This window comes from Urocitellus parryii, chromosome 13 (assembly GCF_045843805.1).
Source record: "Urocitellus parryii isolate mUroPar1 chromosome 13, mUroPar1.hap1, whole genome shotgun sequence".
In the NCBI taxonomy this organism is placed as follows: Eukaryota; Metazoa; Chordata; class Mammalia; order Rodentia; family Sciuridae; genus Urocitellus; species Urocitellus parryii.
Genome location: NC_135543.1, coordinates 2,719,240 through 3,007,597, shown reverse-complemented (window position 1 = coordinate 3,007,597; position 288,358 = coordinate 2,719,240).

Genomic DNA, 288,358 nt, shown 5'->3' with positions numbered 1-288,358 from the left:
TCAGTATGTCACCACTTTGGCAGTAATCTCTGTGGTGAAATAGAAGTTAATGGAGACGACAAGGGTCAGTTTCATGGACAGGTTTCCATTATTGGCCTACAGAATAACTGTGGTGCTGCCCTCACCAACAGAAGAATAGCTGCTCTTCTGCACTCCCCCAACTTGTAGGCAGCTCTCCTGACAGGGAATACTTTGGTATTTACCAAATATCACAAAATTATCTAAGAATGAAGGGAGACGTTGTATCACTGCCAACCCAGTACTTCCATTTTATTTCACTTTTTCAGTGCTGAAACCCAAACCCACGGCCTTGAACCAAGGAGGCCCTGAGCTATATCCTCAGCCCGAAACTCAAACTTCTAGTTGGCAATGTTTCTCCAGAATTGATCACATAATTCCCACATTCTTTCTAGGTGGCAGGATGAAAGAAGAATGCTTCAATGTGCGTTCAGATCAGTGGATGTTATCTGCATTGCCTTTGCTGATATGAGATGACCTTGAAGAGACTGCCCCAAGGTGTTTGACTTCAACACCAAAACAGCAAAATTAGACCAGAGGCAAAAACAATTTAGAGACATTTAGTAACTTGGAAGAGACTGATCTTTCCAGGAGTTCATGCTTCCTCATTGCTCCTGCTCAGAGTTGTCAGTGGTCAAATTTGTTCCCACAGGAAAACGTATAACACCATGTTGGAACTTGCAAGCTCCGTATTCAACCTTTTCAAGGTGCGGGTGTCTATTGAGGACGGGGTCTGAGCTTCAGTGACCACTCGGGCCCTCAGCACATCTCAGTAGCTGCTGCTCCTAAGACCCTGTGTGCTCCTCACAGAGAAGAGGCGGCTCCTGGCCTGCACACACCTATTGTGTCCCTGAGGGACGTCAAGTGCTGTGACAACTGACAACCTTGACCCAAGTAACAAAAATCTACCCCTCAGGGAGCTTCCATTCTAGTGAGAGGGGCTAGGTGACAACTACTCAGCAGGTGGGACTCCGGGAAGCGGTCAGGGCCAAGTGTGGACAGGACCAGGTAGAGGACAGGAGCTGAGGGGGACTTCAGGCACAGGGTCCCGGCCTGCAGAGAGCCAGCTTGGAAGGGTGAAGGGAAAGACCACTACTGTGGGAGGTCCCGCGCTGCTGGGGGGCGCAGTGGGCAGTGGGAGGCCGTGGTGGTGAAGAAGGACGAGGAGGGAAGGACTGGGCAGCAGGACAAGGCTGAGGAGGGTGGGCGGGCTCTTGTGGGAAGGCGCTGGGCCGCGTTGCTCCTGGAGGAAGCTGTGTCTCTCTGAGGCAAGGTCAGCGCCGAGAGCTCAGGGGACGGAAAAGGTGCGCATCATGGAGGGCGCCGCGGTTCCCGAGGCAGCTGCACAGGGTCAGCTGTGGTCTGAGGCTCACTGCGAATCCAGCATGAGCTCAGTCTGCCTGGCTGGATGGTTGTCGTCTCCAGCCTATTTCGGGCAGAGTATCGTGTTATTCAGGTTTCAGAGGGAGCATGAGGCAAGTAGATTAAGGAAGGTTTCCAGGTGCATGGAATCTAAGGCGAAACAAGCAAAAGTGAAAGTATAAATGGGAATTGTTGATGGTGAGAAGCGCACTGGTCCGTGGAAGGGCGGGGAGTCTCGGGGAGGCCAGGACAGGGCTGGAGGAGGGGTAAGGGGCGGGTTCCCTGGCGCAGGATCCTCGAGGCAAGATTTCCAACGTAATGAAGTGACCAGGAATTGCACAGCTTAAAGCAGGACCCTCTGAGTGGATGGCGGAGGAGTCAGGATGAGGAGATGGTTTAGGCAAGAGTCAAACTACGAGGGCCACAGTGATAAGTGACGTCTCTGCGCTCACACTCAGGTTGCCACAGACAGGGATCCTGGGGAGATGAGTCCTCCCATCCCTAAATTCATCTCGGGGTGAGAGGAGTTACTGGGAAATGGAAGGTTGACTGACATGTATTTCCAGTAAAGTACGGACTCTGAAGTGGAGAGATGGTCTCAATTAAAACAGGGAGCAAAGGGGCAGCTGCCAACTTCCCACAGGCAGGTGCATCAGGTATGGGGAAAGAGCACCCTTGACTCCAAGGCTCTGTTCAGGGACAGCCACATTTCAAGGAGCAGTTGAAGACTATGCTGAGAGGAGCCTGGAGACTGCGTCACCCTGGAACCTGGCAGAGACAGCCCTGGGACAAGCAGCCAGGTGTCCCAGATCTCGGAGTTCTCATCCCAGAGAGAGGCTTGTGTGGACGGGACGCAGCAGGAAACAGCATGGTGAGGCCTCAGGGAGGGCCGCCGGCCTGCGACAGTCTCCACCTGACAGAGCCTGGCTGAAAGGGCTGTCTGGCCCCACTCCCACTTCTCCCCCCTGGGGAGAAGCCAGTGCTGGGCCCAGCTGGAGCTGGGCAGCTCGCCTTCCAGGCCCAATGTCCCATTTTCCTGCGAGGGGAGGCCCTGGAGTGAGCTGGGGTGGACTCTGAGCCCAGCGTCCATAGGAGGAGAAGCGAGGCCTGGGTTTGGAGAGGCTGCCTGAAGACTAAACTGGTTGGGCCCAGTCTGGTTTCCCGAGGTGATAAATAACCTGAAAGCACGGATTTCCAGGTGACCGGACGTGAGGTCGAACTAGGTTAGAGGACAAGACATTTTGTCAGTATGAAAACCAATGAATGAATAAAACCAAGACTGAACTTGTTAACTTCAGCCAGGACTCCCCAAGAAGGGCGAGTCAGTCAGCCACAGGTACAAAGAGAAGAGGAAGTCTCAGGGTGTCCACTACCCCCAGAGGGTCCACCCGAGGGTCCTCAGGCTAGGTGGCAGACCCTGATCCACTGCAGAGCCCGCTCTGGCCATCTTTGCCCTCCTTCCTCACAGAGCCACACCCTCAGAACTTGACACACCCTGAACATTTAATAAACATTTGTTGATTCATTAAATAAGAGCCAAAGTGACTAATTGGGAGAATGGAGGAGAATCAGAAAAACTATACCACTTTAAAGAAATACCAAAGACTGTATTTTTTTTCCAAATTTTAGTTTAAAATTTATAATGTGCTTCTGGTCACATGGTTCAGACTGCCAGGTATCAGATTAGAATCTGTTTTCCCTACTGAACTTCTTATGTAAGTCACAACCAGAAATTCATACCATGGGTTTTCTTCCAAATTTCCTCTCTATCATGTGAATTTTAATGCAATAAAAAGAGAATCAATTTAAAATATTCCCATGCACTGTATTGTAATTTATCCCATATTATATGTGAAATATAATACTGTACTGCAAGGGGCCATCTCAGGTGTACTTGGCACATTCTAATTCCGCTACAAGGTATCCCTCTCGCTTCCTGAGGGAGCTCTCTCCATCTCTGGATACCCATATGTGACCTGGTTGGGAAGTTCCAGGCACTACATGGGAAGTTCTTCATTAATGCGTTGGGTCTATGGATAAATGTAGGCAGTTTCCTTTTCAGAGTATTATGTTCCCAGTGAGGAACAGAATTTAGCATTTCCAAATGGTAGAACCAATCCAAGGGAGCCCTGGGACCGGGTTCTCTCCCTGCTTTCTCTGCCTCCTGGGTGACTGCGGTGCCTGCTGTCCATCTCCTCGGTGACAGTAGATGCTGATACTTCTCGGCAGAAATCCCATACGTCATCTCTCCCCTGTCAGACACAGGAGGGCTGGGAAAGGTGTCCTGAGTTTTATTATTTTTTCCGTGCTAGCTAGTGGTGCTACTCTGGGGCTCTGCTGTTCATTAGGGATCAAGCTGCCGATATGGGCGTGCTCAGATCAGTCTTTTATGTCACCGTACCAAGCCCAGTGTTTGCATTCCTCCTCAACTGAAAATTTGTCGGAGAAGAAAGGCATTAAACCTGTCACTGCAGATAAAGATCAGACGTTTGATTTCAAACAGAAGAGGCAAACACTCCACCACGGACTCCATTAACTCTCCAGCTCACTGCTCAGAGGGACGGGCCGAGCTAGGCCAGGCCTGGGGAGGGGAGTACAGCCAGACTTCACCACGGCTTTAGCAGTTACACACTCAGGACAAAAAGTCCATAACTAAAACAAAAATAAAATGAAATAAAGTCATGGAGGAGAAACTAACTGCAAACCTTGCCATGTCCCCCCTCAGCCCCCTTTATCACAAATGCAATTCCATTAGACAAGTGAGTGAGCAAATTTCATCTGAAAGCTAAATAAGATTCCACCACTTACAGAAAAGCCAGTGTTTGGGAAGATGGTTTTGGAAAAAGATTGGGCATTAAAAACAAAGCCATTTCACAATACCCTCATGCAATCACTAGAAGATGAACACCATTGATTAACAATATGCATACCTTCAAAAGTCTTGCTACATTTCCACGTTTTTCTTGTCTCCATTAAATAAAACCAATGTGTTTCTCTATTTCATTGAATAATATACAAGTAGTTGTCTTTGATCTTAACCTAAACTTTGAATTTATATGTCAGCTATTTCCAAAGGGTCTGGTCACTAAAAAGATTAATATTCATAATATTTCTGTGACCAGCTAGATGACAGGTATTATTAGCCCCATTTTATGGATTCAGACAGTGGGGCAGGGAGAGGTTAAGTGACATGCTGAATATCACAAGGAAAATTAAACTCTCAAATTTAGTGCACTTTTTATTATGCTCCTTCTGAAGGACAGCGTAGGAGGGTAGACCAGAAGTCACGAAGCCAGGGCTCTGGTCTTAACTCTCACACTGACTCATCGCATGGCCTCGGGCAAGTCATCTAACCTCTCTGCGGCTCTGTCTCAACATTAGGTAAAATTGACAATTCCTACCAACCATCCACACCCCTGCTGTGAGGATTAATGAAATGAGACCTGTGCTGCTCAGCTTGTTGGCAGAAAGGCTCTCTATAAATACAAAATATGCTGAGTGCCTTCTTAGAGGTTCTGCAGCATTTTACAACCCGCAGGGGACACTGGAACATGGCCATGCATTTGAGCAGGCTGTCCCCGAGTGCCCCCCGGGACAGAGAGACACTGCAAGACCACGGCCTCTGCTTCAAGTGGAGAAGTGCAGGCTGGGAAGCATCCTTGCAAGTCTGGGAGGACAGTGGTCATGGCCCTGTGCAGACAGGAGGATGCGTCCACCCTGGGGGAGTGTCCAGCAGACCGACTGCCTTCTCAGGCCACCTTTCCCAGGAGGGCCTGTCTTGGAAATCCCATCTAGGAGACCCACTTGGTGCTGTACAGGTGAATCTGCACCTGCTTCTGGCCCCTGAGGGGCGCTGCCCTGGCCCTCCCAGTGGTCAATACCCCGAGTGAGGAGTGAGCCAAGTCTGAGGGCTCCAGCAGGCGACGCTCGGGAGGAGCAGAGAGGAACCGCTCGCCACAGGCCTCACATCTGGGCGTGGGAGAACGAGGCTGGGACTCGGCCTGCCTGTGTGTCCCTGCACAAGCCATGGAGGTGACTCCTCTCACCGTGCCGTCCTCCTCCCACCTACACTCCGCGCGGGCGATGAAGACTCCCGGGGGCGTCTCCAACCAGAACTGCCCTCAAACTCCAAGCTCACCTGTGCCACCCAGGAGCCCGCACCACTGGGGTGCGGAACAGACCTCTGCAGTTCCCACGCCCTGCACCTCCCCTGTCCCCCTGCAGTTGGCTCATCCTGTCGTCGTATCTCAACTGTATCTCCACGTGGCCAGCGGCTCAGGTCAAGACTCGGGAGTCAGCGTGTCCCCTTCTCACTTCCCACCCACCTCCCAGGAAACCCTCGGGGCACATGGCTCAGAGCATTCCCTCCGTCCTCTCTCCTCCGTGGCTCGGCCCCCGTCTGAAACACCCCGTTTTCCCAGGCCCTCGGCCCCATCTCAGCATACTAACTGGTTTCCCTGGCCCTCTCTTTCCTCTCCTACAGTCTACTCTCAACGCAGCACAAAGTTATTCTTTTAAAATATAACCAAGACCCTTTCATGCATTTCTACACCACATCTGCACATGACCAGCGCTCCATTACTTTCCTGCCCCAACCCGACTACTCTTCCCTGACTGACCTCATCGCTACTCCTCAACTGCACCAGCCACGATTCTGCCTCAGGGCCTTTGCGTTGGCCATCACCTCTGCAGCAAAGATCTGTACCCAAATATCTGCTTACCTAGTCTCCTACATGCATCCCATCCCTGTTGGCATCTTATCTTTTCTGACGTCTTTGGAGACTGCTTCCACCTCCCACTACTGCTCTCCCCTGCCTCCCGCATCCTCGCTGCCCCTCCAGCACCTCGCCTGCTCTGGAGCCTCACCCTGGGCACAGTACGGCACCTTCTTAGGGCGGCTTTGAAGCCCACAGACTGGAGGCTCTGGAGCCTGAGATGGGGGTTGTTTCCTGCCAAGGCTGCAGGAACCTCCTGGCCAAGCCCTTGCCTTGAGGAAGCAGGTCTGCAACGTGCCAGCTTCGGGGACACGATTCGACCCCAGAGCCACACCAGGCTGCACCTGTGTCTTGGGGCTCTGACAACATACCAAAGTACTGAGCCCCTTAAACAGCAGGAAGATCTGTCTCCGGGTGCTGGAGGCCCAGTCCTGCTGTCGGCAGGGCTGGCTCCTTCCCAAGCGGAGGGGAGAATTGAACCCTGTCTCTCTCTAGGCTCCCAGGTAGTCCTGGCCGTCCTTCTGCTCCTTGACCTGTGGACAGTGTGGCTCTTGGGTGGCATTTGTCTCCCTTCTCTGCATGACGATCCAGGTTTGTCGTCATGTGCGGACACCAGCATGTGCAGTGCAGACCATGAGAGACCCCACCTCCACAGGAGGAGGGGCACAGCTCAGCCCCGATGTGCACGGTGGGCTGCCTGGCGCCTCTCCTCTTCGTCTGCTGCTACGGGTGCAAGGCCCCCCCTGGGAGGCAGACAGGTGCCTCCTGTGCTTCTGGTTGCTTCACTGACGGCAAAACACTGACGACGATGACCAGCGCAAAACTGTGCTGAGGAACGTCTGTAACTGTAGGAACAAAGGACTGTACCGCCATGTGTGGACCAGTTCTGCCCCCTGCCAAAGCCAGGCAGGTATTCAATCAGGGACCTGCGGCCCAGGCCCCAGCACCCCCACTCACCCCATAGGATCGGGCTACAGCAACAGTGGTTGCTGGAGATGGTGAGGTTGTTTTCAGATGGCATCCAGGCGACTTGAAGCTGAACCTTCCCGGGTTGTGGCCCGAGGTCGGTCCTGCACACCCAGTGTGAGCTCACCCCTCTGTGCTAACCGCGGGGCTCCCCATAGCAGTGCTAGTTTACAATCCTCAGAACATGAAAGGAGACTTCTGAGGACTGATCTGGGGACAGCAGTGCTTTGGGGGGCCCAGGGTTCCTGAAAGGCCGTCCAGCCAGCCCGATCTGAGGGTGAATGGCAGCAGGCCCAGCGGTGGGTCCCAAGTGCTCAGCATGGCCCTTATCAGTTTCAAAGCCAGGGAACTTGGATTTGTTTTACTAGCTGACATAAACTCCCAAACCCTTGGGAAAATCATTTTCCTGAATACGTCACTCTTGTTTCTGGAATGCCTTCAGAGGACATGTCATGTGCATATGCTGCAGATGGGAACAAGGTCACTCTCTCCACAGCCTCCATCCTTGTTCCCCACCCCAAATGTGTCCTGAGAATTTTCGAGCCCTTTACACAGTGGTCTCAGGTTTTAGTCCTGGAGGAGACTCTGCTGGGACTCCCTGCAGACAGCTGTGCGGGCCTGAGCTCACTGCCTGACTGTGGAGCTCAGGCCCTCGTCCCGGATTGCTGCAGGGTTCAGGCACTGGCCACCACGTAACGACCATTCCTCCAAAGCCAGGAGCCTGCTGTGAATGGTCCAGCAGGAGAACTTCGTCGCCTTCCTTTCACAGAGAGGGTTTTAGCAGAACTCGTGGCTGCGTCCTTCAGCATGGCCCGGCTGGTCCCCACACAGTGTTTTACAGGTCCCAGGCCGTCGCATGTCACTTCCACAGCCTCTCCTTCATGACCCACCCAGAGGCTCTCCTGCGCCCTGTCTGTGTGGCACCAGATGGCATTGCCTCCTTAGACTGGCTGCTGCCTTGTTCACACAGAAACACAAAAGGTCAGGGAGACCATCTGGTGTGGGCCGCCCTGCCCCTGCACACAGGAGCAGCCACACTGCCACCTGAATGTCCCCCATCCCGAAGGTAGCAGTGGCTGCACATATCGGACTCTGTTCCCTTTCTACTGAAGCACCGCAGCCAATGAGTCCCTCAGCTTCTACCGGGTTGTCTTTTTGTATTCCAAACACCTTTATTTTACAGAAAACCAAATAATAAGGCGATTTTAACCTGGTTTCTTTTCCCTTAAAAAGGGCGACTATAGTTTTATTTTTATAAATGGTGTCGTTTTCCCCAACATTTCTAAGGCCGCCCGCTGGTGTTTTTCGGCTCGCTCTGGGTGGAGGGCAGTGGGATGGTCCCCGGGAGAAGCCTGGGAGGTGTTCTGCGTCCTGTGTCTGGCGGGTTGGGCTGCAGTTCCTTCGTTCTGATTGTTGCTCAAATGTCACCATCAGGACTTGGAGCCTTGACATCTCTCTAGTTAGCCCTGGCCCCCAAATGGACACCATGGTGCTGCCAATTTGGGGAAAAGCTAGCCATCGAGAAATGTCCCACCTGGGCCAACTCGGCCCCCTACCGCCATGGAGCTGCCCCCGATTCTTCAGGACTGACAGCTCTGACGCGGAGCCTTTCCGTCTGTGAAGTCCCTCCTGCACAGGGTGGTCGATCCCTTGGAATTCTCCAAACCTCTCTCTTTCTCTTTATAACTGAAGAAATTCGATTCTTCTTTTCTGAATTAATCAACAGTCCTCTGTGGCTTAAGTTCCCTCTCTGGGTTCACCACCACCACCACCCACCCCCACCCCCACCCCCGTGTGCCTCTGTTCCTCTGAGGCAGACCCCAGAGCCCTTCCCATTCACCCAGGAAGAAGCACTTCGCGGGTCATGCAAGCTCCACAGATTTTAGGTTCACTTTCTCGTCCCTCCTTTCACCTGGGGCCTTAAAGTTCTGACCATCATTACATTTTCACTGGATACAATTAAAAATAGCGATTGTAAAAATACCAAGCCAGCTGGTCAGCTCCACCTCAGTTCCGCGTGGCCTTCCCCACACAGCTCACTCTCAAGCAGTTGAGAAGTGCTGTTTGTAATTCCAGGTATTTTCTGTTATCCCCATCCTGTGGCTGTCTGCTTTTTCATTTTCCTAAAGTCACCTGACCCGGTTCCTGGTATTCCACAGCTAGGAGATTGCATGGCAAGTTTTAGATCTCTGTGCCTCCTTGCAGCACTGCACCGTCACTGGTCTGCCACAACCTGGGCTGTTGGCCCCTTGTAATGGAGGCACTTTAAAATTTCATTGCAAGAGGATACAAACAGAGTCACAGACTACCAAGTTAGGCTGGAACACTAGAGGAGTTCAAGACTGACAAAGGAATTGCATGGGGAGCAGAGGGTCCCCTCTGCTCTGGGTATGTCCCCACGTTGCCTGGGGCAGTGGCAGTAGCTGTGCTCTTCTTCTTTGGGCTGCGATGTGACTGGTGGTGCAGGTACAACTGCCACCTCCTGCTGCACAGTAGCCAGGTTCCATCAGTGTTCTTGCCTGAGCTCCAACAGGAGCTGTGCAGTGACTGATATTATTCCTACTCAGCAGAAAGATAAACTGAGTCACAAATAGGTGAAAAGACTCAATTTGAGGCAAACAGTGAGCCTGTGGAAAAGGCAAGACAAAAGCCCAGATATTCTAAATTTCATCTGATTTATCCACAGTACAACCCTACAATATAATACAATATCCATTACAGACGGGAATGAGTCTCCTGGTTACCATTTCCCCAAACAAATAGAAATAGAAGTCACTCAACCCTGAAACCCACATAACTGCAGGTAGATTAAAGCTTTTCCTCTCTAGGTACAGCCAGGGGGGATGCCGCCGTGGAGCCAGGCTGCAAGGGGCTTCACGTGGTGGTAGGCAGGGCAATGCTGATTGATGGAAAGGTGCCTGTGTCCCTGCAGAAGGAGGGGTGGGACTGATGCCTAACGCTTCAGGTTATTGAAATAAGCACCTGATGTTCTGGACACTTATCTAGACGGAGCCCCCGTCCTGAGCCCTGGGCTCATCCCCAGCTCTAATAGCATGTCAGCGATGGTGACCAGCGAATTAACCCTGGAAAACACTTATTGATCCCCACCCCAGATTGCTGACTTCAAAAAAAATGTCATTGCTTCATCCCATCCTCTGTTCCACCTCATTAGCTACTGTCACTTTGCGCCTGAGCACCAGGGGACTCGTTATTCCTGACACAGTGTTCAGCGTAGGATGCGGGGACAGTCAGGGCCAGGACAACAAGTGGTTCTCCATCCTGCCATGGTCCTCCTCTCCTCTGAGGGTGGAAGGAGTGGCCATCTGGATGGCCACAGCATGGACAAAGAGCCTGAGGCTGTAGAGGCGCTGGGCGCTCACGTTCTTTATGGTTCTTTATGGTGTCGTTAAGCCGTGAACTTGCGTCTCCACAACTCCTGGAATGCTGCTTTCAGGGCCTAATAAAGCTTCTTTTCCTGTAGTAATTGGCATCTCCTCGGCTCCTGCTGATGACCTCAGCTCACCCCAGGACACTTTTATCAGAGAAGTGGCTGAGCTCCATTAGATGAGTCTTAATTAGGTGAGAACTACCCAGAGATCTGAAATGCAAATTAGAAGGCTGGAGAAGTGGAGTAAGACCAGATCATTAAGGAACAGGCTGGGAAAGAGCATGAGTTTGTGAAAATTAAAAAAAAATAAGAATATGAAGGGAAAATAGAAAGTTTACCCTTCATAGGCATAAGGGGCTCCAGGAAATATTTCTAAGCTCTAATATCTGTAGAGTTTGTTTTTTATTTGTGCATACACAAGTAATAGAGGACAATAAAATTTTACTTCTCTTCTTTTTTCTTACACATGGAATGGAAAGAATATATGATTTGTGATAGTTTTAAAATCTATCAGAAGTAGGCAAAATTCAACAGTAGATATTTAAATTAGGGAACTTGGCTTAAAAAAAATGTTTTAAGGGCAGGTCCTAATTTGAGGCCTGGGCTTCAGAAACAAAACTAATGACCCAGAGTGGACAGTGGTCCAAGAAGACAGCAGACCCTTCAAATGTCAGCGCACCCAAGTCCTCTGCCATTTCTCAGATGTTTCCAGCACTTCACTTTCAGATAAAACATCTGCGACATCTTTCTGTTCATTAGTGACAATAAATGCTTGCTCTTTGAGGTCTGACCCAGCCAAAGGTCTTTCTAACCCAGTGTGAATGGACAACGTGGGTGGGTTTTGTGGGAGACTCTGTAGAGTTTAGGCTGGGGAGAGGCGCCTTCCTGCCATAACCCACTTTAGTAAACACTATTCAGGAGGGCAACGTCTAATTTCACTTTCTACTGTTTAATTTCTATAGAAGAATTAGAGAGGGTCTGAAAGGATTGAACAAACTTAAAGATTTTGAAAATGTGATTCATGACTAAAGGTTAAAGGAAACGCGTTCAAATGAAAGTAATGCTGACAGGAGAGTGCCCGTGGGTGCCCATGGTGTGCAGGCTTGGGTGGGGACATGGCAGGTGGAGGAGGACAGGGAACGTGGTTCTCCAGCTCATCGAGCGCAGGATCAGAGCATTAGGCATGAACAGAAGCGAGAGTCGTGAGAAACGGCTGCCTTCTGAGGCAGGGCTGCTGTCTCAGGAAACACCTGGTTTTTGCTGAGAGCCTGGTGGGTCCCAGATAAGCCAACACAACCCTGAGTGGTTTGAAATGCATCCATTCCACAGCCTGACAGTGGGATGCGTGTCAGAGACAGAAGGCTGAGGAGAGAGGAGGTGGAGCCAGGCACCAGGAGGAGGTGGTGCCTGGGAACATAAAGACTCAGACTAACAGGAAGTCTCAGGCAAAATGCAAAATAGCAAGAGTTTTTAAAGTCCCAATATATTAGCAGCTTTCATTATCTATTCAGTAAGAGATTACTCCAAACGAGGTGACCATGAACCTCTACTCCCTCACCCAGCCTCTGCAGTGAGGAGTCGGGGTGTCCCGGCTGGGTCCCTCAGGGGGACACAGCCAAGCTGACCTCAGGGATGGGGGCTCCTCTGAGTGTTGGAGTGGGGCTGCGGGTTGCCCCAGGTCATCAAGTGTGCGCTTCCCTGAAAGTGTGAGCGTCCCCTGACATGGCAGCTGGCATCTCACTGTGCTGGTGACCTGGGAGACAGCTTGGGGACTGCTGCCTCTGCTGCACTGTCTTGGTCCCTGTCCCAGGAGGCTGGGCCAGGGTTTGGGTGCCAAGGGGTGGTGGTCCCTGGAGAGCACACTCCAGGCCTCGGCAGCCCTTCATCTTCCCATCCATCTGCCGTCCTCTGCAAAGGTCTGTTAATTTTCAGTTTTGGAGAGGGGAATCTGTGAAAGGGCCTGTATTACACAGGCAGGTGGAAATCGTGTGAGATGGAGCAGAGAAAAGATGATCCACAAAGAGGGCTGAATAAACACACCTCGTAATCCAAGGTCGGGATACACTATCAAAGCTGAACAGTCCCCCTGCCAAAAAGGTGGTCAACCCCAAAAATGCTGGCAAGTTTGGCATCGTTCTTGAAATGGTAGGGTATCCATTTTATGAAAATCACCATGAGCGAAGCTGTGAAGATAACACCTCCTGGATCTCACAAGGCTGTGGGTCAGGGCTAGGCGTGAGCCTCTCAACCCAGGCTGCTCGGGGCTGCTTCCCTCCTGCAGGCTGCGGGCCAGCATCTCCACCCAGTTTTCTCAGGACCTGGCCAAACGCAGCTCTCGGGAGGCTGCGGGGCTCCTGTCTCCTTTCCTGGGTCCCTTTCCATGCTTTCTGAGCTCTGCCGTCTCCTGTCTGCACAAGTAAGTCCCTTTCAGAGCCAGCGAAGGCACATCAAGTCCCTCTGAGCTGCCGCCGGGCTTCTCCTGCTCTGCTCTTCTCCTGGCTGCAGAGAGCTCAGCTGAGGAGCCCTCCTGTCATGACACTGGGCCACCTGCAGAGTCCAGGGTGACCTCCTGGTTAAAGGTTCTTACAACCAACCACGTCTGCCAAGTCCCTTTTCCATGAGACAAGCATGGAGCATGTTCACAGGCCCCAGGGCTGGGTGGGCATGTACTGGGGCGGCCTTCCCCTCCCCAGTGCTCAACCACCAGCACACCTTCAGGAGCTGAGGCAGGAGAGGAGGCTGGGAATGCGTGTCGTGGGAAAGGGCAGGCACCAGGGTCCCTCTCAGGCGCAGACACCTGCCCCCAGCTCCACACAGCTGCAGCTGGAGCAAGAATGGGCACCTGGACCCAGGTATCCTCCCTGGACCCTGGAGTCTGGGCGGAGACTGGGGTTTCAACTTTATTATTTGACTCTTACAACTCAAATTGTAGGTATTTCCCTGTCTTGAATTTATTTGCCACATCTTAGTGCACCTCTAGTTTACGGCTAACTTATAAACTCCAGAAGCAATAATAATGTAAATTCCCAAGAACTCTAGCTACATTGGTAGTGGCCTTATGACAAAGAGGCTTGACAGAGGAGTGTTGTTCACTAGTATGGTGTTGGACTTACATTTGTTTTTATTTAAGTTTGGCACTATTATTTCATATGATCATTTCTGGGTGGTCAAGGAAGCCTTGCTTGTGTTAGGCTGCAACTAGGCTGCAATCTCTTGGCCTGGTCTGAGGTCAAGTTCAAAGACCACGAGGAAAGTTCAGCTCAGCCTTCTCCACCCTTCCCCATGGCAACAGGTCTCTGATGTTTTCATCTCCTTTTATCTCTGGACACAGCTCCTTTTAATTCTTTCTTCCATTATGAATATATGTGAATTATTCAGTCAAATTCTCCCTTTAAAATAATTTTTTTTCTTATTTCTTTCTGATTTTTCTAATTGAGAAACCAATAAATAACTTGTTGTCAGGTTGCCTGTACAAAAGCTAATCCACAATTAACATAAAATCGATACATTCCACACTCCCAAAGACAGTATTCTGAAAGGGAATGTGGGCTTTTCTAAGTCTGCACATGTTCATAGCTTGTTTCACTGTTTTTATTCAATTAATAGAACAAGTTAACATTAAAAAAATTCAAACACTTTTTTTCACAGTGCTGGACAAGTTCAGCTAGTTCTATTAAAATAGTCAAATATTTTTGATTTGTCCTGGACACACAGGGGCTCCATGGGTCAGCATATTCCCTGGAATTTAGATGCTACCTGGCCATCTTATTTATATTCCTTATTTTATGTTCCAGAAGGAGAATTTTCTCCAGGAACAGTATGTGAGTTTTAGTACAGTATTAGAATAAGAACTATTTTCACATGCAGATTGAGCCTAACCATTTTGCATTTAAAAAGGCTAACTAGCTGGCATGTTCTTCCTAGTGTGCCCATATACATGTGTACATTTAAGAACATATCAAATATTCTCTGCAGGTCTGAATCAATACCCGCTATTAATGATGTCCTCTGGAAGCTCTGGTACCAAGTTGGAATGCTCAGCTCAGAAGAGCATGGTGGCCTGGAGGAGTGCTGGGTTCTGGAGATAACCTTCTTAAACTCTGCTAAAGAGCAACCAAACTCATCTCCGTGAGCAAGAAGGATGAGAAGCAGACACTGCATTGTGCAGAGTGGTAGCACAAATAAGCAACTGGCAGGCACATCAAGAACTCTGGTCCCTGGCAACAAACCTGAAATGGCCAGGTATAAATTTCCTGGATAATTTGCCAACTAAATAGTACACACAAACACCTGAAATCATCATCAAAATGCTTAACTCCTGGCAACAAAATATCAGTGTCCCCCAGGGCTGCCCGAAGCAATCACCAATTGAGTGGCATACTTGAAAGAATAGAGCAGCTAGAAAATAAGTCAAAACCCATCCTCAGTATGTTGGAGAGGTGGTGCTACAACTACTCAGGGATTCCCAGAGCCAGCCAATCTCACTATCAGGAGTGAACCTGTGGGTTCCCTTCTCCTTCTCAGTTAGAGGCAGCAGTCAGTTGAGAACAAGAAAGGTTCTTGAGGATCAGGTAGCTTATCTAATGCCCCCAATAGCTCTGTCTGCTACTAATGTGAGTGAATATCCTTAGAGATTTGCATGAATGGATAATTTAGTAACATTGAAGTTTATCAAGCCCTTCCATTAATATGAAGATTATTCATACAGTAAGAAACTCAGATGCCAGTTAGTAGATGGTATTAAGTACCTGGTAGGAGGCAGAGTGGGACCCCAAAACATCCACACCCTCTTCCCTAGAGCCTGTGGATATGTTACTGTACATGGCAAGTGGGGTTCAGGTTACGGGGCTTAATGGAGGGAGACTGGGGAGATTGTTCTGGGTGACCCCAGGTGGCCCAACCTGATCTGAACAGCAGAGGACTTCCGCTGGCTGGAAGCACAGGGGCAAGGGCAAGAGCAAAGGTCAGGTTGGCCGGGTGGAGGGCTGTTGTGCTGTGGAAGAAGGGAGGACTGCCTAGCAATACATGTGCATGGTTCTAGGGAGCCCCAGCAGGGAGCCAGCAAGGAACCAGCTCCACTGCCCCACGCAGCTTCATGAGTCAGCAACCAAGCAGGCTTGAAGTGGCCTGTGGCCCAGAGCCTCCAGCAGCACATCCAGACTGGACAGCACAGGGAGATCTTGAGCGGAGGATCTCCCCTGGATGTCTGGCCTTCAGAGCTGTGAGATGATAAACAGGATGGCTTTAAATAGTTCAGTTTGCAGCAGATTTTATGGCAGCATAGAAAAGCAATGGAAGTATTTTTAAGAGAGTTTTGAAATTTTCTCATCAAGAACACATCCCTGAGTGCACTAGCATCGGAGCATGCCATCAGGGAAGGCAAGCTCAGACCCAGAGCTCCGTCTCTAGGAGAACTTGCCCTCAGTGCCTCCTGTGGTTAGGCCACTGCAGCGGGAGGTCTCACGGGGCTCAGACAGTGAGGAACTGAGAAAGGGTCTAGCAACAGTGCAACAATCCAGGCAAGGCCAGGGGAGACCCCAGCCCAATGGTGGGATGAAGTTCCACCAGCGATATTGAGCTCAGTCCAGGTGTTGGTCTTAGATCTTTCGTGCAAAGTCATGCTCCCGACAGGGAATTAGTTGCCTGCATCTTGTTCATTCATAGGTTTGTTGTTGTGGTCTGTAAAATTCCATTTCAGATGGCTTCTTTGGTTGCTTCTGTGGTCATCTGTTCTCTTTGGGTGCCCAGGAGCTCCCTCTTCTCATAGGAGTGCCCCTTCTTTGGAGGATACTGCCCTCATCTCTTCATGAGGTTCTGATGGGGGTCCTGTCAAAACACCCAAGAGACCTGGCCACCGCTGGGCTGATGGCGAGGGGCAAGGTCCTGTCTGATCACGGGCACCATTGTCCCTGCACTATCATAATTCCAGGAGGAGCCCCGCCCTGGAGCTAGGTCTGTCACGGTCTTTGGGAAAATCGAGCGAGTGAGAAGCCCCGTGTGCTCTGGAACGTGACGTCCAGAGCTTCAGCCCCCACCTTCCTCCCTTCCCCTGAGCAGGCCCATCAGCCGTGGGAGGAAACACTGACTGATTCTGTAACGAGGAGGCTGAGAGACGGAGAGGGGAAGCAGAGAGAGACAGAGAGAGGAGAGGGAGAGTGGAAAGAGGGAGTGAGGGAAGACAGAGGAGAATGAAGAGAGAACAGAGGGAGGGAGATGTGGGAGCCAACGCTGCTGCTGGAGTCCTCCGAGCCCCTGAGGCTGGTCTCTAATGAACTTGAAGAGGCACAGGCCAATATGTGCCCTCTGTGGCTGCAGTTACCTATGAATTCTTTCCTCTCCATCTCTGGAGGTGCCTAACTTGACTCATGCTCTGGTGCTGAGAGCCACAACCAAGTCAAGATGGCGCCTGGCACTCTGCCAGGGGGAGTGGTTTGTGAGGTAACGCCAGCGAGCCATTAAGATGATGATCATGAAGTTAAGCTGTGTGTAATTATGAAGATAATGACTGATGGCTGTAATGGATGATGCTGAATTGAAACAAGCTGTGTATTCAGTTGTGTATATAAACCTCTGCTGTCGGGCAATAAGGCGGCTCCTGCTACCTCGGGTGCCCGCTACTTTTGAGTTCTCTCGGAGTTCCCGTGGAGTTCTCGCAATAAAGTAGTTCCTGTTTGAACCTACAAGTGGCTTGTGACCTCCGGGTTATTTGTGCCCAGCCAGACTGTGGCACTCTGGGCTCTTGGCAGCTTGGGTGGCCTGTGCCTGAAAGTAGCTGTTGGACTGTGGACCCCAGTGAGGTGGGAGGTCACAGGCCCGACCTACTTCATCTCCCATCTCTGTCACTTGTCCCTGGCTCTTCTCTCTGGTCAGCGTGAATGATACGCCCCTCAGGAGACCTTGGAAACCACATGTCAAAGAGGGAACTGAGTTTCTGAGTGACTGAGGCAGTAAAAAGGCCCCATTGATTTTCCAACCATCTAGGATGTTGCTTTATTCAGCTATTTTGCTGCTGTGACCAACACATGTGACAAGAACAATTTCAGAGGAGGAGAAGTTTATTTGAGTCTCAGGTCTTCAGAGGACTCAGTTCATAGCTGGCCAGCTCATGGCTCTGTGCCTAGGAGAGGCAGAACATCACGGTGAAAGTAGATAGCAAGAGAAAAGCAGCTAGGGACACAGCACCGGGAAGCAGAGAAAGAGTCCTCACCAGGGACAGAATATATACCAAAAAGGCACACTCACAGCAACCCAGCTCCTCCAGCCACACCCTCCCTACCTACAGTTGCTGCCCAGCTAATCCACCCACCAGATTAGTGCACTGATCAGGTCAAGGCTCAGTTCACCTCTGAACTTTCTTACATTGTCTAAGGCATGAGCTTTTGAGGGACACCTCCCATCTACACCACAAGGACATCACCCAGTGAGGAACAGCCTTACACCTTTGTGACTGTTACCCATTTGGGCCATTGATTATAGCAGAAGTAGTTCTCCCACAAATATACCAGGATCCTGTCACTCGAAGCCCCGTGAATCCTGATGCAGGAATTTCTAAGATAAACTTTGCATCAAGAGTGACATTCATGTGTCAACAACAGTGATGGAGACCATAACCGCCTGCCTCTCTGGGCTGGGCACTTGTAATCAAGCCCATGGATCCAGTGCCTTAGTTAGCTGTGGAGGGTGATCACTCCGACTGCCAGACAGGGTCACCACAAAGACCAAACGGGAGGACCAATGGCAGTCAGTTACAAGGAAGGGCAGAATGACAGATCCAAGAGACTAAAATGGACAGATACATGGCAAACGTGGATGGTAGACAGGAGGGGGGCTGAGGAAAGAAAATGAAGGGAAACACAACAGAGAAAGATGAGAATAGTAAGCATTATGAATAAAATGACACAATTACAGAAATAAATCAAATTAATCTAAAAATATTATGTAAATTTTTGAACAAATAAATGTAAAAATCCCGAAGAAATCATTAATTTCTGATTTGACTCAAGAAGAAATAGAAATCCTAAATAGATGAAATGAAAGATACTAAAAATACTCTCAGCACCCTTCTTTAACAAAGGCACCAGAATGAATTGGTTTTACACGCTTTTCCCTTTTCATCTTTCCAATAACTGATACCTGTGATATTTTAATGGAAACAGCGCTGACTTCTATGCGTTCATTCTGTAGTGAGGTTATTTCTGTTCCCAGCTTTACCCTTGCTTTGCATATTATTTTATCATGGAATCTCATCCTCTGTTCTTCATGTGTGTGACCTCTTGTTTTATTGCCTTCATGTTTGCATAACCATATTCTCTAGAGAGATCATCATCCTCCATGGTTGCAGACATTTCTTCTGTCCTTGAATCATGCTATTTTCCAGACTGGGTTCTTATTTTAACAAATAGGGTTGGGGATGCACCCTTCCACAACCCAGAAGAATAGCCCAAACCAGTTTTGAAAACTAGTGTGATGGGAGGAAATTTGTTCTGTGTGATGTTTGAACCTATTAAAATGTAGAATAATGAGTTACGTTTTGTTGACACAAGAATAAGCAGCTTAGTAACCATTTCCTTGAAAAGCTCTGCTGTGCATACCCACCCCCCAAGTGTGCATCCAGAGGGTCGCATTTTGTCTTCCTACCTGGCATCTAGGCACCTCGTGGCCTCCTCGTTTCCTTGTGGATCCTTTCCTTCCTCAGCTCTATCTCCTGTGATGATTTTCTGAGTCTCTTTGGAAAGCTGTAGATCCCCGGTGGTCTACACCTGAAAGGAGGCTCGTTACCAAGCTGCCCCCATAGAGCACAGAGCTTCCCATGGCCCCACGGACGCCCCTGCAAGGAAGCAAAGCCACCAGACAGGGCCTGAGGCTGTGCCGAATGTGTTGAAGCTGCAAGTCCAGGTGTGCCTGGGCCGACGTCCCCTTGCCCTTCGTCAAATAGACCAGATCTCCATTTTCACTAAAGCCATTTGAGTACATAGGTCCTGACTGTATTGGCTTGTTTTCCAAGTTTGCTTAAAAGAAGAAAACTTCTATTGAGATGCAATTCACATACCACAGAATTCACCCACAGTGTGCCATCAGTGTCCACTGGTGTACTCACAGACCTGTGCATCGTCACCACATGCTAGGACACGTTCACCACACTGTACCTAAAAGCTGAGGCTCCAGCCCCTTTCCACCCACCCACATGCCAGCCTCAGGATGCCCTTGCTTTCTATTTCTGTAGATTGGCGTATGCTGGACGCTTGGTGTAACTGGAACCCCGTGGTGTGGGATTCTCTGGCTGGCATCTTTCACTCAGAACGGTGTTTTCCAAGCTCCTCTGTGCTGTAGCACATCAGCAACTCAATTTTTGTTGTTGTTGCTAAATAATGTTCTGTGGTACGAATATATCCCATTCCATTTGTCCATCATCAGTTGATAGACACTTGAATGATAGAAAAGAACCCATGAATGAAAATCTTCTGGAGTTCTGCGTCTCATACTTCTTCCTTGTATTAAGCTATTCCTCTGGCCCTGAAGCTAGCCAGGTCTGCAGTGAGCATCTATTTCTGAGATGCTGAGTTCTTGGTTGGCCATGCTCTTTGCTGCCTTGAACAGGAAGCGGAGGGGACTGAGAAGATCATTTTGGAGTAAACAGCAATGGAAGCAAAACTCCAACTTTGAAATTTTAGACCCTGAGTGAACAGCTCTGGATTCTTAGCCATCAGTTGTGAGCACTGTGCAGTGCTCACTCTTTTAAATTTTACAATTATATTTTAAACACTTTATTAAATGTTTGCAGGCAACCTGTCCAAACCTAAGCAAGAAGAGATGGGGCATCAGGCAGTGCTAGGTATTTTAATTCAGCTGTCAATTCTCCTGTGTTTCCTCCAAGCACTCCTACTGTACCTGGACACCTGGGGCAGCAGGAGTTGCCTGGGGGAAGATCCACAAGGACTCCCCACCTTTCCCGTCCCTGCTCCTCGAACCTCTGTGAGGTGAGGGCAGTCCCTGCAGTGGACCGCTGAACACTGTCAAGCACGTTTGTGGGAGACAGACGGGCGCTAGGAGGAGCCCTCCTCAACAGCCAGGCAGTAAACGGGGGACTTCATCTACTGCTCACACAATGCCTCTTTTTCTCTTCTAGAATGCTCTAGCTAGTTACAAGCCACCCATCAAGAGCTTTCTCTCAGTTTTAAGTGTAAGTTTCTTGAAAGAGCCTAGGAATATTAACTATTTGTCAATTTATAAAAACCACTTCTCTCTCGGTTCTTTCTCCAGTCCTTTTTAATGTGTGGAGAATCCGTCTGCTTTCAGAGCAAGGATCTGTCCTTCATCTGGCACAAATCATCCTCTGCCGACGGCATGCACATTTTATGGCACTTTATATAGACCAGCCCGAGTGAAATAAATACACAAGATGCAAAGCTCGCAGTGACATATTCCAGAACCGACATTCTCACCATGGCTTTGAGCTTCAGGCACTGACAAATACTCTGCACAGCCCAGCTCTCCCAGAGGAGGAGATGTGATGATGTTTATGTTATGCAATATGTAAAATATTTATACCTTGGCTTCAACACAAACTGATGATCATTTAAATCAGGAAGTCCTGCTCACAATAAAGACAGTGACGTTATCTGCGCCACTCTTTGCAGGCGAAGGGGGACTCGATAGGAGAAATGATAGGTTTATGTTCAGAGCAAGACTCCACCAATGTCAGTGTTTTAAAGAATAGCAGTTATGGGAAAGGTTTTTAATGTGCTTGCTTCTTTTAGAATTGCTAAATTACCAAGAAGGGCAAAATGTATGCCTTTCTGACTATTGCCCTTATCTTTAGAATGGAAAAATCTTTTCTTTTGACAAACCATTCTTTCATGAATAACCTCTTCAATAGCATTTAGTTATCATTATTAATAAATTGTTGCAGTAATAAATTATATTTTAAACATTTTATTAAATGCAGTTCTCATGTACTTAAAATAAATTGCAAAGCCGGCTTTTTTCATGGTATTTAATATATATAGTATGACACAATGTGCTTTTAATATATTTAATGTTATATACTTTAAAATCTAAGTGTGTTGTACTTTTATGGAACTTACTTTATATTCCTTTCTATATGGAAAATGTATTACTTTTTAATACGGGTTCATTGTGGAGTGCCATTAGGAAATAGAGCACGCTTCTTAAAAGTGGAAACTTTCAGAATTTAAGTACATTAAACGTGGGGGAGGGGAAGAGGCTGCACTTCGGCAACACCAGGCGTCTAATGGAAGCTCACAGACACAGTGGCCCTCCCGTGGCACAGACCTCCTGAGGGTCCCCACGGGGGCCAGGGACGCTCCCCCCACAACAGCCACTTCCTCCCTCTGCCCCTGCTTTTGGCTTTCTTTGGACATGCTGTCCCTGTCACTCAAGACGAAGACGGGAATATTAGGAAACGCATCTCCAGCCCATGCTTCCTAGATACTTTCCACAGCCGAAATATGGTGGCTGTTTTCAAGAGTTTCTTACTTTAAGCCTCAAAATTCACCATTCACAAAGTGTGGGTCCCTAAATTTTCAATTCTTCAAAGTGTTTTGTAAAATCAAAATTGAAAATTGATTTTTCAGAAGATTTTTGCACCGATCCTGAAGGCCAGAAGAATCACAGTCATTTTGAAGCTTCAGTGAATCTTTCAGGCCTGTGGGAGTATCTCAGGGACATTGGGTACAGGAGACACGCAGACCCTGATCTTTCAGGCCTGTGGGAGTATCTCAGGGACATTGGGTACAGGAGACACGCAGACCCTGATAGGGCAAAAAAATTCACAAAACAAAGTGGGCACCAGATCCCAGGACTCAATTATGAAAACACTCCTCACCAGCCCCGAAGAGAATGAGTTAGGAACCCTGTAGCTGGTCTGGGAGTTTGCCTGCAGCCAGCCTGGGATGGATACCGGCTCCGGTGCAGAAGCAGGACTTGAGATCCAACACCTGTCTAGCGGTCTGCCTCACAGCCTGCTGGCCAGGCGTGCTCCTGGTGTGGACTGACCCCCCTCTGCATCCCTGGTTGGGCTTTCTGGCTACTGATGAACTTTCCTGGTGCCCAGCAGTTACAGGACCAGACTTTCCTCCAACACCAGAAAATGGACCTGATCTCCTAATGTCTGTCCCTTTCCAGAAAGTCCAGATCCCCAACCTTTGCTGCCATCTTACCGATCATGGACAGGGACCCAGGCTTTGCCTGGCCTGGTCCCCCAGGGACATGGGCAGGATGGCTAGTCCTGTAATGTGTTCATGTTCACGTGCGAGACCTGAAGGGAAGTGAGTCTCTCTCACCCATTGGCTCAATATCCATTCACCAGATACTCACCAAGCACCAGCTCTCTGTCTAACTCTGCTGCAGGCAGGATTCATAAGAGAATGCCAAGAGCATCCCTCTGAGATCAGGAACTCAGGCCAAGAACAAGTAACCAACCTAGAAATCAAGAGCCTCAAATGGCGATAATGCTATAAACCACAGAAGGAAGAGATGGAGTGGAGTTCAGGGAGAAGGGACGCTTTCTTGACACTATCAGAAAAGAGTGCTCATGGAGGCACAGCCATTGCCTCTGATCCTTCCGGGAGGATGTGTGTGGACAGTGGGAAGAAGAACAGGGTCCCGGCACCCCTCAGCTAAGGGTGGGGCAGATCAGAACCCAACACTCAGCAGGAAAACCACCATTTGATCCCAGTGGAAAAACCCACCAAGAGAAAAGACGCATTTGGTAATCTGCCTTAAAACTTTTAAAAATAACCATCTCACACATTTTAGAAGCTTATGCTTTTAGTTTGTCACTTGTAAATATGTGGCCGGTGGCAAATCAATGTAAGGGAAGGTTTCCTTTCATTGTCTTGTTCAATGAGACCTGTTGTGTTCAAAATATGTTCCTGGTGACCAATTAGACACCAGGATAGAGGCAAAGAAGCATCAAGGACAACTCTGACACCTAAAAGCCCTGTAGAAAGAGAAAGAGACATGAAGTAGAAATATTTGCTCAAGGTTTTGAAGTACGTGTATTTCTGTTCATGGACAATAGTAGAAATCTGACTGAGCAAAATGCATAAAACAGAGCATTTTGGCTTTTAGCCAACCTACATACAGACTAGCAAACTAATGCAGAACCAAATAGTGCAGGGGAAATGTCTTTAGAACACGTTCCTGGATTATTGTAGATTCCAGGGTAGGTGGATGTGACATCACTCTCTGCAGGAAGACCCAAGTCTCAACTGCAGGCGCATGGGATGTGCACAGTGGGCCGGAATGGAGGATCTGAGAGGAAAGGCCAGGGAGGGTCAGGCCACTGGCAAAGGCGTGTCCTCCTCACAGGCTGGGTGCCAACGGGCAGTTCAGAGAACCTGTAAAGCCAAACAACTGGAGCTCTGTCACTGGACGAGGCCAGTCCGGGCCAAGGTCAGCACCGTGTCCTCGTCACCACTCGTGGCTCCAGCCAGCACCATGATTTACCACTGACCCAGTGTGCACCTCTTCCCAGAAGCTGAAGTGCAGAGTGAGAGTCTTCCTTGAGGTTTTGCTGAGAGGTGTGTCCTCTGAGAAGATAGAAAGGAAAATGGCGCCACTTCTGGAGGCCTACCTCGAGGGTGGCACCTGCTGCGGCCTTGCTGCCTGTGCTTTCCTGCCGGTCCCGCATGGCGCCTGGTCAGACTGTTTAGAACAGAAATGTGTTCAGAAGTAAGGAGTGGACTGTCCAAGGTGAGGTAGTTACACCCGATCACAAAGCTGGTGGTGCGTGTGTGGGAAACACGGGGTCCCTGAAGGCCACAGACGGAGACAGGGTGACCTGCTTCCGAAGATCCAGGGGTCATCCTACAGGAGGGGACAAGGCAGTTCTTAAGTTGCATGGCACGAGCAGAGAGCAACTTAAAACGCAAGAATGAGTTGCACGAGAATACAAGCCTGATCTTGAATGTCCCCGAGTTTGTCTTGAACTTTTAACAAATGACTTCTTAGTTAATATGTGGAGACCAGAAGCGGCTATCTAATGTTTCCATCATCTGAGTGAACTCTGATGTGGGAGAATTAGTTAGCCTTTGACATTGAAGATAGGCTTCATGCCGTGAAACCCATCTGTCTGGCCATTCTCTTAAACACTGCGTTTGGCGTCTTATCACTGTTGGTCCCTTTACCTGCTGAGTCCCTCCTCAGTCATACATGGGCTCTCACCCCGTGGACACTTGCCTTCTGCACGTTCAGCATCATCTCAGTGATGGGGTGCTAGACATGGTCTTCGGGGCACTCAGAGCGGATGGAGCCTGGGATGTCGATAATCAAAGAAAGCCAGAAGACGTCATGTTAGAGAGACCCCTGCAAGACACCATCGAGGAGGAGCGATCCAGTCCTTGTGAAAGTGTCAGGGACGTGTTTTAGATTTTCCAGAGATGGACTGTGGGGTGGTTCTTGAAAAAGGAGAGAACAGCACATGAAAAGTACTGTCACACGGTGGAGCCAGGGTCTATCAGGCAGAGTTTGACTAGATGGGCAGAACCCCAGGGGACACACGCAAATGAGCACACACACAGCTGTACTCACATGTGCATACACAAACATGCACACAACACACCTACACATAAACCCACCTAGACATGCGTGTGCATAGACATGCACACTCATAAACATACATGAAGTCACATCTACAAAGCCACACATTCACATATGCATAGAAGCACATGTGCATAGACACAGTGTGTGCATACACACATAAACACATGCGTACACTCAGTACATAAGCACCCACACAAATATGCACAAACACCTCAACGTGTATGGATTCACACCTGTGCACATGTTCACACACACACAGACATGCACAGAGATGCACACACAAATGTGCAGACACAGACACATATGTACACATGCACATGTGTAAATGTACAAGGGTGCACTGTGTTATTGCATGTGTTTACCTACGTTCCTTTTTGAGGATCATTATGGGGACCTGGCCTCACGCAGTTTTGAGCCTGGACTGCAATGCTGCTGAGAGGTCCACATGGCAGCCAGGAAGACAGGAGCAGGGGAGTCGGGGGTAGGCAGAGCATGCAGAGGCCACATGCAGGAGCCACAGTCCCGGAGAACAGGGTGAAACCGTCTGCTCGAGCTGCCTCTGCTGTGACATGTGTCTCTTGCAGGAGCCTGTGTCCTTCATTGCACAGGAAGACACATGTCCCAGTGCACACTTGGCCATATACATGCCCACCTAGCCCGGGAGTAGAGGGTCCAGGATGGCAGAGCAGCTGGCAGCCACTGCACCTGACATGCACTAAGGGGTCCAATGTGAGCTTCTCCACCATTCCCTTTCCAAGGGTCCCCTGTGTATCCGCCCCCAGCCCAGGATACACATCCCAAAGGCCATTCCCCAGGATGCAGCTGAGCTCAGGCAGGGGACACATTCACAGCCACCACCATGAGTAATGAGTAGATGGTGGCGACTGTGTGAGTGCAGAGCTGGGATGAACAGACCGGGAAGAGCCTGTGAGCTGGGCCAAGGGCTGCAGCTTCCCCAGGACGGCTTCAGGAATCTCGGAGGAGAGTTAGGCACTAGGGCGAGTCTGGGGATCAAGTACGAGGAAGATGGTGTGACAGGATGGGAGGACAGAGGCTGGGCAGGGAGAGACCTGGAAGTCTGAGGGGATGATCAAGGTGCCAAGTTCAAAGGGCTGAGTGAGGCTCTGCCCTGCAGACGGACAGGCAGCCTCCCTCTGCAGGAGACGGGGCGGACGAGGGGCAGGAGCCCCAGGCACCAGAATCAGGCCGGAGGTCCAGCAGCAGCTGAGCAGCCTTGAGAAGCCTCCAGCTGCCTCTGCCACCTCACTGCTACACCTGAGGGTGGGAGTGAGCAGGAAAGGGCGTGACCCCTGCAGTGTCTTGGCAAAGGGTCTGGACAAATGTCCCCGGGTTTGTGTCACCAGACACCCAGTGCCACGCCTCCACCTGGGTGTCTTCCCTTGTTCCTCCCCTCCACCAGGAGCAGAGGCATCTGGGACCCTCTGCTCCTACCCTGACCCCAACCAAATCCATAAGAAGGGGGCCACCTTGCTGGGGTGGGGAGAGCCAATGTGAGCAGGGACACGCCAGGCAGACAGGGCTGCCATTGTCCCGTGGTCACTGGGATGCTGCAGGTCCTCGAATGGCTTCTGGATGATCAAACAAATAGACTTTAACTTACTATTTTAGAACACAGTTGTTCACAACCACCACCTGTTGATAACAGATGATGATCTATGGGGTTGCTTTCTGCCACCATCCTATGTCATGGATCTGATTCCTTAGTTATGTCATGTGATGCCAACTCACCAAGGTTTCTAGAAAGCAAAAAATCAAATTTTTGGAGCAGAAATTATTAGGAATATCAAATTTTATTAGGGATTTCCCAAGCCTCTCTTCCCGGGCTTGTCTGGGTTCTGGTGGTCTGTGGCTGCATTCTTTGCTGTGCACGGATGACCCTGCAGGGTAAGCGTCACAGACTGGACACCTCGGAGCCACACAGAGGCTCTGCTTGCTGACACAAGCTGCTCTTTCTGTTGATGTGGTGGACGAGGCAGCACTGGCCCTGGGAAGAGCCATCTTCCAGTGCAGCCAGCATGGGACAAATGCTGATCCTTCCAAAACCTGATCCCAGTTTCTCCGAGATCCTTTTCCTTGGTGCATTGGGCACCTGAATCAATTCTCCATGTGTGTGGTGACTTTGGGGAGAGGGAAGGCGCATCCGGCCTCTGGCCCAGGCGGCTGTGATAGGCAGTCTGCGAGCAAGGACTTCAGTGCCCCATTTCAGGGCTGGACTGGGCAGTTATTTATTCCCAGGCCTCAACTTTCCGTGGGAAAGTGGGCCACAGCCTCGCCCCCAGTGGGTGCAGAGAGTGGGGCCGGTGGCATTGCTTCCCCGGGGAGGGGGTCTGCCTCAGCTCCGAGAGCTTCTTTCCCTCATCACAAAGGGCCAGGCGCAGGCTGGCGGTGGAGAGCAGAGGAGCAGGACGGGACAGCTGAGCTGCCAGGCACCAGCAGCCCCAGAGGAGTCCGGTGCTGGACGGCCCGGCCCTGGGGTCGGGGCACACTTTCCCATTCCTTACTATCTGACATCCAGCCAGGTGACGATTCCACGATATTTGGAAAATCAACCAGAATATTGTAGTAAAGTGTAGCATTTCCCCCCTCCTTTCCCCCATCTCCCTGATTTATCTCAGATCATCCTTTTTTACAAACATTCCAGGTTCTGGGGAGTCTTAATGCCCAGTAGCCCAGCTGTGGAAAGTCCTCTCCTGAGAATGGGCTGGGCTGTGTCAGTGCACTGGTGAGCGGGCTGGTCCCTGGACATGCCAGCGTCGCAGCGGAGCCCCACCCACCGCATGGATCCCCTTATTTTGAGGGCCCTGGGAGTACAAGTGTTTCAGGAACAGCAGGGCAGGCGTGACATCACAGGCCCGTCTCCTGACAGCCCCAGGGCATCTGCAGCACGGGAGAGTGGGTGTACGCAGAAGGCGGCATTGGAAGGCAAGCTGGAGGTACTCGGCGCTGGGTGGATCGTGCCCCGGAAGCTCATGCCCACTCAGCACCCGTGGATCGACTTGATTCAGAAAGCAGGTCTTACAGATGTAATCAGATTTAAATGAGATCACACTGGATTCGAGTGGGCCCTAATCCCATGCCCATGGTGTCTTCATAAGATGCACAGGTGAGAAGGGACAGAAAGAAGACAAAGAAAGACCCCAACTCAGAGCTCGAACTCCATCTGCCAAGAACTATCATCGACTACTTCAAAATATTATGGATTTTCTCAGGGTCAGCATTAATTCTATCCATTTCCAGACATTTATAATGTGTAGGATATATTTTTACTTTATTGATGAGGTACATTAAGATAATAATGTGCTATATTTTTCACTTACACTATATTTTTGGAGAAAATATTATGTAACAGATGAAGAACTAGATATGAAAGAGAAAATGCTCACATAAATCACCCAGTTCTTGAAAAAAATAAATCATCACTCTTAACTTCCTCTCCACGTTGAGCCATATCCCACGCTGCACTCTCTCCAAAGCAACCTTGATAGGCACGTAAGGAATGGAAAAAAAGTGATTTTGATTCTTCTGTCTCCCTGATGATTCATGTTTCTTGGTAAACTGAAATGTTGAGAGTCAAATAGATTGTATCAGAAAGAACAAAGTGGTTAAAGAAACAGAAGAGATAGAAAGATCTTGAAACAGCAGGGCTGGGAGATTGTTTGTAATGGATGCCGTAAAGAGGACACTTCCTTCTTCAGAATTGCTTCTTTCCTAACACTAGAGAAATGAGAGAAACGGTTTTAGTGCCCTGCACGACGAGCCACAACGTTCCCATGATGACTATGAAGATCTCAGTGTAATATGGGAGCTTTGGCATCTAATAGAAGCAGATTCCAGGTCAGGTGGTTTTTTAAAAATAGATCTCTCCTTCCTTGGAAAGGAACGCAGTTAGAAAGTGATCCATCAATCTTCTGGAGAGGTTTTCAGCTTCCACCAGCCTGGAACGTCTCCCCCAGACTTACCAGAAGTGAGGCAATGACGTATCTGACGGCACCCAGCTCCGGTCACGGGCTTTGTTTGCAAGTGCTTTCCAAGGCACGACCTGCCCTCTCTCGGGTCTGTAAAACGGCACTCATTCGATCGCCTCTCTCCCTCCAAAGCCCACATTACTTTTGTGTTTCTGAAAAGTGTGATTCTACTACACTGGACACAGGTCATTTTCTCACTTCTTCCCACCATGAGAGGCACCTTGGAACTGGGTGTCCCCTCTCCAGGTTCCCAGCACAGGCGGCTCAAGGCTGGGGGACGTGCGCTGGCCCTGGGATTGGCAGAGGGAGGCCTGGCTGCTGTGAGAGGCCTGCTGTGCTGACAGACAGAGTGGCTGGACTCTGTGAGACCTTGGCACGGCTGAGCACTCCATCCCACCTCGACGTTAGCTCCCGACTACTCGAGGGCTGGAGTGCCAGAGGGAAACTCGCTCGGGATCACGGTAGCCGCTTTCTACGTGTGCCTGCATTGGAACCTGGTGGCAGCTTCCAGCCTTCCTGGAGACCCCATGTACATCTGCATCTGCATCAGCTAAGAAACACACTTGCTGCTGGCTGGACAGCCGCGAGGAGATGGAGAGACTGCAGCAAGCCCCCAGCGGATACACGGAGGCCTCTCAGGGCAAGCCACACTGAAGCCCAGGGCCACCTGCCCCAGCCAGAGGACTGTGGGACTCAGAGCAGCTGCAATACTCAGAGGCAAACAGCTCCCTTGAACAAATCTGTCACATAGTGAATTTTTGTTTCTTGAGAACTCAGGCCGGGAATCTAAGGCCTCCCAGCCCCATATGGTCATTGACCACAAACCTGGAGAATTAAACACACAGTTAGAAGGAAAGAACTGCAGAGCCAGGAGGCGTGGACCCCAACCTGCACTCTGTCCCTGTCCCACCTCGTGGTTCTGAAGAGGCTCATTCTCACCTTTGTGCTCCCAGTGCCCATCATGAACATAAACAGTGTTGAACTAGGCCATTTCCAAGATGACTCAAAACTCAGTGAGCGTTTGCAAACAGACCCGAGGTCTCTCATCAAGATCATCCCTCCTTCCTCAAGTAAGAAGTCAAAACAACAGGAGAGATCTTACCTGCTGACCATTCACCTGGCATAGCGGAACCTCAGGCAGTGGTCACCCAGAAGACAACCGACGACAACTCTCCGCTGTCACATGCAAAAAACATAAGGCGGGCTTCTGCCTGGTTAAAACCAAGTTTGAGAAATAATTTTGTGATTCTCATTACCAAGTTCGAACACATCTTATTGCAGTGGATGTAACTTCCTCTGCCATCTCATTGAGGGAAGAGGGAAATATCACCAATTTACTGCAATAAAGTAATTACTGTAATAAGATAAATGTTAACTTTTTAATGAAAACCACTGTACTTGAGTAATTACCCTTCTGAGGACTGTTCCATATATGATTTCTTTGCAATTATTAAGATTAATTCACTTTTTTAGTAGGAAAAGACCAAAATACCAAGCCAAATGATCATTTTTATAAGCACATTTTCAAGTGTCCTAGAACTTAAAAGGGGGGAGAAGGAAATGGATGGAAGTTTGGTTTCCAAGTCTACGTGATTAAGTCACAAGCTGTCAAGTTCCTAGATTCTGTTAAAAGCATATAAACGCAACAAAAGCCAGCAAATATAAAGGTGATTAAGAATAAGAGCATCCATTGACCATCAGCCATCGTGCGGCAAAAAGTGAAGATTTAATTAGAACTCTCTTTGTTCAGACATCCACGAGCTTTCTATAAATAACTTCTGCTCCAACATCCCGACGCATAAATAGACGTGTGACAGCCCATGCCTCCCGCATTCCCGCAGGTCCCCACGCCTCCGGGATGCTATTCCGGGAGGTTACAGCTCTATCAGCTCTGTTAAAAGCTGAGGCTAATGAAGCCCCTCGCCCCACCAGGCCGCACCGGACTGCTCGGGCTTTACCTCTCAGCGCTGCACATCTGGCCTGTGGGTACTGCTGCACCTGCCTTCGCGTCCTTGAGCATCTAAGAGAAATTGCTGGCTCCCAGCTTTCCCTCCTGGCTTCTGGTGTCCCTTCTGTGTTTAACCAGCAGAGTAGCCTGGGAGAAGGAGGTGGCCCTTTCTTGCCTTCTCGGGTCTTCAGGCTCTGGCACTGCTTTCCAGAAAGTGATCTGCTCAGGATCTGTTCGGGGTCTTTGGGCCTCCCACTACCACGGGCCTTAGAGACGAAGGCTCCTTGAAGAGGCTCTGGGGCAAGGCCCACTTGGCCTGGATCCTGTGCCTCTGCTAGAGTACCCGGGAGACCGGAGAACCACGGTGGACCTGCGCAGGCTGCGTGGCTCTCCTGCCTGTTTCTACCTCCCTTCTGTCTGAGCACACCAGCTTGGCCGACATCTGTCAGGTCTTTCTAGGTTCACCACCTTCTGCTTCCGAACTGAACACTCCAACTGGCCACGGAAGCCTCTCCGCATCCTGCTGGATCCTGGGACCCCATCCAGACACCAACGGGCGTGTGTTTGAAGAGAGTGTGATGGAGGGAAGCTTTGGGAGACCCTCCTGAGCTGGGACTCCGGGTCACACACTCAGGAGGAAGCAGGGACGCTGGAGCCACCCAATTCTCCAAGTGCTGGAGCCGGGAACTGCCTCAGTGTGCCTCAAGTTCCCCATCAGTCGGTCGAGGCCAGCGTGCTGGCTGGACAGGGTGGCTGTGACCCTGGCCGTGCGGCTGGTATTATCGTTGAGTGAGGTTGGGGTGGAGCATTGTTCTCCTATGTGGCGGTCGGGATTATAAGGAGGCCTGAAGGTTCCCACCCTCCGGTCTCCAGTCAGACCTGGGTGCAGGCCCTGCTGAGGGGGGCTGCACAGGTGTCAGGGCTGGTCCTATTCTGAAGCCCATGAGCTGCGGAGTTGCCTCCCGCTGGTGGCAGGAGAGCGTCGCAGCCTGCGAAGGACTGACACACCACTGGCTTTGAGGATGGAGAGGGCTCTGTGGAAAGAAATGTGGGCAGACTCTAGAGGCAGCGGGTGGCCCTGGCTGACAGTGGCGAGGGCACAGTCCCTCAGTCCTACAGCCTCGAGGACTGGTTCGACCAGCCACCTGGGTAAGCTTTGATCCTGGTTTTGGTCTGAGCAGGGAACTTGGTTGGGCCTCCTGACGTCCAAACTCGAGAAGCAGGAGCTGGTCAATACAGGCCATGAGGCTGTGAAGTCCAGTGGTTTGTTAAACAGCACCCAAACCTCACACGACATGAACCCCCCTCTCCCTGGGTAGGACAGCGGGGGCGGCACTCCCTTTGTGACATCTTGGTGGCACTGCTGTCCTGGAGGTCATGGAGGGTTGGTCGGGAGAGGCAATGGAGGGAGGAGGGACTGAGCAGCCACAGAGGGGGGCGGCATCTGTCCTTCCTGCTCAGCATGCTGTCCTGCCCTTCCATCTTCTTAGTTCCAGATGGCTCTCAGGGGGATTAGTGGTGGACTGTTTGCATTTCCCAAAGGAAAATCCTGTGGGTAGACGTGCCACCTAAGCAGCCCGTCTGCCACTCAGAACTGCTGGCAATGAAGTGGCCGGTGGAGGAAGTTGTGGAGCTAAGCTCAGGCTGCGTCCCTGCTATGTGCTCTCCACGTCCAGGCTCACCTTTCCTCCCTGGGAACAAGCCTAGCTCAGACGTTCAAGCATCCTTCAGAGCTGGGTGGGCCACAAGACTAGTCCAAGGCAAAGAGAAGTGAGCTGAAAAGCTGGGGGCTGCTTCCAGGCTAAGGCCTGGTAAAAGCCGGTGATTCTGCACTCTGTCCACTTCAGCACAGTGACCAAAGAGGCTGGTGTTGAATCAGCAGGGCTGGGACATCTGAGCAGCCGGGATCCTCGAGTCACTATGTGGACCACAACTGCCTTTGATGTTTAGTGGGTGAAAAATAAATGTTTGCTGTGTTTTGTGGCTGTAAATAGATGCCATTTGTTTTGTGGCTGTAAATAGATGCCCACAGTGATCTAGTCTCCACAGCCGCTCAACAGAGCCACTGCGAAAGTGGATTTCGGAAAATGGAACAAGTTGCACATGGCGTTCTGGAGTGTCTGTTCCATGGGTCTGTGGAGGAGAAGATGGCGTTTTCTGATCCATTTCCGGTGCTTCCTGTGCTAAGGGCATTGCAACACATTGTGCAGCTCCTTGGGGAGCGTCAACCTTCACTACAGCATCGAAAGTGCCACCTGAGGGCCCATGATGATGAAGAACTGGAGGAAGAGTGTGATGAGTGGCAAATGGCCACAAGCTACCGGAAGCTCTCCTACTATAACGTAGAGGGTCTCTTGACCTACCGAGAACTGGACCAGAGACCAACAGAATGCTGCAGAGTGAGCTTGGGGACTTCTGAGCCTTGGCCTCCAAGGCACACTGCCACGTCTGCTCCTTGGAAAGGTTCTGCCAGGGCAAGTGGAAGGAAGTCCACGCAGCATGGAAAGCGGGGAGCAGCCCTCCCTGCCCATCCAGTGATGCAACCCAGACGCACGAGGTCCAGCCCTGTGCAGCCACCAGCTGGTCAATGTCAAGAGCCCCACAGTCAACCCAAGGAATCTGAGCAACAGTAAGTCATCACCGACCAAGGTTATTTGGGGCAATTAGTTTGATTCATCACAGAGCAACCAACACTGTGCTGACAAGGTTGAAGTCTTGTGTTGAATCAAACAAAATGCTCCATATCCCTAGTTCTCCTGGATCAACCAGAGCAAACAGCCTTGGTGACCTTTCAGGGCTTATTCTTTTTTCATTTTAAAAAAACCCATTTGCTCAATCTAATTATTTCATCATTGATTTTAGAAATAATAAGAGGTGATTTTTCCCATCAATTGGTCAAGCTCAATTCCATTTATCACTGAGAAACAAAGGAGTCTGTTCTCCTATTTGACTCTATTTTGTCCATTTTCTGAAGAGTTGAATAGCCTTCCATGCAAAGTACCTATTGGGAAATAATTCTGCAGGTGGCGTCAGGGCCGTTAGACCTCACATGCTCAGGCAGGGCACGCTGGGTCAATTTTGGTCATTTCTGAGAACTCTCTTCTCATGTGCTGCTGGAAGTGTCACCAGAGATTTACTATTGTCATATTGAGCCAATAACCTGGTGTGGAGGAACTCTGTCTTTTGGAAAGGATATAAAAGTAAAGAACTGAGCACTTGGGGACATGAAAGAGCTGGCAGCCCTGAGTTGCTCCTAACGTCCTGGATAAATTCCAATCATGGCAGCAGCGTGCTTCTGCTTTTGTATCCTCAATTAGAGCAGCTACTGCTTCGCCCTGTGCCTAGCCTGCTCCAGCATGGCTCTGCGACCAGGGGCGGCGGAGACCTGAGGTCCTGAGCCATGTTCTGTTAGGGGCCCAAGAGCGTGTGTTTCTGGTGTGGCAGGCCAGGGGGCAGTAGTGAAGACCCGATCTGGGCGTGTACATGACAAAAACAGATTTCCACAAATTTTTGATGAAATTCAAAGCATGATAATAATTGAGTCCAATGTTTCATGTCTACAGCTGATGACATGAAAACGTGATTCTTTCATGGCACAACATTCGTGGACGTGGGGCTCAACGTCTGAGTCCCCTGCCATCTCGTCATGGCCTTAGCTCACAGGCCATCCAACCCAGGAGGGGCTGGACTCAGGGTTACCTCTGCCTTCACCTGCGTGACCACTGGCTTCTTCCCAGGTCTGAAGAAGATGAAGAAGGTGAAGCAGATCGGAACATTTCTTCTGGGTGTGTAGGTGAGGGAATTGGAGGATTGGCGTGAAAGTTGGTGGACAGAGTGGGGAAGATCGTTCTTAGGGGCAATGGGCACCATCTCATCATCCAGTAGAGACAGAGGAAAGGGAATTTGCTCTATCTCAGCACTTCTCCTGTCCTGGGACAACAAAACTCCATGTTCTCTGGTCTTTCGATCCTGGGACTGGCACCACTGCCATGACCCTGTCAAGCTTCTCCCCAAAGTCGCAGGGAATCAGGCCACTTTTAGCTTTACACTGAGAACCATTGGTTCCCGGCATTGGAGGTCTTTGGGCCTCCCTGGGCCTCCAGCTTGCATATTGCCTACCTCAGATCTCTCATCATCACATGAGCCAATATCCCCCCATCTACCTGATCTATCCATCATGTCTCTACCCTCTACCTCCTATCATCTATTGTCTCACTTATGTATTGTCATGATCAATCATCTATCAGTGCTGTCATCTGTCGTTTTTCATCTATCTACCTATCTATCACTTTTATCATCTATCAGCATCTATCATCTATCTACCTATCATCTATATCTTCATCATCTGTGCTGTAGTTCTCATATCTCTATCATCCATTTATCTCTTCTATCATCTGTCATCTCTACCTATCACCTATCTGTATCTATCCATCTACTCTGGCATTTATCACTTCTGTGATGTATTATCCTCTATCAGTTATCTACCTACCTTCACTTCTGTCCTCTATCATCCATCATCGCTCTATCACCTATCTATTCTATCATCTATCTGTCATCTATCATTTTTATCATCTACCTACCTATTATCATCTTTTCTATCATCTGTTATCTATCAGGTCTATAATCTATTTATCTATCTCTTCTGTATCTATCCCTCTATCTCTCTATCATCTACCATCTCCATCTATCCCTCTATCCCTCTATCCCTCTATCCATCTATCCATCTATCCATCTATCTATCAGTCTATTCCATCTATCCTACCTATCCCATCTATCCACCTATCCATCTATCCATCCATCCATCTATCTATCTACCTACCTACCTATCCATCCACCATCCATTCATCCATTCACCCTCCTGCAGATCTTTCTGGAGAACCCCGACAAATGCAGGCCTCGATCTACACATTGCTTTTTAAGGTTGTGAGGCACTTTCTTCCCAAAGTCCCCCAGTGGCAGGTGCTGTGTGGGGAGAGACAGGGGTACCAAGTGAGGCCTGGGTGATGGGACTGCCCGACCTCCCTCACTCTGGAAATTGCTGCTCTCTTTTCCCATTCTTTGGAAGCTTCACCGGCTTCACCCTGAGCCATTTAGGTCTGTTAGACCTTTATTGGTTGAAAAATATTTGGAAATGTTGTCTTCACAATAAACAATGTTTAAAAATTACTTTTTATTTGAATGGATTACTAAAAATCTAAATAGTATGGACTGGTATTTGTCTACTTGAAACACATTTAACCATTCTGTAGTTAAATATATGTAGACTCCGTGTTGCCATTTGATTAAGCCACTGTGCCAGACTGTTTTTTGAACCTCATGCTTTGAAAGCTAGATCAAGACAAATTTTATATCAGGCCAACCTGTGGAAAGAAGGAATGATTTGTCCCTGGGGGTTACAAATCCATTCCAATAGGCGTAGTCTAGGCAGCTGGATAAGCAGTGTTCTGGAGTGTTCGGACGCTCTGATCTCTAAATATTTTCATCATTGATTCGATGAGTCTGAGGTCAAATGGGTTTGAGTATCACATGACCACAGGTCGCATGTCCCCACTGAGCCAGCTGGTTAAAAATAAGTATTCAGATAAGGGACAAGAGATTGGGTACAAACTTGTCACTACTCAAGAAAGCGCAGTGCCACCCATTACCGTCTTCAAGTTGGTCTTGAATCTTTCTAATAAACAGTACACATGCTTGTGTGGTCATTCTGTGCACTTGGAAATATGGGAGGATCTCTCTTGGGCCATGTAGGTACCAACTATGCATAGGGAGTGTGTTTCCTCAATTGGATGGATATTAAAATGTCATCCCACTGTGGTCTGGAAACTAGATAACTCTGCTCTTGTAGAGCAACTTGTAGAAGCACAGGAACTTACCAGTGTTTTCCATAAAGCTCACAGCCTGGGGTAGAGTCAGAGCATCTGGGGGGAGTTCCTCCTGAGTATCACACACTCGCAGCACAGGTAGCTGCTGCCCCTGGGCCAGTGACGCCAAAGCCCTCCAGCTGCACAGTGTCGGCCTGGAAGCCAGAGGCCTTGAAAGCCAGACTGAGGGTCCCTGTGTCTTGAAGCGGGGAGAACACAGAGGAAGCTGCCCGGAGTCCTGCCTGTGCCTGCAGGCAGATGACTTCAGGCGGCTGCCTCTGGAGGCTCCCCTGGAGGAAGTCCTTGGAAGTCGATGCAAATGAGAGCTGCTTCCTGACAGCCGTGAGGAACCTTCCGGAACCTGGAAGGAAGGCAGAGACACATTTGAGGACAGCACTTACACAGGGTCAGACCCATATCACTGTGCACTCCAATCCGCAGAGAGGAGGAAAGAGAAAACAACTGCTTACCACTTATGTTCACAGCATTTTAAAAATGGTATTTAAAACTCGAGTTGTCTAAGAAGAGTTGTTGGTAACAAGTCTCATACTGACGCTTTTTTTTTTTTAAATTGAAGCATATATCAGAAGAGAAGTCCGTGTTGCCTGTGTATGGATCTGTGAGCTCTGACAAAGGGCAGGCCCCACAGCCTGGCCACCGTCCAGGCTCACCGGAAGTTGCAGCTCTTCCCACCCCAGTCCCAGCAACCGCAGACGGGTTTTCTGCCTGCACAACTCTGACTTGTCCAGAATGCTGCCTCCATACAAACACCAACACGTGTGCCCAGGCTCTTGAGTCTCATGTCTCCCCGTGAGCATGTGGCCCACTAGAGGTTCCTCTTGTCCTTCAGGGCCTCCACCCCGTCCTCTTCACCGCTGGGCAGTGTCCTGTGTGGCTCCATCCCTGTTTGTTCATCCACACTGCAGCCGACACACATTTTAGTGGTTTTAGTTTGGTGCAATGGCGAACAGTTATTTTGTGAGAACATAAATTCTCATTTCTCTTGGGTAAACACCCGGGGGTGGGGGTTGCTGGGTCAGATGGTAAATGCATACTCAACTTTTTGAAAAACGGTGCAGTTTCTTTTCCTGTTGACATGGACTAAGGACATATTGTTTTCCCTTTAAGGTCAAAGAATAGGAATTCCTTCTGTAAGGAGATTCCCCTTCATAGAAACAGTGAGCAGAAACAGTATATGGAAAATTACCTCAAATCAATTGAAAAATTCATCTGGTCTAGACAGAATTTTTCGGAATAAGGAACCTGAGGTTCCAAGAGATTCAGCACAGGGAAGTGCATGCATGGAGCTCGCCTCAGAGCGGGCAGCTCCCCCTGTCTGCCCCAACCTGCCTGCTGCGGCTGCGCGGAGCTCCCCTGAGAGTTAGGGAGTGAGGAGGTAAAACCATTTATGGAAAACATGCCCCATATTTTAAGGAGGAAGTAAGGCGTAGGAGTAGGAGTATCCAGATAAATTATTAACATTCTTCAGATTAATTGAGAAATAACTCAATTCCCCTTTTCCTTTGTCCCAGGGGCGTATGGATCTGCACTACTGTGTCCTGGCCAATCTCTTTTTTTTAGGGAAAAGCAAATGTAACCATGAACCTATTCGGGTTAATCTAATCGATATTAGATTTCCACAAATAAAAGTCGGACATTTCTGACTAAGGAAGCTCCTTGCAGGAGACCCGACACAGTCGCCATGTCACGTGAAGTGCTGCCCTCGGCTGGTTCTGGGTGCTCTCACTGGATTCAAGTCCCTCTTGTTAGCTGAATTCGCACTCAGTGCTGAGGTGATTTCTAATAAACATCCGAGATGAAAGTAGTATTGCTGACAGCAGAATTACAATTTGTAGTCCCAAGATGCATCCAATTATGATCACTCAGAGGAAAGAATAACAGAGCAAAAACAAAACGCAGAACCAGGTATGCCAAGGGAGAGTAAGGTCTTTGGAAGTAATTGAGATCTCAGTGTGATTGTCCATTTTTAATTCCTGCATTACGGTTACTTATAGGTGATCATTTCTATCCCAAATACCCAAACTTTTGGCAGAAGGCTGTGGGGTAGCTGCCTGGTGACTGAGGGGGATGAATCCTTTTTGTCCACTTGGGGCTAAGCAAGAGCTCTTGCAACACTGTTCAGAGCTGCGTTTCTGGATGGGGCTCAGCACCTGAAGACTTCCTGCTCACGTGGCTCATGTTGTCTCCTACTGTCACAGGGTTTAAAACTTCTATCCCCTGAACAAGGACTTCTGCTCCCACTCCTCTGCTCTGGCTGTGTGGCCCTGTGGCAGCAGCCCATGGTCTGTGGCTGTGGGGTCTTAGGAATTCCAAGTGCCGAGTCCCGGAGAGGTCCATATGCTTTGCCGAACAGAAGGACACGCAAACCCAGAGCGAACCCAGCCCTCTAGGCCCTCCATCTGCCTCCCTCTCCGACCTGCTCACTGCTGCCCTCACAGTGGGCCTCAGATGGGCTCACGTCATTCCGGAGTATTCCGTCCTAGCACTCAGAAAGCAAGTCAAACGCCTGCTTGCCCATGGCCGAGAAGGACAGCTTGGAACTGGACATCCCATGGAAGCCCCATCACACAGGACAGGAGGACAGAGACCAGGGGAGCGGAGTGTGAGGAAATGGGGATGGTCAGCGGTCCTTGGAGGCCAGCTCCTTTCCTGGGGCAGCCAGGACACTCTTCTCCGAGTCTTTTAAGGGCAGCAAGGTTGTGTGAGCCGCTGTCTCTTTCCTGTCCCTCTTGAGCCCAGACTCCTTTAGTTACCCCAGTTTATAGTCTGAGACCCACTTGTCACCACACACAGAGACTGTGCCTGCCATCCTTTCAGGCAGGGCCTACCCCATCTCCTCAAAGCCAGGGCCTGTCCTCAGCGGGTCCTGTTTCCTGACAGTGCCTGTGCTTCAGACACAGTGAGACATACCCCAGAGCATCATCCTCGGGCAGAAGCAGGAGGGAGGGCAACTGGGACCCAGGGTCCAGCGACAGGGTTGGGGATGCTCTGACCTTCCAGGACAGCCTGAGCGCAGTCAGACTGCGCCCCTTCTCCTGACCTCTGTGGCTCCCGGGTCCCTCCCCCAGGCTGGGCACGCGGCAGAGATGAGCAAGCACAGGCAGACTGCCAGCCCACCTCCCCCCCCTCATGGAAGGCTGTGGAAGGGGCGCGTGCACATGGCAAGCGAGTTTGTCAGCTTTTGTTTGTTGTTCAGCCGCCAGCTGGTGCGCTGCTACTGCTGCGAGTCCCGTCCTTCTGGGCGCTGAGTCTCAGCTCACGTGTTCACACAAACAAACACATCACCCCTGGAGCGCCCTTGGGATGGATCCCTGCGGCTCTCCTCTCCGTCGTGATGGGTTCTGGGCCCGCATCTGCTGGCTGGGGACAGTGGTCCTAAAGGTGCCCAGGGTCAGACAGGTGCCGGTTACCCGCATCTGAAAATCCAAGCTTGATCATGATGCACTACTTTTCCAACAGAGAACAATGGAGCGGACCCTTCTGTGCCGCTCTCTGACCCTGATGGCCATCGTTGGCCCCTTCTATTGCCAATTTATAAAGTATCCAAAGGCAAGAAGAGAGCTTCCTGCACGTGCTCTTAATGATCCTGCAGGGTGGGGAGCCTGGCAGAGCATGGGGGGGGGGCAAGACGAGGGCACCAGGATCCCCACGCCCCAAGTTTAATGTTCTGTCACAAAGCCACCTTGAGGAGGGAGCAAGGCTAAAACCTAGAGGCATTGCGGTGGCTGTGGGACAGTCCTCGTTCCTAGCATGCTGCTAGGGCAGGGCTCCGTTCCTAGCTCTGTGACCACACCCTTACAAGTGTCCCAAAGGATCCCGGAGGCAGAGCGTGGAATACACGATGACCACATGTCCTCTGTCAGCATAGGCTAAGAATAACTCATTTCAAACTCTGGCAACTGTAACATGTTGGTACCCGTTGCCGCATCTGAAATCCAAGCTTGATCACGATGCACTACTTTTCCAACAGAAAATAATGGAGCGGAACCCTCAGCCGGGGAACTTTCTCCTCCATATGGTTCACGCGTTCCCTGGGATGTGCAATCCTACTGGGAGCACCATCTGTGTAGACTCCACGCAGGCCGAGCGAGGACTCCGCATTGCTAACTCAGACTTGGATATTGCTCCCCAGCAAACACTCAGACAACAGGTAAGCCTCCCTCTGCCTTCTCCTCTTTGTGTGGATGCTCAGCGTGGTACCCTCTCCTGGGCCCTCCTCTTGCCTCTCGAGGGCCTGTGTGCAGGATCTCATTGCTGCAGACTGGTGACCTACCTGAGCCTAGGAGCAGGGGAGGCCAGAAGAGCCAACCCCTAGAACTTTCTGCTTCTAAGAGGAGAGATTTTTTTTTTCCCCCAACAAATCAGAACTTTCTGAAATAGGGTTCAGATGCTGGACTGACAAAAGGAATCACAGATACCTATTGCACACAGGGTGTCTTCTATTGCTGTTTACATATGCAAATGAGTAAACAAATTCATTTGACAGTCATTAGACACGAATGTACCAGTGTTCAGACTACTTCTTCACAAGATTCAATTCAATCACCTTCTCTGTCTGATGCTGGGAATTGGCAGGGCCAAAGAGACAACAGGGACAGGGAAGGAGAGCCAGTTCATTGCATCTTCTCAGCTGTGTGTCCATGCGTACGCATAAGAATGTCTGTGCATGAGTGGTATGTGCTCATGAGTGTGTGTGCATGGGCACAGGAGTGTGTATGTGTGTATGCATGAGTGCGTACATACATGTATGAGTTTGTATGCATAAGCATGTGTCCACATGAGTGTGTATATGCACACAGATGTCTGTGTGCACGAATATGTGCATATGCAGAAGTCCGTGCATATGCACATGTGTGCGTGTAAATGGGTGCATACATGTGTGTGTGTAAATGGGTGCATACATGTGTGTGAGTCTGTGTGGTATGCATGAGCATGCATGTGCACATGAGTGTATGTCTCTGTGCGTGTGTACGCATGAGTGACTGTGTATGCCTGAGCATGTGTGTGAGAATGGGGGCCTGTGTGTGTGTTTGAGAAAGAAGACAAACTTTTTAGCCCTAGAAGGAACTGAGCATCCATCTGGACCAAGACTCGTTACATGAAGCTTCTGTTTACTTGGACAACCTTCACCTGGTCCAGGCCTCCGAGGTAGTCTAGGTATAATCATCTGCACATCTCCGACCAGTCCCCTAAAAACTGAAGGAAACCCCTGTCCAAATCCAACCTGCCACAGCAGAATTGGCCATATAGGCAGTGGCCTTGTCTTTAGTGATGAAATCTACATGGTTTTAGAGAATTCAGTTTTTAAAATCTTAGAATTTGTAAGTGTCCACAGTGGTTCACAGAAGGTCTTTAAGAAAATGATTGGGACACAGACTGGACTCTAGGAAAACCTACCACCCAGCACACCACATAAGTAGGACCAGGATCCAGGAGTTTCCTGTTAGAAGAGACAAAGTACCAGCAAGGTTGCAAGCAACTTGCAATATTGGGGATTTATTTGTGGGTTTTAAAACACAAAAACACTTCAACAAACACATTGAAATAAAGAGACAGACTAACTGTAACTCATTAAAGAACTATAAAATAATCCAGTGATACCTGGAAACAAACAAAAAAGGGATTTGTTTTTGGTCAGGGCTTCCTACATAAGGACTCTTCCCCCACGGAGCACCCGTGACGTCAGAGTAGGTCGCCAACTCTACCTAGGGTTTGAAACAGCTCATCACGGCCTGATTCAGACAGGCAAGGGGAGGGCAGCAACTCTGCAGCCACGTGGCCGGCACAGCACGAGCAGGCATGACAGCACAAGGCCAGGCCTGGAACTGCTGTCACCTCCATTCTCACTTGGATATTTTGGCCATTTTGTGACCAGATCCCTTACTGAGTGGGCATGGGGGGTGTGGGCCTGGGAGACGCAGCAGGGAATTATGTAGGCCTCCAAGATCTGAAAGTATTGTTATGTTTAAAAGAAATAGAGCAAGCAACGTTGCCCTGTTCTCAATGGCCGACACCGATTTCCAGACCCTTCCTTGGATGGGAGAGCTTCCAAGTGGACCAAGTCTCTTCCGAGGAGGAAGTCAGAAGGAGAGGACCCTGTTCAGCAGGAAGGGCGTCCTCCTTCCCTCCTGAGCAAGGGAGCCTTAGCACTTCTCCATCTGGAGTACCCTTCTCTGCCTCTTCCCCTGGGACCCACGTCCTTCAAATCCCAATCAGGCACACCCTTGGAGAGTCCTCCTGCACCCACCGCTCCCCTCCCGCCACAGCGAGGCCTGGGGGCTGTCTCCCCTTCCTCCTCCTCCTCCTCCTCCTCTTCCTCCTCCTCTTGGGTCCCCAGAGTCTCACCCACCCAGAGGAGGCCTGCTGCTGCCTATTCGCTCAGCGGATGAACTAAGGCACAGAGGGTAGGGGTGACAGATGGAGTGTCTTAGCTCTACCAAGGAGGGACATGCAGAGAGCAGAGGGGAGTGTGGTTCAGCTCTGGGAAACAGGAGGAGGAAGGGAAGCAGCACTGAGGAGATCATGGCTAGGGGCCATAGACTCTTCCTGTGGGTGCCCGCAGACCTGGTGCAAAATGTTAAATGGAAAATTCCAGAAATAAACACTTCATAGTTGTGGGTACTTTTCAGTATAGTGACTGTTACAATTGCTCTACTACCCTGATTGCTAGGAAACTCTTCCTATGTCTAGTTCATACCTTCAGCAGCATCGTGGGCAACATGTGTAGGAGTGGGCTCGGGCAGAGCTCCACACTGCTGTGGCTTCAGGCATCCACGGGGCCAGGGGTGCACCTGTCTGTCCCCCCTGTATCCTTCTGAAACACCTGATCACGTGGAGCTGGCAAGCCCCTTCCTGTGGTGGGAACCCACGATGTGAGGCTCCCCAGGTGGAGTCTCTCTGGGCACCCTTGATGCCTGGCTCGAGGGTCCTTTAATTTCAGGACGAGGAGGTAGGTGAATGTAGACAGGAGAGCCTTTCTATTTTGGTTCTTTCGTCAGGCGTTCCTAGGAGTGGACTAGCAATGCTCTTCAGGTGACTGTGTGCTATCACAGGGCTTTCCCCAGACTGACATCACGCAGCTCTGAGCTCAAGTCCAGCAGAGCCCAGGCACCAGTGTGGGCCGCAGCACGAGGGCAGCCTCCCTTCCCCAGGTGGCTTCCCGGAACCAGGAAATACGTTAGGCACTGCTCACAGTGGGACCCTGTGCAAGTCGGGACTTTAAAACATTCTTTTGATATTTGCTCCAGCTATAATTTCTACCATTTAATTTGTAGTAGAAACTCTCAATTGCTCTGCTACCCTTTATAAGGAAAAATGTTTTCTCGTGAAGTTGTCCTCCCCACCTTCCTGAAGGACCCCTCACACGCACATCTAGATGACCCCAGGGTCACGACGCTCTCAGAGCCTGAGGTCAGACAGGAAAAGGTCATAATTTGAGCCAGAAAACTCGAGTTCTCCAGCTCTCAGCTTACCCTCATTACGGTTGCTATTGTTAAAAATGACAAAGTAAAACCTGCTTTACAGGTGGCTCTGAGGCCTGGGGGCACCCTGAACATAACCTGGCGCCTACCCCAAATCCCAGCCCTAGAAAAGACTCTCAAAGTAAGGATCCACTCAGCATCTTCAGTTGTGACACGTTTTACACAGAGTTGTCATTTTCAAGTACTTCTTACGTAAGATGAGTCGGGCTCTTTGATCAGTAGCATTGTCAGCTTTACAATAAATAAAGTTGAACATCTCAGAATAACATTTGGGAACAGAGTATTAACTTCACTACCTAATTTGTTTCTCTGCATCTGAATATTTCCTCTTATTTTCTTGCTACTCAAAATATTCAAATGTGCACTTTTCAAGGACCAGTTTAAGAAACGTTGATATGATGTTGATACATGTGCTTGTCCTCAGGGACAGGTGTGACCAAAGTTTGAAGTTTCTCAAGGTTCAACCGTCTTAAACTGGTGTTCTAGAGCTGTAATCGTAGCAGGAGACTTTAAGAAAGGTCACCTCCAGGGTCAACTCCTGGGCATGGATTTCCTCAGGTGCTTGGCCTATTGGAATGCAGGTGGTGTTTACTGTGTGAGGAATCTACACCCTGAGGTCTAAGCCTTTTAATTACAAGATACATCAAAATCATGCAGGAAGTTTTTCAAAATGCTTATGCCCACACTTCCCCAGATATATCACGCCAGTGTTCCTGGGACCAGACCCTGGGGTGAGCAGCTGGGAGGCCTGGATGTCATGCCGAGGCCACCTCTGCCGTCCTGAGTCCACACGGGCTCCTCCTGGTTCACCAGCCCAGGAACCACATGGCATTGTGTGTTGTGGCAACTGACATCCAGTGATTCCTTGATACCCCTTCGGAATCCACATGGACTCCCAATGCCGGCCTAGCCCCGTGTGTGGACTGGTGTTCAAGGGGTGGGGCAGACAACAGGACACACCATCTTGTTTTATTTCATTCCACCACGAAGTCTTGCCCTAGCCTCCGAACACCAACAATTTGATGCCAGCTTAATTTACAAATCTTTATATTCATTACAGTGATTATGAGAACATTTACCACTTGTGTGAATGATTCTGCGTTTTGTATAAAGAGTTCTGTGTAAAACTGACAATTTTAGGTTGGGTGCTTCGGCAACTTTGCAGATCTGGGTCCGTCATCTTTGCCCTTTTCCTGCGTTTGTTACCCTTTCCTGTTGGTCTGCACATTATTATCCTGTAAAGTCTGGGAGAGCTGTGGAATTCATATACTGCTGCATACACATTTTCCATCATTGAACAAGCTGCCGAGGGTGAGAAGGTGCGCATTCAGAGAGCGGGAGGAGCGGGGGAGGCTTATTTTCATCCTTTGCAATTCTTGGTCCGTCTTCCCCACGTCACTGTGGTCCAGGGAGCATGCTCAGCGGCACTTTGAGACGTTTTGTGCCACCTGGTGGAATTTTCTTGAAAGGGAATTACCAAGGGCCTGAAACACGGCTCAGCTTGATCATGACCTGAGGCATTTTCTCAGTGCCTAATATTACCGTCTAAATATAGATCCCCGACTGCGTCTGGCAATTTAACTGCACTAGGCCCATAATAAAGATTTTTTTTTAATGTGAAAATTAGTCTTCAGTGAAAGAGACCCATTTGTTAGCTGCTGGTAGGTTCAGGTGCAGCCATGCCATCCACAGGTTGGGTCATTCTGGTCTCTGCCAGTTAATACCCAGAGATTACTGCCAACCAGCAGGCAGCACTCAGACCTAAGCACCGGTTTCCATTAGCCGGAGACAAAAGTAATTGTAATTAACTTTTTTCCCTTACCCTCACCCCCAGGAAGTCAAAACAATCTGATAATGTCATATTTAGCAATTAGTGATGTAACTGTTTACTCAAGCAGAGATTTCACTGAACATAAAAGGGATTTTAACAACACATGTACTGAAGCGATAACTGATCTGAGTGGCTGGAAGTCTTTGCTGAGAGGCTCAGACTAACCCAGCAAGAGCCAGCTGTGCGGAGGCGCCATGTCAATGCCTCCCCCTAGGAGGCCGTGCAGGAGCTGGGCCAGGTGTCCACGTGGCTCGTCCAATGCGTTAGCTTTTGTTCTTTTCTGCTGCAATGATCAGCCACCCACTATGCTCTTGGTGCAAGCAGAGTGACGTGGCATGGGCAAAATCCACGGTTCCAGCCCTCGCTTGCACACGTTTCTTGAGCTCCGTGGTGTCGTGAGTGCTCCCAGGCAGAGGTGAAAATTTCTCTTCCAGGACAGACTGGAAGGGTCACCATTTATTTGGCAAGGAGCAAAAGGGTCCAGCCAACGAAGCAACCTAGCAATCTAGAGAAACTCAAACTGCAGTTCTGACTCGTCCAAAAGGCCATCGCTGTCTGGAAAGTTCGCCTGCGAACAGGGAGTGGTCCCCCTAACTATGGCTCGCTCTCTCTGGAGTGTGGGAGGGTGCTGGCCTCTCAACTAGAGTACCTCTCTAGAGGAGGCAGGGAGTCCAAGGATGCTGAGCAGTCCCTGGGCGCTGATGTGCCTCGTCCTCCAGATGAGCACGGGTCACCGAAGGAGCTCCCTGCCCTGCCGTAGCTCACCTGCTGGGTGCAGTCCACGCATCCCTGTGCCTAGCCAGAGTCCTTCCCAGGGGACCTGAGGCAGGCTCTTCCCTTGGCCTGCTGCTGGCACCTCTGTCCGCACTGCCTGGGACTTCTGACATCCCAGCTCTTAGACTCATGCCTGCTGCATCTTCAGCACAGAAGAACCACGGGCTCTGATTGCTTCGTGTCAGGCTGGTCCCTGCAGTGCCCTGTCTTGCAAGCTCTGCTGGAAGGTGCTCGGCCATCCCAGGAGGTGCCCTCACCACGCCCGTTTGCCATGCCCCATTGTACCTGGTCACACAGCAGCAGCTCAGGTGCCCCTTGTCACCAGTATCTGATTTCCATAAAAATCCAGGGCAATGGCATCACTGGGCGGCTGGATTCTCCAGCTCAGGTTTGTGGGCATTAAAAATAAGGGGAAAAAACCCTTAGTTCAGACCTATTGCTCTACTGTGATCTGAGAAGCAAGATACAGTGACATCTCTTCAATGGCTGGAAAGTTAGGTTATCTGATCATGAATTTTTAAAGAAGAAGCAGGTGGAAGTTTCCATGCACAAAGCTTGTGATTTAAGGTTACAGATGCACTTCTCTGAAAACAAAACAAGGGAAAGAAAGAAAAATAAAGAGTTAAAGGAATCTCTTTTGTTTTGTTTTCCACAACAGGACCAAACAGGGAAAACAAACCAAACAACAAACTATACCTACTCTGTAGAATTACTAAAAGATGAAGAGACTAGTTGTGCCCAATGCCGAATAGCGCACAGCTCCGGAAGCCAACACAACCAGTATCATTATTATTAGTACTCACTGTTCATGTTACAAAGTGAAGAAAGAATCAGGTTCTTCAAAACCTGAAAAATGGAAAGCAGTTGCTACAGTAGATTAAAACTGCAAAAGAGAAAGCAAAGGACAGAAGATGTGACAGATGCTATGACAAATCAGGTACTCTTGGCTGCTCCTGGGGATGGTTCCGGAAGGGACACTCGGTGGGTGGAGGACACTAGCAGGAGCCCTTCTCCTGAGCTTGCAATCCATGCTTCCACGGGCAGTTTATTGAGCTGCGCTCATGCTCAGGTGGGTCACTTATGAAATGATGAAACTGGACTTTTTGTAATGGTTTATAATTCTATAAATCCCAACAAGACAGGAAAAATCAAATGTTTTCTCCAAGGTCACTCACACGAACATCTCTTGGTTTGAACAGGGTCAATAAACCAGGTCTGCGAGTAGAACCTTGCCCCGGCCTGAGTTTGTAAATAAGGTTCTGCTGGACCCCGGACTTGGCACTCATTTACACACTGTCAGTGGCCAAGCAGTCACCACAGGAAGCACAAAACCCAGAGCCTGAAATACTTACCGCCTGGCCCCCCAGGGAAGGTGTGCTGGCTCCCGGGCCACGGTTAAAATGAAACCTACTAATGGAAACAAACACAGAATGGTAAACCTCGCCTTGCCCAAGACATTCTGATGCGCTCTGGGGAATAGCTCTCACTCTGAGAGACAGAGAACTCTTTGGTTCCGTCTTTTGTTTATCTGACTTTCAACAAAGGGTTAGTTGCCAGGATGCAATTGTGTCAGAAGGGATCATGAGAAAATTAAATTCAGAATTTAAAAGCCATATTAGTAAAGACTAGAAAAATGCATTCCATACTAAGAGAGAATAGAAAAATGTGTTCCAGGGAAATAAATTTCAACAGGAATGGCTAAGAAGCTCCGAGTTGGAGGAAAATCTCAGGGACGTGAAACAGTGCCGTGCTGGTCATTTAGTGCCGTTCTTCAGACAGAAAAACAAATGTGATCAAAGTATTAGGTGTAAACAAGATGTCGTGTGTTCTCCAAATATTGAAATTGTGAGAAGATGGAGCCCTGAAGTGTCTACAGGGATTTTACCAAACATGAAGCTGAGCCAAGACTGGAGATAGCTGGAGATGGAGTACAATGGAGAGGAGTGAAACAAAGAAACGCTTTCAATTCAAAAAGAAAACAAAATTGTCACAGCCTCAGAGTACAATAGGAGTAAAAATGTCTCACCCAAGAAGGATCAGCACTTACTGTAAGGGAAAAGTGCAGAATCCTGTGACTTTTGCACATAAAAAGGTCCTTAATAAGTACAGGTCCCACGCCCTGCTGCTGACATGCCTGAGCTCCTGCCTCTGCTCCACACCTGGACCCCAGGGCAGGGTTTCTGCAGCCCCTGCCCTCAGGCCCCGCTTCTCAGTTAGCCCCAGACTTGTCAAGGTGGGGGGGGTGCAGGCCTGGGAATAGCAGAGGAGAGGGGCAGGAGGCATCTTCCCTTCCCCCCATGAGGTCATTCAGAAGGAGCTAAACCTTCTGCCTTGGTGGGGCCGTGTTCTCGGAGCAGGAGACCTAGGGCAAGATCCAAAGGGGACGGTCACCACCAGCAGAGGGTGAGGCCAAGACTCACCCGCCGGCTCCTCCAGACGCCTGGTTCCACTTGCTCTTCATGAGCATCCAGAGTTCCTGAAGCCTGAAGGGTCGGTTTGCTTCGGTTTCCTAATTGCAAACTACATTTCTGTTGATTTTGTTTTCTTCTAATAAATCAAAAGAACACCATGCAGTTATTAAAAAATTGAAATGGTCCTAGAAGTTTCAATGCGTATAGAACACCAGCTCAGAAAATACCAGAGCAGGCAGGAGCGTGGGCTCACCGTGAGGGCCACAGTGTCTGGCATCTGCCAGTGCCTTCCTGCACTTTCCACCAGGAGTGACACTGCTCTGCTTCCTGGATGAATGTCCTGGACATCAGCGGTGTCACCCCACACCCTGACCCATGTCCAGGGCAGGTGGTGAGAGCGGAGTAGCTTGGATCCGTGGGGCTCTCCCCGTCCACCCAGAGCCCCAGGGCCCTCCTGTCCTGACAGGGTTTGCACAGAATAGGGGTCAGCTATGGGCTCTGTCTTCCGTGGCTCCTTGTTGGTGACGCTCAACAGGTAGGCCTCCCTGGGCACAGTGGTTCATTTGATTGGGTCAAATACTAAATCACCAAACACAAGTGTCAGAGGTCCTGGTAATGAGGAGGAAAGAGCAGAGTTACCGAGTGCTAATTTCTTTTCCAAAATCATACAGATTTTTAGCAAGACGGATGAAACTAGCTGTGGGCTATGGTCCCAGGGGTCAGGCGTTTCGGCCAAGTCATTTGGGGAAATAACATTTTAAGTGATGGATGTCCTATGGTCCGTGTGCCGATGGCTGAGTTACCTGGTGATCATATCAAGCTGTACCCACGTTTTCCTTTTAATCTGTGGCCCATCACTTCTGCTCATTATTGCCCCGACTTACGCCTTCTTCTGCGTTACTTCCTCTACTTCTCTGAGCAGCTTCCTGGTTTTTTATGGGCTGAACATTTTCTCCCTTCCTGTAAATCTCCTCAACGTTCCCCCAGCAGCCTGCCTGGCGTCCTCCGTGCTCACCACACCTGCACAAATGGAGTTTTTACTGCTGGCTGCCACTTCCTTTATGTCTGACTTAGGTCATAAGCTCCTCAGAGTGGACCTTGTCTTTTATGCTCCATAAGGGCAGGCGTGGGCCCGCAGCATCCATCGAGACCAGAGAAACTGAGTGTCCGACCCCCCGACTCTGCCTACCTCACCCCAGAAGACAGCGCACGGGCAGCAGGCCTGGGCCCCCAGTCAGAGCCACCCTTTGCGGGAACACGGGACCTCCGTGGGCTATCTGGAACATTCCTTTATGTGCGCACACCACATTCCCCACAATGAAACCGAACGCCTGGGCCAACCCATCAGAGGGAGCCAGCTGAGGCCCTGTGACCTGAAGAGGTGAAGAACACTTCAGAACTCAATGCTATCTGGGCCTCCATAAGCCTAAAAGGTAAAATACGGAGAAGTTGGAAAAGAAAGATCAACGTGGAGAGTTAATAGAAGTTGAAAATTTTCTGAGGAGGAAAAAAACCCATTTTTAAAGGTCTAAATTAAGAGCGGCTTCCTGGGGCCCGTCTTGGTGGTCCTGGCCGCACAGCCTGCTCTGCCCTTGTTGGGAGCCCTGGCCCTAAGGTGGTGGTCAGCACCATTTGGAGGTCCTCTCCCGTTTAGGCTGGGACCTTGGTTCACCATACATTTGGAAACAAAATGTATGTCACTCCATATGTAGTTTTCTGAGTGACGACCTGCCGCCAAACTACAAATGAGGGGAAGGAGGAGATGCTGGACTTGGCACAGCACTTGGCCATGCGCATGCTCAGCAGATGATCCCTGTTGTCAGCTGCCCAAGCGCCTGGGGTAAGCGAGACCTTCCCTGTAGGATTCTGTCATGGTGTGTCCATACGTCGTGCGTTATCATATTATTCATTAATCGTAAATATGTTTAATCTCCCCAACAGCTTTTTAGGCTCCTGGTGGGTAGAGAGTCTTATAGTACTACAGTTGACTGGGCTCACGTATTTGAAATCCCCTTTTCCCCATTCTTCAACTTAATAATAGCATCCTTTGATGTATAAATTTGGCTGCTATGTATCTGAAAATGATATTCTTTCAGCTTTGTCAGTTGTGATAGTTTATTTTGCAATCTATCAAGTATTTTTTAAATATCCAGTTGTGTGCTATCACCTAGCACAGAAGAGAAAAAATAGAAAACAATGGATAAAACAGGCTGGCAGAGAGCACTCCTGGATCTGCCCCAGGGCTTCGCGACTTCAGGGTGCGGTTTTTTGCCACCTTCCTACCCTTTCCTACAACTGTGGTCCAGAGGAAGAAACAAGGAGGGGCTTCCTACCTTCCCCAGTGGAGTTTCATGGGGAAAGGGGGTGTTCTGGGCAGCCCAGGCTGGAATTCAAAATGAGATTTGCAAATATTGGATGAGGTTTTCCATGCATCACCTTGGCAGGGTCACTCTGTGGGGGCAGCACATAAAACAGGCCGGGGGAAGCCTGGACACCGACCAGTGAGGAGATACAGCAGGTGGCGGGGACCCAACATCTCCGGGGTCCCAGAAAGATGCTCAGGAGCTGTAGAGAAGGACAGGTAAAGGGGAGATGTCCTAGAGAGGGAGGTGGGGGAGCAGCAGACCAGACCAGAGGACAGACAGGATTCACACTGAGAAATGCAGGGGCAGGGCAAAGGGGCAGGGCAGAATCAGGGTCAAAGTGCAAGTGGCAGGTCAAAGTGCAAGCCTGGAGCAGGGACCCACCAGAAACTGCCCCTACTCCATGATCAGCAAACCGGCCAAAAGTGTCACTGCCTGTGACAATTCCACTTCTGTCTTCTGGATCCTGGCTCCGTGGAGGTTATTGGGCTTTGGATTCTGTATAACCCAGGTCCTTCCCACATCCAAAACCCTGCGTTTCTGTAACCAGTGAAAGACAGCAGGGTTTGGGTTTGTAGAACGCTAGGGAGGCACAGACAGACATACGGCCTCTTTGAATGCCATCATCAGCACTCAGGAGCCAAGCAGAGAAGGAGGCTGGTGGAGGTCATATCCACCCCAGAACCTGGGGTCCATCCCTGAGACTGGCCAGCAGCCAGGGCCACGCCCACCAAGTTAGGTGGACACTGGCTTTGTATCCAGGGACTGTGTCTAGGACTCAGCGCCCACTGGGCAGCTTTGTGCTGCTGGCACAACACTCCCCTCTCTTCATGGGGATAAATGGACACACCGGTGAGGACCAGGCTCGGTAGGGCCTGGTCATCACGGCCAGCTCCCATCCCAGGAGCCCTCTGGACTCAGAGCATCTCAGGTCCTCTTCTCCTGGGCTTGGTTTTCCAGGAAAGGCCCATTGGTGACAGTCCCCTGTGCAGGATACCCCCAAACCAATGCCTGGCTCACAGCTCACCCATTCCCAGGTGGAGAAGTGCTCTCACATTCTCTCGGAGGCCTCCCCACGCTGGGGACACCAGCTGCAGGATGGGAATGAGAGCCCCGCTCAAAGTGGCCACTGGAAGAGGAAGGACAGTGGAGTACGGGGGCCGCGGAGCTGTCATAGTGGAGATTCTGTGGCACTCGTGCTAAACGTGGCAGTGGGAGCCTGACCCAAGACTGTTGGTGGGCTGTTTCTGGAGACCCAGAGGCTTTATGCCCATGGCCCCAGGATGGCCCCGTGATGACCCCATGAGCACAAGGAAAGGGGCCTTGCTGGTGGCTTCTGCCGAGCAGTGCTCCTTGCCCTCCCAGGGCCTGAGTCAGGGTGGCACGCATGGTAACCTGTTGTTCGGAGGAATCCAGTCTGCATCTCATCTAATTAGACAGGTGTAAAGAAACCAAAGTCGGTTAAAATTAAAAAGAGGGTCTTCAGGGGTGACAGAAGTCCAGTGTGTGACCAGGCAGGCCCCAGCTTTAGGTACTGCCTTCAGAGAGCCCTTGAAATAGAATTCAGAGCCTTGGTGTGGATTTCCACTTACCACCTGTGCCTGTTGGAGAGATATGGAGAAGGGGCTCTGGTCCGTCAGCACACAGGGAGGCTGGGTAATGTGTGTGGCCACACACCAACCAGAAAGCTGCCACGCAGGGAGGCAGGTCAGAGGGGCCCCTGACACAAACCTCGTCTGTCCACCTGGAGAAAGAGCCATGCAGAAGTGGAGCATGGTCCGTGGTCCGTGGGGAGAGTTCCCAGCACTTGGCCTAACCAGGCCCTGCTGCCCACTGCAGCCTCCATCAGCGTCCCCCAGTGCCTGTGACGGTCAGCTCAGCTGACACTCAGACTGTTGGGTATGTGGGAGACGCCCTGCTCAAGTGAAGTTTCATCACATAATGCCTTACCCTCCCCCGCCTCTCTGAAGGGCACCAAATTCAAAAGTTTTCTCCACGAATCCCGTGGGACACAGTGTCCTCTTGCTGTTCCTGAGTCACCCTGCCAATCAGCACCTATGCAACCCTTGTCAAGCCGGAGGTTGCCGGCTCACACTCTCTGCCCTCTTCCTCTTCTTCCTCTCCCTCTCTGCTCTCTGCCTCTCCCTCTCTGCCCTCCTCCTCTCCCTCTCTGCCTCTCCTTTTCTTCCCCTCCAGGCAGCCTCCCAATAAAATCTCTTGGTTGAATCTCCGTTGGGTGAGTTGCGGGCCTTTCATAAACAGAGGTCTGCGGCAGCTTCAGTGCACCTGCTGGCTGTCAACTGCAGAGCAGCTAAGCTCTCCAATGGCTTGAGAGGTGCCATTCTGGTTCTCAGGTGAGGTCCCCAGGTGAGTTCCATCTTGGCACAGATGCACCATCCTGGGTGCAGACCCAGACCTACTGAGTCAGCAGTTCTGGGGGTGGCCTGGTGGCCGAGTGTTAACAAGCCCTCCTCGTGCGGAAGTTTAAGAGCCAGGGCTCTCTGGCAACCTCCGAGGCCACTGAGCATGGCATTACTAGGGGAAGACCCCCTCGGGTGGATAGCCCCTAGACTCCTGGCCCAGGAGTCGCACATTCTTGTGGGAGAGCCTCCAGTTTTCACCAGGGGCCAGGTACTCTCATAAGACGCTTGGGACATCGATATGTAAGACATTGTTCTTGGCTGCGGATGCCCAGAGTAGGTGGCCTGCTGCATCTCTATCACCCACGTCTCCTCCTCAAGGATCTGGGAGGGAAGTCTCTGGCACATGCTCCTGCAGCTTTTAGATTCCTTGCTGCAGATCTTTGCATGTTCAAGAGACAAGACTGCTTTTTAAGCTACATGGACCAAGGGAGACCAGGCAATTTCAGCAGTTAATTGATTCCTCAAAGGTATCTTTAATTGCCAGTTGCTTGTGATGCAACTGCCATCGATCTGGTAGGTGTGAGATGCAGAGGCTTCAGCAGGGTGGGGCGGGGGGAAGAAAGAGGAATCCCTGAGCTGACTGTGGAGGAAGTGGGCAGAGGCTAAAGACAATGTGGCTTAGAATTAGTAAAATGGGAGCGACTGAAAATAGAAGAGAGGTGGGGAGACTCCTGCAGGGGTACCTGAGCTTGTGAATGATGTGGCCCATGGAAGTCCTGACAATGGCAAGTTGTAATTTTCAGTCCTTTGAAGGAGAAACTCTACAGCACAAACTCACATTCATCTTGATTTCAATATAATTCTGGTTTAAGCTTGAATGTGCTTCCACTTTATAATAGAAAAATCTCAAAATTATGTCAAGTTCATGAACACTTGTAATGATGAAGAACTGGTAGTTTGCCAGAGCACTGTAGCTGAACAGCGTCACCATTATGTTACACAACCACACATTCAGAGTGTGGCCTTTTATCCTTCTTATTATATGCACATCAAGTCATAAACATGCTTCTCTTTAAATAATCATTGAGCCGAAATTCACCTACAGCTCCTTGATACAGTGAGAAATGATGTTTGTCAACAACAACAACAACGGTAAGGCAAAAGTGAGAGAGAACAGTGCCGCTGATGGAGCTCGCAGCCCCTGATGAGGGCCAGCTCCCCTCTGCACTTTCTTGGTAATGTTACAGTTTGGACATGAGGTGTCCCCCAAAAGCTGACGTGGGAAACAAGGTAAGAACATTCAGGAGAAAGATTAGATTATGAGAGTTGTGACCCACTGATGAGTGGATTAATCCACTTGAATGAACTGGCCTGGTGGTGCTGTCAGCAGGTAGATGTGGCTGGAGGAAGTAGGTCCTGGGGGAAGGGCATGCTTTTGAGGTTTGTCCTTTGTCCCTGGCACCTTGCACGCTCTCTCTCTCCTCTTCCTGGGTGTCGGGTTCTGAGCTGCTTTTCCCTACACACCCCTCTGCCACAGCGCTCCACCTGAAGACCCATGGAGTCGGCCTACCCTGCACGGAATCTCTGACACTGTGAGCCAAAATAACTTCTCCTCCTCTGAGTTGTTCTTGTCAGGTCTCTTGGTCACAGTGATGCAAAGCTGACTGACAGAGCAGGAAAGTGGCAGAAGAGCCCAGGAGAGGGGAGTCCGGCCTGGCCCAGGGCAGCAGCCCAGGGCTCAGGCACCTCTCCCAGGGCTGGGGAGGGGGGGCGTGGTGCCAAGTGGGGAAGTTGTTCTGTTGTCCTTGCCACGAGTCAGGCAGGATGGACGCCTGTGGCCAGCTGAGGTCTGGGACCCCCTCAGGCCATGGGTGGTGAGGGCAGTGGCCCTGGAGGACAGAGTGGCTCCGGAGAGGTCCTGGAGGTCAAATCAAGGTAGTCAGCCCATGCAGAGTCCAAAGTGAGTTCAGGGTGACTGTGCAGGTGGCGCCTGCCTCAGGAGGAGTGAGAGGGTTCTCCCCCACCCTGTCCTCGCCCTGACGGCCACGCGGGTCACGATGGCTCAGTGAAGGTGCAGAAGGACAGCAGGCTTTGGGCAGGGCTAGGTGGTTTCCGATGAATGTTTGAAGGTCGGGGTGCCACCCTGGGGCGCAGAGGCTGAAGACGAGGGGAGGGGCCTGGAGGTGGGCGTGGAGCAGACAGGCAGGGACAGATGAGTGGACGGAGCAGAGCACACAGGAGAGGGGGGGACTCAGGTCAGGACATGGGGTCTCTCTAGGTAAGCCATAGAGGTCACCAGCACAAAACCCCAGGAAGAGCAGGCAGTGATCCAAGGGGACCTGGAAGGCGCCTCGCGCAGGAAGCGAGGGAGACTGTTTCTAGGGGCTGCTGTGGGTGGGGGCTCCAGAGGCTGCAGGGGAAGCCTCAGGGGGGGTCAGCAGATTCAGCAGCTAGATTGTGACCAGTGCCCACCCAAGGCCTGGAAAATGGCACGATTTGTCAAGTGCATCAAGATGGAAGCTAAGTCACCGCACCCCAGCTCCATCCCAGGAGGCCTTCCTGGGCCCCGCCACAGACCAAGGCTGAGATGCGGGTGACAAGGAGTGTAGTGCTGCTCGGCTGGTGATCATGTTCCACAGCCAGGGCCGGACACACGTGAGGGTCCTCACACAGCAGTGAGAAGTGCCTGTGAGGAGGGGAGGGGAAACACAGGAGGTCAGAGGGCAGGCCCCCCATGACAGGCCACAGGTCCATCTCGGTGAACTGAGCTGTGTTCCGGGTGCACAGCGGAAAAGCAAGTGCTCGATGGTGCGCAGAGTACCCTTCCCTTTCGTGAACACACGTACGATAAGAATCTCAATGGTCACTTTGCCCAGCAGTGCAGAGCGAGAGGGCCAGAAGGACAGGGAAGAGCACGGGGGAAAGAGGGACAGGGCAGAGTGGGGGGGACAGAGGGACAGGGCAGAGTGCGGTGGCATGAGGATGGGGCAGAGCCAGGGCTCCTGAGCCAGAAGCCCAGCTCTGGGAAGTGCCTGCGTCGCGTGAGCCCCAGGAGCTCCAGCCCCTCTTTGCCTCGGCTTCCGCATCTGTGAAGTGGCAGGGAGAGAGCCGTGCTAACCGGTGGTGTCATCCTGAGGGCCTAGTGAGCCGCTGAGGGACCCCCGGAGGGGACTGTCAGTCACCGTATGCAATAAATATACTGCAAAAGAGCTTTTTTCAAATCTCTATTTTCTAAAATAAAAACAGATTTAAGTTAAATTTTGGAAAAGAGCATAATTATTGTTGACATTGAAGAAAATGATTTTTGGTCTAAGGGCTAGAGAATGTCTTTTTCGGGGTCATTATCATTTGGAGTGATATCTTTGCCAGACCTTGGGTAGCATTAGGTAGTTGAGACTAACCATTTTTAGATGCTGATTAGAGAATATCTACTATGAAATTGACCACTTCTAAGTTCCCCTAAATTGTGCATAATTTTTAGCAATTAAATTTCAGGTATTCTCTTTCATCTTAATTAAGATCTATTCTTCCAAAAATACAAATATGATTTTTTAAAGTAACAGAATTCCCTCATACAGTTTCATATTCCAATTTAAAAAGAGAAGATAGAATCTGGAGAGGTTTTATAAATTCCTGTGGGTTTAAAACTAATCTTAATTTCACTGTTTGATGACTTCAAATCCAGGTATTCCTGTGGCATTGGTGTGAGCAGCAATACAAACCCAGAGTGACCTGCGTGTATGCACTGCACCTGGCACTTCCCTGTGTTAGGGAGCAGTTGGTAGCATCTCTAGCCACGCGCCTCCTGAGGATCCCATTATAAGATGCATGGGATACCTTCCGAGGCCATTATTTGGTACATCTAAGAAAGAATAAATATCAATACTGTGCTGTTAAAAAGAGAAGGAGGCAGTGAGTCAGGATGGTTTTCTTCATAGAAAACCTTTCAGAATCTGAATGTGAAGCCTGCACTGTTCTGTGGGTGCTTCACAGCCCCCGACGTAAGGCACCCACCCCACCCCACTCCCACCCCACTCCCACCCCCTGCTACAATAGCCTACTGTCTTTCCTGCAGAACTTCAAGCTCACAGCAAAATCGAAGATTGTAGCTTCTGCTTTGTGAATCTATCACAGTGCCTCACCCACCATAAGCTTTGGATAGGCATTGGCCACATGGGCTAAATCCCCAAGGGCCTTCCAGGGGGACGCCCAAAGTAAGGCAGAGTGCCCCGAGTGGCTCCTAAGCCATGGTACTAGTTGGCACCATGTCTCCGTTCCCTTGGTCACTCTCAGGGCTGGCCTCCTGTGTGAGGCTGGGAGCCCACCACCCCAGGAGACAGGAAGGACTCTGCCCAGACATTGGGCCCTTTGCAGAGTCTCTCTTAGGAACCAACTGGGAAGTCAAGGGGAAGCCCAGAAGTTAACTGTGGTTCTGCATTTTACTTTTAGCATTCCTTGGTTGTTGATGAGTCTTGGAGAATGAAAGTGGGAGAAGCCAATTAAAATATTTCCACTTACAATGAAGATGAGAGTTCCTGAGTGGAGACGCTTTCAGCTGGAGTAGAAAGAAGGGCTGAGAGTCAAAGGTCACCATTTCAGCATTTCACTGGTGCCGCTATTCTTTATCCTTCTGAGCCGACCTTATTTTATCATTTTCAATACCTATTTAAGTAATTCAACCTACTCAATTATTCCTTAACAAATTTTATCGATGACCTCTCTCAAGTGTGGTGTGTGGGCTGCGTGCTATTAGCCTAATGTGGCACAATTAATATCTTCTCGGTATTCCTTCTTTATTCAACAAGTAGTACTGGTAAAAGCCAACCCATCTTTTAAAGGTAAACCTTGTCCAGTTAAACACGAGAGTGAAATCACTATAGATCTATTATTTCTCGGAACAGAATATCTCCATTTGCATAAAATATTTTTCCTCTGACAAGGTGCCAGGAAGAAGCACCTCGTGCCCGCTGCTCACAGTGATCTTTCCATGGCATTAAGAGTAGGAGAAATTACCATGGTGGCCTTCAAACTATTATTCTCTCCCCTGGCTCTCCTTAGCTCCTTCTGATTTGCAGTACCATGACTCTCAGAGAACTCGGTCACCAAAATGCCCAGGATAATGGACAGAGGGGATCTCCTACATGATGTAATTTCACAGCAGGAGACCAGTTCATGGGTTGTAATATTAAGGTCATAGGCTGAGATCATACCCCTTGAGTTGGTTGAGAAATAATGGCTGGAGTCAAAATTTAAATAAAATTTAAATCTGAACCAGTCAAGTGATCTACAAGCTGCAGGAACAAGTGGTCTAGCAGACCAATACACTTAAATACCAAGAAAAAATAGTTGCACTCTCAGGGGTGTGCTATAATGTTAGAAATAATACAGCTGGTTACGGCGAGTGTTTTTCTTTAAAGCATCAGCAGACAAGGTGGTGTGTCTAAATAGAAAAGTCCCGATGTAATGGAGAAATGGGAGAATCGAACATTCAGGAAAAAGACCTTGTCCGTCAATAAACAGATGTGATGGTTAATCTCAAGTGCCCACTTGACCAGCCCACAGTGCCCAGATATTCTGTCAAGCATTTTCTGTTGAGGGTTTTCCCTGAAGAATCAGCATTTGACCTGGTGGAGGAACGAGCAGGTGGCATCCCCACTGAGGGGAGCCTCGTCCCCTCGTCCCATTGATGGAAGGCTGGGTTAGAACAGGCAGGCTCACCACCCCTGGTGAGCAGACTTCCCTGTCGGCCTTCCCGCAGGGCCAGGGTGTGCCCCCTGACTTCTGGATCTGCAGCAGCTCTTCTGGGTCTGCAGCCTGCAACCTCCAACTGGAACTCAATGTCAGCTCTCTCTCTCTCTCTCTCTCTCTCTCTCCCTCTCTCTCTCTCTCTCTCTCTCTCTCTCTCTCTCTCTCTCTCTCTCTCACACACACACACACACACACACACACACACACACACACACACATTACTGACTCGGTTTCTCTGCAGAAACCTGACTAATAATACCGTGGGGCTCAGAGAGAACCATCAGGACATGAAGGAGCCATCCTGCACACGTCATGTGGGAGGCTCAAGCCTGCAAGGTCCAGGAGCAGCGGCAGGAAAGTGGTCCTCAGAACTCGCCGGGGCCTGGCCAGGGTGATCGCCAACACACCTGTGATACTCCAGGGCCTCGGGACACTTCACGTTTTCTGTGGGGATCCTCCCCCGGCTGTTGAAGCATGTGACCATCATTTCCTGTTCTAAAGGGTCGGAAGGAGGTTTTGCCAGAACGAAGCTTGACATCTGAAGTGTCTTCCGCCTCCTGCTGCCAGGAGCCCTGTCCCTGCCCAGTTAGAGAATCAAACCTCGAGTCCTTATGCTGCTGCTTCCTAAAATGAAGTGACTGTTTTCAAGCATTCAGTTGTCATGAGCATCCTCCTGATTTTGTCAGGAATCTGTGTGTGTGTGTGTGTGTGTGTGTGTGTGTACATGTCATGAGCAAATATCTCTGGCTCCCTTCTTAGTCCTCTGTCCTGCGACTCGGGATGTAGTGACATTGCTACGATGTTTCTGTTCCTGTCATCACAGTATCCGATTCTGAGACACCACAGTAAAGAGCAGCGTGGCTTGAGGATTGGCCTCCCCCCCTGGGGCAGGGTTGGTGTGCTGTCAGCTGGAGGCAGGATCACCATCAAGCCAGGTGGAAACAGGACCTTGTTGCTGTCTCCACCTAGACACCAAGTGTGGTTTAGGGAGATGTGTGGGTGACGGGTTGTCAAGGGTGGACTTGGGAGGTTAACTGGACTGGGCCAGGGGGTGCCCAGCTATGTGGTTAAACATGATCTTGGGTGTGATGATGAGGGTGTGTCTGGAGATGCCAGTGTTTGGTGGACTTAGGAAAGCAGATTGCCTCCCCCTGTGGAGGGGCATCATCCTATCCACTGAGGGCCGTGAGAGAGCAGAAAGCAGAGGATGGGACTTGCTCTTCCTGGTTCATTGGGGACATCTGTCTTTTCCTGTGCTCAGATTGGAACTTGTACCATCTTCTCACCTAGCCCTGAGCTTGCAGGTAGACTTCTAGGGGCTTCTCAGGCTCCATAATAGCATGAACCAAGTTTTTACAATAAATCTCTTTCTTCTCGGTGTGTGTTTACTCCATGGACTGTCACTCTGGAGGATTCTTACTTATACATCTGTCCTGACAGCTTAAAAAATGGTACTAAACCAAGATCACAAAACGAAACTTCTTGACTCCTGCACTTCTCATTTCTGGTGAGGGTGGTCCTCGGGAGACACAAGAGTTGAGGGGCCCCGGGTCGGTCAGGGCACCTGTCTAGAGGTCTGGTCCCATCCATCCTTAGCCAGTCACACGAACTTGGACAGTCGCGGAAGCTCTCTAAGCCACAGGTTCTTCTGTAAAGTGGGAGTTGGCTAGTTTCCCAGGCCTGCCACAGTGAAGTCCCACGAACAGGGGGCCTTCAACTGTGGAATACGGAATGCTCCAGGTCCCCATCATACACACGGGCACCACGGCTACAGAACTTGGGGACGCAGTAGAGCTGCTCCCAGAATGAAGGGGGCCCGGGTGCTGGGCTCTTCTTTTCTTTCCTTTACTCACCGGGGTCCCTAAATACTGCAATAGATAAAACCATTACTTTTCCAGGACTAACATTTCTAGGAGAAAAAAAATAGCCTTATTGTCTGGGGCAGCTGATATTGTTTGTCCAAATACTTTGTGTGAAATGTCAGAAACCATATGCACAATTTACTGTCAGAGTTGGAAAATATCTGAGAGATTATTTTAGTCTAAAAATCCTCATTAGCCAATAGGAGTGTGCAGGCTTCCTCCCAGATGGTTGAAACACAGGCAACGCAGACAAACACTGCACACACAGTCTTCTGTATTTTCTTTTTTCTGATTCATAAGATTCTCTTTTTTTGTCTTCCTTAAAAAATCAGAAAGCTCTTCTATACTAGAGATTGTTCTACACTTCTTTTGTGTTTCTTGTATCAGTTATGAACATCAAGTGCTAAATTATTTCTTAGTCATTTATTATTCAGAAAAATTTATCACAAGTAGCTTGACTTTTTATCTTTTAAGGTTCAGGAAATAAGACCTTTGTTACTAAGTTTACTGAGCAATATTTTTTTCTTTTTGCATTGGAAGTACAATGGTAGGAATGAATCTATATACCATAGATTTGTGCCAGAGGAAGCAGCTGCCTTAATTGCACATATGGACATGCAATCAGCAGCCCTGCAGGCATAGGCTCAAGACCTGGGGACCAGGTAAGAGACAGGCTGTGACTTTAGCCTGGACAATTGATTGGGATTGGGTAGCGATCCCTGGACATTGATTGAAAAATGTCTCCTAAGAAGAAAAGAACACGCATGGATGTTTGGGGTCAATTTCTCCTCCCAAGAGAAGCAACCTGTGATACTTATGAAGTAAAGGGAGCCAGGTGCCCCCACACCTGACACCCTTCCCCCCGTGCTGTGTGGAAGGGTGAGCAGCACCTCCTGCAGATGCTCATGCGGTGCGTGCGTGGGAGGGAACTCTTTGGGCATGGCTCTCTCTGTATTTTGCCGGGCAGTCCTGTCAGGAGCCTGAGGAACAACAGAGAGGTGCCCTGGAGGCCCACCTGGCCACTGCGAGCCTGGGAAGCCCTGGGCTCCCGTTTGCCCTGGCAGCCCCAGGAGGGGACCCAGGAGGGGACGCTCCCATCCTGGATGGGATCCTGGCTGTCATCACAAGCCCGGGAAGGCCTGTTAGGCCAGAAGGCTTTGCCAAATTTGTTGTTAACATTTAGATTCTATATTTACTGTCTGGAGCTCACCATCCCATGCACACAGAAAATCAGAGATGCCAACAGACGGGAGGGTGGGACAGTCCCTTTCAAAAATCTGGCCGGTTTGGCTAGAAATGCCTGGCAAGCCCAGGGCCTCTCTGAGCCAGGTGGGTTCGGCCCTGCCTCCCGCCCACTGAGGCTTCTGCCAGGGACTCGGGGTCCCTCCTTCCTGGGGGAGCCAAGTGCGTGTCTGCCTGAGCCTCTAAGAGAATTGAAGTCCTGCTAACTGCCTAAACCCGTCCTGCGAGGACAGGGGCCTCTCTTTCATCTCCACAGGCCAGGAGGGGACAGAGGTGACCGAAAGGGCAGATGTGGCAATGGATCCCTGTGGAGGAAGGGCAGGGTGCTTGGCCGGGCTCCTGCTCTACCAGGCTGGTCCTGGCTGGAGCTCTAACCAACCGGCTCCTGGGCGAGGCCACCCGGGCCTGGTTTCCGTGGCAACTGTTTCCCTGGTTACAGAAGGGGCCAGTCTGAGGATCCTGGAGTGCAGGGTTTGGGGGTGAGTGAGGCAAGGCGCTGGGTGCTGAGCCTATGTGTGTGATGGTGTGAGCTTGGGAGGAGGTGAGGCTGGTGCAGAGGCCCACACGGGAACCTCGCAGGAGCGGGGTATTTAGAAGCAGGGCCAAGGCACTCAGGGTTCTGCAGGGCAGGCAGAGTGCCTCCCAGAAAGTGCCGCACACCTGCGGGCGGGAGCCCAAGGGCCAGGCTGTGTGGCCAGGGTCGGGGGCCCCACTACCTGCTGTGCTCTAGCCTGCTCTGTCCTGCTTGGATGGGAGAAGCTGGTTTTCGAGGGAATAAGCAGTCTTTGAAGAGTATTTCCTAGGTGCAAGAGAGGTCCTGAAATCCCAGGCTAAGGCTGTATGACAGGTGACCAAGTGGGGCCAGATCTCACCAAGCCCTTTCCTCGGTGAGGCAGGAAACATCGTAACACCAGGTGAGAAGAGGAAGCTCAGCGGGTCCTGTCTGACCTCCCAGGGCTGGCTGCTGCCCATCTGCCTGCCCCAGCCCATGTGACCCGAGCCTTCCCTCACCTTCAGCCTCTGCTCCTCCTGACCTGGCTGCCGAAGGGGGCAGGAGCCAGCGAGTGGCAATTTCCTTGGAGTTTCTAACTATTTTCAAATTTTCCAGTTATTTCCTATGATTTAAACCAAGCACGACAAAATAGAACAGACCTGCGCGGCCTAGAAGCAGGCGCCGCTGGCCACCTGGGTGGGCATTCCCCTTTCCGGCAGCGGCAGGGCCCGGCTCTGAGCCTCTTGGGCTGTCAGATGGGAAGCAAATGTGTCCAGGCAGATTGGACAGAAGGTCCATGGACTCCACCCACGAGTCCTTCTCTTCTCACCCCCGTCACCTCCCATTTCTCTTGGGCCTTCCTTCAAACAGCGCCATCTGAGGCCACCCTCCCCATTGAGCCACCAGCCTTCCACCTGGGCTGTGGCTGGGGAGGCTCTGGAAGCACCAGCTTCCCTGGAGGTTGTTTCCTGTGGGACACTCTTCACAGTGGCTGGGCAGACCCCAGGGATCACCCCTCGCCACCTTGACTCTCAAACAACCAAATTCACCCACACAGCAAACCGTGGTCCAGATGGCTCTTGAGGTTCAGGGGACCTGAGGCCTTGGTGGTCTCTGCAGAGTCCACCGGTGTCCAGTAGGGAGATTCCTGCTGCCATGGTGAAAGCCCTTCACCACACTGGGCCTGAGGCCCCATGCCATGGCTCCCCCCATGCCATGGCTCCCCGGGCCTGGGCGTTCACAAGGTCTTCACTGCAGCCCTCACTAAAGAGCACCCCCTTTGGAAATGAGAAAGGTGAGGGGGAGTTGAGCTCCTTTCCCTGCTGTAGCCAGAGGAGACTCGGGGAGCCAAATCCTCTGGCTGAGTGAAGTCAGAACCGTGAGAATCTGCCACGTCTATATTTAACTCTCACCCACCTACACACGGCTTTCACAGAGGTGCAAAGAAGCTAATCAGTTAATGTTCATGAAAAGATCTGGAGAATAAATCATTACTCATAAATGCTAAGTGCTATTAAGGATTTGGATAATAATATCATGATAAAATAAGAAAATACCTTGAATTTGTTGCATGTATGAGAAATGAGTTTGGGGCTGCCTGTCTGCAGCAGAATGAGGGTGTGGCCGCCTCAGGCTTCACGCTGGGGTTGTCATAAGTGACCTAAAGAGACTACGAGTAGAAAGGCAGTCAGCACTCCTTGCTGTCCAGAGGTTTGAATGACACAGGTGTAGATGCCTTCGGTGAAGCTGGTTTTGCAGGTACCTTTGAGATGGTCCAGAGGCTACCCAGGCCAGCGACAGAGCAGGGTTTGGCCTTCCCACGCTCACGCTTCATGTCGGGATGCTCTGCTTCTTTACACTGGCATATGCTGAGACCTGGAATCAATAGACATGAATTTACTTAAGCTAACCACTACTCACTCTCATTAATCCCAGTGTAAGCAAATGGACAATTCAGATTTTCTAATTGTTTCTCTTTTTGTAGGGCCTGAACTTTAATATTTCATTAAGTTTCAGGGCCAATCAAACAAGAGATTATAAATAAGAATTACTACAGAATTTATTAAAGACCCATCACTTTAGACTTTGTTAAATACAAACAGACTGCCCCCCACTGAAGTGAGTTTGCAACTTACAGAGCTCTTAGCACTTGCCAGTGACAGATCACTGTGCCAGTGGCATTACCCCAGATGATCTGAGGTATCGGGTCACTGTGAAAGCCACCAAGTCTACCCCTCCATGCTGAGGTCTGCATGTATAAAAGTTAGTGGCTCACTGGGAAGAGACTTCTTGAACCAGCTGCAAAGTGAGCGCGCGCGCACACACACACACACGCACACGCACACACACACAAAAAAAAAGCAGAAGAAAAGAGAAAACGGGTAGGTTTCCGGCAAACCTGTCCACATATCCATGCAAACAGCTCCTATTCTGAACCAGACCCACTCTGTTTTCAATACACTCCTCTGCAGAGAACAGAAGCCAGCCACGAAATGCCAGAGGCACAAAGGTTCCTTAGATGGAGTCAGGACTGGAAACTGACTTCTGAATCATGCATGTACCTCCACCTTCCAGGGAACAATGAGAAGCTGCGTGGGCAGGCTGGCATGGGTTTCAGATCCCGCATACTCTAAGGGCATGGAACAAGCTGGCAGAGAGAAAACGGATCCTCAGTCTTCTAAACAGACCAGTTGAAAAATGAATCCATCCCCTAAGAGCTCACAGGCCTAATTAAGATTTTCTGAACCTGATCAAAACGTTAATTACTTTGCACAAACTGAGCAAACATATAGATGTCACATCCTATGAATGTTCCTTTCTATTACTGTCCCGGGAAGACAGATAGAAATTAAAATAGAACGTCATTAAGTGGCAACGGGTCTCTTTTCTCCCTGTTCTTACGAATATTAGATCTTTACTGATCATTGTGTTTTTCTTTACAGCCGACCAGATAGGTTATTAAATACAAATTACTAATATTTACTGAACACCTACTCTTCTTGGGCACCTTACCTCTGCCCTGCTATTTAATTTGTCAATAAACTACAAAATAGACTTGAGAATTTTCCTCTATGTGCATTTAAGCTCAGAAGGGCCTAGAACCTGCTGAGCTGTGCAGCCCAACCACAGGGGTCCAAATGCAGTCTTCTCTCACTCCTTGTGCCACCTAGTCCTTACCAAGGGAGGGCAGGGAAGGTGGTTCCACTGTGGCCAGGCCTGCTGGAAATGCCTTGGGACCTGGGGCTTGGCTGTGAGCACCAGGAGAAGACACTTATTTGCACCTAAATAACACAGTTGCAGGTGTCTTCAGAGTCCCTCACCTGCGGGTGGGTGAACGAGTCTGCAGAGAGACTGCAGCTACGGATCCTGGAAATGCACAGAAGGCCGTTCACAGAAACTAGTCCTGGCTCTGAGGCCACGGGTTTCCATGAAAGCCCAGGACATCGCCATCCACAGGCTAGAGCTGGGCGTACCGGCTGATCTCCCTCACCCCTGCACAGCCAGGCCTACAGACGCCTCTCCTGTGCACATGGCACGCTTGCTCCTCTCTTCATAAATGGAGCTCTCTCCCTGACCCTTCAGGGTCCTTGAAAGGACATTCTCCTTCTCTTCCCTCCTGCATGGAGGTCCAACTACCAACTTTAACATAGCTCTGGAGCCGACCCAGCTGCGCTGAGGACTCTCCTATCTGGATCCAGCTGTGAATGGAAAGGGGTCTCCTGTCCCGTGGCTCCTCCAGAAGCCAGGACCAGCACATGGACTCGCTGATTCCTGTATTTCACGTAGGTTGCAGAGAGTGAAAACGGGACCTGATGCAGAAGTGTCCTCTGAATGTCCTCTGGGTTATCCAGGTCCACAGGTCAGTTTGATGTCCATCTTCAGCAACCCACAGGTGTCTGTCAGAGCCTGCTTATGCTTGTTTTAGAGTTTGCTTTTCTCATCCCTGTTATCTGGAACACACCTAATTGGAAGGGAGGAAGATGTGTTTTCATTCAGAAGCATGCAAGCATCAGTGAGGAAGGAACCTCGAAACAGAACAAGAGGCAGAATATGGGAAAAGAACTAACAGCACTCCCAACTCATCTGGGAAAGCAACTTGGATCCCGCGTGGTCCTGAGGGAGCGAGCACCTGCGCTGAGAATCAGCACATCTAACCATGAACCAGGGGCGAGGTGGCTTCCCTAACCCTTTTTCAAGAGGAGGAAAGGGTGCCATAGTTTAGCAAAAATGGTAAAACTGTCCAAGTGCCAGTCCCGAGGATGAGGCCTGTGTTACATTAACCTGCAGAGAATTCCTTGCTGCTTCCCTGTTTTTCTCACCCAAAGAAATGACTTTGAAATCTGTTCTGCTCTGACAGAAGGCTGGGACAGCAGAAACGGCCACACTGCGGCTTCTGCCCGCTTGGGCCTTCCTTCCGCAGCGGGCACTGATTAGGAGACAGAAGCCATCGTCACCGTGCTTCAAACACAGGTCCCGTGGTGGTCTGATTTTCATAAGGCACCACAGCACTTTCTCTCACTCCCAACATGAATTATTCATGTGGTAAGAAAGGCTCACTCCCTCACACACGCATGAAAGTGATAAAAGAAAGTTTGAAATTAGTGTTTCTGCTTAGCCACGGCTGAGCCTGGTATTCCCAGCTACTCTTCATCCAACAGGGAAACTAAAACACTCACCTTCGTAGCTAGCATGTGTCCCCACAATTGTCCCAGTTAAAGCTCACAGCCCTGGAAGGGCCAGGGGGCTCTGTTCCCATTTACAGACGAGGACAGTAAGGCCTGGGGACCCATATGACTTCCACAGAAGTCCAGTCAGGAGTTACCCGCGGCGCCACGAGCTGCCTCTGAATCTGGCACTGGTCAGAGAGGGGAGGCCTCACGGACGGGAGTCACCCTGCAGCCACATCTGGGTGGGAAGCGAGGTCCTCCAAATGTTGAGCCCCTTCTGGGTTCGGACGCATCAGTGAACACGCTCCCAGGTGAACACCGTCAGGCCCTGCGGGAACCACGGCCACAGAAACCCAGTTCCTGTGTGGGCAGCATAGTTGAGGGGTCTGGGGAAAACCCCAGGGAAAGGTGCTCCTGGTGCAGCGTGGGGACACCCGAGCTCAGGTGTCAGGGAACACCGGCATGGCCACTTCATTCCGCCTGGAGAGGGGTCAATCCTGGAGGCTGTGTGGCACCAGTGGATAAAGAATTAGTGCCAGGAAGAGACTAGGGATACAGCGGGCCTGGAGGGTAAGGACGTGGGGGGAGTGACCAGACTCCCCCTCGGCTCTCTGAGGGGAGCCTGGGCTTTGCCCTGGGGCCCAGAGTTCCTCAGCCCTGCATTGCAAGCATTTGGGGCCAGGTCCCTCCTTGCTGGGGCGGCCATCCTGTGCACTGCAGGTTGCTTGGCCCCTGCCAGACTGTCCCCCTTGGTCCTGGGAGAGAGACCTCTTCCTGCTGGTGGCAACCAAAGCCGTCTCCGATGTCTCTGACATCCCCTTGGAGCAGACGTTCCATGGACAGCAGCTTCCCTGGGTGGTGGGCCATCCTTGCAGACTGCTCAGCAGAGCAAGGCCACCAGGCTCCTTTGTCTTGCCCCTGTGGTGGCTTTGAGGAGAAGGACGTTCTGGAGGCACAGACACTGGTAGAATCCCACTGCAAAAAGGGGTGGTAGTGGGTGTGCCAGAGGAGTTAGACGAGGCAGTGGTGGTGGCGGGTAAGAATTGGCAGCAGCCCTGTGGACTGGGTGTTGACCAGGAGTAGAGAAAGAAGCTCAGTTAGAGAAGAAGAAAGACTGCAGGACAATGTCGATGGCATGGCTGGGCAGATGTCACGTGGGGCAAAGAGTGTGTGAGCAGGTGTGGAGGAGGAGCCACAGTCTGACCTAGAGACGGGGGCCAGGAGTCACGTTTCGGCCGTGCTTTCAGGGGCAGGAAATACTTCTCAAACTAGCCGGATAGCACCCTGTCTCTGCCGGCCATGCAGCAGGTGGACACCACCTTGTCCCAGGGCTGGCTGCTGCCTGTGCTGGTGCCCCATGGCTACTGTCCCAGGGTCAGCGCCTCCCCGCACACACCCCAGCTGCATCAAACTGCAGTCAGACCCTGGAGAGGAGGAGAGCTCCTTCCAGGAAGCAGTACTGAGTCAGAAGAAAGGAAAGTCGGACCCTACGGCGGCCCGCAGGCCTGGGCTAGCGGCCTCTCTTCCCACAGGCACCCGGGCCGCTGTCTGCCCTGACAAGCCTGTCCTCACCCCCAGCCCGGTGCCTCAGCCATGCTCGGATTCCCTCTCACACTCATCTCAGGGCCGTGGCACAGCCGCGGTCGCCCATCCGTCTGTGGGCTCTCAGTTACACTTTGGTCTCAGCACCGGGGGCATCCCCTGAAGGCACGGGCCACGACTTCCATCTTTCAACCCTGCCCCAAGTTCCCAACTCAGTGCCTGGAACAGGTCGGCACTCCGTCAGCATTTGACAGCTACTTGTCGATGACTTTGCTGAATCAGTGAGTGAGTGACTGAGGGCACAGAGCGATAGAGTGGGGGACTGTGAGCCTCGGGAAGGCCACCTCCTGTGGCTGCCCCCAGACCTCGGAGGATGGAGGAACGGGAGATCTGACGAGGCTGGCCGGGGCAGATTGGCAGGGACTCCAGCTTCCCCCTCATGACAAAGGCATACCCACCCAGGGAGCGGAATCCAGGCGCGGCCACCTTGCCTGCCATCCTGGGGAGGCCGGTGACGTGGGATCACGGGCTCTGTGTCACACTCCTGAGGAGCATCCTCTCAGGTGAAGAAGGCCTTGAAGATGATGGCTGATTGAAATGTGAGAAATAAAATCAGAGCAAAAATCTATGCCCTCGGTCTTATTTGTAATGATGATTCAATTCTAATCACAACTTCTAAATAATTCTTAGAATAAAAATGTTTGGCTAAAGCGGTTTTTGGAAAGACGTTCAGAGCACGTTTCGTGGTTGGATGGGACAGCCTCTTCATACCTGATCTGCTCCACGAGCACAGGAAGTGTCCTGCTTCCAAACAAACGTGTCAGGTCTTTGTCAGGTTTCCTGAGGCCTTGCTGGTTAGCCAGGAGTCATTATGCCAAGGTCCCCACGTCCCCATGTCTCTAGGGTTGAACCCTCCACTGCTCACAGCCAGACCCCCATGTCAGTATCTTTGTAAGAGAGCTCACTTGTCCTTCCTGTCTCTCCGACTGGCTTCCTGAAGTTCTGTGTGGTCTATAATGTCTGTACTTTCTCTTCCAACTTCAGCTGCATTTTCTTGGCACTGCCTGGGTCTGAGCCTCTGTCAATCAACACATGAGGCATCATCGACAGAGGGAACCAGCAAGCCTTCAAGCTGAACAGCAGCAACTGACTCACAGTGGGCAGATGGAGTGGGCACCTCCCTGTGGAAGCCTTCTCTGCGTGAGCTGGTAGCCCTCCTCTCCGTCTCTGCCCTGTTAGGAACACCCTGTTTCTCAAGAGCTCCTTCTTCCATGGGGCTTCTCCTAGTCCAGCTCATGGATCTGCGTTCACTTCTCATTCTTCTATTCTCTTTTGCTTATCCTCCTTTTAACCCCTGTGAGATGGATCAAATACCAATCCTTTAATGTGGTAAGAAAGAAGCTGTATTTGCTCCCTGGGGCTGACCTTTTTCAATCCCCATCTCATACATGACACTCAAATGAAAGAATAAATCCACTTAGAGATCTCCAAAAAATGCTGCTTGCCCCTGTGTCTTGCCCATTTATAAACATTGTTTGTCCATTCACAAAGGGACACACTCACACATATGCACGCACCCTCTACCTCTTTTGCTTAAGTTAACAATAATTCACACTAGTGTCTGTGGGTCTGTCTCCCATCTGATGGGAGACAGACCCACAGCTCTGCTGGGTGAATCCCTAGGGGTGCCTACCACTTTATGATGATGTACTGAAATAGAGTTTAGTTCCCTGCCACATGTTGGTCACATTCAGAGTTCTTTAGGGGAAAATACAGAGTCATACTTTTCTTTAAATGCCAAATATTTAACATACAACAAGTGCTTATAAAGTATTCATTTAATTAAGTAATGAATGGATATGGGCTTTTAAAATCATAATTCTGTTGATAAAATCATCCTAAGTTGCAAACTCCTGAAAAGTGCCCACCACCCTCAGTTAAGAGGCCGCTCGGCATCCGTGCCTCCGTGGTGGGAGCTCAGGCAGGGGGCCTCACCTGTGTCGGCCTCAGTCTCACTGGCCCCTGAGAGTCTGCCTGGTAGTGGACTCTCTTGGGTGGATCCTGAACCAGTGTCCATCACCCACAAAGTAAAAGGGCTGCACTAGCTTGTCCACAGAGGCTGCTCCTGCCCCCACACCCTGCCCCCACACACTGAGCCACCCCTGAACAAGACATTGTCGTTCTGATCCTGTACCAGTTTTGCCTGTCCCTCCCCCTCCCCCCCTGGGGTCACATGCTCCTGTGTCATCCTCCTTGTAGTCCAGTGCTGGGCTGGTGCTGGTTTGGCTTCTCTGATGGGTGGAGAGGGTTGAGGTGTGCAGGGGACAGGGACTTTCCAGGGGCACAGCGGGCACCGGATCCGTATTTTTTCAAATAGTTTAATCTATTTTTGTCAGAGGAACCTAAAGTGTTCACATGTCACTAAGATGCAGGAAGTGCCATGGGTTCTCCCTACAGAGAGACACCAAGCTCGACGGCTTTAGGATGGAGGTTGTGTAGAACGGAGGCCACGGCAGGGCTTCCTCTTGCTGCTGGAAGAACCACCATGGCCACTTGTTTCCTTTATGGGCATGTTCTCACCAGGTGGTGCCCAGAACCAGATGGCACCCAGAACCAGATGGCACCATGGTCTAGCTCTGGAGACATGGCTTCAGGGTAAGGGGCCAAGGCCGACCTGAGACCTGGGCACTGTCCAGAGGGGACAGTCAATTCCACGTCCACGTCTCCAGAGAAAAGCAGGGCGTGGAGACCCCAGCCAGTGTGCCGACTCTAGGGCTTTATTTGATGCAAAGAAATTCAGAAAGTTCAGCAAACCCACAAGTGAGAATGTGGCATTGTAAAGGAAACTCTATCAAGAGCAAGAGATTTTGGCTACCCGGCGGACTCGAGAGGAGGAAAGACGTCCAGGGTGATATACAGTCATCCTATCATGTCAGGGCAGAAGAGATTTTGAAAAGGTCAGAGATTGGGCCAATTCAAATACATGATTAAGTGTGCGGATGACGGCTGAAGAGTTAAATTTAGACCAAGAGACGGCCGCTCACGTTCGGAGGAGAACTTGAACACGAGAAAGTTTCTGGGAAGACTCTGCCAGGCGCTTTGAGTGATGAGCAGGAACAACAGTGTCTTGACATTTGTTCTGATCTTCAGAGGGAGCTGGATCAAATGGTGCTTTGCGAAGGAGCGCGTAAGTGAGAAGGAGCCGAAAAGCCGAGGGTCGCAAGCTCCGCCTGCAAGCGCCTCTGCCAGCCTCGCTGCACCCAGCCCAGGCACGTGAGTGAGCCTGTCCATGTGCACAGAATCATGTCAGGCAGTGAGGGCTGCGCGACAGGTCACAAGGACTGCATCCCTTCTCCCCAGCCACTTAACACACAACGAAGGAAACCAAGAGGCCATCGTCGCAGATGCCCCCACCTACCACAGGAAGCAGAGTGGGAAGTGCCCAACAGGCCAGCACTTCCACGCCAGGCCCAGGGCTCTCCAGGGGCGCGCCCTGTGCTTCTCTACATGGATGGCACGCTCAACTTCTTTGCAAAGCCCAGTGGTAGTTGAGGCATTTTGAAGACACTCGGGAGCCACCTGACTCATGCCACTGATATGGTAAGTAATAACAATGTAAAATAAAAAGTCAAACATACCTTCAGGTACTGAAGTTTCCCACTGCTGAGGAGAGCCAAGAAAAGGTTGCGGAATTTGATGGGATTCCCAAAACTGCTCTGTCTCCAGCTTTCAGCTGGTGCTGAAAGTAGAAGGACACTCGTCTGCCCCCATTTGTGGGTACACGATGCTCACGGTGGTTGAGCCTCACCACCCAGCATCATGGATGTGCTCCTCAAGTCACTCAAAAGTCTCGCGTTGCATTCCTTCTGTGTGCTGGGCACTTGGGGAGCTCGATGGGTGCCTGCACCTGCTTAATTTTCATGAACAATCAGCAAATTAGGGGATTCCACACTGACACTTATATTTGAACCTGAAGGCTTATTTATTTTACCATCCACATTAAGGAGACATTATAAAGAGCTTTTAAAAAGAAAACAAATAGCTCTGAGGACAAGGGAGTAAAAAGAGTTCCAATTTATCATTCGGCCAGGTTCAGCAAGCACCGCGGCAGGAGTCAGTAGCCCCTAATGAGGACAGCCGTGGTACTCTAAATAAATGCACCATCATACTTCATTAACCAACACAGAAACCTCCTGATTTCCTGACCATGGGCTTTGGCCCACTTAGGGCTGGCGATGGTCTGTGTATGTGGGCGTTTGTGACAACCATGAAGAGATACCTTAGATATTAATGGTAAAGTGAATAAATTTTATTGTGTGCAAGAGTGGCAACAAATTACCACTCGACACTGCCTTGCATTCATTCTAATTCAGAACAGAGTGACATTAAGACCGATACCGTTGCATAGATGCAGCCTGCATGTACTTGGGAATTTTTATAAATGTAGAATGCACCAAGTATATAGTGATCTGAATAAAAAATTACTAGATGTAGCCAAGAGGAAAGCATAAATGAGGACATGGAAGAGAACCATATAATTTACTGTGTTACATACTTTCAAATAAACTGATGTTAAAGCTATCACAGTGATGATGAGAATCAACTAGCGAAGTACCTGATTTATGATTTGCGGAGGATCCCCTCATTATCCTATGTTCAAATGACTACTTGAAGGGCCCATGCCTTTACATGAAGGAAAAGCATTTAAATTTAAAAACTCCCAGCAAGCCAACAACCTGTGTGGTTTTCTGAATAAATTGTTTCTGTTCTATTGGGCTTTGCCATGAATTATAATACCAATGAATAGTGAATTTAAAAACCCCTTGTTTTATTTGTCTTCAAAAATTTAGCCAGTCGTTTTAATACAGTAAACAATTGTCTTGTTTTGGAGTGTATTACAATACAGCTTAAACATACAAAGTAACTATTTTATAAATTCTAGACCCTAAAGCTACCTCTGGAGGTCATTTTTGTTAATTATGGCATATCACATGTTGCTTTAGATATTTGAGCTCTTTTTATAGAGAAAAATGAAGAAAAGTTGATTTACACAGCTCATAACAACTGATGGTAAAGACTAATATGCGAAACATTAGCAAAATGAGTTGTAGAAGCTATGCACCAAATGCATCCTTTGGTTAAGGTAGTGATTGGGACTTTCTCTTTGGAGGGAATCACTATTTTATGGTTGGTAATGGGTTATTTGAACAAAATTGCCAATCAAAATTCCCATATTTATGTCATGAAAGATCATGAGATATTTTAAATTAGCAATGATGTCAGTGAATCCAATTGGAAAAGAAACTTTTATAAATGAGGTGTTTGATATACACAATGCTGACATTTCTTTCCTAATTTTTTGATGGTGTTCATGGGGGTAAGTGGCAGGTGGGCTGTGGTTATACTTGAATCACTTTATCAAGTTCAGGCAGTTGTGAAGGAAGATGGATAGAAAATTGCACACAAGGAGAAACCAAGTAACAATCGTTGTATTAAAGCATTGCCTCCGTTTAAGGAGGCAGCATAAATTAGGCGCACCGCTCCACCTTGGGAGCTATGCTGCCAAAAGAGGAAGGAGGTTAAGTCCAGGCAAAAGGGACATGCGCTGACACCAAAGAGAAAGGATGATCTGGGGCCTAAAGACTTAAAGCCAGAATTCCTAAGTCAACATTCCGAGTTCCCTGGTCACTTGAGGAGGCAGGGGGAGCCTCGGCCGTGCCCTGAACATCCTGCCAGTCACTGTCGTCCTGGGAGGATGACACTCCTGTTGTGACATGGGCTCCCATTTTCATGCCTAACTCCACCCTTCTGCTGGGAGAAAGCCCACCTTTTAGCACAGTAAGGGAAAACACCTCTCTAAAGACCCAGTGGGCAGGTCAGGAAAGAACCACTTCAACTCCAGCTGTTGAGAAGCCTGCCTAACTAACCGGAGACCCCAACTGAGTCCTTCTCCAAACACAGCACTTCCATGTTCTTCCTGACTCACATAAGGAAGCCCTTCACCATAGCAGGTGGCTAGTGGGACTGCGGTGCCGATGCCCAGTTGGCCGGCTGTGAGGTAGGGATCTGAAGCTGGGGGAGGCCACCTGCCTCGTGTGTCCATAAGCCCCCATGTGAGCACCAACACCCGTTCACCCACACACCCCGTTTCCAGTACACCCGTGTCCCCTCAGGACACCCCCTGCGCCTTGCACCAGCAGGCGCTCTGTCTGCTCTGCAGAAGGCGTGTTCCCAGCGCTCTGGGGCTGGAGACGAGGTGCCAGCCTCCTCAAATTGGTTCCATTTTCCTCTAGCAGAAAAAGAGGGAAACTTAGAACAGGTCTCACGGGGCTGCATGGCAGTGATTCATGTGCAGATATGAGATTAAACCACCTGCACAAAATACCAGCACCATGAGCCGCATTCAGAAGCAGAATCAGCAAATCGCCAAGATGAGATAAGCCAATGTGGGTAATTTAACAACTGCTTAATATACATTAGAAATATCTACTCTCATCTCAGTGTAATTTGTTGGACATTTGATATTTGAGTCTCTTGGAGGAAATCTAGATAAATTACTATAAAATAGAATCAACAGGAACCAACAATGATACATTCACAACAACCTCAAGTGGATGCCTGCTTTTAAAACCACTTCAAGTTCATTGAGCAGACAAGTTTTTAATTTTAATACATGTATTGATTTGGGAAGGGCTATAAAACCATAATGAATAGACTTTGTCATTGGTCTAAATTATCCTCACTGTAAACCTATACACATAATGAAAAGACACTAATTGTGCATATTTGTGAATTAATTCTTTCAACTGACCAAGAAAATATTTTTAAAGTAAGTTGATTTTTACATAATACTTTTTACAAAATCCAATCCTTCCATCAGGAAAATACCCTGTGGTTCTGGGGTGCCACTGACCCCTTTCTATGAAAGAAGGGTCACAGCAGCAATGATCCAGGACACGGAGCTCTCCTCTGAGCTCTGTAGGTCACACCTCCTCCCTCTCCTGGGGCAGCAAGGAGTGTGGGATTCCAAGAACGAGAGGGCACTGGGGGTAGCGTCTTTACCAAGGCACCCGTGGGCAGGGCTCTGAGAATCAGTGAGGCCCGGGATCCTGCTCCCACCCTGCAGAGGGAGAGGAGGACCCCTGGAGCCTCAGCTAATGCCTTCAGAGTCCATGGCTCATTAATACAATGCTTGACTACACACTTAGGATTGAAGTGTAGTCAGACGGCAAAAGTCCAAGTTTTAAATTCCCCACTGAAGAAAGACCAAAGCTAAAGTTTTTGAGTTCCCATCCAATGCCGTCCAAGCAAGAGACTTCTGATAACGTGATTTCTATGTTCCTTCAACCAGCGCCCATTTTACAGAAGAGGCTTGGTGACTTTGACGAAGTCACATCAGCTACTTGGTGGCAAAGGGCCACACTGCCACCGTCAGCCAGAACACTGAGAGGTCAAGGGAGAGCAGGCAGGGAAGGCCGCGTCCATGGGAAGGACATTCCGTGGAGAGCTCCGTCGCATGGAAGAACCTCACCGTGGCAAACTGGGGACTTTGCCCACATGCAACAAAACAGCAATGGCCGTAGCTAGTTAGGCATATTTTTATTAGTAAGGAGAGGGTTTTAAAGCATTTTTATGTACTGGTTGCAATTCATTGCTTTTTTTACTTTACAGTAAGACAAAAATCAATGAACACTCTTTGAATTTTATGAACTCTCATAAAGGCAAGCGTGAATGTGTACAAAAACACGCGCACACCCAGCGTGCATGCACGCTGTCTGGCATCGCTCCTTCACCGTGAGGAATGAGTCACCCTCTTGCACCAATTGCCCAGGGTTTCTAGGTTCACAGGTACCATCCCACTTCTCCCACAGCATTCTGGAACCATGAGTTGGGGGGTAAGTTTTCCTGCTGGGGCTACAAACTGAGAGCCAGGGCCCAGGGAGAGTGGGCGGCATGCCCGAGGCCCCAGAATGCCCCAGAGTTCACGGAAGGCAGCAGCGGGACTCTTTCTACCGGCAACCTCACCTTTTAAAAAGAAGCAGAACTCTGTGTTCCAGGAGGCTAGATAACTTGGTGGAAACTGGGGGTCTCCAAGGTTTCCCCACATTCATGGATGACAAGTTTAAAGAAAGATTTCCTCATGTGCATGTCCTACTAGCTACCCAGTCGTCCCATCACCATGACAAGGAACACACATGGCCCAGAGGGCATCTCACCACCCTACCCCAGATCTAAAACTATCCCCCAGACGCCTTGAACAGGAGAGATGGGGCAAGGCCTTGGGTTGGTTTGGGTTTTATTGTCTTTTCTGTCATTTGTCAGATTTTTTAAAGAATCAGAAGTGAAGTGCACCACATCTTCACACAGCTGGGCACTGGCTGGGGGACAGAGGTCCCTGGGAGGCATGCTCCCAGGCCACCTCCACCCTCGGGGACTCTGGGGAGGCCGGCCTCTCTAGCGGGTTGGAAGCAGGCCATTCTCACACTTGAATCCGTAGGTTCCAGTAGGGTGTATATGAAAGTTGATCTTTTAAAACTTAAAAAAATGATAATTTGACATTTACAGAAAAGCTCTGAAGGCAGAGCAGAGTCCTGAAGCCCAGGCGGCTCCCCACTGCTGACTCCTGCAAGAGCAGAGAGCACCGTCAGGCACCCTGCCTCCCAACCACTGGGCTCCCAGGTCCCCGCAGCTTCGCTGACCCCCCCAAGTCAGGACCCCTGGGACAGGCAGCTGCCAGTCTCCCCAGGCTCCTCTCCCCTGGGACAGGCAGCTGCCAGTCTCCCCAGGCTCCTCTCCCCTGGGACAGGCAGCTGCCAGTCTCCCCAGGCTCCTCTCCCCTGGGACAGGCAGCTGCCAGTCTCCCCAGGCTCCTCTCCCTGTGACAGGCGATCTCTCACATTTCCCTTGCTGTGTTTGTGCAGTGCTGGGGCTGGAACCCAGGGCCGTGTGCCTGCCAGGCAAGTGCTCTTCCACTGAGCTCTACCCATGCCCGTCCCCACCCCCTTGTTTTGGTGACCTTGACGTCATCACAGGGAGTACTTGTCAGGAATTTTGTAGGAGGTCCCTCAACTTGGCTTCAATATTTTTTGTTTTCCATGGACAGAGTGGGATTTGGATTTTTGAGAAGAGGATCTTATAAATAAAGGGTCAGTCCTGCCACCACTGTCACCACAACACACCACGGAGGATGCTGGCCTTGTCACCTCACTGGGGCATGTCCCTGGGCATCCCTGCTGCAGGGCTGCACTTTGCCTCTTCCATCCTGCAACTTGGAAGGACGTCACTGCGTACAGCCCGCCCTTAAGATAAGGGACTCAGCTTCCTGCCCCCTGAAAGAGGGGTAGAGGAGATATTTTCATCTGCTCTATTAATGCATCACTTTTTGAGATCAAAAAACAAAATAAAATGCCAGGGTGTGTGTTCCCATTCTGAGGCTCCCACGCAGTGTTTGCAGGGCCTGGGTAGGGTCCCCCTGGTGGTCTCAGATAATGGATGTGTTCCCCACCTCCCAAGCGCCCAAGCCCACAGGAACAAGGTGGTGCTGGTGCAGGTGCAGGGCCGGCAGAGCTGCAGGTGCTCGGTTTTGGAGCCCTGATGGTCTTCAGTCATCCTCCTCCTATCCAGTGGTCATAAGGACACCTGAGCAGGTCACAGCAGCCTTTACCTGGCACCCGGGACATTGTGCAGCCAGAGTGTGGTTGACTTTGGGTTTGACCACCAGCCCCACACCCAGCCCTAGGTGTGCCCCTTAACTCTTCCTGGAGGGCACAGAGCCCAGGCTTGCAGGGGCCAGAGGGTGGAAAGGCAGCCAGGAAAAGACCAGGGCCACTTACCCTGTCCACTGAGCTGGAGTCCAGGGGAGAGGCCAGCTGCTTCCCACCTCATGAAGCTGTGGACACAATCACTCCAGCACACCTACTACTTTCCTACTTAGATAGAAGGAAGATTTCAATAAGCACCAGGGAGCAAGACAACCTCTGTCAGCCTTGTGATCTGACTCATGCCACAGGGGGACACATTGCTGTGGTCACTGGAGAGCAGAGTCTTTGAAGTCTCTTGGATCCTTGTCAGTGTGGTCTGCTGCTCCTCTGGACACTCAAGGCCACTCACCAACCCTAGCATTCCTCTCTGGATGTGGTGTCCTCAGTCTGTGACAGACATCCATGAGCCACCTCAGCCATTCCAGCCCCCTGAGTGTCCCTTCATGAGAAGGTACCTTATCCTGCTCTTCAGTCACTTGTCATTCTGTCCCCCTGCAGCGCTGAGTGAGGCCCCATGTCCCCCATGAAACAGCACAAACCCCCTTCTCTGAGCTCAGATTGCATTCGGCACCGATTCCTTCCCCTTCTGCATTCTGCAGTAGTCTCACAGAGGTACGAATCTGGGAGAAAAGATTTTCTAAACTGTTCTCCAAATCTCTTAGGCAAACATCGAAAGGAGCCCTACCGTCACTCAGTGCCCAGAAGTGGGTCGAGCAGGCGAGTCAGGAAGAAGATCTTTGTGGTCAGATGAGGAAGCACTTGAAGGGACTCTTTCTGTCTCCGAAGCAGCTTCAGGTTCCTGAGCACGAGCAGGGAAGGCGTGGACATTGGCTCTCTCCATGCAGCTTCATCTCAAGGTGGGATGAGCACCCACCTGCCCACACCTTTCTCTCTGGCAGACAGCAGCTGCCACATCACAGGCAACACTGGAAGGGCGGAGGAGCTGAAGCCCCAGGTTTTCTGGAAGGCTTTGGCTTCCTTGATCATGACATTGTCCTCCTGCTGTCTCCTTGCTGAATGCAAGAGTGAGGTCTAGAAGGAAGGCACCCCTGACCATGCATGGCGAGCGGGAGGACAAACGCCAACATGCCAAGGTAGTGAGTGGATGGTCGGAGGAGCAGCTCTGTCCCTGGCTGCACCAGAGCTGCTGACCCGGTCCTGGTGCATCTAGGTCACCAAGGTCGAGACTTGGGCAGGTGCAGCCAGATAAGACCCATTCCACTGGGTGTGGATGCACCTGACCCTCCTCTCTACCCGGTTCCCAGCAGCCTCAGGACAACCCACGTGTCCTGTGAGCAAACCTGTCAGCAGTGCTCCTGCCACTCCTGACTTCTCTTCTGCAGCATGCTCCCTGGGCTGGGGGTCCCGGATATTTAATCAGGTCCCAAGGATCGTTCTTGTTTTCTCCAGGTGTTGCCAAGGCCTGTTAGTTTACCTTGGATGAATTACATCCTCTCACTTTCTAACAGTCTCTCACTTTACTCTCACTTTATCCTTTACAGAGGAGAACAGCCAGCCCGGAGCAGCAAGGCCATCTCTGGGGGTCAGTCAGTCTCTTCTTCCATCCCCTTAGAGGTCCCCTGGTGTGTTCCCAGGTGTGCGTCCATAACTCGCAGCCTCGGCACACAGATTAACCCGACACATCTGCAAGTGTCAGGGCTGTGGACCTTCTCCTTGCTGCCATCCCATAATTCTCACCAGTAAGTGCACCTTGACAATTAAAGTGAGGGCCAAGGGATGGAGTCTGCAAGTGGACACCTGCAGAGCTCTGGAGTGAGGTGAACATGGGCTACACACAGCCCAGCCAAGCTGCTGCACACGCTGGGTGAGAGGACCTTTTCCTGATGGCCAGAGGGGGACCTCCAGCATCTCGAGCCGCTGCCGAGCCCTGGGCCAGAGCTGAGCTGCCCTCCCCTGCCCGTGACCCATTGGATTGCTTGCACTGGTGAGCCCACTTTCAACCCCCTCCTGGATGAACAGGTGACAGAACAAAGGTCACTGTTGGAGGTCTCCACACAGCTGCAGGCAGATGTTGTGATTAATCTTTGGAAATGCCAACTGGGTCCTCCCAGGCCCTGAGGTGTGGGGTGTCTGGGAGGCTGCAGGGCCACGTGGAGGCCCCTGCTGTAGCGGTAGCTGGGAGTGGTTCTCCCAAGGCAGTGGGAGCTCCACTTTGTAAAAGCCCAGTGACACCAGCTTGTTCAGGTCAGCAGTTCACTAGAGCTTGGCAAATAGCAACCGTATTTCCATTTTTTTCCTCCTAAGTTTAACACTAGACTTTGGTCTGCCAGTTTTGTTTGTTTGTTTTGATATTCTCTAAATCCCAGTGTTTGAACGATCTTTTATAGCAAAAGATGATCCAACCAGATACCTTCATGGTCTTCATAGGCAGCTGAGTGCGTGGACCTCGGTTCACCATCAAGGAGCTTAGGAGAGATGGGTCAATTTTCTTTCTAAATAATTGCTATTTGAATGTCGAGTTTGGCTCCTGAAGATGAGCTTACTGGAAAGTCGGTGTGGGAGCAGGCCGGGCCGATGCAGCTGAGCCTCTGAGCCCAGGGGTCAAGGCAGACATGCTTTCTTCAGGCGAGTCTTGACCAGTTCTGAGAAGGCCAAAGCCGTTCTTCTGTTAGGGAACTCAACACCATGAAGAAGTAGCCAAATCTGCAGTGTATGCCTAACACCCACACCTGCAAGGGGAGAAACCTCCAGGTCCACACGGGGCCTCCAGCCCCGACAGCCAGGCAGGAAGGGAGTGGGCATGACCAGCGTGCTGCCCATCACGGTCCCATCCCATCATCCCCCAAGACCCTCCCATCACTGTGGAGTCACTTGGATCAGAATCACCTGTTCATTTACAGATGTCAGCAGAGCATGCTCACACAGAACCTCCCACCACGGAGGACAGACACATGGCACAGTGTCCCCACCTCCTGGAAGATAGCCCTCTACCAAGGAGAAACACAGTGGCACCAGCAAAACCCACTGCTGGAGAAGAGCCACAGAACCTGCCAGCGCGCCAGGAGGGGGCAGCTGGGTGGTGGGCACCGCTGCTGGCCTGGCCGCCCACCAGGCTGCGACCTCACTGTGTGTAGCAGCACAGCCCCTTCATCACCCCTGGAGACGAGAGCTATCATTATCCTGATTTGAGAAATTGACTGCGAAGGAGCTTAAGTGGCTTTTCCAAAGTCGTTCAGCTCCACGAAAGCCCTCCAGGAGGAAAACTGCGGAAGAGAAGGCCGTGGCTCTGTGAAGTGGACACGTCTGTTTGTGCACAGCAAATCACCGACCTCTGTGGCCTAACTCACTTTCCACGTTTCTGAGGTGGTTTCGGGAATTGAGGGGCTGGGAGGTTCTGCTCTGGGGTCCTTCTTGAGGACGGTGAATATCCATCCGTGTTTTCCACCAGAGGCGCCGCGGCCTGCATCCCCAGTGAGCGGTCCAGGCAGGAACCTCCCCTTCCTGACACAGCCACACGAGTCACGGAGCGTCCTTTACCCAGGTCCTGCTCATTGGAAGTGATCTGCCAAGTCCAGAGGGGAATTAGTCTCTACCTCTTGAAAAGAGGAATGTCAACAAATTTGCAGGTGTATATTAAACACACCACAGGGACCAAACATGGGCTAGGCAGGGAAGTCACCTTGAGTCAGCAGCCTGTGGCAGAGGCCGTATGGAAGGGGAAGTGGAAGTCACAGCTGGAAAGCCAACTGACCACCCAGAGGGTGGACCCTGAGTTCCAGGTTTGACGGGGATAGCCTGGGAAAGGTGGTGGATTCTACTGAGGATTTTTAAGGAAGGAGATAGTTCGATTAAGACAATTACATAATAAAAGTGACCTGGCGAGGGCTTTTGGAATGTATGAGGTGACAGGTGGCCTCCCGGTGATGACTGCAGCTGCGTGGAGCAGTGTCCAGTGTGGGAAAGAGGAGAAGCACTGTCCCTGGCCCTCTCCAGCCCTGCCTCAGCGTAGCCTGCAGACCGGCTGCTCCAGGGCCTCAGGCCTCCGTCTCAGCTCCAGACTCTGCTGTTCGTACAAAGCAGAGCAGGCAGTCGGACGCGTGTGGGCTGTGGGGCTGCTGACCGTGTCCACCCCACCTGCCCAAACCCCCAGTGGCACATCAGGAATCGTGAGTTTCATCCTGTCGACCAGAGGGTCTCTCAGATCCCCAAAGCCCATGAGATAGGGGGACAATAAAGGACAGAGTGTGCAACAGGGAGGCAGAAGTCTGGTGGTGAGGAGTGTGCCAAGGCGGCCGTGGGGCCGGGCCCCTGAGGCAGTCCCTGAGCTTGCCTGGGGGCAGCCTGGCAGTCATCACAGAGGACGGCTGAGTTAGAGACTTCCTTGTTCCCTGTAAGCCGGGAGCCGCCACGCCACACAGTGTGCTCCACCAGGGCGGCGCTAGAGTCTACCGGGAGATGACTGTGGGACAGGGCAACGCCCAGCCAAGATGGCCACCAAGTCCACGTCGGGGGCCACCATCGCCACTCCAAGCATCTCGCCAGCTCCTGGCCAACGCCCACTTGAGAGAAATGGATGAGTCTCATTTCAGTAACTCCTGAGGTTCCTAGGTCAGTGTTCCCGGCACCGTGCGAAATGACAAAGTATTTGAAGTGTCTTCCTCCATATTCAAAATGCCTAAAAGAGAATAAGGAGCTGAGACAAACATGTCAGATGATATAAGAGTTGAAACTGACACGGAATCTTTACAAGTATAGATGTGTATGCATGTACTACATCATAAATATTGATGTATAGCTATATATGTGCAGGTACGTCTATGACATCCCCATGCATATTCAAAGTCTGCGTGTCTGTGTGGAGTCACCAAGAGAATCACAGTGGCTGAGGTAAAATGGTTCACCAGTCAGAAAACTAGAAAAGGCCTGGACAGAAATAGTCTTAATTCCAAAATAGACTTTGGATCAGTTTCTACGTTATTAAACTAAAGTGCACTATGAATACACAGGGTTTTTCATGAAAAAGGAAATAAAGTATTCAAAAGAATACATTCAGAGGGTTCGAGTCTTTGTGTTCCTGAATTTTTTAAACTTTGGATATTTAGTCCATATTCTTTCACTCAGCTATGGAATTTTCCACATCTTTTCATTAAGAAAAATGTAAGAAAAAGCCAAATGAGGAATTGGTGTGTGATCCCGGATACTGCCACTTTCCTCCTTGACCGCGTGCAGACGCGCTGGATTTCAGGGTGCTTCTGTCTAGATTCAGGCCGGCGGAACCCAGAGACAGCTGGCGAGCTCAGGCCTCTGCCTCTCCAGGAGGCCGGGAGGAACACGTCTCGGCTTGCCTTCATGTGCAGCCTGTTCAAAACCGGAACTTGGGCTGGCAAGTTCTGGCCCAGGGAGGCTGCCAACACTGAGCCCTGAGCGGACCTACCAATGTGGTGGGGACAAGGGTGTGTCCAGGTCAGCACCAGGACAAGAGGACATGCCCCGTGACTGTCCCTCACCATTCCTGTCAGCCTGCACTCTATTCTTAGGGACTTGCTCTTGATTCTGAGACAATAGGTCACACTGGCTTTGACCTTTGGTTGTGTGCACGACTTTCCACTGTGAGATGCACATTCTCGTCCAAAGAAATGGTCAGTGTCTCTGGAAGAGATGTGTTCATGAGACCCAAATCAACACAGGTGTGGACATTTTTTTAAAGAATGCAGCGTATTCATATATCGTAACTTGATCAATCCCACTCTTATGTATGATTGTAACACACCAATGGAAAGGGTAATTAAAAAGTAGCAGTGTCTGGGGGTGGGCTAGGGAGACTCCTACCCGATCCTGCCTGCCTGGCCTGCAGAGGACGGTCAGCAGGGCCAGCGTTCTCCAGCCGTCATGGGGGAAAGACCAGGAGCTGGGTGAAAATCACAGAGTCACACATTTTGAATTTCTAGAATGTTTACTTCTTAAATTTGATGATATTAAATTCCCTAGGCACCAATTCCCTAAAATTTAAACCATAACTAGAAGATTGTTTACTTTAGAATATAAAAATATTGATGAAAAAGTAATAATAAAAGCCCCACCACTCTTAAATTGTCAAAGAACAGAAGCACTTCTGTGCATTCCATCCATTTCCAGATTAGCCTCCTACCGAAAAGAAAAAAAAAAAAAAAAAAAGACTGTGCGAGGACAGGATTGTCCCCGCTGTCTTGCAGAGTCAGAGGTCAAAGCTGTGCTACTGAAAGGCTGCAGGACTCACTGGGTTTAAACGGGTGGATAAAGGCTCGTGGGGATGCCTGAAGAGATCCTGCAATTTTAATGCTAAGTGGCTTCGCAATGGGACAATGCCCAAGGGCCATGTCTAACATGACCACCGGCTGATGACTGATGCGAGATCGATAGGGACAGACAGGCAGCTGGGTGGCTGGGATGCTCTTGTGCCACCAGCGTTAAGCAGTGCTGGTCTGGGCGTGGACACAGGGCCAGTGCTACCACAGCCTCAGGCTGCAGCTGCGTGGCCCCCAGGAGCCAAAGCTGCCTATCAGCTGCACTGCAGCAGGAAGAGGTGCTCCCAGAGCTCTCTGGGGTGGGAGCAGGGCAGGCACTTCATGTCCACTACCTCTTCATGTCCACACTGCCTGAGGTCAGCTCAGACAAGCCCTCACTGTGAAACCAGGGAGTGCAGCACAAAGGCATCCCAGACCAGGCCTCAGAGGGAGCGGGCAGTGTCACAGAGGGCCCCGAGCCCTCCTTTCCCCACCCCGTGAAGCCCAAGGCCACAGGGCCAGTTTAAATCCTGCGTCCTCACCCACCTACTCTCAGGCCCACTGCTCTGTGAACCCTGCATCTCCCTTGTGGGTCAGAATTTCTGCCTGGAAGCAGACACCCCAGCCAGGGACACCTGGCCTGGAGAAGGACTGCCCTCCAAGGAAGTGGAGGAATGGGAAGAAAGACGCTGGACCGCACCGCCCGCCGGTCTCCTGGCTCATGTCAGAAAGGGAAGCCAGAGAACACGCAGCACCGCAGGGGAAAGGAGCCTGGGTCTCTGACCCACCGTCAGGAGGAAACCTTTTTAAAAGGGAAGGAACATGGAGACTTTTCTGACATTCATGAAGGAAGCAGAGCTGATAAAATTGGAAAGCATGCCAATGGGGCCACAGGCCGGGCTTCAATGGGCTGCGGGGCCACTCACTCCCCGGAGGAGGGAACTCTGTGGCCTGGGACCCTCTGCTTCCTGCGCTCAGCAGCCTCAGTCTCTGTGCTCAGAGATGAGGTTTGCATCAGGAAGAGGACATTTTTAATTGATTGGTTAAAGTTCTTAAAGGGCTTTAAGGACCAAGAGAGCTGCATACATGCTTATCAATATGAGTTATTGTGATTATTGAGTTAACGTGGCTTTCAAGGTGTGGGTAAGTGCACTGCGTTCTCCCTGGTTCTGCAGCTGAAACGAGAGAACCAGAAAAGCTCCCACAAGCCTCAGTCCTGCCCTCCCCTCCCCTTCATGTCCAGTACGTCTTCGTGTCCACATGTCCTGCCCTCCCCTTCGGCTGGAGACCTCTGAGTACTCGGCTCCTCCTGCAGAGGTCCCTCTGATGGGGACAGTTCCCCAGCGTCAGGGTCTGGCCTATGTGAGGTGCTGATTACTGGGTTTCAATTTTCATTCTGGCTTATTTTTTAATTGTCAAACAGTTTGCTGATTAAACCTGCCCCCCTTAACTGTTCCTTGCTCCCCAGATTTTCTTATTCCAGTTTAATTATTTAACACTTTGTGCCTAAACACACAGATGACCCCATCATGCCTTAATAGGTAGCTCAGTGGCCCCATGGCCTGCTGCAGGGTCCAGGTGCAGCCTGCCGCCTGCCGCCGAGGGGCTGTGCCTCCAGATGAGGCCTCTTTCTCAAGCCCAGCGCAGGCCTCTCTGGCCGGGCGTCATCCCACGCGGCATGGACTTCTCTGCACCTGTTCATCCTTCTGCAACATTTATCCAGGTTCCAGTTTATCTCCCTAGGTGGGCACTCCCTCTTGATCACGTTAACATGGAATTCTTTGCACACAGTAGGTCCCAAATGAATAGACAATGATTTCAAAAGCATCTACCTGGAGAATCCTAGAAATCTGAATATAACCTTTTAATCTGAATACAACCATTAGAAGACTGAAAGCCTCTGGAGTGAGATGCATGTTATGGGTCAAACTCCCCTTCCTTGAACGAGGATGGCCTTCCTGTGTAGGAGACCTCACACCTCCAGAGCCAGAGCCGAGATCTGGGGAAATCTGCTCCACACCCACGGACCGCTGGGCAGAGCCAGGAGGATCTTTACCACACAGCCACACGGGGAAGAAAGGATCATCAAGGACCAGAGGTGAAGAGGGAGGTGCCCTCCAGAGAGGTGCCCAGGACTTGTTGGGTGGCCTCTGGACCACCGTGGCTTCTGGACCATAGCTCAAGACAGATCCTGGAGAGGCCCGAGGTGAGATGGGGACAGGAAACCTCCACCAGGTGGCCCTGGGACACGGCAAGGAAGCCTGCCACCTGCCAGAGCCTGGAAGGAAGGGGAGAAATGGTCCCTCTAAGCTCACTCAGAGCCACCGCATTGGCTGAGAGTCCCACCCAACAATTTCTTCCAGCACCCAGCTCCATCCACTCACCCAAACCAGGGAATCTGAGAGGCTGTCACAGCCAAGAGCAGCACTAAAGGATGCAGTGAGAAGTGTGATGTGGCATCCCGGATGGGGTCCCGGAATAGAAGAAGTCAGGACAAGTCTGGAGAGAGTCAGGGTGAGTGTTGACAATGACTGTGCCCCTGCACACACTGGCCCTCGCCATGGCCGACCACCAGTCAGGAGGGGAGAACTGGGCACCGTGAGCCCACCTTTCCCATCAGTCCGTATCTGAACTTAAAACTGGCCATGAAGAAGACGAACAGGGGCATGTCAGCCAGAGGGCAGGCAGGTCCAGGGCCAGTGTGCGGCAGACACCCCACCAGGCCAGGTGCCCTTCACAGGAGCAGCTCTAGGGACGCCGGGCCACAGTGTAGGAAATGTGGTCTGTTTCCAGCTGCCCCTAAGTCTGTCTCAAATCTTATCAAACTGGAGAGTTTTCTAGAGCCAATGGATCTCCCTCAAATTCCTCTTCCCAAGTTCCAAGGGAAGCATTTCCTTCCTCCAGCACTGGGGCAATCTCACCAAATTCAGAACGTGCACGAGCTGCTGGCTGTGTTTCTACCTTCTGACAACAAAGACATGGACTTGGCCACTGAACTCAGCAAAGCAGAATTAATTCCTAAAATACAGTGTGACCTCTGAAAAAGAGGAGTTGTCCTCCCAGGTCTCTGTCTTACCTACTCCACAAACCAGTGGTCCCCAGTCTAATCCACACAGCTCACCTTTAAACATCACACCTGGAGCCCAAGGTCTAAAACAGACTCAGCCACTGCCTGTGTGTGTGTGTGTGTGTGTGTGTGTGTGTGTGTGTGAGTGTGTTGCGCACGTCTTCCACCTGACCCCACCTGTGCTTTCCCACTCCCCCCTAGGCCTGAGGTGTGGCTCCAGAACCTTCCAGACAGCTGGAGAGACTCAGCACAGGATTGAGTGGAGATGTGAGGAGCATTCTATGAGGATGGGAGCAGCGGGTGTGACCGGGCCAGGCATGCAGTGGTTCCCAGAGACCCAGGGCACCTTCTCCCCTGGAGCCCTGGTCCCTCCCTCTCATCTCTCTCTGGATCTGATGAGGACACTCCTGCCCAACAGAGGAAGGACACATACTCCCTGTCCTCCCTGGGTCTGCCGGCACTCAGTGGCCAGGTGGTGGGAGTGGGGTGTGACGGTGCTCTTGCTGCTATAAAGATTAAATATAAGGACCGTATTTTGTGAGTTTTTTTATTTATTAAAAAAGAGGGAGTCATGCAGCGTGGAGTGAGTGCTGAAGGAAGGCAGGGCCCTGCAGAAATCAATCTCCTGCTTTTATATACCCCCAAATTATCCTCATAAAGAAGGAGCCTCCAGCAGCCCTGTCAGTCACGATAAGGCGATCAGTCTGAGATTTATTATGAGTTTCCCTTTCATGTGTTCAGTGGAGAACATCCCACAGGTGTGTTTATATCACTGGAGATAGATGGAGATTAATTGTGTGCCCAGGCGCTGAAATGCATTGACAGAATTTCTAAGATTTAAGCTGTGTGAGGTCTAACGTTGTTGTTGTTTTTCAAGGATAGTCCAGAATGCTCACATGGAGAAGGAATATGGTGATCTCAGGGCCCAAAAGGAAAAGCTAACTGACTTCTCATGCACCTCTAGGAAATGGAAATCCACCTTTCACCTGGAAGCCCAAGACTGCACTTCTAGCGACCCTGGAAAGCAAAATGAGAGAGTTTTCGGTTGAGGCTATGCCCAGAGAGCTCTTCCATTAGCCCTTCCTACCCAGTACGAGGTACTCTCCCCTGAGCTCTAGTCCACAGAAGCCTAGACCCCAGAAGGGAAGTGAGTGAGCATTTAAATGCAAGTAACTTCAAAACTTCAACCCAAAGACAGTTAGGCTGGAACTCTGGGCCTCTTACCTCCTGGCGTTGGGATCCCCTGTCTGGGGGAACGGCTCCCTTTTGTACCTGTTGGCTTCATACGGGCGCAAAGACTGTACATTTGCATGATGACCTTGATTTACGTTGTGCAAAACTCATTTCTTCTGACAGCTCTTGGGCTCTTGTAAAACTTTAGGAGGAGCCCTGTATCCATGTCTGCTTTGGTCACTCTGGGGAAGAACATACCCAGTAGGTTAGCCGATGGGCAGGGCCTCGAGGCCATGTGGGAAGGCTCTGTGGGTCTCCTAGTCGGCCCGTTCAAGGTCAGTGGAATGAAGATGTTTTCAAAGTTTTTCTTTGTGCACAAAGAAAACTGTGAAATTAACTGTCCAACCCCAGGTAGGGGTGCAAAGACGAGATGTCTGTTCCCAGGGGCTGATCCTTGGAAGAGCTGCAGACATCACTTCCTGCAGGTAAGAGCAGAGACAAGCCTCCCCAGGGTTCAGCACACCCAGGTGTGGGCATCCCCCCATTGATGGCCCTTAACACATGTGGCCTGCGCTGTCCTGCAGGCTCCCTGGGACTTCCCTGAGCAGAGGCTGCAAACCTTATCAAAGAGACTCCACACAACAGGATTTAGAATTCTCCAGGTAGGCTTCACAAAATGGACACCCAGCTCAAAAGCTTTTTCTGGGTTAATGATCCAATTAGGCAGGTGAATTAAACAGAGAAAGAGAAGTGACCCATCTCCTGCTCAGGTATGAGCTCATCCACAGGAGAGGACGGGAAATAAAGAGGAGACATGAGCCATTGCCTCACCTTTTCCTCTCTGTTCGGGCTGCTCACGTGAGTCAGTAGAGGAGGACTGAGACAACAGCAGCCATTGTGCAGCCATGAGGTATCCATGAGGAGACACAGTTATGGCAAAGATGGCAGGAAGGAAAGAAAGGATCTGGGTCCCCGGGGACACGGAGAGCTGCTGTCCACGCTGTGCCACTTTACAGTGTGTGAATCCCTCCATTACTTAGCCATGTCAGGCAAGCATCCTGCCATTTGCACCAACATGCCTGCTGTTGGGATGGTTTTAATGGACCATGAAAGCAAGCGCAGGTTTCGGAGGAGGCAGACGCTGGTGAACGTTTTGAAGGGAACAGATGTGCAATATGGGGTTTAACATGGTGAGTCACCACTGAAAACCCCTCATGACTGCATACTTTAAAGCTTAGAAACAGAATCCTTTGATGTGCTTATCAGATTCCCCCAAACGGCTAACAACAAAACGGCATAGTAGCTCATGCTTTGCAGGTGCAGCCAGAGGATGGGCAGGGAGATGAGGTTAGTAGCCCCGGCTGAACTGTCCTGTGCGGAAGGTAGAGACACCAGCAGTGTGGACCCGGGGAACGATCCTGGGGCCTGGCTGAGCACCATCTCCATGCACTGTCTCCATGCTGCTTCTGAGTGGAATTAAGTGACTTCGTGTGGTTTTGCTCATTTTTAAAATTTTTAGTTGTAAACAGCCATTAAATCCAAGTAGCAAAATAAGCTAAAATCACAAAAGCACATCTTGATTGCTGTAAGATAATCCTTAAACCAAACTCTTCAAAAATAACAAAACATTGTTCTCGCTGCTATATTGTTACCAATCTTATGCAATTTATGTGTGTGTGTGTGTGTGTGTGTGTGTGTGAGAGAGAGAGAGAGAGAGAGAGAAAGAGAGAGAGAGAGAGAGAGAGAGAGAGAGTTACTTGAACTACTGCTTTGAAATCTATCTTGCATTTTGAGTCTTTTGTGAATGTTTCATGTAATACATCACTTGTATGCTGAGAGTGTCCTCAAAAGTTCTTGCTGGACACCTCCCATCCCAGGCCTTGGTAATGAGGTTGTCTGTTCCCCACCAAGACCCGAGTTTCCACGGGTGCCTACCTTCTCCTGCAGGGAGGCTGAGGGAGAAGACTCTCTCTGCTCCAAACCTGCTCCTTCCTGGCCCATCACCCTGAAGCCCCCTTCCCCAGTGCTGCCCTGTCTTTGACGCCCACCTCTGTACTGTTTAAAAGTATTGAAAGAGAACGAGGTTGTAATAGCAGCAGGTGGACAGCAAGCCCTTTAGTTGCTGTTTACATTAAACCATCACCCACTGTTTCCACTTCACCACCACTGCAGTATCCAAAACCCACACAGTCTTTGGGTGCTGAATCAAGGGTCCCTCCGCTCATCTCCCTCCCAGGATGGAGTCTCCGAGGGTTGAGCAGAGGTAGATAAGGTTCTCAGCGGGCTTTGGGAGTCAGGTTCTGCTTGTTCTTCCATTGGTCCATGTCTTGGAACAGGCTGATGTGGAGGAGATAAGACCCTGGAAAAGCCCTGGTGGGAGTCCCCACCTGTGTCTTCGTCACCCCAGGTTGGCAGGGTGGTCTGCACTCTCTGTTGGCTTTGAGGAGGTCCCGCCAGAGAGTGCTCTGGGAGGCCAGGCCAGGACCCAGGGAGGTCCCAGCCTTGCATCTCTGGACAGATGGCATCCTCCAGGAGCCTGGTCACCCCACGTGGCTGGCACTGCCTGGGCGTCTCCAGGGGCTGTTCTGTGCCAGGCAGCTGCTTTCTGCAAGGGCTCACCATTCTCACCTGCACTGGACTGGAGATCTGGGGAACGTCCTGTTCTTCATTCTCCTGCTCGCATGCCGGATCCATCACCACGGGGCATGGTAGAAACTTTCAGAATGCAGCTTCCCCTCCCCCCCATTGCTCTCAATAGAAACCCTGCTCTTTAAAACAGGCAGTTGTCCAATAGCAGCAAAGGCTGTTGACCAGAGCCTACAGTAGGCCAGGCTAAGGTGTCCACTTTCTCTTCAGCAGAGACAGCCCCAGGCCCTTAGGAGACAAAGGCAAAGCTGTAACTTCTGCTCCAGCAGAAAGGTGCTCATCTGAGGAAGCGGACCTGCCACGTGGCCGAGAAGCTGAAAGGGAGCCTCTGGCTGCAACACACCTGAGGCCAGGTGCTTCTTGAGATGTATCAAATGACAAGTGGAGTCCTGGGTTCAGTGAGGTGAGGTAGCAGAGCCCCTGGAGGGAGGAGAGGCCCGGGTGATTTTGCAAGTCTAGAAGCCGGCCTGCAGCTCAGCCTGCCCCGACCAGCAGGTTCCACTTGGTGTCCAAACCACCTGTCCAGGGAGGTCCAGGGCTGATCCGTGCAGGCAAATCAGCACCTCCTGGCTCGCCACGTATCTCTTCTTGTGAGACTGTCAAACAAGGCCTCAGAAATGACGAGGAGTCCCTAACACCAGCTCAGTTATCAAAGAGGAAGGGAATCACTCTTCCTCCAGTTGACCTTTCTACCGGGAACCCTGTTTAACTTTGTAATTGTTTTAAAATTACTATAATTTCACAAAATGGGCCATGATTTTCTTATAAAAAGCTCAAAGACAGGCTGAATCAGTAGGCCAACTTTAAATATTTACTGTTTGTCATGGAGCAGCTGAAGCTCTGCTTTGATCTGTTACCCTCTGCTCTATTTTAGTCTATTAACATTGAGTAGTTCAGTTCTCTGGTCTGCAGCAAGCAGGAGCCAGTCAAGTTGCAAGTTCAAGTGTAATCTGAACGTCTGGGTCCTTGGGCAGAACACTTAACCCCGAGGTCTGTGGGAAGAAAGGGTAATACTGACCCACCCTGTGGGGCTGGCAGGAGATTAGCCAATCAATAACTGTTGAGTGGGTTGAGAGAACGAGGTGCTATGCAAATGCTGGGTAGCATCGTTATTAATGCTTCACTTAAAATTAGAGCTTGCAAAGATAATAATTTTTTATCTAAGAGCATAGTGGATATTCCAGAAAGAATCCTTTATTTTAACACCATTTAAATCATAAAGGAAATGTGTAACCGATACTTTGATCCTACTGTGGAATAGGTACAATAGTAAGCTGCCATTTATCTCAGAGTGGACAAGCTAATAAAAATCTCCATAAAGGAAGAGAAGGAGTATGTTTTAGAGGTTGTCAAGTCCACAAGGGACAGGGTACCACTGGGTCTAAACATATAGTACCATTTGGATTGGTCAAACTCTAGAATAAAAAAAGAAATAAACTTTTGCTAAAGATTTACTATATGATTACTTGCTTTCATTACTTCTGAATATTCTAAAGCTGTTTCATCTATCATTGAATGACATAGCTACTCTGAATATGTATGGTAGAGCTGACCCTCACACGACACACGAAAGAGCTCTCATGCGTAGACTCACAGATGTAGGAAGGGAAAAATTCACCAGTGGCCAGGTTCTAACCGCAGCAGACAAGCCCTCCTGTGGATTTGGTGTATCATCTATACTTTACAAAGAACAGTTTTAAAACTGACATTTAATTATACCTTGTATTCATCTGAACTTAGCAAATGTGGGTGGGTAGAATTAGTTTATAAAGTCCTGTTGAAAATGGAGCATAACATTTTTTTTTCTTGAATATTTCCCAAAAGAATGTGTTGATAGAATGCTTGATGTTGATGCCCGGGAGAACCTCTAGCTGTCTTCTTCAACGGGTGTTCTGTAAGATACACCCACGTTTCCTCAGGGACTTCTACTCTGTGCACGTGGGACTTTGGACTCTGAATCCTGCTTCAGTACCCACGTGTCCTCAAGAACACAGGTGACAGTGAACCAAAGAGAAGGCCCACAGCAGGTTCTCGGCAATTCTCCCTGATCGGGGCATGCTGAGAGACGATACAGCAAGTGCGTGTCTGTGCGTCTCTACCAGTTCCCTGTAGGATGACATTCAGACCCAGGCATGAGCGCTGGGGGAAGTCGCAGCATCCCCAACACCACAAGATGCAGAAGTTTGTCCCCTTCTCCACGTGGGCTGAGGGTCAGGGGAAAAGCCATCCCAGCTTCCGAGAACTCGACGTGTGCCAGGCAGCAGTAGGTGTTGTCTCATCCCCATGGTGACGTCCTGTGAGTGAGGATGTCGGACCCGGAGCCGGCCGCGTGCTCGGCTGCGGTCCAGCTCCTCAGCACTAGGCCGAGGGATGCCACCCCGCTCCCGCACCACAGAGCAACGGAGCTCTTCTTGTTCACAGCAGTCCCTCTTTCCACAGCTCAGGGGCCTGAGGCTAACCTCAGTCTAAAACCATCCCATGGAAACTCTCAGAAACACACGATCCTTAAGTATAGAGTAACTGCTACTATGTTTACACTACAGTATTTATTCTATTGTTGGTTATTGCCGTTACTCTCTTCCTGGGTCTAACCTATAAGTTGAGCTGCATCACAGGTACATATACAGAGGACACCCAGTGGCTCAGGCTGGCTGCTGTCTGCAGGCCCTGGAAGGTGCACCTGTGACACAGGTGGCTGCGGCCTTGTCCCCTGGGGGAGTGTCAATCTGCAGGGTGGGCAGCCTTTCAAACCACACGCTCCATTCCCTTCTAAGGTACCTGGTGTGACGGATACCTGCTCCTCTTTTTGCTAACAGGAAAGGAAATCCAAACATTCTCTTATGACTTGTAATGTTGCCTTCATAGTCAAGCAAATAGTCTTAGCTCCAATTACATTTACTACATCAGCAAACAGAATCTGCTTGATTTTGTCCTTTAGACATAACCTAATGACAGACCAATATTGAAAGTAAGCAATTGCCTGAAGTCCATTTCAATTCACAGCATCCAATATGTCTAGTATAAAATAATAAAGTGTTCCTAGAAATATTAGAAGGAACACCATTATTTAATTACCATAAGGCCTTCCGGGACAGAAATAAAACATGATTTAGGGGGATGAGCAGTGGGGGCCGGGGCCGATGGAACTGAAAACACATTATACAGATGAAACGTGAAATGCTAGTGGAGAGAGCAAGTCGTGGACCAGCAGCAATGATAGATGGAATGTAGAATAAAATAAAATAATAAAAAAGGAAGAGTGAATTCTACAATGGTGTTTTGTATTATTGAGGCTGGAGCAGTAGTAAGTCATGAGGGAGACAACACTTGAAAGATTAAATAACGTTCTTCAAAACCAGCAGGGAAAGAGTTCCTGGGAAACTTTCTGATTCTTACTTTTCATAAGACGACAAACCCCTTTTAGTGGATCAGGTTATCTGAGCAACCGCTTTGACCATGAAGAGCACGGGTCAACAGTGGTCCTCGACCATGAAGGGCACGGGTCAACAGTGGTCACTGACCATGAAGAGCACTGGTCAACAGTAGTCCTCGACTATGAAGGGCACGGGTCAACAGTGGTCACTGACCATGAAGGGCACGGGTCAACAGTGGTCCTCGACCATGAAGGGCACGGGTCAACAGTGGTCCTCGACCATGAAGGGCACGGGTCAACAGTGGTCACTGACCATGAAGGGCACGGGTCAACAGTGGTCACTGACCATGAAGGGCACGGGTCAACAGTGGTCACTGACCATGAAGGGCACGGGTCAACAGTGGTCCTCGACCATGAAGGGCACGGGTCAACAGTGGTCCTCGACCATGAAGGGCACGGGTCAACAGTGGTCACTGACCATGAAGGGCACGGGTCAACAGTGGTCACTGACCATGAAGGGCACGGGTCAACAGTGGTCACTGACCATGAAGGGCACGGGTCAACAGTGGTCACTGACCATGAAGGGCACGGGTCAACAGTGGTCACTGACCATGAAGGGCACGGGTCAACAGTGGTCATTGACCCTGAAGGGCACTGGTACAACAATGACAAAATAGCAGGTGGATGACCAGAGTCCCTTCAGCATGGGACACTGTTCCGGGGAGACTGATGTAAAACGCACTGATAAGAAGCGCACACGATCTCGTTAGCAAGCAGGAATCAAAAGCGTGCTTGCGGTACCAGGGAGGGACCCCAGAGGCCCCCTACCACTAAGTCTCGGGCCTAGACCTTTTGTTTTGTTTCCATTTTTGCTTTTGTTTTGTTTCTGCGGCAGGATCTCAATACATGCTGAGGGTCTTGGTCAGGTGTCCACAGTTGCCTTGATCATGCACTCCCCGTGTCTCAGAGTCGCTGGGTTACAGGCTTGGGCCACCTCGCCTGGCTGTGCTGTGACGGACATCTCCTCCTGTGGGGGTGTCTCTCACTGTGAAAACAGCAGCTTGTTGGGCTCACGTACCTGACTCCTGGCCCTGCACTGCTGCAACAGATTCTCAAACTCATTCTGGGCTGTGAACAAGCCCCCTTAATTATTTTTCCTGATTTAAAAATATTTTGATATGAATTATTTTATATGAAATTTTATTTAATATAAATTACATATTTATATAAAATTTATATTCTATAAAAATTGTATATAATTTTCCACTGAATTGAGGCTTCTTTAATTTGAAATAACAAAAAAATTAAGATAAATTTAAACTCTGTAAAGTCTCATAAATATCACACAACACTTTTTTAAATGATAATGAGCATCCATCAGAGGTGCTAGGTCACCTCTTGCCCACACCTGCAGATCATCTTCTCTGCCCATGTGCACCGCGGCCAACCACAGGGGCAGAGGTCGTCACAGCCCCGTGCCTGGGGGAGGCTGGAGAGGCACACCAGGACTCCCTCAAGCAGCACTGAGTCCCGCGACACAGAGGAGCAGGCAGCACCACCCCGGGCAGTGGATCCACTGAGAGCTTTGCAAGTAATGGAGCCAACACTGGCACTGCCTTCCTGGACCTGGCAGATGCTGTCCATGTGGAAGCCAGAGCTGTCTTCCAAGGGTCAGAGACTAGGACACAACATGAACCTGGGAGCTAGAAACGCACGAGAGAAAAATACTCATGTCCAGAATCCACCCAGTGTCTCAGACAGTAAGACATGTGGGTGGTGGGACGCATCCTGAAAAGTGGGCTTTACCAAGGAAATAAGGAGCCGGAGCAGCGACTCAGGCCTGCAACCCCAGCAACTGCAGAGGCTCAGGGAGGAGGACTGCAACTTCAAGACCAGCCTCAGCAAGCAGGGAGACCCTGTCTCAAAATAAAAAATCAGAAGGGCCTGGGCTGTGGCTCAGCGGTAGGTGCCCTTGGGTCCATCCCCAGTACCAGAAAAGAAAGGAAAGGAAAAGAAAAGAAGAAGGTAAAAGAAAAAGAAACTCGGAGTGAGAGATTGGTTTCCATGGACACGTCCACTCAACTGGAACCTCCTCTCACCATCCTGTGTCAGGGACTCTCATGATGGCCAGAAGGAACACAAGGGTCCCCTGGAGTGTGTGGCCTCTGAGACCCTGGTCTACTTTCTAAATATCTAAACCCTGGAGATGTGGTCTCTCCCCCTAAAAACATGCCTATAACTACAGAAAGCCCCCAACCTCTGGGTTCCCCTCACCAGTGGCACCGGAGGCCCCGGGTTGTCCCTGGACTCCCCACCCTGGGGGGCAGCTTTAGCCAACATCCTCTTCCACTGCGCGTCAGCCAGAGGCTCTCCTGCTCACTGAGAGTCCCCATCCACGGGCACCGCGTCCCTCCCACAGGAGCCCACAGGCAGCTCTCAGCCAAGGGAAGATACTTGTTTTGTTCTTCAATTAAGCTGTGAGGTTTCTTATAAATCTTAAAATCTAGAGAAAAAATACACTCCTTAAATGCTACTGACCTACATATGATTTAAAAACAGAAAGTCAAATTGATGGAACTGAAGAGGTGCCTCAGCAACCCAGGTGGGTATGTCTGTATGAGGGCGCTGTGCTACCAAGTGACCAGGGTTGCGTGGTGGGGATTCTTAAGTGGAGGGGAAGTGCAGAAGCCCTCTCCCCTTACAACGTGGCCCCGCCCAGTATATGCTGAGCTAATAGACGAAATTAAGTGAAACAAGAACACCAAACTATAAAAAGAGGAGAAAAGACTGGACAGGTAAAAATATCTCCATGATCTCCAATTAGAAAGCAAGTTCACATGCATAAAGTTAATGAAATAAACCACAAAATATTATTACTAAATCTAATTCCACAAAAATGTAAAACTTCTTCATATCCATAATGTCATTTAGAAATTTTATTTTATTTTATTTTTTAGGAAAATAGCAGGTAAGAAAAATATCTTCAACGATTGATGGACAATAATATATAAGACCTCAAAGGATACTAGTTAATAAGAGGAAATATTGTTTTATAAAAGATGATATATAAATATTTAATAATGATAAAAAATTCTTAATCATATTAACACCAAAATTTGAAAATTGAAAACCAAAATGAATGATACACTCCTAACCTTGCATGTAATTTGACAATTAAATTATATTCATATCCTTGATGTCAACCCTTCTGTACTATAAACAGTTCTTAGATAAAAAGAAGATTTTAAACGTGCACTTTCAAGCTCACTCATTACAATGTCCTGCTTTAAAACCTTGGAAGCAGGAGAGTGACTAGTCGCCACGTGGTAACACCCGCTGCGCTTCCCACGAGGCCAAGTGTGCAGGGCAGAAGGAGCCCGTCCTGAAGCAGGCTCCAGAGCCCGGGCAGGAGGGCGACACCGCAAGGGTCAGCGCATGTCCTGGGTCAGTCAGGGGATGGGGTGATTTATGTTTCCCTAAACTTACTGGTAGTTTCCAAGCTTTCAGTAAGGAAGCTGTGCTAAATTTGGAATTAAAATGGAATGTTGAGTAACTTAAAATGGTCACCCTGAAGGCCAGCGCGGTGCAGCGGGTGTGAAAGCTCTCCCTGGGCAGGTGGAGAATGAACTGGTAAAATCCTTCAAGACAACAGTGCGTCGCTATGAACCTTAATACTCCGTCCCTGTCCTTAGAGCCACCGTTCTGCATTTAGAAAGCTAACCAAAGCATATGCTAAAATTCTTAAATATTAGAAAACAAATTCCTATTCCTAAAAATAATAGAGATCACAAAAAAACATTATGAAAGCTGATTACACAAAATATGAAACTTTATATACATAAATTTCATAAATAAAATTTAATAATGCCTTCTCAAACAAATAACATGTAGAAAAATGCTTTTATAAGTAAAGGTCTTTTGACTTTTCTTTTTAAAAATATAACTATAATGAATATATTTATATGGAGATATATACACATATGTTGGGTATACTTTGGTAGTAATATATTTCATAATAAAAATTCAAGAATCCCTAAATGTCTACAAATAGACATTAGTCACCTTGCTGTGACCTTTATACAGTGGAGTATTCAAAGATTACCTAGAGAACAAAATCTTAATTAAGTCAAAAATTAAAATGGACAAATGAGTCAAGGAAATATAGAAATCTTAAGGTCATATAATGGACGATTTCTATTTTTATTTTCATATGTTTGTACATTTCTGTTTTTTTCTCAAATACACTTTTATAAATAAAAAAAATGTTTAATTTTGATCAGTGTGTACTGAAAGATCACACTAGAGCATTAATGTATACAATTCATACATGCTAACCAAAAAATTTTTTAAAAAGAAAGTTTTTTAAAAGTTAAAGAAAATACCAGTTGAGGTTGAAATAGAATTATTAACTAATTTTAGCATTCAATTTAAAAATCTGTTACAACTGGAGATCTCAAAGAGCAGTCTTCTTGACCATGTTGGTTTACTTCTCGCAGGTGGAATTTTTGCCGATGTTTTTCATCTCATTATTCCTGAGTGGGTAAAATGCTAATGGGCTCATCCTCAGAAATCCACTTAAGACAAACCAACATAGCTGTGCTGTGGCATGTCCCGGGAGAGGGCAAACCTTCCTCGACAAGTCTGCCAGCTGTCCTTGGAACAGGAAGCAGTTTTGAGGGACCCACCCATGCCAGTATCCCTGCTGGCAGTGGGCCACCCTCTAAAGGCATTTGAATAAAATGACTGCTTATGACATCGACTCACTAAATTAGACTCCTGCACACCAACCATCAGGAAGCTAGTAAAATTCACACTTTTCAGCCCAGAGGAAAAGAGATTTGAGAGATGAGCAAAGCTGACCAGGCAAGCCTCCCAAGGAAGAAGCCAGGCACTGGAAGGGTGGGGCTGTGGATGCCCACATGCCCCCTCTACTGGCGCCAAGTCAACCATGCTCTCCGTGGTGAGCTCAGTAAGATGATGAGAGCCAGCACTGCCAAGCCTTGTCTGACTCAGCTACAGACATTCCTCTTCAGGTCGTGGTTCTGGGTCAAGGACATCACAGAGCCATGCATGACCTGAGAAGACAGAGTCCTGTGAAAAAATGTCACCTGGAGCCTCAAAGAGGGTCACTCCCTTCATAGTGAATGATGAGATGTGTTGAAAAAGCAGTTGTGGAGTCCTGGTGGCATGATCCACCAAAACACTGGACAAGGCCTCTCAAATCCGTTCCTTCCCTCATCTGTGAAATGGGTAGAATAATAAACATCTCAAAATGTGGATTTTGAGGTTGAAACTCTCTAATTAGCCTGTTGTAAACTGTCAAGTATTTTACAAGAGAAAGTGTTATTACACTGATTGGTGAATTATGGCGCTCTGTCCTCAGCCAAGCATCGTGTACTAGAGATGGAAAACTAGGCCAGCACATAACCTAGGGCTGTCAGACACCAAGGAGAGGTCCCTGCATCAGCCTGCTGCCCCCTTCAGGATCAGCCTTGACCTTGGGCACCTTCGGGGGCCAGTTGACGGTGGAAGGAGACTTGTAGCTCACACCTCCTAATGACTGCAGCATCTTGGTCCTGAACCAGACAGTCTAATCTGAAATTAGGAACTTCTAATTGCTTTTCAACATAATGCAGTTAGAAAGGAGGGTGCCACCAAACACCATTTGGGAGGAAATGTCACAGGCAGAGTGACTCAGGAAGCAGGTTGGACATCTGTGAGTGGAAATGTCCTTCTGAGCATAACCAGTACCAACATGCCAGGAAACCCACAGGTGGCAAAGGAAAATGGTTCTGCCTGCTCACAGGTGCATGTCCACAGTTACAGTAGCCTCCTTTGAAAGGCGAGTCCTTCAGATTTACTTTTGGTGACTTGTCTTGTGGTTTCATCACAACCTACATGGAAACTCATGTCAAAAGGCATGCTCTATGTGCCCGATTAGCAATGAAAGATGGGGAGAAGGGAGTGGGGGTCTTTATTTCCTCCCCTCTCCCTTCTTCCGTCCTTGCTTGCTGTCTTCTTGCATTCAGTGTACATCTACTCACATCCCATGTTTATGGGGACACAAAGAGGAAGCACAGCTCTCTATTTCTAAATATAACACAAAATATAGAAAGGAAGCACCAAGTTTATCACATGTTTTGCTGAAGATTTCAGAAATCCTTTCTATAGTACACATCAAGGAAAATACGTGGGGGTGCAGGGAACAGTCATGTCTGGCCTCTCCTGAAACTGGCAAAAAAGACACATAATCCGGGGCTGTGGAGATCCAAATTCTTCATTTAAAACATCTGCCCCAGGTGATAGGAATGAGGAGGAAGGGGCTCCCCCAGAGTTCCCGGAGTTGGGGCTGTGGGAGGAGGGTGCTTGAAGGGCTCACTGTCTGGAGACGTCAGCACCCGGTGGTCCAGACACACGGACGCAGCACAGCACTGGGGTTTGTCTTGGACCCCGTTCTTCAGACGACACCAGCTGTCTAGGAGCAGGTCCAAATACAGTGCCGAGCCCTCTGGGGGTTAAAGGATACAGGAGACATGGTTCCCTCCTCAAGAGGCCGACAGTCAAGAGGTGAATGTGGGAGGGAGGGGCGTCACCCTCTCCTGCTGACAGATGTGAAAGATCAAGTGACATAAACCGCGTGCTCAGAGGACAGAAATATCAGTCCTGGCAAAGGATCAGCATGGCCTATGGCACAGGTGGCTCAGGTTGGCCGTGGGAAGAGAAGTCGGGATGTAAGCGTGAAGGAGGCATCGAGGTGAGCTCGAGGAAGAACTCAAGTCTGGACAAAAGGGGTCTGGACCCCAGGACCTGCCGAGTGCCTGCCCTTGGGAGGCCAGAAGGGCAGGAGGGCAGGGGAGCTCAATGGGTTAGGTGCTTCAGGTGTGGCATGGCCAGGAAAGGTTGCAGAATTGAGTCCCATGTGCCACAGCTGGCCCATCTGCCCTGATGGCCAAAAGTAGCCGTCCTCTGGTCTGGACGCAGCCAGGGCCAGCACAGCGAAGGCCCAGAGGAGAGCCCCTGAGCACCCTGCGATGGCTCCCCAAAGGCGTGACCTCTCAACAGAGCCCGTCAGCTGCCTGGCCTGTGTTGTCCTGTGTCCTAACACTGCTGGGGTGATGTGTTTCACGGGGCAGCCGGTCCCTGAGAGCAGGGCACTGTTGTGGCCCGGGCGGCCTGCCTCCCTCAGCCTGGCCCCTCACTGCCTCACCCCACTCTTCTGGAATGTGCAACCTACAGATAGTGGCAAACCATGAAGAGATGACGGTCATTGCACTCACCCAGGGTAATCAGGATCCAGTAACAGACAGCCGCGAGAAAATCCCAAACTCCTAGCCTCCGAGAAGCTCGTTGGCATGGGCCGTTCTGCCCCAACACAGTGGCTCCACCGAAGAAGGAAACAGTGGATACACGGTTCTGCTTTGTTTTATTGCCCCCCTGGATCAGAGAGGACTAACAGAGAAGAAAGGGGGGAAGCGAGCTGGCTAGGTATGAAAAACTAGCCGATTAGGATGGTAATAGACGATTACACCATGCATCACCATAGCAACCAAACTTATAAAATAACAATTATGTTAGCAGAAGTTATTTGAAATGGCTTTCTTGATAGTTGATATACAAGCACAGTGAAAAGATGAGACAGATAAATAGAAAGATTTGTTCTTTCAATTGAGGTTTGATTCACTATTTGTCTCTGTTCTTGATTTCCCCCATTATACTCTGAACTTCTTTAGAGGAAAGAAATATCCCTTTGTCTCTTTGATGGAATAAAAGCCACGCTTAAACCTCCCTCTACCTTTCTCTGTTTGGGAAGAGCTCTACCATTATTTACTTCACTCAAAAGAAGCCGAGCGCACTTGAGCAGGTGCAGCTTGTGTGACAAAAGGAAAAACACCAGGGCACACGCTTCGCAGATCGAAAAGTAAAGTAAAAATAAAGAGGATTGCAAGCAGCGAGGAGTTGACTTCCGCTCCCGAGGCGCCGATGGAAGAGGCCTGAATGGTGCTCCTGTCCAAGCTAAACCTCATTTTTGTTCAAAAGTCCACACCATAAGAGAAGCCTAATAGACTGGATGAATCTTCTCATATTGGATCTTTGTATTCAAATCAACCTGGTAAGTATTCCGCTCCAAAGTCCTTTTAATGTTCAAAAGGCCTTTGTTTGATCTATGGAACTAAAACTCTCCTAATAATCCAGGTACCCAATAAACTTGAACTTCAGCCAGGTTTTTTCCTCCCTTCCTTCTTGCTCGCTCCCTTCCTTTCTCTTTCTTCCTTTCTGGAGAAATGTGGAAAACATTAACGAAAATTGTGTTGGTCTGTACAATTTTATCCTGCTAGAGACAGGTTTTATGATACATTTAGCCTTTTAAATGACACTAATAGTCTCCAGGGACACATGGTTTTTCCTCAGTGCAACAATTAAGTCCACTCCAATGCTGTTTGGATAAGCTGAAACAATTCAGTTACTGTGTCTGCTCCTGGGTAGGACTGTGAGCCGTAAGGGACACCAAAAGTGACCTAAGTAATACAGTTTGGGCCAACTTTAGATGTGTTCCAAGCTATTTGCTTTTTCCACTTCTCACTTTCTTATTTTTCCTCTCAATTCTAACAGAAAGGGAATAATCAGGCCTTCTGAAGTGTCTGTGGGCGGAGGGGAGAGTGGGTAATGAGCATTATTAATCACACTTGCTCACCCCGCCCCTGTGCAATTTGAAATGTGTTTCCCGCTAGAACCATCAAAGATTGTTTGATTTATTTACTTTATCTTTTAATCAAGGAAGTGAGAATAAAGACGGGTGTGTGATCACACGTGGACCTTTTGCTTGCTCTTCAGGTCAGAGGGTTTGGAGAGTGGGAAGTCTGGGTTCAGAGTATATATTTGTGTGTCGCTTAATTGTGAAGCTCAATTATAATCAAATTATTGCTCACTGAGGAAGAAGGAAGTCAGAGGAAGTAATTTAGTGAATTCCAGATCTACACATTTGACTTAGCTCATACTTTTAATCACTGGGAGAAAAGTAGCCGTCCAGGAATGTGGCCACTTCAGTGCGAGGTCCTCAGGAAGCATTATTCACTCTCTGACTTCGGATCTGTTGAAATTGCCTTATTAGAAAAATCGCAGGCCAAAGTTTTTCTTTTCTTTTTTTAATGCAGGCACATGTTCCTTTGTGCCATGGAAAAGAAATAAAGATTCTTAATAATGCAAGAAAAAAATGATCTCAAGGTTTTGGAGCCTTGGGTGATCCTGTCCCCAGGGTTTCTGCTCTCAAGATCCAGAAGAGACTTCAAAGCCAGGAGCCAAAGCCTGGTCTCTGCGGAAGCCAGCTCCTAATTGCTAATCAAGTTGAAATCAGGACAAACATATTTTTACAGGTAGGGATATTCACAATTTCCTTTTAATTTATTCATTTAATAATATTTAGAAAACAATGGAGGATCTCATCGCTGGCCCAGGGTGAAGAGGAAGCCTGACTTCCCGTAGCCAGCCATGATGATCCCATCCTCGAGCCTGGAACCCAGTTCTGAGCCCGGAACCCAGTTCTGAGCCCGGAACCCTTGAAGTCCAAAGCAGGCAATACGTGGGGCGCTCTCAGACACCCCTTCACAGGGTCCTGCGGCTCCACTGGAAGCTCTGTGCTGTGTGTGTTGGCATCCCCGCTCTGCAGGGAAGTTAAGGTGCCCCTGCTGGTCAGGATGTCCTTGCTGACACCCAAGGTGCTTAAAAATCGTGCCTTAGTGCCAGGCCTCCAGGATTCCTGGGTTCATCGTCACATGGAAGCTGCCATCTGCCGCTGAGTGCACTCTGACTGGGGTGTGTGACAGCAAGCACCAGAGGAGTAGAGAAACAGAGGCCCACGTGGTGCCCGGAAGCCAGGGGAGGAAGCCCTTGCAGGTCTGGAGACGCGCTGAGTAAGCCCAGCATGTCCCCCTCACGTTCCCTTTCACAGCAGAGAATGGGGTATGTCTTCAGTATTCGGACTGAATAATTTGAAGATAAAATACATGTCTTTGTGATAGAAATTAAGAAATGTATTCAGCCAGTGTTGGAGAAATGGCAATTTCTTCAGCAAGTTTCAGGCTCCAAACTGCAATGCAAGATTTTACTGTTTTCAGCAAGAGAGCTATAAAGATAAATGAAAACGTCTTAAAAGAACTTTAAAGTAGTCAGAAAGGCAATAGATTTTTTAATGCAATGCATCTTGAAGTAATTAATTCTTGTGAAACACTTTCAAATTTTCTGTAGGAATGCAATCTATGGTAAATATAAAGTGGTAAGTTTGAAACTTATACTAGACCTCAATATGGAGAAGCTAAATGTACATTTTCTTTCTTTCTCTCTGTAATTGGACAAAGAGAAAGTTGGTTTAGTGCCCAGACTAATATTTTATAAGAGAAGATAGGGATCAATACAATTTTCAAGCTAAATAAGCTCTTGCTCCTGTTTTTATTTCTCTTGCTATTTGGGAAACAAAACGACTTCAACGTTTCTGTTCACGTTTTTAAAAGAGCAAAGGATCTCTAAACCAGACACTGCTGTCACTGCACGGACAATGGCCACCTAAACTTCTCCTGGGTGTTAGAATTTTAGAGCATCTATTCATATTGAGTTAATTCCACATCCTAGCTAGGTCTCTCATTCTAGGTATCTTAAACTTGACAACATTCTCACCAAATTCACCAAACATTTGAACATATATGATAAGCCAGGAATCATGCAAAATACTGAGAATTAAAAATAAATAAAACACTATGTATAGTGGAGGAGCAGGGCTTGGTTAGAACTTGGTTCAATTATCCATGGTTTCTAACAAAAGGAATGTTGACCCAAGTTGAAAACTTTTAATTCCAGAAAAAGATAAAGTTTTATTGGCCATAACTTTATTATTTCAAATTTCTCTAAAATTCTAAGTTTAATCTGAAAGCAAGATCACAAAAAAATCAAAACTCGGGGGAGTGGTGTTAGGCAAGAGCCACTCAAGGGCAGAGGTGGAAGCGTGCCTCTGGAGCAATCCCCTTTCCTTGAGATCTCACAACCTGAAGAGAGTGGTAAGGAGAGCACAGACCTTGGAATAAGCACGTCGGGGGCCACTCTGACTGCTCCTCTTAGCTCAGTGACCTGTGTGGATGGCCATTTCCTGGAGGCTGAGCATGGAGTCCCAGTGACTCCACAGGGATCTCCAGTGACCAAAGAGCTCTGGTCACTGGAGATCCCAGGCCTGGGAAGCTCTGGGCCTGGCAGGGCAGTCACTCGGTTGTTGCTAGGGACAACTCAGAGGGTGTCATTCAGCTGCCTTTATGGCTATGAAAAAATGATGATTTCTAACCTACCATGTGATTTGGAGACTTTGGAATCACAGAACCCTGATGTGGTTGAGTGAAGTGACCGTGGGGGCAGGTATTGATTCAGGAACTCTGGCCTCCAGGAATGTGAAGGAATCGTATATTGTGATTGAGGCCAGATGTTATGGCAGCTGAGGAAACTCATACTAGCATATGCTTGCAAAGTCCCAGGTGAGTGCACATAAGACTCCACGAAGGAGCCTCAATATTAACACCCCTGTGCGGTGGAAGGATAGCCAGGGAAGGGAGGGGTGTGGAGGGTGCAGGGGTGCAACTGGGGAGGATCCCTCACCTGTGGTACAGGACCTGCCACCGTCAGCTGGGAGCCCTTCCACGGTGTCCCTGGCTCAGGGCATGGTGCCAGGCTGGAAGCCTGAGAGGATCTCTGGCCCAGTTAGCCACTGCATCTAGCCCCTGCAGACATGCCCTGGACTCTGCCCACTCTGCCTGCTCTCCTGGACGTAGCCCAGGTTCTGACTCACCTGGAGTACCTTGACAGTCTCCTGTTCCAGCCGCAGCTCACCTGCCACCTGCCCATGTGGCATCCCGCATGGCTCTCTCACCTGACCCTGAGGCCCCTCCACACTGCCCACACCACACAGCTCCAGCCCTCTTGCTGGGCCAGGCTCCCAGGCTAGGCTCCAGCCCTGCCAGCTTTCCCAGCCGCAGACAGGATCCCCAGGTCCTCTGGCACCCGCGCTCCGTCATCAGGCCTTCCCACTTTCTCCTTCCTCTCCTGGAAACGCTCTTCCCAGCCTCCCACATCAGGTTTCCATTAATGAGCTATTTTCTTTAAACAGTGCCCCTGTTACTTCCTCTTCCATGAGCTCCCATGTCCCTCCCTCTCCCCTGCATCACTGAAACACGTCACGGGGTCATGATTTTATTGATGACCGTCTTACTATTGCACTGTGGTCAGGGAGCAGGTGGGATTGGGAGGCCAGGGAGATGCACCCAGATATTCCTCAGGAGTGTGTTGACCTGTGAACATGGTAGTCATGATGACATTGGAGGAGATGAAAACAGAGCCTCTGGATTGGTGGAACTGGGCAGCAGCAAATACCAGAGAGACGCGCTGACACTGTCACGCTGTGGAAAACACTCCACCCGGCGTGCCTCTGAGGCCAGCACCCAAACTGCAGCTCTTCAGCCAGCTGGGACAGGATGTTCCACGTGAACGTGACACGGGAGGACTTCTACATGATGAAGAACAGTCCGCAGGTGGCTTTTCAGAAGCCTAAGGGTGAGGAGGACTCCAGGCTACCCTGGGGGAAGAGCTGGCCCATCCTCTGCACCCCACGGGCTTCGATGGAGAGTGGGGGAGCTCAGAGTGGGGACGGAACTCAGGCATTGACCTGATGGGCAGCCTCAACACCTTGGAGCAGACCCGTCAGCACCAGCAAGGCCACGTCTGCTGCCCGGTGTGTAAGTGAATATCATCATCTGTCCCTTCCAGGAAAATTGGGCGACAGGGAGGAGAGGGCTGCACGTGGCAGCCTAAATACCATGCTTCACACCTGTCCATAGAAAAAGGCTCAGATCATTGTTCTAGAACAGTAGTGGGCAAATATTCTCTGTCAAGGGCCCAAGAGCTGGCGTTTTGTGCTTTGTGGGCCATGTGACCTCTGCTGTAGTACTCAGCTCTGTGGCAAGAAAGCACCAGAGATGGCGTGTACGTGACCCAGCCTGGCGCAGCCCTAGAGATCACCCGGGGTGCCGAAACCTGAACTCCACTTGATTTCCACATAGTTCCCGATATTATCCATCTTTGGTTCTTTTCACCAATGAAATGTAAAATCATCATCAGCTCACAGGCCACACACAGCCTGCGGTGCCTGGACTGGCCCACAAAGCACTCCAAGGAGAATCACTCTGCACCATCAAGAGTTGGACAAGAACAGCCACGAGGTGATGATCAATCAAGACTCATGAAAAACATGAAGATGATTGAACACATAGATTCCAAATACACCTGCAAGTATTAAGGATGAAATGCAGAATGTGGAAAACATATTATTTAAAACACACGACTTGTAAATAGGTTAAATTAGAGAATCCTGAAATGTAATGGAGAGTTTTTAGAAGCATAGCTCTTCATTCTGAAAAAACAAAGGAGAAAATTTTCACTGTTTAAAAATTATTTTGTACATTTAAAAATAATATTGTTCATCATTAGTGCTCATTTAATTTCAATGGAAATTAAAATCACAGTAATAAAAAACATGAATATCACAGGTCGAAATCTACATAACTAAACCAAACCCACAAGAAAAATGATTTCCCTGTCTAAATTCTGTATTGAAAGAAAACAAATGAAGTGTTCAACTCACGCATTAAGAAATAATTCTGAGCCTTCTTAATATAAAGAAAGCAGAAGGAAATGTCATTGCTGTGGGCGAGGGAGGGTATGGCCTCCTCCTCTCCTTTGGACAGCGCCCTGAGCTTTCTGGTGGGCCTGATGCCAGGCGACAAAGGCATGGTCGTGATTGGGCTCGGCAACGTCCCCAAAGTCTCCTGTGCTCAGAGATGCGGCTTTAGGGACCTGATTACATCAACAGGGCTCTGACCTCATCCGGGGACTCACCCCCTGGTGGCTGGATGAGCTGAGGTGGTGTAGGGCCAGTTGGAGGAGTGTCCAGAGGGTTTTCCCCTCTCCAGCCCTCCTCTCTTTCCTGGCTGCCGTGAGCTTTCCTCTGCCCGCCCTCCCACCATCGTGTTTCTGCCTTGAAGTTGGGTGACCATGGACTGAATCCTCTAAAACTGAGAGCCAAAATAAATTGCTCCTCCACTAAGCTGTTCTTGTTGGATGTTCTGATCAAAGCCAACCAGCACGGGCATGTGACGGGCACTGACAGCCCTCCCTGGTGCACAGCCCCGCCCTGGGGAAGAGCTGCACCTTTGCTTCTTCTCACCTCCTTTGTCAACGTCATTTTGACTCTCTGTCAGGATAGAAACTCTTGGTAATGTGCCAGTCCTGGGATCCCACCATCTGGGTCCCCAGCTCCCTTACTCAAGAACAAGCACGTCGGCAGGTGAGGCCCATTGGATTCTCCTGGGGTGTAGAAGCTTGACCAGTGTGCACGGATCAAGCAATCGATGGCACTCACTGATTTTAACAGTGTTCCTTGACTTGACTCTTGGTTAGTCTTGCTGCTGGGCCCCTAGGAAGTCTTGATTTCTGTTCTTTAGGAACATGTCTGCAGGCTTCCTTTGATTTCTATAAGCTACATAATATTCTCTCACTAAAGCCATTTTTTGCTGAGATCACAAATCTATGTTGCTTTCAATTAAAGAATCCCAGTCGTTAAAGGTGGGGATGGTGCCGTGACTGCAGAAGAGAAAACCAAAGTTCAGAGAACATAGGGAATTGTGGGCAGTAACACCGCCAGCAAGTGACAGCATCCTTTCCAAATGCCTGGTCCCCATGAAGTGCCCTTCTGGTGACGGCGGGATACCACTCCCACTGGGCTTATTCCCAAAACCACTCTGAAAGCTCCACTCCACTGTAGACTCAGTGTTGGAAAAATTTGATGCAGTCAGGTAATTGCTAAAAGAGATGGAACTCTGTCTAAACTTGAGACTGTCACATTTCCTTGTGTTTTAGTCCCTGTGTCCGAGGACACTGTCTTGTACATAGTGGTCCATCAGATATATTTGCTGATCAGTTATCCAAAAGATAGGGGCCATTTGGGTTCTGTCTAGCTAGCCAGTCTCTTAACTCAGCTTCCAGGGCTGCTTGGACTTTCCTGGATTGTGCCTACGCCAGCTCTTTGGCCTTTAGTGCTTCTGCCAGTCTAGCACTCTTCTACAACAAGCTCTCTGGTCTCCAGGATCCTGTGTCTGAGCTTGTGACGTCACGGTGCTGGTCTGCCTGGACCTGCTGCTCGGGATGAGACACTGCGTCTGAAGCCTGGGTCCAGGATCTGACCCCCCTGGTTCCCGTGGGTGTGCAGGCCTGGGCCAGAGCACCTTCGCCATTGGGAACCTGGGCTTCACCCCTCGAGGAGGCGATGAGACAGTGAGGGGCACTCCTGGGTCCTCTCGGGAGGTCCTGAAAGGCCACCACCTCTTCCCTGGTGGTGTGGCTCTCTTCCTTCCTTCAGAAACGCATCCCCTGAGGGGCTTCTCCAACATCCACTTCTTGCTAACTGTTACGAGCACCGTTCTGTATTCTTGGTTCCCTCTGGGCCTCTCAGATTCTGCAGGTGTAGACGTGTGTTTCCCAGAGCAGCGTACTGTTCATCACAGCACCATCTCCTTGGAGATAAAGCGAGTCGCTCACCTTGGGTCCCCGGAGTTCAGGAAAGTCATTCCATAGTGGGCACTTCTGGTTTATTGAATGGATGAATTTGTTAATTAGTACACCCAAGGTAACTAGTACCTGTGCCTACTGCATTTCTCATGTACACTTTATTCTACATAAAATATTCATGTCAATAGCAATCTCTGTTTCATGCCAAGGTATGACATTTGTCTAAATGTATTAATGTGTTGGTGAACTTGTGGTCTGATGAGGCAGTTTAACTTCAATTAACTTCAATGAAGGTAATTACAGCTATCAATTCATCCCCAGAGGACACTGTTGGGCACAGCAGTAGTGGAAATCGGGGGAAGAGGGCTGTAGGTTGAAATCTGCAGTCTCTGTGGGCTTTCAGGGGAATCTGGGATTGGAATGGGACTTCCTGTTCTCATCGTCTGCCTCCCTAGCCAGCGGTCATCTGTTGGCCACGAAGCGGAGCCTCAATGCCCGCTCCTTGTGCTGTCAGGACATGCTGCATTCGATCTCCACAAGAGGCAGCTCTAGGTTGGAATTAAGGGAAAGACGGAGGTCCAAGTCCCCGGGGTTTTTCTTGAAAGTAAAGATCACTACAGGATGAGACCATACATGCAGTGTGTCTGCAGGACAATCCAGAGACACAGAAAGGTGAGTGCGCTTCCTTTCTGAGCTCTGCTCACATTCGATTCAACTTAAATAGTCTCCACTGACTCCCTTCCCTCTGGCCACTCCCCTCAGCACTGGCCAACCATGGACAAGTCTTTTCCACGAGGCATCCAAGGCTTGCTCAAGGTGTGTCAATAGCGATCTCTGTTTCAAGCCAGGGAATGACATTTTTCTAGATGCTGTTAATGTGCTTGAGGTCTGATGAGCCAGTTCAACTCAAAGGGAGCAGAACTTTCCCGGGTTTCAGGGCTCCTCTATCCTGTTATTTCTCCTGTAGGCACAGTCACTGTTGATGGTCTCCTGCGTTGAAGCTCGTCTGTCACACAGTGGAGGTAACAGATGCTCCCAGTTCTGGCTGTGGAAGATCACACCAACCTCGAGACAGTGCTGGCCAGCTCTGTGTATGGGTGTCATGAATATTAAGCTGGAGACATCAGCCTGTGCTGTGTGTGTGCTCGCACATGCGCCTGTGTCTTCCTGAGAGGGAGGTCCACTGGGAAATGGTCCCTGACCAAGACATGCAAATTCACTCCTCACATGCATCCCAGGCTCCGCGGGACATCGAGCCCATGTTCTGGGACTTGCTCCGCTTCTGAGTCGTGGAACTCTGCAAAACAGACAGACCTCGGTGGAACCTAACGTGCCGAGGGAGAAAGCCAGACGCAGAGAGGGAAAAACTGTCCAGACGAAACAATGGCACAAATAAATGAGAGCTGGAAGTCGTTAGTGCCAATGACCCTCGTTCAGCTCGAATGTGACCAAGTACAGAAATGGGGTGGGGATTGAGTTGCTGAAAAATTCAACAGATGGAGAGAACTGGGGCAGATTAATGTCCTTCTGAAAGGCTTAATTTGAGGTGTGGGGAAATACATTTCTAGGTCTCATATTTTTTAGTTTCTCTGATGAGCAGCAGTTTTTGGTGAGAGAGAATGGAAACAACAAATGGATTCCGTGGGTGAGAGGACAAAGGACGGATGCCCCCTACAACAGGTCCTTTGCAGGTAAAAGCAGAAGGAAGGAGACTGCTGCTCCTGCTCCTGTGTCACAGAGCACAGTGTGAGCCCTTGGCGTGCGGGAAGAGCGTGGTGTTCCTAGTTGGCTGCTGCTTCACCACAGGCCCTTGTCTGGCAGCCTGGAGAGGGTGGGCACGTCCCCGTGGGTGGTCCTGCCCTAGCAGACCTCGGTCCTGAGGCACACAGCCGCACCATCTAGGGAACCTGGGCTCTGGAGTCCCCCAGCCAGGTCCAATCCCCTGCTCTGTGTGACCACTGTACACCTAAGGACGACTTGACCTCACGAAACCCCTGGACGGATATGAAGAAACACGGTGGCAGTCATTAACAGGTGTCACTATTGTTCTTACTGCTTCTGCAGAACTAATTACACTGAAGGAACCAGTGTTGCCCGTGTCTGGCCTTCACCATCCAGACACCAACCCGGTCCATGGACCCATCTTACTGTCTTTATGTCTGCCTCAGAGGGCCCTGAAGTGCCCACACCTAAGTCTCTCACTAGAGTCCAGAGGGTCCTCTCTCCTGCTCGCTCTCCGTGGTCTCCCAGGATACAAGATCTCATGGGTCCCGTGATCACCTTCAAGAACACCATTGTCCTGCGACCCTGTGCCTGCCCTGGCCTTCTTGCTGCATTTCCTGTCTTCTCCTGGAAACTCGTCCTGTGGACATCAATCGGCACTTCCACTCATCCAAAGGTACTGGGGGGTGGGCTTCCCTCCACCCAGCAAACCTCCTTCTCTTGCCCCGCCTTGCCTGTGGAGTAACCATCCTCCAGCCTCCCAAGAGAAACGTCACATGCTACCCCCCGGCACAGCTTACGAAGTCCTTCAAAGTCTGGTCATCTGTGACTTTTCCAGCCTCACAGGAGTAAGTACATGAGCAGCGCTGCCCACCCCACCCCACCCCCTGCCAAAAAAAAAAAAAAAACACTGACGAGAACAAAGAAATATATTCATGCAATATTCATGCAACAAATTATCACCATTAAAGCATACGATGCAGAGAATCAAGTGCAGACCAGGTGCCTACCTGCTGGGTGAGAAGTCGGGAAGCTGGTGGGAACTTCAAGGGATGCTCTCTGGTCCTGGTGCCCAAACATGGTGGGAAATCTGCTTCATGCCCTTGGACTCTGATTGCCCATCTCTACTGTGCAAGCACGGGTAGACTGTTTACTACGTAAGGAAGACGGGCTGGCAGCAAAACCTCCACAGGGTGAGAGAGATGGAACTTCGGGCAAGGAGGCCGAAGGACTCTGCTCTCCCGGCCCCAGACCAGCAAGCTGGACAGTGGGGAGGACACTGCCGGGAAGGAGGCAGTAGGTCAGAGGGGCAACGAGAAGGTGCACTGAGGAGAAGCATTGTGGGGAAAGGGTCATTGCAGGAATCACCGGTTAGGACGTGGGGGCAGGGAGAAGGTCTGCAATCAGGAGGCCCAGAACAGGAGCAAACTCAAGTCCTGAGTTGGACAGTCAGGGGCAGGGGAAAGTGTGAGAGGAGCGAGCTCATCATCTCAGACTTGCACCAACGGTGAGTGGCTGCATCTCTCCGCGTCGCTGCCAGCTTTCGATGCTGTCACTGGTCTATTGTGGCTGCTTTAACAAGTGTGTCCTGGTATCTAGGATGCTCTTAATTTGCATTTTCTAAGGCTGGTGATGTTGAACATCTTTCATGTGCTTATTTTTCATTTGTGCACCCTTCTCAGTGAAAGGTCTACTCTCGTCATTTCCTCTCTTTCTTACAGGTGGGTTTGGAAAATGTTCTATGAATTTGCAGGAGGAGTCCTTCAGCAGATGTGACTTGTGGCAGTCTGTCCATCTTTGTTGCAGGGCTTTCCACAGAGCTAACCTCCGACTTCCCCGTGCTTCCTCTTGAGAACTGAGTGGCGGGTCCTTTCATCAAGCTTCTGTCCTGAAAATGTCCTTCCACGTGTCCTCTGAGAAGGTTCACAAGGAAGTGCTGTCCATTTGGGTCTCGTCCATTCTGAGTCACCTGGGCAGGAGGTGAGGTCCAGCTCAAGGTTCTGCCTTTCCTGGGGAAGACGCTCACGGTCCCCCATTGCTCTGAGGACCTGTATGTGCAGGCTCTGCTCGTGCCCCGGTCTCCAACTTCAAAGTTATTTTAGCTTTCCTCAGGCCTGTACTAAAATGTGTACATTTTAGAATACCTTGTCTTCATTTATAAAGTTTTGCTGGAAATTTGGTGAAAATTGTCTTAGACATAATATGAATTTAGGAAGAATTCATATCTTTTCTACCTTGAATTCTCCAATTCACGAGCAAAGATTTCTCCATTTCTTTAGATTTTCTTTGATTTATTTCTGTTAGCAACATTCTGTAATTTTTGGCATGCAAGTACTACATGTTTTATTAGCTTTCCACCGTTTATATTTTGGAAGCTCCTGTCAGTGGAATTGTGTTTGTAGTTTGGGTCTCCACATCATCCGTCTTGGTATGTAGAAGTGCATTTGATTTTTCGCATTGGTTTGGCATCCCGTGAACTTGGAGGTCAGCACTAGGCAGTTCCTTTTGGTAGATTCCTTAACATCTCATACCCAATCATGCACTCTACAAAGAGAGATGGGTTCATTCCCTTTCTGATACATAGGCACTCTCCTCCCTCGTCTCTCCTTATTTGATGGCTAGAATTCCCAGCATCCTGGTGGGCCATAGCTGTGAGCAGGGCGTTCTGGCCAAATGTTCAGTGGTAGGGAAAGCCCACCCTCTTCCTTCATTAGCCATGTTGCCAGCTCTGCATTTAGTAGGTGGACATTCTTCATCAAGCTGAGGGCATTCACCTCTACCCTAATTTTCTGGCCATTTTTATCATTCCTGGGTATTGAGTTTTGTCAAATATGGTTTTGCCTTAATGGATAGGATCATGTGATTTTTCTTCTTCAGCTCCTGTGCTAGAGAGCTTTTCATCTCCGTGACACATGCCTGAGATAAACAGCTCAAAGGAGGAAAGGTTGGTCTTGGTTCACAGTTTCAGAGGGTTCCTCCCTTGTCTGCTGGCTGCATCGCTCTGGGCCTGAGAATGCAGGGCATCATGGCAGGTGGGCAGGATAGAGCAAAGCTCCCAGCTCACAGTAGCCCGGAGACAGAGCAAGAGGGAGGGAGAGACCAGGGGCAAGATGTGTCCCCAAGGGCACACCCCAGTGACCATTCCTCCACCACGTCCCACCTGCCCACAGTTCCCACCACCTCCCAAGAGTCCATCTAGTTATCAATGGATTAATCCACAGATGAGGTCAGAGCCCTCCGAATCCAATCACTCCCCAAAAGCCACACCTATGGACACTGCTGGGCTGGGGACCATGCCTTCAACGCAGGAGCCTTTGGGGGAATGTTCCAGATCTAAGCCATAACAATTCATTGATACAGTGAATTACATTTATAATTTTTTAAAGCCTTAGCCCAGGCTAGCTTCCCTGAGATAAGACCCACTTACATGTATGTTGTATGCTGCTGAATTGTGTCTGGAGTACTTGATGACCACTGGGGCCTATGTTCCCGAGATGTGCCCGGGAGGTCTGCAGCTGGCTGGCTTGGTTTTTGTCAGTGTTATTGATTTTTGTTTGAGTGCTAGATGTCTCACGGATTTTCTGTGTTATTATTCTGTTTTCAGTTTCACTGATTTCTGCTCTTATCTTCATTATTTCCTTCTCCCTTTGTTCTCCCTTTTCAGCTTCATGCAGCAAAGCTTAGGCTCTTCCGGGGTTTTCTTCTTTTCTCCGGTTCTTTTTGTGCACTGAAGCTCCCTCAGCTGTGTCCCTCAGACTTCGTGGATGGGTTTCATTTTTATTTAGCTCATTTTCACCCATTATTTCCCCTGAGACTTCCTCTTTGGCTCAGGGGTTATTGAAGGTGTGACGTTTTGTTTCTGTTGTGGACTTCCTGCTTGATCCTGCTGCTGTGGTGGACAAAACCCGTTTCACGGTTCCAGAGTTGGTCCACCTCTTGTATCTTCAGCGGGTGCTTGGAAAGCTGTGCCTTCTGCTGTCGTTCGCCAACATAGCTGGTGAAGTTGATTGGATTCTGCTGGGTGACAATGGTGTTGAATCCTTCCATGTTCTCGATGACATTTTCTCTAGTCATTCCAGTAATCATTGAGAAAGGGGTTCGGATTTTCCAACTGGAATTATGAATTTGTCTCTTTCTCCTTTCAGTGTTATCCATTTTGGCCCCACAAATTTTATAACTCTGATGTTTGATGCAACTGAAATTGCTCTTTGGTGAGCTGAGCTTACCATTCACGGGGCCCCTTTCTACTCTGTAGTTTGCTTTACTCTGAGATGCACTTTACTAGGCACTAATGAGCCACTCCTGTTCTCTCTTATGTTCATATGGAATATAATTTTTGTCCTTTTACTTTCGACCTATCTGTGTCATTACATTGGAGCAAGATTCCTACAGATGAAATATAGTCAGGTCCTCTTTTAAGTTCATTCGGTTGACTTCTGACTTTGGTACCTTTGATTAGACCCGGGCATGGATGTGATTAAGATAGCAGGGCTGCAGTCTGCACTTTGGGTTTTTATCTGCAATTCATTCCCTCTGTTTTGGGATTTTGTTTTCTTTCCCCTGCTTCCCTGTGGGTCATCTGGATGTTTTAGATTTTTTTATGCATCTATTATAACTATAAGCAGAGCTTTGCATCGATTTTTAGTGGCTGCTCTGGGTGGCGCATTGGGTAGACTTATCAGTCTGCTGGGGTCGGCCCTTCCTACTGAGACGGCAGGAGAGTCCTCCTCGTCCCCGTTGTCCTGTGGCAAACATCCCTCTGCACTCAGAACCGCGTCAGACAGTGCCACAGCTTTGGCTCTGACTGTCATCCATCCGCTGGAGAACTCAAGAGGAGAAAGTCATCTCGGGAACTGACTCACCGTTTTGCTTTCTGCCGTGAACTTTTGTTTTTTCCATTCCAGATAGTCACGTTTCTTTCCTTCACCACTGACTTTTCTTAGAGAAGTTCCTTCAGCCATACCCAGGCCGGACTGCTGGGGACGGATTCCTAGTTTTCCTCCGTCAATACAGAAGAATCTTCTTCTTGAACATAGGATTCTGCTTCTTCCCTCTCAACCCTGGGAAAACCCACTGCCCTCTTCCTCCAGTTCCCTCCAAGAGACTCCCTCACACGAGCTGCAAGCAGCACGGTTTCATGTCTCTAATTTTGAGGTCTTTGTCTTGAGTCTTTGCGAGGGCGACTATGTAGTGTCTTCTTGTGGATTTATTTGCATTTACATTGTTGAGGTTTCTTAGCTTCTTGAATCTAAAGTTGACTTATTTCCTCAGATGGTAAGATTTTCCTCATTATTTCTTTGACCCAATGATTTCCCAGACCTCTCCTCTGGGATGTTGATGGCACAGATGTTGATCGTTTGCTTCAATCCTATAGGTTGTTTAGGTTCTGCTCACTTTTTAATGACTTTTTTTTTTTTAGCTGTCTTGTCTTTGTTGTACAAACATACTACTTTCTATTCTGTCAGATTCACTGATTCTTCCTTCTCAGTCCTTCTCCCTCCACCATTGAGTCTACCCATTTTTAAATTTTGATTGTGAATTTTCCATTTCTAAGATTTTGAAGTTCTTCTTGTTCCCATCTTCTGCATTGTGGTTGAAACAGTGTCTGCATTTACTGAGGTTGTCTATATTTTCCTCTGCATGGACATGTCTATGATGGCCCCTGAAGAATGTTTTTGAGGGGCTACTTCAGAATTCTTGTCAGATCATGAACATCTCTGTCACCTCAATGTTGGTGCATGTGGATGACCTTTTGCCATTCAAACTGAGACTCTCCGGGCTCTTGATGAGCTGATCTACTGTTTGCTTATTAAACAAAGGCACTGGTAACTGCAGACTAGGTGCCTCCAGATCTTATCTGAGCTGCCTGTTTTAGCTGGCGATTCTGCCCTTTCTCTGATGGGGACCGACAGCACCCTGGCTGAAGGGGGCAGTGACCTCCACGCTGCAGAGGGCCTGGGGCCCTTGACACTGCTCATGAGGTGGGGTCTAGGTGCCCACTCACCTTGCTGGCAAGGTGGTGGCTTTCTGTGTACTTGGTTGGTGTATAGAGGTAACATCTACAAGCCCCCTGCCTTCCCAGGTCATTGAGAACGGGCTTCACTGGGCCTTCTCTGGGTGTGCAGTTGTACTTCTGGGGCACTGGCTCCTTCGGCTGTGTCTGGGACGAGGCAAAAAGCAAACGCGCACAGTGCACCAAGCACCTTCCCTTGGGCACCAAGGTCCCTGACTTGTGTGACCCTCGCTGCAGAGTTTTCCTGTTGGTTATATGTGCAGTGTCCAGGGATTTCTGCTGTGTTAGAGAGAGGCATAGGGAGCATGTTTCCACAACATCTGGAAGTGGATGTCCTGTGGGTCTGTTTTGAAATGTTTCGAGACATTTAAAAATCCTCAAAATTAGACCCTATTTTATGGTCATGAGGCACTAATCTCGGAGATAAAGAGCAGAGCTTTAACAAACCTCAACCCTCTGATTAAAAAAATGACTAAATAACCCAGATTAAGAGAAATAAAATAATTATAGGACATTTAAAACTAATGATAACAAAAAATTTGTGCCAGGTTGTCAAAGATACAGTCCCAGGGAAATCTATAGGTATGTTGCATTAATATTTAAGCAGGAAAATCTGAGAATCAATTATTTAAATGTTTAAGTCAGTAGGTTTTCAAGTGAGAACAGGGAAGATAAGAGAAAGAAAATAAAGATATAAACAGAGATCAATGAGTCAGAAACTAAGAAAAAAAGAACTTGTACTTTTAAAGATACATTCAAATTCTCATAACCTCCAAATACATAGACAAAATTTTGACAGAAATACTCAAGTCATTAAGTACTTAATTCCCATAAATATAGAAAATTATTTTAAAATGAATTGTTATTATAGATAGATAAATATTTTGAATTATTAAGAATAAATTTTAAAATTTTACATTAATAGTATTGATACTCTTATAAAAGTAATTATTCTTTAGAAGAAAATTTCTAAAGTTGTCTTACAAAAAATAAGAAAGTCTTCAAAGAGTAAAACTGAAGTGAATACAACAGAAATAATTTTGAAACTATCTTTAACTTCAGATCTGTTTTCTACTTGCAAGAACAGGAAATCCTCACACCTTGGTAAGTATGGGTGGCATTTTGAAGCAGAAGGGGTTCCTGAGTCCTGGCTCACCCCCGCACAGGGAACTGGGATGGGCCCATGGGTGCCCCACCCTCAGAGAGCTGGCCACCCAACCGGAGGTGAACACAAACACAGGGCCACAGTGCAGACAGACGGAGCCTGCCCCGGCCTGATGCAGGGGTCCTGTCTTCGGGAGGCTTGAGCTGAATCAAGGCGGAAAGCCGCTTCCTTGATGGTAGGAGCACAATCCTGACAGACGGGTGTTGTCAATGGAGAGCAGTCACTGACTCAGACGTGCGAGGAGGTGTGTGACTTGACAGCGTTATGGAAATCGTACTGTTAGTTTAACACAACAAAACATGAGGAATAGCTAGTGTGTTGGTTAAGTAAAACTGATATGAGAATTAATATATTAATCTTTATTGAGATAGTTGGTTAATATTTACTCAATAAATAAAATTCAAAGTATCAACTAAAAATAAGGAGGAAAGGAAGAGCTCATAGCCAGCGAGTGGGTCCAATAAGGAGGCAAATTATGAAATAAATCCATGCAAGACTGGTCATTCCTATTGCATTAAGATCCTAGAAGAAGATAATAATAGAAAAAAATATCGCTGTTTAATTTCAATCAAACATATGATACCAAAGAATAAAACATAAAATTAAAAATAAAACTTTTAAGATATTTAAGCATCCTGAAATACATAGAATCTTGACTAAATCAAAAAATTCAAGACCGTATTTCTCTATGGGATGACTGAACATTTTTAAAGATACTATCTATCTATAAATTAAGGCAATTGCAATAAAAATCATCTAGGAAATCCTGAGTGGCTGAAGATGGCAAGGGCGTTCTGAGAAGCAAGGGCAGAGTGACATGCCCGTGACGTTACCAAACGTCGGTCAGCAGACCTCTGGCCAGCGAGGTCCCCTCTGCAACTCAGGCCCTGCACGTTGAAGCCTAGATGACCCTAGATCATCCTCACAGAGGTCATCAGTTAATTGTACGGCAACAAGAGTGGTTTGTGCCTCCTCCACACCATATTCCACAGCGAACAACAGAAGATTAAATAGTGGATTGTAAATCCAGGAAAGAAAGACATACAACTGAAAGGAGCCGGAAGATTCAGAGTAAGTGAGGACTATACTAGGAGAGCCAGGGAAGACAATAATGAGGAGGGTGAACGTTTGGCTGCAAGGTTTGTAATAGGCCTCCTTGGTCCATGCTCCATCTTCTAAGTCCAAGGCCCTGGGAAATAAAAATATATGGCAACTGAAAACCTTATATTTAACAAACCCCATCTTTTTAAAAAAATTGTCTTTGTAAAAACAAATCTAAAGTGTTGAAATTTTTATAATACAATCAATTTTACTTCAGAACTAAATGGTATGTAGATGCACATAGGTATACATATATAGCTCAGATACATACATGTAGATGCACATGTATTATACAACTCCTATCTTAAGTTAACACGGGAGAATAGAATTCCACTACTTGACAAGGGTGAGAATTGCTAGGATTGATAAAGTCCAGCAGTGATGACTTCAAACAGAAAACATGCTACTGTGCCCCGAGCCTGGCTGTCCTGCTTCAAGAGGCTTCTCAGAGTGGACCGCATTTCTCCTGTTGACCAGTGGTGCTGCTGGGGAACTGCTTCTCCCCAGCGACTGCGAGGGACATGTGGAGACCAAGACCCAAGAGCATAGCCACATTCGCTTGGGGGCGGTGTCCTGGGCACGTGGCCCTGGGCAGTCTTGCATCTGGTCATCTCGGAGGTCTTGCGTCAGCCTGTGCTGGAGCCCCAGGTGCTCTGAATAGTCAAGTGCAACTCTATCAAGTGTGGAAACTTCTTCTCCACCTCTTTTGATCAATTTTACTAATAAAAATGCTATACTTTTAAACATTTCCATTCTATAAATACAGGCCCAAACTATCTTGGTTATTACTGAAATTTTAATTTTAAAAAATAAATAAAAACTATAGATAACAAATCATCTGCTTTATTTTGCAATTGTGAGGACAAAACAAACAGAACCGTGGCTCCCGTCATGGTGAACTTTCGGGCTGCAGCTGCTGCGCGCGGAGCTGTCTTCATAGGTTCCTTCTCTTGTGCCTCGTCTTTGTGCCTGTTCCTTCCTTTCACCTTCCACACCCTTTAGAAATGACATGAGAGTCTGGCAGCCCTACTCCTTGCCTGGAGAGGATCCTCGTGGAGTCTGAGAAGTTCAGTAAACAAGGAGCGAGCGGCGCGCAGAGCCGGCGAGGCGGCTGGCTGTCAGTGTGTACCTGACTGCACATCACCGCCGAGCCCAGACCTTAGAGCAGCCTCTGGGTGGACCTGCCTGTCTGCACGTGGCCCGCTCCCTGGAGCTGCTGGAGTCGGCTCTGGGAGCACACGGGAGCCCCCCTCTCAGAGCTGCCTGGTCGCCTGTCAGCCGGGAGAGCTGTGGGTGCGTGGCGTCCTGCGAGCCTTTGGATGTGTCAGGAGAGGCAAAGCTACATCACGGAGCTCTGGCAGGCCGCGGGGTTTCTGACACCTGACACACAGCCTCCTTCGGGCTGGTCACAATCACAAAGTGCTTCATTTTCCCCCGGCTCTTCCCTCCGCTCTGACACCACGTGCAGGAGGGGCCACGTTTCAGCTGTCAGCTCAACGGTGCAGAATGTGCTCACCAAAAAGGGAGAGAGGAAGCAGGAAAAGAACTGGGAACTTATGGCAGGACGGAAATGCTAGATTCTTGATGAAAATTTGGCAACCAGGACACATAGAAATGGTTTTATCCAATAAATGCACCAACTAACTCTGTTCCCTCGCCCTGCCACACCTTCCCCGGGTAATGACAGACCCCCAGGAGGAGCTGCGAGGGGAAGCTGTCTGCTCCTAGACCACATCAATCATGCGTCCGGTGTGTTCTAGAAGGGATCCCTAAGCCTGAGCGGGAGGCAGGCCTAGCTCAGCTCACAGCTGAGCATTGGCCATGGCCACCCAAGCGGCCCCAGCTCCCCACCCTCAGTGCGCTGCAGAACCCCATGGGCAGGGCAGGCCACTCCTGCAGGACAGGGCTGCAGAGAGCCCCGGGCCCGGAGGGAGCACTTGCCATCTCCCACCTCAGATGGAGAGCAGCTGGGAGGAAGACCGCAGGAAGAAACCACAGGAAAGAAGCAAGGGAGGCAAATGGCTGCATCTAGCAGAGTGTAAACCCATTACCCTAAAAGCAGGCGTCAAGTGCAGCCGCGTAGATGCATAAGGCACTTACACTGTAGTCAAATAATGCTGAGATTACAGAGCTGTCCACCCCAGACCCGTCGCGGGGCCTCTCTGCTACGTGAGCTGGTGCCTCTCGGGCTCCTCCTCAGAGGAGACAGGCCAGAGTCACCGGGCAGAGGCAGCAGGGCTGCGGGGCTGCGTCCTCCACAGACCCCAAGGCCAGCTGTGAAGGGCCCCGCGGTGGCTGGCTCACAGGGACAGCTAATGCTTCCCTCTGGGTTGTCAGGTGGCTGGGGCGGGCCCACCTCACCCAAAACCAAATAAAGACACTCACACTCAGTGTGAAGCACAGAGGGCACACTCATATAAGGGCCCCTTTCTTAGGGGAATAGGAGCCATTTGGAAAAGGAGGACAGTGTCCTTTCCTGAACTGCAGGTGCAAGGGCAGGGCTGGCGGGGAGGGGCAGGACAGCACTGCTGCCCTCCTTCTGGGCGTTCACGCAGGTGCCAGCTTTAGGCTGTCCAGAGGTGACTTTTCTAAGTTTTATGTCCCATACTTTGCACTTACTGACCTGGAAAAGGACACAGTGGATCATTTTTGAAGTGAAAAAATTGTCACTGTTTGGAGGAAAAATATAATTTTCAAATTATTCTTTTAAGTATTCTAATATGCAATTTTTAGTTAAGAAAAAAAAAAAAAGACAACTTCATCCCTGAGCCGAGGGAAATGCAGTTTCTCTGACTGCAGAGCGCCCGGTGGCCCTAAGGGCGCCAGCGGGCAGGGTTTGACTTACAGGGATGACATCATAATTCCGCAGCCGCAGGCCCTGTCTACCTGACATGCCCGACCTGCTGGGGGCTGCTGGCTCTCTCGGGCTGCTGCAGCGCTATTGTTCAACGTGGAGCTGGTTTACAGATAAAGGTGGCCCTGTCAGAAGTCCTGAATAGCTCCCAGCTAATTGCTGACCCTAACAGGCCCAATTAGCTGCTACACGCTCAGCGAGGGGCCCCTGGGACCCATCCTTTCTCACAGGCGCATTGTGAAGCAGGCCCCACGCTGCTACCTTGGCTGTGGGCTTTGTAGTCACCTTTCAGTAGATCAAAGGTGACTGGAAAGAATGATGCTGAATCAACAGGCCCTGTGCAGCCAGCACATCACAGAGACCCCGAAGCGCTGCGGTGACGGGCCGGAGGTCTCAGAATGACGCCTGGGCTGCGGCAACTTGATGAGATAATCTCAAGCATCCAGTTCTGATGAACTCCCCGATTTCAGCTACAGCAGGTGCCGCCTCCCCGGTGAGACTGGGTGGGTGCGAGTCCAACAGACGGGACGTCCCTCCCTTCTCCACCCTGCCTGGCAGGAGCCAGTCCACCCACAGATGCTCGGGCTCCTTCCCTGAAGGAGCTCACCCGTCGTACAGTTGTCCGCGGTGGTGTGGGTGCCTCCACAGGCAGAGGCACGGAGGCCCACGGCCTCCCCACAGTCGCTGGGCGTCTGCTCCTGGGCTTTCCTCTGCTCCCACAGGTGCCTGGAGACATCAGGCAGGAGAGGAGCTCGCCCTCTCTCTGGGACTGGGCCTTCCTCTCATTCTCCAACGCTTTGGGCCACTTGAGTGCTTTTCAGTGTATCTTGTCCTTAGGAACTTGGTGACACACGAGACCATCCCTGTATTTTGTATTGATTTTCTTAGGAAAATTAGTTCAAAGGATACTGAATATTGACACATGTTGCCAAACTGTTTTCCAACAGAACTGAAACATTTTTTTCTTTTTTTTTTTTTTCTGGCAGCAATATTTGAAAACAATTTAACAGATAGTCACCAGGAAGCAATGGGTCATCATTTTTGGAAAAAAAAAATCACAAAACTTTGTAAGATTGTTATAGTGATGAACTTTTCCCACATTTGATCATAATTGTGTGGAAATTTGCTCTTCTTTTAGGTACTGCATCCAGGTGTCTATGCTTTTAATGGTTTTCCTAATTGATGGCATGGTTTCTTGGTATTGAATACACACTTCCCCATGCCAAGCTGTGCCGCTCAGTGTTGACGTAGCACATGCACATGTTTTCCCACTTTTACCTAGTCAAACCTACTCATTTTTGTATTTATTCCATTGCTTTTAAGCTTGGAAATCTTTTCCCACACTAATTATTGTATTTCCTCTCAGTGGTTCCCTAGTTCTATCCACCTATTTACTTTTTAAAGATATGTGGATTTCTTTATATAGCATTTGTTGAAGATCTAAATTGTTTGACACTAAAGCAAATTTCTCAACAGTATTTTGTAACCCGCCCATTCCCCAGGGAGACAGTTTATTCTCTGTACAGTAGCCTGAGTCCTTCTGTGAACCATGCCTTATCTCAGCACCGGGTCCTCCTCTGATAGCCCTGCTCTGACCCTGACACCACGCCATTTTAATAATTTTCATAAATTTTAATATCTGATTAGCATGACTTCCTCATTACTCTTTTCAAAAAATTATAAATATATTGATTTCGGTCATTTAAGATGATCTTTAAGGTTTCATATTCAGATAAAATTTCTGTTTGGATTTGGATAAAATCACTTTAGCATTTGAACTGGCCACAGGGAGGCTGCTCTGAATGAAGCAAGCGTGAGTGAAGGACACCCTTCCCCACTCTGCTGTCCCTGTTTCCTGGCTCCTGAATCTCTGCTGGCTTGTGCTGGGCTGTGACCAATCACTCTGGGGGAGGGGCTCTGTACAGGGTGGAGCCCGGTCAGCTAATGGGCACTCAAGCCCAGGCAGCCTGCAGGAAGATGGGAGAGCCCAGGAACAGAGACTGACCTGTCCAGATAAGACCTCCTGGTCCAAGTGCTCCAGTTCCACTACTTCAAATCATGAGCCAGTCCGGAGGGACAAGATGAGCCACCCTGAGCACAGCCCAAATGACCAACCTCAGAGTTGTCAAGAAATGAAATGACTGTTGTTGAAGGCTCTGAGATTTGGTTTACTTTTCAGAAAAAATGTAATAATACACACAAAATAACTGATATACTAGGCTGAACCGCATCCCTAAGTTACGAGTTGAAGCCTTCACCCCCAGTGTGTGTGGTAACGGGCCTTCAGAGAGGCGTGGAAGTTGAGTGAGGTCATGCAGAGGGTCATGTTGGCTCAGGCCCACTCTGGTGACATCATTTCAACTTGACGGCACCTATAAAGACTCAGTTTCCACAGCGGGTCACACAGGTATCAGGGGTTAGGATTTAACTTCCGAGATATGATTTGACCATAGAAGATGTTGGAACTGATAATACCACATGTGCACCAAGCATGTATGGCCACTCACGTCAGTCATGTAACTGGACCCTACAGGGCAGGCACCCCAGCCTGGCCTGTGTAGAAGGAGCAGTGAGCAACCTGAGCTCCCACTGCAATGTGCCTGGACCCTGGGGGCTCCTGAGTGCTGAGGGGTTGGCCTGGTTTGGGCTTCCCTGCAGGACTGAAGGCTGGGGCATGCAACTTCCAGACGGTCTTGCTCACCTCAAGATGTCAGAAGGGAAGTGGGAAGGGCAGGCCCATTTTGCTAGCAGCCAAACCTCTGCAAGGCCCTCTTTACGCTTCCCAGCCCTTGGTTTCCTCACGTATAAACGAGTCGGCTGTATGGCCTTACGGACTTTCTGTGATGGCTGAGGGTGCCAATGCTACCAACACTCCTGGCACAGCCCCTGTGCCCCTCTGGGCAAGTGCATGTGAAGGCACCCAGTGTGGGAACCACCACCTGGTGCTGTAGGTAGGACACCCAGGCCACTCCCAGAGCGCCCTCCATCCAAGGGTTCACACCAAGTCTTTGAGTAAGAGCACTCTTCCTCTATGTTCTGGAACAACTCAACTGTGAGACTCATGGGCTTCTTCAAAGGCAAAACCACCCAGACTGAGACTTCTATCATTTGTGAGTATTTTCTGTTTATTTACCTCCTTCTGCAGTCAATTTTGTGAATTTGTATTTTCCTTTCCTTTTTCGTGAGTCTCTCTGGTTGGCTAGAAGACTGCTGCTTGTGGTGGCCTCCGATGGCCATGAGAGCTCCCGCACAGCTATGGCTTTTGCTTTTCACCATTTCTGGTCATTGGAGAGCAGCTGCACCGTGAAAACCTGGGCCTTTGCATTCTCCAGGGGTCAGGCTCAAAGCCCAGCTTGCAAGCACATCGTTTCCATCAACGTACTGGGTTTCATTTTCTTTTTCTGTTTTTGGTTGTTTTAGGTTGTTTTTCCTAAGTGCCTGAAATAAAATCTTTGCTGATTTATATTAATCCTCTTCTTTCCTTAAAAGAAAATAGTTTGAAAAAAAGATGAAGTAGCACCTCTACTCTGAATACCAGTGGCTTTGGGAATCTTCTCCTATGTCATCCTCACAGCTGTATTTTAAAGAGTTCACGCTCATCTTTTGGCTGCCTGGATACAGTAGCACCTATTTCCTTTAATTTCATTTTAACAATCACCATCTACTTCTACCAAATTTTAGCCTCAAACCCCCCTAAGGAGATTTTCAACGGTCCCTGTTCCCCAGTCCTTGCTCCAGAACTCCCAGTGTGCCTCCTCTGTTCTGGTGGGCGCTCTGTCTTGGCGTCTCCTGAGTGCTCCTCTAGACTGCCCAGGAAATAGACGCTGTGGCCTAATTCCCTCGGTGGCTCTGTTCCTCCTCTTCCTTCTCCGTTAGGCTCCCAAGAGGCCACGAGGCTCTACTGCCCCATCTTCTCCCCCGGCTCTTCCTCAGCCAGGGGGTTGGCAGCTGGCAGCTCGGGGCTTACCCTGCCTCCTCCAGGCAGCCTCCTTGTCTCCGAGTTTGCAGCCCTTCCTGGGCCGTGCACTCACCCACAGCCCATGCTCGGCTGCAGCCCCAGCTCTGAACCGCCCTTCCCTGGAACAGTACATGTGGCCCTCGGACCATCTCAGGAAGGGTTTCTAAGGTGCCGGTCACTCCACACCATCTTACCCGCTCCTACTTCCCTCCGGCCTTTAGCCTTCTGAGGAGGCTCCCTGAGAGCAGGAGTGGTCTCTGTTCTGTTCACTGCCGTGTCCTCTGCACATCGCCATTTGCTGTGTGGCACAGGTTGAGCACACACAAGCTGGTCACATATGGAGCCAGGGGTGTCATAGTTCTAGGCAGCACCGGCAGATATCCATGTCTTATAATTCCCAGGTCATTCCCACAGGAGGAACCTGGGGACCACCAGCCTGGACTGTCTCAGGATCTCAGACTTCACTGAGGCTCCTTTTCCTGTGACGTGATGAATGGGTGTGACTACCTTACAAGTGCTAGAAAAGAGGTCAGTCTCTCTAGGCAGGACTTTCCTGCACGTCTACGTTAACTCCTCCATGTGCTTCATTGTGACTTAAGTCATGTCTTCCTTCACTTCTGCTATGTGACCAGCTGCTATGTGACCAAAGCCTCCACAAGAAATCTATCCCTACGCGTTTTCCTCATGCCCATGTTCTGATGGGATTGTACTTACACATGTTCACGACTGTGTCTTTTCATATAAATCATACTCTTTGCTAAAATAAACAATCCAAATTATACTGCATGCTCTTAGCCTTGAATATCAAGATCATAATGCCTAGGTATTTTTTGTTTGTTTTGTAGTTGTCTTGTTTGGTTTGTTTGGTTTGAGAGATGCTTATTTACAGACATCTTTTAAAATATTTTTGTGTAATTTCAGGTCAACGTGCCCATCGTTAATTCTGTAGTGTTACACATCTTATTTTTGCAGAAAAATTAAATGAATTTATGTTTTTATATGTATGAGTTTGCTACCACAAACCACAATGGGAAATCATGGTCTCATATGCCACAGTCCGGCTGCAGCAAAATAACTTGTGTGTGTGGGGGGTGATGAGCAACTTGTGTAGATCAGTACAGCAGGAGTGGGAGCCGTTTATTGTAGGACCAGAGGGGCATATATACATTTAGTCTGTAAACAAGTCAGGATGGCACCTGGCATTTTGCAGAGGGAGTGGTTTGTGAAGTAACGCCAGGGAGCCATTAAGTGTGGAGATTCCTTATTGGTTGACTGCTGTATCTAGTTTATGTTAATTAGATAAGCTGTGTGGAATGTATATATGCCCCTCCTGTCCTACAATAAACGGCTCCCACTCCTGCTGTATCGGATCTACACAAGTTGCTCATCACCCCCTTGTTATTTTGCTGCAGCTGGACTGCAGCAGATGGTGGCCCATACCGGGAGTCCCAGGACACTTGGGGGTAAGTTGATGAAAAAAAGCTTCCCGTCCATAGATAGGACTGGAGCAAATCTGCTAGTCCCTAGGCAGATAGGGTGAGAGGAAAAATGGCCATTTTGAGAAAATGGAGAAGATTGATACAGTATGTTTGTGTCTTGTTTTGTCTTGAAATGTTGTATTGTCTTTGTGATGAAAATATGGAAGGGTGAGAAGTAAATTACTAAGGGAAGGAGGCACCCCAGTGGAACCAAGAGCAGTTAGGGCATGTGTTGATGGAAGCCCGGGAACTCTAGTCAGAAAGAAAAAGAAAGTTCAGAAGAAGGATTATCAGGAAAAAAGTTGCAGCAAAAGGCTATTACTGAATACTTTTCGTTACCGGAGGGTGTGTGAATCGGCTCAGCGGCTGCCACGTGCGCAAGCCGGTCATGGCGCAGCAAGGACTTTCCAAGCAGTGGCAGCCGCTCTTTCCCGCCCCCCACCCAGGGAGCGGGACGCCACTGTGAGAGCCCACATCCAAACCTGACCCGGAGGCACAGTCTCGCAGGCTCTTGCTCCCTGTGCCCAGTGGCAGTTTGAGTCCGGAACACTTCCCGGACTCTCTCTGGGGCCATCTGGAGCTGCCCAGGATGCTGCAGGTGGAAAGCCCACGTCCCTGAAGTTTGATCATTTCCAAGGCCAGTAACTACAATGGTTCTCCCACACCTGGAAGCTAATGAGTAATGAGCACTATTAAGGCTTATTTCAAATGTAAAAAACCTTGAGATAATGTACTAAATTGTTCAGAAGGTTGTTTTCTTAGTGCCTGCTGGAATACTACAGGATTTTCTTTAGCCATCCGGAGTTCCTGCCTTCGTCCCAGTGCCAGTGAAGATGAAGGTGGAAGAATTTCCAGTGTTGCTGAGAACCAGATGAGACTTCGGATCAAGCTAGCTGCCTGCAGAACTTACCTGGACTGTGATTTAAGCTAGCTGCCTGCAGAATTTACCTGGACTGTGATTTACCTGGACTGTGAGTTAATCTATTGAGACACTGCTTTACCTGGACTGAGACAACAAACTGTAATCTACAACAAATTGTAACTCGGTATCTTTGCTAACAGTGTCATTGCTAGTATAATTTTTCCAAGGGCTTCTTGCATGGAGCCATCAATTGGCTTGGTATTGTGGCATTTTGTGTCCTCCCCTTCTGCTTGTAGCAGATTATTTATGGTGTTTGTGTAAACACAAACAGATTATTTATGGTGTTTGTTTAATTTAAATAACGATCATAGTCGTTATTTTAATTAAACAAAAGGGGGAAATGTTAGGGTCTGTAAACAAGTCAGGATGGCGCCTGGCATTTTGCAGAGGGAGTGGTTGGTGAAGTAACGCCAGTGAGCCATTAAGTGTGGAGATTCCTTATTGATTGACTGCTGTATCTAGTTTATGTTAATTAGATAAGCTGTGTGGAATGTACCTACACCCCTCCTGTCCTACAGTAAACGGCTCCCAATCCTGCTGTATCAATGTACACAAGTTGCTCGTCACCCCCTGGCTATTTTGCTGCAGCTGGACTGTGGCACTCATATACAGAGGCCGGAAGTCTGAGGTCAGAGTGTCAACAGGCTGGGTCTTGTGCGGCTGCCGGGAATCTGCTCAGGGCCCATCACCCACCCACTGTGAGTCCCCGCAGCCTGAGACCTCTCAGCTTATAGGAGAGTCTCCCCACCTCTGCCTTTGTCTTCCCCTGCAGATCTCCCTTGCATGGCTGTGTCCAGTTTTCCCTTGTTAGAAGGACACCATCTTATGGGATTGGGGATCCACCCTGTACCAGTTTACAAGTAGGTTGTTCTGCTTTTACTACTGAATTCTGAGTGTTCTATACATACTCTAGATGCTACGTTTTTGTCAGATATGGTTTGCAAATACATGATATTATGTGTAAAGAGATAATCAAACTAAAATAAAAAATAAAGTACCTGCAATCATGGCCAGTGTTATGGTTTAGATATGAGGTGTCACCCAAAACCAAAAAGACACCTGCAACTAAACATTAACTCATGTGTGACACAATTTGAGAAAGTTCAAGGCAGGCACGGTGGCACACACCTGTAATCCCAGCGGCTTGGGAGGCTGAGGCAGGAGAATTGAAACCAGCCTCAGCAAAAGTGAGGCACTCAGTAATTCAGTGAGACCCTGTCTCTAACTAAAATACAAAATAGGGCCGAGGATGGGGCTCAGTGGTTGAGTGCCCCTGAGATTAATCCCTGGTACAAATGAAAGAGAAAGTTCAGAGGTGAAATTATTGGGATATGAGAGCCTTAAACTGTCAGCAAATTAATTCCTTGATAAGGGTCAAGTGAATGGTAACTGTAGGCGGGTGGGGGAGGCTGGAGGAGGTGGGTCATCAGGACCATGCCTTTGGGGTTTCTGGTTTGTCATTATGGAGTAGAGCACTCTCTCCTCCTGGTACATGTCCCGACCAGCTGTCCTGTACCATGCCTTTCCACCACGATGCTCTGCCTCACTTCAGCCCCATGGGATGGAGCTGGCTGTCCAGGGACTGAGACCTCTGAAGCCAAGAGCCCCAATAAGCTTTCCTCCTCTGATTGTTCTTGTCAGGTCTTTTGGTCACAGCATCCAAACAGTTCCTAAAACAGACAAGATTTTATTTTCTTTCTCTTTCTATGAAGTTAAAGGTCAATATAAAACACTTGGAGAGAATATAGGAAATCTAAACATCACCAGTGAATCTGACCTAATTGACACATACAGAATGCTCCACAAAGACAGCTGCAAATACAAATGCATAAGGAACAAACTGAGTCAATGAATGTTCAACGAGTTTCATAATCTTAAAATCTTACAAGATGTGATTTCTGACCAAAACAACATCAAGCCATAAATTAGTAAGAATGAGAAATCTAGAAAATCCCCCAAACTACAGAAAATAAGTAATTCACCTCTAATCTAACCTGTGGAACAAAGAAATATTTATAGGAAATTTTAAAAAGTCTTTCAAACTAAATAATAAGAAAAATGAATATTAAAATTTGTGGGAGAAAGCTGAAGTATTTTTAAAGAGATATACTTAGCTTTAAATGCCTATATTAGAAAAGTGTAATCATACAAGTTTTCATCTTAAAAATCTAGAAAAAAAATCGAAGGACACAAATAACAAATCAATGAATTAAAATCTTGAAATTTAAAAAGGGAAAGTTTTAAAAGTCAAGATTATTTCCAAAGAATTAACAGAAGTGTTCAATCCCAAGTAAGAGAGTTAAAACAAAGAAAGACACAGCAGATATCAGAAGGTAAAGATTAGAAATCACCACTGACCTCACAGATTTAAAGCAATGATGATCCCAGAGCACTGTGAATACCTCTGCGTCTGCAGCTGGGATGACTTAGACCACAGGCTGGTTCTCTGAAAGACACAAACCCCTGAGCTCATTGCAGGAAAAGGAGACCTTGTAAAGAGGCCTCCCTCTGCTAAAGAAATCAGTTCAATAATCAATGACCTCCTCAAAAGGAAAACACTGTTTTAGTCAGCTTTTTTGCTGCTTTGGCCAAAAGACTTGATAAGAAAAATTTTCAGGGAGGAAAACTTTATTTGGGCTCACATTTTTAGAAGTCTCCCTCCATAGATGGCCAGCTGCATTCCTGGGGGAGGGTGTGAGCAGGACACCATGGTGGAAGGGGGGAATGGAGCTGAGAACATGACACCAGGAAACAGAGAGAGCCTTCCGCATGAGGGACCCCAGAGGTACTCCCTCAGTGACCTATCTCCTCCAGCCACACCCTACCTGCCCAGAGTTATCACCCAGTGAATCCATATCAGTGAATTAATCCACAAGGTTATACTTCTCACAATCTGATCATTTCACCTCTGAACATTCTTGTATTGTGTCATATATGAACTTTTGGGGGACAGCACAAATCTAAACCATGATAGCACCAGGCCCCAATGTTCTCACTGAAGAATATTGCCAAATGTTTAAGAAAGAGGTGCTCTAATGACTGCAAGTCCCACCAGGAAACAGAATCCTAGTACTGCTAGTGCATCCTACAAAGCTAGCATCGTCTTTATTAAAACCAAACAAATGAGTACAAAGAAAGGAAAACGACAGACCCCTATCTTAATGAGCATAGTTGTAGAGTCCTGAACAAAACATTAGCAAATCAATTCTCGCAGTGTTGGAAGTAATCAGACACCAGGGGATGGAGGGTTTATCTCAGGTGTACAAGTCCAGTTCAACAACTAGAAATCCGTTCACATGACCTGTTTTACAAACAGGCTAAGAAAGAAAAATTATTTGATCATATCAGGGCGGAAAAGCATTTAAGGAATCCAACAACCATTCACAATAAAGACTATCAGTAATTCAGGAATAGAGGAAAAGTTCTTCAGTACAGTAAAAAGCCTACAAAACCTAGAGAGAACATCATGCTGGGAGGTAAGAGACTGGATGGTTTTTGCCCAAGATCAGGGGCAAGGCAAGGATCCCTTTTGTCCTCCTCCTCAACACCATACTGGTGACCCCATGTGCTAAGACAAAACAGAGGACGCGTACAGATTGGGAAGAAAAAAAATGAAATCTCTTTACTTGCAATGACTTGATTTTCTATGTAGAAAATCCTCAGTAATTACAACAAAAAACAAACAAACAAAAATCAACTCCTGAAACCGATTGTTTATTGCTTAATTACTTAAGCCCTGAAAGCAAGATTGAAGAATGAAGGCTGACACACATCCCTATGTACCAGCAATGAACAGTCACTTTTTGTTTGTTTGTTGTGTCTTCTGCAGGGCTGGGGGTCAGACCCGGGACCCCGTAGTCCATGCAAGCACTCCACCATGGAGCTACACCTGCAGCTCAGCAATAAACAATAGAAATTTAAAACATGATATCATTTACATTAGCACCAAAAAATGAAATACTTAGGTATAAATCTGTCATAACATTCACAGGATCTATATAAAGATAACAATAAAACTGACTGAAGAAACAAAGAAGACCTAAACAAATGGGGAACTATTCAAGCTTATGGATTAGAAGACTCAACATTAAGATGTCAGCTCTTCTTAATGTGATCTGGAGTCAATGAAATCCCAAACAAAATTCAATCAGGCTCTTTGTGGATATCAATACACTGATTCTAAGTTTGTATGGAGAGGCGAAGGACCCAGACCAAGTGACGCTCTGCTGACGTGGAGAATCCACACACCTAACGTTGAGAGTTGCTCTTGAGCTCCTGGAATCTCAGCAGCGAGGCCCTGTGAGAGGACACACAGCAGGTGTGTGGACTGGAGCAGAGTCCAGAAACAGACACCCAACAGACCCCAGGTGACTGCAGATAATTGAAACCTAGAGAAGAGAAGAGTTGAATAAGGGGAGCTATCTGAATTATACGAACTTATTAAAATCAAAAACTTCTACTCTGCAAAAGTCAGCTAACCTGTAGCCAAGAGTGGGAAAGGGTCATGTTTCTAACAAATGAGGTTGGAATAGCTTCAGGTATGGATGCAAAAAAGAAAAAAATGTAGACATAGACCCTACACCTTTCACAAATATTAGTCACAATTGATAATAGAACTAAATATAAAAATGTACAGTGGTAAAATCCCTAGAAGAAAACAGGAGAATATCGAGGTGTCCCTGGTTTTGACAATGAGATTTTTGAAACAATAACTAAAGCACAGGCCATGAAAGAAGTGGATAACCATACCCCCTATATCTGCAGGGGTTAATCCAGGCCCCTCAGCCAATGCCTGAAACCTCAGACAGCTCCAGGCCCCGTGGACACACACAGTGGTCCATGTGCTCTGCTCTTAAGGGCAGAGCCACCCCACAGTACCAGGGTCAACCTGGCCTTCCGCGTTCACGCCCCAGGCTACTTGGCATCACTGCCCTAGTAAGTAGGTAAAGATGAACCTGAGCACTGGGCTGCTGCAGCAGTGGGCCTGGCCAGCAAGTGGCTATTAGCTGACCAATGGAGAACAGGACAGTCTGCAGGTGCACCCCTGGGAAGGCACAAGCAGCGGCGCTCAGAGTGTTGCATGATTTAAAACTGAGCAACTGCTTATTTCTAAAGTTCCCATTAACAGTTCCAGACCCCAGGTGACTGCAGGTAATTGAAACCTTGAAAAGAGAAAAGTTGAATGAGCGGGGCTATCAGAATTATATGTACTTATTAAAATTAAAAAACTCCTACTCTGTAAAAGAAACTAATAAAATGTAGATAAGCCACAGATGGGGAGAAAAAATTTACAAAACACCTGTTGAAAGACCTGTATTCCAACTACACACACAAAAAAACACTTAAATCTCAACACTCAGAAAACAAGCCCCCCAACTTCCTAAAGATCAGCAAAAGACCTGTGTAAGCCCCCTAAGATGAACAAATAGCAAGCATGCATATTAAAAGATGCTCAAAACCACGAAATACCAGAAAAATACAAATTAAAGGAACAATGAGATCTTTCAACACCTGCCTGGATGGGAAAAACCCAGGACTGGAAACAGAATGCTGGCATCCATCTGGTTTATTCTGTGCATATTTGAGGGTTCTGGGGGAGTCATTAGTCTTGTTCTGTGCATATTTGGGGGTTCTGGTTGTTCTGGGGGAGTCATTAGTCTTGTTCTGTGCATATTTGGGGGTTCTGGTTGTTCTGGGGGAGTCATTAGTCTTGTCTTGTTCTGTGCATATTTGGGGGTTCTGGTTGTTCTGGGGAGTCATTAGTCTTGTTCTGTGCATATTTGGGGGTTCTGGTTGTTCTGGGGGAGTCATTAGTCTTGTTTTGTTCTGTGCATATTTGGGGGTTCTGGTTGTTCTGGGGGAGTCATTAGTCTTGTTTTGTTCTGTGCATATTTGGGGGTTCTGGTTGTTCTGGGGGAGTCATTAGTCTTGTTTTGTTCTGTGCATATTTGGGGGTTCTGGTTGTTCTGGGGGAGTCATTAATCTTGTCTTGTTCTGTGCATATTTGGGGGTTCTGGTTGTTCTGGGGAGTCATTAGTCTTGTCTTGTTCTGTGCATATTTGGGGGTTCTGGTTGTTCTGGGGGAGTCATTAGTCTTGTTTTGTTCTGTGCATATTTGGGGGTTCTGGTTGTTCTGGGGGAGTCATTAGTCTTGTTTTGTTCTGTGCATATTTGGGGGCTCTGGTTGCTTTGGGGGAGTCATTAGTCTTGCACAAGCTCTTTCATACAGCAAAGTGGAACATCATGATTTCCTTTCGTCCACGCTGACTGGAAAGTATTTCCTTAAAGTTTTGAGGGAGCTGCAAAAGGGCATCGGCAGCAGGAGGGCCAGTGAGGTGGTCAGGGGCAGGACCAGGGCAAAGGAGCATGGAGAGGGTCTTCTGTTGACACTTGCTCCTGGACACCAGCGGGGGACCCAATCAGACGGACACTTCCATACAAGTGCTCCTAAGAGGGGATCAGATGCATGGACAGAGGTGCACCCATCAATAATAGTGAGGAGAGCAAGGACGGGAGAGGAGATAAAGGGGGAGGTCCAGGGACCATAAAAGAACAGGCCAAACTCCCCCATCGGATCCCGGCTCCAGGGCCCCTACCCTCAGAGAAGTCTGTCTCTGTCGCTTTTACAATAAACCTGCTGCTCGCTTGCTGTCTCTGCGTCCTTCTTCAATTTGGTGCCAGTGGAGACAGCAAACCCAGCACCCCTAGACAGTGACGGTTTTCACTTATTTAGTGGTGTACCTTTTGATGAAATGCATTTACTTTGAATGATATGAAGTAAATACAAGTACTTCCTATAATTAAAAATTATTGCAGATGTTGCTAGTTATTATTCCAAAATCAGGTGAAGGGCTTCTCTCAGTAACTAGTAGTTGATAAAAGGTCATCTGTGGTCACTGTCTGTGATAAGCAAGGACTTGAGCAGTGGCCAGAAGGACCACTCAAGCTACTGTTATCAGCAATATTTCTCACTGAGGTCAAGTCAACAAATGCTGATTGACTGCTCGTTCTCTGACATTATTCCAGGACTATTTATAATCCAACCAGGAACTCAGAACCATCTGTCTGGCTCATCGTACAGCCTGAGATGGCCGGGAGCCCAGCACCACCTCTCGCCCCCTATGTCCACCCTTCCACCTCCCGGGGTAAGGTGCAGAGACATGTGTCAAGAAATCATGAGGTGACAGCACTCACGAGAGCAGAGCAGATGTGCCACCGGGGCACCCCAGCCTTTGAGGGTGTTCCCAGCTTCAGGGTTAGGAAGGGGGCCAGCAGCAAGGACCCAGCAAGTCTTAGCTGTCTGTGTCTTCTAAGGCTGGACAACATGCACACACCTGTAAGCCATTTTTCCTTTGTCATTCTTGTATCTGGATACCTGAGAGAAGGTGGAGGCCATCACTGGGCCAGGGGGCAGCTGACACATGTCATGACAGCTCCAAACTAGACCCCTGCCACAAAATGATATGCTTAGGAAAAGCAGAGTGAAGGAAGATGCTGGATGCCAATGCCAGCTCTTTGCGGCCCAGCCCTGGGCGAAGGCTTGGCCTAAACTGCGTCTTACCCACCTGCACGATGGGAACCCAGCCACCCGGGCAGGTCCTCAGCAGCTTCTTCATCACTAGCTGTTACTTGAGGAGTGAAAACAATCTCCAAGATCAACTTTGGTTGAAATTTTTAAAGGTAATGACAGAATAAAAATTCTATTAGATTTACCCTCGGACACTTTGGAGAGCTGCCAGATTTGGTTACGTGAGAGAAAGAAGGGATGATGCATAAATCTCTGTGTCAATCAGATGTCCTTCCTGATCCAAGAAACTTCCCCTGGCTCTCTTCCAGGGTTTCTTGTGTCTAATGCCTGGCTCAGGACAAATGCTAAGTAATTTACAGTGTTACACCAAGAACACCAAGGATTTTTCAAAAATGCACAAGGATGAAATATTCGTTGCTCCTAAAATAAAGTCCCCTCTTACGGATGCAAGTGTGTGCCTAGCAACCACCAAAGGTAAGGAGAGAACCGTCTAAGCAGGCTTCTGCCAAGGACAGAAAGCGTTTTCAGACACCGTGATTATAAGGAAGAGGTGGATTCTCCCCAGAAGAAACAGAACCGTTTCCCGTTGGAAACCCACCAGCGGTCGTGTTCCACCCACCAGAGCCACCCACCAAAGACCAAGAAGAAGCACCACGTTCCACTGAGACTCAACAGACTGAGCCGACTGCCGCCAGTGCTGCTGGCATGTCTGGATGCACATGTGCAAGTCTATAAAAACTAATGACGGAGTTCTTCATCCCAGTGGTGGCTTCCTGCAGTCCCTCTGCGGTGGAGGGCGTCCTGAGCTGTGGATGTGGCAACATGAGGTGTCACACTGTGCTCTAAAACTCCGAACAGGAACTTCACCTGCTGCTTCAGTGCCACAGCATTCTAACCACAAACCCACCTCCTTAACCAACGTCTTCTCCGCTTCTAAAGATTCTTTAAGAACACAAAATACGACTTAATTTTATTCCAAAAAGAAAGGAAGGTTATGGGAGTCTACTGCTGCCAGCTCTATTTCTATGCGAGTTTCTGGAACGGTGACTGTGAATTCCCACTCTCCTCAGTGGTGCCTGGATCTCTCGGTCACGCCATGGGCTGAACTGTTTCTGTGTTCATCCTGATGACCTCTATGATAACTAAAGAGGGACAAATTCTTCAATGCGCCTCTCATTTGGAGTGGACTGTGTCCTCTCCCCGGGAACCTGCACAGCTCCTGTGAGCACAGGCACATGGAGAACAGAGGTGATTCCATGCCGGCTGCAGCCTGAAACTGCGTCTCCGGCCTTGGGGTGGAGGAGTGCCAAACAGCTGGGTAAGAAATTGACCACCCGTGGCAGAGAGCAGGTGGGAGGCCCAGAGACACATGAGGAGGGACCCAGAGAAGCCCAGCCTTCAGTAGCGGTCCCAGACAGGCAGAGAGTGGAGTTCTCTTGCACCCTCTTGACTCCTATGGTCTTCCAGTCAATTGCCCAGAGAACCCCCAGTTTAAGACATGAGAAATGGCTGTGTCTTTAAACCATAGGTTGAGGGATAGTTTATAGACATCTAAAGATGACCGGAGTGACCCCATGCAGGATCTGACACTACTGGGCAAATGCTTTAGGTCTTCAGGGTCTCTGCCTGGGCCATGGCAACCACCTCCAATGTCACCATCACCCACAGCACCCTCCTGCTGTGTTCCTGGTGATCTGAGGCCCAGGACAGTCAACAGAAAGTTTCAATTTGCAGTCCCAACCCCTAATGGAACCCTGAACCCCAGCCCTGAGCAACAAGGAGTTTCTCTGTGATTCTGCCGTTGGGAGACGAAGAAACCCCTGTCTTGGGGCACCGTATTCATTTCCATAATATGTTGACCAGATACCGAGGTTCATTTGCTCGCCCTTGGTGTTCTTATATTTTCTGAAATATAAAGCCCCGTGTGGCCTGGAAAGCTTCCCTCACCTGTTCCAGACAGGGCTCTTCCACCGATGCTGTTTTTCCTCTGACAGCCTCATTCCACTCTGGGTCTGCGTGGAAATGTGTGCTGTAGAAAGGTGCAGCGTCAGAGAGCATTGCTCCTCCTTGACTTGGGATGTGTTTGCATCAAAAAACAGAACTTTTCGTTTCTATTTAAGTCCACAGATCTAATTTAGCTCATCGCTCCAAATCGTTAAAACATTTTTTTATCTTCTAATTATGTTATCCGTCATGCATTGCTTTAAAGATGTAACTTCTCTAGAGTCACTAAAACACATAAAGATGGGAAATCCTTATGGGCTCACACAAGACGATTCTCTGAAAGTTAATATAGATGTCATTTACGTATTCGTTCAACATATGTGTGCTAGTTTATTTATTTGTAATAAGCCTGACATCTGAAAGTTTCTAAAGCACTTTTTTGGCATGCGCAGAAGTTAAGCTGCTTTAACAATGTGATCTAGTGACTCCAACAAGTAAAGGAACTTTTCTCTCTTTAAATAAGTACTTTGGAAGTGACACAGGTTATCGCAGAGCAAGGGGCAGCACTTTCCCAAGATCATCCAGAGGAAGCTTTTCTGTTTTCTCCACATTATTCAGACAGTAAGTGCCTGGTCTATTGCAATATATAGAACAATTCATACCTAGGAAAATGCACAATAGTTCCTACTATCAGGAACTACTGGGTTTTTGTTAAAATTCCTCTGCTGTGCCAATGAAGTTTTATAACCTTTTTAAAAAGTCAAATTACCTACCAACCAACATTTTGCATTGTGAGTAATTGGATATGTCTCTTCAGGATGCTTTAGTCTAAACAGGTCCCCAACGTCCTCTTTATTTTGCTCTATGACATATTCTTTTTACGTCTTGTACAGTGTATCATATTCTGGTTTCTCTAAGAATATCTCACATCCTGGATTTATCTGAAGATGTTGCTTCATTGTTTCTCCACTTGCTATTTTCCTAACTCTTGAAGTCAGATACAAAGGCTTGCTGTAACTCGAGTTAGAATTTGGGGCAAGAGGACCTCATAGGTGTTGAGGTACACATAGCAACACCTAGGGGAGCATGTGGTGGTAGAGTGTCCCCCTGTTAGTGGCAGAAAGTCTAACCATTTGTCAAAGTGCAGTTTTCACTTTTCAGTTAGAAAAGAATCTGTGGATTAAGATAATTTGCAGTTCTAGCATTCAATTATGATCCTCAACTGAATAGATTATTTCAACCAGGGTTGTCCAACGACATAAGAGAGATCATCAATGGTAGCCATTGGGATCTCTCTATATATTTTCAGTATATTTATATTCATGGATTTCAATGTATCCCATGTTTATAAATCAATAAAATCATTTTTCTTGTTGCTTAGATTTCCTCAGAGTTTGCCTAGTAAGCATCACTTTAGGCTCGCTGTTATCTTTCTGTGACACCCTCATTGGGTTATGAGCACTTCCTTGGTTTCTGGCACAAAAATTCTAGGCTCACCTTCCACTTTCTCTGCCCAAGACCTTGAATTAGCTGTTCTTCAAGGAGTTCAGATTCCTTCCAGTAGGCGATGGTGATCATAAAATGATCTGGATACAAGACAAGCTCGTCACCTGGAGGCTCAGTGCTCACAGGCCCAATCAGTAAGAAAGCAGAGATGAGTGGACCGATGAGTAGATGGGTAGAGAGATGATGGATAGAGGGATAGACAATAGGTAAATGGGTGATGGATAGATGACAGATAAATGAATGGATAGATAATAGATAAATGGATGAATGGATAACAAATGGATGGACAGATGACAGATGAATAGACAGTAAAAGATAAATAAAAGCATCAATAGATGCTAGATGGATAGTAATAAGTAATAAATGAACAGATAGATGATGGATGATAAAAACATGGGTAGATGATAAACAAGTGGAGAGATAATGGATGGATTAGATAATAGATGATAAATACATGGGTAGATAATGAATATATAGACAGATGATAGTGATAGGCAGATAGATAAAACATATGCATAAATATTGCTCATAATATTAATATATCTTTTTTATTTCATATATAAGTTGTTTAAAATTTACTCCATCAACATTGTTATTAAAAATAAAATCACTGAGCCTAAATAAAGACTATTTGTCAGATATTGTTTTATTTTTAAGGACATTTTCCAATAAGGCTATTGAGTTTTATGTTCAAAGGTCACTTGAAAAATTTCAGCTGAATATGCTCTTAAATTCATGTTTCAACTTCTCTTTAACTCCACTCTACTTCCATTTCTAAAATTATATTCTAAAAAATTATGATTCACAAATAAAAATTAGGAGAGAAGTTTTGATTTCCATCTCCACCTGGGTTGTCCTTTCTTACCTGCGTCACAACACGACTCTCCCCGAGCCACCTGGTGCTGCTTCCAATTCACACCTGTGCCTGGATCCTCCTCACGCTGCACTGGGGGTGGATTGAGGTTGCAACTCGTTCTGGACGTGGCCTGGCTGCGACGCTCTGCTCCTACAATCCTGTGAACTTGCACCTCAGTCCCCGTGTGTCTGGGTGAGTTACCCTCCAGGCCATGCTTAGGGGTGGTTTGATGGGCCAAAGGGGAGTGCACACGTGATGTTGTTAGATAATGAGGAATTATCTCCACAGACCCTTTATACATGGGGGTCTGTTTTCCAGGCTTCACTACCCATATGTTCTTGAACTTATTTTCACAAGGGAGTAGAGAAGGAAAGAATCGGCAAGAAGTTTTAATTTGCGTTTCTCTTTTAAAGGATAAAGTTGCACATTTTTTTTAAGAGAGAGAGAGGAGAGAGTGAATTTTTTAATATTTATTTTTTAGTTTTCGGTGGACACAACATCTTTATTTTATTTTTATGTGGTGCTGAGAATCGAACTCAGCACCCCGCGCATGCCAGGCGAGCCCGTTACCACTTGAGCCACATCCCCAGCCCCACACATTTTATTTTCACATTAAGAAAATATTTAGGATTCTTTTAAGAGTAAAATATTTTATGAACTATCATCATTAATTAATAAAGCAGGTGTTTGTTTATAGCCAGCAAATTTTCCATTTTCATTTGTTTTTAATTTGTTGGGTTTTGGTGATTTGATAACTTGATCATAATTGTTTAATATTCCACAGGCATTGAAGAAGAAAGGCTCGCTATCCTACAGAAAGGGAACTCGGAATATTACTTGCCAACTGCTTTTGTTTTTATTTCTGAAATTAATTCACTACTTTTATGGCCAAATATATTACATTTTGATTAACCTTGACAAGAAAATAATTGCTAATTATTCTGGAGGATTTATTAGTCAGATAATAATTCTACCATTATCTTTTCTCACATTCTTCCCTTTTTATTGAAGTGATTTTGGACTATTGTGACCTTTTTTCTTATTTTAGTTGTAAATGTCCATATACAGCATATTTCATAAATTACTAGTTTTGTTTTAAAAAACATTAGTGACCACAATTGTTCTCCAGTGACAAGTTTAAAAGTGGATCCAAGGCTCTCACACATCTGATCTGTCACTTTCTTGTTCATTTTTTCTTCATTTTTCCTTCTTCTTTTAAATGTCTTGTTACAGTTGTCTGTATAGTTCTCAAAGTCAATTCAGATTTCAACTGATTTCTCACCTCATACTATAAAAGGAGGGCTTGGGAACATACTAAGCCCTGAAAACAGTGCCAGTCAAGATTACTATATCCAGAAAAACTATCTTTCAGAACTAAAGATGAAATAAAACCTTGCATGATATGCAGAAACTAAAAGAATTTATATCCACTAAGTCTTCACTAGAAAACATACTCATTGAAATATTTCATGCAGAAAAATGAAAAATAAAAATGAAAGACAGCACAGAAGAATAGTCTATTAAAGGAGAATCAAATGTAAATTAAGCATTAGAAATAAATCAAAATGGCAGGAAGTAAAACTCATTTCTCTATAATAACACTGAAAGTAAACTATCTAAATTATTCAATCAAAAGACATATATTGGCAGATTGGATTGAAAAACAAGACCCACCATATGTTGTTCCTAAGCGACACCTTAGAGAGGAAAACAAACCTCGACGAATGACGGTAAAGGGATGGAAACATTTACCACAAAAATGGAAACCAAAAGCAGGCTGGAGTAGCTACTCTCATATCAGACAAAGTAGACTTTGATCCAAAATTAATCAGAAGAAACAAAGGAGGTCACTTCCTACTGGTTAAAGAGAAGCATACAGCAAGATATAATTATTTATCTCCCAAACAGGGGTTAATCTACATACACAAAACAAACCCTTCTCAACATAAAAAATCAAGTAGACCACAATACTATAATATTGTGTGATTTCAACACACATCTCTGACCAATAGACTGGTCTTCTAGACATAAACTAAGTAATGACGCTTCAGAACTAAAAAATACTATCAATCAAATAGACCCAAGAGACATCCACAGACTATTTCATCCATCTACAACTGAATTCACTTGCTTCTTAGCAGCCCATGTAACCTTCTCTAAAATAAACTGTAATTTAGAACACAAAGTAAGTCTTAGCAAAGAGAAAAATAGAGATAATTATTTGCATCCTTTGAGATTATAATGGAATGTTGAGAGCCATGGCTGGTCAGACTGACGCCTGGCATTTGCTAGAGGGAATGTTTGAAAGGTGACCAGCGAACCATTGAGATGATGATTTGAGTTAAGCTATATATAATTGCTGTGTTGCTGGATTGATTGTATTGTATATTTGACCTTTACTGTCATGCAATTGGGTGGCTCTTGCTGCCTCGCTTGACAGCTACTTTGGAGTTCTCACACTACTTTGGAGTTCTCATGGGGATTCCCGGACAGTTCCCATTGGTTGGGGAAGTGCTGGAGGAGGGATTTCCGGTGTGGGATGTTGCTGGAAGGGCTGTGTGGGTGGAGTTGGTGGAAAAGCTCCGGTGCAGTGCTGGGGAGAGTTGAAATAAAGTGATTGCTATTTGAACCTACAAGGCTTTGTGGTGGCTCGGTTATTTGTGCCCAGCCAGACTGCGGCAATAGAATAAAATTAGAAATCAATAACAATATAGAAAAAAGGAATTATTTTAACACTTGGGGAATTATACAATACACTTTTAAATAAGGAATACGTTATAAAAGACATCAAGAAATAACCTTTAAAAATTCCTAGAAACAAATAAGAACACAGATGCAACATATCAAGACCTCTGGGACAGCGTGAAAGAATTTAAAAGGAAAGTTTATAGCATTGAATGACAACACTACAATATAGCAAGATCCCACATAATAATCAAATTTTATACCTGAAGACCCTAGAAAAAGAATAAACTAATTGCAAAATCAGTAGGAGATAGAAAATAATTATAATAAGAACTAAAATTAATAAAATTGAGAAAACAATATAAAGCATCAATGCAACAAAGACTTGGCTCTTTGAAGAGATAAACAAGATCGATAAACACTTAGCAAAACTATTCAAAAGAAACAGAAGACCCAAATCAACAAAATTGGAGATAGAAAAGGAGATATCATCATAGAAACATCTGAAATTCAAAGGATCATTAGAAAATATTTTGAAATTTGAAATTCTAATAAATTGGAAAGTCTAGAATACATTGACAAATTTCTAGACAATGTGACCGATTTGAATCATGAGGATATAGAAAACCTAAACGGAGGAATATCAAGCAGTGAGATTGAACCAGCAATTAAAAGCCTTTCATCAGGGCTGGGTCTGTAGCTCAGGGGTTAAGCACTTGCCTCAAATGTGTGAGGCACTGGGTTCCATCCTCAGCACCACATAAAACAAATAAGTATTGTGCATCTGTCTAAAAAAATATTTTTTAAAAAAAAGAAACCCCAAGATCAGATGAATTCTCAACTGAGTTCTACCAGACCTTTAAAAAACTAATATGAATCTTCTTCAAATTATTTCATGAAAGAGAAAGGGAAAGAACTCTGATGAGTTCATTCTCTGATGCCAATATCACTCTGATACCCAAACCAGACAAAGATACATCAAGGAAAGAAAACTGCAGACCAATATCTGTAATGAACATAGATGAGAAAAATACTTAATAAAATATTAATAAACTATATTTAAAAACACATCAAAAAGATTATGCACCAGGATCAAGTGAGTTTCATCCCAGGGATGCAAGATTGGTTCAACAAGCAAATCAATAAATGTAATTAATCACACAAATGTAATTAAAGACAATAATCGCATAATCATCTCAGTAGATGCAGAAAAAGCTTTGACAAAGCCCAGAATCCATTTATGTTAAAAATGTAGGAGAAATTATGGAAAGAAGAAACTTACCTCTACATTATAAAAGCTAGTTACAATAAACCCCAAGTCAAGATCATACTGAATGAAGGAAAGCTGGAAACATATCCTCTAAAATCACGAACAAGAGACAAGGATCTTATTCAATATAGTTCTTGAAACTATCTAGAGCAATCAAGCAAAAGAAGAAAATTAAAGGAATACAAATAGGAAAAGAGGAATTTAAATTATCTTTTCTGATGACATTATCCTATACATAGAATACTCAAAAAACTTTACCAGGAGACTTCAAGAGCTCATGAATCTGGAATAGTACAAGATTAACGTGCAAAGATCAATAGCATTCCTATACTTCCATAATGAACTTGCTTACGATCAGGAAAACTAACCCAGTCACAATAACCCCCTACCCCCGCAAAAAAACTCTTGGGAATAAGTCCAACCAAGAAGATAAAAGACCTTCATAGAATGAAAACTATGGAACACTAAAGAAAGAAATGGAAGAAGAATCTAGAAGGTTAAAAGACCTTACATGTTCTTGGGTAGGCAGAGTTAACATTATCAAAATGACTATACTACAAAAAGTAATATTCAGATTAAATGCAATGTCCATCAAAATACCAGTAACATTATTCACAGGACTAGAAAAGTATCCTAAAATTCATTTGGAAAAAAACAAGAGATCCTGAAAAGCCAAAACAATTCTGAGCAAGAAGAGCAATGCAGGAGGCACCTCAATACCCAGTCCCAAACGACTCCACAGAACTGCAGAAGAACAGCATGGTGTTGGTGTGGTGTAAAAACGACGGTGGAAGGAGACGGACATCGTTACCCTGAGTACGCATATGAAGACACGAAGGGTGTGAATATACTTTGTGTACAGCCAGAGATATGAAAAACTGTCCTCTAATGTGTAATATGAACTGTCATGCATTCTGCTGCCATATATGACAAATTCGAATTAAAAAGAATAAAAATAAAAAGGGCTGGGATATATATTTTTAAAAAAATAGACATGAAGACCAGTGGAACAGAACAGAGGACACACAGACAAACCCACATTTATTGGAGAAAAGACAGCCTTTTTAACAAATGGATCTGATAAAACTGGACATCTATACATAGAAGAATAAAACTAAACCCTATTCTCTTACTCTGCACAAAAATCAACTCAAAGTGGAGCAAAGACCTAGAAATTAGACCTGAAAGTTGACAACTGCTAGAAGAATATGTAGGGTTAATACTCCAACATATTGGTGCATGCACCAACTTTTTTTTAACAAGAATCCTGAAGCTCAATATATAAAAACAAAAATCAATAAGTGGATGGCATCAAATTAAAAAGCTTCTCCCCAGGAAAGGAAACAACTCTGTGAACAGCCAACCTGCAGAATGGTTGAATATCTTTGCCAGCTACTCCTCTGTCAGGGGGTTAATATTCAGAATGTATGAAGAACTCAAAAACTTAACACCAGAAAAACAAATAACTCAATTAATAAGTGGGCAAAGAATTAAACAGACACATCTCACAGGGTCCCAGCTTTTAAAAGTTTAGTTTAAAATATTTAGCTCTTTAAATTTTCCCACAAGTCATGCAGGGCAGGTGATCAGGCTTTTCTGCACATCCACACTGTCAGCCCTCTGTACTTGCTATTTCTGCATCAGCAGATTCAACCAACCATGAATCCAAAACATTATGTCTATGCTAAACATGCACAGAATTTTCTTCTTGTCATTTGTCCCTAAAGAACACACTATTTCCATAGCATGTACAATATGATGGGGATTAGAAGTAGCCTAGAGGTTATTTCAGGCTACAGGAGGATGTGGGTGTGGTGTAAGCAGATGCCGCTGGAAGGCAGGCACCTGAACATCTTCAGATCCGGGTATCTGCAGGAGGTCCCAAGCCATTTCCCCACAGAAGCCTGGAGGCCATTGAATGCACCGTCTGTACATCACCAGTAAACAAGAGGCCAGCCAACAGATGCTGCCAGCCAAATGAGACAAGCTATAAGTTTGGGAGAACGAGGGGGGATTAACTTTCCCTGAATACCCCTGTGCTCTGGAATTCCTGAGACGTTTGGCTGTAACAGAAAGTGTAGCTTCTTTTGTTGCTCATCTTCCAGTTTTTCCTGGCTTCCAATGCCCTGCTTTCCTAAGGTGCTGAAATGAATTCTGCCCTGTCAATAGCCAGTCTTGGAGGTGCCGAAGGAGGCACTGCATATGAAATGCAGAACAGGCAAAATACGTTTAATAACGTTAATATAGACAAATGACACGCACAGAGTTATATCTAGCTGCAATTTAATTAGATTAATTTAGATCAATATAATTAGCAGTGCTATATTACCCTAGTTAGGTGTGCCTTCTCTTAGAGACTTGAACATGTGTGTGCTCTCTCTCTCTCTCTCTCTCTCTCTCTCTCTCTCTCTCTCTCTCTCTCTCTCTCACACACACACACACACACACAACTTAAAAATGGTTTACAACCCTAAAACATTATAATAGAACATGGAGTACCAGTGCAATAACATCAATTTCACCATGAACACACCATTAAGAGTGGGAGTTTGCAGGACACTCGAGAGACACATAAAATGTTACCCTACTAGGGAAAAATTTGATAATATAGACTGAAAAATATCCCTACTGTCAAAAAAGTGCTTACTTCCCATTAATCCCAAGTTTAAGTCTGGTCATGATTACACAAAAATGAATTTACCAAACAGGTTCTGGAGTTTACCTGATGAATAAAACAGGCTCAGTGTGGCTCGAGTGAAAACCTGCCCAAGTCAGGTTTCCAACACCCACTAAATCACGGCAGGGCCTGGACCACGGGCATCCGTTGTGCACCTTGCAGGTGGCAGGGCCCCAGGCTTCCTTAGCCCTGGGAGGGGGAAGGGTGTCCCCAGGCGCAGAAAACAGTCAGCCAGTGGGATTCTGGGCCGAGGCCGCTCTCCAGCTCCTGAGGTGGGCTTTTCACCAGGGGCACTGCCAGGCCTCTCATTATGCCCTCATGGCCCCATGCAGGAGGACCCAGAGACGCCAGGACCCGTGGACGACACAGTGGAAGCTCACCTATGTCAGTGACAGCTGATTGGTGACACCCACGTCCAGCTCCGAGGCTCCCAGGCCCCCCAGTGCGTCCAGCTTGGTCTTTGTGGGGAACCCCTGAGGGTCCAAAGTTACAAAACGGCCCTACGGAAACTCACAGATGTTAGGGAAAATAGGCACTCGGCCATTACTTCAAAGATCTCACTGATTTAGAACTGCAGGAAGGAGGGAGAAAACGTGCTGCAATTAATGTGGATGGGCTGAAGCGTGCCGAGTGCCAAGCCCAGAAGAGCCCCCTCCCTACAGATCAACGGGGAAGCTGGTCCTCCTTCCTCCCTCTCCCTTCACCCTGGACTTGGAGTTGTCTGGGCCCTGATCCTGTGTCTCCTTACTCTTGTGACCTCATTGGCACTTGGGTAAATACTGACTTCTGTTTCAAGGAGAGTGTAAAGAAATCTGATGATCACCTGATTTCCGATTTCATCTTCCTTTCTGGAGCATGAATTAAGAAATTCTGTTAAGTGCTCGTTTCTGCAGCTAACAACACTGAGCACACTGTGGTTGATAGTGCGTACACACTGCAAGTGACTTAACGTCTTTCGTACAGTGGGAAAGATGTGTCTCATGTGTTTGCATGGCTTCTACTTGAAGACTGCTAAAATAGATTTGAATAATTATCAAGCATTGCCATCAGTATGCTTTTCTGAGTTATAATTAAAATGTATCATTTTATTATACTTTCATTTTTTTGCTCTAGAAAATGTTGAATTGTAACTGCACATTCAAGTTTAAATTAATGTACTCCTTCAAAAAGTAATTTTAGCCATCTTTCACCTATAAATATTATAATTTGGTGGTGGTATGTGTGGAACAGAATTTGTATAAATATTTAAATGAGTGCATGGAAAATGTTAAACACTTATCCTAAATTCAAAATTTGAATGGTACAACCTCTCTCAGAAGTGGTGACAAACATATCAATTTATATTTATCCAGAGCTGGCAATCCTGAATGTAAACTGCCAGATTCTTTTTCTAACCCCTTTCTGCGCCCAGAGTAAAGACACTTCTGTGAAATTACATTCCTGGTCACTACTGGGCTTCTTAGCCTGTCCCCCAAGATTCTGTACTGCAAAGTGTATCTGGGCACCCAGGAGGACAGTGAGCACAGGGGGCTACAACACCAGTCGGTAAGGCACAATAAACATGGGGTTCCATTCGAGGGGCCCAGGTATACTGAAGAGCTCGGGACCTTCGCGTTAGACAAGGGTTAATGTTAGCAGAAGTAGTCCTTTTGGGTTTCTCCTAGAATAAGGAAACAGGGAACTAACACTAAGGGTTTGAGGCTGGGAGCGGAGGTGGACGGCGAGAGCCAGGATCGGGCTGAAGCAGGTGCACGTGGGACCACTCAACACCGAGAGCAGATCCTGCGGGTCTGCGACTCACCGCCCACCCGTGTTACTCTCATGTCTGCAAGGCTTTGCCTGGACAGAAAACATAAGTGCTGCCAGCCCAACTCTATCAGAGTCTGAGAACCCTTTCACCTTCTGCCTCCAGACAGTGAAAATGAGTGGATTCTCTGAATCCTGGTTGGCAGGTCCTGGATAAAGCAGGTACTTAGATGAGCCAGCCCAGCATGGTTGCAGGTGCCATAAGAGGGGTGTGGGTTTGCAGCAGACCCAGAGGAACACATGAATGGTGGTGTGGTTCCCCCACAGGGGACAATGTTTCTTAGAAAACGTGGGTGTGACGTGTAAGACAAGTGGAACCCCACCCCTTGCTTGAACAAGATCTGTGCAAAATCACCGTCACTGTATCTCCAGGTGCATCAGTCTGCTCTGAGTTAGAGAAGTGAAGTACCTGAGATAGGCCACATAGGAAGCCAGAAGTTTTTCTGGCTCAGAGTTTTGAAGGCTCAACATCCAGGATGAGGCAGGGAGAGTACTGGCTTGTCCCCATGAGGGCGGCAGACGACACTGGAAAGAGTCTGTGTTTCAGCAAGCTGTCACTGGCAACCAAGAAGCAGAGAGAGACAGAATCCAGGTGGGTCCCATCATGCCCTCTGACAGCACTCCCCCAGTGACCTCCTGCCAGGCCCTGCCTCTGAGATCTTCCCAGCATCAGCTGGAGACCAGGACCTTGCCTGTGGACCTTGGTGGCCAGAGCATCCAAGTCACGGCAGTGCATGGCTATGCACTTAACTTGCCTGTCCAGGGCTGCCACTCAGTTGTCCTCTCTCCTGCCGAAACCCAGAGTCTTCTTGAAACCATCATTAGACAGAGGGGGAGACCCTTGATCTAGACATAACATGCTTGAAACTTCTCAGTGCCACAGTAGTCCTTCCCCTCCCAAGATGCCTTGGAACTTCTATCGCAGAGTAATTAAGAAAGAGGAGCCTAGTGTTTTAAGCCACGGCCTCTTGAGCCAGAGAAGACAGGTGCAAACCCTCTCCCCAACACCCCTGACTGGACTGTGACTTCTTGCAGGTCACTCAACATCTCTCACCATGATTTCCTTCTCTGCAAAGGAAAAGTTCATGTCGGACCTTTCCCACAGATGTTTTGACTTGATTATCTGTAAAGCGATTAAAATCGTCCCTGGAAAATGAAAAGCACTATATTATTAGCCATTGTCATTATTATTCCTGGCCAATGTTTTCTATTAAATTGCAAATAAATACTCACACAAATATAGCTTGCACATTTGATTATTGGAAAGCAGAATGGAGTGTGAAATGGAGTGTCACCCGGACAGGTCCTGGTTCTCACACCCGTTGTTCCCCAAACCAGGAAAATCACTCCTAGAATACAGAGAAACAGCTTCTGAAGCCACTGCCCGCCCCTGGGGCGCACACTGCCCTGGAAGGGAAGAGGCTCTGGGACATGGACCACACGCTGGGCGCTGAGCAGAGACTCCCGGCAGAGCAGGGGCCAGGAGCTCCTTGGTCTCACCACCGTGACTTCCTCACTGCCAGGTGGAGAGCAGTGACGACCTCAGGAGATCAGCGAGGAGTTAAACGGTCGCTTGCCGTACAGCACAGTCACAGTCTGGTACCCAGTTCATAGTAGATACAAATCCTGGCTCTAGTTCTTATACTCCGTTTGCTCTTTCCCTTCAAAACAACGCTTACCTACTAGAAACTGAGGAGAGAGAAAAGGGGCTGCAGTTTCTAATGCTCTCAGTAAAAGGTTGACGAGAGGCCAGCTGCCAGCCTGTGGAAACACGGCGGAAAGTCTACTGGCTTGGCCCGAAGCAGGGCATCGGGAGACGAGCAGGGTACCCAGCTGTGGGGTTCCCGTCTGATGAGCCCAGGCGCTGGGAGGGATGAGAGCCGGCACCCCGAGTGCTGATCCGATTATTGAGAGCCTGGTACGCCTGTCCCTCAGGACCAGTAGTCCTTCCCTAACCACATGGAAATCCCTGCTGCCTCTGAACTTGCACTCTGATTCATCAGACTTTCTACAAACAGGAACCGTACCATTCCTGCCTTCCTGGTTGTTAGCATAGTTAAACAAGGTCATGTGTGGAATGAGTCACATCATGCCTGTGATTTTTAAGGCACTTAAGAAATACTGGTGGTGACCATCCGTTGTCATTGTCTTTCAGCAGTAGCCCGGGAGCTCACCGGAGCCCATCGGCCCCACCCCCTTTCCTGCTTATCCTGCACCACACTCCTTCAGCAGGGCCATGGAAGGAGGGGAGAGGCTCCAACGCTGACATGGAGACCCACGAGTAGCCGGCGTTGACTGAGGCGCTGACCAGGCGTCCTTCCTGTGCAGCAGTGTCCTGCAAGTCTACTCTGTCATTCTTGGGTCCGGATAAACACATTTGGAAACTGGAGTAAGGTCGAGCTGTGCCACACACCAGGGAAGGCATCCCCCACTCATTGGTGGGCTTGGCCGGCCGTCATAGTCCACAGGGTTTGTAGCCTTCACTGCAACATGACCATGTGAAATTGGAGCGTCACCATCTGAAGTTAGGAGTCAAGAACGCTTTAAAGCACATATTTTCTGGTGATGCTATTTAAGGTCTCTTAGTTTCTTAAACACATAGCACTGAATACCTTTTAATAAAAATATATTTCAGGGGCTGGAGTTGTAGCTCAGTGGTAGAGCACTCGCCTGGCACCTGTGAGGCACTGGGTTCAATCCTCAGCACCACATAAAAATTAAATAAATTAAATAAAGATATCATGTCCACCTACCACTAAAATATGTATATATTTTATTTCCCTTCATTTTTAAGTTGGTTTTTAAGATACTGCTAAAAATTATATGAAGATGATCTTTTCTAAAAGAAATTTCAACTTTTCAAAGGTACATATTGAGATTTGGGATGAAGGACACTAAAAAAGCATTCTCCATTTTAATTTACTCACACAGTATTGCTACTCCTCTAACACACCCCCAGGATTTAGCTGGCCATCCCAGAGATGGCAACAGCCTCACCCTGGGCTGGCTCTAACACCCGCCAGCCCCCACCTGGCCACGCGACCATTTAGAAGCACCTCTCTCCCCATCCATTCCCCACCCCTGCCACTTCTCAGCTGCGTCCTGCCGTGTGGGAGCATCTGCTGGCTCTGGGAAGAGGGTGGACCTGTAGCTGTCACAGGAAGGTCAGAGGGTTTTGTTGCTGATTCTCGTCCACTTGTGAGAGGCCTTCTTGTTCTGAGGGCCTCCTGGCTGGACAGCACTAAGGGGCATTCGGATCAGAGTCAGGCTGATGTTCATGGAAGAAAATACTCAGCAAGTTAAAATCCCTGCTGCTGGCATTGAAAGGTATTTGGTAAATAGTCCTCATTTCACAATATTTCCTTCAATTTTTGTCCAAATCACTGAAGATATGGAATCCTGCCCTTCTCCTCTCTTAACACAGATTTCCACACTAAGATCCATTGGCTTCAAGCAAGGACATCTACTTGTTTATGATTCCTCTTTGTCTTCATCAAATCTCCCTACAGTCTCCCATTTCCTGGTATCCGGTTTAATGATTCTTCTCCTAAAAGTCCACTGTGGGCAACCTGTATTCCTGGAAGACCATGAGGCTCTCAAACTTTAGGGTCTTAAGACCCACCCACCAGTCACATGACAGGGCATTGTCCAGGCTCTGACCCTGAGGATCTTAGAACAAGGAAGCATCTAGAAGTTTGTATTTTTTCCCAGGTGACTTTGATGTGGCAGTCCCAGGTCTCTATATAGGACTCACTGAAAAAGAGCAGAATATAGACATAAAACTGCACTTTACCATGTTTTCAACTCTCACACTTATCTTCCATATCCCAATTAATCTGTATGTTTAATTATAAAGTTGTAGGGGACAGGTTACCACCAGCCCTAGAGCATCTTGGAGAAAATCAGAAAAGATGGCTCCTGCTTCAAAGTGCTGTTCCCCATTCCAGGAAGTAGGGTCACCTTGGCAGAGTGCAGTATGGATCTCAGTCCCCACCATGTGCTGGGCCACCAAATAGTTTGAACCATCACTGTGATGCCTGGCTTTGTGTATAGGCAAGAGAGGAGAAAAACATACCTCCACTGATCAATTTTGCAGTATTTTGATCCCCTGAAAGGCTTAGATGCTGAAATTTGGCCAAATGTTAGAAAATCTCAGCCACATGCTTGTGCTCATGGAAATCACATTCACCACTAAAGCAAAGAGAGGGAGAAAGGGTGCACCCAGATGGCTTTGGAGCATTGGAGGGGGAGAGGATGGAAGGAGGGGACGCGAGTGGGCACTATCTCCTAAGCACTGAGGGAACCAGTGCCTGGAGGCACCTGGGGAGGAGCAAGGCGCAGTGGCACCTGCCACCGGTGGTGCTCAGTGGAGCTATGGAACCAACCACTGAGAGGACGGAAAGGCCTGGACGAGGTCCCGCCGCGGGGCCATCCTGTCGCCTGCGGTCCCCTAGCTGAGGAGGGCCACCAGCACTCCCTCCTCATGGTATGAGGCTGCTGCCCCGCCTGGCCCCAGGAGAGGGGACGAGAAGGAGTAATGGGAGCAAAAGCCAGGTGGCCGCTTCTGAGACATTTGCTGAATGTCCCAGGGGCCGAGGACCCACACACACCCGGAGGAAACTAAGGCGGCAGGGCTGCTCCCTGGGGAACCGATGTCCAAGGCAGGGGTGGAGTCTGTCCATGGCAGGGGTGGAGTCTGTCCGAGGCAGGGGTGGAGTCTGTCCAAGGCAGGGGTGGAGTCTGTCCGAGGCAGGGGTGGAGTCTGTCCGAGGCAGGGGTGGAGACTGTCCGAGGCAGGGGTGGAGACTGTCCGAGGCAGGGGTGGAGACTGTCCGAGGCAGGGGTGGAGTCTGTCCGAGGCAGGGGTGGAGTCTGTCCGAGGCAGGGGTGGAGTCTGTCCGAGGCAGGGGTGGAGACTGTCCGAGGCAGGGGTGGAGACTGTCCGAGGCAGGGGTGGAGACTGTCCAAGGCAGGGGTGGAGTCTGTCCAAGGCAGGGGTGGAGTCTGTCCGAGGCAGGGGTGGAGTCTGTCCGAGGCAGGGGTGGAGACTGTCCGAGGCAGGGGTGGAGACTGTCCGAGGCAGGGGTGGAGACTGTCCAAGGCAGGGGTGGAGTCTGTCCAAGGCAGGGGTGGAGTCTGTCAGAGGCAGGGGTGGAGTCTGTCCGAGGCAGGGGTGGAGACTGTCCGAGGCAGGGGTGGAGACTGTCCGAGGCAGGGGTGGAGACTGTCCAAGGCAGGGGTGGAGTCTGTCCAAGGCAGGGGTGGAGTCTGTCCAAGGCAGGGGTGGAGTCTGTCCGAGGCAGGGGTGGAGACTGTCTGAGGCAGGGGTGGGGTCTGTCCGAGGCAGGGGTGGAGTCTGTCCGAGGCAGGGGTGGAGTCTGTCCGAGGCAGGGGTGGAGACTGTCCGAGGCAGGGGTGGAGACTGTCCAAGGCAGGGGTGGAGACTGTCCAAGGCAGGGGTGGAGTCTGTCCAAGGCAGGGGTGGAGTCTGTCCAAGGCAGGGGTGGAGTCTATCCATGGCAGGGGTGGAGACTGTCCGAGGCAGGGGTGGGGTCTGTCCGAGGCAGGGGTGGAGTCTGTCCATGGCAGGGGTGGAGTCTGTCCGAGGCAGGGGTGGAGTCTGTCCATGGCAGGGGTGGAGTCTGTCCGAGGCAGGGGTGGAGTCTGTCCGAGGCAGGGGTGGAGTCTGTCCGAGGCAGGGGTGGAGTCTGTCCGAGGCAGGGGTGGAGTCTGTCCGAGGCAGGGGTGGAGTCTGTCCGAGGAGCGCCACCCCTGGGAGCCACCAAGCCTGGGTAAGCGCCAGCACCCTCAGCCCTGCGCCTGTGCCAGTCCAGACGGCAGAGGCCCCAGGGACTGAGGAGGCAGTGCTCCCGGGGAGCTCCGGGTGTGCCCAGCTTGGGTGTCTGCTCAGAACCGTAAGTTCCCCCAGAGACAGACTTGAGCCTTCTGCTGGGTCCTCAGTATCCAGAACAGAGGGGAGCAGGGACTCAGGAGGGGGCAAGAGGAAGAGGCTGTCCGGCCTTCACAGAGGCTGCCCTTCCTCTCTGGCCTTCTGAAAGCCCCCGGGGCAGGCTGGAATGAGGGTGTAGGAAGCCAGCGAGTGGGGCTGTCCCGCCCTTGACAGCGTGGGAAGGCCCACAGGCAGGAGAGCCGCAGTCACCTGGGATGGTGACTTTCTCTAAGGAAAGAGGCGAACCCAGGGGCACGTTCCCCTCTAGTCTTTTTGCCCTCCTGTAATCCCCCTCCTCACCTTTTTACTTTTATATAAACTTTTATATAAACTTTTTACTTTTTATATAAACCAAAGTTTTATTTTAAATGATTGCCATTCTTTCTGATTTAAGGTCCCATGTGCAGCCTTGTGTCCATGTCACGCCTCATAAGGTCACACCACCAGAAAGAGACCGACTGCATAAGAATGGGTCACCTGACGACCCCAGGAGGGTGCATGGGTTAGAGGGCAGCGCTTGCCCACCTGTCTGAGCACACCACCAGTGCCCAGGAGGCCTCCGAGATGGACCTCCCGCCCACGCCCCTCTAGAGTGACATAGCCACCCACCTGTTCAGAACCGGAGCTTTGCAATCAGAAGACATGCAACTCCTAGGAAATAACCCTGCTCCTTCTGTCCTGAGTGCTCAGTCCCCGCAGGGCTGCCTGGCATGGACAGATCATCCCAAGAGGACACGTTTACTCCACACAAACTGGTGCCCAATTCAACCTTCCCCCACTGGGCAATCTCCAGGGACCCCCTGAAATCCCCAGGCACTGATTTCCTTCTCTGCTAGGATCACTGAGATTTTTTATTAACAAAGCACCCAGGACAAACTGTGACCTTGGAGTCCTCAGGACCTAGTCAGTCACTGCTGGGGCATTTCTGGGTCTTTGTTTCCAGCCACCAGTCCCTGCACCCGGAACACTGGCCTGCGTGTGCTCAGTGAAGGCAGAGAGGTGCCTACCTGGTCAAAAGTTCCCCCAGTACAAGTTGCAAACCTCTCTCCTTCCCGTGGGTAATTTCAAGATGTGCATGTATTTAAATATGATCCTCCATGAATTCACCAATTTTTGTGCTACATTTTTACAGATGTGTAAAGAAAAATTAACTTCTGAGAAAAGCAAGAGAATTTATGTTTCATTTTATTTTAGACTATATTCTCCCCACAGGAAATTCAACAGGTGTGGGGAAGTTTTCAGAGGAAAAGTGGAATTAATTTCTTTAACACATAGTAAGCTTTAGAATTCTTCCCTCCTGGTTTTGAAGGCATTGAAAACTCTGTCATAGCTAATTAATGGTGAACAAGTCACATTAACAGAGCTCTGCTGAACTCAGATACGAGCTAAGTCCCCCCAACCCACAAGCAGGGCTGCAGCCGGTCACACCCGCTCCTTCACCTGATGGGAAGCACTGTGCTGAACCCATCCCCGGTTGTGTCTCAGGTGGGAGGAAACCGCAGCCTGTGGCACCCGGAGGAACTGGCTCAGGGATGTCTCCTACAGGATAGTAACGCTGGCGTCTGAAGACCTGAACAAGAGTACTTGAACCCAGGGAGAAATAAGTGGACGCTCCTTCTGTCCCAGGGCCCTCAGACAGGAGAGAGAATTCAGAATTGACACTTAGAGCAGATCCAGTAGATCTCTACCCCTACAGAGGTTGCAGAACCTTCTCAAAAACCATTGGAAATCAGGGAAAGGATGGCTTTTTGTATAGCTGCAATTTCCTGAAAACATAGACTCCATGTGGCACAGATTCCAGCCTCCAGTACTTTTGATAATCTCAACAGGGGTGAAGATCAAGGGTTTCACTGCTGGGAACCTGCAAATGCAGTCTAAGCTTTTTCTTTCAACGAGAGGAGGAAAATAGCATAATAAAATTCTTTCCAAAAGAAAAACAGTTAACAGTCTTGAAAACAGGGCTGACTTGGGCTTGTGAGAATTATTGAAGTATTTTCCGAGGTTGTGTTTCTGAGAGGCTCTTCCTCTCCCTTCCCCCCTTCGTTCTTATATGTTTAAATGTATTCATGCACATATTTGTATGTCTTTTTCTTTCTGTCTCTTTGGTTCTGTTTGTACTGCAGCTTCAAATATGAGCCAAGTCTTGTTTATGCCCTGCTATGCAGTTATTCTAAGATTATGAGCCTGTTTTTGGAAAAAAATTTTTTCTTTTTTAAATTTGGAAAGCATCCTGTTCTGTAGTATTTCAGATTTAGAACTCCATTTAGCTGCAAAATGAAAACAAAGAGATAAAGCACAGTCTTATGTGCTTCAAGTTGGGACGAATCTCAGCCACATTCCATAGATTATTTTGATTTAGTTTTAACAAAATACTGCATTAAATCACTCTAATGAGCTGTTTCTGTCCCCCTCTTGCACAAGGTCATTAGGTCCAAGACACCACCTTTCTGCTCTGTCTCCACTATTTCACGTCAGGGATGTCAAAAAAGACTCTGGTGGTTTTCCACGGTGGGGAACAGGACAGGACTGCTCAGGAGGGGAAGGGAGATTTGTCAGGGCTCCCAGCGGGGAAGTGCAGGCACGTGTCTCCTCCTGAGAGGAAAGTTCACCACCTTCCCTGTGCTGGCTCGCAGTGAGCTCACTTCACAGCCTGTTCTACGGGCACCTTCCACACGTGCGCTTCCAGGGGAGAGAAGAGCGCCCCAGAATTAGCATACACGTTAAAATATCTGTCATTGAGTGAATTGCACTTTTTTTAGGGTAACAGCTGTCTTTTTAATTAATGAGAGTAGCAGATACACGGTGCTCACCAGAGACAGCCGCACACACCACGTCCCCCACCGCAGGCCGGGGCCTGCTTCCGGTTTGCCAGGGGATGCAGACAGCAAGGTGAAGGCGCCCAGATACCCGACGGGCTGAGAGTTCCAGTGTGATATGCTAATTAGAGGGGAACAGCTCCTGTTCTGGTGGCCAATTAGGGTCTGAACAACCTCATCAGTCCTTGGAGCAGTTGTTAGCATGACTAATTATTTTTCTCCAGGTGTGATTTCTGTGAAGCTGGCACGCACCTGAGTGGCCGATAGGCGGCTCGCTCTGAACACTGGAAGGACCCAAGCAAGCAGCCTTTGTGGCAATGCTTTGTGTGCAGGTCCAGGTTCATGCGCAGCAGAGCTGACCAAAGTGGATGGTGGCACCCTGGAAGTCCTGGTGGGAGGAGGACAGTTACTCCCTTCAGCACCCAGAAAGCTCTGGCATGCCTCCACACCCATCCTGAAGGGGCTCTGGGCCTGCTGCCACACCTGCAGAACACCTGGAGGGCCAGTCTGCTGTCACAGCAGGGGTGGCCCTCAGAGGGACATGCAGCGAAGGCACAGTCACCACATTCAACCAAATGCAGGAGCTATTCCTTGTCCAAGCTCAAAGACCTAATCAGTGGGTTATTATGAGCAAAGAGGGCAATGATTTACATCTGGATGATGCTTTAATGCTGGTCAGCTAGACTGCTGTGCTCATTGACAGTTACTTATAAAATCACATCAGGGGAATTCTTACTTTTTTATATACATATAGCTGCTGTCTCTTAAACAAATACCATTGAGTGCTCTGGGGTGTTCATGAGTAGAGCATGTATTTGAGCCACAGTCAAATCTTAAAAATGTTTCTAGCAAAATAAAAGACCAGATTATGCCCATGAGATCAAGTGGGGAAATTTACTGACCAGGAAATCTCAGGTAGCTTCAGGAAATGTGTCTGTAGGTGAATTCGTTTTAAAGTGATTTTCCGTGTCCATTCTGAGTTCTATAGGGACATACCCAAACCAAGAGAAGCAAGTCCAAGAACCCTATTAAAAATAATTTTTAAAAATCCCTTCTCTCTTCTCAGACACAGCAGTACCTCGCATCACCACCGGATCCGCATGTCAGCCCCTGGCAGTGGGCAGCAGCCATACCACCTCCCTGATGTTGTAGCCAAGGTCAGGAGACTTTATGGTCCAGGGCTGTGTCCTGGGAGCAGTCATCAGTTTGCTCACAGGGCATGGGCGAAGGACGAGGCATGAGAAGGGGCCAACACAGATGCAAGAGGGTGACCTTGAAGAACCTGGGAATCGGTTTTCCCTCTGAGCATTAAACTACACTGTCCACACAACACCATCAGAGCCCAGCAAAACAAAACCCACCTAGGAGACTGGCTGTCTGCATGTCCGGAAGAATTAATCACGCATGTGAAATACGTCTCCGGGGCTCGGGGAGAACCTTTGGCATAAGCAGTAGGTCCAAACTGAGAGTTCAGGAGGGGCTTCTCGCGGACTGCTGCGAGACTCACCTAAAAACTGACCCTAGGAGGGCGTCCCCTGTCACCTGGACCAAGAGCCTAATCCGCCCAGCAGGTGTGCCCTCTCCTGTAGCTGGCTCTGTCCTGACCGCCTGTTCCCCAAGCATCCTTCTGATGGTTTGACTTCCCAAGTAGCTTGTCCACAGGGAGAGGATGTGTTGGTCAGGATGAAGCAAACATCTGGTCTGCTTGACACTTATATTACTCACTGTAAATTAAGGAGCTGGCACTCTGTTTCCTGTGTCAGTCTCCTGTGAGATGTGCTAGCTCCAGTCAGTGTGCTTGAGCCCGGTCAGCTCAGACCCTGAAAACCTCCAGCCCGTGGATTGGAGGGCCTGACCCGAGCCGGGCAGGAAGGCCTCGCCCCCCAGTTTCTGAAGGCCCCAGTTAAATTAAAATGTCATCTGTGAAGATTAACACATAAATAATGATATTTTCAAAAATTGGCCCTAAAATTTTAAGGCAGTGTGATGTAATCCAGAGACTGTGGGTCAGCGGCAGGGCTGAGTTAGCAAGCTGCGGTAATTAACCGTTGAGACCATGGACAAAAGGATGGGCAAGCTGGGGGCCACTGAGACCTCGGGCCTTTCTCCTGTCATGTCCAGGTAGGATGTGGGCTGGAGCATGTTTTATAGTGAGAAATGACCTCGTGAGCTTTGAGGGGCTAAGCATCAACATAGAGAAAGCCTCCTGAAAAAACTTTCCAAGTAGCTACCAAGCTTTTTCCCCAACTGGTATTTTTTTAATGTTCTGAGGATAACAACAGGCAACACAGATCACCAGCTACATAAGAAGGGTCCGGAAAGCAGAGGCGGGGCCATCTACAGCTTCCACGGGGGTCGTTTGTCACTCGGTGGTATATTGCAAACAGCTGCCCAAAGTGTGGGTACATGTGGACACCCCAGTATGTGGAACACCAATCCAGAGCAGTGGATTTGCAGCAGAGCTGTCCTCTCCCTGCAGTGCCAGGTGGGCTGCCCAGGGGGCGCTGTTCGTGGGCAGCACGTGTAAATGGCAGCCTTGCAGAGTGGAGCCCTGGGGGAAGAGTGGTCAGAAGAGCACCTTCCAGGGAGCATCTTGAATCACAGGGTGAGACCCACAGGCGTGGAAATAAAGGGAATGATGCCGTCTCCCATTCTAATGGCTCCATTTCCCATTTTCACATCCATTACCCTCCTTGGATTGAGTCATTCCGATTCTGCAAAACCTCAGAAAAATTGCAAATGTGGTTCCCTCTGACTGCAGGGCGGAGAGTTCACGGTGCTCTTCGGCTTACCTCGATCAGGTGACCGGGTCCGAATTGCATACACTTTCCTCATTAGGAGGGACGGGTGAAGGATGGGCCCTCCGCGAACCTCCCGGGAGGGAGGTGGGCTTGGGTGCTGGCTGCATCCCTGCATCACTCAGACAGTTGTCTGTTGGGGAGAGCAGGAGTAAATCACATCCGCAGATAATGGCACAGTAGGGACAGTGCCTACGGGAGGAAAAAAAAGAACAATACCTGAGTCATTTCATGAGCTATTTTCAGGAAAAAGAGTATTTGGAAATTTCAAAGACATCTGATAATTCTAAACAGCTCTTAAATTACCCTGCTCACTCCCAAAGAGCGAGTGCTTCCAAATCTGCATTCAGATTGCTAGGGGGAGCGTCAGGAATCACTCCTGCACAGATTTTTGGCAAGCATCAGGGCGCTTTTTTCTGAAGACATTCCCTCTATTGCCTGCTGCTCCCTGCTTCATAACACTTGACAAATTCACAGTTCTTAAAAGCCCCCATAAATGTTTTGTAAATTGCTCCATTTTATCAGGGAGTTCTCTGAGCCTTGTCCCTGATATTCACCATGTTTTCCCTCTCCATCCCTTGTTTATCTTTATTTTTATGCATTTTCCGACCTACAAGGCTGTCATTATTAGCATCTGCATTCTCATTACTATTATCATGATGTTAACCACAGAAAAGATTTCCCATCTGCAAGCTGCACGTTCCCACAGTCTTGAGATTCTCACTGCTCTGACAAACTAATAAAAAAATGAATAAATAAAGCCATGTAAGGAGAATTTTTAAGACGCCTTAAGGTTCCGCTGCTCGGGGACAGATACACATGCACATCTTCATTTCTGGTGCGTCTCATAGGCTAAGCAGGAGCCAGCTCACGACTGGGGCATGAGGCTGAGCAACTGCGCAGGATCCCATTCGGATGGGAGTGATGTCCACTATGCAAGTGGAAGAGACCGGGGAAGGAGACAGAGAGGAGGAGAGGACAGCGCATGATGGCGTGCAGGAAAGGGGGCAGGGAGCTTAGAGCGAGTTAGGGAAATGGCACTGGAGACCTGAAATTATAGACCTGTTTGGAATATTAATCCTCACAGCTGCAAGAAGGAGGCCAGCCGATTGAAACTTGTTTGGAATACTTGGCTGGACAAGTTCTATTAAAAATGAGACAGTGTACTGTAGATACAGAACCGCGCGCTGCTGCAGCGTTTTGTCAGGGCCCAGGCACCTGATTCATCCCCAGTGGCACGATCTGCGGGATATTATACGGGGACTGTAAGGAGCAGCCGGTGCATGTTTCCATCACTCAGAATTGCCACCTTTTTAAACACAGGCATGTAAAGGAAATATCTTCCCAGTCAAGCCAACCTCAGGCCTGGCATGGAGCAGACGCTGATGCACGGCCGTCTGCCCTGCAAATCGGAGTTTATGCTAATGGTACGTATCAATCCCTCCCCATCCCACGGTCCGCGTTTGCTCGAGAACTTGAACGCTGAAAAGGAACCAGGTCAGCCAAACAGTATCCATATTAAAAGAAAAAAAAAATAATCCAATGTGAAACCAATTTTCCTTGTTGTTGGTCGATGTTTAATTTCTACCCTGAAAGTCCACTTTTCAGAGATTATCTAATAATTGCAGCAGCGAAAGGGACAGGTAATAATAATACGTAAATAATATTCCCCTTTCTCCCGAATCTTCCAGCCAACAGTCGCGCTGATCGCTAAAATATTTCACGCTACTTTAGAGAGCGCCTGCACTTCCAGGGGTTGGTGGCTAGTGTCAGAGAGATTCCTCCCCAGATGACACAGAGCCGGCCTCCTCTTCCAGCCAGTCCACTGGTCTCCGTGCTGCCCAGGGAAATCCCGGAGCTGTTCTCCGAATTCCTCATTCATTTCCAGGATGGCGGCATCTGACGTTAGTGGCCTTGGCTTTAAATCACAGCCTGAACACTGGATCACACCCCAGCAGGGGCAGGACCCTGTGGCTGGGAGGGACCGGCTTCCTGGGCTGAGAGCATGGTGAGTGTCCTGCCAGAGCAGCAGGGAGGTGGCGGGAAGGTAGCAGAGGGGTGCGCCAAGCCAGACTGGTCGCCGAGAGGGCACTCTGGGTTGGAAGCTGCCGACAGGTCCTCAGGGCCACCCGCTCTGTGCCCTGCACCCAGCTTCACGTCTAGTTAGTCAAACGCACCCCTGGCTGTGAAGGGTCAGCGGGGGGTTCAGCAGCACCCAAGCCCGGGCTGCCCCCCCCCCCCCCCCCGCCATCAGCCTGCACTGTCCTCTCACGTGCAAGCTCAGGGAGCCCTGAGACCAGGGCCCCACAGAGAGCGATTCTGGGAGGGGAGAGGAATGGCTGGAGGGGAAGTGCCAGCGCTTGGTGGCTCTGGAAACAGAACACAGAAAGAAAGCAAAAGGCGCCTGGGAGCACCGCATGGAAGGTCACCAGACTCACACCTCCGGGCCCTGGATCGCCTCACCTAGCTGACCTCGAACCCAGGGCACAGCTGAGGACACAGCAGGGCTGTGGGGTGGCCTCCTCCTGAAGGCTCTCTGTCCCCTGGCCATTGCTCCTACTCAGAAGCCCTGGGGACCCTCACCCCAGCTGCCAGAGCTGTCAGAGAGCTCTCACCACGGAGGTGGCAGCCAAAGCAGGACCCCAGCGCGTGATCACACTGTCTCTGTTGCTGGAATCGGGTCACATCCTGTGCAAGTCCTTGGACACTGCAGAGTTATTACCGGGTTGTAAATCCATGGTTTTAACATTCATAAAGCCCAGTGAACTGCTGAAACCCAAGTGTGGCTTGGGAGCACGACGCTGAGGAGCGTCTTGGAAAGCCCTCCTTCCCGATGAGTCACTGGGTGGGCTCCGCGCCCCGGGGGGGAGGCCTGCAGCTGCCCGGTGGGGCCTTTGGCCTCAGGAGCCAGGGGGTGGGACTGTGTGGAGCAGAACCCACCTTTCCAAACCAGCCACCACCTGCAGTGGGCAAGCAGGACCCCGAGATGTGACCGTGTCCTGACCCCAGCACATACAAAAGGGGAAAGGGCCCTAGGTGGAAAGAGTCTTCGCAGATTTAATTAAGAAACATCCCAGATTATTCGAGTGGCCCTAAATTCAATGACAAGTTTCCTTTAAAAGAAAGGTTTAATGTTTGAACAGAAGTGGCCACGTGGAGACAAAGGCAGAGTGGGGTGTCGCTGCCACAAGCCCAGACAGCAGAGAAACCAGGATCTGGAAGAGGCAGGACACGCCCTGGAGCCTGGAGGGAGCGTGCCCTCCCGCACCTGCCCTCAAATCTGGCCTCCTGCTCTGTGAGCCAGGCATTTCTGTGGCAAGGAGCCACCGAGGTTGTGACATGTTACCCCATCCCAGCTGGTTTCCAGGGAACTAGTTTACCTGAGGGCTCAACTTTTCTCCAGATTCAGACTCACCCAGTCCTCCTTAGGTCCGGGAGAAGGCACACCCTGACACAGACTGACTGCACACGTCCTGTGGAGGAGGCTTCCAAGGTCCTGCTCACTCAGAGTGACGTTCCAACACTGGGTCACGGCTCACTGCTCTCGTCCAGGGTCCCCAACATTGTTGAGGTCCTAACCCCAAGGTGACAGCATTTGGAGATGATTGGGTGGTGGGATGGGGCTCCCACGAGTGGACTCGATGCCCTTATAAAAAAGGCTCCAGAGAGATCCTCACCCCTCCCTCCCTCCGCAGGAGACCAGAGAGGCAGGCTCCTCTGAACCAGGAAGGAAGGGTCCTTGCCAGGCCCTGGATCTGCAGTACCTTGACCGTGGACTTCCCACCCTCCAAATTGGATGGCGTTTTCTTACAGCCACCCCAAAAGTCTAAGACTCTCAGTAATGTACACCCGATTTGAATTTCCAAGTGTTCCATCTCCAAAACTAAAATATCTATGTTCCTATGATTTCACATTTGTTCCTAGATACAAAAATTCAGCCAGTGCTATCCATCTGCAAATTTAGAAACACCATTCAGAGGCTGATCCCCAACAAAAGCTCTGAGCCAAGAGTGATGTCTTGCTGGTCCTCCTAAAGAGTGGACAGGCCATGAGGAGGGAGGTTTTGAGGCTTCCAAGCACCGAAGAATCAAACATCCAGGTGAAGCCCCCCGAATGCTGAGCCAGAGTTCAGCAGAAGCAGAGAGTAGGCCCCCGCGTTGCGTCCTGTGGGCTCCTGAGCGCATCCTGATGCCCAGAAGCACCGAGCAGACCTAAGCGGGGGCTGGAGTCCTCGCTGCTGAGCTGGAGGACCCACAAGCTGCTGGCCTCTCTCGGCCTCAACGCCGTCCTCTTTAAGATGGGTTCCAGCAGCAGCTGGTGTAGAAGGATGTGGTACGGCTCGGTGGGGCGCTGTGTCCACCGCTCAAGAGCACCCAACCCTCACAGCCGGTAAGTGGGTGGCTCGGAGAGGCCTGCCCAGCCTGGCCTGCAACTCAGGGGCCCCTGAGTCCATACGGCCCACCCCGCCCCAGGCCACCAGGATCACGGGAGCCCAAGACCCAGCGATGCAAGATTTCTCCCAGTCTACAAGCAGCACTGAATTTCTGTTTTAGTGGTTTGGGATTTTAGTTTCAAACTTACAGTATTTAACATTCCAAGGATTTCCTTCTGAATTTCACTCAGTTATCTCTTACTGTTCCTTTCACCTGAGGTGAAATTTACATAACACAGAATGAGCCCTTTCAAACGTCCACTTCATACCCGCACACTATAATGTGATACCTCCTCTGTCTGGCTCCAAACATTTCATCCACCCAGAAGGGAACCCTACACCTGCTAGTGAGTTCCTCCTCGATGCCCCCACCACCCACCCCGGAGATCACTCCCCTGCTTGCTGTCTCGTTCCCTGTTCTGGACGAGTCACACTTGGAATCATACAATGCGGGTCATTCCGAGTCCAGCTGCTCTCACGCAGCAGCTGCTCCAAGGTCCATTAGTTGCAAAGAACACCTGCAGCGGGCTATTCCTGTTTTGGGCTGAATAATACTCCATTGCTCTATGGACCAAAATCTGTTCACCCGTCATCTTTAGGCAGACACGAGGGTTCTTTCCACTTGGCCGGCTGTGAATGTGCAGACAGGGGCCTGAGTCTCTGTTTTCAATTTTTTAGCCCAGGACTGGAATTCCTGCTTCTTCTGGTAATTCTGTGCTTAACTGGTGGGGACACCAAATTCATATCTCTGCTAAGTGATTGAGGATTTCCACGGTGGCTGTGCCATTTTACTTCCCATGAGCCATGAGCAAGGACCTGGTTTCTCTCCCTCCCGCCAGTGTTGGCTCTCTTCAGCTTGGTTTCCCACTCGCGGGTTGGCTGAGGTGAGTGGGAGTGGTATTTTGGTGTACCTAGATGTTGATTTCTGCAGCCACCCAGGGGGCTGATCATCCATGCATGTGTGTTCGGGTCTGTAAACAAGTCAGGATGGCGCCTGGCATTTTGCAGAGGGAGTGGTTTGTGAAGTGACGCCAGGGAGCCATTAAGTGTGGAGATTCCTGATTGGTTGACTGCTGTATCTAGTTTATGTTAATTAGATAAGCTGTGTGGAGTGTATATATGCCCCTCCTGTCCTGCAATAAACGGCTCCCACTCCTGCTGTATCAACGTACACAAGTTGCTCGTCACCCCCCCCACCCCCGGGGTTATTTTGCTGCAGCCGGACTGCGGCACATGTGTTGTTTGGCCACAGGCATGTCTTCCTTGGAGAAGTATCTGTTCAAGTCCTTTGCCTATTTATTAATTGAGTTGTTTGTCTTTCTCTTCTTTAGTTATAAAAATTCTTTATATATTCCACACACTGATGGACAGCTCATGACAAACCAGGAGGCCCTGAGGGGCAAGGTGTGGCCGGGGCTCTACTTGGTCGGGGGTCTCCCCACGTGGGCTGATGAGCCTGTGTAAACCCCGTCCCAAGGCTGCGGCCGACGTCCTTGCTGCTGGGGACGGCCAAGACAGAGGCGAAACTGAGGTCCCATACAGGTCTTGCTCAATTATCGGGCCAAGCCGGCCACCACCCGTCTCCTGAGCTCCTCTGGCCTCGGCCCAGGGAATCGCCTCTGCCCTCTCCTGGGCCGTCCTCACACTCTCGGCCTGTGGAGCTCTGGCTCTGTTACAGCCTGAATCCCACCAAGTCAGGGCCCTCCTGGGCTCACAGCCAGGCCACCTCCCGTGCTGCGCATCTGTGGCCTCTCAGCCACACTGTTACCCTGCCCCTGGGGACTCTCGCCCTCCACTCCACTCCAACCTAAGGCCACCCTGGACCTGCCAGGCGCCTTCCTCACATAGGACAGAGTTTGTCCTGCCCTTCCCTGGGTCCAGGTCCTGAAGTCCACACGCCCTCTCTCCTCTGCTCCTGCTCTCCTGGCCCACCTCCAGTTTTCCCACGTGCTCGCCACCTCTCCACACAGTGCAGGGTACATGTGCGTATTGTTACAGCTGATTATCTGCTTCTCCTGGTGAAGCTCATCTCAGAAGTGGTTTCTTTTTCAGTCTATTTGCTTCACTGTTATAATCTCAGTGAATGACCAGTGCCCGGCACGTGGAAGATTCCAATAAATTCATTTTCAATAAAATATGTGTGAGATCAAGTTTCCATACTCAGTGACTATGACAAACTTCTCACAAATGTGTGGTGGTTGAATGGAAGCAATAAGACAGCAGTTCACCTGCTACATCATTCCCAAATGAGCCTGATAGGGGGAATATGACACCCCAAACAAAGCCACCAGTTCCCCGAGGCCCAAGGTAAGACGTATTGCTAGACCTGACCTTAAAACCAGAGCTTGGGCTGGGGATGTGGCTCAGGCAGTAACGCGCTCGCCTGGCATGTGCAGGGCACTGGGTTTGATCCCCAGCACCACATAAAATAAAGATATTGTGTCCACTGAAAACTGGAAAATAAAAATTAAAAAAATTCTCTCTCTCTCTAAACACACACACACACACACACACACACAGCTTGATTGTGATTATTGTGAAAGATATTGCTGAGTAAATGATCCTAGGGGAGCCTCATAAACACGGCTGTCCACTGCAGGAGTGTCCCTGTGCCCTCTGGGAGCTGTCTTTGTCGTCCCCTGCTGGACAGGTGCCGCAGCTCCCAGGCCTCAGGAGGTCCCCCTGTTCCCACCAGCTCTCCTGGGGGAAGTCCCGAGCCAAGGACACTGCTCCACAAGGTAAGCAGGCCTGCTGGCCCCAGGGACCTCCGCGGTCATCCCCCAGCAGTGCCCCGCCTCTCGCTCCCCCTTTGTGCTCCTGTCTTTCCCCTGCTGCACAGGGGCGCCCCGACTCCGCGGGGGCCGCTTTGGCAGAGGTCCCTGTCCTCGCGCCTCCTTTGCTGCTGCTGCTCCACCTCGTCAACATCCTCCGTGACGAGGACGTCACCTCCCCACAGCAGGTCACGGAAATCCTCCCTTATGTTCTTTGCTTCCCATTTTGGAAGTTACCGCCAAAGAGTCCTCTGAGCACCTGGACCTGCTGCAGTCCCCGCCAACCCGTCCTCTCTCCACTGCCGGACACCGTGAGCAGAATCACTCAGGGCCTCGATGCCCCCTGCCCACTGCAGAATGTTAAGACCGTATCCTACATGTCACACGCAAATCTGCATGTGTGTAAACTGCACCCATGAGCGAACCCGTGTGCACATGTATGTGGTGGACAGATCTAGACACTCTGTGCTGCAAGGAGTGTTTTGCTGCTGCTGTAGGAAGTTGGCGTACTTATTTTCTCTGGCCGAGAGTCCTGCCTCCCTTCAGGAGTCATCCTCCTTCACCTTTATTATTGCTCACGTTAGGGGCAAACTCTGTCCCTTTAACTAAATCATTCTCTTTCATTTTTAGGGTGATGCCTCTGACTATAAAGTCTTATTGAGTCTTCCCTTCACCCTTTCAGCACAGTAAGCACATCATCCTCTGGCTGCTGCTCTTCATAGTCTCGGTTGAAATTCAGGCTCCGGCTCACCGCTGTGGCTCTGTCCTTTCAATGTGGCTACCCTGAGCCTCCTTTCCTGCAGTTTATGTACACCAAGACTAACGTACCAGACATGGCCTTCTGGACCTTCCACGTAACTGAGTCTTGTTGAGTTCCTTCCTTAAACCTTGATGTTGATGTAGGTCATCGAGTTTTCTCCTCCTCCTCCTCCTCCTCCTCCTCCTCCTCCTCCTCCTCCTCCTCCTCCTCCTCCTCCTCCTTCTCCTCCTCCTCCTCCTCCTCCTCCTCCTCCTCCTCCTCCTCCTCCTCCTCCTCAAATTCTTGGCCCTTTTTTCACATATTATTCCTTTTCTGTTACTTCCTGGGTCTCCAATCATACAGATGTTGGGCCTTCTAAATATATCTCATGACTCTGAGAAGTTTTCTTTTCCTTTTTTCTTCTTAAAGTTTGAGTATTTCCTATTTTTTTTATAACTCATCAAGTCTACTTTCTATAAAATTCAAGATGTTTTCGACTCACCCAGTGACTTTTCAGTCTCAAACACTGTTTTCTGGCCCTGAACCTCCCCCGGGCTATTTTGCACCGTCCCACCCTGTGACCCCCGACTCAGGAGCTGGGTTTGTTTCTGGGGTGCAGCTCGGGCTTGTTCACTTGCCAGCCATGAACAGCAGCCTCCCCCACCCCTGACCTTGCAGAAGTCTTTAGCCGGCTGCTTTTACTTCCGGCTCAGTTTCTCTGTAGAGAGTTGCTCTACACAAGTGCAGCCCAGGAACTGGCCAGTAATCTGAGAGATAAGGCCTACAAATGTTTAAATTTTCCTATTTGGTTTCTCTCTCCATTTTTTACCTCCTAATGTCGATTGCTCCTGGAGCCTCAAATCTGTCCTTTGTTTTCTCAGTGAAATGGCTACTATCTTCCTAGATTCTATTCCCTCTGAGCTGTTCTGAGGTGAATATAGAGTTGATTTTGTTCTTCCAGGGGCTGTAGCCCTCCAGCTTGTCCACTTGACTGTTCAGCTTTCCCAGCAGTGGATGGTTGACAGGATTATTGCAGCTTTGGGGACTGGGTTAGGGGTAGGGAGTGACTGACTCCAGTCTCCTCCACCCAGGCTGGAGCCGAGATCTTGTCTTCCTCTTCACCTGGGAGGAGGGAATCTACCTTTACTTAAATCATTCCGTGTGTTTAAATCTATTTCTTCCCTCCTGAAACACTTCCTCCTTAATTCCCTCTATTTTTTTCCTCTCATGAACTGATGGTTTCCTGAAATTGAAACAAATCTTAATCTAGAAATAGGCAAACCACCCAACAAACAAAATTTCTGTTCAGATCTCTCTGTTTCCTTGTTTCATATTTTCTTCCTTTTTCAATTCTGTTGTACAAAACGCTCGAGAGTCCTCCCTCAGCCCCAGGGCTCTGCTCCCCTAACCCTCCATGTGACGGGGTCTGTGGAGAGGGCCTTCAGAGACCACAGGTGTGCACTAGTTAGGTCATGCATGCAGGGCCTTTAAGAGCCTGGGAGAGAGCCCCCGTCCCTGACTTGTGCCGAGGAGAAGCCGTGAGAAGACAGCCCTCGGCACAGGGCCCTCACCAGAACCCCCCCACGCGGGCACCAGGCCCCCTTCCTGTTTCTAAGCCCTCAGCCTGTGGTTCTGGCTGTGGCACTGCCAGGTTCCTCTTCCTCAGTCTGCTGCTTCGCGATGTCACAGTTCTCTCGTCCCTGTCATCACAACCAACGCCCACGGGTTCACATCACCCCAGTCACTTCTCATGTCACTGTGATGTTCGCCAGGACGAGTCTTGAGGCCCACAGCCTCTCTGTGGCCGGTGACTGAGACCCCAGGGGCATGCCAGGCTCCTCGGTGCAGACTCAGCGGCTCCTGTGCTTGGGGCCTGCACCGGGCACCTGGAGGATGGGGTCCCTGCTGTGCCCTGAGCTGCCCAGGGCTCCACTTCTCACAGCTGACCTCGTGGACCACCTGGAGGGTGGCGACAGGGTGCTTTATGAATGAGTCACAGCAACAGCAGCAAAAGCATGACCTGAGCTGTCCTTTTCGTGCAGTGTGGTATAAAAGGAGAGCGTGGGCTGGGGAAGCCTGCAGACACGGATTTTGCCACCACCCACGCCTGTACCTCTGGACGTCACCTTCTTCTCTGAGCCAGGGCTACCCATCCGTACTTTGGAGACAGATTTGAGGACCTTGGTGGTTGCCTCTCCCAGGGGCATCATAAGGGCTCACAGATTACACTGCAGCTAGTGGCAGGTTACGGACGGAGGTAGTGTCAGTGTCCTGTGGTAGCATTCATGGAGTGCTGGCTTAAACAAGGGGGACTTTGCTCTCACCAACTGCAAGCTAGTGAGAGGAGTCAGGCCAATGACCAAAATGGGGGTGTCCACGGGCCACACACTCTCTGGGGGCTCTGGGAAAGTGTGTGTCTTGCCTCACTGGCTCCTGGTGGCTGTGAGTCTCTTGATGTGTGGCCTCTCATCACAGTCTCTTGTGTACACATCATCCTCTCCTTTCAAATCTCTGCTTCCTTCTTAGAAAGACACAAGTGACTGATTTGGGGTGCACCAAAATAATCCAGAAAAATGTCCTCGTCTCCAGGTTCCTAATTTAATCCCCATTGCAAGGATCCTTTTTCTGAAAAATCCCCATTTATAGATTCCAGGGATGGGCAGGTGGGTATCTTTTTCAGACTACCCCAAATTAAGCCACATACAGAATACACCCATTCTCCCGCTCTCCCCTTTCCCAGGATCCTGGGCACGGCTATCCCAGCTCTCTGCTTGGGATCTGCCAGGCTTTGCTCTTTGCTGGAGTTGGAAGTCACCTTCCAAGGTCACGTGGCTGGTGGCTGAACCCAGTGGTGGTCTGAGGCTTCCCCGCTCTCTGCCTGCCAGGCAGAACTGCTGTGGTTCCTGGCTAACAAACAGCCAAACACAACTCCATCCATGAAGAAAGCAGGGCACGGCAAGGTACCAAGGAGTGTAATCTCCCATTTTTACAAAGTCTTTATTTAAAAAGCAGATAGTTTATATAAGCCAAAGTTTCACAAAAATATTTTTACCAAAACAAAGATGTAGAAACAGAAACACCCTCAGTAGATTTAATTAGCTGGTTTTCTTACTATTAGATATCAGAGCTTAAAATTATTGGAGTTCAGTGTCCAGCCATTAGGGATAATCAGGGCAAATGCAGCCCTTGGATTCCAAACAAAGGGCTTTGGATCTCATCTCATGAGCCAGAGAAAGCCTTAGAGAGCTTCACTAGGGTGATGCGATGAACGCAGAGCGCACCGGGAATCTGGACGTCAGTACCAATGGCCGGACAGAGGGAGGTGGCCGTGGATCTGACGTTAGAGACGATGACCAGGGAGAATGAATACGGACTGAAGTCATGTACCTGTTGGAGAAAGAGAGCGGGAGACCTAAGGCAAGATGGTGGTGGGGTGAAGGAGGAGGTCCTCAGGGCAGGCCAGGAGGAGCAGAGACGAGGACCCTCGGCAGGGTGAATGGCAGCGACTTGAGCAGGTCTCTGGAACATCCCTGATGGGATGTTAGGGACGTTGTCTGCCCGTCTGGTTCCGTCCAGGGAGGCGCACAGTGACACACCCTGAGTGCTGCTTACAGCAGGTGTCATACTTAGGATCTGTGCTGCCCCCGAGGGGCTCATCCCTGAAGTCTTCTTCCCTGAGACAGCAGTGACCAGAGGCGGGGCTTTGGGCTCTGCCCCCGCAGCGGACTGGTCTCTTGATGGGGTCCAGGGTGAATGGACCACTGGGTGGGGGTGGAAGCTGCAGGAGGGGCCTGGGTGAGGGGCCGTGAGGAGCCCTAATGCTGACTCATCTCCCAGGGCTTCCTCTCCACTCCATCCGCAGTGCAACCCCCAACAGCTGGGGCCACCAAGTCCCCATGAGTGGTACACTGCCCGAGAAGGGTGGTCCCAGGAGCCTCTTCCTTGAAGATCCAGGTAGAAATATGTAGCTGAGATGAGAAATCAACTCTTCAGGGGAAAGGAAGCTTCCAGGTAAAGTTTCCTGAAATACAAAGGCTAAATGGAGACAAGCTCCCACTAGACTGATCTTACCTGAACCTTGTGTGATAGTCTCAATATCTCCTCTCGTTCCACCCTGTGGGGCTGGGGCATTTTGAAATACCAGGGGAGTCAAATGTCCTTGAATGAGCAGTAATTCAGACTCGAGTTGATAGGCAGATGAACAGGCAGGCGAAAATCCAAACCAGTGTGGCTTTGTGGGAAGAAATTCAAGATGCTTAAAATGTATTAAATGCCCAGGTGGTGTTTGCAATCAATAGACCTTCCAGTGACACAGTGAGCGCAAGAGGACCATTATGGTATGGGCATGAGGTGGCCCTCCAAAGCTCCTGTTGAAGCAGGAATGTTCAGAGGTGAAACGACTGGACTGTGAGAGCTGAACCTAATCCCCCAGCCTAGTTGAATGACTGACTGGGTGATCACTACAGGCAGGTGGGGTGTGGCTGGAGGAGGTGGGTCACCAGGTCCTCTCCTGGAAGGTGCATCTTCCCTGAGCTTGCCGATGCCCCAGGAATTGAGATGCTCCCCTCCACTGGGCCTTTCTGCCATGATATGCTGCCCACCCTGGGCCCAGAGCTTTGGGCTCAGCCTTCTATGGACAAAGACCTCGGCAACCCTGGGCCCCAGATAAACTTTCCCTGTTCTAAGTTGTTCATGTCCAGCATTTTGGTCACAGCAATGCCATCCCTAACTAACACTAGACCCTGCAGCTACCTATCTTCTAGTCTGTCCTCAGGGTCAACCACCGTAGTGTTAATGGAGTTGAGCACAGGGTCTGTCCACTCTTCCTGTGAGGACACGTAGCAGCACCCATGAGCAGGGCTTCCCATGCTTTCTGTGTGTCTGCCATCACCTGTCACCTGGGGCAGGAGTGGGAGTGGGGAGGGGTCCATGTCTTTCCAACCCAGCCTCCATGCAGTCATCCACCCATAAGTGTGAGGAGGAGAAGAGAGAACATCACAGTGTCTCACTGTGTCTGTAAAAAATAAAGGGAGAACATAACCCAGAGTCTCACTGCGGGAGACGCGGGAAGAAGAGTGGCTTTTCAGGTTAGAGAGAGGTCGCACTTTGCTGACCGTCACCAGGCAGGCCCAGTCCCTTATCCCATCTGACCCAAGATGCTTTCATTTTCAGGAGAAAATTACCAAAGCTGCCACTCCACTTCCTGTGGCCCTGGGAAGGTAAATTAATTAAGGTCAATGTGAACTAGGGGGATTTGGACCATAAGGAACAAAAAATAAAAACAAAACAATTTTAAAATTTCGAGAATGTTGGAAGAAACAATACAAAAAAATCTGTCACAATAATCAGTTCCAGGATGAGGATGCTCAGTGGCTCAGAGCTGCCCGAGATCAGCTCCTCTCCCCTCTCCAGATGCCTCCGACCGCTCTGCTGAGGTCAGGAGGCAGGAGGTGCTCTGAGGGCCACTGTGCCCACAACATCTGCCGATGGGGAAGGCACAGCCCCTTCCTCGGGTTGCCTTGGGCTTTTGAAAGTCACACAACCAAGGAGTCAACTGTGTGCCACGTCATATCCACTCTCTGCCATTTGGTGAGTCCGGGGGCCTGCACGCTTACAATAACCTTCGCCGTGAGAAAACCCCATCGCCCAGAGCCCACCCTGGCTAGGCCCTTCTCCCCAGCTTGGAAAGCCGCCATCTGCCGGCGTTCTCTGCCCTGGGTTTGCTGGTCTGGGTTCCCTGTTGGGGGCACTAGGAGCCCTGGGGTCTGGCCTGGCTGCCATGGCGGGTGGAGATGTCCCCTGTGGCTGCACCCGCTGTGACACCTCTGGCTGTCGGGTTGCACAGAGGTGGTGCCCCATCTGCTCAGACGCTTGGTGTGTTTCCAGGTTGAGGCGGTGGTCAGAAAGCACCCACTAGCATTCACCGGTCCCTGTGCGGCACGGTGTTCACCTTGGTGTGAGCTGAGGCAACTCAGCAAATGGATGGATCACGGGGTTCAGCGTCCCCAGACTCCCTCACCCAGATTCCCAAGTGTGGCCACGTTCTCCTCGCCCACCAGCAAGGTCACAGCAGCAGTTCTTCAAACTCACCAATATTTGATCTTCTCCACTCTTTTAACTTTATTTGTGCATTTTCCTTATAAATGCTGTTAGGGACGCCCAGCCTGAGGCTGCCACTCCTGGTTCACAAGACAGAGCAGCGTCCTTCCAACTCCTGTGGCCAGGGAGGTGGGATCATGAGAGCTTCAGCTGGTCTGTGAATGGCCTGGGTCCGGAAGAGCATTTTGGATTCTGCGGGCAAGTGCACCTCAGAGGTTCTGTTAGGGAGGAACAAGAGAATAGCATTCTTAGGTAGAGAGCTACACGGCCTTGGACTGCAAGAAATAAAAGTCCTGGTACATGGCAAGTATTGTGTATGTGAAATGTGCCTATGTATTTATAAATACTTAATAAGATACTTGTATTCAGAAATACTCATATTTATGTATTTAGAAACTGCGTGTAAATCAAAGCCGTGTGAGTCAGGGGTCGACTTCTCTTCCCCACACAGGCAGTCATTCATCCCTTTAGCACTGGATCAATAAGCAATTACTCACCACCGCGTTATGAAGAGAAAGTTACCAGGAGAGAGGAAGGCTGGCCTGTGGTCCCAGCACCCCACCCTGGCGAGCCAGCACAGCCTGCCGGAGCTTGACCCACTGTACCAGAGACACAGGAGCCGACACTAATCTCCCCAAATCTCCACAACAGCATTGTCAAAATGCCATTTGTAAACATTGGATAGAGAGGTTTGGAAGTATTCTCTTGAAAGATAGCGCGACCTTCTCGTGCCATAAATTGACAAAAGTCATACTTAATTATGGATTTAGTATGCCTTTATTCCAAAAGTTAGAAAGAGAACAAAAATAACAGAATATTTAGAGAAACATACATGTAAAGCCCAATAATATTCTAGAAATACTAGCATAAAATACATCAGAAAAGCCATTATATCTGTATTTTGAAAAAAGAATGGAAGAAAAATAAATTGCAGCAGTGACTTCGAGGTCACATGTCAGCCAATGCCCAGATCCTTGGGCCAGCAGTGCCCTGCATGCCCCTGGAGCTGTGTGCACTCGGCACTCTGGGGGAAGTGAGCAGAGGCCACGTGCCGCACCTCCTGCCCCGAGGCTGGCTGCTGGAGAGTGAATTCTGTCCGTTTCCTGTGGTCACCGTGGATGTCGTGGGTAGTGATGATATATACATAACCAGGTGCTGTTCTTAACTAGGTATCATTCCACCCCTATTGCTCCAATAAATCTAAATGGCGTCTTAAAGCAAGGGAGACATAGCTGCAGTAACATTGACAGAGGACCTGGCCATTAAGCTGTCTGCAGACTCTAGAATCAGTGAAATGTTTGACAGCGCAGGGACAAATACGTATTAGCAACATTGCTTAATCCATGTTTCAAGGGCAGACTTTGAGACCATGCCTCTGCACCATGCAGCTCAGCTTGCTGGAAGGATACTGTCGTAAAAGGACCTCCAGAGGCCACGCCATGGCCAGGATGTGCGTCCCTTGCCCTTCCCCGGCTCGCCAAGCCCCCTCAGGCAGAGCGTATCTCATCAGACAGAGGGGCCTGGCTCAGGGATGAAGAAAATCAATCTAAGATAAAACAATTTTTTCAAAGGAGTCATCAGATTCACCCCCCGGGTCCTGGGCCCCTGTTCCTATTCCTGGGGCCGCGACATTCCAGGGGGAAACCAAGTCTGCCTGTACCTGTGGGGAGTCTGCTCAGTGCTAAAGCTCCCAGGCAGCCAGGGAGAAGGGTTCCCTCCAGGGCCTCTGTGGTCTGTGCTCACACAGGAAGGTAGACAAGGAGGTAGACAGGGAGTTTCCCTAAAGGTACCAAGTGTCAGTAGGACATTGCCCATGACTGACAGCACATGACATCCTACCACATCCCCCTGACAGTCCTGACTTTTCCCTCGGAGCCAGCATTTTATCGACAGGCACCCGTCTGCCCGGTGTCCTCCCCAAGGGACCTGCCAGAGGGACAGCAGTGCTGTGTACTCGTGACCCCCACTGCGCTTCTGTCCCCGGGAGCCTCTGCACTCCCAGATTCAGGCACGTGATCTTGACGGCGATGATGATATCCATGTCCTTACTTCATAAGGGTGAGAGCAAAGGGGCCTAGAGGAAACCCAGGGGGCGTGGTACCGACATCCCGACACCCCAGCATCCCATGGGCATCGACCGGCCTGCCGGGCGCATTTCTGTTTCTGCCTCACTTAGGAATCCCTTCCCCATCCTTTGTGCTTTGCAAACAGGGAAAATGGTAGGTCTGCCCCAAGGTGTTCTGCAACGTCTGAGGCAAAGCTGTGGAAAGGCAGGAGAGCGCGTTGGCTGCAGAGCTGACGGTCACTCAGGGAGCATGGTCTGGTCTGCAAGGTGCTGGGTGTCTGCAGGCTTACCTGCCTGGCCGTGCCTGCGACCTCTGCTGCAGTTTCCAGAATGTTGGCTCAAACACTCACTGAGCACCTCCTACATGCCACTCGAGACAAGGCACTGGGCAGGGGGCAGGAAGGCGAGTGAGGCAGCCCGTCTGGATGACCACCATGGGCAGGAGGCTGAGGCAGAGCTGCGGGGCCTTTCCTTCGAGCCCCGGCTCAGCCCAGCACCTGGACTTACACCCACAGAAGTGCGGGGGCTCCCCCTTCCTGAAGCCCAGCCAGCCCCACTGGGCAGAGGAAGGAGGCCGCCCAGCAGCCTCTTGCCCATCCACCCTCAGCCTCAGAGAGGCGCCCAGGGGAGACGGTCATGGAATCCAAACACACGCTTCTGCTTCCTGAGACACACAGAAGTTTCTCGGTCGTAATAACTATGCAAAATAGGAGAAGCAAAAACTCTAATAGTAAATGAAATAATTTTCTTTTCTCCCCTCCTTCCCTCCTCTCCTCTCTCCTTCCTCCTTCCTTCTTCTTCCTCCCTCTCTCCTTCCTCCCCTCCTCTCTCTCTAAGGAGCACTCACGCGTTCCTGAACACCAGCAAGTGTCCCAACTCAGATCAAGTGACCCTGGCTGTCATCTTAGTAGGGACCAGGCCCCGTGACTCACCAGATGGCCACTGCAGCCAAGGGATGCTCCTTGACAGAGTATCTGATGTGACACCACACACTGCCAGGTCCTCAAGCATTCTGCCAGGCCAGCCTGGTCACCTGACCGTGGGGCCCTCTGGTCTGACCACAGCACAGCCCTTGAGACGGCCTCCTCCCAGGCTAGCCAGGCGAGCCATCTCTCTCCCTCCAGTGAGAGTCAGCCACACACACAGCTCCTAAGTCACTTGCTGATCTGCAATGCGGTGGCCTTACCAAGCAAAGTCTGGAGAGCTGGCTCTGATGGCATTTCAGGTCCCAGGCGACAGAGGGGCAGTCCTTCTGCTCAGGGGAAAAGGAAGCTCAAGTCAAGATATGGAAAGCAGGTGGAAAGAAGAGAGCAAGGAAACCAATTTGGCCTATTTTTTTTAGTAAATAATTTTTTTGTTTGTTTAGACACCTTCAAATATTATCAGAACAAAGTCAAGTATACCTGTGTTTTTATGCAGTGAAAATGTAAAGGCATTGACTCCTCAGATTTCCAATCACATCAAACTGTATAATGACTCCAGGAGAAAATCTGACACACAACACAAGAGGCACGGCTTCATGCTCATCAGGCTGCTGATCTTGGCTCGTTGCTAAGAGGTACTGGGTGAGCTTCACAGCTCGCTGGGCTGCTAAGAGGGGCCCCCCTGCAGGGAGCCCCTTCCCCACCATCCACCTGCGGATATGCAGGGGCTGAGGACTCTGCAGACAGTCAGCACAGAGCCATCCTGGCTCTCGGTGCTGCCAGCATCCACTATGGCCCCCAGCTGCCAAGCACATGGCCCCCAGGCCCCTGGCCCCAGGCTGTCCGTGGCTGATAATGTGAGCAAGAACGGGCAGCACGCAGCAGGACCGGCCTCAGCCAGTGCCGGGAAGCCAGCGCTGACAGGAGGCTGAGGCCTCCCCTTCTGCAGGCAGCAGCTGGGCGTGGACAGCCAGGACACGGGACGCACCAGGTCTCCTGGCCTGCCACGCAGCCCTCCGCCCTGCCCGCACCCCTGAGCTGGCAGAAGCAAGAAGGGGACCAGAACGGGGAACCCCCCAATCTCAGTGTGGCCGGAGAGACCCCAAGGACAAGAAGGGGTGGACTCATGAAGCTCTCCTTTCTCCCCAGCTTGCTCTCGTCACGAAGCTGGAATGACGAGGCGGCTATTGATCTGTGAGACATAACCTCATTCCACAGGAAAAACTCACTAGTGCCACATCCATCCGCAGGTGGCAACGGCAGTGACTTGGCCAGTGGCCGCCAGCCCCTTTCCCAGGACCTGACTCATCCTCACTGCAGCCTCAGATCCTACGCACAGAGCAGAGAAAGGGCCGAATGGACCGAGGGCTGGGAGCGCAGGGCCTTTGGGAACAGGTCTCCCCGCAGGGGCCTTCTGAGGGTGTCCCTGGAGCTGTAGCTGCCAGCCTCAGCCTCAAAGAGTCTCAGATGCCGATGGGGACACTGTGCTGTTCCTGCTGGTGCTGACCGTGTCGCAGGAGCTGCCCGGCAGGGACACCACAGCAGGGACAAAGCCACAGAGTGAGGCACTGCCAGGGTCAGAGGCCCAGGCTGAGCCGCCGCACCGCAGTGAGCATTGAGCAGGGGCCTCAGCCTCTGTCCTCCTGCCCTGGGAAGTGGGGCTGAGGTCCCTCTGCTGTGGGCAAGGGCAACAAGGGAGAGGCCAGGGCGGTGTGGAAGGGCAGAGCAGTTCCACAGCACTGCTGCGCGTCCCAGGGAGGGGCAGGACCAGGTGCCCTGCAGGAAGACACTCAGGGGGTGGGACTAGGAGAAGGTGGGGACAAGACTGTCGGGAAGCTGGGCCAGCACGCATTGACCTCCGGGGGTGCCTCCCAGCGTGGGGTTCCAAGGAAGGGACCACCCCCCCGGGGTATGTGGGGTACACCCTCCAGCCTTCCTAAGCTCCAAGGAGGCTTGACTTCTGGAGACCCCTCAGCCTGCAAGTCGAATGCTTCCTCGTGGCACAGTGTCCCTGAGCCCAGGAGGCCTCAGCCTAGAAAGACCACAAGGTCAAAGCAGGCCACTTCCCAGGCCGACGTGGGCGCTGGTGCCCCTGGAGGTGGCGTGAGGTCCTTGCTCATGGACGGTCTGCATGCTGCCCCTGGTGCAGGACCAGCCCAGCTGCAGAGCCAACTCCGCACAACTGCACAGAGCTCGTTCCTCATCTGCGTTCAGCAAGGAATCACTTAAGTAAAATTCAAAGGGAGCGAGGAATCGATGTGTTTGTGAGAGATGATGAAGGAGAAAAGGCCCTGGAAGTCCTCTGGCGTGTGACAGAGGGGCCGAGTGTGAAGGGCCCAGCCCGCCTGCGCAGCGTCCTTGCTGGTCAGCTGGTGACAAGCATCTGTGTCTCCAGCAGCCTGGACACGACTTCCGGGAGGACACTCCTCTTCATGGAATCCGCTCTCTGCCCCGTGCTCATCCTGCAGGTGACAGGTGACGCACGCGCTGGTGTTAGAAATCGCCAGCTAATTAGAATCGCAGCTCTGTCCCTGCTCTGTGCATTCCACTATTGACAACCAGGCTGCACAGGTGTCAAAACCAACTCAGTTGTTCTTGTCAAAACTACTCTCCCCTTCTGGTCCGCTCTCGGCGACTCTGCTTCTCTAAGCAGCTGACCAGCTCGAGGACGACGTGTTTACCTGTCATGGAAGTTGTTTTCTCACAGAAGCAATAGTTGTGTTTTTGGAGGAGGTTTTCTAAAATTTTTTCTATGATGATTTCCGACACCTTTGAAGCTGATTGAATACTTACCAGTCTTCATTCAGATTGGTAATATCTCTTAATTATGGACCATCTGTAAACTTCACGAATTTGTGGTTTCATCTCCATCTTTTGGATCATTAATTAAGAGATAAATTAAAGCTAGTCCAAATAGCCGATGCAGATTGGGCAGGAGCTCTCCTCGCTGCGGCGACTCTTTCCACAGCCTCTCTGAGCCTTAATTGTAATGACTTGTGCAAGACCACTGGAGCCCTGTGGGACGTTTGTGTCTTCCACAAGAGGTGTTTGGTACTCCCCAAAGTGCTCATACTGAGTCCTACCAGATCCCTGATACCCGTGGTTCACGATCTGGCGCCAACACAAAGGCCGTTATACTGGCATTTCACAATTAGCTTTTAAATCAGTTAAATTCGTCATCAACTCTTTTTCTTCTGAGTCGATGATACAAGTTTTATCTTTCCACACCTGTTGCTCACCCCAGGCGTGTATCCTTGAAGTACTCACGAAGTTCAAGACACTTTCCGTGGTACATGAACTGGCGGGGAGAGAAGGGCAAAGCCCCCTCTCTGGGGGTGTGGGGCCCCCTCTGGCCAGGGGATGAGAAGGTCCCAGACACCAAGCTCAGGACCAACACGGGGAAGTTTCTGGCAAACTCAATCAGCTATGGTCCTCACAATAAGGGAGGCGCCCCGTGACCTAGAAGGACTGTGGGGGGGTCAGATAGGGACAGACATGAATCACAGGGAGCCTCCAAGAAGTGCTCACATTAAATTATATTGGAGGGCTTGTGAAAGCTGTGTGTGTGTGTGTGTGTGTGTGTGTGTCTGTGTGTGTGTGTCTGTGTGTGTGTCTGTGTGTGTGTCTGTGTGTGTGTGTCTGTGTGTCTGTGTGTGTGTCTGTGTGTCTGTGTGTGGGTGTCTGTGTGTGTGTGTGTCTGTCTATGTGTGTGTGTCTGTGTGTGTGTGTCTGTGTGTCTGTGTGTGTGTCTCTGTGTGTGTCTGTGTGTCTGTGTGTGTGTCTCTGTGTGTCTGTGTGTGTGTCTGTGTGTGTGTGTCTGTGTGTGTGTGTCTGTGTGTGTGTGTCTATGTGTGTGTGTGTCTGTGTGTCTGTGTGTGTGTCTGTGTGTCTGTGTGTGTGTCTCTGTTTGTCTGTGTGTGTGTCTGTGTGTGTGTCTGTGTGTGTGTGTCTCTGTGTGTGTGTGTGTGTGTCTGTGTGTGTGTGTGTCTGTGTGTATGTGTCTGTGTGTCTGTGTGTGTCTGTGTGTGTGTGTCTGTGTGTCTGTGTGTGTGTGTCTGTGTGTGTGTGTGTCTATGTGTGTGTGTGTCTGTGTGTCTGTGTGTGTGTCTGTGTGTGTGTGTCTGTGTGTCTGTGTGTGTGTCTCTGTTTGTCTGTGTGTGTGTCTGTGTGTGTGTCTGTGTGTGTGTGTCTCTGTGTGTGTGTGTCTGTGTGTCTGTGTGTGTGTGTGTGTGTCTGTGTGTATGTGTCTGTGTGTCTGTGTCTGTGTGTCTGTGTGTGTCTGTGTGTGTGTGTTTGTGTGTCTGTGTGTGTGTGTTTGTGTGTCTGTGTGTGTGTGTTTGTGTGCTGACCTTTATGGATAATAAGCCCCAGGTGTCCAGCAGAACCTTTGAAGCCAAGTCAGGGAGGCCAACTGGTGGGGCTGGGCCTTCACCTGGAGGAGGTGGGGGCAAAAGAAGGGCCCTCTGTAAGGAGAGCTCAAGTCTCTCTCCATCCCCCAGAGAAACATGTCGTGTTGCCCAGAGTTATGTCACCTCACAAGAAGGACATGCCAGGAAATCTCTCTCAAGACCTTGCTTCAGCGTTTCTTGGAAGGAGAGCTGAATTCCACACTAGGAGCCATGAATACCCAGCTGGCCACGTAGGCCTTCCCCAGGACAAACCCTGCTGTCAGAAATCCTTTCTTAGCTCTCAGACAAGTCAGTCTCACAATGAGCTACTTCCCATCCAGTGAGGCACTCTAATACACAGAACAAGCCAATCACACAAGGTGATTCTATCCCATGATTCTTAGAAATTATTAGGAACGACAGATAAGTAAGAACCAAATCTATGGTAAATTATAAATAAATTCCTTTATTCAATAAGCATTTATTAAGCACTCACATGTACAAGACACTCTACAACTAAGAATACAGAAATAAATGAGCATGTAATTTAACTTCTAGTCTCACATTTTAAAAGATAAAAGGAAATGTACTGATTAATAGTGGATTTTTACTAGGTTAACTCTACATGTTAAACAGTATACAAATATATACCGGAGTATATATAATATAAAACAATGCTAAATTAGTGGAGGAAAAACTAGAATAAGGAAAAAAGAAAATCAAAATTAAGACAATGAAACTAGGGAAGAAAAAAATAGGTGAAGTAAAAATTGTAAGTACTATAGTGGGAAAATATCAGAATATATTATAATTCAAATTAAAATAAATAGACCAAACTATAGGAAATGGCAATGTATGTGTAATTGGATTTAATAATTATCCAACTATATTCTATTTACATAATATTACTTAATATAGGATACTGAATGCTTAAAAGTAAAAGTATTTAAAATACATAGCAATAAAATAACAAAATTGGTAATGTTTCATTAATTGAATATGTAATATCATAATGCAAAAAAATTAACTTTACTAGATATTGCAATTCACTGGGTAGATAGAAATCTTCCAAATTAATATGCTTTTAATAATATCGTTTTTAAAATCCATGAAGCAAATCTGATAACACTACAATGGAAGATTCACAAATCTACCACAATAAAGGCATTTCTAATATATATATATATATATATATATATATATATATATATATATATATATATCAGTATGGTTATTAGCAAAAAAAGGTCAGGATATCAACTATATGAACAGCAAAATTAAAACGTTTAGTGTATCTAAATATACATTATATACAATAACTGTCACTTGAAACAATATTATTTTCAATGAGGAATCAAAAAAAAGATGTTTCTCACACCTCAAAAAATGTTTAGAAAAACTAAGTAGATACTAGTTTATAGGACTTGAACTACCTTCTTAACTTGTTAAAGGGTATATGAAAATTAATAGTAAGCATCTTTAAAATAGTGAAAAGTATTTGAAGTTTTTCTTCTAAATCAAGAATAAAACAGAAATGCTTGGTAATAATTTCTCTTCTATTTAGTATTGTTTTAGAGAGTCTACCCTGATAAGGTAAGAAAAACAAATTAAAAGAATAAGAAGAGAAAGAAAAAAAATCATTCTTGTATAATATTATTGACCACATGGATGCCCCCTTAATCTCTAGACTAACTTTCTGAATTGATACAATGAATTAGTAAAGTTGGTGGACAAGAAACCAGTACCCTAAAGTCAATTGCATGTCCATACATGAGCAAATTCCAAATGTGTAGTTAAAAAGAGATATCATAACATATCAACAACAGTACAGGAATCAATATTTGATTTCAACTTTGTTGGAATTTTAACCATTACGTATATAATAATACAGTCACCTACTTAAATCATAGGTAAAGTTAGCAACTACTTATATAAGGAGATATACCATACCTAGGAATAAGAAAGCTGAACATAGATACTTCTGGCTTCAAATGTTTTTCACATGAAGAAATTTTAGTTAAAATGGTTTATTAAATAACACCCCTCCCCCAGTCGACATATTTCCAATTTGTTTCCACGTGTTTTTTTCTGTAAGTAACTAAATAGAGTTGCACCTGCTGCTGGCCATGCAGCCCCAGATGTCTGCTGGAAGTCCATCCTTCCTGGTGCATGGTGGCTGGGCGGTGACCAGCTGCAGCACTTCTCTCCTGGCTTGCTGGTGATCAGCCACTGCACTTCTGCTCTTGGGCTCACAGGGAGAGCCACACAGTTGTGTGTCTCCTTCCCTCCCAGTGTCAGACCCACGTGTCCTTCATGGAAACGGAAAAGGGAAGGGGAATGAACCAGGCACCATGGAAGTGCAGGGTCCTCATTTCCTAGTGCTGCTGTCACAAACCACACCAGGCTTGGTGGCTGGGAACAACAGAGGATTCTACAGCTCTGACGTCAGAGGTCTGGAAGAGACTTTCCCAGCTGAGACGGAGGGGTGGCAGGTCAGGAGAGGGTCTACCTCTTGCCCCCTCCAGCCTCCGGAGGCCACGTTGGCGGGGCTTGTCTGTGGCCACTACACCCCAGTCTCTGCTTCTGTCTTCACCTCAGCTTCTCCCGCCTCTGCCCTCTCTCCCAGGGCTCCTGTGACTCCATCCGGTCCAGCTGGGAAACCCAGAACAATCTCCTGTCCCATGAGACCTGATTTAAGCACCCCTGCAGAGGCCCTTTTGCCTTGGAAGGTAAGGTTTCGGCCTCAGGTAGTGAGGACGGGTTCATCCCGAGGTGTGTTGCAGGCTGGGGGGGAGAAGGGCTTTTTGTCCACCACGTGCAGCAAAGAGACAAAGTGAAGGTCTGGAGTGGAACTGGACATGATTAGAAGACCGCGGACCCTTGCCACCACCAGTGTTTGAGAGACTCCAGGTGCAGCCAGAGGACGGCAGGAGGCGACCCCTGGGCAAGAGGGAGGAGGGCTCCTGAGGAAAGGATGAAGGTGTTCCCAGGACCTGGAGCCGCGAGAGCTTCCACCCAGACTCTCCGAGACACCCAGGGCCATGAGCGTGCAAAGAGCAGACCATGGGAAGTCATCGGAACAGAGAAAGGAGCCCCAGCTCTCCCAGGCTAGTGGCTCTCCCCGCAGGACACGTTCTAGAACGAGCATGCACATCCGTGCCAACCACGCAGAGCTTTTTGCAAAGAAAGAAAGTCTCTCAGGGTTTCTCAAGTTTTAGATTACAGTGCACTGAACAAACATTAGTTTTACTATTTCTTACTTCCTAAACATTTATAGCTGACAGTAAAGGCAGTTTTAATGTTTTGACAAAGAATTTTAAAGGTCACAGAACCATGGTCATTACTAAGATCGCCTTGTGTGGCTTCAGCTTGCAGGGTCATTTTTACAGTTCCCCACAGCCTCACAAATGAGGTCGGTTCTCTAAACTGACGCGCAGATTCCGTGTAGGGCCAGCCAAGATACCCCTGTGCTCCTCATGGAACTCCAGCAAGGGCGTCTCCATTCCCTGTGGGAAAACCCCAAGGAACAGCCAGGACAACCCTGCGGCAGACAAGCCCGCCCAGGCGAGCTCCGTGGGCATGCCACGTGAGTCACAGGAGAGGAGGTGTCCTGGTGTGGGCCCAAGGACAACGGGACCATTTCAACAGGCCACATACCCCTGAGAACAGACAGACGTTCATTGTTCCATGCAGGAAAAGCAACTGGGCTTGAAAGGCAAGCTTGAACATCTGGAGAAAGGAGAGCAGTAATCCTGAGGCCTGGGAAGGGGAGTGTCTCTTCCTAAAGAAGACCCCTGACGTTCCAGAGGAGGAGATCCGTAACCGGACTCGGTAAGACCTTCCCGTCATCCAGGAGCGTGACAGTCCATGAAACAGAGGAGACGCGCCCTCAGGGAGCTTTACGTTCCCGTGTCCAGAGTGGGTGGAGAAAACCAAACCCAATACAGCAGAAGTCAGTTCACAGAGAAGAAAACTGACTGGAGAATAAAGCCATGCTGTGTTCAGACTTAGCAGTTATTCAGAAAGTACATTCTGGGCTGGGGTTGAGGCTTAGCGGTAGAGCGCTAGCCTACCACATGTGAGGCCCTGGGTTCGATTCTCAGCACCACATAAAAATGATAATTTTTTAAAAAGGTTACAGTGCCTTTGTGTCCAGCTACAACTAAAAAATAATTTTAAAAAAAAGAAAGAAAATGCAGTCTGAAGTGCAGTCTAGAATGGCAAAACCAGTAAATTATAGTAATCATTAACAAGAAACAAAATGAGGAGGACTGCCGTGTGCTGCTGATGGCATGAACATGCACAAGGAGACAACTTGGCTGCACTTGACAGTCTGACCTCTGCCTGCTTGGACCCCCCCCCCCCATTGTACCTGTAGTCTCAGGTGTCACAGCTCATCGTCCAAGGCACACCAAGAAACAACCATGGAGGGGTCGGAGAACACGGTCAGCATGCACAAACCAAGGCCGACCCCCACGTCCCGGCGGGGCTGAAGAAACACACGTTGTTGTCTCCATCCGATGTGCCGACCCACACAGAGGCCAGAACCAAGCTCCTCCGGGTCCGTGCAGAGGGATATCAGAACAGCGAGGGAGGAAGAAGCCTGCGTCTCAGTATGAAGCCACACAGGCACCACTGCCCGTGCACTGCTGGGAAGTCCTAGGCACTCACCAGGACGAAACTCAAGGAAAGGAAACGGAACAGAAGCCCAGTGGTGGCTGGACCTCCGCAGGGCACGGTGCAGCAGAGGCGCGGCGGGGTGGGAGGTGCTGGGGGGATCGACTTGCAGGCTAGTAGGGCACCCAGAGGTGTCTCTCATGTTGGGAAACACGTAGAAAGTCACGCACCATGTGACCTGCAGTCACACACACACAGCCCACCGCCCATAAGGTCATAACCAAGCAGAGGAGTTCCTGTAGCCCGGTGACGTCATGCCGTAGTGAGGCGGTAAGGAAAGGCAGGACTTACGGGTCGGAGGTGAAGCTGGTGCAAGCAAACCTGCCCCACCGCCTCCTGTCAGAAAGCCCAGCCCCACGTCAGAGCACGATGCCCACGACTGGCAAATTGGCTAGCGTGTTGTCACCGCCAGCTGAGGGTGTGCCGCTTTGACTTGTGAGATGTTGGCGGTGAAAGAACGCTCCAGGCGCCAGCCTCGCGGAGCTGGTTACCAATCCCTGACTGCATGCTCTTCCCCCAGGCTCCGTTCACCGCCTGTTGTTTTCTTCAGTGTGGCCCTAGGAATAGGTGTGTGTGCGTGTGTGTGTGTGTGGGTGGGTGGGTGGGTGTGTGTTTATGTGTTACCATAGATACATCACCTGGATATTGGAGTCTGAGGCCATCTCACCTCGTCGGCATCAGTGCAGGGGTGTCCTCAGAATGACAAACCGCCTACCAACAAGTTGCTCAGACTGTATCCCCATCATTAAGCACCGTGTGACAGACAGATGATGTGTGCGTGTTGTTACATTTCCAGGCTTGTCCTATGTGGAACACAAACTCCAAGCCATGCATAAGCAACCTGAGTTCCTTCAGAATCAGATTAACAACAATTAGACCCAAAACTGAGTCACGCTGTGTCCCCAGGATCAAAGCGTTCCTCTACAGCCTGGGCAGTGGCTTCGGCTTGTCACGTGGCCCTCAGGTCAGAGCCAACCTGAGACAGCTTTGCCTTTGGCCTCTTTCCCTTCTGGAACAGAGTGCTGCCCGCTACGTAATTTAGAAGCCCCTAATGCTGCCCAGCTGGCTGTTTTCGTGACCCAATAGATGCAGCTATTGCACACCCCTGCACTCCCTGGGTGTGCGGATCCACTCATAAAGGTATGATTGGTTTTTCAGTGAAATATGTAACAAAGCTTCACTGGTCCTGGCTACAGGGTGACTCCCTGTGATCACGAGTGTTCGACCGGGTCCAGCTCATCAGGTGAAGCCCCCTCCACATCCCTCCTGCACGTTCGCAAGGTGAAAAGGGCTAGGTGGTCGGCCACGGCATGGAATCAACGAGGGCTTGCCCTGAGTCACTAGCTGTGCCTCAGGTCGGGACAGGTTGAGGTTCTGTCTAAAATCCTGGTTGGCCCCTTGAGCAAAACCCCACACACTTTCTGGAGCTCCTAAGTGAGATTTGTGAGTAGATCTCTTCAAAACTTTGAAAAAAGTTCTGCTGAGTGAAATGATCTGGAGACTCCACTCAGGATAGAGATTCCAGACCTGGAGAGCATTTGAGTGAGCACCATGCATGAAGCCCTGGAGGGCCACTCTGGCGCCAGTGTCCCCACAGTGGTGCAGGTCTGCCACCCTGCATCGTGCTGTCTTACACGCCAACTCTCACTGCTCCTAAGAAGCTCCAGCGTGGAAGTCCCACCTCCCCACTGGAGCTGAAGGCATACAGCCAAGGAGCTGACCAAAGGCAAAGGGTGACGGCTGCCTACAGGAGACCCTGGGATGAAGCTCTTTCCAGCGCTCTGCAGTGCGAGGCTTTGGAAGACTCAGAACTCACTGGCTCACAGGGCCCTTCATGGCAGGGTTGATGCACAGGGTGGTGTGGGGGATCAGCTCTCTGGAGACAGGAGGAACTCAACCTCAGATAAACCAGCCCTTGTCTAAGGCCTAGGGGACACTGTGGTCACTGTGCTGAGATTCAGAGGGTTGAGACCAGCCCCCACGTTTGCTGGCCCCTTGGCCCTCAGCAAGTCACTGTATTTTCTTACATCTGCGTTTCCTCACCTACAAGAGGCCATGGCAAGGCCTATACCACGTGAAGTCTCTGGAGGGCTGCTCTGGAGCTCCTACGTGGGATTTGACAGGCAGGCCTCTTAAGAATCAGTCAATGAAGTATTTTAGCCTGTAGCTCAGTTCTAGCACCCAGAAGTGTGCGCTGAACACTGACACTCAGCGTTTGGCTGTGGTCTGAACCTCGTGTCCTCTGTGGAACCCTGATCCCCAGCGTGACGGCGGAGCTTGGTTGCATCATAAGAGGAAGCCCTGAGCATCGAGCCCCAGGGGGCTGTTCTGCCTCTTCCACCAGTGGAGACCCCGCAGGAAGGCTCCGTCTAGGAGGAGGGCCCGCAGCAGAAACCCCACCTGTCGGAGCCTGAATCCTGCACTTCCAGCCTCCAGAACTGTAAGAATAAACTGCTGCTGTTTAAAGCCTCCTGGTCTGTGGCACGTCATTACTGCAGGCTGAAAGATTAGAATGCCATGCAGGCTCAGGCCTCCCGGCTCTGTTCCTCCCACTGTCTACAGGAAGTCACTCATGGCTACACACACGCTCATTTTCCTAGCACGCCAGTCCCTTGGAGGGCCTCAGGTGGACAGCACGGGCCTCGGAAGGCTAGCAAACACCTTGGCTTGTTCATTCAACAACAGGATTTTCAACACCAAGAGCACAGGGTGGAGGGACACCTAGGGCCTGCTGCCCAAAGACCAGACAGCTGACCATCGCCTCCGTCCTGAGGAGAGAGAGAGCCTCATACCCCAAAAGTCCAAGGCCCAGGAAAAGAAGAGCGGGAACACTCATCTGGGGACAGGGCGGGTCTCAAACCTCAGAGCGGCCTTTCTGAAGTCCATGAGCGGGCAGGCTCCAGGTGGCCAGCTGTCCCGCCTCTGTGAGCCGCTCTTGGGAGCCAAGGTGGGGGTGGGTGGGGGTGTTTGCAGGAAAGGCGGGACTTCCTGGGTGCCCCACACAGGCCTTGGGAGAACCCTTTTCCACACTGCTACCTTGAGGGGCCCTGGGAATGCTGGCCTGCTGTGGAGTGTTCTGGAACCAGGGGATTTGAACCCTGGGGAACAATCAAGAGTCGGTGTGTGTATGTATGTTTGGGCATGTGTGTGGGCAGAGTCGTGTCACACCTGCTGGTACCTGCTCTGTTCCTTTAACCACACAGGGACTGAAACACAGGAATCATCTGATGTTCATGTTCTGGACCCAGTTCCTGACTCCTCCCCCGGATCTACTGTGATCAGGATGGAAGATTCCCTCGTTATATGTTGTTAGATCCAAATGATTCAGAAACACCTGTGCGCAGAGAGGTACGTTCCATCATTCTACATGTTGGGTAAACAGACAACGTCATCCATGAAACGGGCAGAGAGCGTGGGACGGCATGGAACAATTAGATCCCCACCCATGGTCGGAAACGTTACTGACCAATGCACTTCGTCACCACTGTTGACATAGCTGGATTTCCAGAGCATTTTTTATTTCAAAAACTCAGAACACTAATCAGAAAAGTATTCTGTGCTTGCTCCGGAGCTTGGGCGATTCTCCTATTTCTGTTGAAGATGGTGTCTGGTGCCGTTTACCTCCCCACTTTCCAAACTGCCTCGTTTATCAAATATTTATTTTGTCTGGCAAGCACAAAGACCTTCCTCTATTCTTGCTTTCCTTCCCCCTTACAGTTTTGTGCCGCCTTTTAATTAAAAGAAAAGTTTAAGATGTAATTCAATGTGTCAGGGAAAAGAAGGAGAAAGGATCTATGAGATGGGGAAAGAAAGTCACATATTTGCAGATTTTTAATGAAGAGGTTTTTAAAACATTTTCTTACATACACAAAGTCGATGCTTCGGTAGGTGAGTTGTAAACGCTCCTTTTCGTTCCATAATTATAAGTGAAATGTTCTTTAATGTGCAATAATAATGTTCAAGCTGTGCTATTTTGCAGCTAATAATTATACACAACAGCGTGGGGCATGATAGCTAACAGAAAGTTTTCCTTCTTAATGTATTTCCCACATCTCTTCTCTCCCTGCTACCTGCCTGATTTGCAGTGACTGTACTTTTTAATCCCCTCTTTATTCTCAGAATAGAAGCACTAGTTAGTTACTTTCTTAAGGAAAGAATCTGAGGCAAGACTGCTGACTGGATAAAATTGCTCCCATACAAAGCAAAGTCTATAATAGGCTGGCTTTAAAAAAAAAAGAAAAAAAAACAGAAAGAAAGAAAGAAATACACACTCAAGCCATAGCTAAGCTTGAAGCGTGCTTGCTGGATTCTCCGTCTTAAAGGTCAGAAGTTGGCTGAACAGTTTAACACGGCATTACTGAAACAAGACTAGAAGTTGGCAATAAAAGTGGAGGTCAGTGAGCCCTGGCACCAGGTGTCAAGTTCTTTGCAGACGGAGGAATAAATTTGTCATGGAACAGCCGCGTTTGTTATTATGGACATGCACCATTTCCGAAATATCTTGGGGTTAGTCAGCTGTGCGTCTGAGTCAGCCTCTCTCCATTAGTTTCTCAAACAGCGTTGCCTTGAAACCACTGAGTATATTGTGTCATTTTCTTTGAATAAAGAAAAAAAGAAGATGCCATTCCTATTAAGAAAAGTCATTCCAGATGAACAAAGACTTGGTGGGATTCATTTGAGGAAACCAACTTACCTCAAATTGAGTGTTCTAAATAGTTGAAATGAATTAACTTCTGCCTCCATTTGAGCCATAAAAGGAATGTAACTCAGATGCAGCAATTGATTCAGCAGAAATTAGCATCCCTGATTTTCAGCCCACCTAACACACTGGACAGCTGCCTGGACCCCGGCTAACATGGGCTCGTCTCCAGCTGCTCTGAGCACGCTTCCCGCCTGATGGCTCCCAGTAACTGGCCATATGGGTTAATACCCAGGCCACCCCTTATTTTGCTAGCGATTACTGGACAATAAAAATATTCCTTGGCATCCAGCTTGTGGTATATGTCCATCCAGATCCAAATAGAATATTGGAAAAAGTCCGAATGGTGTTCAGTTCTGAGGGCAGTTGGGAGTGGAGGTCCAAAAGCAGCAGAGACGCACAGCCCACCGCAGGGGCTGCCCCAAACAGGTAGCACCCTACTCTGTGCCTGAGAAACCTTGAGCATGCACTGGGTCCGGTTACAGAATCGAGAAATTGTGCCTGCCTCCTGTTGGCAGATGTGCCCAGCGTTTTCTGGAGGCTTCCACAGGTTTATAGCACAATTGGACTAGCAGAAAACTGAAGTCAGACTCACTGGCATCATGGGTATCACGCTGTCTCCTTTCACTCCTCAGATGGAAAGCTGACAGTTCACAAGGTTCTGCCCAAGGTTTGCACAAAGCCAACCTATCACGCCACCCACCAGCCCAGAATCACTAAATAGTCTTGTTAGGTGCAGGGCAGGCTGAACTAAGTCGTCTGCAGGGCAGGCTGATAACCCACGCACCCAAACCCCCTCCTTTATCACCTGTTTGCGTCAAGTCTGAGCACTCAACCCCCCTCAAGGCTGAGCACTCAACCCCCCTCAAGGCTGAGCACTCAACCCCGGCTCAAGGCTGAGCACTCAACCCCGGCTCAAGGCTGAAACTTAACCCCCCTTGTGCCAACAAGCAGCTTGCAGACCCAGAGGCCCCATTAGATTTGGGCTATAAAAACTCCCTCCTGCCAGGCCCCCCTCTCTTGCACTCTCTCTCTCTCTCTCTCTCTCTCTCTCTTTCTTGCTCTCTTTCTCTCTCTCTCTCTCTCTCTCTCTCTCTCTTGCTCTCTTTCTCTCTCTCTTTCTCTCTCTCTTGCTTTAGCTCTCCCTCTCTCTCCCTCCTTTCTCTCTCTCTCTTGCTCTCTTTCTCTCTCTTTCTTTTGCTTTAGCTCTCCCTCCCACTCTCTCCCTCCTCTTCTCTCTCTCTCTCTCTCTCCCTCTCTCTCTCTTTACTCCCCCCTTTCTTCTCTCTTTCCCCACTCTTTCTTTCTCTCTCTTTTTCTCCTCTGTTGCACTGCTGCAATAAAGATCTCTTGGTCGCTCTGAGTGTTGTGGTCACTTTCCTTTCAAGTCTCCAATGCCGGACCACAGTCCCAGGGGCCACTGTTTCCCACGGTGCATGCCTAGCCTGAGTATGCTTTAGTGAAGAGCAAGGCTTGGACTTCCCTTGGGGAAGTGGAGAACTAGATAATTCAGGTCAATCCTCATTCAGCAGAACACAGAGACAGGCCATGTATATAAGCAACACAACAAGAAGACAGACACCCTCGATTCGACAGGAATTCAGGTCTGCTTTTCCTCTGGAGTCGGTGCTGGAAGACACATCTGAGGTTGTGAAATGGAACAGAACTCAGGGAGGGACATGCCACGGTAAGACCCTGAATACCACCCCCCATCTGGGTCAACAGCTCCACAGATGTGCTTCCTGAGAGCTAGCCTACACCAAAGACAGAGCTCCCATGCACGGCCTGTAGGTCAGAGTCTAGTCACCTGGATGGCCCGATACTGAAAATGTGACGATGCCAGGGAGTCGATGGCCCAGCACCTGCTGAGAGTAACCAAAACTGTCTGCGGAGGAAGTTGACATCTTACCATTTCTATGAATGATTTCAAAACAAAAATGTCCAGCCTACGATCAAAGATAACTAGGCACAAGAACAGACTAGTCATCATGAGGGTCAACAGAAATAATGGGCCATAAAAAAGACCCACGGGGACTGCAGAATCTAGGCTCACTAAAGAATATGTAACAATTACATTTAGTTTATTCAAAAATGTAAAATTAAATTACAAATCCAGGCTACAAACTCTAAGATGTAATATATTTTAAAAGGACTAACTATATAGCTTAGACATGAAAAGGGTAAAATGAATAAGTCAATGGGTGAATTTAAGAGTACATTAGACAGAAATGAACAAGTTAAAAAGCAATGTATCCACGATCAAAGTGACATAGAAAAAATACAAAAGGCAGAAAAAGTAGTTTTCGCAAGGAAAAAAAAAATCACCCTACGTCTCTTTTGAGGACTCAGTTGGCCCAGAGGAGAGAGGCAAGAGGTGTGCGAGAGGAGAGGCCTGAGTGGTAAGTGCCAAACACCCGAGTGGTAAGGACCAAGGCTCCAAGCCCTTATACGGTGCATCATCCCAAAGACTCCACACTCCATGCTCCCAAGCTGGGTACATTCTTAAAGTGCACGTTGAGAAACAATGCAAAGTTCTCCAAAGAGAAAGGAGAAGATGTTACCTTCACAGGAGCAGTGCAGGCTGGCAGCTGAGAGCCAGCCCTCTACGTGAAGAACAGGCCTTCCCGAGACCCCCAGCCTCTGCATGCTGCTCAGGGGCGCGGGATGGGACAGCTGTGGCTCTCGGCTGCTCCTGGAATCCACTATGAAGCTTTGAGAAGCACCCACCTGACCGCCTCTGCCGAGCCTCCGGGGCAAAGGCCTGTGCACTGGTTTGTTTTAATTCTCCGCACCTGATCACAGTGTGGAAGGGAAGTCTGGGGAACACTGAGACAGAGGCCTTCTGAGGTAGGGCAGGGAGGAGGGGCCCTAACTAAACGGAGAGTATGGAGTGGAGGGGCCACGGCACCACGGTCCTCTGTCTGCGTCCCATCCCTGGGTATCAGCGAGCTGATGCTCCAGCATTGGAGCAGTGGCTCTCTGCAGCTCACCTGCGTGATCTCTAGCAATACTTGAGAGCATCACAGAAACCTGAAAGACAGACAAAGATGTTCCATGGACACTTCCCCCGGGTCCCCTGAGGGAAGCCTTCCATCAAAAGCGGAAGGTGCTTTGGCAGGAGCTGCAGCTCCACAGCATAGACAAGCCGTCCCGGGTTTATAATGTGCAGTTCCCAGCCACCACCACAGTCGGGACCCAGCAGTGAAACTCTATACTCGTCCACTGTAACCACAGCATCCACATGGCAGCAGCGACTGGTTTACTGTCTCTTTTCCTGATGTCATTTCTTGGTATTCTATGAAAGGAAGCATTCACTGTCACTTTTGAGACTGGCTGTTCCTGTTCAGTGTATTGCTCTTGCATGTACTTGGGTCCTTGATTTTTTTTGTAATCAACTGTATCAATGTCCATCTTTTCACTGGTGTGCAGGAATATTTATATTAATGTAATCATTGATATGCTAGGGCTTAAGCCTACTGTTTATTTTTGTTCACTCTTTGTGTGTGTGTGTGTGTGTGTGTGTGTTTGTCCTGCCTTTTTATGGCTTAGCTGAACACTTTTTAGAATTCAAATTTAATTTATGTCTTATATTTTTAAATGCATCTCTTTTAAGATGTGGCTGGACCATGTACTGCATTTTACATACATAACATCAACTCTGGTAGGGTCATAATTTTATTAATTTAAGTGAAATGCAGAAAATATTCTTCCCTTTAAGTCTCTTTACCCTCCCTCATGTAATTATCTTTAAATAGTTCCTCTACACACTGAGAACCACATCAAAGTTATAAATTTTGCTTCACTTAACAAATTGGAAATGTACATGATGAAGAAATTCTCTTGTATATGCCTGTATTTTTGCTTGTTCTTTTGTTCATTTTTTTATTTGTGATGTTTTAGGATTCCTTTTATTAGCTCCTTTCTGATCTGAGAGCTTTCTTTAGCCATTCTTTTCAGGAAGGTATGCTGCAATTAATTCTTTGATTTCTTTCTTCTTAAAGGTTTCTGTGTCTTCATTCCTGAAGGACATTTTTGCTGGGTATAGAATTCTGAATTGACAGTTCTTCCACTTCAGAAGTTAAACGGTGGTGTGCCCTTGTCTCCTGGTCTCCCTGAGGAATCTGCTGTCATGGGAGCCATTTTTCCCACAGGTAGGACACCCTTGCTGCCTCAAGTTTAGTTTTCAGAAGGTGCGCATGCTCTCTTGCTACAGACTTTTTTTGCAGTTTGTTCTGTTTAGGGTGCACTCAGCTTCTTGAATCTAGGTTTATACTTTGCTAGATTTGGAAAACACATAGCCTTTACTTCTTCAAATTCTTTTTTAGGCTCACTCTTTCCTGTCTCCTCCCAGGACTCTGGTGACACAAATGGTAGGATTTTTATCATGGTCTCACATACCCAGGAGGCTCTGTTCATATGTCTCTACAATCTTTTTTTCCCCTCTTTTTTGGATTAAGGTATTTTTATTTTACTTTCAAATTCCTTGATTCTTCTCTTTACTATTAAGCCCATCTATTTTTTTAAATGGAGTATTATAAGTATACGTAACAATTGGATTCTTATGCTATCTCACACACGAGCATAATATAATAGATCCGTCTCATTCCCTAGTACCTCTCTCATCTCTCTCCTCTTCCCTCCCTCTGATCTGCTTGCTCTACTGTATGGATCTCCATTTTGTATTATTGTTATTATTATTACTACTACTACTACTACTATTACTAATGAGTACAGGGTGGGAATCTAGGCTTCCCCAGGGCCTTTGCTAAGCATGGCATGAGGTAGAGGCACAGTTTTTCCTAGTATGTGTGGTTGGGCAGAGCAAGTGTTGATAGTTTTTCTGCCTAATGAGGCTTCCCCTTTCCTGGTCCTGACGAGACACTTGGGCTTTTTGAGACTTCTTTGTCTGCACCCATGGACATTTCTAGTTTCTCTAGCACCCAGCCTGAGACATAGAACTCACCCTCCCCAAAACCTCCCCCAAAACAACCATCCAGAACTCACATTGTCATGGCTTCTAGGTCCTTAGGATGTGCTCTTGTTGCATAGATACTGTCTAGGTTTTGTTTCTATCTAGTGGAAGGAACAGGAAAAACTTGGACCTGCTCCATCTTTTATACCTAAGGAACTGGCTCAGGGTGTTGGGGCCGGCATAGGTCAGGTGACTTACACCCAAGAGAGACTTATTTTCCACAGTTCTGGAGATGGTAGGTCCGAGGTGCCGGAGATTCGGTGCCTGGAGAGATCTGCTTCCTGGTTCTTAGAAGACTGTCCTCCTGCTGTACCTGCACAGGTAGAAGGGGTGGGGAGCAGTCTCTCTGGTTTCTCTACGTCAGGACACAAATTCCATTCATTAAAGCTCCACCCTTTCGACCTAATCACCTTTCACCCTCACCTTGTAGCTGAGAATGTCAACATGTGAATGTGGACGAGGACAGAAGCATTCAACCCATAGCAGGAGCTTCCCTGAGTAGGTGTGTGGTGGAAGGGACACTGAGGGAGTCTGATGTCCAGCAGAGGTGAAGACATGGCCATGTGTCTCCGTTTCCATTAAATGGAGACTTAAGAAGGTCGGCAAATCTACTCAAGGGCATGTGTCTATTTACTGTGAAGAGCTTTCCCACTGCAGCCCATGTTGCAGGAAACCTTTCTAAAAGAACAATGTACCTTTGTACTTTTTAAAATGAGTGTAACTGGATCCTGTTGATCGTGAACAATTCTTTAGGGACAAAATTTAACAGAGGAGGCAGCTGAATGCAATTTTAAAACTCCCCTGGAAGTGTAGTATTGTTTTCATACAAATATCAGAAGAGCTTCTTCTGTTAAATTTTAACCTAAAATTCAGATTTAAAATCCAAAGATCTAATCTTAGAACCACACTATGGTGACTTTTTCATCATAAAAGAGGAAGTAGTATAATTTATTTACTATCATTAACAAAGTTGGAGAATATTTATGGCATGTTTCTCATTCTCTGGTGAGAGGGTTAAAGGCTAGAAGGATCAGCACTGCGTGGTGGTGGTTTTAACTAACATTCTCCCTGGGCCAAGAGCTAAGAGCAGCAGGTGGAGAGCAGGAAGGGAGGAGCTTCAAGCAGCTTGTTAAACGAAGCCATTCATGAGAGACAACGGGCAAGTTCTCACCGGGCTCTCTTTGGGATGTCATCCGAAGACTCAGCTGGGCCATGTCCACTCGGCTGACCAGCCCATCCACTGCTCCTGACCCAGCCACTCTCCCCTCGTGGGCTCTCCTGGGTTCCTCAGGGCAGGTGTAGGGCAGGTGGACTGCGGGGCGCCCAGTGCCGGCAGAGGACCAGTGCCCACAGGCTCAGGGCAGACCAGGGCAGACTTGTGGCCTGGGCAGGTGCCGCTTCTTGAGTGACCTGTGTGGTATGCTGGCCACCTTAGCCTCAAACAGCATTCAAGTGCAGTGAAGGACGTCACCCAGCATGCAAACAGCCGGATGGGTGTGGCGCAGCGTGGCACTTCTGAAGTCTCGTGGACCTTCTTTATTTTCTTATTTCTAGTAAAACTCTTTCTGCACTGCTCCTCTCTCTTCCACAACACTAAACCCCGTCTCGGAATCTTAACAGCTCTGCCCACAGGTGTGATTCCTACCTGTCTGTGAGCCTGTCGGCGGTAGGCTCTTCCTTCTCCTCCAAGGCCAGGCCCCTGTCCGTCAGTGCTGCCTGCCAACTCGGTGAGGCCTAGCACCCCAGGCACTCAGCTGTCCTGCCACTGGCAGGGCTGTGCAGGTGTGACAGCAGGAGCCGCCCTCTGTACTCCAGGTGGCCCCACCCGTCAGCTGGGGCCTCGGAGATTCCATGTGGACAGAGCTACAGCTCCGCTGGCTACCACTGCCGGCCTGTGCTCCGAGGTCCTGGCCCCTGGCCCCTCTCTCTCTCTCTCTCTCTATCTCTCTCTCACTCTACACACACACACACACACACACACACACACACACACACAAACACCCCTCCTCCTACACTGGTAAATTGCTTCTAGATTATCCAGAATGTTAAGTACTGTCCTCAGGAAATCTGGACTCCTACAAACAGGACCCGGATATCATGTTATTAAAAGATGACCCCTGGGGCTGGGATGTGGCTCAAGCGGTAGCGCACTCGCCTGGCTGGCGTGCGGCCCGGGTTCGATCCTCAGCACCATGTACAAACAAGGATGTTGTGTCCGCCGAGAACTGAAAAATAAATATTAAAAAAAAATCTCTCTCTCTCTCTCGCTCTCTCTCTCTAAAAAAAATTTGTTAAAAAAAAAAAAAAAGATGACCCCTTTTGGAGAAGATTTTCCAACAAGCATATTTAGTAGGAAAGGAGGGTGGTGGCAGGAGTGAGTGGGGTTTGGAGAAGCCCACAGGGCAGACCTGACCTGGCAGGAGGTGGCCATCTGCATCCTGAGGGGTGAGGCACAAGGAGCACGGGAGAGGCCCTGGCACCCGGGAAAGTCAGGTTCCAGCCCCTGTGGCAGGTGACATTGGCCCAGTCACTCCTCCTTTCCCCGTTCTGGTGTGCTTCCCTGCCCGGGTAACTCTGGACAAGGAGAGGGGACAGGCTCTGAACCGTGGAGGGCCAGCAAACAGGATTGCTCAGGCCCCGCAGGGCCCCAAAGCCAACGTGTTTCAAGACTGACGCCCTCCTCCTCCTCCTGCTGCACTCTGTTCAGAGAAAATCCGGAGCCAAGATCAGGAAGCCCAGCCGGCCCTCCCGGGGCCCAGGCAGAACCCTGACCACCTGTTGAAGGACCTGTGGCTACAGAGGCTCAGAGTCACCTGTCCTGGACCAGACTGATGTGTGACAAGGACAACAAACAAACCTTGCTGTTTGGTCACCAAGATGAGGGCCTCTTGCCAGGCAGCATTTCCCCAGCAGAAACGGCCACTTCTCCTTCCTCGTCTGTCCGTAAGAACGGGCCTCCCAAAGTTCGACTCTTCCCAGCTGCTCCAGTTAAAGCCACATTGAAAGTTCCATGTGTTTCCACAAACCCAGTAATAATATCTTTATTATCTCAGAGCCTTCCAAGATAAGATAATCTTACATTTGAGGAAACCAGAGGCCCTCGCTGGAGAACAGCTGTGTTAGACATATTGGCCAGACTCTTCTCCTGCAATCGTGATGAATGGAGCATTAATATTTCAAATTGCTCTTGCTGAAAGGTTAGTCCTCCAACACCCTCAAGCTTCCCAATATCCTGCAGGGAAATTAAAGGGAGGATAGACTTAGCAGGACTTGACTGAATGAAATATCTTTTAAATACTCTTCAGAAGACATGTCAGACGGCCTGCAGCAGGGGCTAGGATGACGGCCCAGTTCAGGACACCACAGGAAGACGCAGAATGAAACCCCTGCGGAAGGCTTTCCTGGCCACAAGGCCGTGATTAAAGGAGTCATTCGATCCCGTCCTCGTGGCTTGGAAAGACCCCAGTTTGATTTTTGAAACTAAAAACTCCACTTTGGCCTCATTGGTGCCATCAAGACGGGAGGGGAACAGGTGCGAAGGGTGGACGGGGGACCAAGTGGCTGGGCACAGGCTGCGTGAGGGGACTGACAGCCGGAACCCCCTCAGAAAACAGTGCTTTATATTTCAAAATAAGAGGCTAAAGCCCCTGCCTCAGGTTTGACCTTCCTTCAGTGTGCATTGCATTTGGCAGAACAGCCTCAGGAATCACACAGGAACTCCCTGCACAGTACCCACCCTGCTGCTCAGGAGAGCCCCGGGGCTTGGTGACCGATGGAGAGTCGGGTGGAGGCACTTGCCTCCTGCCTTGGAATCCAGCAGTGCATATTTCCTAACAACAGAGACCTGTCTACAAAGACAGAGAAATAGAAATTTTAATATTGATTCAAAACTACAATCTAATAATCTGCTGTCTCTATTCAAGTTCTCATTATCACCTCGATTAGGCCTTAGATAGCACATTCCCCCAGTACAGGTCCCACGGAGGATCATGGACTGCTTTCCACCACCCTGTTTCTGTGGTCCCCTTTCAACTGGAGGTGTTTCTCAACTTTGTTTGTTTGATTGTTTTGTCTTGACCTTGAAGGTTTTGAAGAACATGGGCTGGTTGTTTTGGGGGAATCTCTCAATCTGGGCTTCCTTATGCTGAGATTCAGGTGAAGCATCATGGAAGGACATGACTGAGGTCCCCGTCTCGGCCATCCAGGTCCAAGGTGGTCTGTTGGCACGGCCTGGTGCTAGATGACCAACCCTATCCCACTGCAGATTAACTTGCCTTTCCCAGGTGATGAGTGTTGGAGGAACTGTCATCTCTGCGGTTGCATTTGACCTATTTATTTATTTCTGGGTGTGCTTTCCATATTCTGCATTTAAGTTCTGTTTAGGAACACATACCAAACTATTCTCCCCAGGCTGTGCCTTATCTCTGCATTTTTAATTCTGCATTTTGATTAGAAAAAGTTCTTAAGTTTGATGAAGTCCAAATTATCAGGGTTTTGTTTCCCGTTGTAACCTTGTTTGTGTCACCAAGGAATATGTACTTTCCTCCAGGTCCTGAAGACATTATTCCACCCAGAGCTTTAGACAGTTGTAGTGAAGGGTTCTAGTATCCACCTGTAGATTTTACATATTGCTTGAAGTGGGACTCAATGTTTTTATCAACCATTTAGCAATTTTTATAGCACCATTAGTGGACTGTCATTTTCCCACCAAACATGTCTGTGTGTGTTTGTGTACAACCAATGGCCATAAGGAATGTGGGCCCGTGTCTGGGATCTCCATGGGTGCCACTGGTCTCTTCCATGCCGGTGGCTCTCGTGTGAGGACCTTTACCAGGTGTGGACATTTCTTCTTGTTAAAACCCAGGGAGTTTCAGTAGGTGGAGACCAGGAATGCCACCAACCCCCTCAGGCACACGTCAGCCCACCAAGAAACAGCTGAATCCACATGTCAATAGTGCTGACTTAGACAACCTGGGTCTGTACTCACACCAATATCACATTATCTGAATTTTCAAGATCATTCTTTCTGCCACAAGTCTCGGCATTTTAATAAAAGTTTAAAATCAGCTTGATGGAATTGAATTTTTAATTGATATTGTGCTAAATGTATAGATTGGTTTGGAAAAATTGACATCTTAACAATAATGAGTCTTTCAATTCTTGAGTAAGTTACAATTTTCAATATATTTAAGTCTTCCTTGATTTCTCAAATCAATATTTGATAGTTTTCATGTAGAATGCTTGAAATTCTTTAATTATATTTATTCTACAGTGGTTGTTATTTTGGATACTATGTATTTTTTTCAATTTATATTTTCTACTTGTTGATCTCTGCATGTTGAGTTTACAACCTGTGACTTGGCTTTGATCACCCATCAGCAGTAACAATTTCCTGTGAGTCTTAGTATTGTCTGCGTACGCAGGCAGGTCATTGTGCACGTGCTCAGTGGGATCACCTGCAACCACAGACTCTCTTCCTTTTCAATATCAACTCCTCCCAGGTCTCTTCCTAATTGCCACACTGGCTGGGACTCCAGAGCAGAGTGATCAAGATGCACATCCTCAATACTGGAGCATGGTTTCAGAATCACCCCCAAAGCAGGATGTTAGCTGCAGGTTTAATTAGACACCTTTTACCAGAATGAGGAAGTGTTCTCTCTATGTAGCTTGCTAAAAGTTTTCCTCGAGTTGGCTACGTTTTTGAAAGTTCAGGTTACATTGACTTCCTTGGATGAATTCTGTTTGGTCTGGATATGCCAAAATCCATTTGTTGTTATCTTAGTGTTGCTAAAATCCATTTGTAATACCTTGTTAAATGTCTTTGCTTCTAGATCCATAAGGAATATCACTGTTCTCTCTTCCTTTCCTCCTCTAATATCCCATCGTCTTTTGATTATCCTTGCCTAATAAAACAATTTGGAAAGTTTTTCTACCTCTGTTTTCTGAAGCAGATTGAAGAAGATTGGTATTACTACTTCCTTGACTGTTTCACATATTTCTTAGAAAAAAATCTGGACATTTTAAGTGTGTGTGTGTGTGCACGCGTGCACACGCACATGTGCACACACACATTCTTACAAATTGAGTTAGGAATTTTTTTCTAAATCACCTAAGTTGTCCAACATATTTTTATATAGTTATTTGTAACATTTTTATTATAGTCTTAATATCTGTAGGGTGAGGGTATTTCTTTTATCCTTGATACTGTCAATTTTGTATTTTTTCTTGGTCAAGGATAAAAATTTTCCAATTGTATTAATCTTTTCAAATAAATAGCTATAGATTTAGCTCACTGTTTATATTGATTTTTATTATTTTATTGATTTCTCTTATTATTTTCTGTGTTGTCCTTAATTTGGATTTTATTTATTTATGTATTATTTTAGTGTAAGTTAGGGCTTAGACCACTGGTTTAAACATTTTTCTTTGGTCTTAAATACTTAAAACGACACATTCTCCCGTAAGCCCTGTCTGACTGCACCCCTCAGATCTGGATGTACTGGGTCTTCATGGGCATTCAGTTAAAGTGTTTCTCATCTGACCCACTTGGGTTTCTTCTTGGCTTATCAACCTAGGGAAGAATTTTCTGCAGTAACCAATGTCACCAGCAAAGGCTTGTGTCTGATGCAACTTGCCCTGTGCAGCTTGGCTGCAGCTTTGCTCCACTGTCTACCCATCAGCGCAGGCTGATGGGCAGCTTTCAGGGGCACTGGCAGCCGCCGCAGCAGAAGGCAGGAGCACATAGCAAAGCCCACGCTGACACTGAACCCGGCCCCAGGGGCCTGTGTACACTCCCACTCCACTGGCCACCTCGGAGCACAGGGCCATGCCCCAGGGAGAGCCCAGGGAGTGGCATCTCCTGCAGGGAGAGAGCCAACAGCCGGGTCGCAGAGCTCCTCTCTCCCTCAGCAGCTTCAGCGTCACCCACGCCCTCCTGCCCTCCCACCGCTTCCCTCAGTGAGGCCCAGCTGCAGACAAACGTCAGGTCTGCTCTCCTGGCAGAAGCACTGACAGCTTCTGTGCCCGTTAGTTACCCAAAGAGGTGGCTTGGGTAAGCGGGGGATGAGGAGGAAATGGAATGATGTTGAGAACAGAGTTACAGACTCTACCAGACTGAGTGCGAGGAAAGTCCTGGGTATTAATCTAGGTGACCAGAGAAATAGACGGTTGACTGATTGACTGATTGACTGATAGATAAAAGTATGTTGATTATAGAGACATAGGTGACTCTCCAGCTTGGAGAAGCTGCATGGGGTTAGAGGTCCACCAAACGGAATTCCTTGTGGGATCACGGAGCCCTGGAGAGCCAGCTGTGCAGAGGAAGCTCAAAGGCAGTAGCTGGACCGTCCCCTCGGGCCTGAGAGGTGGGGCTTTTCTTCTGTTCAGGCCTGCAGCAGACTGCATGAGGCCCACACACAGTATGAAGGACAGTCAGCTTTATCCAAAGTTCCCAGTTTGAATGTTAATCTCTTCCAAAAGCACCCTCCCAGTTGGTACGTAAAATTGATTGTAGGCAGACCTGGGCCTGATCAACCTGGGCACTGGAAGTCCAGGGATAAAGCTTCTGCTTTGGGGAAGATGAGGTTCAACAGGGAGACTTTATCTTTCTGCTCTCCTGAAGGGAGTGCAAGGGACATCACTTGGCTCACCAATTTGGGCCACTGAAAACAGGGGCTTGGAGGAATCTGTGGCAAAGCACAAGGCGTCTGTGGGGGAGACTGAGACGGCCTCCCTGGGCAGGTCCTGCTTAGCCACAGCGCTGGCCACGAGCAGGCACACTGGGCACAGGAGGCAGGGTTTGGAGTACTCCTCAAGAGGGGTGCAGCCCTCCAATTATGCTGCTTATCTCTAGGGGTCAGGAGGATCCCAGAGCTGAGGCTGCAGATGGCGACTCCAAGCTCCCAGGATGAGCAAGAAGAAAGAGCGAGGTTATCTCCAGACACGGGCTGCCCTCTCCTCATCTGTGTGGCCCTAGACAAGGAGCTCACAGAGTGCTGATTGACTGCAGGCAGCAGCACCCCCGCCGTGGCCGTGTCCTCCAGGGGACCTTGGCTCACTACACTGGACTATAGCCTTCCTGGATAGCCACGACAAAGTCACACACTGGTGGTGTGAACGACTGAAATGCCTTCCGCACGGTTCTGGAGCCAGAAGTCAGCAGCATGTGTTTGCAAAGGCTCTGGGAGAGACTCCGGCCTTTCTCTCAACTTCAGGGTAGTCACGCTCTCTGCTCCAGCTTCCAGGGCTGGCCCCTCTTCTTGTAAGGACACCAGGCGTGTTGCTCGGAGTCCTCGCTGATGACCTCGTCTCCCCTGGATCGCATCGCACACCTGTTTCCAAGCAGCTTACAGTCATAGGCACCAGGGCTGGGACGGCCACCTAACTTGTGGGGGGACATGGTCAATGGACAGAACAGTGGACAGGTAGCAATGAGAGGGGACCGGAGCACCTCCTGCTGCAAATCCAGAAGGCAGCCTGGCTTGCACCAGCACACGAAGGGCAGAGGAGGGCCCACTGGAAGTTGTCATGGGCAGGGCTGAGGGTGTGGGAATGGGAACGGAAGGAAGGTGGTCTACACCCCAGAAGGCTAATGTGGGCACTGGACGAAGATGGTACGGCCAGCCAAAAATAGATTCAAGGTAACAGTCTGAGAGACAGCCATTAAAAATCAACAAACAAAGCCAGACTGCCACCAAGCTGGCTAGCATTACAAACACCCCAAAAGCCAGATGGCCATGCGTTTCCACAGCCACTTCCATGCACAAGAGATGCCGGGCGAGAGCACACACAAGCCCAGTCCGGGCCCAGAGGCTGAGGCGGCTCACGGCTGGCAGATGCCCCACCCCCGGGCAGCACAGACAGTCCAGGTTTGCACTCTCTCCACTCCCTGCACCTACTGCCTGGTGCCTGGAAGTCCACCACAGCATGGGGAGCCCCAGAGCCTTGTCAGTGCTTGGGGCCCAAGAACCAGAGCTTCCCCCTGGCAGGAGTCTCCCGCGTGGGGGGGGGCAGCCTTCAAGGGCCACATCCCTTAAGGAGCCGAACTCACTGCCCGGTCACTGCCCTGCAAGTTCAAGGATCCAAATTTCATGTCTGTAAGAAGGATGTGTTCTTAACTCAGAGGCTAAGGACTGTTTGCCGTGTCCTCTAGATACCTGAAGACGTCTGTGTTTTGTGATATCTTCACGTGCTGCTGTGTAATGAGTAATCTCTTCCATCCCATTCTTAGCTCATCAATTTGGAAGGCATAGGAAGAAGAATCAGCTGTGAGTATGATTTCATGTCCTGAAGCCTCATCTCTAGAACTCAGAATAAAATTAAGAAGGTACTGAAGAGAGAAATCACTGTTGACAACACATTTTACCTAGCAGTCCCACGTTGTTTATCAGCCTAATAAAATGTGCCAATACTTACCATCACTCTAAAATATGCACTAATAATAAGTAGAGATGTAGGGCATAATATGGTCATTGATAAGATGTGAATTTGCAGCTCCTGGGGGAAGAAATGACGGGACATCTCACAAAGGGCAATGTTGGCTCTGGGAAAAATGGAGGACTTTTCTCCTTGATAAGCACCAGAGAAAATAGCATTGATTTTCTTTTCTTTTTTAGTTATAAAATAGCAGTCTCCGTGGTGTATGATCAAGAAACAGAAAAAAACTGAAGATATTTCCTTTCAGTTCCCATATATTCTTCCTTTTCCTCCTCCTTCTTTTTGTGCCTCCTGTCAATAGTGAAAAATTAACCGTTTTCTATGAAGGGCAGAGTTAGGTATGGCACAGGCCAATCCTCCACCTGAAGAATCATTGGCCACAAGGAAATCATCCCTCCAGTTCTTATAGCAAAAAGCAAAGAAACCCTTCAGAGTAGGCTCTCTCCGCCTTCCTTAATACCTGGCTCTGCATTTTCCTCAACGAGATGCTTGTCCTAATCTGAAGACCCGAACTCAAAGATGCTCATCAGCTGGGAGGACAAGGGCAGCTGGGCCCCGCGTGACCCAGGAGCCGACTTCTCCATCTCCCCGTGGACCTCATGTTAACTTCTTGTATGGGGTCCCCACCCACAGTCACCACGTAAACACTGGTATCACGGCTTCTTCCTGCTGCAGGACCTAAGGAAACTGGGGACATGGACGAGAACCAGAGGCGGCTTCTGTAAGAGAGCGGGTATCGTGACGCGGTGCAGCACTAAAGGAGTGTGGAAACCCATGCGTCCCGCACCCCTGTGACGAACGCCCGAGGGTGACGAGGCCCAGGTCAAGGGAAGCAAATCAAGACAAAAACCCGGGTGCTGTGATGTCTCCATCCCGTCAGGAAAGTCGCCTCTTTCTAAACCATGAGTAATTACAACACCACATGACCCGTGGAGGGGTCAACCCTTCCCAAAGGTGGCGGTCCCAGGCTCCAGGATGGAAGGTCTCATGGTCCAAAGGTGCCCAAACCTCAGGGACAGCAGGCACCCGACACCAGGCTCAGGGCTTCAGCACAACCCAGAGGACTCTGGTTTAGCAACACCATCTTAGCTCACGGCGCAGAGGGGGGCCTTTCCCGGACCCTGGGCTCCCAGCTCCCAGTGCTGGGTGTGGGGGAAGAAGCCCGGCGCCAGGACCCGCTGCGCAGCCGTCCTCATTTTCAGAGGGATATGGAATGTGAAGAAGATTGGCAGCCACTGCTCCAAAGTCCCATCAACCCACCTTTCTTGCTTCTCTTCATTTACAAAACTGAAGGCACCCACCCATTTTTAAATTCCTGCTGTTTATTCTATTACATTAATTTTTTAAAATCAGAAACAACTAAAAAAGACAATTTTGTGTGGAAGAGACAATTTTTAATATAAAAATTAAGGCTATTCCTAGGGCTATAAAAGATAGAACCAGTTTAAGGGAAAAAAAAGATTAGGAAATAATAACTAAAGCCGTATGCCTTATCACTCCAGGTAAAAATATCTTATGAATAATATAATCATTGTCTCTGGTTATTGGGTACAAAAAAAAAATCAGTCGGCCCAACTGGGTGAGATAGAGGAACATCAGCACTCCCTCTCAGGCTGGATGCAGGCTGGGAAGTTAGTTAAGAATCACTGGGTCATCTGCGAGGAGGATTATCCCACACATAGGCCCCAGGTCAATTTAAATTATTTAATTTATCTCGGTGACCGCAGGGCCAAGGCATCTTTGTGTTTGCTCTTTATCTTTCCGTCCTGTTAGCATGGGCTTAGCAACAGGGGATCAGAGACGACAGGGAAAAAAGCAAATCAAGGAAGATCCGGATTCCTCCAGGGCTGTGGGTGGTCAGTGGCTGGAGCACCAGAGTCCAGGTGGACAGCTTCAAGGGCATTTCCCAGCACTCTGCTCCTTAGTCTGGTGGCTCATTTGTGCTCACGGCAAGCCATGCCCATGTGAGAAGGGCCCGGGACGATGGCTTGGCGATGCCTCCCTCACCCCATCTCCTGGGCACCTCCCCAGGCTGCTCTGTGAAGCGTCACGTGGCCTTATTAAGTCAGATGGACCCTCACTCTTCTGCTGTCTCCTGTCCCTTGACCAGTTGACTTGCAAATTTTGAATATTCATATAATTTCTCCTCCAGATGTCTAACCCCTTAGCCTGGCCGCCAGGGTCTGTGTGCCGTCCCTGCTGCCCTGCCAGCCTCGGCCACCCACGTCCCCGCCAGGCCGACTCCAGCGGGGGGCCTGTGCTCCCCCATTCCTCTGTGCGAGACACTGGCTCCACCTCCTACCTGAGGGGTCTCCCTGTCTTAGGAGGCTCATTGCTCCCCGGGGGCCTCACCTCACCTCCCCGCCAAGGGGCCCTCTGACATTTCTTACTCCTCTGGGGCCCTTCTCTCTGTGGTTTTTCAGAACTATGATCACAGACTCACCTGCACTGTGACTTGGCTGCATCCATCCCCACCAGGTGTCTGCTCCACCGTGGAGGGGACCTCCCTTCCTGTGTCCAGGACCCAACACCAGCCCAGAAAGCAGGAGGCGGAGCTGCATCCGTGTCTGAGGGAGGGTCGTGTCCTCTCCTGGTTCACAGTCTCCACCTTCATAACCTCCGTCTGCTCAGGAGGGGGATGTCCGCTCTGGCCTTCCCCAGCCTGGTTTCTTTCTAGTTTCTCAAGTCCACAGCACCCACCAGGCCTGGCCTCGCGCCCCAGGGTGTATGTGGCACAGCACCCACCAGGCCTGGCCTCGCACCCCAGGGTGTATGTGGCACAGCACCCACCAGGCCTGGCCTCGCACCCCAGGGTGTATGTGGCACCCGTGATGATGCATAAGCTGGACCTGCCCCACCCCATCCAGACCCCTGCTGCTCTCTCTTCTGCCCAATTGATGAAGGACACTGTAGTTTGAAATCTCAGGTCACTCAGGTGGGAGAGTGTTTCTCAAGCACCAGAAAAGACAAGTCGGCAGGACTGCCGGGTGCCAGAGCGGGACCACGGGCATCAGCACCCGCACAAGACTCTCGGCCACCCACCCGAGCAGAAATCCCAGATGCAGCTCCCACCCAGGACACACACAGAAGCTACCCACACGCAGGATCTCCAGTGGCCACTCCTGTGTGGACCCCCATCAACCCACGTGGGGCTCCCTGGTGGCCTTCATCTTGGGACTTTGTAGCAATGGAGCCAGAGTCCTCCATGGCCTTAGCCCGTCTGCACCCAGAACTTCACACCGGCTCTGAAGACAGCCACAGCCACAGCCGCACGGTGCACACCACAGACCCAGTCTCTGAACTCGTCACCCAACGCCATTGCCCGGCTCCCCCAGCTGACCCAACATCCCAGGGCTGAAAGAAACGCTTCCACCTTGGGTCACCTTCATCAGAATCTTTAGTGGGGTGACTCCCCGTTTGGAACTCCAGCTGGCCAGGTACCGAGCTGCCAACTCCCCCCTCCCCAGGAGCATCCGGATACCCCAGCACAGTGACTGCCCAACACAAAATAGCTCTCAGCAGGGCAGGTGCAGAGCACACCCAGAGTGCCACACACAGGAGCCCCGGAGAGAAACTTAGTAGGTTACAAAATCAACACCCATAAATCAAGGGCATTTCTGTATATCAGTACAAACCCTCTGAAAGGGAAATGAGGAAAACTACCCCATTTACAAGAGTCTCAAGTGAAATAAAATAAAATAAAATACTTAGGAATCAATGAAAGAGGTGAAAGACATCTACAATGAAAACTACAGAACATTAAAGAAAGAAAGTAAAGAAGACCTTAGGTGACGGAAAGATCTCTCTTGTTCTTGGATAGGCAGAATTGATATTGTCAAAATGACCATACTACCAGAAGCATTATACAGATTTAATGTAATTCCAATCAAAATCCCAATGACATTCCTCATAGAAATAGAAAAAGCAGTCATGAATTCATTTGGAAAAATAAGAGATCCAGAATAGCTAAAGCAATCCTTAGCAGGAAGAGTCCAGACCTTAAACTATACTACAGAGCAATAGTAACAAAAACAGCCAATGGTATTGGCACCAAAGTAGACTGGTAGACCAATAGTACAGAATAGAGGACACAGAGACTAACCCACAAAATTTCAGTTATCTTATACTAGACAAAGCTGCCAAAAACATTGGAGAAACGATAGCCTCTTTAACAAATGGTGCTGGGAAAACTGGAAATCCATTGGCAACAGTTGAAATTAAACCCCTCTCTCTCACCATGCACAAAACTCAACTCAAAGTGGATCAAGGACCTAGAAATTAAACCAGAGACTCTACACCTATTAGAAGATAAAATAGGCCCAAATCTCCAGCGTATGGGATTAGGCCCCAACTTCCTTAATAAGACTCCTGTGGTGCAAGAATCGAAATCAAGAATCAATAAATGGATGGAGTCAAACTAAAAAGCTTCTTCTCAGCAAAAGAAACAATCAGCAAGGTGAATAGAGAGCCTACATCTTGGGAGCAAATTTTTACCACTTGCACATCGGATAGAGGTAGTTTTCCTCATATAGTATATAAAGACCTCATAAAGCTAAACACCAAAAAAAAACAAATAGCCCAATCAATAAATGGGCCAAGGAACTCAACAGACACCTCTCAGAAGATAATATGCAATCAATCAACAAGTATATAAAAAATTGTTCAACATCTCTAGCAATTAGAGAAATGTAAATGTAAATCAAAACTACTTTAAGATTTCATCTCACTCCAGTCAGAATGGCAACTATTAAGAATACAAACAACAATAAGTGTTGGCAAGGATGTGGGGAAACAGGCATGCTCATACATTACTGGAAGGACTGCAAATTGAAGCAGCCAATATGAAAGTGGTATGGAGATTCCTTGGAAACCTTGGAAAGAAACCACCATTTGACCCAACTATCCCACTCCTGTGTCTACACCCAAAGGACTTAAAAACAACATACTACAGGGACACAGCCACATCAATGTTTATAGCAGCACAATTCACAATAGCTAAAGTGTGGAACCAACCTAGATGCCTTTCAGCAGATGAATGGATAAAGAAAATGTGGTATATATATACACAATGGAATATTACTCAGCAGTAAAAGAGAATGAAATCATGTCATTTGCAGGTAGATTAATGGAGTTGGAGAATCTAATGCTAAGTGAAGTTAGCCAATCCCAAAACACCAAATGTCAAATGAGTTCTCTGATGTAAGGAGGCTGATTCATAATGGGGTTAGGAGGTATCATGGGAGGATTAAATGAACTCTAGATACAGTAAAGGGGTGGGAGGGGAAGGGAGGGGCATGGGGGTAGGAAAGACTGTGGAATGAGATGGACATCATTACCCCAAGTACATGTATGAAGACATGAATGGAGTGACTCTACTCTGTGTACAACCAGAGACATGAAAAACTGTGCCCTCTATGTGTGCTATGAACTGTAGTGCATTCTGCTGTCATGTATAACAAATGAGAATTAAAAAAGAGGAAGAGACAAGTTGCAGTGGAGAGTGGGTGTTCTAAGGAAGCCACGAGGACTCTGTCCACCTCAGGCACATCCACCTGTCCCACTTTAGGAATCTTACATGAAATCGTTGATTTGGATGTCTCAAAGCAGCCAAGGAGAAACATTTTAGAACTTCCCACCACTGAGCTCCAGCGAACACCACGGAGGAGACTGCAGGCCTCCATTAGGGACACTTGTGATAAAATCACACCGAGCACGGTCACTTGGTGAGCGCTTATTGAACACGGACTGTGAACCAGGTGAGTGGCATAGGTGGATAAAATGGCACTTCTCCCTCTTACCAAGCTCATGTGCTAGAGAAGGAAGAGGTGCAAGACATAATGGATGCTTCCCGTGGTGAGGGGCTGCTGCAGAAGGACAGTCAGGAAAGCCTTGTCTGGGAAGGGGATGACCAGCCTGGGCCCTGAAGGAAGAGAGGCCACTACCCACGAGTCCACCTGGGGCTGGGGTCATCAGGGTCCCAAGATGAGATAAGGACTTTGATTCTCAACCTGAGTAGCATGGAAGGCATCTCAGGTCCTGACTGCCGTGTTAAGGGATCACATGTACTGTTGCACACGGAGTAGACCAGGAAGCGCATCGTGATGCAGGGAGCTGGGGCAGCACCACCACTGCAGTCCAGGTCACAGGTTCCCTGGGAGGAGCAGCGAGGTCTGGAGAAGCCATCTGGTCTCCACCCAGTCCGTGAATCTAAGAGCTGGCTCAGGGTCCTTGCCTAACAAGTCCAATATCCGGGCCCCCTCAGATGCGTTCTTTTGGCTGACTTTGTTGCGTTGTGTTTTGTTTTATTCTAAGTATAAGACACAGTTACCTATTTCTTCATGTACCCCATGATATTTTGTTGAAACTTGGGTATTTTAGATGACAGAAGAGGCAACTCTGGGAAGCAGATTCTATCCTCTCCCAGGGTTGTCGCTGTGGCTGTTTTGTGTCTTGTTTTCACTTGTACAAAGTATGGATTTCGTCTTGGGTGACTACTGAGGGCGCTGCTGGGGAAGCTCAGCAGTCAGCCGGTGACTGGTGAGAGATTTCCCGAACTGCCTGAGCCAATGAGTCTTCCAGGAACCCATTAACACCTTTTATGTGTGTCGGGCACACCCCCAACGCCCAGGCATTTACAAGTCTTCCTTGACCTTGACTTCTCACTTGTGCAGGGTCTCAAGGGCAACCAGAACACACTTTTAGGTCATTGAGGACACTTTTAGGTCTTTAATGAGCATGTACATGGATTTAAATCCCAGGAACTTGCCATAGATTTTCAAACCCCTTATGGACCACTTATTTCCCAGAGTTTCTTTTCAAAAAAAATCCACAGGGTCTTGTTTGCCCTACCTGATCATACAACTTCAGGCAGGGTGAGGACCAAAAAGAAAACATCACAAATGCTTCCTTGTGACAGATGCTCTCGAGAAGGTTTCCCTGGAGCTCCATGTCGCGTTCAGCAAGGGTGCCATCCTGTGAGCTGAGCGTGCCCAGGGAGCTGAGACCACGGTGGAAGTGTGCAGGACTGGCCTTCCAGCAGAATGAGGCTCTTGGTCTCCAGGGACACTGTGATCTTGTGGTTTTCGAGGACCCTGCAGAGCTGAGGAGAGAGGGTGGCCGAGGCCACGTGAGAACCCACGACCTTGCTGCGCTGGCCACAGCTCAGTCGCTTGTCTTGAGATGATGCTCTTCAGCTGCTGCCGCAGGCCTGTGGTCAGTTCCAGGGCTCTGGTTCATGCTGACGGTTTTGCAGCACTGTCATTGTTGTCATGCAGGATGGGTCATGGAAGTCCTCACCTCATCATTCAGAAAGTCCCTCTTCTAAGAAGTGATTGGGTTTTAAGTATGTTCGAAGCAGAGTCAATAGGATTTCCCCAAGATTTGGATGTGGGAATAAAAGAAGGAAGAGTTAAGGATAATCCCAAGACTTGAGTTCTAAGAATCTTCAAAAAAAGAACTTCCGTTGACCGAGGTGGAGAAAGATGGGGAGAAAGCAGACTTCTGCAGGGATCTAGGCAGCAGTTTGAATATATTAAATTTGATGTGCCTTTGGGCATTCTGGTGGACAGCACACATTAGCCATTGGATACTCAAGTCTAAAAGGGAGAGTGGAAGATACCACCTATAAATGACATTGAGCAATGGAATCCTGACCTAAATAAGATGCATGTGTCTACACAGAAGGCCTACAACTCAGACCCGGGCACTCCTACACCCAGAAATCAGGAAAATGGGAGTGTTCAGCAGAGGGAAGCCAACAGGAGTGAGGCAGAAAAAGAAGCATGAGAAGGAGTGATCCTTCGAAGGCAAGAGAAGGCCTGGGTGTGGGAGAAGGAGGTGACTGACTTGAGTCAGAGGAAGACAAGAACTGACATCTCAGCCATGGGAGGTCACAGCGGCCTTGAAACCAACTGGCTCGGCGGAGCAGAGGGGACACATCTCAAGTGGGGAGAAGGGGAGGAGAGGACGTGGAGACAGAGGGGAGAGGGCTCTTCCAAGAGCTGTTCTATGAAGGGACAGAGACGGGGGTCACACCAGGGTTTCAACATGACACGGTCGAGCCCATCCCAGGCACCTGCTGCCAGGACGGAGCCTGATGGTCCTGCCAAGAGGCCCCAGGACTCTGTGGGGCTCGACTTTCACTCACACCGCAGCCAGGAAGTCCTGCTCGGTGCAGAAGGAGTAGACCTGCCGACCCTGCCGGTGGACAGGCGTCCCCGCACAGCGCTGGGCGCTTCGGTTGGAGAAGGACAGGAGGTAGGAGCACCGAGGGGGCTGCAGACAGGACAGGAACCATGGAGGGACGGAGCCACAAGGGCTCCAACAGAGAACCTGCCACATGGCCGCAGGCTCCCAGGCCAGCCCGGCGAGGAGCAGAGGGCACCGCTCGCCCCGCCTCCCAGGTGGACGCTGGGTCTTCAGCAGGTCCTGCGCGTGTGTCCTCCTGCCTTGGCTGATCCTCCTGAGTGTTCCTGTCTCAGGGTTCTGGTTAGTGAGAGGGATCTGGGGCTGACAGCAGGTCTCATGGATCCCACTTCAGAGGTGCCTGCATTTGTAATGAAGTTCATTCATAATAAATAACACCAAGACTGTCCACTGTGGACAGTCCTCTGGCCAACACTGAGGTCCTCCAGAACAGCCTGAAGTCACCACATCCCCCCAAATGGGCCCCATGGTTGGCAGTTGACTCTTGGCTCCCAGAGTGGCTAAACAGGAAAAGGCCACCCCAGGGACACGGTGCTCGATCCTGTGCCTCCGTCTGGGGGTGCACCTGCTGGGTATCTCATAGCTCCCCCTGGCATCAATCTTCCAGAAAGCAGGCTGCTGAGCCACCTGTAATTTAGTGTCCCCTTACCAGGTTTGAGATAATGAACCTTAAAATACTTTTTATCTCAGATATTGAGGATGATTTTGTTTCTCTCATCTCCCAAACTCGAGCGTCTCCAGCTACACTGCAGAAGTTTCTGCCTCCCCCGCCCCCCAGGAGGGAACTGGAGCTGGAACAACTGATGCGCACCCCTGGGCTCCTCCCCCAACGCTCCTCATTTCCTGCCCAGTGGAACCCAGCGGTTGCACTGGGAGCTCGGCAGGCCTGACGCTGGAGTTCAGAATCCCCCTCCTGCAATATATATAGTTAGTCTTAATAAATAAATGACTTGGACCACGCATTATATATCACTCAAATCCACGAGGACACAAATTATGTATAATACATCGGCTGTGTAATTTATTTATTAAGCAAAACGTGAATTTTCCATGCTTGTGTGTGGAGCACAGTTTGTCACACACAGCTAAATGATGTATTCTTATTAGTCCCACTCAATTACCAAGTCATCCCTCTGCGCACGGTGTATTTGTTAATGATAGTGCCACAACGCTGCGTCTACAATACCTGTGATTTTAGTGATTCATAACCGCTCACTAAAACTGTGAAAATGATAAATTGAGTGCTGTTGATTAAATGCCGCCAACAGTATGTTTCATATGTGTTTGTCGCAGTTAGGAGTTAAAGAAACAGCATTGCACGAGATCATTTAAATATCTAATTAAGTCGGGCCCTCCTCGACAGGAAGAACCCATCGGAATACAAGAGAGAAAACACGAGAAGGAAGCCCGGTAGGGAGGGCTGACACCGTCTGTGGACCTCCTGACTGGGCACTGGGCTGGGCTGGCTGTAAGGAAAGGTCATGATAACCACTTAAAGGAACCGCCCAGGTGAGGGACTGGAAGTCATCTTCTGCTGGCCACAGCTGTGGGCTGTCTGATGACCCCCCCCCCCGGATTGCCCAGGACAATGGGGGTTTCCAGTCGCAGGGAAGGAGCCGGAGGTGGCTATGGAACTGGGCACACTCCTCGGGGCTGGGGAGAAGGGGGCAGGGACAGTTGCCAGCAGTTTCAGTAGCACCCTTTGGCTTCTCCCTCCATGAAAGGGCTTTTTAATGCTTCTGCGTGACAAATGGCGGCAGAAAGGAAAATATCATTTCAAACAAAGATTAATTATCTTTATGGCTTCAGCTAATTTTTTTTTTTCTTCCCTTAGATGAAGCCATATAGATCTTATAGCTAATATTCAAAGCCAGCTAGAACAAGACCGAGCCCAGAGAATGCTCCCGTGCCAACCTCAGCTGCTAATTTAGGCTGCTGGAGTGAGCACACGGGACAATAAAGGCAGACACCGGTGACACTCGGTGATCTTATTAAGACCATCCAGGAGGTGTTTATTTTCTTCTTTTGCAATTTGAGAAATATAAACAGAGAGTCGGTGATTTCCTTTGAAAATCCATCTTCCCAAATTAGACCTGTTCTCCAGACTGTTCAGAGAAGATGGCAGTAACAAAACAAATAAATAAATAAAGTGTATTCTCACACTTCAGAATTTAAATTAATGTAAATTATTTTAATGTAATTAAAGTAATTTTGGTTCCATTTGTGCCTAAAACATTTTCAAAGATAAATAAAACTCTGGGCACCTTTCTCTTGGGGGCTTTGCCCTATTTTTTTTAAATTAAGGTGGAACACTGATTATTAGCAGCACAAATCTGTGACTGACCATGAAGAAAAAAATACATTTAAAATCGCCTTTGAAAAAGCCAGTTTCACTCCTAAAAGTTAAACTCCACAGAGAGTGACGTGCTGGAGTCTCGGGACTTTGAAGAGCTCCTGGTGAAGTGTGACAGCCATGGCAGAGGTCATCGTCAAAGGCCAGAACAGAACCCAAACCCTAGCATAGAGGTGCCCATTTATACACGTTGAGTCTTGAAAGGTGGATGGCTGCCTTTTGGTCACAAATCCTTAGTGTAGGACTGTGTGGTGGCTCAGTGGTGGAGCACTAGCCTTGCTGCATGAGGCACTAGGTTCCATTTTCAGCACCACATAAAAATAAATAAAATAGAGGTATTGTGTCTATAACAACTAAAAACTACTTTTAAAAAATCCTTAGTGCACATTAATGCCGTTTGAAGGCTTTGTTCTCACATCTGGAAGCCGTTCCCCAGTGACCGGACAACGCGAGAGTCTCTGGTCACTGTTCTGGTGGTTGACACACCTGGCGTGGCGGGCAGAGACTCCCACACCCGGCTGCGGAGGATCCTTTGGCTTGCCCGCTTCCACTGACACACACAGGAGGATTGTGGAGCTGCCCTCGAGGAAACTCCCGGACACGCAGGTTTGGATGAGGACAGCAGACCCCCAGATCCAAAGTCTTCTCCAAGGGACGCTCCTTCACCGCAGTGGGGTGTGAAGATCGCCCCTCGGTTCTCTTCCTGGTTAACTGCGTGACATCAGGCAGTGAAGGCTCTCCAACTGTGTGCAGAGGCAGTCCCTGTGGCCATCCATCTCTACCTTCAGATTCCAGACTCTTCTGCCTCCCTGGTGGCACCAGGACCACTGGTTGGCACCTGCTTAATTCCCCGGGGCAGGTCAGCGAGTGTCGGGCACATGTACTTGGCATCCCAGCAAAACATCACTTAGGAAGCTCTTGACCCAAAGGGACTGATCCTCCACCCACCATCACATCATCATGGATCCCACTTGGGACCACTCCACTCCCCCCACCCTGCACTGGCTGGTTGCAAAGCCTGCTTATTGTACATCTCCACAGCAGGGTCCCCTCCTTAACCATCGTCCTCCCGTACTTACGAAGATGTTCTTGTGAGTGAGTGGAACCCCACATCGCCTGCTGACCTCACCACACCAGGGTCCAGGCAGACCAAGGCCAGAGCAGGTGGGCATTTCCTAGAAACTCCTTCAACACAATGTTGTGTGCCAACCCCCCTCAGGCCTCTGCTTTCTTTATTGAACTTGTAGAAAACTGTTGAATACAAAAAATAAGAGGAAAAATCCTGAAATCCATCAAATAGTGATCCCATAAACATGAAGCAATGACAACAAGAATGCTGTGGTCATCCACAAGTAACACTGCTAAGTGGGCCTCCGTGGGGCAGCTTGTGCAGGGAGTGGAAATGGGACACTCTTAGGAGATGGTTCAGCTGTCAAGAGAAACCTGAAGGAAAAAACCCACTCCCTCCTCATCACCAGAGCTGTGCAGTTAGAAGGCGTCTGTTTTACCTAGAAGTTGCACAGAAAGGTTGATAAAAAAGAAAACAAAATGCCGGCATCACAAGTGGATTTTATAATAACGATCACAAAGTCCTTGGGGACAGTCCTGGCTGATCCAGCACCGGGCGCTGCAGGTACCACCTCTGAGTTGAGTTTCCCTAGTGACCCCCGACATCGGGGGCTTACGATGCATGTGGGCAGAGAGAGGGGAGCTTTGGCCATCTGCAGGTCTAACCCCCAGTCTAACTTCAAGTAGGCACATTTCCATTTTCTGCCTATTAAAAGGTTTAGTGTCACTATTTTATTATTTTTGAAAGACAAATTCAATAATTGAGAATATCATGAATCCATCAGTCAGAGGCAGAGCCCAGACACAAACTCTTCAGATGGGGAAGGCAGAGCCCTTTGGGTTAGAGGTCCAGACCCTCCAGCCACATATCTTTGTATGCTAGATGTTTTATAATTGGCACACAATGCCCTCTTTCACTGCCTTTTCAACATTATGTTTATGGTAATGTGCATGATACACAAGATTTTCATTTAAATCAATAGTAAAAATCAAAATCTACTGATAAAACCAAGCAATGCACACTGGAGATGTTTTTTTATGGTCTCAATTGAGATAGGAGGGCAGGTTCCCTGAACAACTTTTTTCTTTATTGTTGGAAAAAAATAATACAGCATTGTACATCTAAAGTGTCAGCGATGAAGGGAGGTGGCAGAGGTTACCCGAAAGGGCTCCAGGCGTCAGATCCCTTTGGAGGAAGCACCGCATTGTGCATTGAGGGTCTCTGTAGCTGTCAGGTGGGGGGTTTCCACGCCCTACGAGGCCACCTGGGGTGACATGGGATTACTTTCCAACTGAAGCCACTGGACCAGTGTGTGGGCTCTGCTCAGAGGAACTGGAGAAATAAAGGGACCGTGTGGAGCTGTGTGGTGGCCACAAAGCAAACCTGCTCGTTTTCTTCTCAGGAGGCCTAACCAGCCCTGTAACTGGAGGGCGGAGCAGTGATGGAAATATCAAGGTCAACTGTTATACCATGACATAAGGTGACTGTCTATGTCCAAGGAGGAGGAAAAAGGGAGAGACAAGAGAAGAGAAGCATGCCAACAGGTTGTGTGTCCAGCCGTCTGTGGGTGGCCTGGATGTCACACACTGAGAAGGGACAGAGAAGGAGCACAAGCAATGTCACCTGAGTCAGGCTGAGGAGGTGGCCTCGGGTCCTGCCACACAGGAACCCAAGAGCCAGGACAGAGTCACCAGAGCAGCCCTTGGGAACGACCGTGTGCCCGGCTTCTTCCAGGGCCCAGGCACATCTGCTCGGCCAGGAAAGAAAACCGTGGCCACACAGTGATCAAGGGGACAGTGTCACCATCGGGGACGCGGAGGACCGCTTTCAAAGTGACTCAGCCCGGGGCCTCCAGCGGGCAGATCTGCGGGCAGTGAGACCAAGGGTGAGGAGGAGGGCTCCAAATCACTGGGCATCTCACCTGGCTCAGGGGTGAGCAAGTCTGAGAGTCACCCGGCAGGAGAGTCCCTGCAGGAACAGGGGGCCGGGGGAGTTCAGAAGTAGAAAGGGCAGAAAGGGAGGTCCAGAGGGAAGGGCAACCTTCCAGGCCTCAAGAGAAGGTCACAGGAGAAAGGTGGTGGGTGTGCACCTGGCAGGGAGAACAGAGTAGCCAGGTGACTCTGCTGAGGAGAGAGGGGGACAGGGAGCTGGTCGGAGCTGCATGCTGGCTGGAGGAGCCGCAGAGGGCGCCTTGGAGGAACCAAGGTGTGGGGACGGCAGGACTGGAAGTGGGAGCCAGAGAGGTCACTTCCTCTCCCAAGTAACGTGGTGAAGATCCCGGTTTCCGGCCACTGTGTGCACTCGGGGGTCCGGCTTCTGCTGTCTCTGAAGGGTGGAGCCCCCAGGAGCCTGGGGGTTCGCAGCAGCACTGCTGACAGGTGACACTGGGACTGAGTAGGCCTCCCCTGGTGTCCTTGAGCCTCCGTGCTATGGCCTCCCTGTCCTGACCCTCCCGTTTGTGGACTGGGAAAGGAAAAGGAAATGGAATGGATGGCAAGAAGAGAAACCAGTGGCTGCTCCAGTCCAGTCTTGGTTCAGCGGCTCTGGGGCCTGTTACCTGAAAGGCATTTGACACCCGGGAACAAGGCACCTGCTGTCAAGGGCAAAGTATAAGGTCCACTTAGCCATCAGGATGATGACACAATGGGTCCCCACCTCCCAAGAGAGTGCAGTCCATCATCCCCAAGGAATCTCCAGCTTCAGTAGATGTTCCTGGAAGTGCCTTTGCGGGGGCTACTGGAGGTGAGCGACCCCTTTAGCAGGACTGTTAAATTACCCTAGAATGTGCCGTGACGTCACACCACAGGGTCGGACAGCAGCACGGAAGCCACAGCACCCACCACAGACCGTACAGGTGCGCACACCTGCAGCAGGTGCCCCGGGAAGCCAACGGTGCTGGCACCACAAATACTACACCACCATGAAAAGTGGATCTGCACGGCCTGCGACAGAGGCCTAGAGACTGAGGAACCGGCCCGGCAGATCAGCGGGGCTGTGCACTGCCACCGTCCCCCATGGAGGAGGACGACAGCGCCATGCCACACAACTGTGCCCTGCTGCTCTTCCCTCCGTGGGCTAGGTCCTGTGCACACACGGCCTGCTTGCTCCATCTCTACAAGTGGAGAGGCTGCCAGGAGTGTGTGACCGTGCCCCTTCCCCTGCTAGATGGGCAGAGCCCAGGTGGCCATCCTGGTCTGTCGGCCTCCAGGGCCCAACCTCAGGCGTCCTCATGCTGCTCATACCCAGAGGATTTTCCCATTAAGTCTCTCAACCTTCCCCCTGAAAGCTGCTCTGCCCAGAGCAACGAACCTGACCGTCCTCTCACATGGCCCTGGCTTGGCTGTGGTCAGAACCCACAGGAGCAGGAGCAGAAGGGGAGCATGGCATTGCCCGGGCATCAGCAGGAGCAGACGGGAGGTCTGCCACGGTTCTGCTCTGGGTCCGCCCTGCAGTGGTGGGGAAGTGCCCCGAGGTGTGCTCCCAGTGGATGGGGGCCAGAACTGTCACCAGAGGGGGGGGTGCAGCCCCGTGTGGAGGAGAGTGCTGGGAGGACAGGGAGGGTCCTGCTGAGACACTGTGCTGGCCATGGAGCACAGCCTGGTGCTGCACCCCGTGGAGCTCATTTAAACAGGTCTCTGTGCTCTTTCCTTCTCCCACATGATCACTGTCCCCTTCAGAGGTGCCTTGGCTCTGAGTGGTAGCAGTGACAGAGCTGCCGTGGCAATAAATTGATCGTGAGCCCGGACAGAAACACACTCTGGCCAAGTCCGTTCCTTCCTCCTTTCCAGGGATTTCCGTCCCCGCACAGTGGCCACTGCCAGGCAGGAGCCCGGGGGGCTCATTTGCAGGTCTACACTGCAGCATGCTGCGTTTGTGTAAAATGGCTCAATGTAACCCAGCACCAAGGGCAGTACTAGGAGGGGGCGCCCCAGAGTGGATTCTTGGGGTGGGAGGATGAGGTGGCTTCGCTTCTCAGCCCCTTGGAGGACCTGGGACATCCAGGACCAGGCGTCCCCTCCCTGCGGGGAAGGAGCTAGGTGTGGCGCCTCCCGCTTTCCCCGCTCACACCAGTGTTTCCTTCCATGGGGAGAGAGAGCAGGGGAGAAGGAAGCCGCGCAGCAGCCCGCGCCGGGCATCCGCGGTGGCCCGTCCTCGGCGTCCTCGTGTCCTTCCCAGGCCCCGAGTCACACATCACTCATCTTGTCACATTGAACTCCGGATGCTCCTGCCCTAGAGAATGCTCTGACTCCGGCAATTTTTCTTCATTCTCACTAACAATTTGGTAATGAAATATTGATTTTTAGTTAGATTCATATTGATGCTATTAGGTTTGCATTGATAAATCATGCTGGCCTCCTGTCTGGGAGGCCGGAGACCGCTACCCGGAGCCCTGGAGATTACAATCAACTCATTGATGTGTTAATTTGATGGATTTTTTCGTTCTCTTAGAAGGAGTGGGAGGGAGAAGGAAGATTTTTCAGTGTGCTGTTGTAAAGTTTTCACAGTGAAATCAGAGACAGTAATTGCAGGCTTCACAGGATACGTTTGCCTCCAAGAATCCTCTGGCTGCTTTGGCCAGGACATAAAAGCAGGCAAGGTGGGGGCTGGAGGGGCCGTGGGGGGTTGGGGCCAGGGCTTGGGAGGATATGACACACCTTGTAAACCCTGCTCCAGAGCCCACTGGGGTAAATCCTAATTACGCCCTTTAAGGCTGAGAGAAAGCATGGCCGTCCCCAGAAGACGCCGTGACAGCTCCCCCGGAAAATGAAGGTGTGCTGTGGGCTGAGCGGCCCCTCCTCACCGCGGCTGGGGCACGGTGCTGGGGCTTTCTCCCTCTGTTCTCTTCCCTGCAGAGTGCCACTTAGCAAGCCAGTGTCCTCGGAACGGCAGCCCACTGAAAACAGCCCGAGCTTTGATTTATGGTCCTGTGCAAATGTAATGCCTGTCATTAAGGGACAATACTTGGCCGCAGCAGAGGATCATATTGTGATTTCCTTCAAAGACCCGGCGTTTAGAGGGGGGCTGCAAGCTGTCCAGGGAGAAGGGGGCTTTGGAAACGCTCAGGTAGGGATTCAGGGTTTTTGTTTTGTTTTTAAAGCAAAACTCACCTTCAAGCATGAGGTCTCACTCTGAGAGCTTGTTGCCCACCCCCTTCCTTCTGATGAGCACAATCAGGCGACTCCACACAGCCACGTCCCTCCAGTCCGACTCGTGCATGTGTGTGTGGGGCGAGGCCTGCTTTCTGAAATAAATGCGTACCTGTGTTGGCGGTTCTCACACACGCCCTGGGTTTGGAAAGTGGGCTCTGGGGTGGAGGACGAGGACAAGGGGGAGGTGTGCGTCAGCCTCCTGCTCCCCTGCTCCGTGGCCAGCCCAAGAGATGCACTCCTCTTAACACAGGCTGCTGGAGAGCCAGCCCAGCCCTGGGTGAGGCCCCGTCACAAACCTGCACAGAGGGCTGTGGGGAATTGTGCCTTCACCTCTTGGCCATGCTGTGGGAGTGGTGTTGGTCTTTCCCAGGTTAAAGCATTTCACACATGTCCAGAGAGGGGCAAGAGGGAGGAGGGAGAGCTGTCGACTCACTGTCCATCCCGGCAGCTCCACCTCTACACCACCTGGCCTTCCAAGCCCTCGATGGTGGCCAGGTCAGGCTTCCTGCTGCTGCCCCACCTGGGCTCCCAGAGGCTCATGTTCTTAATCGTTGCCTTCCTTTTCAAAGCTCTGTGCCATGTCACTCCAGGAAGGAACCAAGTCACACCCGGAACAAATACCTGTGCCCACATCACATCCCCCCAGGTCCAGCCCAGGTCTGAGTCTGGGGGAGCAAATGTGAAAGCACACAGCAGGCTAGAATGTGCCTGGTGGATTGGAGGCACCCCTGCCAGAGCACACAGTGGTCAGTACCTGGCAATCAGGCATCCGACGTCAGGCCTGGCCCTGCCAGAGCAGGCAGGTTATAGCTCAGGAAGACCAATGGGCAACACGGGGCTCACTTACCAAGGAGCACCTGAGTAACCACAGCACTGTCCACGGTCCCAACATCAGCACCGGACATTGGGGCCATTTCTCATCAAACACAGTCTACCCAGCTTACTGGCCTCCTGGGCTCAACACGCCTTCACTTGAATCCACGTGCAACTGTTTAGACTCAACCCACTTAATGGGCATCCACCTGTGCCTGCTCCAACACTGGCTAGCTGCAGCCCAGGGCAGCCCGAGAGCAGGCTCTCTGTGTGGGAGCCAGTGCTGCTCTGCTGGGGCCTGGTTGTGTGAGTCCAGCTGGCTGAAGCTCTGAGCCTCACAAGGAATTGCCATCAGACCTTCCAGAGCAAGTGCCCAGTGAGAATCCCCACCCTCCACACACATCGCCATTTCGACCGCCATCTTTGAATTCCCACGTCCATCGCAGACTGTGTGTGTCTTGATTTACCAGCCAGAGAGGAAGGGCGTTTCCTCCGATTTGTGGTAATGATGTGGTGTGATGGACAGCAGACACAGAATGTGACCAGAGCAGGACTCCAAGCCTGTGCCACCCAGACACTGTCACAGGGAGGCCCCACCGTCACTCCTCAACTAGTGCACGCACTGCACATTTTGGTTTAGAGAAAATAGCGCTTATGTCTGCAGAGGGAGAGAAAGCACATGCAGCTGAGTGTGTTTAACAGACATCGTACACACATAGGTTTTTACAAAATAAGACCCTAGACAAATTTCAGGTGAACTAAAGTTTCTTTTCTCTATTTGAATGTGACTTTGATCTTACCAAATGTCCAGGTTCTAACTGGGAGCTTAAAAGTCACTAATAAACTAGATCCACGGCTCTCACAGAACACTGAAGAGCAGGGCAGGTTGCAGTAAGAGACGGCAGGACAGGAACCAACCCCGCCGTGTTGGCCACTTTGGAGGATTCTTTTGTGTCTCAGTCTATCTTCTGCTCCTTACACAGAACACCAGACGGGTCATTTGTGAACAGGAGTCTGGGGAGTCCAGGCGCATGGAGCCGGCCTTTGTTGAGGGCCTTGTGATCTGTCGAAACACGGGGAAGAGGGCAATGTGGGTGTGAGGAAAGGCACCCTATTCCGAACCCATCGTCCACGGGGACGCCACTCCCACAGAACGGGCTGGTCCCGCCCCCCAAGGTGGTCCCCATGGCCTCGTCACCTCCTGAGGGTCCCTCTGTGCAGCTACAATGGGAATTAGAGCCAACACGAGCTCTGCAGGGGACATGCTCCTCACTGCATGATCCCCTGGGAAGACACTGCCTTTCAGAAGAGTCAGATCACGTTGCCAATGATGGACGGCTGCATGAGCTGGTTGTGTGCCTCTTGTGCACGGCACAGAACGGCGACCCAGCAGGAAGGGCGGCTGCTGCCTGGATCCATGTGCAACTCTTCCTAAGCAGCGCATGCAGGAGGCACATGGGCAGTTCCTGCAGCCCCGCTTCCAAACGGCACACGAGGCCTTGTCCACAATGAGCTGCTTGTGGGTGAGTATGTCTCCTTTCTTTGATACTGGAAGTACTTGGAATGATATTCTCTCACACTTACTACAGTGTATGCAAACCCCTTTGGGTAACACCACAGTCTCGCTTGCCTTCTCTCTCCTACCTGGCCTGGCTCAGCCCTGCACGAGGAGCAGGGAGCTCATGTCACGTTCCACTGAGAAGGAAACTCCTGCGGTGAGTCTAAACCATTTCCTCCTCCCTCCCCAGTGGGTTCCCACGTCTTCTCTGTAGGAACTCCTCTCTCTTGGTTCAGTGCAGCAGCTTAACTAGGGTCCCAGGAAGCAGGGCAGGGCGCAGAGCGGCACACAGGGTCAGAGGGCAGCCTTGGGGCCTGGCGATGGCACCCACTAGTGAGGGCTTAGTCCTGGGCCCTTCTGAGGACGGTGTGTATCCCCTAAACTGAGCCGGAGGGCAGCTGCCTGGATTCTGAGGACTCCCACCCTCTGGGTTGAGGGCTGCTCGGGGGACTGAGGCCCTCACGTTTCAGAGAACACCTCAGGGGGAGACCCCAAGGGGTGCTTGGGGTAGGGCTGCCAGGGTGGGTGGAGGAAGAGGCAGGAGGGGCTCTGACGGTGTCTGCTCTGCCCGTCTGCAGACAAGCCCCTGTTCCCTGCTTGGTCCTCCAGGGAATTGTCTTCCCGTTAGGCCCCTGGGAAGTCCAATCCGTCACAGGATCTGTCTCCCCGACACGCCTTCTCCCTTTTCATCACCATTCCACACCCCAAAACCTCTCCTGTCTGTTACCACGACTCCTTCTTGCTCAGCTCCCAACCTTACAGGCTCTCTCACCAGCCACAGGCCTTGGACACTGCTCCTTCTTCAACACGGGTTCCACGTCTGTCTCCTGGAAAGACCCGGCAGCCCCTCTTGCCCCAGGTTCACATCCAAACCCCTCCAAGCACCCCTCAAAACCCCCTGAGCTGGCTCTCTCACGTGGTCCGTCAGACAGGCAAGTTTCTGTAGAGCTCAGACTCAGGTCCATCCTGACCACTGTCCAGCCATCGTGGGCTGGACGGGCTGATTCCTCTGCCACGTGGCCTGGCACAGTCAGTCATGAAACTCAGAATCCAAGAACTGCTCCGTGAAATGGGCAGCCCTGTCGGTCACTGAAAACCCTGGGGCCAGATTGCATGTGCGAGATGTGTGCAGGCTTGCCCAGTGGGTAGCAGAAGGGCCTGGCTCCCTGTGCTGACCTTCATCATCCTGGCAGAAATACCCCTTCCCTCCAAGAGGACATTTCCTGACCACTCCAAACCCATCTGGCCGTCTCTACGTCCTGTTTTACTCAGGATCATTAAAGCATTCAAATTTTCTTCAGCGATTTCATGGGTGTTGGGATTTTTCCTCATAAACTCAGCTAATGTGTGGGGTGGTCCTGCATCTCATGTCCACCCCCACACCCCAGTGAGTGCCCCATGGTGGGCCCTCAGCCAGCTGCTTGAGAGGCTAATGAAACAGGCCCCCTTCTATTGTTCTTGGGTTGCGTTTCTTGATGTCCTAAGAAGTGCCCACTCACCCTGTAAAACACCTTTTGAAGTGACAGAGCTAGACGGATTCTGATATTGCTGAGCCTTGGAAAGTGGATGAAGATTTAGCTACTTCTGGACTCACTGCTGTCTCAGCTTGGAGGGACACACCTGCTAAAATGCTTTAAACAGGAGAAGCTCTTCACCAGGGCACACCGTGACCTTGACGTTTCACACCCAAACAGCACTCATGTAAAGAACGTTGACATCCACAGGTCTGGTGGCGGCTGTCACAGGAGCCCTGGATGTGTTGGGTCAGCAGTTCTGCAGAGCAGGGAGTGGCCAGGGCCTCGGCCAGGGCTCCATGACCACACAGGCAGCCCCAGGAACAGCGCTGCCCAGAATCCCAGGGAGGCCACAGTGAGGAGGGCCAGCCTCTGCCCTGCATGCACCATGCGGAAAACCAGCCACCACACCATCCTCCCAGACTGACCCTGGGGCTGAGGGCCACAATGGCAGGCCAGGCCATGGACTTCATGTGATCCTCTGTGCTTTGATTTATTTTTTTTTCTTTGAATTTGTAGAAAATGTTGGTAGATTTCTCCAAAATTAGTAGATTTCTCAAAAATACCCATGTCTGGCTTTTCTCAAGAAGCTTGGCAAGGGCAGGGCTGGAGCACACACCCTGGAGCCAGGCCCCTGGCCAGAAACCCCACACTACAAAATTCCAGCTGTGTGATTGCAGGCGAGTTCCTTGGGTTCTCAGTGCTTGCCGCTCAGGCATCATGAATGTCATCAAATATTCACCCCCACCTGGTGCCCTGGGCCTTCAGGGAGTGGGGACATGAAAGGTGCGCAGAGCTGGGGAGCACAGCACGAGCCAGCAGCTGTGTCAGTTATTGCTGGATTTTTCTGGTGAGGTGGACCCACTTTGCTACAGAGGACAGTTTTTGTGGAGTTGTGGATCCTGCCTCCTTTAGATGGAGCAGGCTCCTTCCCCTCCCTAGGGCCACTCAGGCCCTTTCTCTTCTGACCCCTGTGGACATTGTGAGTGTCTTTGAAGGCACTCTGCAGGGTCATGCTGGCTGGAAGTGTGCCACCAGACATGGGTCATCCATCCAGGGAGCCAAGGAAACAGGAGGGCTTGCGTGAGGGACAGGCTGTGACGCGGTCTGGTGCACTGGCAGGCAAGCAAGAGGGCGGAGCCTTGCGGAGGGGGAGACAGGCAACCAAGCCTGGGGGGAGAGGCAGCCCACAGCCAGCCGGGGCACCCGGAGCTAACAGGACCCACAACTCAGCCCTGAAGACATGGGCGAGTAAATCACAGAGGGAAGGTCGGGCCTGGGTGCTGACCACTGTGGCAGAGCAGGGTCTGTCTGCCATGCCTGGTTTTATGGTCCCTTCTCCCAGGATAAGCTGGCTGAGAGCGAAGGCCAGAGGAGGCCACCACCCCGACACAGGCCGTGCACTGCAGAATCAGGACCAGACCCTCCAAGATTTATAAAAGCTTGCCCACCCGGCAGACAGCACGCAGGTCCATTCAGGCACCTCAGCGATTTCCTAATCAGCCACTAGCCAACCCGGGCACGGAGCACCCCTTACCTCTGAAGCACTGACCTTTCCAGTCTCTGCATCCATCCTCAGCCCAGCAACAAGCCCCGAAGAAACCACAAGCTGCCCTTCAAGTGCTAGGGTTAAGTGACAGTCACCAAAATAATGGACCCTACTCCCCCAACGGGAGACTCCAAGTCCCAGAAGGTGGTAAAAATTGCAGATTATTTTGTTTTCGGCAGGGGGTTTATATTCCTGCTTACTTTTAGTTTTACCCACACCGCGTGAAGTTTTTAACTTGGCTAAGACGGTTGAAGTGTATCCAATAAAACTTTTTCAATTGAAAATCATCACCAAGACAAGCAGGCCTCGGGGCTTGGATCTCCTGCCTGCTGCGGCCCGCTCTGCGGCACCCCTGGCAGGGGCAGGTCAAAGGGAGCTGCAGTGGGGGGCGGCTTCAAGGGCTGCTCACAATTCCTATCTGACAAAAATAACTTCTTTCATGGGGAATTTGAGCATCTGAGCACTGGTGCGCCTTCCCGGTGGGAGACCAGCACAAAGCGGGGCCAGAACACTGGAGAAGGGCCTTTGGATCCTCTGTCCCATCTTCCCTCCGCTCTTTAGGCCTCACAATAAAAGGACTTTGTCCCCAAGAACACTCTTCCTATCCATTGTGCTTAGCCACTGCTGTGCCTGTCGGGGTGTGGACAATGTATCCAGGGAGGCTTCCCAGAGCCTGGCCTCTCTGCAGGGAGCCCTCCTTGACATCCGTGCTGGCCCTTGGGTGACTCATCTTGCAAGACAGGGCCATCAGTGGGACGCTTTCTCTCTGACGCTCTGCCACTTCGCTGGCTGTCTCCAAGCCCCCAGGCTGCCCCTGGCCACAGTGGCACATGAGGACCCCTTCGCACAGCCGGGGATGCTGGTGATTCTGCAGGCTGCAGACCGTGACCAAGTTTTTCCTCCTGTGACCTGGCTGCCAGATGATGGCGAGCAGCTGCACCCCCAGTTCCTCGCCTTACTAATGTGATGGCCAGCGATTCAGCTGGGCCTCGGGAAGAGCCTCCAGAGGGAGGCTGGGAGTCAGTGGGAGCTCTCAATGTAAGGACCCACAGGAGAGGGAACGGGAGCCGGAAGGCCCAAAGCAGCCCAGCTGCTCCCTGGCTCCCGAGGCTCCTCCTGCCCTGCTGGGGAGGCCACGGGCCCTTTCTTAAGTCTCATCTCTGCACTTGCCATTGGCCCTCCCAGCCCCTCTTCTCCAACCTCATGCTGTGACACTCCAAGTAAGCTTTGGTTTGGCCACACCAGCCAAGCAGCTCCTGAGGCTCCCGCTGCCTGACCGCTGGCCAAGCCAGGCTCCACGCTAGGTGGCACTCCACACACCCCCTGGACTTGTGCATGAAGGCCCTGGCCAGCTGCCCTCCCCAGCGGGCCCCCTTCGGCTTCTGCTCTTGGCTGTCTGGATCTCGCTCCTGCTCTCTGACCTCTTCTACCTTCTTTGCAGATGCCTTCCTATGCACTGGAATTCCTAAGCTTCAACCCCGCCAGGCTCCGTCAGCTGTGCTACCCTGGGCCATCTGATCCTGACCCGAGCCTGCAAGCAGTCTCAGTGCAGTGGCCTTCAAATCCCACCCCCAGCCTGACAGGCCAGCCCTTTCAAGCTCTCCTGGATGTCTGAACGCCGACTCCATTCGTAGATGGAGCCAGTGCAAACTGGGCCTACTCCTCACTCAGACCCTGCTCTCTCAGTTGAGGAAATCAGACTATTCCAATTTCTCAGTCGCTCCTCTCTCAGCCTTTAAGCAAACCAGGCCATCCCTGCTGTCAGGACATCCCGAGTGTCCTGCCACTTCTCACTACCACTCCGTGGATGCCGGGACTTGTCCAGCACCACGTCTCTCCTGGACTCATGCAGCCGCTGCCTTCTGGACTCCCCACATGGAGCCACCCCAGCCCAGGGATAGGTGGAGGGTCCCTGTCCACCTCACCTCGCTCCATCTCTCTGTTCTGCCCCAACCTTCCTCCTACACTAAGGAACACACAGTCTGCACAGGGGCCCAAAAGGCCCTGCAGGCGAGGACTCTGTCCTTACTGGGCCACCCCAATTGCTGTGCCCTCCTGCCCTGGGCACCAGGCAGGCCAGGCTTCTGGGGGCCTCACCACATAAGGAATTCTCCCTCTAGGGCCCCAGTGTGGACCGTCCTGCTGCCAGGGATGCCACTCTTCCCTGACCCAGCCAGGGATTCCCACAACCACCTCCCTCTCCCCCTTCAAGTCTGCAAGAGTGAGGGTCTCACAGGGACTTCTCCCCTTCCTGCTTAACACCTTCTAACACACTCCACTGCATCTTTATGTGTGGCATGTATCAAAGTGTTCAACATCTCCAGGAATTAGAGAAACGCAAGTCAAAACTACTCTAAGATCACTCCTGTCAGAATGGCAATCATCAAGAATACAGGCAACAATGTTGGTGATGACATGGGGAAAAGGCACACTCATACGTTGCTGGTGGGACTGCAAAGTGGTGCAACCCATCTGGAAAGCAGTAGGAGATTTCTCAGAAAACTGGGAATGGAACCACCATTTGACCCAGCTATCCCACTCTTTGGTTTATACCCAAAGGATGTAAAAACAGCATAATACAGTAATGCAGCTACATCGATGTTTATAGCAGCACAGTTCACAATAGCTAGACCATGGAACCAACCTAGGTGTCCCTCAATAGATGAATGGATAAAGAAAATGTGGTATATATACTCAATGGAATGTTTCTTAGCTTTAAAGAAGAGTGAAATTATGGCATTTGCCAGTAAAGGGTTGGAGTTGGAGAATATCATGCTAAGCGAAATAAGCCAATCCCACAAAACCCAAGGCCGAATGTTTTCTCTAATATGTGGATGCTAATTCACAATAAGGCGGGGGGCACTAGGGAAGAATATCATTACCTTATATTAGGTAGAAGAAGTGATGGGAAGGGCGGGGAGGAGATGTGAGGATAGGAAAATAGTAGAATGAAACAGACATTATTACTGTATATATATATATATATATATATATATATATATATATATATATATATATGACTATATGACCAATATGACTTTGCAACATGTACACTCTGAAAAATGAGAAATTATATCCCATCTATGTGTGATATATGAAAGGGCATAAATGCATTCTATTGTAATACATAACTAATTAAAATAAATTTTAAATTTTTTTAAAAGAAAAAAAGCCACATAAAAATCATTATGAGTCAACTTAAAGAAATCTGAAAATTCTTTGTCTAATCTACCAAAGAAATAGCAGAAATGGCCCATGTGAATTGAAAATCAGTCCCTGCTTGTGAACATATCTTAAGTTCATGTGGCCAAGATGACTCCTGGTCACTGCTGAATTCATTTGATGTGTTGTTATTTGCATGGAGAACACTCTCCATCCTTCCGTGGTTACTAGGCTCTTCTGTGAGGATAAATTTCCAGGGACACACCAAAAATACGTGGCATGGGGCATTGCATGTTCCGGGACCACTTTCACAACTCAGGTGTGCATTCATTGCAAAGACCACTTCACACCAAAGCACGACGTGAAGATTCACTCCTGAGGTCTTAAAGTACAGGAGAAATTGAGTTTTCCTTAAAGGAAAATATGGATAAAGAATTACACCTTTGGGTGTGGGGTGGGTAGCCCTCTGCCCCAGTTCCTTCCAGCTCAGTGTAGCCCTCTTCCCTCACTATCACACAGAGGAACGGGAGGCACTACGAACTAAGTGTCCAGGCAAGCTACAGATGTTTTAAGAACTTAATAAATCATCTCCTGGTTTGTTTTAGCTGCGCGGGTAGCATCATACTGGGCTCGACTTGAAAGCTCTGAGAAAACCAGAGTGATCCGGAGAGCCCAGCGCTCCAGACTTGCCCCATTTAAAAGCTGCACATCAAAGACTGATCTGAGTGATGCCTCTAATCTGCCCCGGCCAGCAAATGCCAGCCCATGTCCAGAGAGCTGTGTTCTGCTTTGTGCCTTCAGGACTCAAACAGGGGAAGGTCAATTTCCGTAACTCTGTACAAATTTGTTACACTTCTCTAAAAAACTTCTATTATTTTCAAAATAACATTTAGGTTTACGTTTTTTAAGCAATTTGATTCTGAAATGTTTTTATTTATTGAACAAAATGGAGTTGATATCAAGCGTTTCAGTGCAAGTTGTAATTGCTTTGTTTCCTCTTTTGTATTCCAAAATACTTCAGCGTGAGCCATTAGTATCTTACTGCTGTGTCCTCGTGGACATGTTTAGTCACCACACAACAGCGGTTCACGCATCAGCAACACCCCGAGTGATTGGCGTCTCTGCACCAGAGAGGTGTCTAGAGTTCCCCGCTCTGTGCAGTGGGTGCAGGGCACGGCAATGCTGCTCTTGCAAGACTCTTGGCTCACCGCATTCCATGCTCCTCCATGAGGGTGTTGGTGTTAGCAGGGTGGCCCTCCTCCTGGGACTGGACTTTACATACATCCTCAAGCAGCTAGCGGAGTTATGCAGGGGTGCCAGGGGTGCCCCACCTTTACACAAGGAGTAGGGGTCTGGGGTAGAGGGTCCATTTCCACACTCTGTGCTGAGATAGGGTCATGCTTTCTGGCCATGAGATGTGGCTAAGTACGGTTCACTTGTGAACAGAGTTGGCCTCCAAGACAGAGCAGAGCTTTCTATTCTGTCAAAGTAGAGAAATAGTGCTACTTCAGACCAGTGAGTTTTGAGAGTGAGGCTCTGCTAACAAACAGACGAAGCTTCATCGTTGAGTTAAAGTTGGGCAAAGAAACTGGCTTCCTGCTGCTCCAGAGTGATCGGCCCATAGGTGCACAAACCATGGGGAGCCTCTGGACATCAGGCACTGGTAGGCAAGGCTCCTACCCATGAAACACACAGCTGAACCCAAGTGTACGCTCTGCCAGGTGCTGATTCACAGTGCATGATGAGCTCACGGTTCCTGCAGAGCAAATCTAAAGGTCCAACTCACTAGATGCTGGTGCTTACTTCAAAAACTAACACAGCCCTATTCCTTCTCCTTTTCATGGATTCTCTCTGCCCTGCTCTTCACAATGTTGCATAAGCACTGATGCACTCAGACTCCAAGAAGAATTGTAAATTTTCTCTTCATTAATCTCATACGTAATGATACCTTAAAATCTGCCAATCTGTGGCTTACATAAATTCTTACATAATTTCTTCTCTGAAATTGGTGTTCACTGGCAATGTACCTAATCATCCGTTCAAACCCCGGCCCTTCTTATTCAACCCCCTGGGCTCCGGCATTCTCGTGTAGATGTTAGACATTTTCCTCCAACGTGGTTCTGAGGGCGCAGGAGCATCATGCCCTCCCGTGCCATGCTGGTGGGCAGTGTTCACTTCAGAAAGGAGAAAGCCCTGCAAGTGCATCCAGTCGGGGGGAGGTTATTGCCTCGTAAAAGCACAACAGAACTCTCTTGGCTACTATATTACTTACGTTTAATTATAGAGCAATGTTACAAATACGTGTTTATTTGAAGAAGAGATGAATAACAGTAAACTTTATAGTCTACTAGATGTTGAAATCTGTTTGGCATTTGACTGTCTTGCCTTATAGTTCAATATTATGGTGGTGTTTTTATGGATGCTGAAAAAACACAGCCCAAAACAAAATGCAGAGCTACATCAAGATTATCCAAGTGCTTTTTTATTGGAGGTTATGAGCATAGCAAAAGTGATTTGTTATTGTAATTTTCATTAACAAAGAATCACAATCACTAACAACTAGTGTTTGTTCAGCCGTTACACCCTGGCACACACTGTTCCAAAATACAATAACTCCATACCACATTCAATCAGAATGATCTGAGCCACATGGCATTGCCAGCGAGCCCGAGGAAGGATCTAGAAGCCAGAAATCCTGACTTCCCTCACTTCTGACGGCAGAGCATTCCAGTAGGATGGTCCCTCCACCTGGAAGTGGAAGGGTGAAAGACTTTTCCCATATAAGCTTTATTTCATGAAATTACTGAATTCGATCATAAAGCCAGGTTCAAAATTAAATCAGTTCACATAAGAAGCCTAGGCAGGGATCAGGATCCCACACCATGCTTTTAGTTCTTAGTAAACATGTCTTATGTTTATGAGAATCTTGCTATGAGAACCAGGGGTGTGGCTCTCTTAGAGGCTACCTCCTCTGAGTAGCAGGGATTTAATTAATTTTGATACTGACCAGGAACAAGAATGACACTTTTTTGTACAGCTGGCAAGTGGTAGCAGCATCGTACCTACAGAGCTTGGGGGAGTAGGACGTTTGACCATGCAATCCACAGAACTGCTCTGTTGGTTTTTTTTACTGAACGTACACTACGATCGTCTCAAATAATAAGTCAGAGTATGCAGAATCTCTCCAGAGGCACCGTCCAGTTAACCCATGTCGGGTGCTCTTTAAGTGGGCAGAGAAGGGCCAAACCATAGAAGACCATTTGAAGTCAAGTCTACAAGTTCTGCCAGGTTGGCTCAGTTTCCATCAGAACCGGGAGAACCATGCTTCTCCTGCACTTGAAACACGCCCTCAGGTAAACCGCAGGTGGATGATCCTCGCACTTGGGAGTGCTTCCATGTCTCTCTCTCCTCTCTGGACTTTATTGAAGGACTCCCATCCACTTGTCAAGCTCAGAAACAAGTGCGTGAAGATGGCCAGCACATGGAGGTACAGGCAGTCTCCTGCCCTCAGTACCCCCTGCATCTGATGACACAGGAGGAATGCTGTGCTGGCCTTGCTGAGGGCAGGGCGGGTGGGCCCTGCAGCCAGCTCCCCCCACCCCGCATGCAGCCACACTGAATGCAGGGCTGGAGCAGCCTGGCACCTGCACGGGCACCCGCGGGGGCAAATGCATCACCCGGAAAGCAATACGGAACACGTTGCACCATCTGGCCTGGGCAACTGCCTGGCCACAGTCCTCGGTGACACCACGCGACCAAATGAGAACTGCGAAAGCTAAGAGGGTCTCCAGCTCCCTGCGCAAACCCCAAGAAGCACCTCCTGTGTTTAAAATAGTAATAATGCCCATCTGCAGTAGAAAGACTCAGGGTCTCAGCCACGGTGTCCCATGCCCTGCCCCTGGCCGTGGGCACCCTCCTGTCACCACAGAGAAGCACCTTAGGTCAAACTCTAGGGTGTTGATATTTTTGCTGAATTAACTGTACTAATTTTTTTTCTTCTCTAGTTTATATTTTTATCATGTTATTACTGTGGACTGGAACCTTCTGTCCTCCAGGGAAGAAACTGCAGCCTCAGTGAGCTGGTGAGGACAGCCATGAGAGAGTCCTCCAGGAAGACAAGTTTCCTTCAGAGAGCACCTGGTCTGGGTCCCAGGCAGCTCTGGGTGAGTCCCCAGCTCTGCTTCGGATCAGCTGCCTGATGTGCGCACCTTAAGTTTCTTTCCCTTCATGTGAGATTATGCCTAGTACCCAAACTACACGATCACTGAGGCAATTAAATGACACCATCTGCTTGGCGCTTATAGAATGTTTAAGTGTATTTGCCTCCCTGTCCAAATTCAAAGGACACGAGTCCTGAAATAAATATCCGAGGGTGTCTTTTGGAGAGTTACAATAAGGAGTACCTTCCCCAAGATCCGATGAGCAGAATAGACATCTCCAGGGCGTCAGTGGGTGGGAGAGTCCTGGTGCCCCCTTGCTGGCTGCTCTCTGGGCTCAGCAGTGTGCAGGGTGGCTCCCTTCTGCCTTCCCTGAGCTCAGGTCATCCCTTCTCCCCAGGAGCACCCTCCTGCATGCACTTCAGGGCACCTCGGGCCTCTGTGTCTGGGAACCTGAGAGCTTCCAAGTCCTGAGCCCTAACTCTGCCCCTGGAGGATGCCCGTGAGTGGCTGCTTGTCACAGCACCCACCTGCTGCAGCAGGACTCCTACAGGCACAGGTCCTCAGAATGCAGAGTCCTCCCTAGGAGAGGTGGGACTGTGACCCCAGAGTCCAGGAGTCCATTTACACCAAATGACCTAAATGCAGTTTGGAGTTAGGTAAAAAGGGGACCATGTCAGAAAGCCAACAAAGAGCAAAGATGACTTCAGGGAGGAGCTGCGTTCTGCATTCCTTCCTTAGACTGTAAGGTGCTTCCACGTCCCAGAGACCCATTCAAGTGCCCAGGTCTCACCATCTTCCAAAACAGAATGGACAGGATGGAGCTGAGAGCAAGGAAATGGTCGGAATCTGTCTGTGAAGGCACCTGGGCCCAGGTGCCTGCCTCGGAAAGGGCTGACGGCACAGGCGGAGGAGACTCGGAATGCCTGCGTGTTTCCTCATCCTGTTTGTTTGGGGGGTGAAGAGCAGGGGAGAATGGCAACTGTGACCCAGGGAGCTAATGAGCATTTGAGAATATTTTCAATGTCTGCTGGCCCCAAAGTGCCATGAATGGAAGGGAAAACCGCAAGGAAGAATTGGTGTCCTCTGTCCTGGGGACTCATGCCCTTCTCTGTCCTGTGACTTCTGGTGAATATGGCCTGGGAACAGAGCGAGGGCCTTAAAGATGGAAGAGGTTCTGTCTGTCCTTCAGGAGGTCCACCATAGGCAGGTGGAGAGATCCCAGCATGAAGCTAAAGCCGAGCCCCCCACGCCCTCCCCACATCTCCATCAGACTGAGGATACAGCACCCAGAGCCAAGTGCTGTTGAAAAGCTGAGCGGCGCCAGGCCAGATCCGTCAGCGAGTCTGAGGCTACAAATACCCTCACTCACTGAGAGACACGGATTAGTTGACTCCTTCTATGCACCAGGGGTCAAAGCTCTCCTTCCCTGGGAAAAACAACAAAGCAACAGTGACAACAAACAGAAGCCACCAAAGCAATAGCATCAAACCGTCCTGGCTGCAGTCCCAGCTGTCAGGACCTGGTAGGTGGGTAGATAAGGGCTGGACTCCTGCACAGGGAGCTGCACATCCACCCAGGTGCAGGGCAGTGAGCAGAGACCGTCCATTAGAGTCAGAGCCACTGCCGGACATATAATGCCATGGAAAGGCCAGGATATGGCCGTGGAGGGGGACAGCAAGGCAAGTGGGTGCCCTTCGGGGTGAGCTGGACTCCACAGTGGCCTGGGTTCTCATGAGTCTGTCACACCTCCTGGCTCCTGACTTCAGTGGGAGGGTGATCTGCAGGAGACACTGGCCTCCTTTCCCCCAAACCAGGCATGCACCTGGTCCAGAAGCTCCAGGGATGGAGGGACCGGAAGCCGAGGGATGGCTCAGGAATGTGGAGAGTGGGTTGTGGTCACCCTTCCTCTGTGCCACCTGACCTTGCCTGTGGCTTAAAGCAGGCTTCCTGAAGAGACAGTCCTGAGGGCTGGGGATTGCAGCAGGTCTCACTGTAGGCTCACAGAATCCCTTCCCCGCTCCCTCATGCACATGCTCACTTCTAAAGCCCACAAAACACACTGCAGGGTGCACAGACTTCATTACGACTCCAGAGAAAAGCTATGAATCCAACCTCAGCTCTCCAATAAGTTAACTCGGCCAATAAGCATCACTTGAAATCGATTCCTAATAAGGAAATGAATAAATACTACTTAATAGCTTTGGTAAGTATATGGAGGTGGAGAAATTATGGCCCAATAAAATGACTGCTTTGCCTCCCCCGACATTTACCGCTGCAGGGAACAGTACCTGGCCGTCACACACTCCCAAGGCTCAGTCCTGATCCATCCCGGCCTCTCCCTGCACAGCCACCTCCTGATGCACAGGGACAGCTCCACTGATCAAGAGCTCAGTGATCCCAAGGGGCCCCCTAGGCATCAGCGAGATCCGGAAAATGGGAGGAATGCTCGCTGAGTCACTGCAGGGTTGTCAAGACTCAAGTCCTGACGGCAGCAGTAAAATGGTCTGGACGTCTCTTTTCTGCCACGGCGGACGTGCACTTTGCATGGCCCCAACACTCCAAGGCAGACGCTGTTTCATACTTTCTTTTTAAACCCAACTTGTTTTCTTAGTGCATTGGTCAAATGGAAAGCTGGGCTCACGTGGGCATAGTCATTTAAGCATGGAGTATAATCGGCTCCAAGTCCGTCTGCAGTTCTCTGCCTTTCTGTCCCCTCCTCCAAGGCTGTTCCCCTTCCTCTACTTGCACTTCTTCTTTTAACTTGGGGGATTTCAGATCACTGCCTCACAGACAGACATGAGGTGCACTCCACTGCAGTGTCTCCTCATATGCACCTAAGACAGGTGAGTCCCACTCCAGCGTGCCTCCTTTCCTCCCCTCCCCTCCCCTTCCTCCACTGGTCTCTATTTTCTGGAATCCCCCCCCACACACACACACTTTTTCCCCTCATTTCTCTAGCTTCCACATAAGAGGGAAAATGTGACCCTTGACTTTCCGAGTCTGGCTTATCTCACTCACCTGACGTTCCCCAGTTCCATCCACCTACGGCAGATGCTGATTTCCTTCTTCCTTATGGCTGAGTACAACTCCACTGTGTGTACAGGGTTATTTCCTTTACCCATTCACCTGGTGGCAGGCATCTGGGCTGGCCCCATAACTTAGCTGTTGGAAGTACCCTACTCTGAACATGGATGTGCCTCCCTCACCACGATATGCTGTTGATTTGGGAACTTTTGTATAAATATCAAGGAGTGGGAATCGTATGGTGAATCATAGGGCGGCTCCAATGCATAGATATCTGAAGAACCTCCATGTATTTTTGAGAGTGGCACTAATTTTTTGCCGCGGCAATTTTTAGTCCCACCAACATACTATTTGTGAACCTTTTCCCCCACATCCTTACAGCATTGTTGAGAGCCAGGCCCAAGTGGCCCCAGCAAACTTCCAGCTGATTGGCTCCTCTGCGGTGATGCTCATTGGGCTGTTTCCCCGCCCTTTCAGACCACGGAGCTGCTCATTGGGGGACTCTTTTGGCTCCGCGACTCAGATCTGCCTCAAGAGCGGGACCTAAGAAGTCTGGTAGAGTGTGCTGGCTGGAAGAGCCGGTGGTGGCAGTTGGGCTCTGAGGGAATTCCTGGAGAGCTTGTGTGGTGCCCTGTGCGTTCTAAAAATAAAGTTTGTTCCTGCTTGACAAGTGGCTTGTGAATTGTGCCCAGCCAGACTGTGGCACAGCACTTATTATTGTGTGTCTCCTTGCTGATTGCCATTCTAACTGGAGATGAAATCTCACTATCGTTTTCATTTGCATTTCTCTGATTGCTAGAGATATTGAATATTTATTCATATATTTGTTGGTCATTTGTATGGCTTCTTTTGAGAAGTGTTTGTTAATTCATGTTTCCATTTATTGCCTGGATTATTGGGGGGTTGGTGTAAGGGTTATCGTTCACTATACATTCTGGATATCAGTCCTCTGAGGGGTGAGTGGCTCCCACCTCCCATTCTGAGAGACACTGATTAGTTAACCTCTTCTATGCACCAGGGATCAAAGCTCTCTCTTCATGCTCTTAGCTGCATCCTTTGCTGTGCAGAAGAAGCCTTTAAAGTTGATGCCATCCCACTTGGTGAGTGTTGGATTTATTTCTTGCACTTCATGCATCTTGTTAAGGAAGCTGGCGACTGTGCCAATATGTTTGAGCATCAAGCCTACATTTTTTCGTAGCAGTTTCAGTATTTCTGGTCTAACTTCTAGGTCTTTGGTCCACTTTGAGTTGATTTTTGTGCAGGGTGAGAGATAGGATGGAGTTTGTTTCCTCTGTATGTGAAGATCCAGTTTTCCCAGCATCATTTGTTTAAAAGCCTGTCTTCTCTCCAACATGTATTTTGGCAATGCTTTCAAGCATCAGATGAGCTTAACTATGTGGGTTTGTCTCTGTGTCTTCTAGTGCCTTCAATTGGCCTTCATGTCTATTTTGATGTCAACACCAGGCTGTCTTTGCTACAAGAGCTCGGTAATAGAATTTCAGATCAGATGTTGTGATGTGTTCCACCTCTTGCTCAGAGTCGCTTTGGCTATTCTGGGTCTCTGGTTCTTCCACGTGGATCTTAAGACTGCTTTTTCTAATTCTGTGAAGACTGTAATTGGTGTTGTGATGGGGACTGCCCAGAATCTATACATTGCTTTTGGCAATATGGCCAGTGTAATGATATTAATTATGCCTATCTAAGACCAGGAGAGGCCTTTCCAACTTCTCAGGTTTTCCTCAATTTCTTTCTTTGATGCTCTATGATTTTCATTCTAGAGGTCTTTCACCTTCTTGGCCACATTTATTCCCAAGTTTTGTTTTGTTTTGCTTTTTATTGTTAATGAGATCGTTTTCCTGATTTCTTTCTCAGTAGATTTATTGTTGAAGTATAGGAAAGCTATTGATTTTTGTATTTCATCTTGTATCTTGATGCTCAGCTGAATTTATCAGCTCTAGAAGTCTGCTGATGGAACTTCTTGGGTCTTCTTAATATAGGATTGCATTTTCAATAACAGAGATAATTTGGCTTTTTCTTTTCCTATTTGTATCCCTTTAATTTTCTTCTCTTGCTGATTGCTCTGGGTAGAGTTTCAAGAACCAGATTGAATAGGAGTGGTGAGAGTGAACCTCCTTGTCTCATTTCTGATTTTAGAGGAAATGTTTTCAGTTTTTCTCTGTTCAGTGTGATGTTGGTCTTGGGTTTGTCATATACAGCCTTCGCAATGCTGGCATAAATTCCCTTCAATCCCTAGTATCTCTCCTATTTTTAACAGGAATAAGTGCTGAGTTTGGTCAAAGTTTTTTCTGCCACTATTGAGATGATCATGTGATTCTTTTCCTTAACTGAATTTAGATGGTGAATTACACTTATTGATTTGTGTATGTTCAACCAAAATTGCATCCCTGGGATGAAACTCAATTGATCACGGTGTATTATCTTCTTGATGTGTTTTTGAATATAATTTGCTAATATTTTCTTAAGGATTTTTGCATCTATGTTCATCAGGAATATATATCTTACATTTTCTTTCTGGATATGTGTTTATTGGACTTTGGCATCATGGACACTGGCTTCAGAGAATGAATTTGGCAGTCAGTGTTCTCTCCTTTTCTATTTTATGGAGTAAATTGAGGATTAGTTCTTCTTTAAACGTCTAGAATTCAGCCTAGAATCCATCCAATCCTGATCTTTTCTTTGTTGGAAGACTTTTAATTGTTGCTTCAATCTCGCTGCTTAATATTGGTCGGTTTAGGTTTTATACATTCATATTGTTCCATTTGTGCACATTATAAGTGTCTAGAGACTTGTCAATGTCTTCTAGATTCTCTAGTTTATTGGAGTATCAATTTTTAAAAGAGTTCCTAATAGCCTACTGAATTTCAGAATTGTCTGTTGTGGTATCTCTTTTATCATCTCTAATTTTGTTGATTTGGATATCCGCTCTCTTCTGGTTAGTCTGGCTAGGGGTTCATCGAGTCTCATGTTATCTTTCCAAAGAACAACTCTGTTGCATTGATACTTTGTACTTTTTTTTTTATTTCCAATTTCATTAAGTTTGTCTCTGATCTAAATTAGCATCTGTCTTCTACTGATTTGAAATTAGTTTGCTTTTCTTTTTCTTGGTCTTGAGGTGTAATATTAGATTATTTATTTGGTATCTGATTTTTTTAATATAGGAACTCAGTGCTATAAACTGCCTTTATACTGCCCCCAAGGACTTTGATATGTTGTATTTCTGTTCTCATTTGTTTCTAAGAACTTTTTAAATTTTCTCCTTTGATTTCTTTTGTGGTCCATTTCTCATTCTGAGATGTGTGATTTAATCTCTAGGTGTTAAAATGTTTTCCGGTTTTTATCCTGTCAATGATTTCTCATTTCATCCAATTATGACCCGACAGAATTCAAGGAATTATGACTATTTTTCTATATTTGCTAAGATCACTTTGTGACCCAAAATATGGTCTATTTTAGAGAAGGTTCCATGTGCTGCTGAGAAGCAAGTGAATTCAGTTGTAGATGATGGAATACTTTATAGACCTCCAATAGTTCCATTTGATTGACAGTACTTCTTAGTTCCCAAGAGTCTTTACTTCCTCAATGTCTGGAATCCTACCTAGTGTTGAGAGGGGTGGGTTGAAGTCACCAAGATTATTGTACTGAGGTCTATTTGACTGTTTATCTTGAGAAGGGTTTGTTTTGTGCATGTAGATTAACCACTGTTTGGGGCATAAATAATTAAAATCAATATATTCTCCCTTAACCAGTAGGAAGTGACCTTCTTTGTCTCTTCCAATTAATTCTGGCTTGAAGTCTACGTTGTCTGATATGGAAAAAGATACCCCAGCATGCTTTTGGTTCCCATTTTTGTGGTATACCTTTTTTCATCCTTTGACCTTTGTTAAGTCTATGGCAGTCTTCTTCATCTGTAAGGTGAGTCTCTTATAAATGATATATGGCTGGGCCCTGGTTTTTTTTTTTTTTTTAAAAAGATAGAGAGACAGAGAGAGAGAGAGAGAGAGAGAGAGAGAGAGAGAGGTAGCGAGGTAGCTTTTGGTGGACACAACATCTTTGTTGGTATGTGGTGCTGAGGATCAAACCCGGGATGCACGCACGCCAGGCGAGCGCGCTACCGCTTGAGCCACATCCCCAGCCCCCTGGGCCTTGTTTTTAATTCAATCTACCGATCTGTGTCTTTTGATTGGAGAATTTAAACATTTGCATTCAATGTTATTTAGAGAGATGATTTTAATTTCCTGCCATTTTGATTTATTTCTAATGCTTATTTCAGACTTGATTCTCCTTTAATAGATTCTTCTTCGAGTGAGATTCATCTTTATGCTGGCTTGCATTTTGTTTTTCATTTCTTCTGCATTAAATATTTTATTGATTATGGTTTGTAGTATAGAACTTAGTGGTTATGAATTCTTTTAGTTTCTGCTTATCATGGAAGATTTTTATTTCATCTTCAATTTTGAAAGACAGTTTTGCTGGATGGAGTAATCTTGGTTGCAGCCATTTCCTTTCAGGGCTTGGTATATATTACTACAAGCCCTCCTGGCTTTTAGGATCTTGATTGAGAAATCAGTTGAAATCTGAATTGGCTTACCTCTAAGTGTGACCTATTTTTCTCTTGCAGCTTTTAGAATTCTATCCTTATCTGTATATTAAAGATTTTTATTATAATGTGTCTTGGAGAGGGCTTTTTTGATCATAAATATTTGGGATATCTTGTATTTGAATTTTCATCTCATTCCTAAGTATTGGAAATTTTTCTGATATTATTTCATTGAAAAGACTGTGTGTTCCTTTAGTTTGTATATTAGAGCCTTCTACACTGATAATTCTTAGATTTGGTTTCTTAATGTTATCCCAGATTTCTTGAATATTCATGATCTATCTTAGCATCTCTTTCATATTGTTGATTTTATTTTCAAGATTATGTAGTTCAGTGCCTGAAAATCTGTCTTCAAAATGGTCTTATCTGCAGGTGATGATTTCCATTGACTGTTTTATTTTGTTTACTGAGTTTTTCATTTCCAGGAGTTCTGTTCAGTTCTTTTTCATAATTTCTCTCTCTATTGAAATGATCTTTCATTTTCTGTATATTCTAAGCTCATCCCATAAATTTTCTTCCAGCTCATTGAACGTTTTCAACTATGACCTTTCTAAATGTTCTCTCCCACATTTCCTCCAATGTCATGTCCATGGGATCAGTTGTTGAAGTATTTTGGGTGGTTTGAAGGATCTATTTTCTTGCTTTTTCATAGTGCTTATATGTGTACCCATCTACTGGGGTGATTATTGCTTCTACTTTTATGCAAGGGACTATATAGTGGACTCCTTTATCTTAAGAGACTTGGTCTGGTGAATATCCACGTCTTGAGACTTTCACTCATTATGTCTCCTCTGCTGTTCCCGAATCAGCAGCACTCTGAGAGAAGACATTGAACCCCACTTCCTGTAGACACTTCAGAGCAGAACCTTGTACTAATCAGCTCTAGGGGGAAAACATATTGATAATGCTCTCCACAGGTCCTTTATCCCAGGTGTAAAGTTGTAACAATGTCCTGAAATAAGTTGAAAAATTAATTAATAATGATAGTAGAATTACTATTACATTGTATAGAAAAGTGGAGGAGATGAAAATTGGGTAAAAGAAGAAAAGATGGAAAATAAAAATAGACACCAAACTAAAAAGAAGAAAAAGGTGGATGTGGGGGAAATTTGAGGCAGTAGCAGGTAATGCTAAGAGGAAAAGAGGGGCTGGGGAGCCATTGTAAACCTAAGCTAGGAAAACAGAGGTAGAATAATTCCAATTAATGCTTTAAAACATTACAAGAAACATAGTTTGATGGGATAAGGGCACAATGTTGAATACTAGGGACTACAGAGTCAAAGTGAAGAGTAATGATGTACACATGGTCAGAATTGATGTGTGAGGAGCTATTGACAGTAATCCTTGCCCAGGTGGAAAATTCCTGAGTCTTCCTGGTTTGAATCTCATCAGGATTGGGGTCTTTAGAGGGCATGCAACGCTCTTCTTGTATCCTGCCAGCGTGCTGGGGCACAGGGCTGCTCCCCAGCCGCTCCTGTTCGTCAGCCGGGCCCTGAGGCTGCCAGCTCAGAGGGTGCGTCCTGCACCTGCTGTCCGCTTCTCCCCGTGCTGGAGCATGGGTACAGGGCTCGGGGAGGCTGTTCTTTTAAAATTTTTTATTAGTTCTAATCAGTTATCCATGACAGCAGAAAGCTTTTCAATTCATGGTACACAAATGGAGCACAACTTTTCATTTCTCTGGTTATACACAATGTCGCACGAGATGTGCAGTCGTACATGTACCTAGGATAATGATGTCCATCTCACTTCACCATCTTTCCTACCCCCATGCCCCCTCCCTCCCCACCCTCCCCTGGGCCCAATCAAAGTTGCTTCATTCTCCCCCCACACACCCCATTATGGATTTGCATCCCCTTATCAGCAAGAACATTCAGCCTTTGATTTAGGGGGGATTGGCTTACTTCACTTAGCATGATATCCTCCAGCTCCATCCATTTACCTGCAAATGCCATAATTTTATTCTCTCTTAATGCTGAGTAATATTCCATTGTGTCTATGTACCACAGTTTCTTTATCTGTTCATCTATTGAAGGGCATCTAGGTTGGTTCCACAGTTTAGCTATTGTGAACTGAGCTGCTATGAACATTGATGTGGCTGTGTCCCTGTAGTAGGCTGATTTTAAGTCCTTTGGGTATAAACCCAGGAATGGGATAGCTGGGTCAAATGGTGGTTCCATTCCAAGTTTTCTAAGGAATCTCCAGACTGCTTTCCAGATTGGTTGCACCACTTTGCAGTCCCACCAGCAATGTATGAGTGTGCCTTTTCCCCACATCCTTGTCAGGCCAGTTATTCTGACTACTGAGGGATGCTGGGCACATGATCCCCTCCACGGGGTCTGCTCTACGGTGTCACAGCACCTGGTGGCTGTCCTACAGTGTCACAGCACCTGGTGGCTGTCTGCATCTGAGTGCACACTGCCTTGGCCAGGAATTATGGGCGCCACTCCTGACTCTGCCTGATCTCCCAGGGAGGACGTGTTGAGCTCTGGGTCAGGACCAGCCTCCCGGGGAGTGACCAGCACTTGGCCTGCTCCAACCCACTCCCCTGTCCACCATGAGGGGAGGGGGCTTCCGCAGCTCTCAGCTCCAGCAGGCCTCTGCGAGTTCCTTCTAGACTGCTATTGAGACCCCCCATTCAGAGGCGTGCCCTCTTGGTTCATTTGTCACTATCTGAAGCTGAGGAGGAGCTGATGATTCATTTCTTCCAGGTGGCTGACCAGCGTGGACTCCACAAAGTGGCCGCCCGCCCCGCACGGCTTTCAGTCCTCCATGCAGGTTAAGCTGACTCTGTGGCTCCCACTGGGCTCTGACCTGCTCTGCTTTTACTCCGCTGCCATTAAGGAAGTGAGCTGAGGGCTCCTCCTCCCCTCTTCCTCACTTCTCAGGTTCAAAGCTAAGGAGCTCTGTCTTTGTTTTCTGCTTCAGTCACCAAACTCCAAGTCCCTTTGGCTTAGTCAGCTCTTTTGCTGCTGTGACCGAAAGACCTGACAAGAACAATTTTAGAGGAGAAAAGGTTTGTTTCGGGGCTCACAGTTTCAGAGGTCTCAGTCCATAGATAGCCGGCTCCATTCCTTGGGGCTCAAGGTGAGGCTGAAGATCACGGCAGAAGAGTGTGGCAGAGGGAAGTGGCTCACATGATGATCAGGAAGCAGAGAGAGGTCTCCACTCACCAGATACAAAATATCTATCAGATACAAAATATAGACACAGCAAAGCCACATCCCCAACGCCCAACTACTCCAGCCTCACCGCACTTGGCTTCAGTTACCCCAGTTAATTCCACCAGGTGATTAAGGCTTTCATGGCCTGGTCACTTCACCTCTTAGCCCTCCTGCACTGCCTCACACATGAGCTTCCTGGGGACACCTCACACCCAGACCCTAACCCTCCAGGTCTCAGACTGTCCCGTTGCAGCGTGCTCTCTGTCACCCACTCTTGGCCGGATGTTCTCCCACTGCTCCTCTCTGGGCTGTGGAGGGTTGGGAGACCAGGGTTGCTGCCTCGATCCACTCTGCCATCTTCTCCTCTCACTCTTTTCCTTTTCTTTCTGCAGTTTCCATGCACCTATCAAGAGGCGCTCCATGCATCTTCACTGAAGGAATTGGCACTGAATGTTTAACTGACTCTAGAGATCATTGTTTACAATAATAGATCATGTTTTCCAAAAGACTCGCTCCTTTCAAATAGCTTAATAATAACTTTTTTAAGTTCTCACATAAACAATTGTTAATGATAAAAAGGGTTAGTCCGCATCATCCCAGTGGCTTAACTTTCAGGGAGAATGCTTGGGTCTCAAGAGTAGGACCGATAACTTAGTGTCGTGGTGGCTCCTGTCCAGTCTTGGATATGCAGCTGCTGCTCCCTCCACATCCAGCCACGGAAGAAAATCAATGAGAACCTGAAATTAAGGTGCTGAGAAAAACTAAATCAGGAAGTATAAAGAAAACAGAGAGAGGGGCTTTGCTGCTTACGGAAGCAAACAATGCCTGCAAGGTTAATGAACGCTTGTCAGCAAATCCTTCTCCTGGGGTGGGCTGTGCATAATAAAGTCCTCCAGAAGCATCACCCATTGCTGGCGAGCATGCCCAGAGCAGGCTACTTTGAATCCCAGTAGGCGTGGACCAAAGTGATTTAAACTCCACATTTCTGTTGTAAATGGGCACTTCATTTTCTGTGTAAAGTCATACGATTTTCCTAGATTTGCCGATGCATCAAGAGAAAACAGTTAAAATTTATTTGTAAGAATTCGGGGGTGAGGTGTTAAATGTTCAGAATGTTAAAAATGCTAAGTTGTCTGCCTTTTCCTAGGACACAGTCACTTCCCTTGCACGGTGGCGCTCATCAGGCCAGGTGGTTATAATTGACCTAGTCATTAGAGGATGCAATTTGAATTGTTGTTGACCTTTATTGATTATGAAGGACCCTCGTCTACTGCCCGGCAGAGGTAAAGGGGGTCACAGTCCAACCCTTTTTTGGAATGGCCAGTGCTTTGTTTGAGAAGTGATGAGAAGCCACGGGAGTGATGGATCAAGGAGAGTTAGGAAAAGCTTCCAAAGCCCTGAGTGAAGACTTAGAATCGGCCAAAGAATTGCAAAATGCATTTGCTACCAAGAGCTGGAAAATAATCATATCTGCTTTATGCCACGATTTGCCCTAGAATCTACCCTAAATAGTAGTGTAGATATTTAGGCTCCACACTTTAATACATAGTGGGGATGGGGGGAAGGAAGGCACCAAGTCTTTTTATTGAAATTCCTACAGGATGGGTGTATCGACACCCCTTCAATATAGGAACACCCACAGGAGCATTTCATAGGACAAGCAATTCAAAATTCTGCAGGAATTTCAATTAAAAAGTTTTTTTGTTTTAAATTCCACTGGGGAAAAATTCATTTTTCAAATGTATTTAGTTATGTCAGGATTTCATAGGGGCTCCAAAGGAAAGCAACCCATCAGCTACACAAGTGGACATTTGTAAATAATAGATTCCACTCGGTCTTTCTGAGTCGGGCTCAGTGGAGCAGACATCTCCGCAGAGGCGCGGGCTCCTGGCCTTGGGCACATCCTCTACCTCCGTCCTGGTCGTGTGCTAGGCAGACTTGACAATATGCAGATTCCTGCGCTCCAAAAGTAGTCCCCTTGTCTGACAGTCGACCACGGGTGGGCTCCGCGTGCATCCCACGTCCGGACAAGCGCTTGCATCTGGTGAGGGCAGGGAGGGGCCTTGGCACATGGTCTCCCCAACATCCCGGTTAGCCCTGGAGGAAGATCAAGGTATCAGATCTGCAAGTTGGAAGCAGATGAGCCAGGATGGAAAGGGCCCCTCCAAGGAGCAACACAATTCCCAAAGGGGTGTGGCCACGTCCTCCCACCGTGTTCACCACCAGAGGAACGGTGAGCCACTCTCCCATTTCTTCTTTTGGAAATGCGCTTGCCTTTTCTTCTTGCCACCAATGGCTCTCGTGTACCTGGAATTCTGCAGCCCCTGGCTCTCTACAGACTCTGGGGGCTCCTGCAACCCCCTTCCGTGGACTTCCAGGACACCCCTTCAATACAGTAACACTCGCAGGAGCATTTCATAGTACAAGCAATTCGAAACCTTGTCCTCTTGTTTAAATTTGTAGGTCAGATATGAATTCTAAAGAGATTTTATCCATGAAGAAAACAGGTACCTTTGGTTGGCCAGAGACCACTAAAGACTCAGGATGTAAATCATGCAGAACATCACACTTGATGATCTTTTTTTAAAATTATTTTTTATTTATTTTAATTAGTTATATATGACAGTAGAATGCACTTACGCACTTTGCTATATCACACATAGATGGGATATAATTTCTGCTTTTTCTGAGTGTGCATGTTGCAGAATCATTTTGGTCCTGCAATCACATATATACATACAGTAATGATGTCTGTTTCCTTCCACTATCATTCCTATCCCCACTTCTCCCCCACACACTTAATTTTCTCTACCTAATCTAAGGTAATGCTATTCTTCTCTAGTGCCCCCCCACCTTATTGTGAATTAGCATCTGCATATTAAAGAAAACATTTGGCCTTTGGTTTTGGGGATTGGCTTATTTTGCTTAACATGGTATTCTCCAGTTCCATCCATTTACTGGCAAATGCCATAATTGTGTTCTTCTTTAAAGCTGAGTAATGTCCCATTGAATTCATATACCACATTTTCATCTGTGGAAGTTCACCTAGGTCGGTTCCATAGTTTAGCTATTGTGACTTGAGCTGCTATAAACATTGACATGGCTGTGTCACTGTAGTGTGCTGATTTTAAGTCCTTTGGGTATAAACTGAGAAGAGGGATAGCTGGGTCAAATGGTGGCTCCATTCCCAGTTTTCTGAGGAGTCTCCTCACTGCTTTCCATAGTGGTTGCACTAATCTGCTGGGGGGGCGGGGCAGGTGGAAATAACATGAAGATCTTTTGGTCACTAGGACAACTAAGCATGGTCCAGAGACTGCACGACCTCAGGAGCGTCTCTCTCCAGGTTCTGCATGTGGTTCCTTGGTCTGGTGGCAAGAGGTGACGTGAACTGTGTGAATGCAGCAGCTATTGGGGGGTTACGGTGTGTTTCCCAGATTTCCTCTAAGGAAGAGCACTGGCCGTCGTTCCTCTAAGGTTTCTCTTGTATTTGACAAACTAACGGGAATGACCAAGAGCTAAGGGTTAAAAATCACCCAGTCTTGGGCTTGTTTTGCTCACTCTTCCTTCAAAACTAATGTAGAGTTATTCAACAATACCCAGATCTGCCACTCATGTGCTCCAGTTTGGGGAATGTCATTTAGTTTTCATGAACATCACTTTTGTTGATTCCGAAACTGAGAAAACAGAACCATCTCCCAGAATCGTGAGAGGCCACAGCAGGTGCAGAGTGGGCCCACGGGCCCAGAGCAGCCCACACACCGAGCACATGTCCATGGCGCTTCCTCCGTGCCTGGTGCCAGGCACGTTTGTGGCCTTCCATGGTTCCCTGGGAGTGCGTGGCAGGGGTGCGTGGCAGGGGTGCGTGGTGCTGGGGCATTAGTTCTCCAGCCACACTGTGCAGACCAGCAGGGTCCACCCCGGAACCCAGACAGGCCTGCAGCGTCCTCCCTGGTGGCCACTCCTCAGATTACGAGCCGAGGGGGAAAGGTGGGTGGGACGATCTGCTCCTTTCCCTCTTGTCCTGTACACATGTTGGAGGTGGCCCATCCTAAGCTACGTCCGGGGGCTGAGTTTCTGAAACTGCTGATGGGGCACTGCAAGTTTCTGGGGCCAGGGCTGCATGTCCTCCAGGCCGCTCCTCGTGCAGCATCACACGCAGAGGGCAGACCCACCGACGGGGGAACGGCACCAGTGACAGGTGCAAAGACCTTGCAAGCAGCCGGCTGGGCCACTCCTGCACCCCCTGTCCACAGTCTGTAGGACCCTTGACAGCACAACAATGTCCTCACCACTGTGACATGGAACTGTCCTGGATGCCTCGCACCATCTAACAGATTCTCGGATGAATCCGTCTACCCCCACAAACTCTCACGAGACAGCTCCTCTTGGCCCAATTCTGCATGTGAGTAAATGGAGGCCACAGGAAGACTGACCTCAGCATCCACCTGGGCTCAGGCTGGTGACAGCTGCGAGATGCTGCAATGCACTCAAGAGTTGGGCGTTTCCTTCCCAACTGAGGAAAGCCCATCTGCACACCAGGGGCTCCCCAATGCCCAGCCTCCAGCAGAGGTGTAGAAACTGGCGTGTCCTCTGAGGCACCTCGCCTCTGGCAGATCATTCCCTCAGCTGGTCCTGGTACTGAAGTCTCCTGCCCCCACCTGAGCTCATTTGTAAGCTGATCAGATCCTTTTTCAGCTCCTCAATTACCTCTGAACGAGTACAGCGCACAGGAGGTGTTCAGGTGGCAGGTGGCGCTGCACCTGGGGAGAAGCGGCTTCCCAGGCAGGCCCTCAGCTCTGTGCGGAGTGCGCTTCATGAAGTCACTGGCTGGGGAGGTCACAGCCTGAGGGGCCGCCCATGCGGTGGACCAGCCAGGAGAGAGCAGGCCCTGGGAGAGGAGTCCCAGCAGGCAGACTGCGCGAGTCCCTGAAGGAAAGGACGAGTAAGGCAGGCCGCCTGCTGGCTGGAAATGACCATTCACAGGTGCCTGGATCAAAAACGATGCCTACAGACCCCAAAACAGAGCTGAGAAGAGCAAGGTCACCTGGAACTAAGGTACAGGGCACGTCCAAGGGGGTTCTGCCCAAGAACCTTCAGCCACAAAGGCACATGTCCTCAAATTGTGCCAGCCTGACCAGTGGCACAATTTGAGGACATGCCACCCAAGTACTGCAGTGAGGACTCCAGCCCAGAGCTGGGCCCTGAGGTTCTTCTGTAAGGCAAGAGGAGGGATGCCAGCCAGCGACGGGCAGGGAGCCCAGAGAGGGCTACAGCCAGGTCCCAGGTGGGTAGACATTAGGGTGCACCTACACAAGTGGGATGGTGAGGACCCAGAGCGTCCAGAGCATGCCAGACACGGCCTCTCAACAGCGCTTGACACGCATCCTAAGGACTTGCTTCTTCTTTTCTAGGCTTACAAATGGTGTGGCAACGTTGCTTATCCACATATCCCAAAGCATTAATAAGAGCTATTATGAATCACCTTGACTCTTAGTTGTGATAGGGTTTCACACTTGGTGTCCTGAATTGTATGAAAAGTGTGAAAGGTCAACCAGAAAGTCCAGGGGTCTTTCTTGTTATGTATGTATGTGTGTGTGTGTCAACGTTTGTGTGTGTGCATGTGTGTGTGCACCTGTGTCTGCAGGACTGTGTGGGCACATGCTTATGTACATATATGCAGGTGCATACCCTGATCAGTCTTGTGAGGTTGGCAGGCTTCATGCATGCTGTTGTGACCTAGAAGAGTTACACGAGTATCTTGACATTGGTAATTGACAGAGACAATCTGAACCCATGACAATTGATTCCGAAGCCCATGTTCTAATTCCAAGAAGCAGCTAGGAGTAATGTGCATCTGTGCAATGCAGGGTTAAATGGAGAGTGTAGGCCAGATCCACACCCAGAATAAAACCGGGGACCGTCAGACCAGGCTAATGGCTGCCCGTGGATGAGGAAGCCCCAAAAGGCAGCAAGCCCCGATCTGGAACGGGGTCACACTGCTGTGGCACTTGGAGGCCTCCACATGTCTACACTCACGTGATCCATGAATCACATATAATGTATTCCATCGCAGACACGGGCCTTTCAAGTTAATGCTCTCATTCTTTTAACAAGTACGTGAATCCCTGGAGGAAGGAAGAAGAAACTGCATGTGGTAATGCTCATGCATGCACCCCATACGGCAAACCAAGAGAACCTTCTCTGTTTCACTTTCAGTGAGTGTGATTGACAGACAAAAGCTGCGCGACTGCACATCTGAAGGTGTAAGGTGGATGGCCTGTTGCAGACACACTGCAGTGTTCCTCTGTGGTGGCTGTGTTCGGGAAGTGCGTGGCTGGGCAAACACAGTTGCTGAGTACACTTACACCAATCAGGACAGAGTGCTGTCCTGCCCATGAGGCCACTCTCACGGACATGGTCCATCATCGAAAAAAGGTCCCATGGTCCACAATTGTGCCTTGAGAAATCATCACCAAAATCAAGTTAACTAAGGCACCCAGCACCTCCAACAGCTACCTTTCTCCCCAAAGTTTGAAAGGAAACTTGTTCAAGCATTACTGAAGTAATCAAGAACTAATTTTAAATGATTTTTAAAAATAGATCGAATTCAGAATTAAGTAAAAATCTACAACAGATAAATTTGACTTTAATGGAAGATGAGTAATACTGATAATTAAGCTACATTTGAATGCCATTTTTTCTTTCAAATGTGTTTATTTTTTTTTAAAAAAAGATTTAACTGCATTATAGTTATACATAATAGCAGGGTTCATTTTTTCTCTTTTTAATTTTTTTTTATTTGTTCTAATTACTTATACATGACAGTAGAATGCATTTTGACACATCGTACATAAATGGAAAATAACTTCTCATTCTTCTGGTTGTACATGATGTAGAGTTAAAAAGGTCGTGTGGTCATATATGCACATAGGGTAATAATATCTGATTAATTCTGCTATCATTCCTACCCCCAAACCCCCTCCCTCAGTTCACTCCCCTCTGTTTAATCCAAAGTACCCTTATATCTGCCCCCCACCACTTATTGTGAATTAGCATCTGCATATCAGAGAAAACATTTGGCAGGCTTCATGCCTGTTGTTGTGACCTAGAAAAGTTGTGCCTTGAGAAATCATCACCAAAATCAAGTTAACTAAGGCATCCAGCACCTCCAACAGCTACCTTTCTTCCCAAAGTTTGAAAGGAAACTTGACATTGGTAATTGACAGAGACAATCTGAACCCATGACAATTGATTCCAAAGCCCATGTTCTAATTTCAAAAAGCAGCTAGGAGTAATGTGCATCTATGCAATGCAGGGTTAAATGGAGAGTGTACGCCAGATCTACACTCTTTGGTTCTTTGGGATTGGCTTATTTCACTTGGCATAATATTCTTCAGTTCCATCCATTTACTGACAAATTCCATAATTTTATTCTTCTTTAAGATTGAGTAAATTCCATTGTGTATGTATGTATGTATGTGTGTGTGTGTGTGTGTGTGTGTGTGTATATATATATATATATATATATATATATATATCACATTATCCATTCATCAGTTGAAGGGCATCTACATTGGTTCCATAGTTTAGCTATTGTGAATTGAGCTGCTATAAACATTGATGTGACTATGTCACTGTAGAATGTTGATTTTAAGTCCTTTGGGTAGAGACCGAGGAGTGGGATAACTGGGTCAAATGGTGGTTCCATTCCAGGTTTTATGAAGAATCTCCATACTGCTTTTTCCAGAGTGGTTGCACCAATTTGCAGTCCCACCAGTAATGTATGAGTGTGCCTTTTTCCCCACATCCTCTCCAACACTTATTATTGCTTGTAATCTTGATGACTGCCATTCTGACTAGAGTGAAATAGAATCTCAGTGTAGTTTTGATTTGCATTTTTTTAATTGCTAGAGGTGTTGAATATTTTTTCATATATTTGTTGATCAGTCAGTTATATTTCTTCCATGAAGTGTCTGTTCAGTTCTTAGCCCATTTATTGATTAATTTGTTTATGTATAATGTAAATACATATATGTATGTATAATGTAAATATATATATATTAGATCTACAGAATTTATTCATGGGACAAATGACAGTCTGTACATATCGACCAAGTTCCCTCACTTCCCCTACTTCCCAGCACCTGGTAACTACCATTCACCTCAGTTTCATGAATGTGACGTTTTTAGATTGCACACATAGGTGAGATCATACAGTGTGTTACCTTCCTGTGTCTGGCTCACTTCACTTAACATAACGATGTTCAGGTTCATTGGTTGCTCAGCAGCATGTTGCTTGATTTCCACACATTATGAATTTTCAAGTTATTTTTTTACCATTACTGATTTTTAGTTTCATTATCAATGAAATCAGAAAGGATACTTTTATGACTTAAAAATCCTTTAACTTATTAAAATTTGTTTTGTGGTGGTCAGCCCCTTTCCCCAGCTACCCCTCTCATTGCCCAATGGGCTCATGGTCATGGTGGCAGGATGGTGGCTATGCATGGGCTCAGAAGCATGGACTTCCACTCACAAAGATGAGTTGGCTGCACCACTGCTGAGTTCCCAATTTGCCAACAGCAGAGTGTCAACTAAGCCCCTGATGTGGCATCACTCCCCCGAGAGATCGGCCAGCAGCCTGGTGGCAGGTGGATTATATTGGACCACTTCCATCATGGAGGGAGCGGCAGTTTGTCCTTACGGGAATAGACCCTTGTTCTGGGTATGGATTTCCCTTCCCTGCACGTAGTACTTCAGCCAAAACCACCATCCGTGGACTTAGAGAAAGCCTTATCCATCATCATGGTATTCTGCACAGCATTGCTTCAGACCAAGGAACTCACCTCACAGCCAAGGAAGTGGGGCAATGGGCTCCTGCTCATGGGACTCACTGGCCTTACCACGTTCCCCACCACCTAAAGCAGCTGGTTTGACAGAGTGATGAGATGGACTCTTGAAGATGAAAGCTTGATTGCTGCTGTGACCATCTGATGATATCAGACTCCAGCTTCTTCACTATTCCAAAGCAGACTCTGCAGCGACTCCCCGGAAGCTTTGGTCTCAGACTCAGGTAGCACTGTTGAACCCTCCTGTTCTGGGGCTTCAGCTGTGGACTGTGCAGCTACTGGTTCTTCCAGCTCTCTAGCCGGCAGATGGACATTGTGGACTATCCAATTTCTTGTCGCATAAACCAACCTAATAAATCCCCTTTATATAATTATACTTCCTGTTGATTCTGTTCTTCTAGAAAACCCTGACTAATACAGTAGTAAAAGATATAGTCTACTCTAGAGAATATTTCATATGCACTTGAAAAAAATGTATCCTGCTTCTTCCTTCCCTTCAAGATTTCTGCTGAGAAATTTACTGATAGTCCTTAAAACATTCCTTTGCATGTGATAATTCTCCTTCTTTTTCTGCTTTCAAAATTCTCTGTTGTTGACCTTAGAAATTTTTATTATACTGGGTCTCAGGGCAATCCTTACATTGATCTTGATTGGGATTTTTTGAGCTTCATAAATCTGGATGTCCACATATTTCCCAATATTTGGAAAGTTTCCAGTCATTATTTACTTAAATTAGCTTTCTTCTTCTTTCGTTGTATCTTCTTCTTCTGTGGCTTCCATAATGAATGTATTTTTAAATGGTGTCCACAGGCCTCATATGCTTTCTTTATTCTCTGTTTGTTGTTGTCATTCCTCTAGCTGACTAATTTCAAGTGACCTGTCTTCAAGTTCATTGATTCTTTCTTCTACAAGATGAAAACCACTATTTCAGCTTTCTATTGCATTTTTCAACTCTGCCATTGTATTTTCCAGGTTTGGAATTTCTGTTTAGTCTCTTTATGGTTTCTATGTCTTTACTAAACTTTGTTTCATTCATGCATTGTTTGCCTGATTTCATTTAATTGTCTACCTATATTCTATTGCATTTCATTGCACTTCTTTCAGATAACTATTTGGAACACTTTGGCAATTCTAAGATACTCATTTATTTGGAGACAGCTATTGGAGCTATATTGATTTATATTGGTGCTGTCATGTTGATGTGATTGCTTGTTTTAATCCCTGAAGTCTTTCACTGGTGTCTATGCATTTGAAAGAGCAAACACCTCTTTCATTTTTTACAGAGTGGTTCAACAGATAAAGGCTTTATTCTGTTGTATGGGGATCAAACAGAACAGCTGACAGGACTTCCTCCAAGGTTGATATTATGTAGGGTAGGTTCCAGGTCTTGTGGCTGCAGCGGGGTCTGATCTGGAGTCTGCAGATCACAGGCCTGTTACTAGGTTTGTGCTGGCCTGAACCTCTTGGTTCCCTGAGGGTACAGAATTGCCTCCAGGGCCATTGTGAACAAGGTAGCACCGGAAAACAATCTTCTTCAAAGTCTTTAGTTGGGTCTACAGATAGAAAGCCAATTATCAGGAGTAGGGATAGATATGGCTCCTAGTGGTCACAGGGTTGGCTCCCTCTGGGTCACTAGGTGAGTCCCTGGATGAGTTGGACTGGCTAGAGACTAAGAGAGGTTGGGACTAAGCCATAGGGCCACTTTGGGATCTATAGTTGGACCAAGGTCAATGGACCTGCTTCTGAAGACACAGATGGAGAAGTCTGGTTGCTGAGTGAGCAGGACTGGCCCAAGTCTATGGCTAAGGGGAACTGAAGCCCTGTTGGATGCCATTGCAAGACTCACAGTCATACCAAAGTCAGCAGGCCTGACTCCAGAGGCATGGACAGGCGTGTGGCTGACAGGGTCCTTGGACAGGATTGGTCTAACACCATCAATGAGATGGCTTGGAACCATGTCACCGGTCACTTCAGGGGCCACAACAAGGAACAGTCAGTGAACCTAGTACTTGAGGCACAGTGTGTGTGACATTCTTGGTCCTTTGTGAGATGCTGCTACTGGTGGGACCAAAGCCAAAGGAGGCTCTGAGTTCACAGAGGTACAGGACAGTCTCCAGGTATCCAAGCAGAGTCACAGTTAGGGTAGGGACCTGCCTTCTCTACTGACCCCTCCTTGGTCTTAGATTCCACCAGATATTCACAACTTCCTACCTTAGTAGTAAAACTCCTGCAGTTTTTTCATGAATGACTGCCAAATCACGGTGGCTGTGGAGTATCACCTATTCTATCTTGCTGATGTCACTTCCCTCGGGGAATATTCTTAATATTGAAAGAGTTACTATAGAATAAAGAAAATAATATGATCATAAAATGCAAAACACCCCTGCATGTTAATAGAAAATCCTCATACATATATGCAGATAATCATATAGTAAACGTGAAAAATTGAGCCTCACTAAATGATCAGAAGAGAAGAAAATGCAATATCACTTTTCATTTTGCACATTGGAATTATGGGTTGCTTTTGTTTCTCTATCTATTTCTGTAGGTTTCAAAGTTTCTACAGTGTCAATATTATTATTGCTGCTATCATGAGGAAAAACAATGGTGTCACTTTAGGAAAGCACTGTGGAACAGGTAGCATTTCGGGAACCTCAGGACAGACTGGGGAACCACACAGCGAAATGTTCTTGAACTCCAGAACTTCTCTGCACAGCAATAGCGCACTCTTCTCGAGCTCCAGGACCGACGTCAGAACCACTTCTGCACAGACACAGGGAGCCGTGGGGTTCTAGAGGTGCCCGCGGAGGTTCACCTGCACCTTCAGCACCGTCAGCACTGCTGTCCACCTTCATTCTTTGAAATTCCTAAAACACCCCAGATCAGAGCCAAGGTCACGGAGACCAGAGGCGTTCTGGCTACCTGGGCTGGCCGGCTGTTTCCCTGGCACTCGGGCAGGCGCCTAGGCCAGGCTCAAGCAGGGTTTCCTGCCTTCACCCAGAGTTGAATTCGGGATGTCTCAGCTTTTTACTTAAAAAGTAATTTGACACAACTAAAAGAATTCTGAAGCCTGCTTTCAGGAAAAAATGAGAGAGAGAGAGAGAGAGAGAGAGAGAGAGAGAGAGAGAGAGATCCTTCCAATTCTGGATGTAGCCCACATCATTACCCTCCCACCCACCTGAGGCAGGTCAACCCCTGCTCCCTGTTTCAGCTGGTGCCAGTGTCAAGCTCTGAGTGTGCTCCTGGAAGGCTTCTGGACCACCACTGTGTCTTACAGAGGATCACGTGGCGAGGCAATGAGACTGTTCCCACCCAGGCAAAATTATAAAAGTCAGCACGCCTCCTTGGGTGTGTGACTCACTAGCTCTGGCACACACCGATTTCCTGAAACATTCAGCATGGACAGTGGCTTACCCATGTTTAAATGCACCTTGATTTAAATTCCTGGGTGGATGGAAACACGTGTAGAACTGCATTCAGAGCTGTTAAAATATCTAGTTGGTTTGTAACCACTGGCTCCTATTTCATGCCAGGTCTGAGACCCCTCTCCACCAGCATTACCCCCAGCGTGAGCAAGGGCTCTCACAGGCACAGGGCCAGGTGTGGAAACCCTGACTCCCTCTCAGGGCCAGGGAGTCTGCTCCCTAACTGAGGCGCCCAGTGGCCCAGCCAGGGGACTCTTCCTCTGTACCCCAGAAAGCACCAACCCCAGGAACATAAGACAAACACACAGGTCAGAAGTGCACCACAAACCATCTGAAATTCAAATTGTCATGGGAACCACAGCCTGTAACAGTAGATAAGGAACTGCATGCAGGTGACCACCTTTAAAAGTAAAATATTTTAAAAGGATTCAATGACTCTGAACATAATAGTCAAAATGCCCAGAGTACAAGAAAAGATGACGCACCCAGCATACTAAGAAACAGAAAGTCACAAGTTGACTGAGAAAAGTCAAATAGATGGATGCTAACACCTGGGTAAATTAGGTACTCAAATCATCCATCAAGGATTTTAAAGCAACCATCACACAAAAACTTCAACGGGGTGGAGGTGAGTCCAGTGGTGGAGCACTTGCCTGGCATGCATGAGGCCCAGGGTTACACGCTCAACACCTCAGGAAAGGAAGAAGGGAAAGAAAAACTTCAATACACAATATAACAGCTCTTAAAACAAATGAAAAGAGGAACATCTCAGGAACAAAAATAGAACTCTTCAAGGGAAAAAAACGAAGAGGACTGAGAATCCAACAATGGAAATTTCCAAACTAGTGGAGTGGTCAGAGGTAGGGCAGAGAAGGATGGAATCAGGGAAAAGAATAACAGATTTACAAACACCCCAGCTGACCTCCAAAGAGAAGCAGAGCAGCCCCTCCAAAACAGATGAACAGAAACCAGAGGCTGCACCCACAATAAAGGACTCAACATTTGTATCACACCTTCCTAGAAAGTGAGGGGGGAATTGTGGACTGAAAGAATATTCAAGCAAATGATGGGGAAAACTCCCCAAATTTGATGCATCCCTTAAACACAGATCTTCAAGAAACTGAATGAAACCCAAGTGTGAGGACCCCAGAGAAGCCCACGAGAAGGTTCAGCAGGACTACATTGCTGAAAACCAAGGACAATGGGCAACTCTGGAAAACAGAGAGATAACATGATATTCTTCAAGCACCACAAGGACAGAACCATAAGCCCATAAAACTGTCCTTCAGGGAGGAAGAAGAAATAAAAATATTCTCAGACAAAGGGGAAGAAAGGATGTCTGACTAGTAGATCAACCTTCAAAGCATAGGTACACTTAACCCTGCAGTCAGAGAGAAAGTGGACGGAAGAAGGAAATCGGAGGAGGGAGGGAGGGAGGGAGGAAGGAAGGAAGAGAGAGAGAGAGAGAGAGAGAGAGAGAGAGAGCGCAGATGCATTAGAACATATGGCAGACTATATTTTCCCTCAAAGTTTTTAAAGTAATATGTGATGGTTAAAACAAAAACTGTGATACAATCTGACACAGAAGAAAATGATACTAAAATGTGATGAAGGAAAAGTGACCCAAGTCAGAGTAAGGTGTCTACCCTCAGTCAAAGTGATAAAATGTTAATACCATAGACTATGAGGAGTCATGTGTGTGTATTCCAACATCCAAAGCAACCATCAAAAAACTATGTAAACAGAAACACTCAAAGCACTACACATAAATCAAGCTGGGATCCCGAAAACTGTTGGGGTAATCCACTGGGAGGCAAGAAAATAGGAAGAGGGTGGGGAGGAAACATAAAATAAGTAAAAAAATAAAATCATACCTAAGGCCTATCATCTTAACAATTATTTTAAGTATAAATAGTCTAAAAACACTAAGCAAAAGGCAGAGATTGACACTTGACTCAGTGGATACAAAACAGGCCCCAAATATATGCTACTTGAAATCCATTTCAAACTCAAACATAAATTCACAGTAACAGAATATAAAAAGAGATAAAGTGCAGACATTTATCCACAAAGAGTAAAAATAACTACATTAATATCAGATAAACTTCAGAGCAAAGAAATTACTAGAGATAAAGAGGGACAATACATGTTTTCTCTAATATGTGGATGTTAATTCACAATAAGGCAGGGGCACTAGGGAAGAATAGTGTTGCCTTAGATTAGGTAGAAGGAAGTGATGGGAGGGGAGGGGTAGGGATGCGGGGATAAGAAAATAGTAGAATGAAACAGACATTATTACAGATGTATATATGTGACTGCATGACCAATATGATTCTGCAACATGCACACTCAGAAAAATGAAATTATATCCCATCTATGTATGATATATCAAAATGCATTAATGCATTCTACTGTCAGGTAAAACCAATTCAAACAAATAATTTTTTTAAAAAAAGGGACAATACAAAAATGATAAAGTTATCTATCCACCAGGAAGACATAATTATCCTACATATGTATATACCAAGCAGTAGAATCTCAAAATTCATTTAATAAAACCTGGTAGGGTTTAAAAGGAGAAACAGACAGAGTCTTAGTTTAGCTTGGGACTTCCACACCACATTACATGCAAATTATAATGAAAATCAGTGTGGACATAGGTCTAAGTGTCAATCAACAGAGGAGCACATACCAAACACTACCCAACAGCAGAATACACCGAAAATAAACCTTCTGTTTTGTTTTGTGTGGAATTGTTTTGAAGCACTCATGGAATAGTTATCAAGAGAAAATAGCATACACTAATGTGGTGGCCATAAAACAAACCTTAACAAATTGAAACAGTAAATAATATATTCTCTGAATATTTGGAATCCATTCATAATTTTAAAAACTCTTTAAAACCAGGAATACAAGGGAAATTACTCAACCTGATAAATAACATCTTCACAAAATCTACATTCAACACCTACTTAATGGCAAAGACTCAATGATGGACTCCTGAGATTAAGAACATGGCCAGGATGTTCACTCACTCACTACTCATACTCAGCATGCTGCTAGAAATCCTAGCAACTGCAATAAGACAAGAAAACAAAGTAAATAAAAATCACAGGAGTTAGAATTAATTACCCAAGCTCCTCCTATTTGCAGATTAAAAGATGTTCTTCATAGACAATCTCAAAGAATCTTCAAGAAAACTCCTAGAATGGAAGGCCAGTTTAGTCAGTTTGCAGGGTATGGTATCAACACAGAAAAGTCCACCACATTTTAAAATATTAATAATGAACAAATAGAAATAAAAATTTAAAACTATCATTTGCAATATCTTTCAATCCAAAGACAATGAAAGATGCAAACTTAACTTATTTTATAGGTATAAACTTAACAAAACTTGCATAGGATTCATAGGCTGGAAAGTTTAAAACACACATGGAAGAAATGAAAGAACTAAGCACATGTAGTATAAGATTCAGTCCAGCAAGATGTCAGTTCTCCCCAAGCTGATCCATAATTTTCATGCAATTTCTATCAAGATCCCAGCCAGGCCTTCTAGAAACAAAGACAAGTTCATTCTAAAATTTATATGGAAAAAGTACAAGCTCTAGAATAGCTGAAATAATCTTGAAAAAATAATAAGGTGGGAGGAATTACTTGGCCCATATTAAGTGTTACTCTGTAGCTAGAGAATCAAGGCAGTGTGGTGTTTATAAGGGACAGAAACACAATTGGTGGAATCAAATACAGACCACACAGGTCAATGCACATAAATAGGCTCAGGGGTTTAACAGAGGTGCCAAAGCATTTCACAGAAAGAAGGATGGTATTTATAGCATTGTCAACAAATTGTGTTAAGACAATTGGCTCTCCATAGGCAAATAACTAAACCTCAACCTACACCTTATGCAAAAACTACACTCTCTCAAGATGAATCACAAACTTAAAACGTGAAACTCTAACTAGTTTAGAAAGTGAGGTGGAAATGTGCGGGATTGAGGGCTAGGCAAAGGGTTCTTAGGCTTAACACCAAAAGCATAATCCATTATAGGGAAAATAGACAAATGAACTTCAGGAAAATGTTCTAGATTTTTCTTGGTGAAAGAGCTCCTTAAGAGAACGAGAAGACGACCTATGAGAATAAATGTTTACAAACCACACATCTGTGAAGTGTCTAGCATGTAGAGTTCTCAATCATCAACAGCAAGGAAGCCCATAATCCAGCTAGAAAATGAACCATGTCGCAATCAGACATTTCACCCAGAAGGAAATGCCTGTGGCCACGTAGACATGATGAGGTCCCATAGCCTGAGTCACTGAGAGTCGGCTTCAGACCACCCTGAGCTCACGCGACCCCTCATCAGAATGGCTCAAAGAGCCAATGACTCCGGGTCCCAAGTGGCCCAAGTTTCTGTGCAAATCTCACAGAACCTGAATCACGGGAACATCCTGGTGGGGATGAGTAACCGCAGAGTGGCTCTGGGAACAGTGTGGCCATCTCCAATAAAACTACATGGACAACCACTGCATGAACCAGCAACTGTGCCTGCTGGCATTTACCGAGGGAAATAAAAGGTGGCGCCCACAGAAACCTCTGCAGGGTCACTCACAGCAGCTTCACTGGCTCCGTCATCCGCGTCTGTAGATGGCACACCCCTGCCTGAGTCCACACCACCTTCTCTCACCCACATTTCTGAAAAGGGCTCACAGTCAGCCCACTCCAACCCGCTACCTGTGGGCACTACAGAGGTCTTTCCAAAGTGTGGCTTGGATTCTGTTGCCCTCTTTGGCTTAGGAAAAAATGTGAAAGCTCTTGGGTGAGCCTACAAGAAAAGCACTTGTTGTAGCCATTTTTTGTGCTGGAGCCTGAATCCAGTTCCCTTCTCGCGGCACCTAAGGTCCTCTGGGGATTCCTCTCTGCAGTGAGGGCAGCTGGGGTGTGACGTTGATCCAGGCACCTGCTCCTCTGCTGTGCAACCTGGAGAGTCCCCTCAAGGCCAGATCCCCCACCTCTGGAGATCAAAGGGCAGCACCTTGCCAATGGGCTCTGTGTCCTAAAAGGTTGGCTCCATGGAGCCAGAGTGGAAACGCTGGTGCACATAGCGTCTCCACTGCACCCAGCAGCCACCTGGGAGCCAGTAGCCAGCTGTAAGGAAAGAAGAGAAATGGGGCCAAGGACCTAAGTCAGGAAGGGCTAGGCAGGGTGAGCGGAACCGAGGAAATGCCATGATGGATGAGGGCAGGAGGGAGCAACGGAGGCAGGAAATCAAAGACAAAGGAGACTAAACGGGAGAGCATCACCAGTGGAAACCCCAAAGACCTGGGGAGCAAACCACCGTGAGCACAGATTAGGGGGAGGGAGTCCCTTCAGGGGAGTGAGAGGCGGGGCTGTACCAGGCCTGGAGCAGCAGAGGTGTGCAGCAGGCGGCTGGGCAGCACCACCCGCCAGGTGTCAAGGCCTCCTCGTGTAATCCGCAGGTCTAGAGAGGGCAGCTGTGTGGCCAGCTCTTCATCACTGTGACGAAATGCCTGTCAAGAACGACTCAGAGCAGGACAAGTCGATTTTGGCTCATGGTTTCAGAGGTCAGTCATGGTCAGCAGAGTTAAGGCAGAGCATCATGGCCAAAGGGCAGGCAGGGAGCGGGTGGGGGAGGAGCCAGGACAAGACACAGTCCCCAAGGACTCGCCCCCAGTGACTCGCCTCCTCCAGCCTCGGCCCACCGACTTCCAGTTACCACCCAGGAGGCCCTGCCAATTTATTGAGCCATCAAATGGATTAATCCACTGACTAGGCTCCAGCTCTCATGGTCTAACCATTTTACCTCTTACATTAACATGGGGACTTTTGAGGGACCTCAGGTCCAAGTCATAACAGTGGCAACCTTCAGTAGATTGGCAAAAAGTTCAGGCTGCAAGGTGAGTAGTGAATGGCATGGTTATGGTGGGCAGGGGAGGGGAGAGTTGCCATGGGTCCCTGGGTTGAAAGGAGAAACAGTGCCACTCGGCAGCTCCACGCCCAGGCAGCAGAGGTGCAGTGTGCAGGAGGGGGCGGCACAGGGCCTCACAGGTCCCCTCCTGTTTGTAAGCCTTTCTGGGGCCCCGGATGACGGCCAAACCCAGCTGGCCCCGTTGGCTACTTGCCTGATTCCACAGGATCTCCGTTTCCTACAAGGTTTCCAGCCTCTAACAGAGCTCATCGCACCGGCCCAGAAAAGATTCCAACATTCCTGTTCTCACAATCCAGACCAAGGCGAGCACCGTGGCAGGCGTGGGCGGTGGGCCACCTCGCCGGCCAGGCCGCCTCTCGTGGTAATCCATCATCATCATGAGCCGCATTCACAGCATTCACAGCAGCTCCTTCTTTGGCATAAAGTCTGAAATGCAAAAGGATTGTTAGGACAGAGAGAGATGGACCAATGAGATAGCGAGACCCAAATGTGTGCTTTGTTAGGAATGAGAATGGAAATATGAGTCCAGGGGAAAAAGGACTCTGTCGCAACATGGTCCCACGCTCCTTTCAAAACGTGAAAAATAAATTCACCCTCAAGAAAAAGAAGAAAAATGGATCTGACAGACTCATTCTCTCGTATCTTGAGGCTCCTCTGAGCCTGTGCGTCAAGGATCAGGCTGAACAAGCAAGGCCGCACCTTCAGGAAGGACGCGCGCTCCCATTGTTCCTGAACACGGGCGCTCCTTGCCAGCCGCAGCTTTGAACTCAAATGTGATTAAGTGGCTTGTCCCAGAAATGAAAAAAGTCAGTTTCCAGCCCAAACACAAATGGATTGCCTACTCGGTGAGGATCCCTACCGTTCCCAACATGCACTGCGAGCGTGAGGTTTCGTACCTTTGATAGTATTTCTAATGCAGAAGGGGAAATGTCCACAGTGGCTCACGAGCTACAAGTCCTTTCTCGCAGTTGTTTTGACAGAATGACATGCACTGCACAGCCACAGAATGTGGATGTGGCAAAGGAGCTACAGAGTGTCAGGCCAGCTCCATTGGTCCTGGATGGACCGCCTGCAGATCAGGAAAATCTGTCCCTGAGGCCCCCAGCCAGGTTTTCCCCAGCTGTGCAGCTGTGGCCACATGGCCCCGCCCTCCAGCTGTGACATGCAGGTTCCAGCCTCTCTCTAGCCAGCTCCTACCTGACTTTGATGGCTTTCATCAGAGACTTTGCAAGTACCTAAACTCAGACATGAGCAGGCTGGGCCTAGGATGCTGTCTGTAGTGCTCAATAAACACTTGCTAAACGCCTCCTGGATTTGAAGCAAATGAGGACTCCCTCTGATGACCTCACTAGGAGTCCCATCAAGACTAATTCTCAGATGTAAATGGAACCTTGACAATTTTGCTAAAAATGATGATACAGTTTGTCAATTTGTTACAGAATTATCACTATTTTTGGATCAAATTTTGGAATATCAAGTCTAACAGGGGACTTTTACTGATTTATGAACTAATTTATATAAATATTCATAATTTCATTATACTGTTAGTGAATTGCTTTACTGGAAAATTTCTAACTTACTTGAAGTCAGAACTGTCTTAGAAGGTCCAAAATAACTCTAAGCAAGATCTAAGAGCCAATCACAAATCAGAGTTACACAACTTGAGCTTTATGGTGCTCATCTTGAGTAATATCCATCTCCAAAAGGAGTTGACTTGGACAATTGCACAGCCTCCAATTATACCTCTCTGTGCAGAGACCAGTTTAAAGAGAGAAATCCATAATATAATGTCATTATGGAAGCTGCCGCCCTTGCTGTTCACATCGTCTCTCTCTTGCGTGGAGGGAAGTAAGGTCCACTTATAATACAGAAGTACGGCTCCGTCTCTCCTTGTTAAATGCTTCTTAGTCTTTGGACCCATTTTTAGTATTTATCTTGTCTGACTACGTGAGGACCGTGAGGAGCATCTGCCTCCTCCTTCCTACTACACCAAGGGTCATCTTCACTTCACAGTGGCCACACGATGCTGGACCCGCCACAAGACTACTCGGAGATGATATAAAAGTTCCAAGATATCTGAAGATAATGCACGGAGAACACCCTTCTTTCCCCCACGCAGGCAGATGAGCTAGTTGATGCTCCAGGAAGCGCACACCCAGGAGGAGCATTGCATGAAGTCGAAGCTGTGGCTGTTGCATGAAGTCAGGGAGGGCTTGCCTGACGGGGCGGAGGGGACAAGCACTCCAACCTTATTTTCCAAAGAAAATGGAAAGAAGAAGGAGGAAGTCTTGAGAAGCACTTGGTTTCACCAATTGTCGTTCACTACCTGCATGAGATAATCCCCTGGGACCAGAGTGTCCCAGGGTGGAGGACAGCAACCCAGAAGCAAAACGGAACTATCCGGAGCTTCTAGCTCCAGGGTCCCATGAGTCCTGCATTTGGCACTTGATGCCAAAATTTGTAAAAAATATCTTGGTGAAGGCAGACTGGCAGAAGATGTTCTGTCTCCACGAATCTGCTGAGTGGACAGCTAGTGCCTACCAGATGGGCCAGCTGACCAGCACGCACCTCTGTCTAGGAACTGCCACACTGGCCTCCTTTGGAAAGATCCTGAGTGCTTTAGAGATGGGCTAAGCCGACATGACATAAGTGAGCATTAACATGTGTTTTCAATCTTTATTAGAAATGTATTAGCCTGAGACACCGCGGGGACTTCCTGCAGGATTCCTATCTCCACTGCTGCACTGTGTACATTCTCTCTGTCTCGAATTCTCCTTCCTTCTCTCTGCCAACCCCCCCCCCCCTTTTAATTTAACTAGAGAAAATGACATGTTAATTTCAGCTCCACCTTTGCTGGGTCATCCTCAGGTCAGCAGATTAGAGACATCAGCAGAAGAGAGAAGGCAGTGCGCTCCGACTGCAGGGCAGGATGACCCAGCCATCAATCACCTGACGGCAGCGTTTGAACAATGACAGTCATCTGTCAGGAAGCAGAGGTGGCGTCTCATTAGCACACCACTCACCTGCCCTGAGCTACACCTCGCTTATAATAATATCCATCATTCACCTCCAAGGTGGAGCTTTTTTCTGCTCCGTGAAATAACAGGCACTCTATTTCCTCCTCCCCTGGCGGAGCTCACATGGCTGAGTCGCCTGCCGAGGGATGAAAGGGCAGGTGGGTGGGGGTGGGGCGGGAGGAAGGTGGCGTGAAGCATAAGGAAGACACCGCCTCCCTGTCCAGTCCCACTGGGCTGGGCCCTCACACGGCCAGGAGGGGTGCGGCCAGTGGGCTGGCGTCCCGCTGGGGACCGAGGCCCTCCCCAGGAGCCCACGGAGGTTTCACCTGGAGAGAGGCCTCTAAGATCAACAGGTCGTGAAAAGAAAGTGACCCAAAAATGTGGTTTTATGAGCCTTGGAAATGACCTCTTCCCCTCGGCACACCCAGAGCACTCCTTTTTCACAACCACTGCCTTGAGCTGCCACTTCCGTCCATCCGGCCCGGGGCCCCTGCCCACAGGGGAGCTCCTCTGGAGAAGGTTGTGCTGTTCCCATGAAGCCACATTGGGTCCTGTTCCCTGGAGGGACACTGGCAGGAGGTGTTGGTGACGTGACCTTCACAGCCTGGGCAAGCCCAGCAGCTGGGACACGCTCATCTCCTGAAGGGCTTGAACAGGTCCCTGCAAGAGTGTCAATGGTAAGTTCTGGGCTTAACGCTGGGTACCCTCCAGGAGGGATCATGAATCACAAAGCGTTGCTACTCCTGCGTGTAGGGGAACCAAACACACACACACACACACACACACACACACACACACACACACACTGCCAGCCCTTTCCAATTCTTGAAAAGGAAAAATAATAAGAGACTTTTTTAGGTTGTAAATGTAACCAGAGTCCACCGAAGCTCAAGGGGACCTTGCTGAGTACAAAACAGCCAAGAGCCGCGAGGTGACGGGTCTGAGGGTGCACACCAGGGTTCCAGCAGACGCACAGCTCCCAAGAGGCCTGCAGCCACATGTGTGGGAAATAGATCTTGGACTGCAGAGGTCCTAAGAAGTCCGTGGCCAGCGTGCATGGGAAGACAAGCTTAGAACAAATCACAGCAGCACAGAGACGCCATCTCCACACTCAGAATCCACAGCACAGATCCCACCAGGGTCCCTCCTGCCAGCCACGGAGCAGACCCTGCTCACAGCTCGTCCTCCCCTGGGGCTGCCCATGCGCCTGGGCCACAGGGTCACCAAGGATGGCGTTGCCAGAGTGGAGGGGCCGGGCGGCATCTTCTCCCGCACGGAGGGCAGTGTTCTGTGAGAGGCCACGGCCCCCACGACAGCACGGCGCCTTTTTCTATTAAGAAGTCATCCCTCACAGAGAATCACAAAACCCAAATAGATCGGAACCTGGAAGTCTATGTGCAGCTTATTTTGTGATAAGATCTACCCTCCGCCTAACCAACAGGAGACTTTCTGCGTGGGACTTTTCACGTCAACTGCACTCACCTCTGACTCTGGAGGGCAGCCCAGACCCCACTCCAAGCTCCGTGAAGCTGTGACCCGGTCACCGCTCTACACCCCACGTGTCTGATGCCAACACCCCGCTGGCCTCCGTGGCCGTGGGTCAGGCATCCTGGCTCCAGCTGTCCTCTCCACCTGGGATCCGAGGGCTCCTACCTGCTGTCAGGAGGTCACCTGCCATGCCCCTAGAAGTCGGCACAAAAGGCCTGCTGGCAGGATCACGGCCATGCATTGTACCTGCTCACCCCACAGTGGACTGTCCATCCACCACTGTTGTCCCTTCTTTGCCAAATGGCACAGGAAGGTCTTGGTTAGCCCCGTTCTGCCAGGAGCACTGTGTCCACACAGACTCGGGGGGGAGCTCCCTCTGCTACCTGGTTGTCTGCTGGGGCTGCCACCACAGGTCACTGGGGAGACTAGGGCTGAGCCCGGGAGACCCAGGAGGAGGAGCGTCCAGAGAAAGGGCAAGAATTGAACAGGTATTGGCCCCACCAGCTCTTCAGCCTCCTCCTCCGGTCTACAAAAGTCATTATCACAGTTGCCCTAAGCAAAAAAAAAAATTGTGTGTGTGTGTGTGTGTGTGTGTGTGTGTGTGTGCGCGTGCGCGCGCCTTACCCTAGTCTAATTCCCAAGAACTGGATCTGCATTGTCAGTAGTGAAACATGGATTTTGCGGTGGGCTACTGGAAGGAGAGAGGCGGATTTTGACGTGTTAGTGTTAGTCGTCTGTGTGAAAGGAACCTGTGTCACTCCTGGAGCTGCTGTCCCACGCACAAGTCCAGCACTTTCCTGCCCCTGGCTGACGCCCCTTCCGCGTCACAGAAGCCACCGTAAAGCTCACCATTTTAAATCAACCCCCAGATGTCTGGTAAGACTTCCCACAAAGGGACGACAGGGTTTTGTACGACCCAATCCAGATTCATTATGCGGCCCTTTATGTTTCCTTTATTTATTGGAGGCATTGGAAATGCGCACACAACACATTTCATTTTTGAGTAAGTTGCTCTCCCTCCCCTCCCCTTCCTGCTTCCTCTCCCTCTCTTTCCTTCCTCCCTCCCTCTCTCACTCCCGCGTTCTCTCTCTCCTTAATTGCGCAGCCTTTACAAACCCATGCCTGCAAAAGAAACACCCGTCTATTGCCCTGTCAAACAATGCCGGGCTGGGAAAGCTATGGGGTTTGTAGAGGAGACAAACATTTCAGGCATGCCATTCTGGGGTAATGAAGCATGGCAACAGAATATACCTGTGCAACATTTGATAAAGATGAGCTGACACGCCAGTCCAAATAGGTTCTTTTGTGTGTCTGCACGTGTCGACCATCATTGCTTTCATCTGGAAACAGGAAGGGAGCAGTAGCAGCAGCAGCTGGCAGGACCGCAAGGGGAAGAGCCGCTCGCACAATTAAACGCCGTTTACCTCTGGCCTTTATTTCACTCCCACTACCCTTAATTTATGATACGCTTTCTCCCTTTCTATGCAAAAAAAGGTGGCTCAATTTTTCTCTCTTTCTCTCGCTATCTAATTCCTTTTACAGGGCACTGGAGGAGACAATAGGCAGAATCCCTGGGTGTTTAGCACTGGGTCTTAAGTTAAAACGCCTCTTAGTGGGTTTTTATGGCTTTTATTGTTGTTTGATTAATGTAAAGCAAAATCAAACCCTACAGTTACACATGATACGTCTGCAGGGGAAGGCCGACGGAACTTCATGCTTTGGTATACAGAAAACATCTCCAGTTGCTTAATCTTCAGAAAAGAACAGAACAGAGACAGAGAAGAGAGACAGACAGACAAGAGAAAGTCACAGAGACGGGCGGTGGGGTGTGCAGCCCGGCCAGAAAGCCAGACTGGACGCTGTTCAGGATCCAGGGGCCCAGACTGAGCGGGGGAATCATCCCTGATCACCCATCGCGTCAGAAGCCCAGCGCTTTCTTTTCTGGACTGGATCCTTTGTGCTCTGAGGCAGTCACAGGGCCCTGGGGACATGGCCCACAGGTGTCTTGTGTCAGGATAAGCCTGCACTGGAAGCACCCAGGCAGAAGGGCTGTGGCCCGAGAGGCTGCAGCACCCTGTGCACGCGCTGCCGGGGAGTAATTTGTGTGCACAGAAGCCACGCCGGAGGCCACTCCAGTCGTCAAGAGTCTGGAAGCGCCCTACCTCTTCCCCTGGCGGTATGTTTGGAGGACACCCATGTTGGCAGTGATGCCCACTGCCAGGCTCTCTGACCCCAACGGCCAGAGATACACAGCCCTGGCTTGGCTTTTCTCCCGTAGCCAGTAGCCTCTCCGTCTACCTCCACTTACCCCTCAGTTAACCTCCCAATTCAAGTAGAACAGATTTTCTGTTCCTGCAGAAAAGACGACTCCAAGTCACAAGTACCATGCAAAGCACGTGGGGAGGGCGGCCCCCCTCGGGCTGCGGGCGGCGGTCGGTCTCAATGGAGACCTGGATGCAGGGAGCAGAGGACAAGCTCCTGGGTTCACCATTAAAGGACTGGGAAAGGTCTTGTGTGTGATTCTGCTTCCTGTGCATAAAATCAGAAGGTGCTAGGGCTGCCCCGGGGGAGCTGGAGGCAATCGAATGACGATGAACATAGGACAGTCCGTAAACTGCAAATGGTGCACACTGGCTTATTTCTCCTCTTAGAGTTTCAGAGGTAGTTTATGTAGATAAAAGGACATTCCAGAACTCATAACAGAATAAAGATGTGTTGAAGCTCAAAAACTTGGTGATGAGAAGGAAAAGGGCAATAAACTTACAAACCATCATGCTTCTGGCTTGAGGTCTGTGAAAGTCCCTGTTACTTAAGACTCCTGTCTAGCCATAGCCATTGCACCTACTTCACCCTTTTAACTTGCAAAGAGATGATGAGAAGGTCCCTGGAGGTTTGCAGGGGGGAGAGCCATCTCATGGAAGTCGCTCAGCGTGGTGACTTGTTCATGGAGACGGGAAGCACTACCGATGCGAGAGAAGCGTGGGGGCCAAACTGGGAAATCGCACACAATCCTCCTGCTTCTTGCCCACATGGAAGCGGTGCACCTCACAGAGTTCCTGAAGCACATTACGAGGTCTGCTGCTCCCCTGAGCTCCGGGTTTGAAGTCAGATGAGTGGCGGTCTCATTCTCAGCTGTCTGCTTGACAAGTGCTCACACATGGAACTGCAGCCGGAATCCACACCTGTCTGTGACCACTGATCAGCTCTAGGCCCACAGCTTCACATCAGGAGGGTCGCACGGCAGCTCCGGAGTCTGTCTTTGTCACTTAGAGTGACCCAGCTGAGCGCCAGCGCCTGTTCTCGCGCAGCATGGATCATTCTGGTTACTCCAAGCAGTGGTCCACGGGGAGGGCAGGCCACGGTTAGCTCAGGAGGTGACGGTGAGTGGGTTGTTCTGGGTTTCAGCAATTCTGAGTAAAGCCACCTGCGTGTTCACGTACGCCCTGCTTCACGCTTGTTGCTCACAGGGCAGCTCCTGGGGAGCCTTTGTCCCCTCAGACTCCGCCTGTGCGTGTGTGTGTGTGGACACATCTGTTCATTTCCCTTAGCTGCTGGCCTGGGGGCTAGCCGGTCAGAGTGTGTTTCATGTTGGAGGGACTGTTCTGCTGTTCCCCACGGGGCAGTGCATTTGCAGTCCAGCCACAGGGGCGAGGGCCTCTCTGCACATCCTCACCAACACTGGGTAGTGTTCTCTCCTTGGCCATTTTTGTAGGGATGTGCTAGTGTCTTCTTGTGATCTTAATTTGCACTTCCCTGCTGGCTGGTGATGCTGACATGCTTTCACGTGAGAATTCGCCATCTCCACACCTTGTTTGGCCAAGGAGCTTGAGGGGCCTTTTGCCTTTGGGTTTTATTACAGTGGGCCTCTCGTTATCGAGCTGTGAGATTCTCTCTCAGGTCTAAGTACCAGGCTTTCATCAGATAAGTGTTTCCAAGGCCTTTCTTTCCAGTGTGTGATTGTCTTTTCATTTTCCTAAGGGAAGAAGTGTTTAATTTTTATGGAGTCTACTTTATCCATTTTCATGTTAACTTATGGACAGTTTTCAGTGCTAATTGGTAATTAGAATCATTTACCAATTACAACACCCTCCTTAAACCAAAAAAAAAAAAAAATAGGAAGTCCTAACATAGCCTCCCTTCTTCTAGTGCACGTGTGAAACCCAGGTGCTGGCCACACTGGGAGGTGATCCCATTTGGGCTCCAGTTGGACAGCCAGTGGCTTAGGACCTAAGGTGAATCAGGTGAGGTAGCTAATCCTCACCATATATTATGTCCAGTGTTTGAGACTTTGCCAAGTATAAGTAAAAGGACTGAATACCATCTAGATTTTCTTCTTTCTCAGTTCCTGAGGTCCTTTAATATTTTTTTTTAAATGAATTGATTATAAAGAATCTTTAAAACCCCTATGAATGACTGTTAGTCAACTCTCCATGGCTGTAACAAAATGCCTGATGATCAGCACACTAAGAGGAAAGGTTTGGCTCACAGCTTCAGAGGTTCAAGTCCAAGGTCCTTGACTGTTGCCTGGACTCATGGCAGCCCAGTGCAGCATGGTGGGAGCTCAGGCAGAGGGGCTGCTCACCTCGCCGCAGCGAGGAAGTCAAAAGGCAGGAAGGGGCCAGGCTCCACACCCCACCAAGGGCACCCGTGACACGACTTCCTCCCCCTCACCCCCAGGGCTCCACCCCCTCCTAGTAACAACCCAGGCTGGGGACCAAGGCTTCAACCCCGGCCCTGGGACAGTCCAGACCCAAACTCCAGCGAGGCCCACAGAAGTCAGCTGTGTGCTCCTGCAGCTCATGACCTGCAACCTAAGGGCTCCTTTGCCTTCTCTCTTTGATTTTTTTTTTTTGAACAGGACCCTCCTTGAAGCGTGCAGTGTTGTTTGAACCTGGAAGGGAAGATCCTGTCTCACATCAGATCCTCTTGTGGGCCCCTGGTCCACTGTGGCTCACGGCCTGCTCTGCACACTCGTCCCTGGGCCGCCCTCCGGCAGGCCGGCTTCTGCTCTGCTCTGCTGCATTCCGACCTGGCCGTGCCGTAGCCCCTCCTTCCAGCTCCCGAGTCTTCAGGACACCCAGGGGAGACGCTGTGCTCTTCCTTCTCCCCGGGCAGACCCTCAGCCGCTCCACACTTCAGCCCATGTCCACGCCCTGGCCCAGCTCACGCTGCTCCTGCAGGGTGCCCGTGTGCCGGCCCTCTGCCCTCCCTGGAACACTGTCCTCACACCTCCCGGCACGGCTTCTCCGCCTCCCAGCTCCGTGTGGGCGTTTGTGCCACCTGCGGCCTGCAGGCCAGTATGGCCCCCTCTCTGTTCCTCCCCTCCGCCTGCCCAGACACAGTGCTCTACAAAGTCCGAACCCAGCTCACACTCGGCAGAGGACACAGGCGACGCCCACGGCCCCACTCAGAAGCCCACCCCACGACCTGTTCCATGGGGAGGCTGAAGCCAGGGGCCGGGGACCAGACTCCTTGTTAAGGACGGGGCCACAGCCCGCACTGCTTCTGGGTAGAGGAGTCCAGGAGCAGGAAGAGCCCTGGATTCCCCCTCTGGTGGCTGCCAGGATGCAGCCCTGCTGTCCAGTGAGCGCCGATGAGGACGCTGCAGACGTCCAGAATGATTGACCAAAACGGTTTCGAAATCTCCAGACCCAGGACCATTAATCTGAAAATGTCTCCGAGTCTATTTGATTTCAGTAGAAAGAAAAGACTCCTTTGGAAATGGATAGTGACGGCCGAGTTCAGAGATGAGACGGGCTCTGACAGGAGTCCTCAGCGCAGCCAGGGAAGCCCCCTCTGGTGCGCCTGGTCCTTAAGACGGTCAGGAGAACCCGTCCCCTCCCGCTCCCCCGCACCCTCCTGGGGAGCAGCCGACATGCTGCAGAGCTGCTGTGGGAGGCAGGACCCAGGGACGAGGACCAGCTGGCGGAGGCCGCGGGTGAGCCGCAGGGAGAGAAGCATCAGGGCGGACTAACCAGGAGGCCCCTGGACGCGAGATCAGCGGCCTTCCCGCCATTCTCGTTGCCGCCTTACATGGAAGGGGGCAATGTGACAAGGACAAAAGCACCACGGTGACTCCAAGGAGCCCAGTGTGCAGAGTGGTGCATGACCCTGGGGAGGAAAGCCCTGGCGTTGGTGTGCTCACACCCCTGTGTGTCCACCACCAGACGCAGGGACGCTCGCTCGAAGGACAAGCAGACAAGGTCAGGGGAAACGCTGCTTCGACTCCCCCGTGAGTGGGCAGAGGAATTAGGACTGATTTATGAATGCATTTCCACCGTTTGCTTGAAAATCCGTAATGTCTGTGCAGCCTGGCAGGAGAAAAAGGTGAGGCCCGCGAAGGAGTTCTCCTGCTCCACTTCATTGTAAAGTTACCCCATGCTACCTGCTCTAATCCCCGGAAAACAAATTAAATCCTCACTAAGCTGACTTTAAATCAATAGTTTCATTTAAGAATAGTGTGACTTAATAAAAATAAAAAACTAACTGGTCCAGCCAATTTAAGAGGGAAATAAATCATTGCCCAAAGAAAAATAGCAGATTTGACTTGTATATGGGCCCCAGCTCCGCTTCGGGGGGGAGACTTCGTCTAAATTAACTCTGGCTGCGAGTGACACTTGTCCACCCTGCTCAGCCTGCTTCCCTCGGCGCCCTGCGAGCAAGGACGCCAGCGCCCTGAAACAGGACGCAGCGCTCAGCCTGGACTGTGGGAGAATCACCCCCAGCAGAAGACGCCATGCTGTGGAAGCCCCTTGCAGCTCACCGTCCAGGGCCACATGAAGGACCAATAAACACTCAGCCATAGCAGACCAGAGCCTCGAGCGATGAGTGGATGGCAAGCACAGTCAGCACCTCGCATTGGCAAATATCCTGGAAGACATGTCAGGTTTTGGGCGGCTTTTGCCTTTGCAATATATAAGAGGCATAGCTGCCCTCTTATGAAAAGCAGAGGTATCTAGGAAAAAAGATGAAGAATTGATTCACTCTGGAGGCCCAGCAGCTCTGCAGGTGAGGACCAACGGGATGGCTACGCCAGGATGCTAGGCCGGAACTTCATCCCGCCTAGCCGAGCACCTCCTGATCAGTCATGTGAATCAGATGTAACAATACCTACATCTGGTGCCACCTGCTCAACACATTTCTGCATGCACTGCAGATGCATGGCTTTGACCAGGACACATCAACATCAGTGTGACTGTCGCCACTAGGGTGTTCAAAAGAAATTGTTTTAAATATTTATTTTTTAGTTGTAGTTTTTATTTATTTTTATGTGGTACCAGGATCAAACCCAGGGCCTCACACATGCTAGGCGAGTGCTCTACTGCTGAGCCACAACCCCAGCCCCTAGGGTGTTCAAAATTTCAAAAATTATAAGATGTAAATGCTAGTCACTCACTGATGCTCATCACCAGAGGTCTTCACATGTCCCTATGACACTAACGCATAAGAAGCAACGTGAGAGTTAAAACAACGGAGCCGGGCTGGGCCACCATGAACTGTTCCTCACACAGTCCCTCTTGGGGACAAAGTTAAATTTAATTTGTTGGCCAGAAAAGTGTCTGACCAGATAGCCAGAAGAACTGGCCTGAAGGCAGCGTGTGTGGTGGGAGCTCTGGCTCAACGTGGCACCCGTGTTGACAGTCCTGTGTGGTCCATCTAGTACGTGAGGGTCCGGCCTCCATTTATCACCTGTAGAGTAGGTGATGATACCTGCCCAGTTTACACAGTTCCTAGGCAGCCCCACCTGGGCAATGGATGGAGTCTTGCCAGGCCACACACACAGGCCAAGGAAGCCTGGCCTCCCTTCTGTCCAAAGCCCCACGAGCAAACTACTTCCAAAGTAGGAATGCTGGCTTTCTGCGGCATTGAAGTTCACCTTTCCAGTGAGGTGGGATGACCACTCACCCACCACACAGACCAAAGCACTTCCTGTCTCAGATGCTCCCAGCTGCACCCACTCCAAATTATGCCTCTGGTCAGGACGTGGGTGAGGGTCTCAAGGCATCTCGAGGGAATTTTCTCAACTTGTCCAATTTGAGCGGTCAGCATAGCCGTGGCTATTTAATGATGTCAATCTTGGCTCAGCTGCAGGCAAGTGACCACTACAAACTGACCATGTGTGCTTCGTAGTGAATCAGAGTGCTTTGCTCTTCTGGGAAGTCGTCTATGCCTTCAGCGCCACTCACGTGAAGACCCGCATGGCTTGCAGGCAGCTCCAGCAGCTCTGCCTTGGAAAGTGCTTTGAGTTCGCTTCTGAACGATTCTCACTTTCCTGGGAGGGAGGTGGAAAGAGTAGCCCAGCTGGAGGGAGGCGCTGGCCAGATCACAGGTGGACGTGGTCACTTCACCAGTGGGCAGGTTCCTCACCTCTTCTTGCAATTCCCAGAAAGTCTTCCATGTGTACAGAGCCCCCGACAGCCCCACACAGGCTGGAAACTTCAGTTCAAGGACAGCTACAGAGGAAGGTCCCTGTCCCCAGCTCTGATTCCACTATGCTGAACCACTGCAAGAGGACGCTCCAACCTCAGTGCCCCCTCCTCCTTCCAGGAGCCTTGCCTTGCTCTGAGCCTATCAGCCCAGAGTCTCAGAACATGCCCTAAAGGTCAGGTGGTCTTCCTGCTGCCCGACTCCTCTTAACAAGCAAGCCCAGCACGTCTGTGCCTGCCCAAGTCGGCAGGTCTTTGGTGCCCCACGCTCTTTCTGCTCTGCCCACAGATGGAGGAAGCACGTCTGTGGAGCTTGTCCCAGGTTCCTGACGATGAGGATTCTGGGGTATTTGTGAAACTCACAGACCTGGAGGTACCTGCCCTGGAGATTCAGTGAGTGGGGCACAGGACTCTGTACGGTCAGTGAGGGTTCAAGAGACAACCAGCAAAACTGACTGCAGGCCACTGTGGTGACCTGGTCTCCATTGGGCCTGGTGAGTAATTCGGTGTGATCTCTGTCACATTCAGGCCACCGCAGAGTGCTGGAACACATGGATTCAGCACGTAGGACCCCAGTCCTCAGACACCACAGAGCCTCCATCCGGGCAGGACCGCTGGCCCTTCAGCCCATGGCTCACACGTGCCCATCAGCACAGGCCAGCCTCCTGGCCCCTTCACAGCAGCCTCTTAGGAGGCCACCGATGAGGAATGTCAGGAGCGAGAGGCCCAGAGTCCCCTGCGCACCCGGCCACCAGGGAGCTCCACACTGCAACGCTCAAGAACTCCAGCCGCCATTTACCAGATGCCAGGTCTCCAGGGAGGGACAGAATCACGAGGAGGAACCAGCCAGTGTCGGAAGGGGTCACAGCAAGAGGGTTCCAACCTTGTTGCTTAGCCAGGCCCACGGTGGCCACTGGGGTACTGGTTCTGACTGTCTGTGCCGGCAGTTTCCAGCAGGAAGTGACCAGGTGGGGCAGGAAACACCACAGCTTTCGTTCTGCTCCTCTCCATCTGCAAAGAGGAAGTCTCCCAGCCAGCAGAGAGATGCAGAGGCAGCAGCGAGGAGCCTGGGCCTTCCATGCCTTGGGTGCTCCTTCCCCAGCCTGGGAGAGGCCCCAGGGAGAGGCCATGGCAGGCCACTCAGGGCAGCAGCCTGAAGGGGGCGAGCGGTGGCGCCCATGGCTTCCCACTGGGGCAGACGCACCTCCTACCGTGTCTGCTTCATATTCTGGGCCTCACACTTTCTTTGTGAAATGATTTTAAAAGCCTCAGGATACACTGTGTAAAAAAATCAAATGATTAAAATATTTATGGAAACACAAACAACAACAGCAGAAACCCGTAAAGACAGCATCTGGGCTTCCCGTCTCCCTTGGGGCCCTTACAGCGGCTGGGCCTGCCGCTCTGGAGCCAGCACCAGGCTGGCCCCTCCCTCCCTCCACCTGCTCACGAGGCCACCCTCTTCTTTATACTAAAATTGAAGCCACAGAGCTCCAGTGACTCTTCCAAGGGCCTCTGGGAACCAGCAGCTGGTAAAGGCCTGAGTCAGTGTGATGACCTTGGGCAGGCTACAGGTGAAAGCACCTGGCCGGGGGACTGCCCAGGGACACATGTGTTTCCTCTTGGGCAGGCTACAGGTGAAACCACCTGGCCCGGGGAACTGTCCAGGGACACGTGTGTTTCCTCCGTTTTCAGGACAGTTGCAGTGATGGCTATTTCTGTCTTTTAATTCTCGGCATATAAGGGACTCCCCAGGAAGTGTTGATTTCTTTGACACTAAAACTGAAGTAGCTCACGTCCCCCCTGCATATGGAACCCTGTGCCACTGTTGACGGACGCCACACCCTGCTCTGTCTAGTCCAGGCATCAGTCCATCTGACAAGGAAACAGAGAGAGGTCAAGAGAGAGAGACACCAGGAACACACCAGGCAAAGCCCCCCAAGGAGGTGGTGAGGAGCTGGACCTCAGGCCAGGACACGCCAGCAGCCTTCAGCAGGGCGGGAAACGCCTTCGGGAGCCCCAGGCTCCTCCAGCCAGGTAGGCAGAGGGGCCCGGAACTGGGCCTGGTCCCACCTGAGGAGCCTGCAGCTCAGTGCCTGGAACTTCTGAGCTTTCAAGTGATACTCACACCAAACTGGGCCAATTTTGTTTTCCGAGTGACAAAAAGCCACAGGAAGAGCACATACAACAAGACCTCTGAAACATTACGATGTGTCACCGTCACACATATGTGGCCACTTCCAAGAACATCTCCAGGGAACTTCTGTTGAAACACGTCCGAACACGTGGAGATCTATGAAAACCGTGGTTAGGTTGTGGCTCTATTCTCGTTTTGAGGATGCTGAGCCTGATTCTAGCAGATCAAGCATTGTGCTAAGTGAATGAAGCATGAAGCTGGTGTCTGTCGCAGAAGCATGTGGACTTTGAGGAATTGTGCGCCAGGCCCATCTCTGTGGACTTGCCTCCAACTGTAATGAGCCTACGTCTGTCAAATTGGTGGAGGCCCTTTGTGCTGAACACCAGTTCAATCTAATTAAGGTCCATGACAACAAGAAACTAGGAGAATGGGTAGGCCTCTGTAAAACTGACCGAGAGGGCAGCCCCGTAAAGTGGTTGGTGGCAGTTGTGTAGTTGTTAAGGATTATGGCAAAGAATCTCAGGCCAAGGATGTCATCAAAGAGTACTTCAAATGCAAGAAATGAGCAAATAAATTTTTCGTTCACATTCCTAAAAAAAAAAAAAAAAAGAAAAAGAAAAAAGAAAACAGTGGTTACAAGAGTGGCGGAGCGCTTGCCTAACAGGTGTGAGGCGATCCTTAGCACTGATAATTCTGTGAACAGTTTGGGACGAGATATGATCCACGATCATGTTCACACTTGGCTCTGAGCTTCCAGGCCATCAAGCCGAAGACAGAAACCTGCTACTTCCCAAACAAAGTACAATTCTCAAGAAAGAAAACCCCTTTTTATTAAAGTGAAGTTCCATGTTTAACTTATCTGGTAGCTATGTAATACAAAAGACATCATTAGTAGCACTAACCAACATTTTCTTAGAATATAAAAAAATGCTGATTATTTGGCCACATCCTTTAAGACAAAGTAAAACCACTTTTATTTGTTTTACAAACCCCAAAATTGGCATATATTAAAAGATTCTTACACTGCAAAAATGCATACAAAAGTAGTGATTTTCTTTTCTATTACAAAATTCTAAGTTTTAGCTTATTGAAGATATTCTTAAGGAGTCTTTGCTCCTCCAGGAGCTCAGAAACTCATCGAGGCCTGACCCCTGCCATAGCCTCCCTCTGCAGCAGCGTCCACCCCAGGTTCCAGCAAGGCCCAGGTGGGAGGCATTTCCAGACAGCCCAGATCTTACTGCCCAGGGAGGTTCCCTGTGTGCACTGCCCACTTGGCACCACAGACACACAGCTCTCCAGCATGTGACAGGTGTCCAGAGCCACCGAGGAGCTGCCACTGAGCTGCCTGCTTTAAAGGGGCTAAATGAACATTTCATGTTGTATGTATTTTACCACAAAAAAAAAAAAACAGCCTGAGTGATAACAGCAATTGTAGAAAGTTCACAGAGAATCTGCAAAGGAACACAAATTTGTATTAAGATGTTGCCAGATCTGGCTCAGTTTTGATTGGTTCATTAATAATACTTTTTAAAAAAACAGCTTGGAGGGCCTTTAGAATCACTCAAGGGATGCACATGTAGGATTTGTTCTCCTTCCTGTGAAAAGGACAGTTTCTTAAGAAGAGGTTGTAAAACTTTGCTCTCAGCCTCTCTCCCCATGGTGGTGGCCACGTCCTAGTGCCCAGAGTGACCTCCTGCACCTGGTGCCCAGTGTTGTCACTGCACCTTCCCCTCCTCCAGGTCGCAGGCAGACAGTGCGTGGGTGCCATGTCCCATGGCACGTGTACCAGAAGTCTGATGCGGAATGTAAGTAGGAGGCGGACTACTTCCAGACCCAAGCTGCAGGAATACCTCCATGGAATACGGGCCAATGAGGGCAGACCCAGAGTCCGACAGACACACAGCTAGGCCTCAGGATGCCAGAAAGCAAACACTTCAGTAAAAACACAGGTCATGCTGGGGCCGGGCTCAGTGGCAGAGCGCTTGCCTAACATGTGTGAGGCAATCCTTAGCACTGCATAAGAATAAATAAGTAAAATAAATTTAAAAGCACACACAAGGTAACACTCACAGCAAGTGAGTGCACTAGAGAAATCCCATGGCTTCTTAGTCTACCCACAGTGGCCAATAAGCCCAGAGATTTAGTAGAACTTCATGTTTGAGAGTCACCTTTAGATCCTTCATGCTATCAGCAGAGGTTTTCTCCTCTGATCAAGAAGACGCTTATCATTTGAAAATCACAACCCATCTCTACATGGAATGCACCTAAAAAATAAGAGACGGGAGAGGAGGCCAGAGTGTTAGGGAGATGGCGGTTCCTGGAACTTCTCTTGCCCCAAACAATGGTGTCATGTCCAGCAGGTGGTCAGTCGTGGTAAGAATGCATTTAACCTGGGAGAGAAAGTCAGCTCTACTTTTCTCCGTGGCAACAGACGTTCCCCAGCCTGTCGGGGCAAATGTGAGCACCCTGAGATGGAGCTTTCTCGGGCAAGAGACTTTGGCTGTGGAACACAAAGAAGTAAGTCGATGCTAAACAACTCCCGGGAGCCGTCTCAGCCTCCCAGCTAGCCCGGACCTCTCAAAAGGTACAGCAGAGGTCATCTGGAAAACACAGCGTTCTCAACAGGCCTGGAAGAGTAAGTCCCCTCCACAAGATCAAAGATTTGCAAATCAGGGTTCCGGGGCCATAGCACTGTCCACAGGAGCTGGCCGCTTCCTGGTTGTCCCTGAGCATGGTGGGCATTTAGATACAAGTCACTGATCCCCTCTCCCCTACGTGATAACCCAAACTGTCTATGGAAATCCCCAAACAGTGCCCTGCTGAGAGCCTCTGCCTGCGTCAGTTCCAGGAAGCCCTCTTGGCTTTGACCCCAGACTCCAGCCAGTGCCTGTCACTTTGCTAGATGAGCCAGTGAGGCCAAGCTCTGCCGCCCTTGTGCCTCAGGTAGAGGGAGGGGAAGACGTCCATCGCCAGCCTTCATGGGCTCTCCAGCAGCAGCCCTCGGGAGTGGACCTAGGTGTCCTGGTTCCAGGCTCCTCGGGTTTCCTGGGAGGAAGGCCCACGTGCTCAGACCCTGCTATGAATCACCGTTTCATCCTCCTTGGGAGCAAAGCCTCCAGCTTTCGGAGGACACCTGACAGGTTGCTTAATGACCACTGGGACGTGGTGGCACTGATCTTTAACATAAAATACACATGAATACCCCAGGCTGGGGTTACTTCTCCTGGTCTCAGGAGCCTCTCTCCTCCTGAAGTAACTCACAGGAATCCTGCTCTCAGCGCAGGGCGGGGTGGTTTCCCCTGGCCTCACTTCACGGAGACGCTGATCAAAAGCCCAAACAAGGGCCCATAAATCGCTGGCCTCCTCGCAGGCTCGTGGAGCTCTGGGTCCCATGTGGTCCATCAAGGGGTCACTTGGTGAGAGCCAAGCTGTCGCTTTTTTAGTTTCCTCTCCTCCTTCCTTTATTCTCAGAGATGCCACGTCTTTAAATAAAGGCAAAGCACAGCTTTATGGGGAATTTCATTTTGAATAAAATGTTTTTGAGCTTTAAAAAGAAAAAAGAGTGGACAGGGAGAAGAAAAGGCCCCTTTCTCCCGACGGCTTGCCTGGACTCCCCGGCTCCCATAACCGGCAGCTTCCCGCGCACTCCGTGCCCTGTGACCATTGGTCACTTTCACACAAGCAGTCCACGTAGCGAAGCCCAGGAGCAGGCACAGGGCTCCTGGACGGCTCTTCCTGTGCCTTGCTGCAGAGAAGCAGCTTCTGTGAGTTGCTCTTTCCCCATTTGCTGACTGGCTCTTCACTGGTCCATCCTGCTGTGCTGGCCTTTGTGTGAGCAGCCCATTTCTGCAGGTGGTCATTTCCTTCCCATTTCCCAATGACCCCCTCCCCTCTGTGTCTCCATTCAGCTCCCTCACAGACAGGTGGGCCATGGTGTGGGGATGGTCCCATGCCCTGAAGGCTCACCGGCTTCGCTCCCGAAGCCCAGGCACACGTTCTCCTGATAGACAAGCTCTACCTGGTCCCCATCTGTCTATGAGAATGATGTCCCCAGTGGCTTAACCTGCAAAAGAGGACTCTCCTTCATTTGAAGGGGAGCTCACTAGGTCCTCTCATTCCCGAGCTCCTTCATGCTTTGGGCTGGATAGAGACAAACCAATGAAGAGCTTGCAATGCCATCTGGAAGAGGATATTGATTCTAGAACACAGGTTGACAGCTCACGCGTGCCTGCGTCTTGTGTCGTTGGGGAAGAACTTCCCTGAGGACCAGGGTTGTGTGAAGTTCTTTCTGCTCTGTTATGGAGCGGTGTAGCTCCATCACTGCGTCTGTTTCCTGAGATTGGGATGTGGATGATAACAGCTCTCATCCTGGTCTGCATTAGCCTCATGAAGGACAGTGGCTCCTAGGTGAGTTTGCCCCGGTGTGTGTGTGGCATTAACTCACATTCAGGATGGTGAGGAAGAGACTCTCTGGCCCAACTCACGCCTGGCAGGTGTCAGCACGGGAGGGGAGGGGGCGTCTGTCTGCAGAGCACACGGGCAGTCCCTCGCCCCCGCTCACGCACCTCCACCAGTGCGCACACCTTAGGTGGAGAGGATACAAGACTTCAGCCTGAATCACAGTGCAAGGGAGCAGTCAGGTGGTCAGGGGGCGTCTGAACGAAGATGTGACACAGAGCTGGGGCTGGGGGGCCACAGAAAGCCCGCCCGAGACGCCGTCAGTGCTAGGGACCCTCTGGTCCTCAAGGATTCGAGGACGCATCCCAGGTCTGAAAGTGTCTCACAGCTCCCAGGAGAATCCAGAAACCAGGAGGTTTGCGCCCTGCTGAAGAGCTACTTGGGTGACAACAGTGGACGCCAAAGAAGCCTGCCGAAGCCTGCAGACCAACTGCCCGCGGCCAAGGATGGGTCCAGGCCCCACGGAGTGCACGTGGCCCTGGATGCCCCACCGTGGACAAGAGCACACACTCCCTCCCGTCACGGGGCTGGCCCAGGGAAGGCTTCCAGTGTCAAAATTAGAACAAAGTCCCCACTGTGATGCCAGGGAGGACCACGTGGGGGAGTGCCCAGGCCACTGGCCAGGCCAGGAGCACTCAGCAGAGGCCAGGGTCCTGCTCCCACCCCCTCAGCAGCACCACAGAGGCCTCCTCCTCCTCTCGGGGTTCAAGTGGGGAACGCATGCTCCGCCCACCCAGGTACAGGCATCCCCACCTGCCTTCTCCACCCACGTGGGGACAGAGGGGGCTGCGGACACAGACGAGGAGTCAGTCCTGAGCCTCCAGCACAGTCCACAAGGTGCCCAGGTTTCAGTCAGTAGTCCCTCCTCATAGCAACCCGGAAAACCTCAGTTTCAGTAAGAAAACACAGTGGAGAGACACCAACACGGAGACGATGGAGGTGCCGTGAAAATATCAGCAGTGACGATCACCCTGGAAAACAAAGAGCATCTCAGCAAAACAGTAGAAGCTGCCAAGAGACTGAATGGAAATTCTAGAACTGAAGAGAATAGCCTGGGCTCCATTGCAGACAGGGGACGAGAGGGGAATCCGTGAACTACAGGATGAACAAGGAGACTGTCCCGAGAACAGCGCAGGCTCCCTGGAACGGCAAACGGCCTGCGGGGGACTGCGCACAGCACTGCTGACCCGAGGGCCCGGGAGGGAGCGCTGAGGGCTGAGCACAGGAGTGGTCAAGCACCACGGCCAGACACCCCGTCCTGGGAGAGGCGCAGACCTCCAGATGCAAGACGAGCCAGGCCACAGTCAAGCTCTGAAAACCAAAGTGAAAATCTCGAAGAAGCGAGAGTGAGAGGCGGTTACCTGAAGAGGAAAGCAATGAGAGGGATGGCAAAATCCAGAAGGAACGGCCACCTTTGTCACGTTCTGGAAGGGCAGAACCTGACCTGCGAATCCCTCCCAGCCACACAGGAGAAACCAAAGACCTTCGCGTGAAGCAGTGGACACTGTGGCCAGCAGACCCCCCAAAACACATGGCCAGAGGCAGTGCTCGAAACAGAGACCCTGAATGCAGGGTCCCGGAACTCAGGAAGCAAGCAGAGCGTTGGAAGAGCACACAGGCACAGCAGGACTCACGCCCCCTCCTGAGGTCCGAGTCGCTGTTCATGTTGAGGTAAAGCACTGCCTGGTGTGTTCTCCAGCGCCAAGAGGGCGCTCGGGTGACTCTGCTACAAACAGGGGAGGACGGAGGGGCTGACAGAAGGCACACAGTGCTTCCACTTCACTCAGACCAGTGGGAGGACACCAGTGGGCTCTGGACGGAGTGTCCTGTGATTCCTACGCCGACCCCTAAGAGAGCTGGACAGAGAGATGGGCTCAGAACCGCCACCGACACAGCGAAACTCAGTTCTGAGAAATGCCTGAGTTGCCCCTGGAAAAGGAGGAGAGAGACGACAGAGAAACCAACCTGGAGGAGAGAGACCATGCAGAGGTGAAGCACTGACTGCCCGGACGCCACGACAATCACATTCCCCAGTCACCACAGAGACTTCGGCCTCCTGTGACAGCACAGAGGACCTTCCACAGAGTGACAGAAGCCAGACATCTAAAGGCAACCCTGTGACTGCACTTACCCGTGGCCCTCAGACAGTCTAACTCAAAGCGGGAGGGAGTAGGACCCGTTCCCACGGCTGGGAGGGGACACAGGGTGATGGTCAAAGGCAACGGGTCCACTAAGCAGGAGCAGGGGCTCCACGTGCAGCGCAGGGCCTGTGGCCACTGGTGCTGCGTCCTGCACTTGAACCTCACAGACAGCGTCGGTCCTAGAGGGACCCTACACTAAAAATGGTGCAGCTACAGAGCGGTGCAGGGAGTGCAGGAGGTGGAGGGTGGGCGATGGCCTCAGTGGTGCAGGGAGTGCAGGAGGTGGAGGGTGGGCATGGCCTTGGGTGGTGCAGGGAGTGCAGGAGGTGGAGGGTGGGCGATGGCCTCAGTGGTGCAGGGAGTGCAGGAGGTGGAGGGTGGGCGATGGCCTCAGTGGTGCAGGGAGTGCAGGAGGTGGAGGGTGGGCGATGGCCTAGGTGGTGCA